Source organism: Balaenoptera ricei, chromosome 4 (genome assembly GCF_028023285.1).
Source record: "Balaenoptera ricei isolate mBalRic1 chromosome 4, mBalRic1.hap2, whole genome shotgun sequence".
In the NCBI taxonomy this organism is placed as follows: domain Eukaryota; kingdom Metazoa; phylum Chordata; class Mammalia; order Artiodactyla; family Balaenopteridae; genus Balaenoptera; species Balaenoptera ricei.
The window spans coordinates 153337670-153626027 of NC_082642.1; the positions used below are offsets into that span (position 1 = coordinate 153337670).

At 40.8% G+C, this 288358-nt stretch overlaps 3 protein-coding genes across 20 annotated transcripts; 1 reads left to right on the forward strand and 2 right to left on the reverse strand.

The window, feature by feature from the left end:
* Positions 1–9076: 9076 nt before the first annotated feature.
* Positions 9077–21090, reverse strand: PIGP (phosphatidylinositol glycan anchor biosynthesis class P). 8 transcript variants are annotated; one of them, XM_059921537.1, is made up of 5 exons: positions 20796–21090; positions 20254–20357; positions 13701–13773; positions 11597–11715; positions 9077–9434 (listed from the first exon to the last, which is right to left on the reverse strand). In XM_059921537.1, exons 2-5 carry the CDS (start codon positions 20333–20335, stop codon positions 9304–9306), a joined length of 405 nt encoding a protein of 134 aa, XP_059777520.1. In that variant the 5' UTR covers positions 20336–20357; positions 20796–21090; the 3' UTR covers positions 9077–9303. The 8 variants fall into 8 exon arrangements, with proteins under 8 accessions (XP_059777520.1, XP_059777514.1, XP_059777512.1 ...); XM_059921531.1 differs by having other exon boundaries at positions 20904–20987; XM_059921529.1 differs by having other exon boundaries at positions 20855–20950.
* Positions 21091–21147: 57 nt separating this feature from the next.
* Positions 21148–162879, forward strand: TTC3 (tetratricopeptide repeat domain 3). 11 transcript variants are annotated; one of them, XM_059921519.1, is made up of 47 exons: positions 21148–21249; positions 24217–24346; positions 33516–33670; positions 34416–34458; positions 34782–34932; positions 35398–35485; positions 40969–41022; positions 42137–42257; positions 44290–44375; positions 45443–45537; positions 46652–46714; positions 58711–58765; positions 68430–68592; positions 69544–69589; positions 70416–70536; positions 71083–71146; positions 73634–73694; positions 76750–76834; positions 88477–88611; positions 89262–89342; positions 91788–91900; positions 94364–94484; positions 96561–96683; positions 97435–97536; positions 99194–99286; positions 99949–100013; positions 101014–101150; positions 102695–103021; positions 105128–105379; positions 108114–108160; positions 109149–109205; positions 110219–110292; positions 117594–117758; positions 122958–124005; positions 124930–124995; positions 126330–126479; positions 140998–141137; positions 144081–144149; positions 145110–145206; positions 146881–146981; positions 150799–150889; positions 151298–151399; positions 153580–153917; positions 155920–156046; positions 156225–156359; positions 160121–160213; positions 161365–162879. In XM_059921519.1, exons 3-47 carry the CDS (start codon positions 33527–33529, stop codon positions 161437–161439), a joined length of 5964 nt encoding a protein of 1987 aa, XP_059777502.1. In that variant the 5' UTR covers positions 21148–21249; positions 24217–24346; positions 33516–33526; the 3' UTR covers positions 161440–162879. The 11 variants fall into 11 exon arrangements, with proteins under 11 accessions (XP_059777502.1, XP_059777500.1, XP_059777510.1 ...); XM_059921520.1 differs by lacking the exon at positions 21148–21249 and adding an exon at positions 21256–21358; XM_059921518.1 differs by lacking the exons at positions 21148–21249; positions 24217–24346 and adding exons at positions 29445–30455; positions 30567–30893.
* Positions 162880–213181: 50302 nt separating this feature from the next.
* Positions 213182–266313, reverse strand: VPS26C (VPS26 endosomal protein sorting factor C). The gene is made up of 8 exons (XM_059921538.1): positions 265601–266313; positions 229729–229872; positions 228480–228629; positions 222771–222851; positions 220578–220652; positions 218390–218540; positions 217954–218106; positions 213182–214689 (listed from the first exon to the last, which is right to left on the reverse strand). Exons 1-8 carry the CDS (start codon positions 265655–265657, stop codon positions 214607–214609), a joined length of 894 nt encoding a protein of 297 aa, XP_059777521.1. The 5' UTR covers positions 265658–266313; the 3' UTR covers positions 213182–214606.
* Between the last annotated feature and the right edge of the window lie 22045 nt (positions 266314–288358).

Consider the following 288358-nt stretch of genomic DNA (forward strand, 5'->3'; position numbering starts at 1 on the left):
GGGTGAGAAAGCTCTCTGGGGTCTCTTTTATAAGGGCACTAATCCCATTCATGAGGGCTCCAACCCCATGACCTCATCACCTCCCCAAGGCCCTATCTCCTAATACTGTCACATTGAGGGTTATTTCAACATATGAATTTTGGGGGAAACAAATATTCATTCCATAACACCATGTGACCATTGATTCATAGGTTGGAGTCACAAGCCCAGGAATGCTGGCAGCCAGCAGAATTGGACAAGGCAAGATTCAGATTCTCCTGTAGAGCTTCAGGAGGGAGCTCAGCCCTGCTGACACCTTGATTTTAGCCCAAGAGAACTGATTTCAGACCTTCAGAACTGTGAGAGAATACATTTCTGTTGATTTATGACACTAAGCTTGAGGTGATTTGTTATGGCAGCCACTATACAATGATGACAAGAACTGGTGGAGATGAAGCACAAGTCAGGGCAGTGATCAACATGAGGAAAAGCAAGAGGTAGAATCATGATTATTATTAAAAAAGGGCCTACTGTGTGCCAAGCATGGTTTTAAGTACATTATATACTTCGTGTTTCCCTAGAGCCTATAAAATTGGTGTTGTTTTATAGTCGCAGAAACTGAGGCTCAGAGAGGTCAAGTAACACACCCAAGGTCACTCTGGCTGGAAATAGTAGAGCTGGGATTTGAACTCAGGGCTGATTGGTGCCAAAGCCCATATTTTTTTACTTTGCTTCTTGGAAGTTGGCCATTTGAATGTATATTTAGTTCCCGTTTGTATATAATGTTGAACTTTATTAGTATTCGAATTTACAAATTAAAACTACATATTATTCCTTTATTTTCTGTATTAACAAAAGTAGGACAAGCAGTCATTTCTGAGCCATGTTCGGGCATCTTGCTGATTTTTGCTGCTATAGAGTCACCAAAGGAAAAATACGGTGTCTTTCCTTCCTAGCCCAGGAAGAACAGACCATCACAGGTGGAGGTCTCCTTTGGTGCGGGTGGCACGCACGTGTGTGTCTGGGGAAGGTAGTGTGGAGGGAAGACGGAGGTTTTTGTGCAGATAGAAGAGATTTTGTAGCCTGGAGACCATCCCTAACCAGGCTTTTCGTTTCAAAGGCCCAGCATCTCTCCACATGTGGTCCATGGTCTATTCCCATCAGACTCTCCAAGGATGCCTGTTAAACGTGCAGATTCCAAGGACTTCCAGACTCACTAGAGCCGGAAACCGGCATTTTAGCAGCCCCTTAAGTTTTCTTGGCCCCTTCAAAGGTTGAGAATAGACATCCACACCCATTCTGGCAATTACCAGACTACCCCAGCAGGTAAAGATGACGTCTCTGTGTCTAGACCCTGAAGGGAAATGTATGGGCAGGTTCAGGTGTGGCTCTGATTGGACAACCCAAACTAACCGTGGCTAAAACAAGATGGAAGGAAATCTCCGCACATCCAAGTCCAGGGGTAGGCCATTCAGGGCTAGTATGGTGTCAGGGTTTGAGCTCTTTCTGCCCTTTTGTTCTGCTGCTGTGTGGCTTCTATTCCTTGGGTCACTTCACAGTCCAAGGGGCACCTCAATTTCCAGTCATTAATTCCACACGCTGGGCAGGAGAATGAGGAGGGATGAAGAAGAGATGCTCCTCCTTTGAAAGGCAGTCTACGGAAGTTACACACCCTCCTTCCCCTTCCATCCAGGGCACTGCCCAGAAAAAACCGAGGCCGCACTGCCTTGCTGTGAGGGAGAAGGAGCTTTATTCTAGGGTACCACGTGGAAACCATTGCAAAGGGAGCTGGGGGTTGTAGAAACTCCTGCCACAGGGTGGGTGCCCAACCCCAGCGGTGATGCCTGGGCATGTTGAAATAGGGAGAGGTGAGTGGTCTTGCAGCACCCAGGGTGGAGGCCTTGAATGGGGTGGCCAGCTGGGGCACGTGGGCACTGAGCACAAGCCACATGAGCCTGGGGTCTCCTGTGTGGGGCTAGGGAGAGGGTGAAACAACGGCAGGGATGGCAAATACCACGGACTAAAAGCCAGTATTTTCTCCCATTTTCTTGGATAGAATAAGCATTAACACCCGAGGGAGGGTGAGAAAGGCCCCCAACAGATGATTCTGAAATTCTTGTCAATAACGGAGAGTGGGAAATCAAAACACTTTAGTCAGATTTGGAAAAATGGAACACTGTGACATTTCGTATAGTCCAAATGTGAGGAACATCTCACACCCAGCTGTCTTAGTCAGGGTTCTCCAGAGAAACAGAACCAAGAGGACGCACATAGAAACATCAGAGGGGATTTATTATGGGAATTGGCTCCAATGATTACAGAGTCTGAGATGTGCCATAATCCACCATCCGTAAACTGGAGAACCAGGAAAGCAGGTGGTATGATTTAGTTTGAGTCCAAAGGCTTGAGAGCCAGGAGCTCTGACGTCCAAGGGCAGGAGAAGATGGATGTTCCAGTTCAAGGAGAGAGAGAGAGAATTCGCCCTTCCTCTGCCCTTTTGTTCTATATGGGCCCTCAATGGATCGGATGATGCCTGCTCACACTGGGGAGGGCAGATCTTCTCAGTCTTCTGATCAAATGCTAATCTTTTCCAGAAACACCCTCACAGACACACTCAGAAATAATGTTTTACCATTTGTCTGGGCATCCCTTAGCCTGGTCAAGTTGACACAAAAAATTAACCATCACACCAGTATAAGGGTAGTACCCAATGTTAGTGAGTTACAGTGAATGTGTACATTGATAGAATCTTTTTGGAGATCAGTCTGGAATCATATGAAGTGTCTTAAAAATGTTCAAGCATACCAAGGGGGAAAGGGCAGGGTGGGATGAATTGGGAGATTGGGATTGACATGTATACACTATTTTTTTAAACCAGTTTTTCTTGTTTTATTTATTTAATTTATTTATTTGGTTTGCTGGGTCTTAGTTGTGGCAGGTGGGCTCCTTAGTTGTGGCTCGTGGGATCCTTAGTTGTGGCATGCAAACTCTTAGTTGCGGTATGCATGTGGGATCTAGTTCCCCGACCAGGGATTGAACTCCGGGCCCCCTGCTTTGGGAGCTCGGAGTCTTAACCACTGCACCACCAGGGAAGTCCTGACATATATACACTATTGGTACTATGTATAAAATAGATAACTAATGAGAACCTACTGTATGGTACAGGTAACTCTACTCAGTGCTCTGTGGTGACCTAAATGGGAAGGAAATCCAAAAAAGAGGGGATATATGTATAAGTATAGCTGATTCACTTTGCTGTACGGTAGAAACTAACACAACATTGTAAAGCAACTATACTCCAATAAAAATTTTTTTAAAAAGTTCAAGCCCTTTGACCCTGTAATAATTCCAATGTAAGGAACCTAGCCCCGGGACACAATTCCACAAAGATGTTTGCCGTACTGATTATTTAAAATGGGGAAACACAGGAGACAACCTAAGTGGCCAGTGCAGGGGAACCGTGGTCTTTCTCCTCATTTCTATCTCAGTGGCTGAAACACTGAGATAGAACACTGAGTGTCCTTCCTGGGGAAGTCTTGGGGAAGAGGTTTCTGCCATTCTCTCTACCCCTTACTCCTTACCCTCACGGGACAGGTGCAATTTAGCCCATGGGTGGAAACGGGCAAAGGTGACTGACTGCTCGCCAGCTGTCTGCCCTCTGCCCGGACCTCCCAGGTTGCAGCCCAGCACACTCCCTCGTGCACGCAGCAGGTCCCGCCGAGCCTCCACATCAGCAGGCCCAGCCCCCCTCACATCAGCTTTTGGGAACAAAGCCTGCTTTGAGCTTCAGGTTTATCACGTGACTATATACTGTATTTTAATTCCTGTCGGGCTCTTCTCCTTCACAGAAGGGTGGTGAGGGATGATTGTGCCTCCCGCATGCCACCCTAGGAGTATCACTTGAGAACAGTGAGAACAGGCGGTGCTGGAAGCCGAAATGTCAGAAGGCAGGAGGGGCCCCTTGAAGCCCCGCAGCAGCTGATGCGGGCTGACTCACAGCTGCCTCTGACGTGTGGGGGCCGCGTGAACAGGCTTAGTTAGTAACGCCAGTGGCGCAACTGATGTGTGAGTCACCGTGAGGCTGGCGTCATCCAGCCCTGGCCACGTGACCCTCTGTGACTGTGACCTACACAAGCAGAGCCTGGGTACTCTGGATTTGCAGAAGTAGCTGGAGACAGGTACTGAATTGTTGGAAAGGGTTTTTCCTCTGTATTCATGGGAAACAGATATAATAAATCTTGGCCCACAAATGCCCTTGTTCAAGAATTATAACCGCATTTTCTATAATGCCGTCATTTCTGACTCCATGGCTCCTTTGGTCCCTGAGGTTTCCATCACATCTCTGGCACACTGAGACTTTTGTGGTTACGAGGCGTGGCGGGCGAGAGAACATTTAGTCCTGGTCAGGAGTCCATACAGGTGACCCGAGACACCGGCTGTCCCTTTCTACATGGTCCCATTTGGTGGCTATCTATCTCAAGGTTTTGTTCTTTGAAAAATGAAATTTTGTTGCCTTTTGACTTAGACTATCCTGATTAGAAGAGGTGTAAGTAAATTTCTGCCCATTCCCAGGTAGTATTAATTAATAGGGCCACAATTAACCCAATTAGGTTTTACACTGAGTGATCTGAGCATCTTGACAACTGCCCAGCCTGACCTGTAAGCTGGGAAGACAAATCAAGAACCGCTCCTTTTCTGCTGCCCTTTCCCCATGTTCCACGCAGCTGCATTGCAGTTACTGACTAGTAGGGGCCTGTACTGTTCAATATATCAGGTTCTGGGATAACTGCTGTAGCAGTTGATTTGGTTGGGTTTTCTAAGGCACAGGGCTGATAATATGATATTGTGTGTCCTACCAACTCTTTGAAAAAGTGCGATATACAAGACATTTTTGATTGAATCCATTTGCTTAAGGAGTGACACCTGTTCTGATGGACGCCTAGGGAGCAGCTTGAGAAAATCCAGGCACTTGATTGAGATCCTTCTGACTAAAAGAGGGCAGGTCAAGAAATGAGGAAATTATACTCCAATAAAGATGTTCAAAAAAAAAGAAAAAGAAATGAGGGAGCGGACTTCCCTGGTGGCACAGTGGTTAAGAATCCGCCTGCCAATGCAGGGGGCATGGGTTTGAGCCCTAGTCCTGGAAGATCCCACATGCCACGGAGCAACTAAGCCCGTGCGCCACAACTACTGAGACTGCGCTCTAGAGCCCGGGAGCCACAACTACTGCAGCCCGCGCGCCTAGAGCCTGTGCTCCACAACAAGGGAAGCCATCGGCAATGAGAAGCCCGTGCACCGCAAGGAAGAGTAGCCCCCGCTCACCGCAACTAGAGAAAGCCCATGTGCAGCAATGAAGACCCAACACAGCCAGAAATAAAATATAAATAAATAAATTAAAAAAAGAAGTGAGCAGAGAAGAAAAAAAAAACAACTAGAAAAAAAGAAATGAAGGAGGGCAGAATTTTGGATTTGAATTCTGTTGGCTTTTCATAGATAGTTTCATATTTGGACTTTGAATTCTCACTGAGAAGCTAATTACTGGAGGGGGTCTTGTTAAAATTGGAAGTTTTCTATCACTGACATTTTTTATTTGGAGTACTTTATGCTATTAGTTGGGCTCACTGCAAAGCACAGTGTCTTTCAAGTGTTTTTCTTAAATTATGAGATGCAGCAGGGAAGTGCATCAGACATCATGGGCCCTATAACCGAAGCAACATTTTTACAAAATACAAACCTGTCAGCCGGGGTTCCCCTGAAAGCAGAGCCTGTGACAAAGGCTTGTGCAGGCAGTTTATTTGGAAAGTGACACTAGGGAGGAGTGGGAAGCAAGGGAGCAAAACAAAGACGAGGAGCCAATACTGAGTTCACCGCTGCCATGGTAACCACAGCTCAAGCTCATGAGACCTGCCTGGAGCTCAGGAAAGGCAGCTCAGAACCAGTTCTTTGGGAGCTTAACGCCTGCCCATGGTGTCCTATGGTGTTAACTCCCCCTGCTTCCAGGGTGCACTGGCAGGGGGCACCTGTGTGGATCTGGTCAAAGCAGCATCAGTGGCTGGAATAAGAGGTGGGACAGAGAGGATCTGAAGTGACCACAAAAGGTGTTCAATCAAGATATTCACCAAGTGCAATGTGCTCTGCTATAATGTATTCTACTCTAGTACACACACATACACTCTAGTTGAGGCCCACTAACTAGTGGTTCTCAAAGTGTAGTCTTTTCAGGGGATCTCTGAGGTCAAAACCATCTTCGAAATAATAATAAGATGCTATTTGTCTTCTTCAAACTCACTCTCTTGTGAGTATGCAGTGGAGTTTTCCAGAGGCTTTGTGGTATGTGGTACCAGAACAGAATGCAGAGGCAGATATGAGAACCCAGCTGTCTTCCTTTAAGCCAGATGTTAAACAGATTTGCAAAAATGTTAGACAATTCTACTTGTCTCACTAAATTTGTTCTGGAAAATATAGTTATTTTGCATAAAATGTTACTTAAATACAACAAAATGTAACAGGTTTATTATTTATAAACAAATATTTTTAAAATTTCTACTTCAATTTCTAAATATAATCCACATACACAGAAACTCGTTGGGTCTCTTACTTTTTTTTTTTTTTTTATAAAGAATTTCACTTTTTAAAATTTATTTATTTATTTTTGGCTGTATTGGGTCTTCGTTTCTGTGCGAGGGCTCTCTCCAGTTGCGGCAAGCGGGGGCCACTCTTCATCGCGGTGCGCGGGCCTCTCACTATCGCGGCCTCTCTTGTTGCGGAGCACAGGCTCCAGATGCGCAGGCTCAGTAGTTGTGGCACACGGGCTTAGTTGCTCCGTGGCATGTGGGATCTTCCCAGACCAGGGCTCGAACCTGTGTCCCCTGCATTGGCAGGCAGATTCTCAACCACTGCGCCACCAGGGAAGCCCAGGGTCTCTTACTCTTTATGCGTATAAAGCGGTCCTGAGATTTATAAAAAGGTGAGAATCACTGCACTAAATTGATCATGACCTTCAGAGGAATGGCAGCCCCCAGTCTGGTGGGAAGAGGACAGCTCTATTAACTGCCACTTTCTCTTCCAAAGTGAATGGCCATTCCCCTGGTTGACCACAGGCTCAGTTAAGTCCAATCAATGAAGGCAGAAGTTCTGACCCTGGCTGCCTGTTGTAAGTGTCTGGGTGACATTAAAAATTACCCCGGCCTGGGCCCCGCTCCAGACCAATGAATCAAAATTTCTGGGGATGGGGCATAGTACTGTTCTTTACCTCGTTATTGATGTATAACTTACATTAGGAGCACAAATCTTAATGATAATAACTATTTTTTTAAACGTACGTTATTCCCAGGTAACTACCACCCAGATCAAGATGTAGGGCATTTCCAAATCACCAGCAGATTCTCTCATGCTGCCTCCTAGTTAACACCATTATTCTAATATATATCACCATAGGTTTAAAAATTATTTTCCTGATTTTGAACTTCACATAAACGGCATCATACAGTATATATATATATATATATATATATATTCCTTTATGTCTGGCTTTTTATGCCCAACATTGTATCTGTGAAATTCACTCACGTTGCTAGGTAGAGCAGTAATTTCATTCTTGTTTGCATGGCTGTGTCGTTTTCCATTGTATAAACAGGACACAATTTACCATTCTACCCTTGATAGAGTTGAATACAGGAACTGGGACTCATTAGGCAACAGAAACAGCAGATTCATGTTATCCATCTCATGCTTACTGGGCAGGGATATGGTTATTGAAATGGAAGTCCTAGTTTTCCCAACTATTTAAAATTATTAGTTTCTTTCTTTCCTTTTTTTATTTTTAAATACAGAAAATATAGTTAAATTTGCATAAAGTAAAATGTGTGGCTCCAAACCTGGGTAGAGATTTAAGTTATCAAAAGACAGGCGGCATTGAGTGCTAGATGAATTTAGATTTGGTCCCCCTGGCCAACTGTGAGTATACTCTTGCTAAGTTATGGGTGGCTTGTTTCTTTTAAACTTATTTCTATCTAAGCTTCTTAATCTTACACGAGACATACCCAGATATTAATATGGCAGCGTTGCTCCAACTAATCCACAGTTAGTTACCAAATCCTCCAACCCCCTCAATTGCACTTCCCCAAATCTGTCTGATTCAGTAGAAGGTGCAATCATCTCCTCAGTTCAGTAATTCAAATAAACCTAGGAATGACTCTTGATCACAACTCCTCTCAGTAGCCTGCCTACCCTGTACAATCAGATCCACCTACCCAGTCAGCTGTGTCTCCAACAAATGCTGCAAAGCTACGCGATCCTCCTCAGCTCCACAGCTACCACTCTGCTCTACACGGCAAGCATTTCCTGCCTGGACTAATGCAATCACCTCCTGACCGGTCTCCCTACTTCCACACTCTTCCCCGTCCCCAATTCCCCCTCCCGAACCTACCCTCCACCCACCGCCCAGTGGCTTTTATTTTATTTTTTTTGGCTGCATCGAGCAGCTTGTGGGATCTTAATTCCCCAGCTTGGGAGTGAACCTGCAGTGAAAGTGCAGAGTCTTAACCACCAGACTGCCAGGGAACTCCCCCCAGTGGCTTTTAAAAAACACAGATCAGGCCGTGACACACTTTTCCTCAAAGCCTCCTATGGCTCCGTATGTGAAGTGCCTCAAACCCATCACACTGACAGGTGAACCCAGACTTCTTACACTCGTCCACACAGCCCTCACACCCTCCCGCAGCAAGCGCTAGGCCCCCTGCTGGCCTCCTGGCCTTAGGACACACCACGCTCCTTCCCTTCTTCCCACCCAAGGTCTCTGTCCTGCCTGCTCGGTACTGGAAGCTCCCTGCTGACCCTCTAATCTTTATGTGACTGCTCCTGTTTTTGTTAATCAAACCTCAACCCCAACTGCCTCCTCACAGCAGCTTTCGTCGACTGCCCCATCTAAAGCAGTCGTCCCTGAGACACGAATCTGATGGCAAAGACACACATTAAATGTGCCCTTCTCCTAAACCTAAGAGTTTGAATTCTGGGCTTCTAAGAACAAACAGTGGGAAGTACACAATTGCCCTTTGAAAGTTACAACATGAATGCCTCTCTGGAGGGACACTTGCCATACGGTAATGCAGTATTTTATTTACTCTGTCCATTAGTAACTACTATTTGATAACATTTATAATATTAATAGAACTTAATCTAAGAGAAATTCAACTTACATTTTTCTTTCTTTTTTTTTAACATTTCAGTACTGGATATTAATCAGAAAGACAGTCAAAATTACTATCGTCGAAATTCTTCCATCAAAAATTTGTAATAAATGTTTGGTATTAGTCTATGTACAATTCAGTTTTTGGTGTAAAGTTCTTTGGCTGCAAGAAAAAACATTTGGTTTACTTCACTAATAGGAATATCTCTTAATGCTGGGATGGCCTCTTCTTGGTATTTCTTCGGCTGTTGGTTTATGGCATAGTTATCTGTAAGAAGAGGACAAAAGGCTCTGTTTACCCAAGCAATTTCTTCAACAATCTCTGTGGTTTGTGGAGACCCACCACATAGTTTACTAGGCTAATGTTTGGATAATGACAAATACCATGTTTAACATAATTAAAAGGCCCCTTAAATTCTCTTTAGAAGAAATGTCCCAATTAGAATAAAAATCAGCCAAGTACTTTCTGCAACCTCTAACTTGGGTAATAAATTAATATTTCAGGGACTTCCCTGGTGGCGCAGTGGTAAGAATCTGCCTGTCAAAGCAGGGGGCACGGGTTCGATCCCTGATCCGGGAAGATCCCACATGCCGCGGAGCAACTAAGCCCACGCGCCACAACTACTGAGCCCACATGCTCTAGGGCCTGCGTGTCGCAACTACTGAGCCCATGTGCTGCAACTACTGACGCCCGCAAGCCTAGAGCCCATGCTCCGCAACAAGAGAAGCCACTGCAGTGAGAAGCCCGTGCACTGCAACAAAGAGTAGTCCCCGCTCGCCACAACTAGAGAAAGCCCACGTGCAGCAACAAAGACCCAATGCAGCCAAAAATAAATTACAAAAAAAGAAATTAATATTTAATTCAACTGTACAATGATGATTCAAGCCCCATCTGTACATTTCTCATAGGAACAGAATTATATCAACACCCCAATCATTTGGTACAATCATTCATGCAAACTTAACAATTTCCCCTCTTTGTACAAATTGTCTATTTGCTGTAATTCCAGCCAAGTATGCAGGGAACACAGTAGGTTATCAGAAAAGCAATATCTAGAAGTTAAAAAATCATACCAGAACTTAAAAAATACTTTGCTTCCTAGAATCCAAGCAAGTTCAGGAATCTAATTTTTTTTTTTTTTTTTTTTAATTTTGGCTATGCCACGCGGCTTGTGGGATCTCAGTTCCCCAACCAGGAGATTGAACCGAGGCCATGGCAGTGAAAGCGGGGAATCCTAACCATCAGGCCACCAGGGAACTCCCAGGAATCTACTTTAATCTTTAGACCTGAAATAAAAGAACTTAAAAACAACAACAACTACAAAAAACATGCTGTGGCTCTTCTATCCACTTAATTGCGGTCAGGTGTACACAGTGATCCTGAGGATACACACCCCCAAATTCCTCCTCCCAGACAAGGTCTGTATGGACTTCTTTGTCATCCCTTGATCAACACAGCTTGTTTAGGATAAAAGAAGTTTCTCTCAGGCAAAGTTGCCAAGGAACATATTACATACTTGTGGTTTTTATCAGTAAATACACCTGTTAACTAGTGTAATAAACAGCACATTCATGAGAGCTTATTTGTGCCATGTGAACATTTCCTCTGGTATAATTTTATTTATTTCTCCCAGTTTTTTTACTATGCTGATGTGTGTCAATTACTGCAGCCTGTTCTTTGCTGCTTTTTCTTTTTAAAAAATATTTATTTATTTATTTATTTATTTAGCCGTGCTGGGTCTTAGTTGCAGCATGTGGGATCTTTTTAGTTGTGGCATGTGGGCTCCTTTAGTGGCAGCATGCAGACTCTTAGTTGTGGCATGCGGGATCTAGTTCCCTGACCAGGGATTGAAACTGGGCCCCCTGCACTGGGAGTGTGGAGCCTTTTTTTTTTTTTTAAATGATCTAGGTTTATTTATTATTATTATTATTTTTGGGGCTGTGTTGGGTCTTTGTTGCTGCGTGCGGGCTTTCTCTAGTTGTGAGCAGGGGCTACTCTTCATTGCGGTGTACGGGCTTCTCATTGCGGTGGCTTCTCTTGTTGTGGAGCACGGGCTCTAGGTGCATGGGCCTCAGTAGTTGCAGCATGTGGGCTCAGTAGTTGCGGCACATGGGCCCCAGAGCACGTGGGCTTCAGTAGTTTCTGCACGTGGGGTCAGTAGTTGTGGCCCTTGGGCTCTAGAGTGCAGGCTCAGTAGCTGTGGTGCACAGGCTTAGTTGCTCCATGGCATGGGGGATCTTCCCGGACCAGGGATCGAACCCGTGTCCCCTGCATTGGCAGGCGGATTCTTAACCACTGCGCCACCAGGGAAGTCCTGGGAGCACGGAGTCTTAACTACGGGACCACCAGGGAACTCCCTGCTTTTCTTGACAAAAGTGTTAATACCCGACTCCTCCATCCCCCGGCACTTTCCTTTGATATAAATTTACCTGTGATCGTATGAATGGAGTTGAGTGGAGAGGTACTCATCATGTTTATCCCGAATAAGAGCACGTAACCAATCACTACAGTAATGAGGAGGTACACAGGCAGTGCGACTGCCCAGTATCTGCAGAAAAGAATATTAAAGTAGGTAACAGACTTCCTAAAAAGCTGCAGTTCTCTACAGTTCATCACCAAGTTAATACAGTTTTAAACTTAATTTTAGCTTTGACTGAAATAATACATGTACCTAAAAGGCAGTCCAATAGTTCTACTGGCCTACAGTGAAGCTGCTATCCTGTACCCCTGTTTGAGTCCTGGAGTCTTACTTCCCAGTAGGGTACACTTTCAGCACCTAAGCTGTTTCTTCTGGTGTTTACCTCCACCTTCCTACACAACATACTCCAATTATTATTTCTTGATTTTTTAAACTTCAGACATTTTCTCTGAACATCCTAATATGGAGATAAAGATGTATATATAAATAACGTTTGCAACTGAGCACTGTAACGTATTATTATTATATGTCTTCTTGTACAATTTTTTGTTTTTCCTGGAAATTAAGTAATTACTACTTTTTGTCTGTTTGCTTGGTTTCCCATGTACCTATCAATACTCCATCCTCAAATTCTCTGATAGAGTCTAGTATGCCTCTTAATACAGTTAAACACATCAAATGCTCTACCTCACATGTTTTATTGGGTGCATTATTTAATAATTTCTTCCCTACTGTTTTCTCTTTCTGGAACTTCTAAGAGATTTTTTGCTGTTATACTTTCCTCATCTTTTCTCTATTTTCTATTTTGCTATACTCTATCCTACTTTCTGGAGATTACTTTTGGTGTTTCTTCTAAACCTTCAATTAAAATGTTAATTTTGGCTACCATATTTATAATTTCCAAATGCAGTAATTCTCTGAACATTCCCTATTTTATAGCATCCTGTTGTTTCATAGTTATAATCTTATTTTATCTCTGAGGATTTTATTTTAAAGTTTTCTTCTGTTCTTTGCGTTATCTCCATTTTCTTCAAGTTTCTTTTCTCTTTTCTTTTTTTGCTTTTTTCTCTTGTATTTCATTTTAGAGGCTTTCTTTTAATGTCTGATAAGTTGCCTATTCATATTTAAAGATGAAGTACTGGGGAGGCAGGGAGGCGGCCGGGGAGACATAAAAAAATAAAAATAAAGATGAACTACTAACAAACTAATTGGAAGCACTGTGCATCTGTGGGCGGGGATGGCCAACTGGTGACCCACACTATGGGAGACCTGGCCATTCCATTGGAGAACCTCTAATTATCAGAAATTAGAGACCCTTTCTCTTGAGCTGGTCAACTTCTTCAGGGAGGACCCTCCTATCTTGCTGGGAGGAGGCGGGTGGTATAAGCCTGCCAACCAGAAGCCTGAGAGCCTAGTGAGGCAAGGTGCTTGGGAGGAATCTCACTATTCAGCAATGCAGATTTTCACTGATCCCTGTTTTCAGTAACGTGCCTAGTTAGACCTAGTGCCCCCCAGACTAGAGACTCTCACTCAGCCTTTACAGAGCATAAAACTCCCGTCTTCTGCAGGGGAGGGTTGGTCTCCCAGCTTTAAGGGCTGAGGAGGGGGATTTGAGGGTTGAATGCTCTTTAAACACTGTTTTCAGCCCAACCCGGAAATACCATGTTAAAGAGGTATCCATACCTCCAATGTCTGGGCCTCTCTGTGTTGTGGGCACAGAGGCTCTGGCTGGCTTCCCTGCTTTAGCAATGTGGGAAAGTGGAAATTCAGTCAGTTACCTCTCACTTATCTGCAATCCACTTCCCAAGATTTTATTGATACACCTCCACTATCCCGTTATTTGCTCCTGTGGGTTTATAGCTTAACAATTATTTTTTTCTATGGGCTTATTTTAACAAGATTTTGAGAAGAAGCAGAGATAAAGATGTGCATTTAGCCCACCATCTTTAAGTAGAAGCATATCAATAATAGTCTTTAAAAAGCTTTAAATTTCTATATGGCTACTTATGGATCTTAAAAGAATATAAGATTTGTATAAGTCTTAAGAAAAAACCTGATCCTTCAAAACAGCATTGATATACTCTTACTTTATTTAAGAAATACATTGAACTTACTTTTGAGGCCAATAGGTTAAGCCTAAGGAGTTTAGCCAAGATTCAGGAATAAAAGCCCACACAAGATATAGTACTGCAGAAGAGGGAAAAAAAAAAAGGAAAAAGGTCAGTAAGGCATGCATCCAATCTATCAAGGTTCAAATAAAACAACTAGAGAGAAGCTGGCACGCTATGACGAAAGAGCCCACGTGCCACAACTAAGACCCGACGCAGCCAAAAATAAATTAAAAAAAAAAAAAACCAAACCATAAAATTTACCATCTTAACCATTTTAAGTGTAATGTTCAGTAGCGTCAAGTATATTTGTATTGCTGTGAAACAGGTTTCTAGAACTATTTCATCCTGTGAATCTGAAACTCTATACCTATTAAACAACTCCTCTTAGTTATTTTATTTTTTTTTTAAATTAATTAATTTTTATATTTATTTTTGGCTGTGTTGGGTCTTTGTTTCTGTGCGAGGGCCTTCTCTAGTTGTGGCGAGTGGGGGCCACTCTTCATCGCGGTGCGTGGGCCTCTCACTGTCGCGGCCTCTCCCGTTGCAGAGCACAGGCTCCAGATGCGCAGGCTCAGTAGTTGTGGCTCACAGGCCTAGTTGCTCCGCGGCATGTGGGATCTTCCCAGACCAGGGCTCGAACCCATGTCCCCTGCATTAGCAGGCAGATTCTCAACCACTGCGCCACCAGGGAAGCCCCTCCTCTTAGTTATTTTAAAAAAACATGTCTTAACTTCCACTACTCACACTGTATTTTAAGCAATTTAAGGGCAGAAATCATGCCTTAGTAATTGTTGTAATCCTTATAGCACCTAGCAATTTGCTTTATACGTAGTAGGTGTTCAACACTTCATCCCCACAGGGTTGAAATAACTACAGACATTTAGGGGCATAAAGGTGAATTTATCTACCCTTGTTCTGATCCACAACATGCCTTATCTCCTAGAGCACAGTCTTATTTCCCTCAATCCAGGTCTCTGTGGCACCCTTTACTGTTGTCCCTCTATTATAACAACAGCCAACCTCTGAGCACTCACTGTGGCTAAGCACACTTCTGAGCACTTTCCATGCATTATTTCATTTAATCCTCAAAACAATCCTAGGAGGTATTAAGCCATTTTTACAGATGAGGAACTGGAGTCTTAGACATGTTACATCGTCTATCCAAGGTAAGTGGCAGAGAGAAATTTCAAGCCTGTCTCAATGATGATGAAGGATTAACATTTTTCTCAACAAATATGTATTACGGAATTCTCTCTGTCAGGAGTGTGCAATACAATAGTGAACCCGAAAGAGATGGCCTCTGCCCTCTCCGACCTTAAAATTGAGCAAGGAATAGAGAAGAATAAATTGGTATTTTCAATACACTCTGATAAGTGCTAATGAGCGAGTAATAAAAGAGGATATTGGAACACATAAGAAGGCCCTCAGCCCACAGTGGTGGTGATGTGAGTGGTTAGGAAAGATTTCCTGGAGGAAGTCATTAAATTGGGGCCTAAAGGATGAATAGGGGGGTTAGCCAGATGAAAATGCTGGGCTTGCAGGTGAGAGGAAGGATGGAAATACGAGAAAACAATGTTCCCAGCACCCATCCACAGAGAGAGCGCTGGGGGTCTGAAGAGAGCTGGTGTGCTAGATGGCAGAGGGAAAAGCTGGCAAGGAACTGGCTTGGAGCTTGAGTTTTCAAGATTAATGAAATACAAACAGCACTTCCCTGGTGGTGCAGTGGTTAAGAATCTGCCTGCCAATGCAGGGGACACGGGTTCGAGCCCTGGTCCAGGAAGATCCCACATGCTGCGGAGCAACTAAGCCCCTGCGCCACAAGCCTGTACTCTAAAGCCCGCGAGCCACAACTACTGAGCCCACGTGTCACAACTACTGGAGCCCACATGCCTAGAGCCCATGCTCTGCAACAAGAGAAGCCACTGCAGCGAGAAGCCCGCGCACCGAAGAGTAGCCCCTGCTCACCGCAACTAGAGAAAGCCCCCGTGCAGCAACAAAGACCCAATGCAGCCAAAAATAAATAAATAAATAAATAAATTAAAAAAAAAAAAAGAAATACAAACAGCGGGGAAACAAATGCAAATTCATAAATGGAAATGACTTGCTTAGTTTAATTAACTGAATGAATATTTACTGTACATCTGCCATATGCCAGGCACTATGAAAAGGTCGAGGCTATAAAGATAAATGAGACATGGTCTCTATTCTCACAGTCATGTGGGAGAGAGAAACGAGTCACAAGGTCGAGGCTATAAAGATAAATGAGACATGGTCTCTATTCTCACAGTCGTGTGGGAGAGAGAAACGAGTCACATGCAGTGGCAGGAACTTCCCAGGCACTATCTTACTGGACCCTCCACAGACCCCTCTGAGGTGTGTGTGAGTAGTCCTTACTCACAGGTGAAAAAAATTGAGGCTCAGGGAATGTAAGTAACTTGCCCGAGGTCTCACAGCTAAACGTTGCTGAGCTGGAACGAGAACCTGAGCACCGTCTTCGCACTGGGCTTACAGGCAGCAGCCAGAGCGCTGGAAACGACATGAAGGGGAGGCGACGTATTTGGGGGAACCCCAGGCAGCGTGGAGTGGCTCGGGCATAAAGTACGAGGCTCTGAGCAGGGAGAAACCAGCCAGAAAATGAACAGGTCCCAGATCATGGAAGACCTTGGGCGAGGAACATGGACTTTATGCTCTGGGCAAGGGGAACAACTGGACATTTTGTTGGTAACTTTACAGTTACAGCAGACTACCAAGAGAAATAACCATCCAGGCCCCAACCAGAGGTTTTAATCAGGGGAGTTCACATCTGGATCTCAAGTGCGTCACTGTGACGGCTGCATGTAGGATGAATCTGTGGAAGAAGCGAGACCCCGGCAGGCTCAGTGGCAGTAGCAGATGAATGAGTTGGGGGAGAAGGAAAAGTACAAGTGAAGACGACTTCCAGGCTTTCGGAGTGGGACCTAGTCATTCCAACCCTGAAGAAAGAGATACTGGAGCAGTCGTTCTCCACACAGCGTCGAGAGATTTTCCAAAAATACAAATCTGACCCTATCACGTGCCAGTTCAAATCCTTCGCTGCCCTTAGAGTAAAATCTAAAATCCTTCCTAGGGCTTGCAAGAACTGGAACGACCTGGCTCGGCCCGCCTCTCCAATGTCCAGCCCTCACGCACTACGCTCCAGCTCCAGACAGCGTCTCATTTCCGTGCTTCAAACGACCTTCCGGACGCAGGGTCACTGCATTTACAGCGAATGCTGTCTGCCTGGAACGATCTCCCTTTGGCTCTTCCAATGCAGATGGTTCCTTAGCCTGCTTTATGTCTCAGCTCAAATGTCACCTTAAGAGAGGCTTTCCCCAATCACCTGCTCTCCCAGCTGTGTCCCACCGACCACACCTTCATTACTCCATCATTTCCCTTCATTTCCCTCAAAGCTATTACCACAATCTATAACTACTGTGATGGACGGAATATTTGTGTTCCCCGCCCCCAAATTAATATGTTGAAACCCTAATCCCCAATGTGATGGATTTGGAGGTGGGGTCTTTGGAAGGCAGTTAGGTATAGATGAGGTCATGAGGGAGGGGTCTCCATCATGGGATTAGCGTCCTTTCTTTCTCTACTATGCGAGGATATGGCAAGGGGGTGGTTGTCTGCAAACCATAGGAGGGCCTTCACCAAGAACCCAGCCATGCTGGCATCCTGATCTTGCACTTCCCTGCCTGCAGAGCTGTGAGAAATAAATGTCTACTGGTTAAGCTACCCAGTCTATAGTACTTTGTTATAGCAGCCTGAACAGATTAAGACAATTAGCTTTTAAAATCAATAACTATTTCAATATACGGAGAGACTCATGTAACCCCTGCGTACCCACCACCTATTTTTTTTTTCTTTTTTTAATTAATTAATTAATTAATTAATTTTTGGCTGTGTTGGGTCTTCGTTTCTGTGCGAGGGCTTTCTCTAGTTGTGGCAAGCGGGGGCCACTCTTCATCGTGGTGCGCGGGCCTCTCACTATCGTGGCCTCTCTTGTTGCAGAGCACAGGCTCCAGATGTGCAGGCTCAGTAGTTGTGGCTCACAGGCCTAGTTGCTCCATGGCATGTGGGATCTTCCCAGACCAGGGCTCGAACCCGTGTCCCCTGCATTAGCAGGCAGATTCTCAACCGCTGCGCCACCATGGAAGCCCCCACCACCTAGTTTTATTATGACTGCTGGGTACTGGCCTCTGACCTCCTCTATCCTATTACTTTCTGCCTCACTGTCTCAGGTTTCAACCTTACTGACCTCCATCTGTTCCTTGAAACCACTGGCCTCCTCGGGCTTTTGCACTGGCTCTTCTCTGGGAGGCGCTTTCCCTGGATTGCCACATGGCTCACTCTCACTTTTCGCATCTGTGCTTACAACTCACCCCTCAGTGAGGCACCACCTGACTGCTGTATTTACGATGGCAACGCCCTCCCACTCCTCATCCTCCTTTCTTGCTTAATTTCTCCCCATGGTACACATTATCATCTGACATTCTGTATGTTTAATTATTTAATTTGTCCATTGGCAATCTCCCCCTAGCAGAATGAAAACTGTGAAAAGCAGGAAGTTGGGGGCTGTTTTGCTCCTCCCTTGGCTGTAATAGTGGCTGGCACATGGTAAGTACGCAAGAAAAATTTGCAGAATTAATTTCTGGTTGTGGGTACTGTTAGATTTCAGTCTTAAAGTCATTGCTTTTATTTATATATATAGTTTCTAACCCTTCAAATAACTCTATACAACAGGGATTTACAAAAATGATGATGTTGATGATAACGATAGCAGCAGCAGCTAACACTGAATAAGTACAGGTATCCCCACTTTCCGAAAGCTCGCTTTAAGCCATTTCGCTTTTATGAAAGACCTACGTTAGTAACTGTCTTCGGAAACCAAAGGAAATCTGAAGAGGATTTTTGCTTTTACTTAAAAAGCATTCAGTGTTTGTTTTGCAGGGAGCCGTGATACAGGCAGGCGGTGCCCACCCAGAGCAGGGAGAGTGGCACGTCTGGGCTCCTTCCCCAGAGCTACATTCAGCATCTCGGCATCAAACTGCCATGGCTTTGAACTGTGTGAGCATCTTGAGCTCAACTGAGTATCTTTATCAAATTGAGTGCGTTATCTCAATTTATCTTGTGCATTGCTTAGCAAGATGTGCCCTAAGGTAATCGTCGCTTTACACCATTTCTGCTTACGAAAGGTTTCATAGGAATGGTCTCTACTTTTGGATTGTGGGAGAAACCCGTACTTATTGTTCCTATGCATTCTTTTAAGTGCTCTGCATAAATTACGGCAAGTAATCTTCACAACAGACATAAGAGGCAGCATAGTGAAGTCAACCCAGCGTGCCTGGGTTCAAATTCTAGCTTTATCATTTACTGGCTGTGTGACCTTGAGCACATTACTTAAGCCCCGTGTGCCTCAGTATTCTCATCTGCAAAATGAGGACAGTAATGACAATATCTATCGCACAGGACTGTCTTATGCTTCATAAGCATTTGATAAACATCACCACCCTTTCACAGAGGAAGAATCTGAAGACCCAAAGAAGTTAACTAAATGGTCCTCCACAAAGCTAATCTGTGGAGGAGTCAGGATTTGAACTCAAGTTATAACTTCTTCACCCCATAGACTGCCCTGGCCAACAGCTTGGTTGGCTATACTGATGCAGTTAGGGTTCAGAAGCATTACCACTCCATCTTTCTCGTTTCCACAAAATTCTAAAAAGTTGTGGGCACCCACTTTTCTCCCTAATTCTCAAATCCTTTTGGGGAGAGACATGGGTCCCACTGTGTGACTCTGGGAATATCATGTCTCAGTGAACATCAGTTTCCTTATCTGTAAAATGGGACCTTATGGGGACTGACTGAGACCCAGGATGTAAAGTGCAGCTGACTTCTATAACCTGATTCCTGTCCCTCCCACAGGCTGCACCGGGGCCACACCAGATTACTCATTTCCAAACCCCATAATGCCTTCTCACTTCTTCCTTCTTATTGGTGAAGACAAAGTCCCTGGGAGAAAGCTCACTCTGACTCCCAGGGTTTTTTGGGTTTTTTTGGCCACGCTACTGCGTGGCTTGCAGGATCTTAGTTCCCTGACCAGGGATGGAGCTCTGGCAGTGAGAGCGCAGAGTCCGAACCACTGGACCGCCAGGGAATTCCCTGACTTTCCATTTTGATTTCTTGTCTCGCCACTGGCTGCCCATGGCACTTATCACACTGAGTGAGAATTGCAGATTTACTCCTCTGTCTTGTCCACAAAACCATGACCTCCTTAAAGGCAAGGACCAAGTTGCATTCACTTTGCAATCTTGCCTCGTGCTGCATTTTAAAGATTTGTTGAGATTAAATCTTTCAGGCTCATGTCTGGCATATAGAACACTCTTAACAGACAAGAGTTCCCTCCAGGTTTTCTCGAAAAGAGACAAAGGTAGAAAGAATCACAGTTCCTATGTGCGCATGCTACAAACAAATGCAATAATTTCCTGTCCTTGAACACCAGAGAAAGGCCCTGGCCATCCATCAGGAAAGTACTTACTGAAGCCAAATTGGGAGCTTAAGAAAAGGACAAAGCCATAAATCGCTCTTTCTGGCAATGGCGACGGTGAATTTTCCACCATTTTCCCTGTGGCTTTAGATAATCTGTGGGAAAGAAACACAATCATTTGTCAGTGATTCACACCCTTGGCCTATTATAACCTCATCGCTTTGCTACGGGCACAGCCCCTCCGCAGTTTTCCCACCCTAAACCACTGCCAACGGGCAACCTGCGCACAGACCTCCAACACACACCTGCTTGCACACGTGCACACAAGCACCCATACGTCGCCTGTAGGCGCAGCCAGCTCCCAAACCTCACGTGCACGCGCACACAAGCACACGCGCCACAGCGCGCACCTCCCGCAGTATAAGGTGGGGGGAGGCAAGGGGGGAGCGGGCGAGGCCACGGGGGAGCAGGGGAGGGACTGACGCCACTCCAGCTCTGCAGGTTTCGCCTCCGTGCGAAAAGGGAAGGGCAAGCAGGGACAGGAGGCCCGCGCGGCCTCCTCAGGCCTGGGCCTCGGCGCCCGGGACCCGGACCTGCCCTCTCGTGGGGTCCGTTTCTCATTCGAGCCCGGGGATTGGGATTGGCCCTCGACCTTGGGTCTTCCATGCGCCCACTCCGGCCCCTCCCCACAGTTCGGCCACCTCCGTGCCGAGTCCTCTGCGCAGGCGCGGACCAGGGAGCCGCAGGGGGGCGAGAGAGGGAAAACGAAGAAGGGCCGAGTTGCCAAGGCAACCCCTGCCCGGGCGCAGGCGCACCGCGACCCTCGTCCGGCAGGAGCGCGCGAGCGCGGGGGCTGGAGGGATCGGTCAGCTCTCTGCCGCTGGGGGCGGGGGGGTGGCGGCGCGACGGCGCATGTGCATTGCGGCCCACGTGACGCGTCTGCCGACTGCGCCGCCGGTCGCTCCTGCCCGCCCGCTGGCTGACGTGGAGGGCCTGAGGCGGCGGCGGCGGCGGCCCGCGGCCGAGGCTCGCGGGCTGCGGGCCCCGGTGAGTGCACACCTGGCGCGCGGCAGGGCTCCCGGATGTGTCACCTTGTCGCGCTGCAGCCGAGATGCCCGGGGAGAGGGGCCCTCCACACCCCCTCCGTGGGTGTGTGGTGAGTGTGGGTGTGTGCGCGTCGCCCCGCGTCGTTGGCCGTGGCGCCCGCGGTGTGTGTGCGCGCTGGTTGGGTGCCGGTGCAGGGGGGGAGTGTGTGGCCGCTTTTGTCGGTCTCAGTGGGTGTGTTTCCTTTGTCTGGTGTCCTCCTTCTTTAAGTGTGGCCCCCTCCGGGCTTCTGTGCGAGGGTGGGAGAAGCCCCTTTGTGTGCGCATCCCCCGGCCGCACGCGCACCCTCGCCGCAGTCGGTGCGCGGGTGACACCTTCGCTAGGCGGAGGGTCCGCCGGCCTGAGCGCGGGTGGGCACGCGCCCGTGTGTCCCCTCCCGGCTCCTTTGTGTCCGCGCTGGTTCTTCCCGGCGACGGCGTGGCGCCCCGGCGGTGTGGGAACCCCCGTTTGTGTTACTGCCTTTCTCCGGGGATGTTCGTTCTCCGCGCGCGTGGCCGCGCCTCCTGTAGTCGTGGCCCCCGTCTGCAGCATTGCCCGCCCGGGGGTGCGTCCTCGCGTGTCCCCGCGCGCGAGCCGCGCCTGGGTCCTGTCGAGTGCGTGATCAGGTCGTCGTTCCTGAGTGTTCGTGAACGTTCTTGCACGCCCCTCCTCTGTGTCTTGTGTTTCCTACATCTGCGCCACCTGTTTTCGTGAGAATGGCTGCCGAGCGCGGGGAGGGGACGGGGAGGGAGAAATCAGTGCAGTGCTCCCCCGTCCCCTGCGCCTCTTCGGAGCATACTTCCTCCCCCAGCGCTAATGGGAAGGGGGGACAGCAGCGGGTCTGGCCAGCTGCGCCGTAGTATTTACGATGTCAGGTGTGGCCGGTCGAGCCAGCCTGTTTTGGGGGCGGAATAAGGGGGCCAAGGGCCAAGTCAAGGCATAGGTGAATGTTGGTTGGTACCAGTGTGGCGTACTATTTTCAGAGGCGCCCTACACGCCCAAAGACCTTCGATTGCAGACTCCTTTCAAAATAATATGTACACGACACCTGGGCAAATACCTTTTAGCCGATCCTGGGCGTTCTTGATAATACTTAACGGTTCATATAGTGTTTTATGGCGTTCACGTGAATTAACTCTCTTGCTTCTGCCCAGCGTCATGGCGAGGGAAACAAGGTAGACACCGTACAGGTTTTACTCCTCCCTTGGGAGCAGTTTCCTCATAATTACAGCTCTAGTTAGGACATTCTGTATTGCAGGAAATGTGCATTTTATCCTATTAGAGACCCATTACCCATTAGAGACCCAACTACTCCTCCTCTTGCTCAAAGGTTCGTGCTCTGCGCTCAAGGGCTGCGTTTTGGTGTCTGTTTCTCGCTGTTCATTTGCTCAATTTTCTTACTCTTGCCTAATTTTCCGGGTTTTTCTTCCTTTTAATTTCTGGAAGATTTCACACATAAAATACAGAGGGGTATCTAACCAATCCGTGATTAAGATTTACAGATGTAATTATTTTGCCGAATTTACTTCAGATCCTCTTTTTAATTTAAAAGAACTAAAATTGCAAAATATGGAGGTGCTCTCAGTTCCTGCCCCTCCTTCCGTAGAGGTTGTCACTGTGTTTAGGTTTGTGTATATCATTCCCTTGCATATTTTATACTTTGATCACGGTGAATCCATAAACAATATATAGGGTTGTGTGTTTTAAACTTTAATGGTATTAAACAATGTGTCTTTTTGCAACTTGCTTTTTTCGATCAGCATCACATTTTCAGATTTACATATGAATAAATTGGATAATTGTGTTTGGTTCATTCATTTTAATTGCTGGTATAGAATTCCATTGTATGAATATACCATAATTTACTTATCCGTTTTCCTGTTGATGGGCTTTGTTTCTGGTTTTTGACTCTAAAAACAATCCTGCAATAAACATCTTTGTACTTGTCTGCTTTGTGCACACGTTTGGAAGTTTCTCGAGAAAATACACCTAGTAGTGGATTTGCTCTATACTAGGATATATGCATCTTCAACGTAACTAAATATCACAGAAGCTCTCAAAGTGGTTGCACTAATTTTCACTCTCACTGGTATTGAGTGAAGACACCCATTTGTCACAGCCTTGCTAACACTGTATGTTACCTGACTTTTACATTTTTGCCTTCTGTTTACTGACCAGCTTCCTTATAACTTTAGCTTGCGGCTAAATTTGCTTGTAGCCACCTTGGCTTCTGCTCTAGCCCTGTGTCAGCCTATGGGTTCATCTCTCACAGTTAACTGGCTCAGTCTTTATCTCATTTGGTTCTCATAAGATTAATTCCAGTAAACATTTATTTTGTACCTAATGTATCAGTTCCAATGGTTGATGTAAGATAATTCCATGGTATGTTAGATGTACCTCTCTAATAGCGGGTGAGGTGATTTAATTACTTTTTTGCATATGATGAACGGTTTTTAAAAAATCTTCTTTCCTCTTTAATGTAATATTTGATACTTTCAAAATATGTAACATATATGCAAGTTGTGAAGCAAAACAATAAAATGAACACCTATCAACCCACCACTCAATCCAAGAATCAAAATGATCAATCCAGGAATCAAAATGACCGATATTGAATGTGCTCACCTCCAGAGTGACTACTATCCTAAATTGTGTGTGTCATTCCTTGTTTTTTAAAAAATAATTTTATCAGATATGTATACATCCCTCAACAATGTATTGTGTGGTTTCTATTGTTTTTGAATTTAAAAAAAGGAATACTGGATACAGCTTTCTGGGTCTTGCTTATTTCACTCAATGTTATGTTTCTAAGAGTCACTGATATTCAGTATAGATGTAAGTCATTAATTTTCACGGCTGTGTAATATTCTGTGGGTGAATATAACACAGTGTATGTGTTCTTCTGTTGATGAACATTTTGGTTGTTTCTAGGTTTTGCTATTTTGAAGATTCTTGTACATATCTTCTGGTACATAGTTGCAAGAATTTCTCTACTTTTCACACTGGGGTATATGACCTCTGGGAAAGTAATAAAGATTTTCTGAGGAGTACTTGGGCACAGGTAATGTTAATGAATCAATTTGTGATCATTAAATTCCATGTGTACCCTTTCGTAAAACTGGTAATGCCTGAAGCCTGTGACAGAAACTTCCTCCTGGTTCTACTTTCTCACCTTCCCTCTCACAGTAGCACTTCTGCCTTAAATTAGGAATGCATAGCGCTCACTCATATGGGATCTTACCAGGGTAGTGTCCCAGTTGAAAAACTCTCCATGGAAAACAAAAGGATAATCTAAAATACATGCAGCTGTAGTGTTAGGGAGCACCTCTTTTAATCCAGACACTTCCCATCTCTTCAAGAGCTGCATTTCCAATAAAATGTAACTTTTATGTTTAATTATCAGCATATATACTAGTTATTTTTTGATCAACTCTATGCTGTAATAATTATGATGTTTTAAACCAATGATATGCCAGTTTTAAAATGTCACTGTGATACTCTAGAAATTCATCCTTTGCAATTATTTAAACTTGGGACTGAAATTTTTTAGATGTCGTTTTAAAGTGTGAAGAATATGTAATTTTTAAAGCGTGGTTTGTGAGTAAAAAAATGTTGGAATACCACTGTAGTAAGCTATTTGCTAGAAGTGGAATTGCTGGGTTATGGGGTATGAATGGTCAACTTTACAAAATGATACCAAATTGTTTTCTGAAGTGGTTGTACCAGCTTATACTTTGGCAAACAGTTTTGTCAGTTTATATACTTTGGTTAGTAGTGTGTAAGAGGTATAGTTGATCTATATTCTCTGTAACACTTATTACTGTTAGACTTCTTAATATTTGTAAATCAGATGGATATGAAATGATGTGCATTGTGGTTTTAATTTGTATTTCTTGACTGCTAATGAGTTTGAGCATCTTTTCATTTGTCTGTGAACCATCTGTCCTTTTTGTTCACAAAAAAATACCTCGTCATATCTTTTACCCATCTTTCTGTTGGGTTGTCTTTTAAAACTAACAAACTGGTAACATCGATCCTTTATTGAGTATACACGTTGTAAATATCTTCTTCTAGTTTGTGGTCTGTCTTTTTGCACTTCATGGTGTATTTTGCTGAACAGAAGTTCTTAATTTTAATGTAATCTAATTGGAAACTTTCCCTGCCCTGGGATTATAAAGTCGTTCTCCTGTGTTTCTCTTTAGAAGTTTTTAAATGACGCCTTTCACATTTAAGTTCATAATCCATCTGGTACTGATTTTTGTATATGGTGTGAGGTAATGATCCACATTCATTTTTTCCCCCCATGTGGCTACAGTTGACCTCACTCCGTGTATTGAATTGGCCCGCTGTTCACTAATGATCTGCTGAACCACCTCTTTTACATGTTTAATTTCTGTGTGTGTGGGTCTGTTTCTCGTTCGCCTTTCTGTGCCACTTGTCCACTTGTCTATCTCTGTGTTGATACCACACTGTCGTGATTATTAATGCTACAGCTTTACCTGAAATCTTGATATCTGGGGGGCACTTGAGTCTTAGCTGTTCTTTAACAGCTTGTCATGTGACATGAAAAACTCTTTGGGAATAAATTGGAATGATTGAAATCAGTTTGGGGGAGACTTGAAATCTTTAAGATTTGAGGTATGTATTTCCATTTATTTAGGTTTTTAATGTTTTTTGATATAGTTTTGTAAATTTTTTCTTACAGATCTAACACTTTTTAAATGTTGATTCCAAGGTTTCTAGTAGTTTTGTTGCTGTTACAAATGATGCTTTTTAGATTCTATTTTCTGACTGTTTGTTAGTTAATAGAAATTCAATGGATTTTTTTTACATTGATCTTCAGTCATCCACTTGATAAACTCTTATTCTGATACATATTCTGTAATTCTTTTGGGTTTTGTATGTGGACAGTTATATCACTTGCAAATAGTGACACTTTTGGGTTCTCCTTTCCAATTATTTTCCCTTAATTTTTTTTTTCTTGCCTTAATTTGTTGGCACACTTTTAGATCTATGTTCAGTGGATGTGATTATGGTTATTCATTAGAAGTGATTATAGAGAGCATACATGTGATTATAGTGAGACTACATGTCTTATTCCTGATTTTAAAAAATTGTTACCCCCTTAAAAATGTTTGCTATGAGTTTCTATAGATACTCTTTATTAAGTTAGGGGAATCTTTGTTTGCAGTTTTGTCACGTGCTTTTCTGCATCTGTTGACAATATCTTGTGGTTTTTCTCCTTTAATCTGTTAAGTGTAATAGATTCCAATTTATACATTTAAAAATTCTTAATTCTCTTACATTCGTTCCTAAGATAAACGCAAATTGACCTTGATGGACTGTCTTTTTTTGAACTGGGTGGGGTTTGGTAGTATTTTATTTAGGTTTTTGTATTTGTTTATGAATGAAACCACCTGTTGTTTTTCTTTATTGACTATCTTGTCTGATTTTGGTTTTCAGGTTACACTGGCTTTATGCCATTTGCAGAGTAGTTCCTTTTTTTCTGTTCCCTGGGACAGTTTGGATTGGAGTGATTTGTTTCTTAAAAGTTTGGTGGCCTTTATCTGTGAGATCATTTGGATCTAATTTTTTGTGTGTGGAGGACTGTAAATTGTTGATAATTAGCAATTGAATAGTAGTAGGACTTCAGGTTTTCCATTTCTTTTAGTCAGTTTTGGTAAATTTTATTTATTTTTAAAAATTTATTGGCATCAAGTTCATGGTATTGTCTTAATTCTCTTTAATCTCTTTTACTAGTAGTTATGTTCCCTTTTCTCATTTTGAATATTATTTGTGTGTGACTTTTTTTTCATTAATTTTGCCAAAAGTTAGTCTATTTTATTAATCTTGCCAGAGGATGAATTTTTGGCCTAATTTGTTCTATTTTTGTTTTTTAGTTCATCGATTTTTTTCTCCTTTATGATTTCCTTCCTTTTCCTTCTTTGAGTTTATTGTTTATTATTTTTCTAACTTAAATTGCATGATTAACTTACTAATTTTCAGTCATTCCTGTTTCCTACTATCAGCATGTAAAGCTATACGCTTCCTCACAGTTCATTTTTGCTTTATGTAACATGGTTTAATTTATGGTATTTTCATTAACTTTTAAATTTAAGTATTATTAAAATTCCTATTTTGATTTCTTCTCTGACTTATGTGTTTTAAAGTTTTCTTTAAAATATGCTTTAAAATTTCCAAATGTTTCTTCATTAACATTTTTCCTTTTCGTTCATTTCTTAATTGTGTTGTCAGAGAATGTATTGTATATTTTATCTTTCTGAAAACATTTGTTTGCCCTTGCTTTATGGCCTTGTACATAGGGAACTGTGATAACTATTCTGTGTGTACTTGTGAAGAGTATGTATTCTCTAGTTGTTACATATGTGTTAGATCAGGCTTGTAAATTGTGTTCAGACTGTCTATATTAATTTTCAGTTGTTTGACCTGTCATGAGAGAGATGTAGTCTTCCACTGTTACCTTCTAACAGACGTCCTGTAGTTCTAACAGTTTTCATTTTTATGTATTTTGAGACTATTTGATTAGATACATGCAAGCTAAACATTGTTTTCCTAGTGGGTTGAACCTTTTCTGTTATGTTGTGGTTCTCTCCACGCTTAATTTTGTTTTTTGTCTTAGGGTCTGTTTGGTCTATCCCACCTTTCTTTTGGTGGTAATTTACCTGGAATAACCTTTTTCTTCATTTTCATGTCACTTTTCTTATGTCCTTAGATTTTAGGTATCTCTTACGAAGAATATATTACTAGATTTTTCTTTTAATCCAGTCAGGTAATTTATGATTTTTAATTGGTACTTTTAGAAGTTAGTTCAGGTCTCTTGGTGGTCAACTCATTTTTTTATCTAAAATTATTTTTATTTTACCCTTGTTCTTGAGGATAATTTTGATGGGTATACAGTTCTAGGTTGATGCTTTATTTTCTGTTTATATGGTAAATATATTATTCTACATGCAAAGTTGTCTGCTGCCAGTTTTATTTACGGTAATTTGAAGAAAATATTATTTTTCTTCTGGCTGCATTGGATTTTCTGTCTTTGGTTTACATCTTCACTTATAAGTCTAGGTGATGATTACTTTTTATTTATTCTATTTTGGATACATGTGTTTCCTGATTCAGAATTTTGTCTTCATGAGGTCTAGAAGATTCTGAGCCTTGTGCCCTTTAAATACTTTCTCTCTGATTTTATCTATTTTCTCCTTCTGGAAATTTAACTGGATATATATGTATTAGACTGTTTCCAGATCACTTATTTTTCGTCTTTCATATTTTTCATTTCCTTGTATCTTTGCCAGAACTTAAAGTGCTGGGTAATTTCATCAGGCATATGTTCTTGTTCATCAATTTTCTCTTCACCTGTGCCTGATCATCTGTTTGACCCATGTGTTTTATTTTCCTTTACTTTTAACAATTATATTTTTAATTTCTTAAAGTATCACTCGGTTCTTTCTTGGCTATACCCAGTCATTTTTTATAGTCTCATGTTGCTTGCTCATTTTTTTGAATCTATATTCTGTAGACTGGCAATCCCAATGTCTGATGTCCTCAGGGGTCTAAATGTATTGCTTGTTTTTTCTGTTGCCTCCCTTATGGTGGATTGTCACCTCCTGTGCTTAGAGATTTTCAATTATGAACTTCTGATTGATTGATCTTTCTCTGTGGGAATTTTGAGAGTCTGATTTGGGGGTACTTTCCTTCTGATAGGATTTGTATTAGCTTTGGCTGGGAGCTTTACGTGGGACCAACCTTTCAGTTTTCTCACTTTGCTTCTGGCCCATGATCCCACTATTGCTCTTGGCATTATGATTTATCATTGTTGACTGTCAGGTTTAGTTTCTAGCTAGAGGTTTGTTGCTTTGGGGGGAAAAGGTGGTTTTAAGTGTTGGCTATTTCTATGAGCTCAGCAAAATTTTAAAAATCTAGCATCCACTTTGTTTTGCAGTCATGGAGTGCCCCATTAGTTCATCATAATTGATGGACTCAGAAGTCCTTTACATTAGTATTTAATTTTTGTAGTATATTCATTTTAGTTTGTGTTAGGAAAAAAAATTCTGTCTTACCAAACTTAAGATTTCTTGGTGGTAACAAACTTTCTATTAATACAAGCTTACATCTAAGTTAAAAGTTGAGTTAGTCTAAATAAAAATATTAAATAGGTAACAGTACAGTTGACAAGTGGATTTGGCAAAGTTTTCTACTTTGGGGTATGCAAGTTAAAAATTTGGGAAGCACTGAGATAGGGAATCAAGATGAGTAGGACACAGTGTGCCCTCTGGACATAGTGAACCTACAGAGAGAAACCTGTAATGACCAAACAGTATGAAAATTGCTGTCAAAAAGATATGAACAGGGTGCTCAGGGCTTACAGAGAAGCGGTGCAAAAATAAACTTGGTGGTAGTGAGAAGTTCAGGAAATGCTTCCTGCAATCGAGTATTAAGGACTGGTAGGCATTCTGGTTGCAGAATAAGCTTTGTTTAGAAATGACAGACACCTGAGTATGACTGGCTTCTACGTTGCATGTCACGGAGTGACTAGAGAAATGCAGGAACAGGATCATAAAAGGCCTTCTGTGCTATAGTAAGGAGTTTGGACTTTATCCTGAAGATGATGAGAAGCTGCTGAATTATTTTAAGCAGTAAAGTGTTATGATCAGAGTTTTAGGGGATGCCAAGATTGAAGGCAAGTCACCAATTAAGAAACTGCTTGTTTAAGTAGTTCAGAGGAGAAAAGATGGAGCTACAACCAAGGCATTGGCAGTGGCCATGAAGAGGTGTATGTGGTAATTTTGGATTCCTTAGAGGAGTCGAAAGGACAGGACTTCATGGTCAGGTTGGTTAGGAATGTGGAAGGAGACTGGGGGAGTCTAGATTGACCTCCAGATTTCTGGTTTGGGTAACCAGGTGGCATGTAGAGCAATTAACTGGTAACATACAGAAAGAGGAAAGAACTTGGTTTCATTTGTTCTTGAGGAAAAAGATAAGTTTGTTTTTGAACTTACTGAATCTGAGAGGCTTGCGGGACATCTTGGTTAAGACCCAGTAGCAGTCGACAGGGAGGGTCTAGAAGTCATGAGATGCAACCCAGCCTGGAGAGATTTGAGAGTCTTCAGCATTTGGACATGTCAGCCGTGGTTTGCTACAGTGAGTATGAGGTAATTTAAAGTAGTACACAGATAAAAAAATTTTAATAGTTAGGAATTTAACATGTCTGAAAAACGTAAGCTGTATTTCACACCTATAATATCATGGATATTATCACTTAGGCCAAGTGAGCCCAAAAAGAAGAGAATATTAAGTAAATAAAATACGTGGGATCTGTGGAAATGGCAAAAATTGTGGTGAAGCTATGCAAATGATGGAAGTTCAGAAAGTGCTGTTTTAAGCCATGGGTGTGGTGGATAAGGTCACCCAAGGAGAGAGTGAGCGTGAGAAGAAAAGAGAGTTGACATTTGGGTGGCGGGGAATGGAGAAGAAGAGCCCATGGAGACTGAGGAAGAGCAGCCAGAAGAATAGGAGGAGAACCAGGAGAAGATGGTCTTTGGAGTCCAAATGAAGAGTTCTGAGAAGGAGGAAGTGGTCAACAGCGTCAAGTAAGTTGTAAGCTGAAAAGTGCTCTTTGGAATTAGCAATTAAGGGAGACCATTTAGTTAGAGGCATCCAAATAGCAGATTAAAAAAACATTTATCTAATATGTTAATGATAGCTGATATTTGTAGTGTTTCCTATACACTGTGTGCTATTAAAAGCACTTTAAATGAATTAATGGATTAATCAGATAGGTAGAGTTGCTGTCCTCGTTTGATTAAGTGAGGAAACTGAAGCCTACAGAGGTTAAGTAACTTGTCCAAGATCACACACTCAGGAAATGGGAGAGCCAGGATTCAAGGCCAGGCAGTCTGGTTCCAGAGTCCATGCTCTTAACCACTATGCCGCATCGCCTCTCTGGTTAAAACAAAACAGAAAATAAAAGTAACACCAATGTCGTAATTACGGTACAGTTGGTGTAGGGCATGGTATCAGTGAGATATGCCAGGCTGTGACTGACCAGCATGGTGTCACAGTGGCCCAGTCTGCCAGGTATGAGCACGTTAATTGTATTGTAACTGATGCCACGATGGTGATGTGTGGGCTGTGACAGACCGTTCTTGGCTCTTTCTGTATTTATATACAAAAAACATTTGCAAGACAAATGAGTCTAAAAGTGTATATATTTCCCAGAATAGCATATGTCCCATATTATGTGCCATACTTTGGGTGCTAAAATGTCTTTTTATTTTTTCCAATCATTGTTTACTTTTGGAGTTAAATTCTCTAAACTCTGGAAGTATTGTTCATCTAGAACAGGTCAGGTTCCGGACATTGTAGATATCTGGTCTACTGGAAAAGGTCGCTAACGGCTTTACTGAAGCAGCTTCCCTTAAATGGTGGAAGTGGAAACCCAATATTAGGAAAGTGAAAATAAACGAGAATGGAGGATTTGAATGGCAGAAAAGGAAGAATTCTTGATGAGGTTGAAGAATGTGGTAGGAGATAGGGGAGGCGTAAGTCGTAATGATTCCTGGGTGTGGTTGGAGAGGAGCTAATCAGAGTTAAAGATTTAAAAACTGGTTGAGACCTGGGCAGTGGTCCAGGGTGTGGCCTTGTGAAGGAAGAGCCGAGGTGAGGTGGGCCGCGAATTTCATTTTAGTTGGGAAGGTGGTTGCGCTGCAAGGCTAGAGTGCTGAAGGGTTGTCCACACGGACGTTGGTGTGGCTGGAACGATGACTGGAGGAAAGAGGCGAACACTGTGAACTAGTTGCCCGTGTTCTTAAACGTGACAACAGCCAGGAGGCAGCTAGACGGCAGTGACAACGAAACGTAGATCTAGTGAAATACAGTGTTTGAGAGGAAACTGTGGAATCAGAAGACCTAGGTTTGAATCCTGCCTAGCTTGGTGACCTTGAGCAAATTACTTAGTTTTGCTATGCATGTTTTCCATCTGTACAGTGACCACGATAATAATTGGGCCTGCGAAGAATTGCTGTGAGGATCAGTGAGATGGTACGCGTAAAACGCCTGGTACAACATAGGACAAATGGTACCGGCAGTTTGCTAGGAAGGTGGTCATTGGTCTTCGCTTCTGATATTGTGAGGTTGTTGTACAGCAAATTGGGCATAAGAAGAAGGATTACTTAAAAGAAACAGATGTGTTTTCCAAGGACTGATGGTGGTCTTGCTTAGGAAAAAAGAAACTTGGTTTATCCTAACCGTAGTGGGATAATAGTGGTAAAGTGAACAGGTATAAAAAATGGTGTTAATGGTGGTGCTGGTGATGATAGGAAAAGAAAGCCACTACTTGGGCAAGAGTTACAAGTAATAAAATGCTGCATTTTCCAGTGATATTTAGGTTTTGTAGCCATTCACTGATAGCTATACATTTTTGTTATTGAGCTTTCTTCAGGGGAACACACTTTAGTCTGAAACTCTAGCCCTAATTCCCCTTCCCCCCACTGAAGTACTTGTTTTAAGAGCATGGTCGCTGATAATGTAAGGGGCGTTGCTGCTGCTGCAGCCTGTGCTGTAGTTGTTGTGAGAGCATTAGGAGCAGCGATTGCTGGGAGGATGGCAGGTCTGGATGCGGCTGTGAGGGGTTAGGAGGCTGCATACTCTCCCTGTACCACTTCAGCTCTGCCCCTTTGCCCGGGACAGACACACACACTGAGGCATGGATAGGAGAATATGAACAGCTGAGAGGACACCGTTTTCTCAGTGGAGTCAGGATTTAGTTCCAGCCCGGAGGTTGAGAATGTGGCAGAGTTTCTGTATGATGAAACAGCATATTTCACAGAGGCAGTAAAAGCAGTTGGGGTAAAAGGGCAGCAGTGGAAAGATGTCTTTTGTTCATTCATCTAGGCACATACAAAGATGAATAAGATGCCCTTATCTTCCATCTAAAGGAGATATGTAAACAGTTAAATTCAGGGTAGAGATGGTGATTCTTTGAACCTGACAAAAAGAAGAAATAGATTAAACTGATACTCGAGGAGAGTCAAGGGGAAAAACTAGCGAATGAGGATGAGAATCTTCCAGAGCTCAATGTTCTCATTGGAGAACTTGGTCACTTGGGGTGTAAGTTCCAAGTATTTTTCAGATATACCATAGAAGCTAGGAAAACTGCTTCTCATATCATCTCAAATGATTTAATTATTGATTTGGGTTTTGTTGTCTCTTAGGATGGTGCACCATGGACGATTTTGCCCTGGGAAATTTCACTGTAGCAGATTATGCCTTGTTAGAAGAGTGCCCTTATGTGGATGATTGTGTCTTTGCCTCCGAATTTATGTCCAATGATTATGTTCGTGTGACTCAACTTTACTGTGACGGGGTGGTAAGTAGATTTCTTAACCTTTTTTTTTTTTTTTGACTGCACCGCGTGGCATGCGGGATCTTAGTTTCCTGACCAGGGGATCAAACCCGTGCCCTCTGCGGTGGAAGTGCAGTCTTAACTACTGGACCGCCAGGGAAATCCCCTTAACTTTTTGTTTTTAACAGTATGTATTCTTAAAGTTTTCTTTTTTTTTTAAATTGAGGTATAATAGACATATGACATTAGTTTCAGATGTACAACATAAGGATTCAGTATATGTATATATCATGAGATCAACACAATAAGTTTAGTTAACGTCCATCACCATACATAGTTACACATTTTTTTTCCTTCTTATGAGAACCTTTAAGATTTACTTCTTGAAGGTTTTGTGGTATAGAGCTATCTGAGTAAAGACATTTTTGTGCTACACGAGATTTGATAGGGAGATGTGTATGGGTTTTGAAGAGGTCATTTCAGACGGAAAAGTAAGCAGTGTCTCAACAAGGAGAATGTGCAGTGCTGGTGAAAGCTTGTTTTCTGACTGGAGATGAGACTAAAGGCTCTCAGGGAGAGCCATAGAACGGACTGGGGGAAACACTGAAAAGGCCAAAAGACTCATTGGTTGAAGATGTTGTATTCAAAGTGTAAAAGTAAACGTACTGTGAGTTTTTAGTTTAGTATTGATAACCCTTACATTAAAAATCAAGGACTGTTACTTTTGCATTTACCAGATACAAGTCAAAAGAATTTTTTTCTTTTTCAGGGTAGACAGTATAAAGATTATACCCAAAGTGAGGGAAACTTAGGTGAGTACTTTGGTATTTTAATTTTAATTTGTTGAAACAGTTATCAAGGGAGGTTCATGCATTCACATCAACATAACAGACTTATATATCTTTACAAAGTTTATTCTTTATTATTCTTTTTCACTAGAAATTAAAAAACCTTTCTTTGTTAAAATAGAGTTTTAGCTAACACTTAGATATTCTTAACATCTGACAGGTTAAAATATTTCATCCATTCATTTCTTACCTTTCCATATCCATTTTTGTCTTTTCCCTTAACAGTGTCGATTCATTCCAAAATGAGGCACAAAATATTAATATAAAACTTTTTCTTTTTAATTAAGAGTTTGACATCTGCACTATGTGGTGTAGTAAACCTGTTTCTATCCTGCAAGATTACTGTGATGCCATTAAAATACACGTCTTCTGGCCACTTCTGTTTCAACGTCAACACAGTTCTGTAATATCACGGTTGCACCCCTGTGTGGAGGCGAAGTAAGTTACTGCTTATTAACCCATTTTGTATGAACAGTGAGAGTGTGTTGCCCAGTACTGAGGAATGCCAAGTGCAATGGAAGGCTTATGTCTCATTCTTGTATACTGTTCAACTCTACTTTTGTTTAATGGAGTGGAAAAAGTTAATACTTGGGATTTGGATATGAATGAATAATCATGGTAACATTATAATGAATGAAACTCTGAAGAGCGTTAGATGGTAGATTTGAAGCTGAATAAGGAAAAATTAATATGCTTGTTTATAAATACCAGTATTATAGTACAGAAGAAAGAAAAAAGTATAGTATTTTGTCTACCTAATAAACAACTTATTATTACCTAGAGTGACAGAACTTAATTTTATTCAAATAGTTTAAATTGAGGTATAGCATATAGTTGTGTGTAAGATTCAATGGATTTTATATATGAGACCCTAATCTTTTAAAAAATAAATTTATCTTTAAGCAGTTCTCATGCTTCTGAGATAAGTTTGAAGAAATTACAACATCTTGAGTTGATGGAAGATATTGTGGATTTGGCAAAGAAAGCTGCGGTAAGTGATAGAATGTGTTCCTCTCCCGCATTTCAAGAATATAGATATTTATATGGTATTAGGCCCATGTTACTAATTTATAGTGGCTAACGGGTAATAGTTAACCTGAGCTTGTTCTGCTATCCATGAGTTTGTGCTGTGTATTTGAAAGATCAGGTAGATGGCTGTTTTCATGGTTCTGACATGACATGATGAGAACCAGGCCTGCTCCTTGTCGTTAACAAATAGACATTAGAATTTGTCACAAATGGAAGTGTGCACCTGGTTCACAGAAACCTTTGCCGCAGGTTCTAAAAGTGATGGGTTCTATCTTGTAACGTAAAATCATGCCACTGTTAGCACCACCACAACAAATATTCTTTCTTTGGGGTAAACTTTATCATGTCAGATTTGAGGAGGTATCCCTGTACTACACTGAGGGTTTTTTTTCCCTTGAAAGCCATTTAATAATTTTTCTCATTTCAGTTGGTTATGGAGCCAAGTGTTTTTCTTGATAATTCTGATTGCAAACTTAAATTTAGAAAGGGCATTCTGATATTTATTTCCTGCAGATTAATCCTCTGCAGCAACTTATATCAGCCAGTGTAATTTTTTTAAAATTTTATTTATTTATTTTTGGCTGCGTTGGGTCTTCGTTGCTGCGTGCGGGCTTTCTCTGGTTGTGGAGAGCGGGGGCTACTCTTCGTTGCGGTGCGCGGGCTTCTCATTGCAGTGGCTTCTCTTGTTCTGCATACAGGTCTTTTGTCTCCCTAGGTAGGTTTATTCCTAGGTATTTTATTCTTTTTGTTGCAATGGTAAATGGGAGTGTTTCCATAATTTCTCTTTCAGATTTTTCATCATTAGTGTATAGGAATGCAAGAGATTTCTGTGCATTAATTTTGTATCCTGCAACTTTACCATATTCATTAATTAGCTCTAGCAGTTTTCTGGTGGCAGTTTTAGGATTCTCTATGTATAGTATCATGTCATCCGCAAACAGTGACAGTTTTACTTCTTCTTTTCCAATTTGTATTCCTTTTATTTCTTTTTCTTCTCTGATTGCCGTGGCTAGGACTTCCAAAACTATGTTGAATAATAGTGGTGAGAGTGGACATCCTTGTCTCGTTCCTGATCTTAGAGGAAATGCTTTCAGTTTTTCACCATTGAGAATGATGTTTGCTGTGGGTTTGTCATATATGGCCTTTATTATGTTGAGGTAGGTTCCCTCTATGCCCACTTTCTGGAGAGTTTTTATCAGAAATGGGTGTTGAATTTTGTCAAAAGCTTTTTCTGCATCTATTGAGATGATCATATGGTTTTTATTCTTCAATTTGTTAATATGGTGTATCACATTGATTGATTTGCGTATATTGAAGAATCCTTGCATCCCTGGGATAAATCCCACTTGATCGTGGTGTATGATCCTTTTAATGTGTTGTTGGATCCTGTTTGCTAGTATTTTGTTGAGGATTTTTGCATCTATATTCATCAGTGATATTGGTCTGTAATTTTCTTTTTTTGTAGTGTCTTTGTCTGGTTTTGGTATCAGGGTGATGGTGGCCTCATAGAATGAGTTTGGGAGTGTTCCTTCCTCTGCAATTTTTTGGAAGAGTTTGAGAAGGATGGGTGTTAGCTCTTCTCTAAATGTTTGATAGAATTCACCTGTGAAGCCATCTGGTCCTGGACTTTTGTTTGTTGGAAGATTTTTAATCACAGTTTCAATTTCATTACTTGTGATTGGTCTGTTCATATTTTCTATTTCTTCCTGGTTCAGTCTTGGAAGGTTATACCTTTCTAAGAATTTGTCCATTTCTTCCAGGTTGTCCATTTTATTGGCATAAAGTTGCTTGTAGTAGTCTCTTAGGATGCTTTGTATTTCTGCGGTGTCTGTTGTAACTTCTCCTTTTTCATTTCTGATTTTATTGATTTGAGTCCTCTCCCTCTTTTTCTTGATGAGTCTGGCTAATGGCTTATCAATTTTGTTTATCTTCTCAAAGAACCAACTTTTAGTTTTATTGATCTTTGCTATTGTTTTCTTTGTTTCTATTTCATTTATTTCTGCTCTGATCTTTATGATTTCTTTCCTTCTGCTAACTTTGGGTTTTGTTTGTTCTTCTTTCTCTAGTTTCTTTAAGTGTAAGGTTAGATTGTTTACTTGAGCTTTTTCTTGTTTCTTTAGGTAGGCTTGTATAGCTATAAACTTCCCTCTTAGAACTGCTTTTGCTGCATCCCATAGGTTTTGGGTCGTCGTGTTTTCATTGTCATTTGTCTCTAGGTATTTTTTTATTTCCTCTTTGATTTCTTCAGTGATCTCTTGGTTATTTAGTAACGTATTGTTTAGCCTCCATGTGTTTGTCCTTTTTACGTTTTTTTCCCTGTAATTCATTTCTAATCTCATAGCGTTGTGGTCAGAAAAGATGCTTGATATGATTTCAATTTTCTTAAATTTACTGAGGCTTGATTTGTGACCCAAGATGTGATCTATCTTGGAGAATGTTCCGTGCGCACTTGAGAAGAACGTGTAATCTGCTGTTTTTGGATGGAATGTCCGATATATATCAATTAAATCTATCTGGTCTATTGTGTCATTTAAAGCTTCTGTTTCCTTATTTATTTTCATTTTGGATGATCTGTCCATTGGTGTAAGTGAGGTGTTAAAGTCCCCCACTATTATTGTGTTACTGTCGATTTCCTCTTTTATAGCTGTTAGCAGTTGCCTTATGTATTGAGGTGCTCCTATGTTGGGTGCATATATATTTATAATTGTTATATCTTCTTCTTGGATTGATCCCTGGATCATTATGTAGTGTCCTTCCTTGTCTCTTGTAACATTCTTTATTTTAAAGACTATTTTATCTGATATGAGTATAGCTACTCCAGCTTTCTTTTGATTTCCATTTGCATGGAATATCTTTTTCCATCCCCTCACTTTCAGTCTGTATGTGTCCCTAGGTCTAAAGTGGGTCTCTTGTAGACAGCATATATATGGGTCCTGTTTTTGTATCCATTCAGCCAGTCTATGTCTTTTGGTTGGGGCATTTAATCCATTCACGTTTAAGGTAATTATCGATATGTATGTCCCTATGACCATTTTCTTAATTGGTTTGGGTTTGTTTTTGTAGGTCCTTTTCTTCTCTTGTGTTTCCCACTTAGAGAAGTTCCTTTAGCATTTGTTGTAGAGCTGGTTTGGTGGTGCTGAATTCTCTTAGCTTTTGCTTGTCTGTAAAGCTTTTGATTTCTCCATCAAATCTAAATGAGATCCTTGCCGGGTAGAGTAATCTTGGTTGTAGGTTCTTCCCTTTCATCACTTTAAGTATATCATGCCACTCCCTTCTGGCTTGCAGAGTTTCTGCTGAGAAATCAGCTGTTAACCTTATGGGAGTTCCCTTGTATGTTATTTGTTGTTTTTCCCTTGCTGCTTTCAATAATTTTTCTTTGTCTTTAATTTTTGCCACTTTGATTACTATGTGTCTCGGCGTGTTTCTACTTGGGTTTATCCTGTATGGGACTCTCTGCGCTTCCTGGACTTGGGTGGCTATTTCCTTTCCCATGTTAGGGAAGTTTTCGACTATAATCTCTTCAAATATTTTCTCTGGTCCTTTCTCTCTCTCTTCTCCTTCTGGGACCCCTATAATGCGAATGTTGTTGCGTTTAATGTTGTCCCAGAGGTCTCTTAGGCTGTCTTCATTTCTTTTCATTCTTTTTTCTTTAGTCTGTTCCGCAGCAGTGAATTCCATCATTCTGTCTTCCAGGTCACTTATCCGTTCTTCTGCCTCAGTTATTCTGCTATTGATTCCTTCTAGTGTAGTTTTCATTTCAGTTATTGTATTGGTCATCTCTGTTTGTTTGTTCTTTAATTCTTCTAGGTTTTTGTTAATCATTTCTTGCATCTTCTCAATCTTTGCCTCCATTCTTATTCCAAGGTCCTGGATCATCTTCACTATCATTATTCTGAATTCTTTTTCTGGAAGGTTGCCTATCTCCACTTCATTTAGTTGTTTTTCTGGGGTTTTTTCTTGTTCCTTCATCTGGTACATAGCCCTCTGCCTTTTCATCTTCTCTATCTTTCTGTAACTGTGGTTTTTGGTCCACAGGCTGCAGGATTATAGTTTTTCTTGCTTCTGTTGTCTGCCCTCTGGTGGTTGAGGCTATCTAAGAGGCTTGATGGGAGGCTCTGGTGGTGGGTAGAGCTGACTGTTGCTGTGGCGGTCAGAGCTCAGTAAAACCTTAATCCACTTGACTGTTGATGGGTGGGGCTGGGTTCCCTCCCTGTTGCTGTGGCGGTCAGAGCTCAGTAAAACCTTAATCCACTTGACTGTTGATGGGTGGGGCTGGGTTCCCTCCCTGTTGGCTGTTTTGCCTGAGGCAACCCAACACTGGAGCCTACCCGTGCTCTTTGGTGGGGTTAATGGCAGACTCTGGGAGGGCTCACGCCAAGGAGAACTTCCCAGAACCTCTGCTGCCAGTGTCCTTATCCCCACGGTGAAACTGAGCCACCACTCGCCTCTGCAGGAGACCCCCCAACACCAGCAGGTAGGTCTGGTTCAGTCTCCCCCAGGCTCACTGCTCCTTCCCCTGGGTCCTGATGCACACATTACTTTGTGTGTGCCCTCCAAGAGTGGGGTCTCTGTTTCCCCCAGTCCCGTCAAAGTCCTGCAATCCAATTCCCACTAGGCTTCAAAGTCTGATTCTCTAGGAATTCCTCCTCCCGTTGCCTGACCCCCAGGTTGGGAAGCCTGACGTGGGGCTCAGAACCTTTACTCCAGTGGGTGGACTTCTGTGGTATAAGTGTTCGCCAGTCTGTGAGTCACCCACCCAGCAGTTATGGGGTTTGATTTTACTCTGATTGCGCCCCTCCTACCGTCTCACTGTGGCTTCTCCTCTGTCCTTGGACGTGGGGTATCCTCCTTGGTGAAGTCCAGGGTCTTCCTGTCAATGATTGTCCAGCAGCCCGTTGTGATTCTGGTGCTCTCGCAAGAGGGAGTGACAGCACCAGTGGCTTCTCTTGTTGCGGAGCACGGGCTCAGTAGTTGTGGCACACGGGCTTCAGCAGTTGTGGCTCGCGGGCTCCAGAGCAGAGGCCCAGCAGTTGTGGTGCACGGGCCCCGCTGCTCCGCGGCAAGTGGGATCCTCCCTGACCAGGGTTCAAACCTGTGTCCCTCGCATTGGCAGGTGGACTCCCAACCACTGCGCCACCAGGGAAGCCCAGCCAGTGTAATTTTATTAAAAAATGTAGGTGTAGTGAACCATACCTCTAAAAGTTTAAAATCCATACATCTAAAAGTTAAACTAAATCATTTTATTATTAGAACCCTATGTAAGACTATTTTTGACTTGTTTTAGGGTCCTTAAGAGGTAAATTGCGCATGAAAGTGCTGTAGAAAGTGGACTACCATGTACATAACAGTAGTATTCCTAAAATGTAGAATTTTTTTTTCCACTAGAAAATTAAAGTATGATTGGCCGAATAAGGAAAAAAATGTTTTGTCTTTTCTGTTTTGCAGAATGATTCATTCTTTATTGGAGGCTTATTGAGAATTGGTTATAAAATAGAAAATGTAAGTGTTAACATGGGAATATGATACAACCACTTTGAATAAGTGGCAGTTTTCTCACTTCTCATTGCCCCCTGTATCAATACTAGGCCCACAGAGTCAACATTTTATAGGTAACATTTAGTAGTACTGATTTCTATATTTTGCCTAAGCAATCTCCTTGTTTGGGGAGTTTGCATTATTATCATTTTTTTCCCCATATATGTAGTGTAATTTTGAGCTTCCTTACAAGTTGATTGTTTTTTCTCTTTCAGATTATTTACCTGGCATATGTTCTCTCCCAAATGAAATTATTAGGCCCCTGGTGTGAACATTTTTTGGTACACAATTACTAGATGATCTCCAGATACATTGTAGGATCTTAGCTCCCCGACCAGGGATTGAACCTGGGCCCTCAGCAGTAAGAGCACAGAGTCCTAACCACTGGACTGCCAGGAAATTCCCAGTAAACCAATTTTTAATGCTACTGGTGACATAAACATGTACATGTTTCCCTTAACATGTTGACACCAGCGTTGATGACTTCATTATTTAATTTCTGAAATCTTTTCCGACACGAGAAGTATGAATTATACTTCTGTGAACTCTGGACCCTTCGTGAAGGTCATTGCACTGAGTGCTCATTTGCCCAACCATGCCCTCCTCTTGTTGCCTATATGCTTATTTTTCTCTTTGCCACAGACCATTTAAAGTACATAGTCCCTTTAGTGAACCTTAATAGATACCGTTAATCTTAAGGTAAGGATGGAAGTCCTAGTTTAGATGAGATCTGAGACCCCTATTCACCTTGTGTTACTGTACTCTCCTGCTACCTAGGGCAGCCTCTGGCCAGGTTGTAGACCTCAACTTCCAGGTCTTTAATCATTGCAGCAGCATCCTGGGCTCTGAGGGTGGCCTGAGGTTACCTGAAGATATAACATATGTGAATCTGTGGTCTCTGTTAACTTGTGTGTTGGGGTCTAGCTATTCTAGGTTACATGCTATAGTAATGAAAACATGAGGTTGTACAAGTTTTGTAATAAGAATCTGAAATACTATATAAGATAAATTTATAATGCCACATGTAAACTTACAATTAATACACAAATCACACTTTTCATCCCTCTTTTTGAAACAGAAAATCTTGGCAATGGAAGAAGCTTTGAATTGGGTGAAATACACAGGCGATGTAACAATTTTACCTAGGTTAGGAGCAGTTGACAATTGTTGGCCTATGTTAAGTATTTTCTTTACTGAATGTAAGTATAAATGCTTTAAATTGTTACTTGACTCAGTTTTATAAAGGTATTATTTTGGAAAATAGAACGTGTAGCTGTGATTTCTTGTTTATCTTAGGATTTTAAAAAATGTTTTTCTCTTATGAGTAAAAGCCTGAATAAGAGAACTTTAACCCTATAGTTAATTATATTCTGTATTTCTTGTCATGATGATATCTGTGATGTTAATACTTTTTAAACATCCTAGCAAATGGATGCCATAAATTATTAATATATAATACCCAAAGAGACCACCCTGGGGCTCATGTATTCTCATTCATAAGAGAAGTAACTGAGCTAAGATTATAATTTTCATTTCTCTGATGAATTTGTTATTCTTATATATGATGAAGCTGCCTTATATATTTTTTACCTTGTGAAATATTTTTCTCTAAAATATTTGAATGTTAGAACTGTTTTTATAGGGATCTTGAAACAGAAAGTATTTGGCTCTTTAGTTGATAATGACTGATAATTTGCCATTTCCATTTGCCATTTTGAGTAGAGGGCACATTTTGTACTCTTGACCTGAGTGTTAGAGAGAAATTAAGCTTAAATATGAAGACAGGTTTTTCTTTTTTTTTAAAAAATAAATTTATTTACTTATTTTTGGCTGTGTTGGTTAGTTGTGGGGAGAGGGGCTACTTTTTGTTGTGGTGTGCAGACTTCTCATTATGGTGGCTTCTCATTGCAGAGCATGGGCTCTAGGCATGCGGGCTTCAGTAGTTGTGGCACATGGGCTCAGTAGTTGTGGCGCATGGGGTTAGTTGCTCCGCAGCATGTGGGATCTTCTTGGACCAGGGCTCGATCCTGTGTCCCCTGCATTGGCAGGTGGATTCTTAAGCACTGTGCCACCAGGGAAGCCCCAAGACAGGTTTTCCTGATGTTTATTGGACGGTGGGCTGTATTACGTTGATAGAGGTTGTTCTCTTCGTTGTTTTGGAAGCCTTTAATTATAGCCTAGATTTTATGGTGGAAGTAAAGGACCAGTATCATGTACTGGGCACCCATTTGGGCTCGTTTCTGACTCTCTCTCTCTGTTCTCTCTTTTTATAATAGTTCTGCCAGGTAGATGCTGTGATCCTATTTTAGAAATGAGCAAACTTTGAGAGGTTAAATGATATTTCTTTAGTCTATTAAGTAGTAGAACCTAGATGAGAAGTCGGGTCTCTCTGATCTCAAAGTCCGGGTTTTTGTTCTATAATCTTATTCTGTCCCTTTAGTATTAGTTTACTTTATTTGGTCACCTTCCAAAATTCTTTCTTCAATCTTAAATTTTAGATACTGCTTTTGCCTTGGAAATGAATATGTTTGGCTAGAAGCGTAACTATAGTTTTGTTGCAATAAAATTATTATTTACCACTTAAAATCTTTTTTATAAAACAGCTTAAAATACAGAAAATTGAGGTCTGATAAACTTTTAACATAAATTTTGGTTATTACCTACTGCATTTTAATTAGTTTATTAAATTTTTATGAGAATAATATTTCAAAAAATGTCAAATTTTAACATTCATGAGAGTCAAAATGTTGAATTAAGACATTTTAAAATCTTCATTTTTTTTATATTAAACACATTTTAGAAAGTAGTTTCTCAGGTTTTTGTTTTCAGAAATTTTAGTTAAACTTTGTGCCAGGTACACCATAGCTCAATAATGTTTGTTGAATTGACTTGAGTAATTATGAGGCCTATTTGCAATGTGTTATGACAGAGCACTGTTAACCACAATTAGAACTAGAGTAATAATAAACAAGATTTTTAAATGCTAGAAATAAAACAGATTAGATTCTTAGCACGCAATGAATCTAATGTTCTCTGAAACATTTTATCAGCTGTTTATTAAAAATATATTATTGATACATGTAAAAGATTATAAGAAACATTATTTAGAAAGTATAACATCTTGAACTTTACATACTCAACCTACGTAGCCTAAGAATTAGAACATTAACAATACGAATTTGTTTTTTTTAAACAAATGTTCTCTCACTCTCTCCTAAAAATAAAATTTAGACAAGTATCACATTACTAAAGTTGTAACAGAAAACTGCAATTTGCTTGAAGAATTTAAAACTCAAAGTTGTGCGGAGTGTCTAGAGGTGAGAATAAATATTTACTTGTAAGTATATTTTAAGATTTGCTTGTTAGAACTTTTATTAACACTCAGAGGAAAGTTCAGTAAAACTGCTGTCAGTACACAAGGAACTACTATAAAATTTGATAACATATTTGAGGGAAATTTTTAGTAAATTTTGATTGGAATATTTATTTTGGAAGAGGAAGCCATCTTGATCAGAATTTTCTAATGTTATAGATTTTAAGAGTTAATTGAAAATAGAAATTTGATTTTTTTTAAATTAAAAGGCTTTTAATTAGTTGAGGGAATATGATTTTTCTTTGCCACCAGCTTTATTGACGTGTAATTCACATGCCATACAATTCGCTCATAGGAAATATGATTTTAACTAAATTTTTAAAAAGGGACGTAGGAAAATATTTAATATTCTATTTAATTCTCTAGCTAAAGCCATTGATATAATCCAGTAAATAATAGTTAATTTGTTTATTTTGAAAATGTGAAGGTTTGAGGTGAAAAGTTTTAGTTATATCTGTAGCATCTTTGATTTCATTTTTTGTTGTTGGTTGTTTTTTTTTTGTTTTTATTTCATCCTTGCTATAGGTCACCTCATTTTTTGGGGGGGGCAGTTAGTCTAATCAACAATGCCTATATGTTATTGATTTATATATTATTTTTTAAGCGCTCAGGTTTGTTGAATAACATCACATTTTCTAACCTAAAATTAAAATTCTACTTGGATCTTATTTCTTTTCTGCATATGCAGGCATATCAAGGTCTGTTTAAAAGTGGGCCTGCCAAATACGGTACACAAGGGGTAAATTGTTAGTGTTATTCATAATGTGATGGCTTTGTTTACTTTTTAATATCCCTTTATCAAAGTTAGCGTCGAGTCATTAGAGGCAGACAGGTTTCTTTAAATGTATATTCCAAAATGTTGGGTATTGAATTCTCATTTTCTACCTAAGTAATCCCCCAGGTTATTTCTGATATCTGAGATAGAAACCCAGAACCATTTTTCCTAAATATTGGGGTTCCTGATTCTCTTTGCATTTAATTGATGGGTCTTCTTTTACCTTGATTTCTCAGCAAGGAGAACTAATGAAAATGAAAGGAAATGAAGAGTTCTCCAAAGAAAGATTCGATATAGCTATTATCTATTACACCAGAGCCATTGAATGTAGGTAAGAGCAAAATAGAACAATGAGACCCTTTTTATGTGGCAGATCAAGTTAGAATGCTAGTCATTAGAAAGAAACGCAAGATGAGGAATTGGAGAATATCATCAATTTGCTATGCAGAATATATTTTCTCACCCGTAGGTATTAGAAGCATGAGATGACCTGAGTAGATGAACTTACTAATCAAGTTGTATAACCCAAGCGAGTCAGACGAAATTGTAAATTTGCTTCTACCCTGCCCTACTTTTTTCCCAAGCTTTCCAGTACAGAGTCATCTGTTCTTTCTTGGTCTTGTTTTCCCTTCAACTAATTCCTTCCAAATTATTAACTGATAACAAAGGGTTAGTTACTAGTACTTAAGATGTCACCCATTCAGGGATTTGTGCTTTCTGTGAGGGAATTTTTAAAGGGTAGTAGTTGGAATTGTTGAGAGAATGCATGTGTTCTCTCTACCTCGTCTTCTGTTTGCTCAGCTGCTAGAATTCTGTAGCATTCCTGCAAGTGTGCCTCACCTGGCTCTTACTGACATCTTAGCTGGCCCACCTAATACTGTAGCAGCCTTAGGAGGGTGAGCTGTCGACAGCTGCTCTCTTTCCTGTCTTACCCGTCTCCACAGGGAATGAGTGAATCCAGGTAGCACACCACATCTGAAAGCCTGCTGTTCTGTTCTTCTAGGAAGAGGTAGAGGAACAGTAAGATAAAACCAAAGAGGACAAAACTTGAAATGAAGCTATTTAAATTACTGTTGTAATTTACAGGCTTCCTTTATTTGAGTTCTTTGTGAAGGTGGTACAGTTCTGACTTACATAAGTATTCTGTTCTCTACAGTTACAGCATACTTGTAGTTTGCTAGTTTTTTAATATTTCTCATTTGATCCTTGCAGCAGCCCTATGAGCTAGGCAGAAAAAGTAGAACTTTTTAATCTTCATTTTGAATACAGGGAAGTTTAAGTTGGTTTGAACAAGTTACTCAGGTAGTGAAGGAACAAGAACTATATTCTTTCTGCTCTGCCACACAGATGTAAAGTTTTTGAAAATTATTTCATGCCTTATGATTTCTGTGTTGTTTGTTCTGTATGTAATGTTCTTTACTGAAGAAACATTCTTTCTTTTAAAGACCTGAAAATCACCTTCTTTATGGTAACCGAGCTCTTTGTTTTCTTCGCACTGGACAATTTAGGTAAGTTGGTTAAAGCGCCTAATCACTGAATTGTTAGGCTAAATACCTATCTTTGAGAAGTATTTCTGTTTTGCAGTTACGCAAGAAAATCCTTCAGTAGTTCTTCGGCAGAAATACTTAAATGCTTAGAAGAGAGCTCTTTAGGCTTTATATATAAAAACAACAGTGACAGAAACAGCTATTCTGATTGAGTGGATAACACGCTATGCATTATTTTAAGCACTTCATATAGGTTATTTAATTCTCACAACACATTTAATAGATAATTATTCTCCACATTTTACATTTGGGCAAACTCATACCATTAGTAATTAGTAATTGTGAATTTGGTTCTACCCTGCCCCATTTTTTTTCAAGCTATGATGCAGTGATGCCAAGATTTGAACACAGATCTTATCTGATGATGTCAAAGTCTGTGTTTATAACACCTATATTACCTTCTTTTGCTCTATTAACTAATCTGTATAGTTCTGGAAGAATTTTTGCTGTATTTGTTTCCTCTATCTTGGTATGAAAAAATTAAGTAAATATCCTTCATAAGTGAAGGAAAAGAAATTTAATGGTTTAACTCTGGGAGTGAAATCATAATTCTTAGTTCCTCATGTTCACCTAAGCTTTTATTTATTAGTTGAGAAAGATTGTTGACACTGCACCATGATTTTATTGTCTCAGTTTAAAATTTTTAGGACTTAAATATTAAACATTAATGTTGAGCAGTGTAGACAACAGTTATATTTAACTGTGTCCTACCTTATTGTAAGAAGGGTTTCGGATTGCTTCAAGAATACATCCACTCAGTATAAAAATATTAAAAACAAACAAAACAAACTAAAAAACCAAGTTGGAGCCTGGGATCCTTAGAATAAAGCTGCATAGGCATAAGGTCCTGCTTAGTGATTGGTTATAATTCATATTTGCATCTGACCTTTCTGTTGCCCAAAATAAAAAGAGAATACCCGACAAGTTACATAATTCTCACTGACCATGAAGAAAGAGGACACCAGTTGCTCAGGTGAAACTGTTTTCCCGGTGTTTAGTTCTGGAAGAAGTTTCTTATATGGCTTAGAAGTAATATGAACTGAGTGGTGGAGTAGAGAAGAACCTCAGCAACATTCCTGTTCAAAGGAAAAAACTCCCTGAGAGTACAGTTTTGGGTTTCATCAATAATTTTTTTCATTAAGTTTTCTCATGAAAGCAGAGAATATGATATCAGTTGTTTTTCAGGGAAAGCACTTACGTTGGGAGGTGGGAGTGGGGACTATAGTATATTCCAAGTATGAAGCTTTTAAAAATAACCTGTATGTTTTTCTTTTATTATAAACAGAACACTTTCTCATGGTAGAAAATTTGGAAAATACAAGAGTTTAAAAAGAAGAAAATAAAATCACCACCTCGGAGAATACCGCTGTATTAACGTTATGCAGCTTTTAGATGGCTTAAGCCGTGGATAAACCGAGGCTATCTAGTCTAGAGGAATGGATGGGCTTGACACAGTCTTCCGTCAATACCACTGTCCTCAACTGGTTCTGACAAGAAATGAGCTGCAAATGTCTTTAGATTATTGCCTCTGGCTAGGTCCAGAATTGCAGATATCCTGTGCTGTTTGAAGGTCAATCTGTATGCTTTCAAGGTGAATAGGTTGGGCAACTTGGCTAGCCTCTTGTGAAAATCGAGGCACCTATCTGAAACCTTGATTGGGTGGAAGGTCATCCCCTCTGCATAGGGGATCGCCGGGAGCTGAGAGGCAAACCAGGGGTTTCTGCCCTCTTTCATGAGTGTTGAATGCTAGACACTCAAGCAGGATCCTGCTAAAACTCTGCTGTAAAGGAGGTGCATCAAAGTAGAAGTACAGAAGCCAGGTAGCCTGGTGAGGTCCAGGTCAAGAGCAGGGTTGTGCATCCATCCTTGTACCTCCTTCCTGCCGGTCTAGGTTTGTGATTCAACACCAATGAAGTTTTCTTTAGAGGCAGGTCAGCAGCATTTCCTTATTAGGCAATCACCAATATGTGCTGGATGCTTATTTAATGTCAGAAGCATTATGCCACATTGGTTTTACTGTTGTTTCCCACCTCATTCATTGTTTATATGACTTGCTCAGTAATGCAGGGATAATGTTTTCTGAACCTGCAATACACATAACTCCTGATCAAGTGAGTAGTTGATACGACTTCAGAGAAGAACATGTTGCCAGTGATTCAGACGTGCCATTGACTCAGGAGGACCCATGCCATTTAGCTGGGTTACCAAGATTGAGATGTTTTGAAGCTCTCACATCTGAGGGTTGGTAGGTCCGTTACGGGAATCTGGCTGAGCAGCTGCAGGCACAGCTGAGGGTAAAGCATCTGACCTCCCTGGCACTGTTCTGAGCATTCTGCGTGTATTGACTCATAAAACCCTCACAACCCCGTGAGGTAGGTGCTGCTGTGTCGTTGTAGATGAGGAGCCTGAGACCTGGGGAGGTCAAGCAGTGTCCTCAGACACTAGGTGGGTGTGATGGAGCCCGAATTTGAACGCAGGCAGCCTGGATGCAGGGTCCCTACTATTAATCACCGTAAGGTGATGATAGAATCAAACGGCAGTGTGGCAGTTGAAAAAAATTAAAAATTAAAATAATGGTCTAAATAGTCAATAAACATGATTATCCTTACAGGGTGTGCAGATTAAAAACTGTGAGTCTCTCTTTCGTACCCATCAGATTGGCAAAAATTTAAAAACCTCATAACACCAAGTGTTTGAGAGGATGTGGAACAAAGGAAACTTTCATACTCGGCTGGAGAAAAGTGTAAATTGGTGCAATCACTGTGGAGAGCCATTTGGCAAGGTGAAGATGTGCGTACTCTGCCGCCCGCTTCTGGGCTACCCAAGAAGATGTGTACGAGCCTTCATTAGAGCGTGGTTTTTAAGAGTAAAGAAATGGAAACAACCTAAAAGTCCATCAATAGGGGAATGGATAAAATGAATTATGGTATATTCATACAATGGAATTCTGTGCAGCAGTTAAAATGAATGCAATGTTGAGTGAAAAAGCAAGTTGCAGAATGATTTGTACGGTATGATGCCATTTATATGATGTTTTAAAATGTGCAAAATAATATGCATATCCGTAATTATATATAGTATGTATTAACAATGTTTTTAAAGTGCATGGGCATGTTAAACACCAGGGGAGTGGCTGTCTCTGGGGAGAGAGGGAGGGAGGGAAAAGGACTGGAGCTGGGAAGGATGGTTCACAGTGGGTGTCAGCTGTAACAGACCTCTGCAAAAAGATCTGAAGTAAATACGGCAAAACGTTAAGGTCTTGCTAAGCCGGTACATCGGTGTTGGTTATGTTAATGTTATTCTCTGTACTTTTATGTATATTTGATAAAAAAGTAACACAAAGTGTAATTTAAAATGCACATAAGATGAAAAAAAGAAAAAAACACCAAACATTAAGGATAAAATAAGTGGAAAGTAATCTTGAAAGGAGAGAAATAGAAGTATTTTAAGACCAGTGGTTGGGAGCCTGAGGTGAAGTATGTGTGGGGAAAATGCTTCACTCAGAAATGGTCAGAGAGTGGTGGAGGTTTTAATGCTGAATAGCCCCACTTGTAATAGCCTATACTTATAAGTCTGGCCACCTTTGGGTGGGTATAGGGGAGGCCAGGAGTCAGTCAGAAAGAACCCTTACCACTCTCCAGAGGTGTGCACCTCCAGGTCAGCAGATGTTGCCCTGGGGAAGCACATGGAATGGGGTTGGGCTTAGGGAGGGGTGGGTGGAAATATGCTCCCTCCTGCCACTGCTTCTCCCTGCTGAATCCTTCAAGCTGAGGAATGTGTGCAGTGTATCCCAGAATGCCTGGCTGGGGTGACATGTCCTTTTTATTCTGGTCTTCTGTAAGTTCACTTTTTAAGTATAATTTGAGAATTAGAGGGCATTTTAGAGTGATGGTTTTAATTGAAGTAATTAGAAATTTTCAGATTAGAGGGGAATCTAGAAAAAGCAATCAGGCATCTATAGCGTCTGTAGTTACAATGATTATGCAAGGTATATGATTAGGCTTACTGTTTAATTCATTCTTGTGGGACTCATGTGAAAATTTGAATTCTTTGGTGGGATGGGATAAATTGTGTAATGGGAAATGTAATTGGAAAAGGCAAAAGCTTAGCCTTGGATTTTTTTAAAAATTTACTTTGGAAAACGATGGAATTTTATTATTTATTTATTTAATTATTTTTGGCTGCGTTGGGTCTTCATTGCTGCACGCGGGCCCTCCCTAGTTGCGACGAGCGGGGGCTACTCCTCGTTGCGATGTGCGGGCCTCCCATTGCGGTAGCCTCTCCCGCCACGGAGTACGGCCTCCAGGCGCGCAGGCCCCAGCAGATGTGGCACTCAGGCTCAGGAGCTATGGCGCACGGGCTTAGTTGCTCCGTGGCATGTGGGATCCTCCCAGACCAGAGCTGGAACCTGTGTCCCCTGAGTCGGCAGGCAGACTCTCAACCACTGTGCCACCAGGGAAGCCCCAAACGATGGAATTTTAAAACTTGATATTTACTTTGACCTTTTGGTATTTAACTATCTACTTGTTGTATGATATTCCTTTCTATTAGCTCCCAACTTGTGATTAATAGCAGGTGGATAGACTTTAAATTATGTGTGTATGTGTGTGTGTTTTTCTGAATTTCTCTGAGGCCTGAGGTATAAATCAAGTCAATTGTATGTTTCTGTGAGAATTTCAAAAATCTTAGTGTGTGTGGGGAGCTTTAGTGTACGTGTTGGTTGGTGAATTATTCCTCTCTTTTCCTTGTGTGGTCTCTTTATTTTGCTTAAAAGCTGCTGTATTTGCTTTTGAAGGAAAGAGTTATTTTTTCAGTCTTCTTTGGGGTGCATCCCCTTTTTAAAAAGCAGTAACAAATGCACATCATAAAAAGTTGAGTACTACTAAAGGATAAGCTGAAAACTCTTGCCCAGCTGAGACCCATGCCCTAATTCTTTTCTTTTAGATTCTTGTGTATTTCCATGATATTGATATTTCATGACTATACTAGCACTTATTACGTTGAACCAAATGAAGTTGCTTTTATAAATCAGAATAAGGCAGTTTTGTTTGGTTCAGTGTAATGTATATGTCCCTTTTTTTTTTTTTTTTTTTAACATGGGTAAGAGCATATTATACACCCTGTTGTACGTCTTGCTTCTTTTAATGTTTAAATCTTGGAGTTGTTGCATATCAGTGAATATAGAGATCTATCCTAGTTTTTATTCATGGCTGCATAGTATTTTACTCAGTGAATTAGTTTGTATTAGAATATAGCTTATTTCCAGTTTTAAAAATTATATACAGGAATATCCTTTTACTTACATACTACACTCAGATGCAAGTATATATATATGTAGGATAAATTCCTGATAAAAATTTATTTTACTTGGATGAAAGAGCATATGTAATTTTAATTCCAGACACTAACTTTTGATTTAAAATGTATGTGTTTATTCAGTCAATGGTTAATAGTCACTGCATATTTGACAGTAACTGACATTACATCTGAATCCTGCTTTTGTTGTTTCATTGTAAGATGGAGAACCTTGGGGAGTAATATTGTTACTACTTTGTGGTCTGGTCAGGCCCTGAAAGTGATGATGTACAATAGGGGGAGAAATAATTCTTTTGTGGTATTCAAAGTTCTTACATACTTATATGTTGTGGTTTTAGAGAGTCAATTAATGGCATCTCCTTCCCCTCCCAAGTCCAGAATTAGCTAAGAGATGGAAGCAGAAGACAATTGGTGATGCAGTCTCGCCTCCATTACTAATACAGTTGTTGGAGAACCGGGCCTTAAGTCTGATAGCCAAGTGACTTATTATTAGTTTACCCATGTCACAGACAGAACCAGGCAACAGGGCCCTTGTGAACTTTAAGCTTGGAGGAGAAGGGAATCTGGTGTTATGTTGCTGTTTAAGATAAGGTCCCAAAGAAAGAAAAAGAAGAGGCTAAGCCCCATAGGATTGATGCCTCTCCCCCGCCGTAAGTTATTATTCCCTCGGGGAAAAGTTAGTGAGAGTTGGGGAGAGGAGAGAGCTCGCTAGTGATTAATCTAGCAAATCCACATGGAAGCTAGAGGAGGGGGAAATAAGTGTTTTTTCATAACATAATTTAGGGCAAAGTGTAACATACTGTATGTGAGGAACTAGATAGGGCTAGGGACTGGAGAAATACACTTTCCCATGTAACATGTAATAAATTGGAGCATCTATGCTAGAGCTCTGTTTCTTACCCTCTGTTCAGTACACTTACTGTTGTGTCACACAGTCTTCAGGAGTGGATAACCATTTGCATCTCTTGGGTTTTCCTGTTTTCATAGATGTATTGTGCAGGGTATTGCTGCTGCTAAAGTCAGTCCTGCCCTCCAGAGTGTTTAGACCCTGGGCTACAGTGACTTGTATGAGCAGTAACACGACGTAATTTACTCCACCCACTTTGCTTTCGTAGACAAACGTGGTCAAATGCTAGTAAATACGAAGATGTTAATATACATTGATATATTAATAAATATACTTATAACGTGATTATAATTATAATAGCAATATAATATATTATAGGTATTGTAGTATTGTTTATTATAATAAATAACATTAAACACTGGTATGTTAGAAATGAGCAAAAACAGACATAGTCCCTGTGTTCTAGACAGTGGGCCAGCAGTGTGGGAAGGAGCACGTGGCATTCCTATTTTAGTTTATGTTCTGCCGAAGCGAGCACAGCATGTTGCGTTCATGGAATTACTAGTGTGTCTGAATACAGAGAAGGAGGGGGTGAGGTGGTCAGGGGCTAGACCAAGGAGGGTTTTGTAGGCTACAGTCCAAGTTCTGATTGAATTAATTGGGCATTGGGCTTTTAGAAGCCCCCCAGGTAGTACTAATGTGCAGCCAGGTTTGAGACCCACTAGTCAAGAGAGGGCAGGGTTGAGATTAGAAGAGGAAGTAGGACTGAGCTTTGAGGGACACAAACAGTGGCCCATTAGAGAAGGATGAACCTGCACGGGAGACTTCTACGAGGTGGCCGGAGAGGTAGGAGGAAAGTAAGTGTGGGATCATGGAAGCAAGTGGAAGAGTAGCCAGCACTGCCTGTTGCTGAGAAGCCATTTGGAATTTGCATTCAGTTCTATGGATCTCTTTTAGTTTCCATAGGGAGAGCAGTCAGTGGGAAGCTTGGAACAGACGCTGGGCTGGAGTGGGTTGAGAAATGGGGGTGAGGAAATGGAGCCAGCTAGCACAGGCAGCTGTTAAAGTATTCTGGGGGAGGGGCAGTGAAGAGCAGAAGAGGGTTACCGTTGCATTAAGATGGTTTTTGGCTGCAAATAGCAGAAGTCTCTTATCCAACTGGTTTAAATGGTGAAGAAAACTTACCTTATTCAAGAGTTCCAGAAGACGGAGATTCTAAGGTTGTGTGTTTATGTCATCAAAGACCTAGGTTTTTTTTTTCCAGCCCCACTGTATGACTTGGACCTCAGGCTGCCCCCTCAGGATGGCGGGATGGCTACTGTAATTCAGATACCACACTGGACATTACAGCCTCCAGCAGAAGGATGACTGTTGTAATCTTCAAAACTAAAACCTTAGTACATACAATGGGAAGTGTACAGTTCATAAGTGTATCGGTTGAATTTTCAGAAACCAAACAACCATAACTAGCACCCAGATCACAACCCAAGTAACCCAGAAGTCACCCTTGTTCCTCCTTCTGTCACTACCCACTTCCCCCCAGGATAACTCCTGTCCTGACTTCTGACACCATAGGTTAGTTTTGCCTGCTTTTGTGCAATATAAGCAGAATCATGTGGTATGTGCTCTTTTATGTCTGGTTTTTAGCATTGTGTTTGAGATCCATATTGTTGCATGTAGTTGTAAAGTGTTCATCTATTGCATGAATATACCACATTTTATCCATTCTCTTGTTGATGGGCATTTGGGTAGTTTCTGGTACTTGACTTAGATAGTGTCATTGTGAACACATGTCTTCATTTCTGTTAAGTATATAATAAAGGAGTGGCACTGCTGGGACAGGAGGGTGTGCTTATGTTCAGCTGTAGCACACTGAACATAAGCACACGCGTGGTTGTATCATTTTACACTCCTGCCAGCAGCATATGAGAGTTTTAGTTCCACATCTTCACTAACACTTCTTATTTTGTGTCATTTCATTTAGACATTCTACAGTGCTGTGATTTTAATTTGCATTTCCTTAAGTTGATTTAGGAGATTTAAGTTGAACATTTTTCACGTGCTTATTGACCACTCAGATATTCTCTTTTGTGAAGTGCCTGTTTGAATCTTCAGTCTTTTGTTATTTTTTTTTCTTTTGAGTTGAATGTCTTATTCATTAGTAAGAGGTTTTTTTAAAAAAATTCTGGATATGAGTCATTGGTCAAATATATGTATTACAAATACCTTCTCACACTCTGTGGCTTGCCTTTTTGCTCTTTATGTTTTCTTTTCACAAGTGGAAGTAGTAATTTTAATATAGTACAATTTATCAATTTTTTCCTTTGTGGTAAGCACTTTCTGTGTTCTGATTATAATCTTTGCCTATTCTACAAAATGTTCTTTGTTCTTCTAAAAGCTTGATTTTTTAACTTTGGTATTTAAATCTGTTGTTCATTTGGAGTTGGTTTTTGTATTTTGTATGAGGTAGGGTTCAAGGTTCATATGAACGTCCAGTTGACCCAGCCCCATTTTTTTTCCTTCTTTTTCTTTTTTTCTTTTTTCTTGGGCCCAAGACCGCCCCCCACGTCAGGGCCAGCCTTGGTGGGGCTGCTATTCCAGGGCAAGCGAGCGGGGCTCCCACCGCAGCCCTGCCTCTGAGGGACCAGGCCAGAATAGGGCCCTCCCCACACCCCGACTCCCACCCCAGGCTCCTCGGAGACCCTGCGAGTGGGGATCAGTCCGCTTCTCACCTCTCTGCAATCCTGGCGTTACCTGCAGCTAATTCTGCTTCCCAGGATCCCCTACTCTGAGCTCCCACCACAGTGAACCCGCCTCCTCAAACCTGCCCGTCCGTTGCTGCTTGGGCTGCTTTTCTGGAGCCCCCTCCCCTGGGTCTGGTCCTCTCCCCCAGTACCGCCTCTGGCCCTGAGGCTTCCAAAGCCAGCTCTGATGAGACAGCCTTCTTATTTCTCTTTCCTGCCCCGAATCCGTCAGCATTGCCCTTGGAGACCGACAGGCCTCTGCCCTCACCTCCAGCCCTCGCAGGCCCTCAGGCCCCCAACCCAGGAACCCTTCCCATCCCTGCCCCCTCCCCTCTTTACCTCTGTGGCCTCCGCTGTCACCCCTCCCCTCTGCTTGCTTGCCCCCCTTTCAGCCCCAGACCCTGTGCGCGCTCTGTCCCCTCTACCTGGGACGCTCTTCCCTGGCATCACAGGGCTCCCTCCCTCCCTTTATTTGAGTTGCAGCACAAATATCACCTTCTAGAAGCCTGCCCTGACCCTTCTTCCTGAAAATTCACTCTCCACCTCAGTAGTCTTCATGTGGCTTAGAAATCACTTAGTTATTTGTTCCCATATTGTCTCCCCATTAGAATGTCAGCCCCAAGAGGGCAGGGCCGTGTCCAGCTTGTCCACATTGTGTCCATAACACAGTGCCCGGCATGTAGTAGATGCACAAGAAGTGGGTGGATGGATGGATGGATGGAGGAGGAGGAGGAGGAGGAGGAGGAAGCGGAAGCCTTTCTAGCTCCTCCGCTTGCTCGCAGCCCCCCACCCTCTTTCTGCTGCTGCCTCTGCTCTGCCTCTGGCATGTGTATGTGGAGGACACATTTATTCATTCATCCGTTCACTCGTTCTTTGAACGTGTAGCCAGTGAGCCTCTCTACATAGCAGGCTGTGCACTAGTTGTAGGGGTACCGAAGAGACCCCCTTCAGCCGACCCAGCCCCATTTTTTAAGAGTGTGTTTCTCCATGCACTGCGGTGTCATCTTTGTCGTATAGATCAGGTGACTATGTGTAAGGCTCTGTTTCTGATTTCTATATCCTATTCTGTTTGCTAGATAATCTGTCTTTAGACAGCTTTTTATTTTTATTAAAAAAATATATGGCCCTTTAGTAGGTATTGCTATCTGGTAGGATAAGTTACCTAGTTTTGTTCTTCTTTGTAATCTTTTTATTTATTTATTTTTTTGTAATCTCTTTTTAAGGGTGATAGGTCCCTTCAGGTCTGGGTCACCTGATTACCCCTAAACCTGTCAATGGAAAGGAGAGTAGGATTGGCATGATTGGTTTAAACTAATTAGGAATTATCTCTAAATCTTGTAGTAGTGAGGTAGACCCTCAGGATGGAAGTCTAGTAATCAGGTAGAGGGAGGGCATAGCTGCTGGGTAGATTACCAACAGTGTTTGCTTAGGGTTTAAGACATTTATTTTTTTATTTGCTTTTTAAAATGAGAGAGATCTGAGCATATTAAAAGTTGATAGGAAGTTGCACAACAATGTGAATGTACTTAATGCCACTGAACTTTACATTTGAAATGGTTCAAATGGTAAATTGTATGTTACGTACATTTTACCACAATAAAAAAAATTGATGGGGTAGATTCTTGAGAAGGAATGGGTAATTTTACAGGTGAGAGAAGGGATAATTGGTATTGTAAGGATGGATAGTTATATGGCACAAGTGGAGAAATTGGCCATATAAGGAAGAAGAAGACACTTTTATTGTGAAAGAGAAAAGGCAGGGCCAGATGTGGGTTTGTCTTTAAGTTTGGTTGTAGACAATGGAGAGAGTTCTCTTTGATGTCTGTAGTTTACTCATTGAAATAGAAGCAGAGCTCATCTGCTGAGAGAAAGGGAGTTGGAAGTTTGAGGAAAGGACGTAAGATTTGAAAGGATCATTTTACAAAGTTAGAGAATGAGTTGATCTGAAATGATCGTTAACAATGTTGAAGGTCCCTTTGGGTTGTTGGAATCCTGAGGAGTAGCGCTACCTGTGTGCTCTGCTGTGTAATTTTCTCCAGCAGTACTTGGCTCCCTAGATGTAGTCATGGAGAAAGCAGGAAGCAGGGTTGATCCAGTGCTGGGTTTTGCCATAGAGCAAGATGTAAACATAGGGACAAAGAAGTATAAACAAGTTGTATGCATGGGAATATGCAATGATGAACCAACGAATCTTAAGCTAGATAAATAAGGAAGTTAAAAAAAAAGAGAAAGTGCGTAAGTCAGTGAGTTGGGCACCCTGAGGAGATAGTAGGAACAGTTGAACAAGTAAGATAGAAGGAGCTAGGTTATAGGGGAAAGAGTGGGATGCCTGAATTAGTGATTCTGGGCTTTGAACAGTTTTGAGTGGCGATAAAGTTCCCTGGGAGGGCGGTGGTGGGCGGCTGAGCTGGGGTAGAGGAGGAGGTCATTGAATGTAAGGAAGCCAGGAAACTGAGACTAGGTGTTAGACCTTAGTACCTGACAGTTTACGAAGCACTGTGCTTTAGCATAGTATCTGAAAACAGGAAGAACACGGTTACTAGCCTCGTGGTACAGAGGAGAAGGTGGCCCCAGAGAGGTTAATAACTTCTTCACAGCCCCAGTGAGAATCAGTGATGGAGTTGGACTTAATCCCCATCTCATATCCCAACTTTCATGCCCTGTCCACTATAGCTTAGCCGATGTGTTGTGTGAAAGATCTGGAAGTTTTATTTTCCGAGATCAGAAGTCTTGCTGACATGCAAAAATAGTACCAAAAAAAACCGTACAAAGAATAACAAGAAGTTAGGCATAGGTAAGATGTAAATAGTTGTGTGCAGGAAGTACTCTGGAATATTAAAAGTAGCTGTTCCTGGGTAATTGTGATTGTGACTCTGGGTGACTTCTTCCCTCTGTTTTACTTTTCTGTATTTTCCAAATTTCCTATAATAGACATATATTACGTGGATTAAAAAAATTAAAAACTAGATTATATATGGAAAATTACAGTATAAATAGATATACAATATATAATGCCTTTAGTTTGAATATTTTATTCTTTTTTTTTTTAGAAATGCACTTGGTGATGGAAAGAGAGCTATTATTCTGAAGAACAATTGGACAAAGGTAGGTTTCTTTCTTATTTACATTGGACAAATAGTGCCGTACAACTTTGTGAAAAATCTGTTTACAGAATGTAAATCTGTATGTCAGAATGCTGGATAAAATTATACAGAGCTCAGGAATGTGGCGGGGGAATCTTCATTTCCATGATCAGAGAGGAGATGCAGCCCAGCAGTAAGGGCCACATGTGTCTGAGGAGGACAAACAGCCCCTAGGGATCATGAACATCCCTTAATGGTTGAGGTGACGGCATCCACAAGTTCTGGATGGATTAAGGACTGGCTGTGGAAAATGAGACTTAAAACCCAGAAGGAACTGTAGGAGACTAGCTTTATAGCCTTGAGCTGGGAAAGGATTTCTTAAATAACATACATGCACACGTCAGTGAAGGAAAAAACTCTGATGAATTCGACTATCTCAGACTTAAAATTTTCTGTATGTCAGGACACCATGAATGAAATAATTTGGGAGGAGATAGTTTGACATATATAACTGACAGGATTTGTATTCAGAATATGCAAAGAACGAAGATAAGTAAGAAACCCAGTAGAAAACAGGCCAATGAAATAAACAAGCATTTCAGAGATGAGGAAACCTGAATGGGCGATAGAAAAAGGTATATTCTGTTTCCTAGTAATTAAAACTGTAAAGAGATAGAAACCTAATAGAGAGAGCCTAATAGACAGCCTCCAAGCAGACCCACGTGTACACCCACAAGTGAAAAACAATGTGATGTTGAGTCCTTCAGATTAGCAAAAGTTAGAGACCGATAGTCCTGAGTGTCAGTAGTGTGTTTACTAACAGGAGCTCTCAGTAAACCAGTGGGGTGTGAATTTGTCACAACCAACTTGGAGAGCACTACGATGTGCATATGCCGTAATTGATTCCAGGGGTGTGTACCCCACAAACATTCTTGCATATGTGCACCTGGTGAGATGTACAAGATTGGTCACTGTGGTATTGTTTTAATGGCACAGAACTGCAAATACCTAAGTATACATTAATAAAGCAGTGGATGAGTGTGGTTTTTTCGCTTGATCAAAGTTATTACTAGGATCTATCTGACCAGCCGCCTGTCTTTAACATCCGTTACTTCTCCGACCTCACTCCTCCTGCTCTCTCCCTTGTCCACTCTGTTGGCCCGTTGGCCTCCTCACTGTTCCTTACACATGCCAGGTCCACTCCCAGTTTGTACTTGCTCTTCCCTCTGCCTAGAATTAGAGTGCCTTTCCCCAAAGCCTGAGCTAGCCCTCTTACTTCCTTTCATTGTTCACTGAAAGTTCTCTTCTCAGTGAAACCTTCCCTGACCACATTACTAAAATGCAAAACCTGCCCCTTCCTAGACATTTGCTATTTTTCTTTGCTTTACTTTTTTTCCTCTTAGCGTTTATCATTATTGAACATATGATATATGTTGTTTAAGTTGTGTTGTTTTTTGTGTGTGCTCCAGTACATTGTGAACTCCCTGAGGACAGGTGTTTTTGGTTGGTTGGTTCACTTCTGAATCTGGACTGCCTGACGAGCTGCCTGGCACATAGCAAGCACTCATAGTCAGTATTTGTTGATTTAATAAATGAGTTGAATGAATGGGTTGAAATGAGTTAACTGGCTTACCAATATTTAGATCTTAAAGTGTTTACATATTTGTTTATAAGCCAGTGTGAATAGAATCATAGAATTTTAGAGCCCCCAAATTGTGATTCAGTTGGCCTAGGAGTGTATTAGAGTCTGGGGATTATAAAATTCTCCAGGTGGACTTCTGCCTCCAAATATTGGAGTCACTTTTAAATGCCTCAGTTATAGATGAAGAAATTGAGTCCCGGAAGGGTAAAGTGACTTTTTTGCAAGGTGTCATTGCAAGTAAAAGATAAAATTGTATTGAGAATCCAGCCCTGGCTGTGCTTCTGTTTGAAGGCGATGAGCTTGTTGCCATTTTCATCGTGAGTTGCTGTTGTACTTGAAACATAACCTCTGCTGATCATTTGGCAGGTGCTGTATAAATTAATTTATGGAACAAATGGATGATAGAGTTCATAATACTGAAACCTAGACCATGATACTGGTTTTCCAGGAATAACTTTTGCCATTTCAATCTATTATCAACTTAGAAAAAAATATACTAAAACTTTCTTTTTTTGTATTTTTTTAAATGGCTTTATTTTATCCCAGTTATTAAATAATAATTCAGCAGGGTATAATATTCTTTGCAGATGTTTGAGTCTACGTTCTTTTGACGTTTTTTTGCCACTGTTGACAAGTCTGCTATTTTTCCTTTGTAATCTTTTCTTTTCCTGGGTGTTTTAAAGATCTCGCTGTCTTTAACGTTTGGCAGTTTCATTGCAATATGTCTATGAGGAATTTTCTTTAAATTCATCGTAATTGGGATAGCTTGGCTTCTGAAATCTGAGGATTCATGTCTTTCAGCATTTCTGGAAAATTTTCACCCTTAATCATTTGAATATTGCCTCCTTCCCAGTTTATTCTTTCGAAATGTCCATTAGATATACACAATACATATGCTATCTTTCATATATCTTAAATTCAGAACTTTCTTAATTACATTGAGGACTTTATGTAGAATGTTTATTCCTGGCTTAACTTATCAAACATAAAATATTCACTCTTTTTTTTTTTTACGACTTTATTTTCTTTAGAGCAGTTTTAGGTTCACAGCAAAATTTAGAGGAAGGTCCAGAGATTTCCTGTAAATTCCCTGCCCCCATGCTTACATAGTCTCGCCCATTATCAGCATCCCCCAACAGGGCTATACATTTGTGAAAACTGATGAACCTACGTGGATGCATCATAATCACCCAAAGTCCATAGTTTGCCTTAGGGTTCACTCCCTAAGTGTTCCGTGTTTTATGGGTTTGGATAAATGTATAATGACGTGTATTCCACCGTTATGGTTCATACAGAGTATTTTCACTGCCCTGACATCCTCTGATCCATCCTTCCCCGCAGACTCCTGGTAACCGTTGATCTTTTTACTGTCTCCATAGTTTTACCTTTTCCAGAATGTCCTATAGTTTGAATCATACAATGTATAGCCTTCTCAGATTGGCTTCTTTCACTTAGTAATATGCAGTTAAGGTTCCTGCATGTCTTTTCATGGCTTGATAGCTATTTCTTTTTAGCACTGAAAAATATTACATTGTCTGGATATACTACAGTTTATTTATACATTCACCTACTGAAGCACATCTTGATTGTTTCCAAGGTTTGGCAATTATGAATAAAGCTGCTATAAACAGCTATGTGCAGGTTTTTGTGTGGACATACATTTTCAACTCCTTTGGGTAAATACCAAGGAGTGCGGTTGCTGGATCATACGATAAGAATATGTTTAGTTTTTTAGGAAACCGCCAAACCTTCCAAACTGGCTACAACATTTGCACTTCCACCAGCAATGAATGAGAGTTCCTGTTGCTCCACATCCTGCCAACATTTGGCATTGTCAGTGTCCTGAATTTTGGCTGTTCTAATAGATGTGTAGTGGTATCTTATTGTTTTAATTTGCATTTCCCAGATGACATATGATGTGGAGCATCTTTTCATATGCTTATATGCCACTGTGTATCTTTTTTTTTTTTCTTTTTAAATTAAAAAAATGTTTTTGGCTTTCTGGGCGGCGGGTGGGGAGGGAGGGAGGGCGGGTGGCCTGCTGGGTCCGCGCGGCTAGAGGCCGGAGCCCGGGTCCCCGCCCGCCCCAGCGCCCGCCGCCGGCCGAGCCCCGCCCTCCGCGTCTCCATCGTGGGTCGCGATGGTCGGGTGTGCGCCCGGGTCCGCGGGACAGGCGGGCGCAGAGGTCCTTTCTATTGGCGCGGGTGGGTGCGGCGAGGTTCCGGCGCCTCCGCGGAGCATCGTGGGTCTGGGGCTGTGGGCGCCGCGGATTGCTATCCTCTCCGCACTTTCCCGGCTCTGAAGCCTCGAGAACACGGCTAGGCAGCAGTAGTTTAATGGGGAGTTTGCCTGCTGGGAACTAGGGGCCTGCTGGGGTCTCAGTTCTTGGCTGGCCCCGGAACACGAGGTTGCCAGGTGTGTGACGGCAGCAGGTAGGAGTGACCCGCTGGTGCAGTGATGAGCAAGAAAGGAAGGACAGTGGCTGTTGGCCTGTGAAGCTAGGCAAGAATGACCAGCCGACACAGTCCAGACCAAGGTGGAGAGTGCATTTTGCTGTTTCCTGAAATGTTTAAGTTGGAGGGTTGAACAAAAGCTGTAGGTCCGTGGGCCCAGCTCGGTCCTGTGCGTCTGGTCAGTGGAATAGACCTGCAGGTGTGGCTCTTGTCACTCTAGGACTGGCTTCAGGACAGTGTGAATCAGCAGTTCTGAGGCAGCAGGCGTGATCCAGAAGTGTGAGCAGAGACCGTCTGGAATCCCCAGACTCCAGGGAAACTAAAGGTGACAGCCAGCCTAATGAAGAGGACAGGAGTTGGGGGCCGGTGGCGGTGGGGCAGGAAGGCGCCCAACGGCAGCGTGGCCCATCTGCGGTGGCAGCAGCCCAGCAGGCGCCCCTCGTCTCAGGGTCCTAATCCTGGCTCCAGCCGGCTGGTCAGGGGAGCTGCAAGGTCTTCTGGGCGAGCAGAGCCCATAGTCCTGAGCTGTTCTTCTCTGTGTTTGGGTCATCTCCCCCCATCCAAGGGGAGAAATCTAGATGAGGTTTAAGAATCAGTGCTTTAAGACTGTGGATCTCGGGGTTGAAACCTCGGAAGACATGTTTTCAGCACAGGGTGTTAAAGTGAACGGAAGGATTCAACCCCTTTTCAAGGAGGGTGGCTCCATGTGGGCAGAACTAGAGAATAAATGGGTCTTGAATTTAAAAAAAAAAAAAAAAAAAAAAAAAATTTTTTTTTGGCTGCATTGGGTCTTCGTTGCTGCACGCCGGCTTTCTCTAGTTGCGGCGAGTGGGGGCTACACTTCGTTGTGGTGCATGGGCTTCTCCTTGCGGTGGCTTCTCTCGTTGCGGAGCCTGGCGCGCAGGCTCAGTAGTTGTGGCATGCGCGGCATGTGGGATCTTCCTGGACCAGGGATCAAACCCATGTCCCCTGCATTGGCAGGTGGATTCTTATCCACTGCGCCACCAGGGAAGTTCTGTGTATCTTCTTTGATGAGGTGTCTGTTAAGGTCTTTGGTTCATTTTTTAATTGGTTGTTTTCTTAGTGTTGAGTTTTAAGAGTTCTTTGTATATTTTGGATAACAGTCCTTTATCAGGTGTATTTTTTGCAAATATTTTCTCCTGGACTGGGGCTTGCCTTCTCATTTTCTTGACATTTCTTTCACAGAGCATAAGTTTTAATTTTAATTAAGTCCAGCTTATCAATGATTTCTTTCATGGATCATGCCTTTGGTGTATCTAAAAAGTCATCACCATACCCAAGATCATCTAGGTTTTCCTCTATGCTATCTTCTAGGAGTTTTAGGTCTGTGATCTATTTTGAGTTAATTTTTGTCGAGGGCTTTAGGTCTGGATTCATTTTTTAAATTAATTAATTAATTTTTATTTTTGGCTGTGTTGGCTCTTCATTGTGGCATGCGGCTCTTCATTGCAGCGTGTGGGCTTCTCTCTAGTGTGGCGCGTGGGTTTTCTCTCTCTAGTTGAGGCGTGCAAGCTCAGTAGTTGCGGCATGCGGGCTTAGTTGCCCCACGGCATGTGGGGTCTTAGTTCCGAAACCAGGGATCGAATCCGCGTCCCCTGCATTGGAAGGCGGATTCCTTACCACTGGACCACCAAGGAAGTCCCTGGATTCGTTTTTTTGTATGTAGATGTCCAGTTCCAGTATCATTTGTTGAAAAGACTGTCTTTGCTCCATTGTATGGCCTTTGTCCTTTGTCAGAGATCAGTTGACTATATTTATGCGGGTTCACTCATTTTTTTAAATAGGGATATTTTTGATGGTTGCAAAAGTATTTGTGTAGATGAAAAACACAACTCTTAGTAAGTATTCAGAAAATTTGGTAACTATATATTGAGGTCATTTATCATTTTATTTTACCAGAAAGGAATGCTCATTGAAGGATATTTTAAACTTCAAAAACAAAAGTAGACTGTGCAAGATGCATTCTTTACTTTTATTTATTTTTTATTTTTTAAATATTTTAAAATTAATAAATAAATAAATTAATTAATTTGCCTGCATCGGGTCTTAGTTGTGGCACATGGGATCTTTAGTTGTGGCGTGTGGGATCTAGTTCCCTGACCAGGGATCTAACCTGGGCTCCCTGCATTGGGAGTGCAGAGTCTTAACCACTGGACCACCAGGGAAGTCCCCATTCTTTTATGAGTTCTTTTATGAATCTGAGTCTATTGAGTCATTGTATCCCAAAGAGTGAGAATTTTAACAGTATAGTCAACAGATAATTGTTGACATTTCCAAGTGCATTATCTTTTGATGTTATACAGGATACAAACCAATAGCCTCACAAATGTCCTCAAGAACTTTTTAATATTGAGGAGTGTATTAGAATCCTTTTGTTTGGGAGTGACAAAACCTGACTCATAAGTAGAAGAGGGAATTTATTGGTTCATGTAATTGAAAAGTCAAGGGGGTCAGCTTCAGGCATGGTCGGATCCAGATCTGTACACATTTTTCTTTTGGTTTCTCAGTGGTGCTTCCCTGTTAGCATCGTTTTTAATCTTTTTTCTCTTTTTGCTCTGTCTGTTTCATTTCACCTAGATTCTATTGCTCTGTCCTCACGTTGACTGGTTTTTTTCTTCTGCTATGTCTAATCTGCCTTTATTTCCATCTAATTTATTTTTCATCTAAATGCTATAGCAGTCATCTCTAGAATTTCAGTTTGAGTATTTCTTATATATTTCATGTCTTTTCTTAATATGTTCAGTTTTTCCCTTAGCTTCTCGAACATATGAAATATATTTATAACTGTTTTAATGTCCTTTTCTACTAATTCTATCATCTGTGTCATTTCTGGATTGTTTTCAATTGATTGATTTTTTTTCTCTTCATTATAGATCACATTTTCCCGTCTTTGCATACCTAGTAGTTTTTGATTGGATGCCAGAGATTGTGAATTTTACCTTGTTTGGTACTAATATTTTTGTATTTCTGTAAATACTTTTGAGTTTTGTTTTGGGATGCATTGAAGTTACTTGGAAACAGATTCTTTGGAGTGTTGTTTTAAGCTTTGTTGGGTGATATCATAGTGGTATTTGGTCTAGGGCTAATTTTTTCTGCACAACTGAGGCAAAACTCTTTTGAGTACTCTAGTTAATACTCCATGAATTATGATGTTTTTGCATTGGTCAGTGGGAACAGGAATTATTCCTTGCCCTGTGTCAGTGCGGACTACTGTTCCCTTTTAGTCTTTCAAGTGGTTCTTTCCCTGGCTTGGGGAATTGCCCCACATGCATGTACTCATTGATACTCAGCTGAAGACTCAAGGGAGACCCTCTGCAGATCTCTGGAGTTCTCTGTCCAGCTCTCTCCTCTCTGGTCCTCTGCCCTGTGAACTTGAGCTGCCTTGGCTTTCCTGGACTCCTGGCTCTGTCTTCACTGAGACTGTGGTCTCTCCCTGGGTTCCTTCTCCCTGTGCTATGGCTTAGAATCTCTCCTTAAGTAAGCTGGAGCAATCATAGGGCTTTCTGTGTTTCTTATCTCTCAGGGATCACTCTCTTTTGTTGCCTGATATCCAGTGTCTTGCAAACCTTCGTTTCATGTATTTTGTCCTCGTTTGTTTTCAGCAAGAGGGTTTATCCAATCCCTGTTACTCCGTCTTGACCACAAGTGGTAATTAGAGCATAGGCTCTCTTGGCTTCATTTTGAAAAAGTGATATCCTAATAACTGTTTATTCTAGTGGAGAGAGAGCTTCTGTTAGTATTTATGTAGTATGACTGTGGAACGCCTCAGACTGATCCTGGTTGAGCCATGTGCCCACCTGTGGATCAATTACTGTGACCTGGGAAGTGGTGCATTTGGATTGGCCAGTCTCCTGGGTCACAGCTATGCTTCTCCCCTGCCAGCCATTGTTGAGCTGGGGGCACTAGTGGGGGCATTACTGTGTGGAGTAGGGACATGATGGCACACAAGAGGAGGGGATGCTAGTGAGATGAACTGTATATGTGATAGAGAATGAGATAATGTCAGAGAAGAGCAAAACTTCCTTTGTAATTGGGTTCAAGAAACTTTCTGAATTTAAGCTTCATTCACACAACTTCAGCAGAGAGATCTGAATAAACTCCTTTCTCAACTGATAGAAGTTACACTGGGTTTTACAGAGTTTAGGGAAAAGGACCCAGTAAAAGTTGAGAAAGGTGAGTGGAAAAGAGAAAGAAATGAAGCACTTTCTACAAATTTAGCAGGTAAGGTTTATAATCTCTCATAATTTCCTATGCTGTAATTTTTTTTTAATGCAGTTATTTAAACTTTGAAGTTGATATATGCTTAGTGGATAGAATTTTGGTCTTGTAGCGTATCTGTGAGAACTCTTTATCTTATGCCTTTGGAGGAAAAGCAGAGTTTAACCAAATGCGATCTGAATTGGGATCTTTGATCTGAGACTCAAGAGCCTGGCTAAGAAATGCCCTGGAACAGGTTGGGTTGGTGCACCAGAGTAGGATTATATACGCTCTGAACCTGCATAAACAGAGGTCCTTTGGTTGTTTCTGGCTTCTTTTAGTGGAAGTCGCATCTTTCTTAAAAGGATCACTTATTTCTGATTTCATATTTTCACGTAGAATCAGAATGTTCTTTGTAAAATGTGTAGTAAAGAGGAAAGAGCTCTGGACCTGGAGTCCTAAGATACAAGTTCTTTGGTTTGTCTCTAAATAAATGTGGCATTAGGCCACTTTCTAGCCTCTCTCACTTGTAAATCACTTTTTAAATGGAGATACTGTGCCTAAAATGGGAGTTTGATTTGGGAGTAGCTACAAGAGGGGTTGGCTGAGTTAGCCCCAGGTTTGGTAATATTAGCTTTCTAGATTAAAATGTTCATGCTTGATACAGAAGATTTCCCAAAACGCATAAATGGGACCAGCCAGGACTATGGTTCTGTAGCAGTAAAACAAACAACCTGATCCTTGGAATTAAGAGTAAATCAGTGGTTTTTGGATCTTTTCTTAAAGCCAAGAACTCTATATTTAGAGGTAAAATAATTAAAAGCTGATTAAGAAAGATGGAATTAATAGATGCACCCCTTATCTGTGCCCGTGCTCTTCAGCAGGGTTGGAAAACTACTGCACAGGCTGATTGTTCCTCCCAGCTCTAAAACTCTTTTGACTTCAGAAGTGTAGGGAGTGTAATGACTTAGAGACTATTACTGCCTAAAAGTATTTTGAAAAAAATTAAGTTTTTTATAATGCATCATTTTTATACTTAATTTGACATAAAAATAGTGTATTTCTTTCTTACGTATAGTAAAGGTTGAATTATTTTCTTTGGGGGGGGTACAAAAATCTCTTAAGCAGAAACACTGATCTCTAGTCAGTTGTTAAAAATTATTAATATTATTCGTAGCTTTTCATTTAACTCATTTAGGTGACTTTATTTCCTGAGAGGTATTAACATTTTTATTTATTTTTTTTATTGATAGGATCCTAATCTAACATTTTAAGTAACTAATCAGTTTTCAAGCAAAATATTTTTTCCTTATCTATTTTCTTTAACTTGAGCATATTTTTGAGAAAAAATTGAATTTATCTTTTTGGAACAGGGTCATTATCGTTATTGTGCTGCTCTTTCTATGCTGGGGGAATATGACTGGGCCCTGCAAGCAAACATAAAAGCTCAAAAACTCTGTAAAAATGACCCTGAGGGAATCAAGGATCTAATTCAGCAGCATGTAAAGTTACAAAAACAAATAGAAGACCTGCAAGGTATTTCACCTAAGATTCTTTTGGTTACAGTCGAATTCCCTTTAAAACTTTTGAAGGTGGGTTTCTTGGATTAATGGAGGACCATAAATCAATTCTCAGATGATTTGTACTTCCTTTATGTTATTTCGGTTAACTCAGTTAAGTTTTTCATTTCTATTCATGTAGAATTTTGTTAGTATTGTATTCCAAAAGGTAATAATAAATGATTTGTACTTTTTATTTGAAACAGCAACAAATTATTATTTATTCTTCCGTAGAAAAATACACTTTCTTGAAATTTTGAATGAAGTAAAGCCTTTTGAAACAAAGTTTAAGATTTTTTTCTCCATTATTATACTTATTTCCTAAAGAAAAGGCCCTTCAATAGAGTTGTTTGATGTTTTTGCACCAAGTTTGTGGCTAATTCTGTAGCATGCTGAATGTATGTATATACATAGGTACATCATAAATTAGTGTGCAGGCTAGGAATTCCAGATTTTCATTTTACCCTTGTTTTCTCTCCTAAGTCGTTTTGCGTTCGCAGTACCTGAATGCTTTCATTCTGTGCTTTCAGCATATAGATCTTTCCTGTTATTTCTTCTTTGGGCAGTTAGTGTCTTATGAAGCTGAGTTGAGCAGTCCTATTTCACTAGCAGATGTTGCCATCCAACAGAACATGATTATAAGATTGTGAGCTCCTTGAAGACAGGTACTGTCTCTGATGGAGATTTATATATTGCTGCATCTAGTCAATGATCACATAAAATGAGATGTCAGATAAGGTTTGTGTAACATTTTGTTGACATCATTCTAAAACTAAAAACATCTAGAAGTGTAAAATTGTTTAGGTTTATTTTTCAGTTCCCTAAATTTGATATTCTTACTGTCAGCTTAAAAGAAATGTGAAAATCTTTTAAAATATGTGTTGCCAATCCACTGATTACTATGTGTGTGTGTGATTCATTTTTGTAGGTCGAACACCAACTAGGAATCCAATTAAAGCCTTCTATGAAAGCAGGTGAGTTAATATCAGATCAGTAGCTGTTACTTGGAATGGTTTTGCTCTGAGTTTAAGAATTGCTGTTTGATGCTTTAGTAGATAATAGCAACCACAACAAAGTTGGAGATGGAAGGGTGAGAAGAGGTTTTTAAAGTGTTTGTAAGATCAGGCGACCTGTGATTTGCCTGATTTGTTTTGCTTACTGTTTGGCTGAATTCTTTGCATATGTATATATCGGAGAGCCATAGCCTAAGCCTATGGGAGAAGAGGCGTGAAATGTTAATTGGATGTTACTGTGCTTGAATGGCACCAGTTTAGCCACGAGGTTCCTGGCAGCAGAGAGCGGGGCTCAGTCTGTGCCTTTTACCCCTCACCTCTGTCCTGGAAACATCTGCTTCCAGCCTCTTGATGTCTTTCCAAAGGCTAAGACACTTCTGTTAGAAATAGGCAGCAGATAGACTTGAGTGTGCTCATAAGAAAACAAATAGCAGCCAGGATTCTACGTTTTTCACTTGGCACTTAAAATAGATTAAGCTTTTCCCACATGCTTAAATGCCTAAGATATTGAAGCTGTTAAATTTATAACAGGGAGACTTAACTTATTTTAAAATTAGAAACCAGAATACATTTCTTGAACTGTTCTTAATCTATTTGGAGTTTTTAATACCAAATTTAAAGTAATGTTTATGTATGAAACCCAATCTCACAAGTAGAGATTCTTTTTGAAACAGTATTACCTTGCTTTCAAGGTAAAAAGGCTTTACGTGCTGAAACCTCTTTGTTTGAAGGATAAGTTTTTAAAAATAATTTTTTAAAAATGATTATTTCTTTTATTACCACTCAGGGCCTACATACCTAGTTTATCAGCACCTGCATTTAGTACTTCACTTAACTTTGTGGAGACTGAAAAAAATTCCAGAAAAACTAACCACGAAATGGCAAACGGTGGTAATCAGAATCCAAAGGTAAGCTCAGTTAAAAACTAAAATTAGAATTATTTCAAGTATAGGTAGTCTTATATTTTTACAATAATATTTTTGTGATAATGGAAACCAGTACGCACCTCTAAGCCTATAGCCTGGCTCTGTGATCAGTGTCCCAGATGACCTGTGTCTGAGTTTTCCTGAACTGTAGTGCACTCAGAGCTCAGCAGGTATCACCAAGTTCACGTTTATATTTCTTTCCAGGGTTTGAGGGGAAAAAAGGGAATTGGTGTTTTCGGGTTAGATATGTAGTACGCATTGAAGGGAACTTTCCCAACCTGCTGTAAAGTCCTTCTGTTGTTAATAATGAAAGTCTCAAAGAAGCTGTATTCAGTTAGGGAGAAGAGAATAAGGAAAGATGTGATAGTATTAATTGTTCAGTAGTTATCAGTTTGTTTATTCATTTGGTAAAGCTGAGTATTCTAGGCACTGGGATAAATTCTTTGCTACTCAGTTTTATTATTTAGCTATTGAATTGTTCATGGCTCTATTTTTTTGAAAGTGTCACTAATTTTATTTTCATGGTAGGTGGCAGATGAAGCTTTGAAGGTAGATGATTGTGACTGTCATCCTGAATTTCTACCACCATCAAGTGAGTCTTTTTCCCATATGTAAATTGTTGCTGAATTAGCGTAGTGTTGCCTCAACTTCCATGCCCTACAATTCTCACAAGCCTCACTTATATTTCCTATTGTTCTCCTTTTACTTTACAATGCTTCTGTGTTGAGAAAACATTGAATGTTTATTTGAAATCAACGCTCAGTCTTTTCATATTGTTTAATAAATTTAATTTTGGAAAACCAAATAAAGGAATGGAGAAGAAAAATGGCACTCTTCTTGGTCTGCTACCTAATTTCCACTAGGCCAGTGTTTCTCAACTTTTATTTCATTATCTACCCCCTGCTCCCAGAGCCTTTTTAGACACTTTTTTCCCCTAATTACCCTCCCCTCGTGAAACTTTAATATCACGGATACTGTTTATCTGTTTATGTACTGTATGTACATGTGTGCTTTATATATAAAAATGGATTTGTTTCATCTTCCAATAACCAGTTACGACTTTCTTGGGGGTGATGTCCCCCCTGTTGAGAATGGATGCTTTAGCCTAATACTAGTTTATTTAAATTGTATGTGCTTAGTGCATATGTTTATTTATGCATCTAGAAAATACGCAGACACACAGCCAGACCTTGTCTACTTGGCATCTTTGAGAAATGAAGGGTTCCAGAGAAGTGGATACTCATGCCTCGTTTATTTCTCAGTCTCCGTTTATACTCCCAGCTTTTTTTTTTTTTTTTTAATTAATTAATTAATTAATTTATTCTTGGCTGTGTTGGGTCTTTGTTTCTGTGCGAGGGCTTTCTCCAGTTGTGGCAAGCGGGGGCTACTCTTCATCGCGGTGCGCGGGCCTCTCACTATTGTGGCCTCTCTTGTCGCGGAGCACAGGCTCCAGATGCGCAGGCTCAGTAGCTGTGGCTCACGGGCCCAGCTGTTCCGCGGCATGTGGGATCTTCCCGGACCAGGGCTCGAACCCGTGCCCCCTGCATTAGCAGGCAGACTCTCAACCACTGCACCACCAGGGAAGCCCACTCCCAGCTTTTGAGAGAAATCGTTCTAAGTGGGTTATTCTTCTCTGCCTTTTAAAACAGAGTTTGAGAGAATTCAGCAACTCAAAGTTGTTGTTACACACAGGTTACTTATCTCAAGCTTTCATGTGCTCCTTTCAGAGTTACTGTGGTGAGATTGTTGACCTTCTAGTTAGTGATCCTGTTGCTCTCTTTTCCTTCCACTTGTTTTTTGGTTCATTTGTTTATTTTTTTCAGTGTTTTTACTTCTGGCAGCCACTTCTGTCTTTTACTTCCTGCAGCTCTATCTTCTCTTAGGCTCCAGTGCTGCTCCACTTAACTGCTGGTTAGCACTTCAGCACAGTGACAGAGAGGGGGAAACGCAGGTGTTTGTCTTACCTGATGTGACTTTATAGCACGTGAAAAACCTTTGAGAATAACACTGTTTTTTTGAAAACAGCTTTTAATTGATTGGTATTTCTTAGACCATTATTATCAGATAGCACATTTAAATAATTTAAATACCATCCATACTTCTGCATCTATATTCAGTCAAAAAAATTGAGGTCCCAGGGTTAGGTTAAATAGTTTTGCCCTAGGTCACACAGTAGAAATCAAACTAGAACTCTTCTTTCTTTCTAGAAGCCTCTTTTGTTTTCTGAGATCATCAGAGCTCAGGCTCTCATCCCCTCCCTAATACATAGGCTCTGACTTGCCTCTGCCATCTCTCCCAAAGCTTCCCTCAGAGACACCCGGTCCCTACTGCTGTGCTCTCTTCTACACAACTTTGCACATGTGACTCCCCTGCCCCAAAGCGTACAGTGGCTCTCTCCTCCTTTCAGTGGGATGAAGGCTGAGCTCGCAGAGCTGGGGAGTCAGAAGCCCTGGGCCTGTAAACACTCATACCAACCTGCCTGGCTTGCAGCCGCTTTCAACCTATCCTTACTTAACTCGCCCAGTCACACAGGTTTACTTAGTGTTTCTTAAAATAAAACTTCATTTGGCCCATTCTTTGCAAATCCTACTTGTTCCTTAAAACTAAATACAAATGCTGCATCCCCACTAAGGCGTTTCCCAGCCACTTCAGCTTAAGTGATTTTTCCCTTCTAGGAGTTACAAGAGCAGTTACTATGGAATAAATATTTCAGTAACAATGCATCTTCTTTTCTTCTTAATGGGGATTGTTATTTAATTGGTGAAGTGACTGTCTTTTCTTCCCATCTGATTGTAAACTACCTGAGAACAGGAACTACAGCCTGTATCTCTTCTATATCTACTATAGGACTAAATGATAATCATCATTATAATTTATCTTTATAATAATTTTATAGCATACATAGAGAAACATCATCAGTAGCTTCTTTTTTTTGGCTTACCTGTTTATAGTTAGACTCACATACAGTGTTGCCTCCTTTGCTTTCTTATTCCAATTTACATTTTTAAAAAATGTTTTACTTTCAAGCTTGTAGATTTTTATGTACAGATTTCAGGAACAAATACTTTTGTATTCGCAGGTCAGCCTCCAAAATATAAAGGAAAACAAAAATCCCGAAACAATGAATTGGAGAAGTTCAGGTATGTTTTTTAATGTAAGGGTTTTGTTTTGTTTTGTTTTGTTTTGTTTCTGTAATGCCCTCCTCCCAAGAAAAAAGGAAAAATAAATCTCTTTCTAGTAGTAGCTACCTTTACATATGTGTACTATGATAAGTAATAAAAATCCCTTTCAAATAGCACGGCATGTCTTTATTAGGAGAGGGTCATTTTTGGCTAAAGGAGTATTAATCCTGTGTTAATACTGATTTCTGAAAGTCATATAATACGAGATATATCAGTATTAATTTTTTATTTATTTATTTATTATTTTTGGCTGTGTTGGGTCTTCGTTTCTGTGCGAGGGCTTTCTCTAGTCGCGGCGAGTGGGGGCCACTCTTCATCGCGGTGTGCAGGCCTCTCACTGTCGAGGCCTCTCTTGTTGCAGAGCACAGGCTCCAGATGCGCAGGCTCAGTAGTTGTGGCTCGCGGGCCTAGTTGCTCCGCGGCATGTGGGATCTTCCCAGACCAGGGCTCGAACCCGTGTCCCCTGCATTGACAGGCAGATTCTCAACCACTGCGCCACCAGGGAAGCCCTAATTTTTTAAAATTCCAAAATACAGGCTCATAAGAGGAAAAAAGATTCAGATAAGTATAAAGTGAAAACTTAGTCTCCTTCCCTGTTTGCTTTATTTCCCCTCTCTCTGACTCCCTTCTCTAGTACCTTGCTTTAGAAACTTGCTGTTAGCAATTTCTTGGCCATCTGGGAACTTAACTTTGCATACACAGGCGTGGCTATCTGTATATTCATAGGCGAGGATTTACTAATGAACCGACCACTTAGAAAATTCATTCTACCAAACATCCCCCCCAAATTAGCAGTAGGAACTCTTGCCACCAGTCTTTAGAGTTAATCTCCCGTTAGCTACAAAGATATAAATTGATTGCAAAGTGAAATTGTAAATCTTACAACAGATACAGAAATTCATGAAATCAATGAAAGTGGTGCTGGAGAAACTGCAAAGCCATTTTTGCCACAGTTCCACTAGTTTTCAGTTTTCTCTTCATTTCTTAAGGCTGATTACTTGATAGGTGCTTAAAGGAGAACGATTTGAATATCAAAGCACTAAGAGAAATTAGTAAAGCCCTATTTTTAAAAAGTGACCGTTTTTTGATGGTGCCTCAAAAGTTAAATACAAAGCAAGGCCATAGTGCCTTTTGTTGTTCTGTTATTTGTTAGAAAAGTCCTGCGTCTTCCTCCTTGCCCCCCTTCCCTCAAAAGGAAACCAAAACCCAATACATGCTCATTCTTTGAATGCACAGTTTTATAACTTTAACCTGTTGTGTTAAAGATAAATTTATTTTCCTGATATTTTGTTTCTGTTTTCAAACTGAATGCTCTTCTTGATTATGTCTACTTCATGAGGTTATTTAACAATTAAATGGGACAACCACATAAAATACTTAGAGCCCTGGAACATGGTAAATGCTCAATACACTTTAACTATCATTATTGTTAACACTATAGTTTTCATTGTTGTTGGAACTCTTCTGGCCTACAGCTTGCTTTTATCTCTTTCAAAATGCCTTGACTCCCTTTCCGTATCAGACCATGGAGATCTACATCTGTCATTTTCATGACTGCAGGATATTTCCTAGTATAGATGTGTGTGAAGGAGAAATTTCTAGAGTGGAACTGCTGTCAAAGGGGATGTGTAATTTTAACTTTGATAGATACTGCCAAATTCTCCTCTCAAAAAATAAGCAGTGTTCACACTCCTACTAAGCTATGAGAGGGTGTGGTATAATAAAAATATTTATATATTCGGTCTATGTCCCCAGTTCCTGGCACAGGGCTCCTAGGACCCTTGGAATTTCCTGAGTGATGAGAGTCTTTCGTTATTTATAATGAGCCCCTTCCTCTCTACTTGAGTTTATACTAATAAAGTGATCCAAGGCTGGGTCCCTACCTTCAGGATTGAGACTGGTCACCAGAAAGATAAAGTGTGTGATTGGTTGGAACTTTTCAGCCCCACCCCCGATCTTTGGGGAGAAGAAGGGAGCAAGAAATTGAGTTTAGTCACCAATGTCCAGTAATTAAATCATTGATGCCTGTGTAATGAAACGTCAGTAAGAACCTCTAAACATAGGGCTCAGGGAGCTTCTGGTTGGTGAATACATCGAGATGCTGGGGCGCTGGTGCACTCTGGGACTGTGTGAAAGCTCTGAGGCACCCCCTTCCCCTACACCTTCCCTTGCATCTTTTCCACTGAGCTGGTCCTGACTTACATCCTTGACAATAAACTGGTAATGGTAAGTAGAGCGCTTTCCTGAGTTCTGTGAGTTGTCCTGGGGAGTAGTTGAACCCAAAGGGTAGTCACGGGAACCCCTGAATTTGTAGTTGGCAGGGCAGAAGTATGGGTAGCCTGGGTACCCCATTGTGGCTGAAGTGAGGGCAGTCTTGTGGGACTGAGCCTTTAACCTGTGGGGCCTGAGTTCTTAACTCCAGAGTTGGTGTCAGAATTGAATTGTTGGACACTCAGTTGGTATTGGAGAATCGGTGTGGAAACATGACAGGTATGTGGTGTCAGAAACCCACACATGTGGTGTCAGAAAACACCACCTGGAGTACCTGAATCTTCCTTACCCTCGCCAGCATTGGGGGTCAGACTTTCTGAAAAGGTTATATCTTATTAACGGATTTTCATATGAGGTGGATCATCTTTGCAGTGTTTTGGGGCACATTTCTTGTTTCATGACTTTGTTGTTATTGATGACTTTAGATTTGTAATAACTTTAGGTAATCAGTGTAAATCCCCCAATTTCTTTCTTTCTTTTTTTTTTTTAAAGCTGTTCTTTTATAACATCTGAATAATCAGTTCATCTGGTCCCCTTTCCCCAGTAAATTTATAGGGATTTTTATTGGATTTAGAAATTAATTTGGAGAGAATTGGCATCTTGGTAATATTTCTATTTAGGAACTTGTGACTCTCCATTTACTAAGTGTTTAAAATGACCTTCAGTAAGTATTTTTTTCTTTATATAAGAAGCAGGGTTGTTTTATTTTAAAATAATTCAAAACAGTGCTTTTCTCTTTTAGTTCTGGTTCACAAGGGAATTTACCAGTAGATTTGAAAAACATCTTGGAGAAACAGTTTTCTAAATCCTCCAGAGCTGCACACCAGGTAAAGGCAAAGGCTTTTCTAATGGAAAAGCAAACTCTTTGAACATAACATTTTTCACATGAATTAAGTCTAATCGTGTACATCTCTAAAGTTTATTTTTTAATAATTTTAGTTATGAACATATAATTTAATAGATGATTGCTAAGAAACCAAATCGTCACTAATTTATGTTTTAACTTGGTAAGTGTGTGAACCAGAGATTTAACTAATGTTTACTGAATACTGAATACAAAATTGTTTGTTTCCCATAGATTTAAAAGGAAGAAGCAAGTCTTCCCAAAGTGTTAACTTTTAAGTTAAATATTTTAAGAAGGTTTAAATGATTTTAAAAGGTTTAAGCACCTGTGGTTTTATTACACCTACTATAGAACCATTAAAGAGCAAACTTTTTTTTTAAAAAATTTATTTATTTATTTATTTTTGGCTGCATTGGGTCTTTGTTGCTGTGCGTGGGCTTTCTGTAGTTGCAATGAGCAGGGGCTACTCTTCGTTGTGGTGCGTGGGCTTCTCATTGCGGTGGCTTCTCTTGCTGCGGAGCACGGGCTCTAGGTGCACAGGCTTCAGTAGTTGTGGCACGCGGGCTCAGTAGTTGTGGCTCGTGGACTCTAGAGCGCAGGCTCAGTAGTTGTGGCACGTGAGCTCAGTAGTTGTGGCTCGCAGTCTCTAGAGCGCAGGCTCAGTAGTTGTGGTGCACGGGCTTAGTTGCTCTGCAGCATGTGGGATCTTCCCGGACCAGGGCTCAAACCCGTGTCCCCTGCATTGGCAGGTGGATTCTTAACCACTGCGCCACCAGGGAAGTCCCAAGAGCAAACTTTTTATTCTTTGAATGATTTATCATATAACTTTCTATATAAAATTCTGTAGTATTTAGTAAGTAATGAAAAATGTACATCAAGGGGGAAGAGATGAATAGGCACAGCACAGAGGATTTTTAGGGCTGTGAAAATCCTCTGTATGATAGTATAAATGATAGATACAGTCATTATACATTTGTCCGAACCTATGGAATGTACAACACGAAGAGTGAACCATAGGGTTCATAGGTAAACTATGGACTTTGGGTGGTTATGATGTGTCAGTGTAGGTTAATCCTTGGTTAAATAAATAAAAAAAAAAAGCACCCCCCCCCCAACCACACAGACACCCACCCCGTGTATGTATATTGGGTTGGCCAAAAGGTTCGTTTTTTTTTTTTTTTTAATTTATTTATTTTTTTTGGCTGCGTTGGGTCTTCGTTGCTGCGCATGGGCTTTCTCTAGTTGCGGCCAGCGGGGGCTGCTCTTTGTTGTGGTGCGCAGGCTTCTCATTGCAGTGGCTTCTGTTACTGGGGAGCACGGGCTCTAGGCTTGCAGGCTTCGGTAGTTGAGGCTCATGAGCTCAGTAGTTGTGGCTCACGGCCTCTAGAGCGCAGGCTCCGTAGTTGTGGCACATGGGCTTAGTTCCGCGGCATGTGGGATCTTCCCGGACCAGGGCTTGAACCCGTGTCCCCTGCATTGGCAGGCGGCTTCTTAACCACTGCACCACCAGGGAAGTCCCTTATTTGGTTTTTTACGTAAGATGGCTCTAGTAGCACTTAGTTGTCTTTAACTTCATTCAAAACAGTTTTGATTGTATGTGACAGCTGTCATATCAGTGTGCATTTAAAAAAAAACTTTTCAAAATTGGTGAATTTTTGTGTAACCATTTTAACATTGAAGGTGGAAGAAAACAACATTTTCAGCATGTTACGCTTTATTATTTCAAGAAAGGTAAAAGCGCAACTGAAACGCAAAAAAGATTTGTGCAGTGTATGGCGAAGGTGCTGTGACTGATTGAACACGTCAAAAGTGGTTTGTGAAGTTTTGTGCTGGAGGTTTCTTGTTGGACGATGCTCCATGGTCGGGTAGACCAGTTGAAGTTGATAGCGATCAAATTGAGACATTAATTGAGAACAGTCAACGTTATACCACATGGGAGATAGCCGACATACTGAAAATATCCAGATCAAGCGTTGAAAATCATTTGCACTGGCTTGGTTATTTTCATCTCTTTGATGTTTGGGTTCCACATAAGTTAAGCAAAAAACACCTTCTTGACCATATTTCCACATTTGATTTTCTACTAAAACGTAATGAAAACATTCTGTTTTTAAAACAAATTGTGATTGGCAATGAAAAGTGGATGCTGTACAGTAATGTGGAACAGAAGAGATCATGGGGCAAGTGAAATGAACCACCACCAACCACACCAAAGGCTGGTCTTCCTCCAAAGAAGGTGATGTTGTGCATATGGTGGAATTGGAACATAGTCCTCTATTATGAGCTCCTTCTGGAAAACCAAACGATTAATTCCAACAAGTACTGCTCCCAGTTAGACCAATGGAAAGCAGCACTCGATAAAAAGTGTCCAGAATTAGTCAACAGAAAATGCATAATCTTCCATCAAGATAACGCAAGACCGCATGTTTCTTTGATAACCAGGCAAAAACTGTTAGAGCTTGGCTGGGAAGTTTTGATTCATCTGCCATATTCACCAGACATTGCACTTTTGGATTTCCATTTACTTTGGTCTTTACAAAATTCTCTTAATGGAAAAAATTTCAATTCCCTGCAAGACTGTAAAAGGCACCTGGAATAGTTCTTTGCTCAAAAAGATAAAAAGTTTTGGGAAGATGGAATTATGAAGTTGCCTGAAAAAATGGCAGAAGGTAGTGGAACAAAACGGTGAATATGTTGTTCAATAAAGTTCGTGGTGAAAATGAAAAATGCCTTTTATTTTTACTTAAAAACTGAAGGAACTTTTTTGCCAACCCAATATACCATTCTGAGGAGTGATTTTGACGATGGGGGAAGCTATTCATGTAAGGGGCAAAGGGGTATATGGAATCTCTGTACTTCCCTCTCAATAAAAAAATGCAAGGGATACAACTTTGATATTACTTTGAAGGAAATTTATCAAGCTAAATGTATGTATTAAAGGAATAAAGACTTTTAGATTAGTGATACATTTATTCCAAGAGCAAGGAAAAAAACCCAAAGAAAGTAGAAGGAAATAACAAAGTAGAAAATAGTGAAGGAGATTGGTTCAAGATAGTGGAGTAGAAGGACGTGCTGTCACTCCCTCTTGCGAGAACACCAGAACCGCAACTAACTGATGAACAGTCATCGACAGGAAGACACTGGAACTCACCAAAAAAGATACCCCACATCCAAAGACAAAGGAGAAGCCACAGTGAGACGGTAGGAAGGGTGCAATCACAATAAAATCAAATCCCATAACTGCTGGGTGGGTGACTCACAGACTGGAGAACACTTATACCACAGAAGTCCACCCACTGGAGTGAAGGTTCTGAGCCCCATGTCAGGCTTCCCAACCTGGGGGTCTGGCAACGGGAGGAGGAATTCCTAGAGAATCAGACTTTGAAGGCTAGCGGGATTTGATTACAGGACTTTGACAGGACTGGGGGAAACAGAGATCCACTCTTGGAGGGCACACACAAAGTAGTGTGCACATCAGGACCCAGGGGAAGGAGCAGTGACCCCATAGGAGACTGAACCAGGCCTACCTGCTGGTGTTGGAGGGTCTTCTGCAGAGGCAGGGGGTGGCTGTGGCTCACCGTGGGGACAAGGACACTGGCAGCAGAAGTTCTGGGAAGTACTCCTTGGCGTGAGCCCTCCCAGAGTCCTCCATTAGCCCCACCAAAGAGCCCGGGTAGGCTCCATTGTTGGGTCACCTCAGGCCAAACAACCAACAGGGAGGGAACCCAGCCCCACCCATCAGCAGACAAGCAGATTAAAGTTTTACTGAGCTCTGCCCACCAGAGCAACACCCAGCTCTACCCACCACCAGTCCCTCCCATCAGGAAACTTGCACAAGCCACTTAGATAGCCTCATCCAAGAGAGGGCAGACAGCAGAAGCCAAGAACTACAATCCTGCGCCTGTGGAACAAAAACCACATTCACAGAAAGACAAGATGAAAAGGCAGAGGGCTATGTGCCAGATGAAGGAACAAGATAAAACCCCAGAAAAACAACTAAATGAAGTGGAGACAAGCAACCTTCCAGAAAAAGAATTCAGAAAAATGATAGTGAAGATGATCCAGGACCTCGGAAAAAGAATGGAGGCAAAGATCGAGAAGATGCAAGAAATGATTAACAAAGACTTAGAAGAAGAATTAAAGAACAAACAAACAGAGATAAACAATACAATAACTGAAATGAAAACTACACTAGAAGGAATCAATAGCAGAATAACTGAGGCAGAAGAACAGATAAGTGACCTGGAAGACAGAATGGTGTAATTCACTGCTGTGGAACAGAATAAAGAAAAAAGAATGAAAAGAAATGAAGACAGCCTAAGAGACCTCTGGGACAACATTAAACGCGACAACATTCACATTATAGGGGTCCCAGAAGGAGAAGAGAGAGAGAAAGGAGCAGAGAAAATATTTGAAGAGATTATAGTTGAAAACTTCCCTAACGTGGGAAAGGAAATAGCCACCCACGTCCAGGAAGCGCAGAGAGTCCCATACAGGATAAACCCAAGGAGAAACACGCCGACACACATAGTAATCAGAGTGGCAAAAATTAAAGGCAAGGAAAAATTACTGAAAGCAGCAAGGGAAAAATGACAAATAACATACAAGGGAACGCCCATAAGGTTAACAGCTGATTTCTCAGCAGAAACTCTACAAGCCAGAAGGGAGTGGCATGACACATTTAAAGTGATGAAAGGGAAGAACCTACAACCAAGATTACTCTACCCGGCAAGGATCTCATTCAGATTCGATGGAGAAATCAAAAGCTTTACAGACAAGCAGAAGCTGAGAGAATTCACCACCAAACCAGCTCTACAACAAATGCTAAAGGAACTTCTCTAAGTAGGAAACACAAGAGAAGAAAAGGACCTTCAAAACAAACCCAAAACAATTAAGAAAATGGTAATAGGAACATACATATCGAGAATTACCTTAAACGTGAATGGATTAAATGCTCCAACCAAAAGACACAGGCTTGCTGAATGATTACAAAAACAAGACCCATATATATGCTGTCTACAGGAGACCCACTTCAGACCTAGGGACACATACAGACTGAAAGTGAGGGGATGGAAAAAGATATTCCATCCATATGGAAATCAAAAGAAAGCTGGAGTAGCAATAGTCATATCAGATAAAATAGACTTTAAAATAAAGAATGTTACAAGAGATAAGGAAGGACACTACATAATGATCAAGGGATCAATCCAAGAAGAAGATATAACAATTATAAATATATATGTACCCAACATAGGAGCACCTCAATACATAAGGCAACTGCTAACAGCTATAAAAGAGGAAATTGACAGTAACACAATAACAGTGGGGGACTTTAACACCTCACTTACACCAATGGACAGATCATCCAAACAGAAAATTAATAAGGAAACACAAGCTTTAAATGACACAGTAGACCAGAGAGACTTAATTGATATTTATAGCACATTCCATCCAAAAACAGCAGATTACACTTTCTTCTCAAGTGCACACGGAACATTCTCCAGGATAGATCACATCTTGGGTCACAAATCAAGCCTCAGTAAATTTAAGAAAACTGAAATCATATCAAGCATCTTTTCTGACCACAATGCTATGAGATTAGAAATGAATTACAGGGAAAAAAATGTAAAAAACACAAACACATGGAGGCTAAACAATATGTTACTAAGTAACGAAGAGATCACTGAAGAAATCAAAGAGGAAATCAGAAAATACCTAGAGACAAATCACAACGAAAACACGATGATCCAAAACCAATGGGATGCAGCAAAAACAGTTCTAAGAGGGAAGTTTATAGCAATACAATCCTACCTCGAGAAACAACAAACATCTGAAATAAACAATCTAACCTTACACCTAAAAGAACTAGAGAAAGAAGAACAAACAAAACCCAAAGTTAGTAGAAGGAAAGAAAGATCAGAGCAGAAATAAATGAAATAGAAACAAAGAAAACAATAGCAAAGATCAATAATACTAAAAGCTGGTTCTTTGAGAAGGTAAACAAAATTGATAAACCATTATCCAGACTCATCAAGAAAAAGAGGGAGAGGACTCAAATCATTAAAATTAGAAATGAAAAAGGAGAAGTTACAACAGACACCGCAGAAATACAAAGCATCCTAAGAGACTACTACAAGCAACTTTATGCCAATAAAACGGTCAACCTGGAAGAAATGGGCCAATTCTTAGAAAGGTATCACCTTCCAACACTGAACCAGGAAGAAATAAAAAATATGGACAGACCAATCACAAGTAATTAAATTGAAACTGTGATTAAAATCTTCCAACAAACAAAAGTCCAGGACCAGATGGCTTCACAGGTGAATTCTGTCAAACATTTAGAGAAGAGTTAACACCCATCTTTCTCAAACTCTTCCAAAAAATTGCAAAGGAAGGAACACTCCCAAACTCATTCTATGAGGCCACCATCACCCTGATATGAAAACCAGACAAAGATACTACCAAAAAAGAAAATTACAGACCAATAACACTGATGAATATAGATGCAAAAATCCTCAACAAAATACTAGCAAACAGAATCCAACAACACATTAAAAGGATCATACACCATGATCAAGTGGGATTTATCCCAGGGATGCAAGGATTCTTCAGTATATGCAAATCAATCAATGTGATACACCATATTAACAAACTGAAGAAGAAAAACCATATGATCATCTCAATAGATGCAGAGAAAGCTTTTGACACAATTCAACACCCATTTCTGATAAAAAACTCTCCAGAAAGTGGGCGTAGAGGGAACCTACCTCAACATAATAAAGGCCATATATGACAAACCCACAGCAAACACCATTCTCAATGGAGAAAAACTGAAAGCATTTCCTCTAAGATCAGGAACAAGGCAAGGATGTCCTCTCTCACCACTATTATTCAACATAGTTTTGGAAGTTCTAGCCATGGCAATCAGAGAAGAAAAAGAAATAAAAGGAATACAAATTGGAAAGGAAGAAGTAAAACTGTCACTGTTTGCAGATGGCATGATACTATACATAGAGAATCCTAAAGATGCCACCAGAAAACTGATAGAGCTAATCAATGAATTTGGTAAGGTTGCAGGATACAAAATTAATGCACAGAAATCTCTTGCATTCCTATACACTAATGATGAAAAATCTGAAAGAGAAATTAAGGAAGCACTCCCATTTACCATTGCAACAAAAAGAATAAAATACCTAGGAATAAACCTACCTAGAGAGACAAAAGACCTGTATGCAGAAAATTATAAGACACTGATGAAAGAAATTAAAGATGATACCAACAGATGGAGAGATACACCATGTTCTTGGATTGGAAGAATCAATATTGTGAAAATGACTATACTACCTAAAGCAATCTGCAGATTCAGTGCAATCCCTATCAAATTACCAATGGCATTTTTTACAGAACTAGAACAAAAAAATCTTAAAATTTGTATGGAGACACAAAAGACTCCGAATAGCCAAAGCAGTCTTGAGGGAAAAAAACGGAGCTGGAGGAATCAGACTCCCTGACTTCAGACTATACTACAAAGCTACAGTAATCAAGACAATATGGTACTGGCACAAAAACAGAAATATAGATCAATGGAACAGGATAGAAAGCCCAGAGATAAACCCATGCACCTATGGGCAACTAATCTATGACAAAGGAGGGAAGGATATACAATGCAGAAAAGACAGTCTCTTCAGTAAGTGGTGCTGGGAAAACTGGACAGCTACATGTAAAAGAATGAAATTAGAAGACTCCCTAACACCATACACAAAAATAAACTCAAAATGGATTAGAGACCTAAACGTAAGACTGGACACTATAAAACTCTTAGAGGAAAACATAGGAAGAACACTCTTTGACTTAAATCACAGCAAGATCTTTTTTGATCCACCTCGTAGAGTAATGGAAAGATAAACAAAAATAAACAAATGGGACTTAATGAAACTTAAAAGTTTTTGCACATCAAAGCAAAGTACAAACAAGACGAAAAGACAACCCTCAGAATGGGAGAAAACATTTGCAAATGAATCAACGGACAAAGGATTAATCTCCAAAATATATAAACAGCTCATGCAGCTCAATATTAAAAAAACAAACAACCCAATCCAAAAATGAGCAGAAGACCTGAATAGACATTTCTCCAGAGAAGACATATAGATGGCCAAGAAGCACATGAAAAGCTGCTCAACATCACTAATTATTAGAGAAATGTAAATCAAAACTACAATGAGGTATCACCTCACACCAGTTAGAATGGGCATCATCACAAAATCTACAAACAACAAATGCTGGAGAGGGTGTGGAGAAAAGGGAACCCTCTTGCACCGTTGGTGGGAATGTAAATTGGTACAGCCACTATGGAGAAACAGTGTGGAGGTTCTTTGAAAAACTAAAAATAGAATTACCATATGACCCAGCCATCCCAGTACTGGGCATATATATACCCAGAGAAAACCATAATTCAAAAAGACACATGCACCCCAGTGTTCATTGCAGAACTATTTACAATAGCCAGGACATGGAAGCAACCTAAATGCCCGTCGTCAGATGAATGGATGAAGAAGATGTCGTACATATATACAGTGGAATATTACTCAGCCGTGAAAAGGAACGAAATTGGGTCATTTGTAGAGACGTGGATGGATCTAGAGACTGTCATACAGAGTGAAGTCAGTCAGAAAGAGAAAAACAAATATAGTACATTAATGCATATTTGTGGAACCTAGAAAAATGGTACAGATGAACCATTTTGCAGTGCAGAAATTTAGACACAGATGTAGAGAACAAACGTATGTACACCAAGGGGGGAAAGTGGCGGGGAGGGGGGTGGTGTGATGAATTGGGAGATTGGGATTGACATATATACACTGATATGTATAAAATAGATAACTAATAAGAACCTGCTGTATAAAAAAATAAAATTCCAAAAAAGAAAATAATGAAAATGGAACAACTGGTAAAGAAGGATCTACAAAGCTAAAAGTTGGTTCTTTAACAATCTAAATAAAATTTACATATTAGTGTGGAAACTGTTTAAGAAAGGAATAAAAGAAGACAGAATAAAACAATTTCAAGAATGAAAAAGGAGACTTCCCTGGTGGTCCAGTTGCTAAGGCTCTGCGCTCCCAATGCAGGGGGCCCGGGTTCAGTCCCTGGTCAGGGAACTAGATCCCACACACCACAACTAAAGTTCCTGCATGCCGCAACTAAGACCCAGCGCAGCCAAATAAATAAATAAATAAATATTTTTTTAAAAAGAATGAAAAAGGATACCTTACTACAGACCCTTCAATATTACAAATACTATATCAAAATACTATTATGAACAACATTATACCAGGAAATTTGAAAAAGTATGTAGATGAAATGAACAAATTCCTAGAAAAATCCAGCTTATAAAAACTAACTCAAGGGGGCTTCCCTGGTGGCACAGTCGTTGAGAATCTGCCTGCTAATGCAGGGGACACGGGTTCGAGCCCTGGTCTGGGAGGATCCCACATGCCGCGGAGCAACTGGGCCCGTGAGCCACAACTACTGAGCCTGCGCGTCTGGAGCCTGTGCTCCTCAACAAGAGAGGCCACGATAGTGAGAGGCCCGCACACCGCAATGAAGAGTGGCCCCCACTTGCCGCCACTAGAGAAAGCCCTAGCACAGAAACGAAGACCCAACATAGCAATCAATCAATCAATAAAATATTTAAAAACAAACAAACAAACAAAAAACTAACTCAAGAAGAAATAGAAATCTGTACAGAATCCAGAATTTATAGAACCGTGGCTAATCACTATTCCAGTCATTGAATACTTGTAGACTATGTATTATCAGTGAAAGATTGTTTCTTTTGGTTAAATGTGATTCATGTGAGTCTGCTTTGACACTTCAATGCTTTATTTAAATACAGTTCTATTTCTTCTAAAATAAGATGTTGGATTTAAATTTCACCCTCCCCCCCCAAAATGTATATTAACATGAAACACAACACTCATTTTAATATCTGGGTCATTTTAAAATTCTGTTAACTATGTTAGGTATATATGACAGATACCTTATTACGGACTATTGGAATGAAGCATGTTAAGCATTTTTAATCAGTTTCCTACTCGGTTTCAACAGCTTTTTTATTAGTTGCATAAAAGCATTTTTAGAATATCTAACAGTTGGTGATTTTAAAATTGTCATTTTATGTCCATTTTACTGATTCTAAAAACTGTGATGGACTTAAATTGTAAAGACAGCCTGTAAAGACAAAAGAGTATTTAAATAAAAATGATGGTTATTTTTGAGCCTTGATTTGCTCATTTAACACGCTTTTCTTTAGGCCCTTGCATACGCTGAAGACTGGCATTGCCATTCAACCCGCTCTCATGGAGATTTCAGTGCAGACCATTTATTTGTACTGTCTTGAGAGAAATAATTTCCAATGGAAACATGAGGCAAATGGATTTGTTTTCTAGAATGAAAGAGATTAGAATGGAATCAGTTCATCCAAGGCTGAATAATAAATAATAAACAAGTGTGTGTGAGGATAGCACGTCATCTTCTATAACTGTTAAAATTCTTATCTTAACATAGATGTGGCGATCGTTGAGCTTTTTAAATACTGTATAGCAAATACCAAGTTTACTTGAGAGCTGCTCTTTTCCATGTGTTTTCTGGGGGGAAAGTTCTCCTAAACTTTGATTCATTGGACGAAAAGCACTAGGCAGCTTTTGTTTATGTGTGACCAGACTGCTTTTCCCTCTGTGTTTTGTGCAGTGGGGTCTCCTTTTGGATCCTTATCATTAGGAACAGTGAGGAATGTCACGCAAATATTTGCATTTTCTGCTCTCTTGAACGGTGTACACATGTATGGCAAGGTGTGGGGAGATCTAGCTTAGCCTCCAGGCTTGCCTCTCCAGTCTTTATGGAACTTTTGTGGCCTATAGCTATTGCCATGTAACTAAAATCTGAATACAAATTATAATGTATGTGCTCATGTATATTCAAATTATAAAGTTTTTTTCTCGCTTTATTTCAGGGTACATTATAGCAGTTTTTTTCCTTATTCTCTTCTCTTTGCATTTAACCTAGTAATATCTCTCCCGAGAATATTATCTAGTTATATTCAAGTACGTGTTAGGCAGGAGTAGAGCTACAGATTGAAATAACCATTTCTTGCTGAGAATTTAGGTTTGTTCCAGGGCATGAGGGCAGTTGTTAAAATCTGGTAGTGACCAGGAAATTGATAGCTTGTTCTTATTTGTCTAGTTGTTCTAGTCTCGGCCAAACAATTTACTTATTTAAATTGATGGCTGATGTTCTCCTTTTGAGCTGTTAAAACATCCAAATACTGCCTGGTTAGCCTGGAAAAGTGCGTACAGCTTAGCACCACGTAGTGTAAAGTGAACCACCCTTCTTTGTCATGGGCAGCACTAGAAGTGTTGGGATTAAGATGGTGAAGCAGTACCTTTCAATTTCCACTTTAATGGTGCTGTGCTGAGAAAGGAGTATAATGCGTAAAGGGTGGCTTTGGGTATTTACATGTTTTATGATCAGTTATAAAGTATAACTGCCCGATGATGAACGTTGGCATCTTAAGTTTTACACTAAGCAGGTGTAGCTCTGGTTTACTGAAAAAGAATTTCTTTTTTGCAGGATTTCGCTAATATAATGAAAATGCTGAGAAGCTTAATCCAGGATGGCTACACGGCTCTGTTGGAGCAGCGCTGCCGCAGTGCTGCCCAGGCCTTCACAGAGTTGCTCAGTGGTTTAGATCCTCAAAAAATAAAGGTGAAATTGCCTCCTGGTAACTTGTTTACCGATGCTAATGCGTTTCAGATGAATTCGTAGAAGGGAACCAGCACTTTGACTTCATTGTACTAATGTATCATCTTGCTGAGATCAGCTGAATTTACTCCAGGTTGTGAGAAGCAGATAACGCTCTGATTCAGCCTTTGTGGTTGCAGTCGTTATAGAAGCCAGGTTTAGACTCTCTCCTTGCACTGTAGTTGGTGTTCATTAGAACTCTTGGCTTTTTATCTTATTAGAGTACTAAGTCAAGGATTTGGACTCACTTTAGTCACATCTTTTCATCCACAAAGAAACTATTAGCTGGGTAAATATGCAGGGTTGTAAGAGAGCAAATAACAGTCTGTTACTCATCCCATTAATATGCAAAAGAATATGACATCAGTTATTCTATCTGTCATGAACCATGCCTTCAGGGAACTCTGAGACAGTGATTTTGTGTTTTAGATACTTGATAGCAAGATAACTGCATATCTTTGCAAAATGTATTTTCTAATTCTGTTTGGTCTTTGTCCCACAGTGATTAGTAAGATATTTTTGTGCTTCTTTTACTGTTGTGGCTAACAAGTTAGTATGATGCACATTGGGCAGAATTATGTTCAGATGTTTAACTGGAGCATTTTAATTGACAGCAACTGAACCTGGCCATGATTAACTACGTCTTAGTAGTCTATGGACTTGCCATTTCACTGCTTGGAATAGGACAACCTGAGGTAAGATTTGTAACAGAGATGATAATTAAAATATGTCATTAATCTTAGAAGGTATGTTAAAATAGTTTTTCCATTTTGGCTTATTTCCTTCTGGGTACTTTTTTTTTTGCTTTCCCAGTTTTATTGAGATATAATGGACATACAGCACAGTATAAGTTTAAGGTGTACAGCATAATGATTTGACCTATGTATATCATTAAATGATTATCACAGTAGTTTAATGAGCACTGTCTGTGTACTTTCTTGATAATTTTTTTTGAAATACCTAAATTTAATTTAGTTTGTGATTTTTTTTGAAAAGAAAATTTAGTTTGTGTGTCCGTTAGAAAAGTTATGCCAGACCACCAGTGGGAATCTACGTTTTATTTGTATAAAAAGTAAAGGACCTGATGTATCATGAAAAATTTCGGAAACATGTTGAGGTAAAAAGGCAAGTTGGAGAATGTAGTAAACATCGTGATATCACTTATGTGCAATTTGGAAAACTTACAGGACAGTAGTATATTGTTTATGGCTATCTGTGAATCTTGCAAAAGTAAAAAGAAACATGGACTAGCCCTACATCAAATTTAAGATAATGGTTGCATTTAGTGATAGAAGAAAGGAATGGGACTTGGAAGGTTAAAAAAGCAGAGTTCAACTTTGTGTCATGCCTTTTTATTTTTTCAATCATAAAAGGAATGCTAATGTTAATAGCTCTTAGTTCTGGATCGTAAGTACCTGGGTGTTTTCTCTTCTAGAGTTCAGGCTTCCCATAACCACACGCAGTCAGCGCATGGGTGTCAGCACACATGGTTTCCATTTCTCATGGTCCTTCAGTGCTCTCCTGGAAAGCTTACTTACCTGCACTGCCCAGCATTACACTTTGCTTTCCATGGCTTCGAGTTTTTGATAAAGGTTGAAATGGCTCTAGAATTACCTCAGGAATAATACATCCTTTCTACGAACTTGGGCCCCAAGCTTCCTAGGCTAGATGAGGCTTAACCCTAACTGCTCCCTAATAAGGATCAGGTTGTTTTATGTTCTGCTCTCTGAGTGGTCCAAAGAGCCTGAGGTTCATTTTCCTTGTGACATGCTGTTGGTCTTTTTTTTTTTTTAATTTATTTATTTGTTTTTATTTTTGGCTGTATTGGGTCTTTGTTGCCGTGCGTGGGCTTTCTCTAGTTGCGGCGAGCAGGGGCTACTCTTCGTTGCAGTGCGCGGGCTTCTCATTGTCGTGGCTTCTCTTGTTGCGGAGCACGGGCTCTAGGCGCACGGGCTTCAGTAGTTGTGGCACGTGAGCTCAGTAGTTGTGGCTCGCAGTCTCTAGAGCGCAGGCTCAGTAGTTGTGGTGTACGGGCTTAGTTGCTCCGTGGCATGTGGGATCTTCCCGGACCAGGGTTCGAACCCGTGTCCCCTTGCGTTGGCAGGCAGATTCTTAACCACTGACCACCAGGGAAGCCCCTTTCTTGTTCTTGATGTGACAGATGAGTGTCTTTCATTAGGGAATCTCTAACTCTATTTTCTAGTCGATTGTTGGAGACAGGACTGTATGATCTCCATTGTTCTATTCTTGGCAGAGTAACAATAAGCTTCTTACCATGTTTTGCCTTACCGGAACTGAAGAAATAGTTTATTACATTTTTTATTTACTTTGATTTACTTTTGGTTTAAAAAAAAAACTAAATAGGTATGCTAGAACTTGGACATTTAAGAGAATTTCATCATTCAGAGTGTCCCCAGAAGGAAGTATTCACTCCAGAACAGCTCTTGCTGAAACATTTTTGGCATGCCTCCTTTGGAGCTGGCCTCAAAGCTTCTTATTAACTCCATTTTGTACTGACATTTCCTTTTTCACCCACAGTGGAGTGGCCAGTATTGCTTTGAGCTAAGTGTCTTTTGGATTTTTTCCAAAACAATATTCATTCAAAGCCCAGAGGCTTCCACTGTTGAGAATATTCAAAAGAATGTACTCTAAGCTCTGTAAAGTTTACTAAAGAGCTGTTTTTAAGACAGAGCATTTGTCTGTCTGATGTCACAAAACATTGTGGCAACATCATTGGAATTCCTGTGATCCCAAGGGGGCAGCACTTACTAGGATATATGTTATGGCGTGTTTGCATCCAAATCAGTCTCTTTTACCCAGAATTCACACCTTTTAGGGTTAGCCAGCACACACTGGGACCCCTGTGTGTTAGTAAATGCTCGTTTGGTTGGTTGTCTGATTTCAGTGGCAACTTTTCATTCTGGAGCTGGATCATTTTGGTTGTGTCTCTTGAGTATCCATATGGTCAAAATTTATGTAACTGTTAAGAAAATGAAGTGCAGAATGTATAATTTTGCTGTAGAAATTTTAGGATATACGGTTGTTTTTAATATTACACAAAAGGAATCAACTTTCAGGTAAAATTGGATCCAGTATTTCTCTTTTTGTGTAAGGGATCACTGTTCTCATTGCTATTGAAGGAATTATCTGAAGCTGAAAACCAGTTTAAGAGGATGATTGAACACTACCCCAATGAGGGACTTGATTGCTTGGCCTACTGTGGAATTGGAAAAGTGTATTTGAAAAAAAACAGGTTAGTAGAAACCACACTACTTTATGCTCTAGGCTGGTTACTCATTTCAAATCTAATGTGATGATGATCCTTTTTCTGGAGTTATTTTGGTATCTTCTCTGTGGCACACTATGATAATTGTGTTTACTTTGAGGACTGGCATTTGAATATTAATTATTAAAGTAAGGTCAATCACTTCAGTTCCCAGTGCTTTCTAATTTTGAATGTAATAGGAAAATCAATAATAGAGTAATTTGGACTTCCCTGGTGGCACAGTGGTTAAGAATCCGCCTGCCAATGCAGGGGACATGGGTTCGATCCCTGGTCCAGGAAGATCCCACATGCCGTGGAGCAGCTAAGCACGTGTGCAACAACTACTGACGCCTGTGCACCTAGAACCTGTGCTCCGCAACAAGAGAAGCCACCGCAATGAGAAGCCCGCGCGCTGCAGCGAAGAGTAGCCCCCGCTCGCCTCAACTAGAGAAAGCCCATGCGCAACAACGTTGACCCAAGCAGCCAAAAATAAATAAGTAAAAAATAAATTTAAAAAAATAATAGAGTAATTTGACACAAAGGATTTTATGTTTTATCTTTTAGTATATGTCATTTATAAATGGCGACTGAATTGGTATAAATTAATGCTTTACACGTGTGATTATATAATTTTTTGGTTAAATACCTATTTCCCCCAAAAAACTTGTATGAGGATGTGTTTTTTAATTAATTAATTTATTTATTTATTTATTGGCTGTGTCGGGTTTTCATTGCTGCGTGTGGGCTTTCTCTAGTTGTGGGGAGCAGGTGCTACTCTTCGTTGTGGTGCGTGGGCTTCTCACAGCGCAGTCTCAGTAGTTGTGGCACACGGGCTTAGTTGCTCCGCAGCATGTGGGATCCTCTGGGACCAGGGCGCAAACCTGTGTCCCCTGCATTGGCAGGCAGGTTCTTAACCACTGCACCACCAGGGAAGTCCCTAATACGAAATATATATATGTTCAAGGACATTATGAGTTAGAAACAAAAATCTACAGCCAATATAGTGTACAGCCAATAGAAGTACAGCCAATATAGTGGTAGGTATGTTAGATTATTTTTATAAACAAATAATTGTTGACTGATTGAATATCATTCATAACTTTTAATTATCCTTAAATTTTCATCTAACTGTTTAGAGGAAGTTTTATCAGACCATTGGTATTCTTGGGAACCCAATCTTAGGGGTTGCCTAGAACCTTCTTTAATAGATCTTTAAAGATTAAAGAAAGTTCTTTTACTTCCTGAAGCTACTGTCTGACCAGTTCAACTCTTTTAAGAATCAGGGGTGGTGAGGATTTAGCAGTCACCTCTATGGTAATAAATGAAATTAATTCCAACTTAGCATAAGTTGTTTGGGACATACCTGTTTAATGCAGTGGCCACATGCAGATATTCACAAGATCTGGGAACGTAACATAAATGTGTAGCATCATGGAGATTGTAGTAAATGAAGACGTGTTTGCCATTCTGAAAGGCATTTAAATTTTTTAAAAATTTATTTTATTGAAGTATAGTTGATTTACAATATTGTGGAAGGCCATTTAACTTTTAATTTCACAATAATACGGTTTGTGTTTCAATGTCCAGTAAGCTGGTTTTTTGCTGTTGCAATGTGCAGTGTCTGGTTGAAAGTCCTGCTGTTTATAACTGTCTTATGGTGGATGCTGGTCTAGCTTTTCTGCAGGTGAAGTTTTCTGTACCCAAAGGCAAAAATGACTTCTTCAATTGGGAAATCATTTCAAGATTGGAGAAAGCAGAGAACCCTCTATTCTCTAGTCTGAAGAGAAGAATAAAGACTGGGATAACCTTATAATCCAGTATTCTTTTGTTGAATGGACTGTGGGAATCTATTGAGATTAATTTTTAAACCATAAATTGGAACTGAAAGATTTCATATTTATAGTTAAAATAGTTTACATACACATTTGTTCTGTTAAAATAATTCACTGCTTTATAGTTGAAGATGTCCAGAATATACGATTTCTTTAAAAATTTTTCAGCAAAGCGGTTTTACTATAGATGTTCTAAATGAGTCAAGTTAAAAAAATTTCCCTATTTATGATTAATTAGTTGAAGTGGAGCTTTGCTGTTGCTCTACAAGAATCTAATTAGATTAGTAAATGAAATAAAAATGGAACAACCATAATTTATTCAGTTTTCTGTTTTAATTGTTGAAAACTTAAAAAAAAATTGCAACTTTAAAAGGACTAGTGTGCACCTACCATAATAAAGCCAGTGTCCAGGTAGATTAGTGTTTAATTTATATTACCTTTGTAGCAAACAGTGATAATGTCTTGTTTTTTAAAGAACATATGGGTTACATTGAATATTTCTGTGTAGTGATTTGTCAAATGTACTCTTACCTAGTAAGCTTGAAATCTCTGTGCCTTGTTGTGGGGAATGAAAATTCATGTCACATCTTTAATACCTTCTTCATAATTATGACTTTAGATTTCTAGAAGCTCTTAATCATTTCGAGAAAGCAAGAACCTTGATCTGTCGTCTTCCTGGAGTGTTAACTTGGCCCACAAGTAATGTGGTTATTGAAGAGACTCAGCCAGGGAAAATAAAGGTAACCGTTCATTTCTCTAGAGAGCATCTTACTAACCATAAAAGCTCATCTGCGCTTTTGCGCTCCGACTCAGGTATCAGAAGACAGGTAGGAGCACTCTGTCCTCACATGCGTTTCCCCTTGAAAGACTGGTGAGAATCACCAACGTTTATTGAATGTTTCCTGTGTGCCAGTCATACACCTTCCATTTATCATTACCTTTAACCCTTACAGCAACCCTGTGTGATGAGCACTATGATTATTCCCATTTTACAGATGAGGAAGATTACATTTAGAGAGGTTAAGTGTTGAGCTCAAGGTTAAACAGCTGGGAAATGGTAGAGCTGGGACTTGAATCCAGGCATTCTGACCAGAATGTGCACTGTTAAGCAGCATGGCGTACTGGTTGTACTTAGAGAAAGGTATAGCATTGTTTTTTCATCATGGTTATTAATGGTACTTGAAATGGTACCATTAATGGTACTGAAAATACAAATTTACAAATGGTATTAATGGTACTGAAAATACAAATTTAGTCTCATATCCAGAAGTGTAGGATGCTTTGCCAGTTCTAGAAAGACTAAAGTATGTGAATTGGCTTGGATGGGCCTTTACTTGTGATGAGCCCTGGCATTTACTCAGAACTTGCTTTTGGCTGAAGCTTTTAAAAGCACAGGAATCAACTCTTACAACTCAGTAATAAAAAGACACTCTAATTAAAAGTAGCCAAAAGATCTGGATAGGTGTATCTGCTAACAAGTTGTATAAATAGACAATAAGCATGTAAAATGTGTTCAACAGTTAGCCATCAGAGAAATGCAAATCAAAACAAGATACTACTTCATACTCACTAGGGTGGCTGTAATCAAGAAGGCAGACAATAACAAGTGTTGGCAAGGATGTGGAGAAATCAGAACGTCCATGCATTGCTGTAAAGTGTAAAATGATGAAGCTGCTTTGGAAAACAGTCTGGCAGTTCCTCATAGGTTAAAGATAGAGTTACCATATGACCTAGCAGTTTCACTCCTAGGTATGTACAGAGACAGGAAAACATATGTTCTCACAAAAACTTGTACATGAATGTTCATAGCAGTATTATTCATAGTAGTCAAAAAGTGGAAACAGCTCAAAGTGTCCATCAGCTGATGAATGGTTAAATAAAATGTGGTATATCCATATAATTGAATATGAGTGACAGAAACCAGACACGAAAGGCCACATACTGTATGATTCTGTTTGTCTGAAATCTCCAGAATCGGAAAATCTATATGTGAAGACAGATAGTAGATTAGTGGGCTAGGGGATTGAGGAAGGTTGGGGAGGGATTGCTAATGGGTATGGGGTTTCTTATTGCGTGGTGAAATGTTCTAATTTTAGGTTATCGTGATGGTTATACAACTCCGAATATACTAAAAAACCACTGAACTATACACTTTAAGTGTGTAAATTGTATGGTATATGAATTATAGCTCAGCAAAGCTGGTATAAAAAATAAAACTAAACATAGGGATTGTTGGATTTCCCTCTCTTTATACTGGATTGGAGTGGAGGCACAGGAACTACTGACAACGAACAGCCAGCACTGGAAGCGTGGCATGAGTCTTGGGGGCCTCAGTGGCAGTGATGTAATTCTCCAGGTGATGAACAGGCACAGGTGGCAGGGGTTCAGGGAGGTAGATGGATGGCAGTGGTGGGGTCCTAGGTGAAATGACATGGGGAAGGAGGAGAACAGTAGAGCCCTAAGGGTTATTGTACCTCATTTGACTCCCTGTGAATGCTTAGGGGAGGTTTCTAAGAGGTATGTAGTGTAAAATGAGGTCTGATGATTATAACACAGGATAAGGTTTTGATTCAGAGTCTGAAATTCTGAAAATTTTTTGCTCAGCCCTTTTTTCCCATCTTTGTCTCTTGGCATGTCTCTGTATCAGCCTCTCTCTAGAAGGAAAAACTTAAAAGTTGTATGTAGTTCTTGGCTAAAAGGCATTTGGTCCTTTCTAGGCTGAAAATATTTTGATGGCAAGAGGTTACTGAAATGACAAACATTTTATTGTTGAATTAGTGTTGTAGTAGTATCATTTTTGTTTATTTTTGTTTTAGATGCTGTTAGAGAAATTTATTGAAGAATGCAGGTTCCCTCCAGTGCCAGATGCCATTTGTTGCTATCAGAAGTGCCGTGGATATTCCAAAATCCAGATATACATAACTGATCCAGACTTTAAGGTACTAATGAGTGTGTACTAGGTCATTAACTTGCTGAATTGTGCCTTAAAATGGATTCAGAGCAAATTCTGTAATTGGAGACACCTGAGTTCTGTGACTTGTCAGCAGTTTTATGTCCTCTTGTCCTCCCCATCCCCTGGACTTAAGTCTACATCATCTCACATGGGGGCCCAGAGCCACTGAAATAAACACCGAGGGCAGGGATGGTGACCTGAGAAGGCAGGTTAGCTGATTCCATTTCCCCTTTCTAGCCTATTTTTAGAGCCCAGGGAACAAAGTGAGGTTAGTTCCCCTGATTTGTTGCAATTCCAATTTCTTGTAACATTTGAGTCCAAGAATCTGAAGGCCATTCTGATCACTGAATTAACTCCTAGAGACCTAAGTCTGAGACCGAGTCTGGCAGTGAATTGAGTGAGTAAGACCCTGGGCTTTAGCTTGTTCAGGAAGATACAAGCTGCTCGCTGTCCCTGGTTAGTAGATCAGATGAAATAAGTTTATAAAATATTTGATATTGTAAAGGATAACGCAGCTGTAAAGTGTGGAAATGAATATGTCAGTTAAGCTCAGTGTTTCCAGCACTAGGCAGTCTGGGGTACGGAAGTATTATACTCCCCCAGGAGGAAATGTGACATCTAGTTATGTCTGCCAGGTAAATGCAGACAGCTCTATCTTAATACGTGTTGTGAGTGAGAGAGAGAGAGTGTGTGTAGACATCTTTCAAATGTGAGTTAAAAATTGTTTTAAACCCTAGGGTTTTATACGAATCAGCTGTTGCCAGTACTGTAAAATAGAATTCCACATGAACTGTTGGAAGAAGTTAAAGACAACAACCTTTAATGATAAAATTGACAAGGTAAGGCTAACAAGATTGTCTGGATTTTTCAGTATGCTTATTGTATGCTGATTTTTTTCCCCTAAGAAACTTTAGGAAAAGTCTTAAGAGGATATGAATTCCTCCCTGTGCATGAGACATAATTAGAAAGTATTAAATTAAAAATTTAATGATAAAGTTAGAAAATCAGTTTTTGTTTTTCAACGTATTTTTTTTAAATTTATTTTATTTTTGGCTGCATCGGGTCTTTGTTGCTGCACACGGGCTTTTCTCTAGTTGCGGCAAGTGGAGGCTACTCTTTGTTGCGGTGCGGGGGCTTCTCACTGCAGTGGCTTCTCTTGTTGTGGAGCACGGGCTCTAGGCGTGCGGGCTTCAGTAGTTGTGGCTCTCGGGCTCTAGAGCACAGGCTCAGTAGTTGTGGCACACGGGCTTAGTTGCTCCACGGCATGTGGGATCTTCTCAGACCAGGGCTCAAACCCATGTCCCCTGCATTGGCAGGCGGATTCTTAACCACTGTGCCACCAGGGAACACCAGTTTTTGTTTTCATTTTATGCAAGTGTAAAGGCAGTAACCATAGAGGCTTTTAATAAATTGTTGAACCCCTTTTACATTGGAAGTATTATGATCAAAAATAAAAGTTTAAATGTCTGATTTTAATGTTATGATGTAGAATTGGGGCTTCAAATTTTATATTTTCTAAAAAATTTGATGAGATAATTTGTACTAAGAAATCAACTTAATTTTGTACTGCCACATCTGATTGGGGTATTCTCTTAATTAACAAGGTAATGATGTTAATTACCATTAGCCAGATATACTTTGAGAGCAGTCACAGTTTAATAATCTTGTTTGCATTGATAGAATTTGTTTCTGATCCATATAAGCTATGGACTTAAAACAAGAAAACCTTTTTCTACGCTGCTTAGCCTCATGTAAACCCCTGTCCTTATTAAGGAAAAAAAATAAGGTGGTTGTGCTAGGTGAATGTTAGCAATAGGAATTATTGAAGTTTAGTAGAAATAAATTCACACATTTTACACATTATCATGTAGTTAACTAGAGGTGTAATGATGTGACCAAGTAACTGCTGCCATTGAGTCACTTCTGCTATATCTTTGTCCTACCTTAATTGAGCTTCTCTAGCTGTGCCCTCGCCCTTAGTGGTCTTACCATTCCCGTGGGTTGAAATACCCTCTGTAAATTCGCTTTCACTAGGATGTATTGAAGTAACTCAAATATCTTATGACTTACAGTAAGAAAGCCTCGTTCCTTGCCTGCGTCACTTGTCCTGAAGTTTCGCATTCGTTGTCCAGGGTTGGGCTGTGGCAGCTCCAGTCTGTGTGGCTGTGTTCTTTGTTTCTGAATTGAGGCTGAGGAGTGACTGGAACATGTTCTTATGGCCGAGGGAAAAGAGCAATGACCAATCCATTCAGTGTTTCTTAAAGCTTGTGCATGGGTGTAGCGTATATGATGTCAGCTCACCTTACACAAACAAAGCAAGTTCCGTAGTCACCCCTACAGCTGGGGGCTCTGGGAGTCAGGTGGCAACGAGCAGGGACTTTACGGCGCGTCCCTGAAGGAGGTTCTAGATCACATTTTGACTGTTCTTGATGGTTAAAATGGTATACATGTATAGATTTATGCTGAGATGGAGCACTTTTTTTTTTTTTTAAATAGGATTTTCTACAAGGAATTTGTCTTACTCCTGACTGTGAAGGAATCATTTCAAAGATTATCATCTTCAGCAGTGGTGGTCAGGTTAAATGTGAAGTAAGTATTTAATAAAGGGGAAGTCTCCTTAAATTAATAAACAAATTGTTGATACCTTTTAAAATATGATTTAAATTTGTGGAAGTTGTACTATTTGGATCTTGTGTTTTCCAGGAAAGAAACAGTTACTTGATATAAGAAATTATAGGAAGTAATAGGATGTGAGAATGCTTCTTTGCATTGAAGGATTCTCATATTCTTTTATCTCCTAAAAGTAGAAGGAGACCTTTTACATTTTAGTTTTACTGTTTTTACTCTTTTTAATAACCTTATTTTGTTAATTCCCAGTAAACGTTTGGGTGTTGGCGAGGTGGGGGACCTTAGGGAGGGAGGAGAGTGTCTTGAGGGATTGCCTTTAACCTCCCTGTATGGGAGTTGGCAGGAGTGGGTTGTTGTAGTGACATCTGTAGTTTATTTGATCTTCTGCTTACTCTTAATTTTTTTTTAAGCTTCCTAAATTGTGTCTACTCTCTTGTTCCTCTTTTCAGTAAATTGTTTTGCTAAAGTTTTCTGGGCGTTTGTTTGGGTCAGAACATCGTCACTGTTCCCTATCAGATTGAACATTGACTGTGTGTGCTTCTGAAATGCTTGTTGCTTGTGGTTTTGTGCTTTATGTTATGGGAGCATGAGACAAATTTTGGATGTGTCTGTTTTATTTAAAGTTTGAACACAAGGTCATTAAAGAAAAGGTTCCTCCAAGACCTATTCTGAAACAGAAATGTTCTAGGTAAGATTTTTAATAATCAGTAGCTTAATAATGTCTATTAGAATATAATTCTGTTAAATGAAGATTTCTAAATTATGCTGTTTTTAAAATTGGCTCTGCACACATATCCAGATAAGTGGTTCTTAAATGAATTTTATGGATATTTATAACTTTCAAGGGAACTAGCCTAGAATGGTTAAATGCTAAAAACTTGAATAAGAAGCATTATTTAGTGGTTGAATTTATAAGTAAAGTTATGAAATTGAACTATGAAATGACATGTTCAATAGATTTGGCATTTGGATAAAAATTATATACTTAGTTCTCAGTTGTTGAAACTTTAATTCCAAAAGCATCTTTCCTTTTACTCTCTTCAAACATTTTGAACCAGTGACTATTTCTCACCCTGAAATACTCAGTGAACTGTCAAAATTATTCACTTCTGTATCTTGTTCAGATCAAATAATTCCAATCCTTTTTTCTTTTCTTTTTGGTCCTGCTTCTTGCTTTCCATTTTAAGAAGTGATTTTTTTCATCATTGGTGACCAGGAAAGAGCAGAAGAAAAGATGAACAGAATTATTTCTTGAGAAGAATTTGTTGTAACCATATTGACCAAATTCTGGTGTTGTGGGCCATTATTGGGTTGTGAAAATATTTTACTGTGGAAATGAGTATTTACATGTATTACCTTGCAGAGTCATTTTTACTATTCCTGTTTACCCTAAGCAGTAACTCATATATATGGAAATAACATCTGCATGATCTGTACATGCCATCCTTAATTAGAAGTCACTCAGTCATTGAGGTTCTTGTTTTCATGAAACAAGTACACTTGTTTTGACTGAACTGACCACGTCTCAAAAGTTTTTGATATTGAACAGAAGATATAGGCCAAGTTTTAACTAAAAAAGGAAACTTCTAACTTATTGTTTGGTGAATGGTTACTACAATAGGCAAAGGAAAATAGTTAATTGAGTTTATAACAAAGGTGAGTTATGACTAATTGTAAATATTTATCAGCCTAGAGAAGTTAAGGCTGAAAGAAGACAAAAAATTGAAGCGGAAGATCCAAAAAAAGGAAGCAAAAAAATTAGCACAAGAAAGATTGGAAGAGGACCTAAGGGAAAGTAATCCACCTAAAATTGAAGAGCAGAAAGGTATGCTGGGAGTCCAAGGCATGATAAGAATAATATATTCTTGCTTAAAAGTATAAATATAAATATTCATCTTGTTGGGCCTTATATTAATTGTTATTGAGTTGAAATTTAGATTTCCATTGGCATTTTGATTTTATCACCATCTTCTGATTACACTGAGGTGGGGAGGGGGTTGGTGTAAGGAACATTGAATTTAGAAGCAATATACAGGGATTGAAAACGCTACCCTGCCACTAACTCAGGGCAAACTGACACTCTGTCCGATTCCTGATCTCCAAAGTGCACGTGAGAATAATATCTGAAATTCCTACTGTATGTTTGACAGTGCTTTGTAAACCCTGCTACACAGATTTAAGTTCTGAAACGTTGAACTGTAAATTAGCCACTGATTATCTGAAATATGCTGAGTTCAAATAAAGAAGCAGTTCATACTAGGTGCCAGAGAGATTACCTAGTCCAGCCTTCTGTTTTACACCTGTCTTGTCAGCATTCCCTGATCAACATGGGAGTGGTCTCAGTAATTTACTGTTTCTGTGGACATATTTACTTTCAGGTTTTGGGGGTTTTTTTTTGAGGTTTTTTTTTTTTTAATTGAGGTATAGTTTCAGGTGTACAACATAATGATTTGATATTTGTATATATTGCAAAATGATTACCACAGTAAGTCCAATTAACATCCATCACCGTACACAGTTACAGAATTTTTTTTTTCATGAGAACTTTCAAGATATACATGCAAATACGCAAAACAGTATTATTAACTATAGTCACCATACTGTACATTATAGCCCCAGGTATGCTTTCAGTTTTGAGTTGAAGTACGTTTTTCTCATTTTCTACTATGATGGCTGTTCCCAGAATGAAATATTTCCTCTTGCTGTCTTTATTTTTCATCTAGTGTTCCATTAATGTTTCACAAATCAATCACAGTTATCTTTCCTACCGAAAAAATTTTTAGTGAACATTATTTACTTATTTTATATATATATATTTTTGTATTTAATTTATTGTCTTAGCTTCAAGAGGCTAAATGGCCATTTTTAGGGGGAAATGCCTGGGTGGGAAGATGAACTTCTGAGATATTTTCCAGCTTGGAATCAACGACTCCACAGGTCTATGATTTAGGATTCAACAATAAGATGAATAACATACAATAACTACCAAATGTTTATTGTATTTATACATGAAGAAATGATCCCTTCAACTCCAGGAAAAAACCCTTTGCAGTCATGCATGAAACATAGTTACTGAATGAAAGTTTGGGTAGTTGATGAGGCTCAGTTAGGATTTTTAGATGAGTGGTACAAGTGAAGGCAATAAGGTACCTGATATGTTCGATTTAATGTGAACTTTCATACCTTTTAAAGGTGTTAAATATTTTATTCCTAATTTAAAATTTCTTAGGCTATTTAAAACAATATAAAGAATACATCTGAGTCATGTTTTATATTGCTATGTAATGTTATGTTAATTTTTTCTGAGTTTATATTTTTGCAAATTGGTCCTCTTTCTCCTTTTTACTGACCACTGTTATTTATCCGTAGAAACTGTAGACAGTGTTCAGAGTTGCCAGTTCCTTGATGACAGAATTCTGCAGTGCATAAAGCAGTATGCTGACAAGATTAAGTCCGGGATACTGAATACTTCCAAGCTTCTCAAAGAGTTGCTTTCTTGGAAGGTTTTAACCACAGAAGACTACACAACCTGTTTTTCTAGCAGAAATTTTCTGAATGAAGCAGTGGACTATGTCATTTGTCATTTGGTTCAAGAAAAGAATAGAGTAAAGACAAGGGTGTTTCTGCATGTTTTGAGTGAACTTAAAGAAGTGGAACCAAAATTAGCCACCTGGATCCAAAAACTTAATAGCTTTGGTACGTCTCTTAATTCTAGAGATGCAGTTTCATAGGAAGGATAAGCGTAGGCCTCTGAATCCTTTTTCATTTTCCTATCATCATTTATGATTTTTTAAAATGTAGAACCACAAATTTGTATGGTTAAAAATGCTATTTCCCCCAACTCACAATTTTTAGGTTACTTTATGGATGGGTTACAATATGCTTTTGTATAAGGTGTAAACACAGGAAAGTTCAGTCAGTAAGAAAATCCAGTCCTATGTTACGCAAAACTATTTGTCCTTGTGTAAACTACGTGAACACTGGGTACAACCATGGGTAAATAGCACCCCCTGGAGTCAGCTGCTGGGGCATGCCCTCTGGGATTGTGCAGTTTAGTAGTCACATTCGTTAGTGAAGAATTTCCAGGAAGGAGTGGGTGGAACTAATTGCCTAGGATCACCTGAGGCAAATCTGTATCTAAGGATTGAGAGAGAAATACCCTGGGCTTGACCTTCAGTATTGTGAATCACAGGGTCATAAAATTCTGGTACTCTGCCCTGATTTTCCTAATTCGGTTGAGGAAGAACCCCCGAAGCAGGCTCTTTGACCAAAGCCACCCAAGGACTGCAGAAGGCAGCTGCAGAGAGAGTTATTGACTAAACTAGATGGTGATCTCTTCTGGTACCAGGGCCTTGTTTGTCCTGGTGACCAGGTTGGCTGCTGCCTAGTGCCGTGGATGATTCACTTGGCACCTGTTGGGTAAAAGGCTGGTGGGAGCCACAGCAGGGCAGGCCCTTTCAGCAGCGGTCTATAGAGAGAGCCTGCCTGACCTGCCGTAGAGACATGGAGCTGATAGAATTCCAGGGTTTCAGAGAATATATTGATACGTTTCTGTCAGTAGGGACAAAGTAAGATGGCAGCAAACTTGGTGTAGTTGATAAGTAAATGTTGCTGTGTTGAGCATACATCTCCGTGGGTTTCTGGCCCCAGACAATTTCACCTAAGTGATGATTGCTGTTAGTGTCTACTGACAATCAGACAAGTAAATTATAAAGTTATGTCTTACTTTAACCTGCTATATTTAACAAAGAGCTTAGTTTAAATGCAGTGGGAGCGGCGGTTAACGTTTCAGTACTAGATGTGATCTGCTCCCTTCCCCTTAACGAGCACATGCTTTGATGTGAGCCATAGATGGAGATGTGAATGTGATATTTCTTCATTGCTGATTCCCTTGAACCTTGTATGAGTATTTTATGTGATCCCTGATTCTGGTGTTTAAATACACTAATTTTTCATGTAACATGACTTCTGCAAAGCTAACTATTTCATCTGGAAGAAACAGCTGTCCAGGGTAGTTCTAACTTGGCAATCTCTGCTTCATTTGCGGACTGAGAACCTGTGGTCCGTCCTGTGTTAGAGGCGTGTCGGGGGAGAGAACAAAGCCAATCCTTGCGTTTTGGCGGCTGTGTTAGTAGGTAGCAGGTGTTCACCTTTCAGTAGTGGCGTGTGAGGTTGCAGCCACCCCTCTTTCTGAGTTGGAGAAGGAGGAGTAAAAGCGGGAATAGTGACCACCTCGCATCTTGTGAGGAGGGTAAGGGGCCGTGATACTTCAGGGGATGAGGTGTAGTTCTTGGAGGTGTTGGGTGAACAGTTTGCCCATTTTCTGTTTTATAGGCACTTGGGAAGTTCTGTATATTACTGATATTTTGTTATTATGGAGTATATGTAGAAAAGCATTGTAAAATCTTGCCAGCTTGTACTAATTGGAATGCAAATCATTACGAAGTAGTGAAAAAGTTATTGTAATATTTTTAAAGGAATTTAATGCCTTTAAAAATGCCTTTTAAAGGCATTTAATTCATTTAATCTCCTAAGTCTGATAAAAATAACTGTATTAATAGAAACCTTTGGCCTACCTTCTTCAACTAATAGATAAGAATTATTATAGTTAGCATATTAATGTGAAATAGTGTTTCTAAAATGCATAATAGCTTGAACAAGTTTGTTCTCAATTATTTGAATGTTTTCACTGAAAATGTAAGCAAACTATAGTAGAACTGCTTTCAGAGATGTGAAAATGAATGTGATTTTACAGCAAATAATTTTCCTCTTCTTCTGACTTGGGTTTTGTTTTTATTATAGGCTTAGATGCCACAGGACCTTTTTTTTCTCGTTATGGGGCTGCTCTTAAGGAGCTTGATTTTAGCATCATGACTTTTCTCTGGAATGAGAAATATGGTCATAAACTAGGCTCTATAGAAGGAAAGCAGCTTGATTATTTCTGTGAGCCAGCGTCATTGAAGGAAGCGCGATGTTTAATATGGCTGCTGGAAGAACACAGAGACAAGTTCCCAGCACTGCATAATGCTTTGGATGAATTCTTTGATATAATGGGTATGTGGACTGAGTTTCAGTTTATATCTAATCTTAGAAAAAATCTCCAAAGGATCTAGCTTGCTTAAATACTTAACAAAGAAAATAATGAAAATTATTATGGTACAACTGGCTTATTTGGGGAAATTAGTGTTAAGAATAGTGATTTTTTTTTTTTAATGTCATAAAACCTTCTTACTCTGTGGAGTTAATTGTTGTAGAGATATTCAGATGGATACATTACATGGACTATACACCAGACTATTCTCATCATAGGTATTTTGACAGTGTCATGGCAGAGATTGTATATCATAGGGATGGAATTTCTTAGGAAATGGCTTGATTTGTAGCATTCAAGAAAACATTGGCCTGCAGAAGTAGGTGATGCTTGCAGAATCTAGAACAGATAGAATATGTATTGTAGTGGGAAGAGCCTAGAGCTGGGAGTCAAGAAAAGTAGGCTATGGCCCAGCTACTTCCCTAACTCAATTAATTAGAAACTTTCTTTTACTACTGCTTCAAGGCCCTGTGCTAGGTGTTAACAAGGAATTCAGAAATGCTTACGCTAGTCTCTGCCCTCAAGGACGTTATGTTTCAGAAAAGGCAGTAAAATGAATATACAGATAACTGTAATATGGGAGAAGAGAGGACCAGAAAAAGTGCTGAGGGGTTCTCCTCGGGGAAGAGGAAAGCCTTGGTGCAGGGGTGGAGTCCAAGTCCAGCTTTGAACGTGGAGGTGGAATTTGACAGGGTGACGTCCAGAATTAGAGACAGGGTGGAGGGGACTTGAGGGGGCTGCTTGGATAATGGCATGGAGTCCAGTTTGGCAGAATAGGATAACTAGTAGTTAATTCTTTAGCTTCTCTTGAATGTTAGTTTCTTCATCATTAAAATGAGGATTTGGAGCCAGTGATCTGTGTGATTCTGTTTTGTTCAAAATTTTAATATTCTTAGATTCTAGATTAATTTAAATTTCTTGTCTTTGGTACTGCATGTATCTCTTAGGATAACGCCTCACCCCTGCCCCCCACCTTTTCCCTTAGCATCAGAAGTCTGCTTATATATTGTCAGGAGTTAGACTTTCAAATTTTGTGCCATTTGTTTTAAAGGGTACATGAAAAGGTCTGGCCTTGTACAGAAATGTTATGCATTATGAAGTTCAAATGCAGTATAAGGAACTGAAAAGCTTACTTTTGTTGTGGTTCTCAAATATAGGTGGCTTTATTTTCCTAGGACACTGCTTCATGACTGGAGTTGACATGCTTCTTGATAGCCTGAATTTATTGCCATCAGTTTTCTGCTGCTGGTAATAAAATGCTGTCCTGGGACTGAGCTTACAAAACTCAATGCATGTTTGGATCACACAAGATAACTAAAAAGGACACAACCCTCTCATTATGTGTTTTCCCTGATTCTTGTGTTCTGTACCTAAAATATACAGTCCATCCAGTTGTGACTCTTTCTCTGCTTTTAGTCATAGGGTTGGAAGCCACCAGCCAAATGACCAGCCAGCAGATTTTCAAGTTCACTACTTGTGCCTCTCACCCTCATCCCAGACTTTTTCAATTTTGTCTCCTTTCATTTAAAGGAATGACTGTATTTCTTAAAACTTCAGAATCCACTGATCTTGTAAATAAGGGTACTCAATAATATCACCAATGCCGTGATAATTGGGAGACCCAAACTCTCCTGGATCCTGCATGCGTATTTCCCTGTTGGAATTTCTGTGTAGATGGCCAAGAGACCCATTAAGAACAATATGGCTTAAGCCACTTGTATCTCTAGAGACCTGTTTTTCCTAGTTATCTCAGATAATAACATTTTATATATTGTTTTTAAGCAGGAAACTCTGAAATTGGTCTCCACCCATCCTCTTGCCTGTTGCCCCATGTCTAGTTTGTTGCCAATTCAAATAAGCTTTATTTTTGATCTGCCCTTCCCTGTCTACCTCCGCTTTCCTAGGCCAGGATCTTAATAATCTTTCCATGATTGCAGTAGCCTCCAAACTGGTCTCCATGCTTCTGACCCTCCTACTCCAAATCTTTCTCTTATGTTGCTGTTAGTGACTCTTCTAGAACATCTGTCTGATCCTCTAAGTATTTTGTTTGGGAAGCACTTGCTTCATTTTGCCTACAAATTGAATTCACATGATCTGTCTGGGTTCATCAGCACTCTCCCCATCTGCCCTCTGAATATACACCCCACTTCCTACTGTGTCCAAACCTGCATTGTGCTTTCCTTGCTCACATCCCACCCCTTTGCTTGTTCATTTCAAGTCTAACTTGTTCAAATCCCCTCCTCCCCACATCCCTCCCTGACCCCTGACTCAGGCCACTCCCCTTGAAGACTTTATTATTCTATCAGCTTTGTTTCCACTGTATTTGCTGTGGCATTTAGCACACTGAGCTGTGGGTGTTTGCCTCTTTGTGTAGCTTGCAGAACATGAGGTTATCGATGGCAGGGACTTCTCTATACATTTCTGTATTCCCTGCACCTAGCATAGAGTTTGGTGCCTAGAAAGCAGTCAAATTATGCTGAATTGGATTGAAATTTTGTGGTTCTTTGTAGTTGGTTTTCCGACGAGTTAGCCATTTTGCTGTTGGTTTCTAAGCTAAACTTATGTCAAAGCCAAATAAGGAGTAGAACATAGTGGATGTTAGTAGTATCTGGGGTGGTTTTCTTTAAGGCTTTTAGTGTATCCTATGGCAATATAAACATTTTGTTTCCTCACAAAACCATCTGTATCTTCCTACAGACAGCCGCTGCACTGTATTAAGGAAACAGGACAGTGGTGATGTGCCAGTAAGTTATTTGATCACTTTCAGTGTTATGTTCTAATTCGTGTCAGCCAAAGGAAGAGAGGAGGACCCAGGCCAGTGTTTGTTTACATCACAAGAGGCGCTCCAGAACCAAATCTTGAGGACTTCTGGATAACGTGTATGATTTCCTTAGAAAGTTAATCCCAATCTTCCTCTTGGAATTGGAACAACAGTCAGCACACTCTGAAGTTTAAATTAGACAATGTCCATAAGTTTTCACAACTAATAAGTGTTAATCATAGATATAGGAAAGGAGTTCTTGATTCATCTGCTGGCATAAAAATGAAACGTTATCTGTAATGATTAAAATTGCAATGTTTTGTTCTGTAAGGAAAACAAATGGACTTTGTTTTGAGTGGCTTACAATTGAGCTTGAGTTAAAATAATTCCAGAGTTGTCTTCCTTAGTAGTTTGTGGCAGTTTTCAGTCAGAAAGATACTTGTTTACTGATTTTTAGGATCAAGTCATCTATACTTGAAATTTTGTCTTAGTCCACTCTATCAGACACTGTCTGGCTAACTACAGAAACACAGCTGACATACCCCATGGGAAGTTAAATGCTTTTTCTGAATTCACTGTTTGTGCCCTGGCGTCTGGCCAGCTGTAGAATGTTGAGTTTGGTTTAGTAAAAGGAAAATCATTAAAATATGATCACCATATAACTGGAATTACTTAATAAGTCTGATTAATTACTTGAAATGACATAAACCTTGTTGAAAATGAGTATAACATGTTAGGTTGGAACAATTTAATTTTAGTTATAGCATTAGGTATCATTTAACTTTTTCTTATTTTCTATTATAAATCAAAACACTAGGGCTTAACACACTATAGTGTTAATTTTTGTTAAACATTTCATGTACTTCAGCTTAGGACTAGTCTATGAAAATCAGTATGGTATCTTTATAATATATGGCAGCTTCATAATGCTGTTATATGAGTGTTCAGTAATTTTTTTTTTTATGTTTCAGTTTAATTCTATCAAGATAAAAAACAAAGGCAAGAAAAAGAAGCCAAAAGATTCAAAGGTATGGAGTATTTTCTGTATTGATTCTTGTCCAAAATAATTAATTGAATATATAAATAAATATAAATAAGAATTAACCAATTCTTGGGATATTTTGAAGCATTTTGTAGAGAAAGAATTTCTAGGCTTTCGTCTAAAGATGTTTTGGCAGTCTTCTACATTTTGAGGAAGTTTAAGGTTCATGTCGTATATAAGTTATTCTTGAAAGAGACTCTTTATCTTTATTGTCCTTTTTATTTTCTAGATATTTCCTAGTGAAATCATTGTCATAATGTAGGACTTTGTATGGCTGGTCATAGAACAATGTGACCAAGGCTGCTTTGGGATCAGGCAGACCTGGGTTCTTATCTTGGTTCTACCAATTGTTATTATTTTTATTATCTGTGCGACCTTGGGCAAGTTATTTGACTTCCGTGTGCCTTAGTGTCATTATCTGTATGACAAGACATGATACCTTTTATTAACAACTAATAGAATTATTACCTAAAATATTCAAAATAAAGATACTGAATACTAATCATGACAGAATCTCAGAATTGAAAGGCTCCCTTCCTTCCTCTCTCCTAAAGCTCTGCTTCAGGCACATGAGATAACTAGGGCATTATTTTTAAGTCTTATGGTGGGTTCTTCGTGGCTCTCATGTATTTGGGGGATCAAGTACGGGGCAGGGGTTGAAAAAGTGAACAAATATTAGGGGAGGATGAGAGCAACTTATAAGTTCCAATAAAACTTTTCTTTTTATCTTTGACTATCTGTCTTTAGTTTATCTAAAATGAGAGTTTAAACAGTGATAATTTAAAAATTTTTAGAGCGTTAGAAGCTACCTAAATGTTAATTTGTGCCTATTTTTGGCTGTTGAAAGTTTTATTACTGTATGTTACTGTTCACAAGAAAATTTAGATCAGTCATATATATTGGCAATTTGTATGCATATTTATTTATGTAAACATTCATCAGTTTTAGTGGTAATTTTAAGGTGGAAAATCCTTGTCATTTTTCTGTCTTTTAAACCAGCCTATGTTAGTTGGGTCTGGAACCACTTCAGTCGCACCAAATAATGAGACTGTCACTTCAGGTGAAGACCATAAGTAAGTACAGTCTGAAAATTTTTGCTTTATTTGAACTTAAAAGTGGTATTAATTTAATGTACTTTAAACTTGTGTTTTATTTCCCTAACTTCTCTAAAGATGTGCATCTATTAATGACAACCTGATTTGACCTCTCATGGTTGAATTTATAGTGTGGCCTGTCAGTGTTAAGAATTCATATAAACTGCATTAAAATCACAGGGCTGATGACCTTCATTTGATAAGTTTGAGAACCTACTTTGTGCAAGATACTGTGAGAAGATCCTAGAAAATATTCTTTAAAATGTTCAGTGAAGAGAATGTCCTATTGATAATTACTAGGAAGATGTTTTGGAGGCTAGAAATGATGTTGTGGTTTAACCTTAGATGTTAGTGATTTCCAGTGGTAGCTGGTTGTTGAAACTGAGTTTTCAAGAGACAGATAGACATAAGAAATAAAACTAGTGAGAAGCAGTGACCTTTTTATATCATACTCCTGCATGGACCAAAAACCCACAAAATTTTTTTCCCCCCACATTTCTTTTTTTTTAAATTAAATTAAATTTATTTTTTAAGTTATATTATTACTATCCACTTTTTTTTTGAATTTTATTTTACTTATTTTTTTAAACAGCAGGTTCTTATTAGTTACCCATTTTATACATATTAGTGTATACATGTCAATCCCAATCTCCCAATTCATTACACCACCACCCCCCTGCCACTTTACCCCCTTGGTGTCCATACGTTTGTTCTCTACATCTGTGTCTCAATTTCTGCCCTGCAAACCGGTTCATCTGTACCATTTTTCTAGGTTCCACATGTATGCATTAGTATACAATATTTGTTTTTCTCTTTCCGACTTACTTCACTCTGTATGACAGTCTCTAGATCCATCCACGTCTCTACAAATGACCCAAGTTTGCTCGTTTTTTATGGCTGAGTAATATTCCATTGTATATACGTGCCACATTTCTTTATCCATTTATCTGTCGATGGGCATTTAGGTTGCTTCCATGACCTGGCTATTGTAAATAGTGCTGCAGTGAACATTGGGGTGCATGTGTCTTTTTGAATTATGGTTTTCTCTGGGCATATGCCCAGTAGTGGGATTGCTGGGTCATATGGTAATTCTATTTTTAGTTTTTTAAGGAACCTCCATACTGTTCTCCATAGTGGCTGTATCAATTTACTTTCCCACCAACAGTGCAAGAGGGTTCCCTTTTCTCCACACCCTCTCCAGGATTTGTTGTTTGTAGATTTTTGATGATGCCCATTCTGACTGGTGTGAGGTGATAACCTCATTGTACTTTTGATTTGCATTTCTCTAATAATTAGTGATGTTGAGCAGCTTTTTATGTGCTTCTTGGCCGTCTGTATGTCTTCTTTGGAGAAATGTCTGTTTAGGTCTTCTGCCCATTTTTGGATTGGGTTGTTTGTTTTTTTAATATTGAGCTGCATGAGCTGTTTATATATTTTGGAGATTAATCCTTTGTCCGTTGATTCATTTGCAAATATTTTCTCCCATTCTGAGGATTGTCTTTTCGTCTTGTTTGTAGTTTCCTTTGCTGTGCAAAAGCTTTTAAGTTTCATTAGGTCCCATTTGTTTATTTTTGTTTTTATTTCCATTACTCTAGGAGGTGGGTCAAAAAAGATCTTGCTGTGATTTACATCAGAATGTTCTTCCTATGTTTTCCTCTAAGAGTTTTATAGTGTCCAGTCTTACATTTAGGTCTCGAATCCATTATGAGTTTACTTCTGTGTATGGTGTTAGGGAGTGTTCTAATTTCATTCTTTAACGTGTAGCTGTCCAGTTTTCCCAGCACCACTTATTGAAGAGACTGTCTTTTCTGCATTGTATATCCTTGCCTCCTTTGTCATAGATTAGTTGCCCATAGGTGCATGGGTTTATCTCTGGGCTTTCTATCCTGTTCCATTGATCTATATTTCTGTTTTTGTGCCAGTACCATATTGTCTTGATTACTGTAGCTTTGTAGTATAGTCTGAAGTCAGGGAGTCTGATTCCTCCAGCTCCGTTTTTTTCCCTCAAGACTGCTTTGGCTATTCGGAGTCTTTTGTGTCTCCATACAAATTTTAAGATTTTTTTGTTCTAGTTCTGTAAAAAATGCCATTGGTGATTTGATAGGGATTGCATTGAATCTGTAGATTGCTTTGGGTAGCATAGTCATTTTCACAATATTGATTCTTCCAATCCAAGAACATGGTATATCTCTCCATCTGTTTGTATCATCTTTAATTTCTTTCATCAGTGTCTTATAGTTTTCTGCATACAGGTCTTTTGTCTCCCTAGGTAGGTTTATTCCTAGGTATTTTATTCTTTTTGTTGCAGTGGTAAATCAGAGTATTTCCTTAATTTCTCTTTCAGATTTTTCATCATGTATAGGAATGCAAGAGATTTCTGTGCATTAATTTTGCATCCTGCAACTTTACCAAATTCATTGATTAGCTCTAGTAATTTTCTGGTGGCATCTTTAGGATTCTCTATGTATAGTATCATGCCATCTGCAGACAGTGACAGTTTTACTTCTTCTTTTCCAATTTGTATTCCTTTTATTTCTTTTTCTTCTCTGATTGCCGTGGCTAGGACTTCCAAAACTATGTTGAATAATAGTGGTTAGAGTGGACATCCTTGTCTTGTTCCTGATCTTAGAGGAAATGCTTTCAGTTTTTCACCATTGAGAATGGTGTTTGCTGTGGGTTTGTCATATATGGCCTTTATGATGTTGAGGTAGGTTCCCTCTATGCCTGCTTTCTGGAGAGTTTTTATCATAAATGAGTGTTGAATTTTGTCAGAAGTTTTTTATGCGTCTATTGAGATGATCATATGGTTTTTCTTCTTTAGTTTGTTAATATGGTGTATCACATTGATTGATTTGCATATACTGAAGAATCCTTGCATCCCTGGGATAAATCCCACTTGATCATGGTGTATGATCCTTTGAGTATGTTGTTGGATTCTGTTTGCTAGTATTTTGTTGAGGATTTTTGCATCTATATTCATCAGTGATATTGGTCTGTAATTTTCTTTTTTTGTAGTATCTTTGTCTGGTTTTCATATCAGGGTGATGGTGGCCTCATAGAATGAGTTTGGGAGTGTTCCTTCCTCTGCAATTTTTTGGAAGAGTTTGAGAAGGATGGGTGTTAGCTCTTCTCTAAATGTTTGACAGAATTCACCTGTGAAGCCATCTGGTCCTGGACTTTTGTTTGTTGGAAGATTTTTAATCACAGTTTCAATTTCATTACTTGTGATTGGTCTGTCCATATTTTCTATTTCTTCCTGGGTCAGTCTTGAAAGGTGATACCTTTCTTAGAATTTGTCCATTTCTTCCAGGTTGTCCATTTTATTGGCATGGAGTTGCTTGTAGTAGTCTCTTCGGATGCTTTGTATTTCTGCAGTGTCTGTTGTAACTTCTCTTTTTTCATTTCTAATTTTAATGATTTGAGTCCTCTCCCTCTTTTTCTTGACGAGTCTGGCTAATGGTTTATCAATTTTGTTTATCTTCTCAAAGAAGCAGCTTTTAGTTTTATTGATCTTTGCTATTGTTTTCTTTGTTTCTGTTTCATTTATTTCTGCTCTGATCTTTATGATTTCTTTCCTTCTACTAACTTTGGGTTTTGTTTGTTCTTCTTTCTCTAGTTCTTTTAGGTGTAAGGTTAGATTGTTTATTTGAGATGTTTGTTGTTTCTTGAGGTAGGATTGTATTGCTATAAACTTCCCTCATAGAGCTGCTTTTGCTGCATCCCATTGGTTTTGGATCATCGTGTTTTCGTTGTGATTTGTCTCTAGGTATTTTCTGATTTCCTCTTTGATTTCTTCAGTGATCTCTTCGTTACTTAGTAACATATTGTTTAGCCTCCATGTGTTTGTGTTTTTTACATTTTTTTCCCTGTAATTCATTTCTAATCTCATAGCATTGTGGTCAGAAAAGATGCTTGATATGATTTCAGTTTTCTTAAATTTACTGAGGCTTGATTTGTGACCCAAGATGTGATCTATCCTGGAGAATGTTCCGTGTGCACTTGAGAAGAAAGTGTAATCTGCTGTTTTTGGATGGAATGTGCTATAAATATCAATTAAGTCTCTCTGGTCTGTTGTGTCATTTAAAGCTTGTGTTTCCTTATTAATTTTCATTTTGGATGATCTGTCCATTGGTGTAAGTGAGGTGTTAAAGTCCCCCACTATTATTGTGTTACAGTCGATTTCCTCTTTTATAGTTGTTAGCAGTTGCCTCACGTGTTGAGGTGCTCCTGTGTTGGGTGCATATATATTTATAATTGTTATATCTTCTTCTTGGATTGATCCCTTGATCATTATGTAGTGTCCTTCCTTGTCTCTTGTAACATTCTTTATTTTAAAGTCTATTTTATCTGATGAGTATTGCTACTCCAGCTTTCTTCTGATTTCCATTTGCATGGAATATCTTTTTCCATCCCCACTTTCAGTCTGTATGTGTCCCTAGGTCTGAAGTGGGTCTCTTGTAGACAGCATGTAATATGGGTCTTGTTTTTGTATCCATTCAGCAAGCCTGTGTCTTTTGGTTGGAGCATTTAATCCATTGACGTTTAAGGTAATTCTCGATATGTATGTTCCTATTACTGTTTTCTTAATTGTTTTGGGTTTGTTTTTGTAGGTCCTTTTCTTCTCTTGTGTTTCCCACTTAGAGAAGTTCCTTTAGCATTTGTCGTAGAGCTGTTTTGGTGGATTCTTTTAGATTTTGCTTGTCTGTAAAGCTTTTGATTTCTCCATCGAATCTGAATGAGATCCTTGCCGGGTAGAGTAATCTTGGTTGTAGGTTCTTCCCTTTCATCACTTTAAATATGTCATACCACTCCCTTCTGGCTTGTAGAGTTTCTGCTGAGAAATCAGCTGTTAACCTTATTGGGAGTTCCCTTGTATGTTATTTGTCATTTTTCCCTTGCTGCTTTCAGTAATTTTTCTTTGTCTTTAATTTTTGTCAATTTGATTACTATGTGTCTCGGCGTGTTTCTTCTTGGGTTTATCCTGCCTGGGACTCTGCGCTTCCTGGACTTGGGTGGCTATTTCCTTTCCCATGTTAGGGAAGTTTTCAACTATAATCTCTTCTAATATTTTCTCAGGTTCTTTCTCTCTCTCTTCTCCTTCTGGGACCCCTATAATGTGAATGTTGTTGCGTTTAATGTTGTCCCAGTGGTCTTTTAGGCTATCTTTATTTCTTTTCATTCTTCTTTCTTTATTCTGTTCCGTGGCAGTTAATTCCACCATTCTGTCTTCCAGGTTGCTTATCCGTTCTTCTGCCTCAGTTATTCTGCTATTGATTCCTTCTAGTGTATTTGTCATTTCAGTTACTGTATTGTTCATCTCTGTTTGTTTGTTCTTTAATTCTTCTAGGTGTTTGTTCTTTAATTCTTCTATGTCTTTGTTAAACACTTCTTGCATCTTCTTGATCTTTGCCTCCATTCTTTTTCCGAGGTCCTGGATCATCTTCACTATCATTATTCTGAATTCTTTTTCTGGAAGGTTGCCTGTCTCCACTTCATTTAGCTGTTTTCTGGGGTTTTATCTTGTTCCTTCATCTGGCACATAGTCCTCTGCCTTTTCATCTTGTCTATCTTTCTGTGAATGTGGTTTTTGTTCCACAGGCTGCAGGGTTGTATTTCTTGTTTCTGCTGTCTGCCCTCTGGTGGATGAGGCTATCTAAGAGGCTTGTGCAAGCTTCCTGATGGGAGGGACTGGTGATGGGTAGAGCTGGGTGTTGCTCTGGTGGGCAGAGCTCAGCAAAACTTTAATCTGCTTGTCTGGTGATGGGTGGGGCTGGCTTCCCTCCCTGTTGGTTGTTTGGCCTGAGGCGACCCAACACTGGAGCCTACCCGGGCTGTTTGGTGGGGCTAATGGCGGACTCCAGGAGGGCTCACGCCAAGGAGTACTTCCCAGAACTTCTGCTGCCAGTGTCCTTGTTCTCATGGTGAGACACAGCCACCCTCTGCCTCTGCAGGAGACCATCCAACACTAGCAGGTAGGTCTGGTTCAGTCTCCTGTGGGGTCACTGCTCCTTCCCTCCTGGGTCCCGATGTGCACACTACTTTGTGTGTGCCCTCCAAGAGTGGAGTTTCTGTTTCCCCCAGTCCTGTTGAAGTCCTGTAATCAAATCCTGCCAGCCTCAAAGTCTGATTCTCTAGAAATTCCTCTTCCCGTTGCCAGACCCCCAGGTTGGGAAGCCTGACGTGGGGCTCAGAACCTTCACTCCAGTAGGTGGATTTCTGTGGTGTAAGTGTTCTCCAGTTTGTGAGTCACCCACCCAGCAGTTATGGGATTTGATTATATTGTGATTGCGCCCCTTGTACTGTCTCGTTGTGGCTTCTCCTTTGTCTTTGGATGTGGGGTATCTTTTTTGGTGAGTTCCAGTGTCTTCCTGTCGATGATTGTTCAGCAGTTAGTTGTGATTCCGGTGCTCTCGCAAGAGGGAGTGAGCGCACATCCCACTCCGCCATCTTGAACCAATCTCTCTCTTCCCCCACGTTTCTTAAATGAGTTGTAATAACAGTTGGCTTTGCACATTTACATGGATTCTTTGAATGGAGGAATTGTTTTAAGTTAAAATAATAGTAGCCTATATTTTGATAGCACTTATGTACCAGTCACTATTTTAAGAGCTTTTTATGTATAATTCATTTAATCCACTTTTCTTTCTAGGAGATAAGTAGTATTATTATATCCATTTTACAGATAAGGAAACTGAGGCACAGTGTAGTTGAGTGTCCAAGGACACAAAGCTTGTACATAGCAGAGCCAGAATTTAAATCAGCAGTCTGGTTTAGAGCCCACACTGAAACTATTACATTTTTTTAGAGTGCTAGAATCTTATACTGTTTTTTAAAAAATCTTTTTATTTAAGTACCTTTTACCAGTCTCAATCTCACCTTAACTTAAATTGATAGCAGTTATAATAAACTCTTTCATTTTTCTCTTTAACAGGTTACAATGAATGCCACATTGATTTTGTTTTAAAACCAGAATTTTAAAAAAATTTGCTCTTGGTAGCAAGAGTAAGTAATTAAAAGTACTCAGGTATCTTGTACCTTACTTAGTAATCAGGTATCTTGTACCTTATTCAGTAGTCAGGTATCTCGTACCTTACTCAGTAGTTAGGTATCTCTTGACTGTAACTGTGGAAAGGTAACTGTTCTGCATTAAATTCTCTGGTAGTGTTTTTTTGCATCCTGCAGTTGAGTAATATGTTACTGTCTTTATTTCAATTTAAATGTTATTCTGGGCCACCTGAAAGTTAATTATTCACAAAATTGTGTGTGTTTTTTTTAATCAGCAAACGCAATTCAAATTCTGCAGGCCCATTTGTAGTGCCTGACCATCTTCGTCATGATGTAGAAGAATTTGAAGCTCTGTATGAACAGCATGGTAATGAATATGTTGTCCGTAATAAGAAGCTGTGGGACATTAACCCAAAACAAAAATGTTCAACTCTATATGAGTAAGTAGTTTAACATTCCTACAAGTATTATACTGAGGCTGCCAGTTAAAGATCTTAAGTTGTTTACTTTGTGTCCCTTTATGTTTATTAAAGGAATCACTGATTGGCTCACAAACTCTGGGGAAGGAAAGTGTTTTTATGGCTTTTGTCATGTATTACACAAAGTTAATTGAGGATTTTTAACTATTACATTTAGAATCCTAATGATTATTAGTTTTGTCAGTTTGAGCTGCTCATGTAGATTCTGTCTATTTCCAAAACTGTCCTGGTATGTCCTGATAGGACTGATAAACAAAGTTTCCAGCCATAATCTTTTATCATGAATTCCAAAGTATATACATTTGACAAGGAATAGTATAATTATTTGATCTCATTGTCCTTATGTTGATGATGCAGTTGTTTGGCATCTCCTAAGTCCAGTGACAATTAATGTAGCTTGGTGAAGTATTACCCTTTTATTGGGGAAGGGATACCAGGATCTGGTTATTACTTCTGCTGAGATAGTTGTCCAGCTGTGATGGTATAGAACACATATAGAACCCTGTATCTCTGTATTGTATTGAAAACTTGACTTCCCAACATTTATCTAAGAAAAGAGAAACAGACTTTTCTTTTAAAGAAACTTTGGGCTGAATTACTTTTGGATTGAAAATATGAATGTGAAATTAACACTAGGGGACTTCCCTGGCGGTCCATGATTCAGCGCTTCTACTGCAGGGGGCACGGGTTCGATCCCTGGTCGGGGAACTAAGATCCTGTATGCCACATGGCATGGCCAAAAAAAAGAAAAAAGAAGTTAACACTAAAGTCAGGTCTTTGTGGGGTGGATACAGTAGTGGAGTAAAGAGTTCAGGAAAATCTAGGAAGCATTTGCCTTTTTTTTTTTTTTTTAGCTCGGCATTAATAAGTTGTGCATGATGCCTTCCTCAGGAAAAGAAGTTGAGGGGCAAAGATCTGCAACAGAAAATTAATTTGAAAACAAACTCCTGTCTCAGAAAAGAGGGGATATATGTATACGTATAGCTGATTCACTTTGTTGTACAGTAGAAACTAACACAACATTGTAAAGCAACTATACTCCAATAAAAATTAATTAAAAAAAAATGAACTTCTGGAAAACCCGTCACTCATCTATAATTTGGATATTGTTACTTCTATTTTTCTCAGTTGCATTGTTCCTATTCAGTCTAGTTATATCCTCTTGGATCCCTTTTCATGGTTTTTCTTCAGAGTTGAAGTGCTGAGCAAATCATATTCTCAGAGAACTGGATGACAACCTGGAATCAGCTATAAAACTATGCACTATACTAGTATTTCTTAAAACATGCTGGACTTTGCTTCAAGCATCCAAAACTGAAGCTAAACTGTAGTTTTCAGGAGCTTGCTTCTTAAAGAATTTATTACCACTCTGAGTGGGAAGAAATTTAATAACTTTATGAGACACCAATAAGCTGATTTGTTTGTGTATTTTGAGATAGAATTTACATCTTATAATAGGAGAAAGTCAAGAAGTTACAGGAAGTCATACCTCAAAACATAATTCTTTCCTTGAATTTTCAAAAGTAAACATGTAATGATTGGCTTAAGAATGATATTTTTAGTGGCCAATGGGTAAGAGAAAGAAAAATAAAACTATTGTATATGAAAAGAGTGTAGAGTAGAAACATATTAGACAAGAAGTCAAGAATACTGTGATAACTGCTGTTAACTTTTTCTTGATGTAAGTATTTCAGTTTAAAGTAGGGAGTTGGACTGATTTTTTTTTCAGTGACTTCCACCTTGTTCTAACATTTTATGATACACATAGTTGAAGCAAAATAAATTTCAATAGGTGACATTCTGCATTCAGTTTTTTCTAACACCTCTTTAGTAGTGTTAATTAGTCAAGATTTATTAACCACTTAAGGTTAAGCACTGGGGAGGATTTCAGAAAAAGTAGAAAATGTAGTTCTATCATGCAGCTTACAAGTAGCAGGAGCGCAGAATTGATCATTGGTTGAATCACAGTGTATTGCAAATAAAAATGACTTTGTGCAATAAGAATCGGGTTTTTTCTCCCTATCAGTCTTTGCCTACCAAAAAGAAAATGTGGTTCTTGCTTACTTGTCATGCTCTCTTCCAAGAAAGAGGGAACTGTGTCCTCATCCTTAATCTATTTCTTTTAAAAAAAAAAGAAAAAGGAATCAAGAGCATGTAGAAAACAGTGACTTTTCAAAGGGGCACAACCAGAACAGTAGGATGGGAATGCTTTTGGAAATATTTTTCCCATTCCTATCCCTTGCCCCTGTTCTGACAGTGACATGCACTAGCCCTGTGACAGTCCATCAAGGACCATTTAAGACACTAATGATCATCATTGAATTATGAAAATATATATACACATTTGCAAATGGGAAAATATTTGCAAATCATATATCTGATAAGGGGCTAATATCCAAAATGTATGTAGAACTGATACAACTCGATAACAAAAAAACCAAGCAGTCCAATTAAAAAATGGACAGAAGACCTGAATAGCCGTTTTCCCAAAGAAGACATACAGATGGCCAACAGGTACATGAAAAGATGTTCTGCATCATTAATCATTAGGGAAATGCAAATCAAAAACACAATAATGTAATAACCTACAATGGAAAGTAACCTGAAAAAAAAAATATATAACTGAATCACTTTGCTGTGAAACCTGAAACTAACACAATATGGTAAATCAACTATACTTCAGTTTAAAAATAAACACACAATAAGCTATCATCTCCATCTCATACCTGTTAGAATAGCTTTTATCAAAAAGACTAGAAATAACAAGTGTTGGCAAGGATGTGGAGAAAAGGGAACCCTTGTTCACTGTTGGTGGGAAGGTAAATTGGTATAGTCACTATGGAAAACAGTATGGAGGTTCCTTAAAAAATGAAAACATGTACATGTATATAATGTAGCAACTATTGTTATCTGTGGTAAAATTAACTTTATTATTATTTTTATCACTCCCGTGAAGCACAGCATGGCCAGTCTTTGCCTCAGGTTCTGAAGTGCAAGAACACTGTCCCTGTTGGAGTCTGGATTATGAAGAAATCATATTTGTGCTATCTTGGGCCCCATGTTTATCTACAGAGACTATTTTTCAAGGCTAGAAAAGCATATAAATAGAGTTAAAGTTCATTTTGTGTTCATTTCAAATAACAATCACTATAAAAATTTTATTCACAATGTGGTTATAATACTATTTTTCTTTGGGCTAGGGACCCTTGTTGAATTAAATTTTGTTCTGTTTGAATGTATGAAAAATTCATTGCTATTTAGCCAGTGGAAAAAACATGGAGGCTCTATTTCTTCGAAAAAAAGGTGTGTATCCTTTCAGACTTTTTATTTTATTTTTTTGGCCACGCCGTGCGGCATGCGGGCTCTTAGTTCCCCGACCAGGGCTCAAACTCATGCCCCTTGCAGTGGAAGTGTGGAGTCTCAACCACTGGACCAGGGAAGTCCCCAGACTTTTAAAATGTTTATATGTATGAAATATATGTTTTGGACTTTATAAGCTGTTATTTAACTGTATACTCAGCTTTGTCATTTGCCCTTTTCACCTAAAAATGCATGGTGAGCATTTTTTTGTATCCTTAAGTATTCTTCAGGAATCTGACTTTTATTAGTTACTCAGTAATGATCACCATATCTATATCATCATTCATGTTGCGAACTCTTGAAAAGCTCTTTGCTGAATTACTGGTAATGGTTTTCTTTCCTGTGGTCTCTGTTCTTTAGTGATCCCATTTTGGATTTAAGTATTTTAGTGCAGGTAGAAAAGCTTTATTTTTTAATGATTCTCTTTAGTATTCATCACGGAGAGCAAAAAGTAAATATACATACACCACTGATGAATTATCTGCTGTTGCTTGTGGCAGCTAAACACCAACTGGAAAGGTCTCTCTTGGGACAGATTGTGGGGTCAGTGTTATTTATACCAATCAGCCAGAACCCTCAGCAAGGGTTATTGTTCCTGAGGCTACAGTGATTTGCTTCTTTTTACCTTATTACCCGCCCTCAACAGTATCTGCTTTTAGAGATTTCTCATTAAAAATGAAGTTTGATTAGAATCTTAAGGCAAACGCATATTTAACCTGTTACCTTGCAAAACAACATGTATGTAGGGGAGTTTCTATTGCAGAGCTTATTCTAAGGGGAAAATGTTTATCAAAAAACACTTTAAAAGAGACTGACGGCTTTTAAGTATTTAGGTCAGCAGTGCAGACAAAGAGAAGTGGCTTTTGGTCTTTATGTTTCAGTATCGCAGTTGCTTTGAATAGGGGTTAATCACCTGTAATTGTCCTGTGCATTTATGTGCAGCAGCATCTGCACATACGGTGGTTTACTTTTGCTTCAAAGAAGTATTGTTTTTACCTTCCTCCTGAATAAGTTATCTTCCTGGTTAGCTTTAATTTACTAAGAATATTCCTTTGGAGGTTTTTGCTCTTGAAAAAGCCTTCTTAGTGTACATGGTATGTGTCTTTCTTGCTAGCTGTGCCACTGTTACAGACTGAATACCAAATTCAAATGGGAGAGGAAGCCTCTTTGAGCCTGGCACAAGAATGGCAAAAGAACATGGCCCCAGAACTGGAGTGAACAAACCCAGTCCACAGATGGAGGCAGGTTAAGGGATTGGCCCCATTACTGTGGATCTGATCCTGCACTGTGGTGGTTTATTGATCAGACCTAATTGATTTCAATAATTCTGAATCATTGTATATTCCTAAACAGAGAAATGTTAATAGATTTACTATATGTAAATTCCAATAGGATTTTTTTGAAATTTGATTTCCTTTTTTCATTTGATGTTCTTGTTATTGATAGCCTTGTTAATTTTCTTGAATAAGTTTCTTTGCTTTCCATTGTTTTTTAAAATATATTGAATAATTATTTAACTGAAACTTATAAAAATAACTTTTTAATCTCCTTTTGTTTTTTTCCCCAAGATTTTTTAAAGGATTATTTTCTGAGGGGTAAACAAAATTTTATTTATAGTGTCATTGATTACAGTTAGCCTTTCTCAGATTTAATATGAATATAATATATTTGTTGGGGAGGTGTCAAGATCAGTGAGAAGTGAAGTAGTATTTTGCTTTGGGAGAAATTTTGGGAAATATTTTTTTCAGATAAACATGTACAAGTACTTCCTTATAATAACTTATGTAAATTTTTTCCAAGTTATTTCTCTCAGTTGTTAGAGGAACATGGTCCCTTGGACATGAGTAACAAGATGTTTTCTGAAGAATATGAGTTTTTCCCAGAAGAAACTCGACAGATACTAGAAAAAGCAGGAGGTTTGAAATCTTTTCTCCTGGGATGTCCTCGTTTTGTTGTGATTGACAACTGTATTGCATTGAAGAAAGTTGCGTTACGGCTTAAGAAAAAGAGAAAGAAGAAAAACATTAAGGCAAAAGTAGAAGAAATTTCGAAAACAGGAGAGTATTTACGAGTTAAACTACCGCTGAATCCAACTGCTAGGGAATTTAAACCAGATGTGAAATCCAAACCAGTGTCTGACTTACCTTCAGCACCAGCTTCTGAGGATGTGAAGCCCCACCTTACATCTGCTAATTCTCCCCAGTCACCTTGTGAAGCTGTGAAGCCGAAACTAATTTCCGATAATTCTTCCAAATCAGTTTCTGAGGATGATAAGCCCAAAGGGGTGTCTTCTGATTCTCCCAGACCAGTCTCCGAGGAGACAAGTCACAAGCATGTCTCCTCTAATTCTCCCAAACCAGTTCCTGAGGATGTGAAACCAACCTATTGGACTCAACCCCAATTGGTCACAGGATACTGTACGTATCTTCCCTTCCGGGGATTTGACATTACCCAGACACCACCAGCGTTTATAAATGTGTTACCGACTTTGCCCCAGTATAGCATTTACGCACCTCTGGCCAGAGTTTCTTCTGAATATCAGTTGCAAAGATCAATACCAGTGGTGCCGTCTTTTGTAGCCAGTGACATAACAGAAGTGCATTTTGAGGGCCATCATTTCAGTGCTGAGAATGCCCCTGGTAACCAGATTGCCTCTGAAACACAGATCCTTCAGGAATCTTTGGAAATATCAGTAAAGTCACAGTGCATCACAGATGGTGCTGATACAGCCCAAAGTGAGTCTAACAGAAATGATGGCCACTGTGGAAATTCTGCCAAGCAGGAAGTAAATCCAGAAAGCACCGATGAAGTAACAGATGTTCCACATACCCAAATGGTTGCCGTACAGGTAAGACTGAAAATAGAAAGTCTTCTTAATACTAAAGTTAAATTTTCCTCTTTATTTTTCATTGCCATTATATTTACTAAAATTCTTTAAAATGATGGACTTTATGAACCCTTTTGTAAGGCGTGACAGGTAATGCCAGAAGGAATTTTTGGGTTTAGTAAATAACATCCTTCTTCCTATCCAAGTTTTGCACCAGTTGAGAAATAAGATAGTGGAACCAGCAGATGGAGCCAAAACATCACCTTGATAATTAATAAAAAGTGTGGCAGGAAGATGTGGCTGTTTCTGTAGAGAGTGCATGTCCTAAGAGTGAAGCCCATGACATACCAGCTTCCCACCTAGTTACAGCAATGCTGGACTAGAAGGCCTCCTAACTTGGGTGCCTGCCCCTAAGACATAGTGCCTGGAGAGGGAAGGGGAAAACGTGCTTTCTGCATGGGCAGCTCCCAAGAAAGAGAAAAAAGGAAGAGTCTGGGCTGCACATGCCCAATTCTCCTACCAAACCAGGGGAGGAGTGAGGGAGTTAAAAGACACGACCAGATGGGGAGAAACAAGAGAGATGTGAATAAAAGTTCCTTCTTAACAAGCACGAGAATAAGCTAAGGTTTCTCTGTAGTTAACTTCATAAGGCATGAAGTCATTAAACCCTTATTGGTTATCCTCCTACTCATTAAGGTTTTTGCTTTCTAGAAAGCTTTGAAGAATTATGTTAACAGTAATGAACCAAAATCATTTTCACTTGTACTAATTATAAGTAATCACTTTTTCCTGTTACAAATATTTGTAGAAAGCATAGAACATTATCTAAACTGGCCAAAAGAAACCTTGAAAAAGTTATGGGCATGTTTCAAAATGTTATTACATGATGGATTTATTTTACTAGAGCAGTTGAGATAGATTGAATGTGTTTGTTTTGCCCCATAGGTGTCTTGGAATATAAAGCATCAAGAAGTCAATACTGAGCCGTATGCTCCTTTTGAGGCACAACAGGTGAGTCAAAATCGTATTAAACTTGTTAAAGGTTTAATTTTCATTACTTTTAACTAGATGGGAATGACGAACTTAAAACTATTTTGAAGCCAGTTATTCCATACAAAACATTATAGAATAAGCTTTAGAACATAACAAAAAATTATTGTTTTGTCTTTATTGTTCGAATTTGGGAAGGGGAGGCACAGGAAAAGGTAAGTTTTTTCTAGCTTACTGATTGTGAAGTATAACGGCTTTATTGTTTTAACTGGTATAATGAGCCTGTATTAATTTATAAATAAAAGCTTCTTCACATGAATAATACAGAAATTATTATAAAAACCTTCACCGCGGGGCTTCCCTAGTGGCGCAGTGGTTGAGAGTCTGCCTGCCAATGCAGGGAACACGGGTTCGAGCCCTGGTCTGGGAAGATCCCACATGCCGCGGAGCCACTAAGCCCGTGAGCCACAACTACTGAGCCTGCGCATCTGGAGCCTGCGCTCCGCAATGGGAGAGGCCGCGACGGTGAGAGGCCCGCGCACCGCGATGAAGAGTGGCCCCCGCTCGCTGCAACTGGAGAAAGCCCTCGCATGGAAACGAAGACCCAACACAGCCATAAATAAATATAAATAAATAAATAAATTTAAAAAAAAAAAAAAAAAAAACCTTCACCGCTTTAAGAATGATTCAATTAGAAAATCTATTAATATAATTACTATGTTAATATATCTTAAGAGAAAAGTCATTTGATCAACTCCATAGTTGCTGATAGGGTATTGGAAAAAATTCAAGTTTTTTTCTTGACTAAAACTCATAATCAAATGGGAATAGATGAATACTTTTCAACATGCTTGTATCTTTCTTAAGCCAAATGCGTCATCTTGCTTAAAGGTTATATATCATCATTAATATTTATTATTATCCTGGAGATATTAGCTGACAAAATCAGATAAGAGAAAAAAATAAGATTTTAAAGGTGGAGGTATAAGTCTTATTATTTACAGAGGCTAAAACTGTGTCCCTGGAACATCCAAAGTGATCAACCGAAAACCCAATACCAAAATGTAAGATAATTCAGAAGGTTGATTGGATAAAATTCCTTTCCATATATAAACAACCCATTGCAAATTATATTAAAAGAAAAGACCCAATGCAGCCAAATAGATAAATAAATAAAGAGCTGGCTTTGATATACAGTGTAACAGGTTTTTAATTCTTGAATTATTGTGACATTTCCCTTGTAAATTTTCATCTGCCATATATTCTCCTTTGTTTATTTTAAGAGCATTCAGAACAAGATCAGAAATAGGCTTTTAAAACTACTTTTAATAGATAATTTTGTATTATACTTTTAGGGGAGTATTTCACAGATTGAAAAGGAGTACCAAGTTTTACAAGAGCAGCTTAAGGAAGCATGTGAAAATTATGAGCAGAGAAATATCAAGGGCTCAGAAGAAACCAAGGATTTGGAAGAAAAGTTGAAAAGGCACCTAGAAGAAAACAAGGTAATCCTATCTGAAACCCTCTTTAATAGCATGCGGTTATCATTAGGAGAATTGTGCTTGTCTAGCCTCAATTAGCTGAGCTGCTGCATTGTTGGCTAAACAAAAGGATTCTTTCTCGTTGCCTATTTCAAATTTCTTTATGACATATTAAAGTAACTGTTTTTTGCAGTGCTTTAGAAGCTCTACAAGTTGCAGTCTAAGAAAAGGGCTGTGAATTTGAATTTTCATATATCATAATTCAGTTTGCTTGCTTAACTAAAACTATTTTCTGAGGAAACCCTCTTACACTGTTGGTGGGAATGTAAATTGATACAGCCACTATGGAGAACAGTATGGAGGTGCCTTAAAAAACTAAAAATAGAACTACCATATGACCCAGCAATCCCCCTGTTGGGCATATACCCTGAGAAAACCATAATTCAAGAAGAGTCATGTACCACAATGTTCACTGCAGCTCTATTTACAATAGGCAGGACATGGAAGCAACCTAAGTGTCCATCGACAGATGAATGGACAAAGAAGATGTGGCACATATATACAATGGAATATTACTCAGCCATAAAAAGAAATGAAACTGAGTTATTTGTAGTGAGGTGGATGGACAGTCTGTCATACAGAGTGAAGTAAGTCAGAAAGAGAAAAACAAATACCGTATGCTAACACATACATATGGAATAAAAAAAAAATGGTTCTGAAGAACGTAGGGGCAGGACAGGAATAAAGACACAGACATAGAGAATGGACTTGAGGCCATGGGGAGGGGGAAGGGTAAGCTGGGACGAAGTAAGAGAGTGGCATGGACTTATGTATACACTACCAAATGTAAAATAGATAGCTAGTGGGAAGCAGCCGCATAGCACAGGGAGATCAGCTCAGTGCTTTGTGACCACCTAGAGGGGTGGGATAGGGAGGGTGGGATAGGGAGACGCAAGAGGTAGGAGATATGGGGATATATGTATATGTATAGCTGATTCACTTTGTTATAAAGCAGAAACTAACACACCATTGTAAAGCAATTATACTCCAATAAAGATGTTAAAATAAATAAATAAATACCAAAAAAAACCCCAAAACTATTTTCTGGAGACTAAGCTCCAAGTTAAATTATTAGTATTTTTAAAATTTTTTTATCATTGTGTTCTGAATTCATGGCATTTTTTTTTTGGCTGCCTTGGGTCTGTGTTGCTGCGTGCGGGCTTTCTCTAGCTGTGGCGAGCGGGGGCTACTCTTCGTTGAGGCGCGGAGGCTTCTCATTGCAGTGGCTTCTCTTGCTGCGGAGCATGGGCTCTAGGCGCGCGGGCTTCAGTAACTGTGGCTTGCAGTCTCTAGAGCGCAGGCTCAGTAGTCGTGGCGCACGGGCTTAGTTGCTCCGCGGCATGTGGGATCTTCCCAGACCAGGTATCAAACCTGCGTCCCCAGCATTAGGAGGCGGATTCTTAACCACTGTGCCACCAGGCAAGTCCCTAAATTCTTGTTTATAGTGAGAGAGGTTGTGTAGCGATAGTGGTTCAGAGTGTGAGGCCTGGAGTCAGACTGACTGGATTCAGATCCAGGCTTAGTTCTATACTAGTTCTGATCTTGGTCAAGTTATTTAACATCACTGTGCTTTAGTTTCTTATCTGGAAAATTTGGGTAACAGTAGCTCCCATTTGCCGGGTTAGATTAATCCTTGTAAAGTACAGTTATCCCTCAGTATCGGCAGGGGATTGGTTCCAGGACCCATTCAGAAATATCCAAATCCACAGATTCTCAAGTCCCTTGTATACAATGGTGTAATATTGAGAAAGTTCCACATCTGAGGATACAGAGGGCCAACTGTACTTAACGTTGCCTGGTGCATAGTAAGAGCTCTCTAAGTGTTGCCTGCCACTATTATTACTACTACTACTATCATCATCATCTTCATCTTACTACTCAGGAAGTATAAAAATTGCACATGGAGGGTTGGCATACTAGAACTGTAAACTCACCCAGAGTATCTTGGGTTGAGTCTACTGATCTTGAATTCCATTAGTTAAGATTGACCTTCAGTTACATGTGACTGGTTCTTGGAGTAATACTGATTCATGGCAAGGCCCAATTGAATTAGTGGGAAAATGGAATTATAGGTGTGAGGAAATCATGGTACGTTTCTTTTTTAAACTAAGGTCTTTTTTTTTAATTGAAATGTAGCTGATTTACAGTATTAGTTCCAGGTGTACAACATAGTGACTTGATATTTTTAATAGATTATATGCCATTTAAAGTTATTACAAAATAATGCCTATATTTCCCTGTGCTGTACAATATATGCTTGCTGCTTATTTATTTTATACATAGTAGTTTGTGTCTCTTAACCTCCTACCCCTATCATGCCCTTCCCCCCTTCCCTCTCCCCACTGGTAGCCACTAATTTGTTCTCTCTGTGAGTCTGGTTTGTTATATTCATTCGTTTGTTCTATGCTTTAGATTCTACAAATAAGCAATAAAATAGAGTACTTGTCTTTCTCTGTCTGACCTATTTCACTTAGCAGAATACCCTCTAGGTCCATCCATGTTCTTCCAAATGACAGAACTTCATTCTTTTTTATGGCTGAGTAATATTCCATTGTGTATATATACCACATCTCTTTATCCATTCATCTGTTGATGGACACTTAGGTTGCTTCCGTATCTTAGCTATTGTAAATAGTGCTGCTGTGAATATTGGGGTGCATATATCTTTTTGAATTAGTGTTTTTATGTTCTTTGGATATATACCCAGGAGTGGAATCGCTGGATCATGTGGTAGCTCTATTTTTAGTTTTCTGAAGAACCTCCATTCTGTTTTCCATAGTGGCTGCACCAATTTACATTCCCACCAACAGTGTACAAGGGTTCTCTTTTCTCCACATCCTTGCCAGCATTTTTTTAAAAATTTTATTTATTTATTTATTTATGGCTTTGTTGGGTCTTCGTTTCTGTGCGAGGGCTTTCTCTAGTTGTGGCAAGCGGGGGCCTCTCTTCATCGCAGTGAGCGGGCCTCTCACTATCGTGGCCTCTCTTGTTGAGGAGCACAGGCTCCAGACGTGCAGGCTCAGTAATTGTGGCTCACGGGTCCAGCTGCTCCGTGGCATGTGGGATCCTCCCAGACCAGGGCTCGAACCCGTGTCCCCTGCATTGGCAGGCAGATTCTCAACCACTGCGCCACCAGGGAAGCCCCCTTGCCAGCATTTATTGTGCTCTTTTTAAATCTTTTTTTGGCTGCATTGGGTCTTGGTTGCTGCAAGTGGGCTTTCTCTAGTTGTGCCGAGCAGGGGCTGCTCTTCATTGCAGTGTGTGGGCTTCTCATTGAGGTGGCTTCTCTTGTTGCAGAGCACGGGCTCTAGGCACACAGGCTTCAGTAGTTGCAGCATGCGGGTTCAGTAGTTGTGGCATGCGGGCCCTAGAGAGTGTGGGCTTCAGTAGTTGCAGCATGCAGGCTCTAGGGTGTGCAGGCTTCAGTAGTTGTGGTGCACAGGCTTAGTTGCTCCACGGCATGTGAGATCTTCCCGGACCAGGGATCAAACCCGTGTCCCCTGAATTGGCAGGCGAATTCTTAACCACTGTGCCACCAGGGAAGTCCTATTGTGTTCTTGTTGATGACAGCCATTCTGACAGGTGTGAGGTGATATCTCATTGTAGTTTTGATTTGTATTTCTCTCATGATGAGTGATGTTGAGCATCTTTTCATGTGCCTGTTGGCCATCTTAATGTTTTCTTTGGAAAAATATCTTTTCAGGTCTTCTGCCCATTTTATAATCAGCTTGTAAAAACTGAGGTCTTTTGTACAGAGGTAACAAAGGGCTGTTAGTCCATTTAAGAAAGGAAGAATTTGTTCCAGAAGTCTGAGTCAATAGCTGACGTCACATATTAAATAGAAGAAAATGAGCTGTGGGACCTTAATCAATAAACTCATTTATTGAGATTTAAGTATGCCCAGAAGAAAAGGGTTGGTATGTAAAGGTTACTGTTATAACATTCCTTAGGACATGTTTTTACTTGGGATGAGACTGGGGAGATTTGAAGAATGAGAAGAATTGGAAGGAACCAGCCTTTCTGCTCAGTTGCCCAGTTGAATGAAGTCTTCTTGATTGCGAAGAGGGAAAAATGAGCAAAAGTAAAGCCCTGCCCAGTGGCTCACAGAACACTAATTTGGATAAGCTACTTGGGGGGCTTAACAAAACAAAGTATTTTTGTAAACTTTGTATTGCCTCAGGAAAATTCAGTTTTCAGTTTTAATAAATCTGTGCGGGAATGCCTGTGTTCACCCGATTAAGTGCTGAGGGCAGATTTGCAGACTCAGCCACTTAATTTTAGGTGGGCATCTGGAGTGAGGTTTCTTTCTTTCTGGCAGAGGCTTGTCCAGCTTTATAAACTGCTGGTCTGACTGGGTCCTGTATTTGTGCAGCTCATCAAGACTTCTTTGTACACTTGACCAAGAAATGTACAGTAAATTAGCACCCAGGGAGGAGGGCTGTGAGAGAGCAGCAACTTTGGCTGGTGGGGCTTGGGCTCTTGACTTGCTTTTTAACTTTGCTAAGGCTCTGGGTCTGGTTCCATGTGGTTGTACTTAAGAGTAGTCAGTCCATTTTTTAAAAAGAGCCATTATTTAGTCCCTCAAATTATAGGCCAGTTAGGTTATTAGACTTTCCATGTAAAATGTATACCCGTTTCCTAGCAGGATAAATTGCTCGTCTGAGATCCTTAGGTTGCTGTCTGCACAAGAGCAAATGAGGTTTAGTTGTGGCCACTTCTTTATTAATCATGACTGTACTCAGAATTCACTTGTGGAAAATCTTTTATAAATGTAAAAAGAAATTTCCGCTTTTGTTGATCTTTCCCTTGGCCTTTGACTCTCTTAGATCACTGAGGTTATGAACTAATACTTACTTAAGGTTCTTGATCCCACATTTGGATATATTAGATACAACAGCCCTTCCCCCTTATAGAGAAGAGAGAGGCAAGCAGTAGCAAATCACGTTTAAGAACTCAGGCAAGCAGAGCAACTAAGCCCTTGCGCCACAACTGCTGAGCCTGTGCTCTAGAGCCCACGAGCCACAACTACTGAGCCCACGTGCCACAACTACTGAGCCTGTGCTCTAGAGCCCACGAGCCACAGCTGCTGAGCCCACGCGCCACAACTACTGAAGCCCGCGTGCCTAGAGCCCATGCTCCGCAACAAGAGAAGGCCCCGCAATGAGAAGCCTGCGCACGGCAGCTAAGAGTAGCCCCTGCTCGCTGCAACTAGAGAAAGCCCATGCACAACAACGAAGACCCAACACAGCCAAAAATAAAAAAACAAAAAACAAAACAAAACTTGGGCAATAAGAGTCAGACTGCCTGACTAGTGACCCCAGCACCACCACTTAATAGCTTTGTGACCTAAAGTAATTTACCCAGTCTCTTCGGCCCTCAGTTTCCTCATTAATAATGTAATCTCTGCTTCATAGTTTTGTGAGGACTCACAGGGGTGGTTGGAAAGGGGTGGGGAATGGCCAGAGATAAGTATAGAAGGAGGAAGAATTGTCCCACCCAGAATGCTGTCATGCCCTCTTTGAGAAAAATCACGTATTTACAAAGCACTTGAAAAGCACTGAGCATTTACAAAGCATCAGTAAAAATCTGGGCCAGCTATTGCATATAGCTGATGGAGTTTGATTATCATGAGCTAGAGATGGGCCCATTCTCTATTCCCTGCCAGAGGAAAATAGCAATTCTAAAGCCAGAGTCTCCTGTTGTTTTCAATGTACGTTTCACCTGCAACCAGCAGGTTATAACTGGTTGCCATATTGCTCAAGGGCATATGTTCTTTCTTGTTTTATTAAGGTAAAATTCACCTTTAACCACTATAAAGTATACAGTTCAGTGGTTTTCAGTATATTCATCATGTTGTATAATCATTACCACCATCTAATCCAGAACCGTTTTCAACGCTCCAAAAAGAAGCCTTGGGGCTTCCCTGGTGGCGCAGTGGTTGAGAGTCTGCCTGCCAGTGCAGGGAACACGGGTTCGAGCCCTGGTCTGGGAAGATCCCACGTGCCGCGGAGCAACTAGGCCCGTGAGCCGCAATTACTGAGCCTGCGCGTCTGGAGCCTGTGCTCCGCAACAAGAGAGGCCGCGATAATGAGAGGCCTGCGCACCGCGATGAGGAGTGGCCCCCACTTGCCGCAACTAGAGAAAGCTCCCGCACAGAAACGAAGACCCAACACACCCATAAATTAAAAAAAAAAAAAAAAAAAAAGTAGAGGAATTAAAAAAAAAGAAAAAGAAGCCTTGTACCCATTAAGCAGTCACTCCCCATCTCTCCTAGGTCATATGTTCTTAAGGTGCTTTAATGAGATTTGCTTATAGCTAAGATGGGTATTTAGTTGACACTGACTCTTAAAACACAGTCAAAATAATTTTGGCCCAGAATAATTTATGGAGTAGAATTTGGAACTTTATCCTCTTTCAACAGAATCTTGGGCCCCTGCCTGCCAAAGCTTCCTCAGCTCACGTCTGCATAGAGGTGGGGTTCTCCTGTTCAGTTATTGCCCTTGCCAAGTTCAGCCTTTTTTGGTTTTTTTTTTTTTAAGATTTTTTTTTTTTATGTGGGCCATTTTTAAAGTCTTTATTGAATTTGTTACAATATCGCTTCTGTTTTATGTTTTTTTGGGTTTTTTTGGCCACGAGGCATGTGGGATCTTAGCTCCCCAACCAGGGATCAAACCTGCAACCCCTGCATTGGAAGGCGAAGTCTTAACCACTGGACCGCCAGGGAGGTCCCCAGCCTTTTTTTTTTTTAACACTTATTTATTTAGTTATTTGTTTATTCGGTTGTGCTGGGTCTTAGTTGTGGCAGGCGGGCTCCTTAGTTTCACCAGCAGTTTTTTTAATCTAACATTTATGGAGCTCATGTTATGTGCCATACTGAGTTATAAATATTTTACATGTATTATTTTATTTAATCTCAAAACAATCCTAGTGTACTAGTGTTACAGTATAGTATATAATATTCTCTCCATTTTACTGATAAGGAAAAAGGAGGCCAGACTTGCTAATGCATCTTGCTCCAAGTCACACCAGTACTAAGCAGGAGAACAGGTGGTGAGTGTCAGGCTCCAAATACCTTGCATTTGTCCTCCCTTAAGAGAATGTCAGTTCCACAACCAGTTGAAAAACATTTCTCAGCATTTCATGAGCAGCCTGTCAGTTAATCGACGCCATAATAATGCCAAGTAACAACCACCCACAAAAACCTCAGTGATGTATAACAATAAATATTAAATGTGTGAGTCTGTGGGTTAGCTGATCCCGATTGGGCTTGGCTAGACTGTTTCACGTTTGGGTCAGCTAGGGCTCTCCTGTTCTTGGCTGTGCTAGAATGACCTCAGCAGGGACAACAGGGACAACTAGATCTGCTCCATGTGTCTTTCATCTTCCAGTAAGTACAAGGGCAAGCGAGGACAGTCACTGCTAATATCACATCAGGCAAAGCAAGTCACATAGCCCAGATTCAAGGGGTGGGGAAAAGAGACTGCCTCTTTTTTTTTTAGATTTTTTTTTTTTAACATCTTTATTGGAGTATAATTGCTTTACAATGGTGTGTTAGTTTCTGCTTTATAACAAAGTGAATCAGTTATACATATACATATGTTCCCATATCTCTTCCCTCTTGCATCTCCCTCCCTCCCACCCTCCCTATCCCACCCCTCTAGGTGGTCACAAAGCACCAAGCTGATCTCCCTGTGCTATGCGGTTGCTTCCCACTAGCTAGCTATTTTACGTTTGGTAGTGTATATATGTCCATGCCACTCTCTCCAGAGTGAAGTAAGTCAGAAAGAGAAAAACAAATATAGTATGATAACACATATATATGGAATCTAAGGAAAAAAAAAAAAAGGTCATGAAGAACCTAGTGGTAAGACAGGAATAAAGACACAGACCTACTAGCTGTGACAAAGTGGGAGAGACTGCCTCTTTAGTGAAGGGAATGCCAAGGTCCCATGAGAAAGGGTGTAGATCTGGGGAGGGGTGAAGGATGGGGCTGTGAATGCCATCCCTCTGCCACAGTAGGTTAGCACCAGTAATTCACTAACGCTCAGTAATTACCAAGAGCTTAAAAGACCTTCTGTGATTGGTATCTAACTCCATCTTCTGCCTTCTTCCTTACGTAATGGATAGTGCTTGTCATGTGATTTGCTCACTTCTGGACCTTTTCCCAGCACTGTTCCTTCTGCTTCAAGTGGCCTTCTTCCTCCCCAAGCCTGGCTCACTCCTCCTCACCCTTTGGGTCCAACTCAGGCATCACTTTGTTGAGAAAGCAGTCACTGACGACAGCTCAGGCTTGGTTAAACGCCCTTATTAATGCAGTGGTGATAATGAGTGCCTCACACTATATTATCCAGTAATTATCATTTTGTTCACATCATTATTGAGATATAATTCACATATCATAAAATTCACCCATTTAAAGTATATAGTCAGTGTTTTTAGTGTATGCACGCTGTTGTAGCCATCACCACGATCTTCAGTTTAGAACATTTTTATCGCCCCAAAAAGAAATCTCGTAACCACTACCAGTCACTCCCTGTTCTCCTCCCTCCCTCCCCTGGCTGTAGGCAACCACTAATTTACTCTATGGATTTGCCTGTTCTGGGCATTTTATATAAATGGAGTCATATCCTATGTGGTCTTTTGTGAGTGCCTTCTTTCACCTAGCTTAATGTTTTCAAGGTCCATCCATGTACGTTCATCCGTGTAACATGTATCAGCACTTCATTCCTTTTCACTGCTGAGTAATACTCCTTTGTATGCTGTATCACATTTTATTTACCCATTCATCAGTTGATGGACATTTGGATTCTTTCCAGTTTTTGACTGTCATGAATAATATTGCTATGAACATCTGAGTACAAGTTTTTCTGTGGACATATGTTTTCATTTCTTTTGGGTATATACCTAGGAGTGGAATTGCTGGGTCATATGCTAACTCCATATTTAAGAGTTCGAGAAAGTTCCATACTGTTCCAAAACAGCTACACCATCTTACATTCCCACCAGCAGTGTATGAGGGATCCAGTCTCTCCATGGTCTCACTAATGCTTATTGTTATCTATCTTTTTGAGTTTAGCTATTCTGATGGGTATAAAGTGGTTTCTCATTGTGGTTTTGATTTGCATTTCCCTAAAGGTTCATGGTGTTGAGCATCTTATATGTGCTTAATGTCCATTTTTATATCTTTGGAAAATTTGGAGAAATGTCTGTTTTAATCCTTTGCCCATTTATTAATTTCATTATTTGTTTTTTAATTATTGAATTAAGAGTTTTCATATATATGTATTCTAGGTACAAATTGCTTATCAAATATATGATTTAGAAATATTTTCTCCCATCTTCCATATTTGCAACTTTATTTCTTCTATCTCCTGTTCCGTGGGTTGTCTTTTCAGTTTCTTGATGGTATCATTTGCAGCACACAAGTTTTAAATTTCAGTGTAGTCCGCTTTCTCTATTTTTTCTTTTGTTGCTTATGCTTTTGATGTCGTAGCTGAGAAACCACTGTAAAATCCAAGATCACCAAGCACCAAGATTTACTCCTGTATTCTAGAGTTTTATAGTTTTAGCTCTCTCCACTTAGGCCTATGATCCATTTTGAGTTAATTTTTGTGTATGGTGTAGTAATTATCTTTTATGCATATTTCCCCCACCAAACTGTGATCTCCCTGAAAGTGAGGACTGTTTCTTTTTTTTTTTTTTTTTTTAAAGTTAGAAAGATAAAAAATATATTAGGAAAAATAAAACTATAATTGAAACAACTGGTCACTGGGGGTTCCTCCTGTCCCCTAGGTGTCTGTGGTCCCCCACCGGTGCCTGGTAGGTGCCCTAGTTGTGAGGAGACGCGAATTCGCTTCCCCCTAGTACGACACCTTGACTCCACCCCCCAGCATTGAGTCTTACGTCAGTTTTTTTTTAAGTTTAGAATTGGCTTTCAAAATCGAAGACCTTGTACGTAAATATTTAAATAATCATAAAAATTTAGGAAGAGACAGACAGGACCAGAACCAGAAAGATGACGCTGATGGGGACATAAGGGACACACCCCTGGGGGTGTGTTTGCTGGGGAGCAGCTGGCTTTGCCTTCTTCCTCCTGTGTCACCTTTGCTCCAGAGCCCATGGAGAGTCCTCTCCAAATGGACGTGATGCTCCCCTGTCGTGGCCGCGGCCGGGTTTCCACGTACCTGCTTGGTGCGGGCGCTGGGCTGGACGCAGGGGCCACTGTCCCCTTCTGTGTGAGGACTGTTTCTTAGCCATCTTTGGATCTCAGTGTACAGACTAGGAGCTCTGCCGATGTTATCAAACAGTTGTACTTAGGCCCCTGAAGAACTGGGTTTAGTGAATTGTGTCTTCATATTCTGTCAGCCTACATGAAAGGCCATCAGGCCTGGACGTTCTGTGAAGATTGTTGCTTTATTTACTGCTAGTATGTAGTTGAGGATATTACCCATTCTTTCATTTGACAAATATTTATTGGATGCTCCTTAAGTGCCAGGCTCTGTGCTGACCTTCCAGGACTTTTATGTAGCATCCTCTTTATGAGGCCCTGAGAAGTCATTCCTCTCTGCTTTTACTACCTGGGTTTCTTTGTGCAGTGGGCTTGTTTTTATTTGACTTCGACTGCCAGAAAGTTTTAATACTGTTTCTGAAGAATGGTTAGGACCTCATGCCATTTGTTTTTATATTACTCTGGCTCTGTTTTTATATAATCATTCTTATCTTTTTATTCTGTTTTCTTTACTTAGCATTCTTTTTTATTTTGTATTTTTTAAATTATATATATTACTGAAGGCACTTCAAATATTTATTTTAAAACATAGTTGAGGTTTAAAAAATGAGGTATAAAAACCAAATGCTCTCTAATTGAGAAAAAGACTTTCAGAGGTGTTTATAATTATGTCAGTGAACTGTACAAATACAGGATGCAGTTGTATATAGCCTGTTGTTTCTCCTATTCTAATGTTTCAAAGAAAAGCATTCAGATTATTCTTTTTCATGTAGTCAGAGACAAGCTCATGATAGCTGCCCTAGGCCAGTTATGTCATTAAAGGGTGGTGAGTACAAATGGCAGATGAACTCATGTAGCATTTTTCATGGCTGAGCTGTAGGGGTGTGTGTGTGTGTTTATAATACTTTGTGCCTTTTGATACCTGAACTGCTTTAGGTACTTGTTGCCAAGTAGGTTCTTATGTCCCAGTATAACCTTGAGGTTGTACATCATCTCCCAGCCAAAGGCCTGAATCCTAGGTGAAATCATTGGCTTAGAATAGAGGCAAGAAACAAGTTTGGCTTGGCCGTCAGCAGCAAGGCGTGCATATGGACATTGGTCATGGTAGTAGAATACAGGATCTTGTAAGCCTAGTAGGCATGGTGGTCACCTCCGTCACAGTAATGACTGAGCACATTCAGGATCAGCAAGATTGCAGCAAAAGGGCAATGTGAGTTCAACTGTCCCCATGATGGAGGGAATGTCCCTGAGCTGTTGAACCTCTGCTGCCTTAGAACAGTTGGCCTGCACATCTCAAGGCCATTGAGGTCAACCCTACTCCCGCGGTGGGACTTTAAAGTCATTAAGCACCTGGACTGGTTAGCAAATCTGCTTCCCAGGAACATCCGAAACCTTGGTGTCAGAAGCTGATGAGGGAGAAATGTCCTTGTAAGTTGATGCCTCTTTTGACTAGAGAGCCGTATTTCACAGGGAGTCTGTAACTTGGCTTCAGGCCACACCATCTTTTCTGAAGGAGGAGGCTCCAAGTTTCTGTAGCTGAGCCCATGTCTCAGTGACCTGGTCACATTCTAAGCCTAAGCAGGAAGTTCAGGCTACAGGGAACCTGGTCACAGGTGGAAAATGAAAGGCTCCCTAAGCAGAAATGAAGTTGGGACTTCATTAAGCAGTCGTCGTTGCTAGTAGAATTTCAAACTGGAAAAGAGTAAAGTTGACACGTGCTCCTTTTAGTCTCTTGTAAGTATTGCTCCATTCTGATTCACACAGTAATTGTTAGAAATATTAGTCTGTAGCGTGTTTATTTATAAGTGGCTGGCATCTTACAAGCATATGCACCGCCTGTATATCTGCTGGCATTGAAGAGATGACACGTTGAAAAATGACATAAAACTTTCAGAGAATTTGTAGGTTCAGAAGAAGTTTCAAAAGGCAACACCTGCATAAGAAAGCTGACCAAGAAGGCTGTCTCAACTGGTGTTGTACCTAACCGTCCAGAGCATCAAGAGAACAGCTTTTCATTTCTCTTTGTCATATTGCCTGAAATTCTGGCAGGTATTGCAAACCAAAGGCCTTTGTGACCAGGCAGAGATAACACATTTATATTTTAAAAAGCAAACGAAAAGTACTGGAATTGCCAAATAAAACGTGTGTGTAGACTCCCTGTAGATTAGAGAATCATTTAGGCTGAAGAGTGAAGTGTGGATACTTCCAGGCCGGTTGAAGTGCTTCTCCTGAGCACCGTGCTGCAGTCAGGCACTCTCGGGGTGAGGGATGGGAAGGGAAGGAGAGGAAGGACATTTTGGAAGTATGCCTGGGAGTTGGCAGGCCCTCAGCTGGGGGTGGGCTTAAGTCGGGGGTCCAGAGAAACTTGAGGGTGTTGAGGGAGGAAGGGCCCCCAGAGGGCGGAACCCACTGCCAAAAGGAAGACAGGAGGCTGCTGAAGACAGACGAGAGTCTTTTTCAAAACTCTCTCAGAGGGGAGTCTTAGCTTCCCTCCTTGTCTTTCCAGCACCGCATGTCTCTGCTCCCAGAACCCCGGTTGAGACTATTTCTTCTGCAGTCAAACAGACTCTTCATGGTCTGGAAACTTGCCTTCTTTAACACTGTAGACCTCGTTTTATTCAGCTTACCACTGTAACTGTGAGCTTCTTGGAAGAGAAGTGTTGGCTATTTAACTGATGTTTCTAACATGGCTTCTTATGGGGAAATGCATTCCAAGTTACAACTAATTAATTGGTGAATGGACTTTTGGTTGGTAGTATATTAATGGGGTTGGAGTTTCCCATATTGGGAAAGGTTCTTTGGGGAGCAGAACACACCTGACTTGATGGTGTGCTAACTCACTCTAGAATAGCCTGTTAGAAGATGTGTAAATCAACAAAACTTGGAAATACGTTATTCCTTTCTGTGTGGCTATGTTGGAAGACTGTTTGAATTCAGAATTTTATCCCTTTGATTTGTAGTCTTTGTCAAACATTTATAAATTTCTACTCTGTCCCATCAAAATGATTGCAGGGTCAAAATTATTAAGTTCTTATATATATTTTATTGTTTACTCATAAATTTATTTAAACATACATATCTAGGTTAATTTCCCTCTCCTGTACATCTTCCATATTCTCCTTTTTTGTTAATGGAATTTTGTTTAGTTATTCATCCAAGGTAGAAACTTATCTTTAACTCTGTCACCTTCTGCTTTACCATATATCCAGTCGGACACATGGTCTTACCCATTCTAGTCTTCTAAAGTTCCCTTTATTTCTTCTTATCACCCCTACAGTTACCACTGTCATCCTCGTTGTCTCTCACTTGGGCTATTGCAGTGAGATTTTACCTTCTTCTAATATAGTCTTTAACATTAAAGGTTATAATTCATAATGGGCTATGAAGTCAGTTTAATGATGGTGACTAGAATTGTTTTTAATAGTAGAATAGAATAGAAATATCAGAAAACATCTCAGAAGGTGAGGGCAATTTTTTTCAGTTTTATGTGTATATACATGCATACATATATATGTATATACATATGCTGTAGATCATTATTAAAATGCTTTTGCTATTGTGGGTCACAATAAGAAAGTGTCAGAGAAAGTCAAGAAAATGTGAAAGCCACTGTTCTCGTCTTTCATGTACCCTCTTACCCCGAGTCTACCTCTTTGTCTTTCAGTTATTTTTCTAAAATAAGAGTCTCATCATCTCACAACCCTGCTTAAGAGCCTTCACTGGCTTCCTGTTTTCTGCAGGATAAAGTCCACACTCCTTAGCATGGCTTACAAGGCCCTTGATCATTTTAACCCAAGGTGCCTCAGATGCCATTCTCTGTGCCCTGACTTCCGAACACGCACCTCGTCCTCCAGCCATGTAGCACCTCTTGCTTTTTTTGCACAGACATGCCTTACTCTTTCAACCTTCTGCCTCACCAGTTGCCACTACTTGGAATCCATTCTCCATGTGACAGACCCATTTTTGAAGACAGAGATCAGATATCACTGATTTTGAGAAGCCCTTCCCAAGTACCAGATAGTCTGTCATGTGTCTCTCCGTCCTTGTTTAAGGGCTGAGGCTGTGCATTGTGCGACTTGATGTCCCAGCCTTGGCCAGGGTAGCACATACAGCCAGCTCCTGAGTGTGTGTCCTGTGGAACTGGAGTCATTGGTTAAGGTAGCACACCGCCACAATTCTAGTCTTTCAGGCTCTTTTTTTTTTTTAAAAAGTACATCTTCCCATTTATTTAGGTACTTTCTAAAATGTTTTTAGATCTCAAAGACAGAATTAGATTGGTTCCTCGAAGATTTGGAAAAGGAAATTAAAAAATGGGAACAGGAGAAAAAAGAAATCCAAGAGAGACTAAAGGCACTGAAGAAGAAGATGAAAAAGGTTTTAAATGCCAGTGAAATGTAAGTAACAAGTTTGAAAGTCAATGATTTTTACTTCTTTATGTATTATTGGGGTATATTTTGGGTTATTTTTCATTTTTGATATTCAATTTCAGGCTATATCAAGTAAAGTGAAAATTTTAGGTATTGTTTTCATTTCATTTTAAAGAACATCTGTTGGGGAATTATTGCACCTAAAACTTTTTATAAACCTACCATGTTTGCAGATAAATTACATAAAGGTAAGACTGCAAATCAACAAAGAACCGACTTCCAGTCTGAACACCACCTCTTACTGTGAACATTACCTTTAACCCCTTTTCCTTATTGTAGAATGAGGGGGCTTGTCTAGATCTAAGGTTCTTTCCAGCACTAAGATTCTGTGATGATCATTTTATTTATTACTTTCATCCTGAATCTTTAAATTATTAAAATTTGGTTCTGTAATATGAAAGATTTGGTAATACATTCAGGCAATTGTCAGATGGGCCAGGTTTGTTTCAAGATTCTCTGTGATCCCTCCTAACTCCTCTTTCCCTAAACAGTGATATGTCATATGATTCCTCAGCTTAATTGTTAACTACTGTTGAACAAAACACCAGAAACATAGTGGCTTAAATTAATTTTTATTTGATCCTGCTCTTGCAGTCTGGGCTGTTTGGCCGGACCATTCTTCTGCTGGTCTTGTCAGTGGTTCCTCTTGTGGCTGGGCTCAGCTGGGATGCTGGGGTGACTTGGCCTCTTTCTTCCTATGCAGTTTCAGGCCTTCTCTCTCTCCATGTGGCTTCTTCTATCTATTTGATCTGTCCATATGGTCTCCATCATGGTAGCCAGACCTCTGATGTGGTGGCTAAGAGCTTCCAAGAGTGCAGAAGTGGAAGCTGCCTGCCCTTCTGAAGGTTCAGACCCAGAACTGTCAGAGCGTCACTTCTGCCACATTTTGTTGTTTTGAGCAAGTTGCAGGTGCAGTGGCAGAAGCCAGAGATAATTATGAAAGAAGGCAGAAATTCCATGAAAAGCCACCCAGTATTGAGAACTTAGAGGAACTATTTTGTAAAAGAAGTGAAATGGAAGATGGTTTTTTGGAGACACTAGTCTGTCATCTTCTCGTTCTGCCGGCTTTCGGAATAAAGTCGTATTCCTTGCTGCAGCACCTCGTCTCCTGATTTATTAGCCTGTCCTGCAGGAGCAGAGTGAGCTTGGACTCGAATCATGGATGCCTTCCCACAGCTGTGATTGGCTGATCCTCGGTGACCAGGTGAAGCTATGACTGCTCTGCGCTGAGTGTGAAATGCACGTGTGCAAGTATTCTACTAAGGAAATGAGGCAAGAGGTCATCCATTCGTACATTCACCAGAGTGGAAACATTGGCACAGAATGAAGGGGGACATGGGTTCAAGCCCTGGTCCGGGAAGATCTCCCATGCCGCAGAGAAACTAAGCCTGTGCACCACAACTACTGAGCCTGCACTCTAGAGCCCATGCTCCGCAACAAGAGAAGCCACCGCAATGAGAAGCTCACGCACCACAACGAAGAGTAGCCCATGCTCACCACAACTGGAGAAAACCCTTGCAGCAACGAAGACACAACGCAGCCAAAAAAAAAAAAAAAATTTATTGTAGTTCATTTACAATGTGTTAATTTCTGCTGTACAGCAGTTATTCAGTTATACATATATATATACATTCTTTTTCATATTCTTTTCCATTATAATTTATCATAGGATATTGAATATAGTTCCCTGTGCTATCTTAATATCTTTAAAATAATTGATTCTAGAATTTTTTCTAGAATCAGTGGTGGGCTTACCTTACCTCTTTGGTTTTATAAAACTCATATTCTGCTCTTTGTTGAAAATCAGGAATGAAAAAACGGTATTCTTCAGATTTCTGGCACCTCTTCTCTTTTTTGTGAGATGCCATTGATGATCTTAGAAGAGTTTCAAAAAATAAATAAAGCTGGAAATCGGATTTTAAGGCATTGAATTAATGAGAAGAAAATAAAAGTGAGATTCTGAGATTTCATAATGCTTTTCCTTAATGTGTTCAAAGCACCTTTTTGTTTTGAATTCATCAACAAGAATAAGAATTTCAGTACAGTAGGAAATTTATGTGTAGACAGCTTTTGGCTTATTTCTGGCATGTCTCCTTTCTGTCAGGTGGTGGTTTTATAACAGCACAATTTATTGAACTTGGCACCATGCTTACTCGTACTTATATGCAAGTCATGCTGTTTCAAATATGTCTTTGATGATTACAATTGACTGGATATTTAAGATTATCAGAAAAGGAACATCATAAGAGTTGTACCTAATAAAGAGTTTCAACTCTAAGTGTTTCAAAAAAAAAAAAAAAGAAGTGAAATGGCATTTAACCTGGTTCTTAGTGGAAATGTGGGTTTTTTAGCAAGTAGAGATGACTAAACAGGTGTATAGGTGAGCGTGAAAGAAGAGGCAGAACCCACCTGCTACAGGACATTGCATAAGTATCAAAGATTTACACACTTTGGAAGAATTGTCCCACTGTGTGCATACGAGTGTGTGTGTGTGTGTGTGTGTGTGTGTGTTCAGTTGGACTTGAGGTTCTGTTTTAAAGAATAGAAGGCTGTTTTCATTCTGAGTGAGAACCACTGTTAAACTGATGATGATCTGACACCTTACTCCTCTGTCTCGTGTTGAAGCCCCTGGAGGTGCTTCTGACAGAGGACTGAGACAGGGGATCTTTGCTGCAGACATGCGACTTAGAGTGAAGAAAAAGGTGATCTGCCCTGCAGGTGTAGAAGGAAATTTTCCCAAAAGGAAAATGGTCCAAATTCTTTGCCTATTTAGAAGATATTAGAAATGAAACAAAAATAAATGTAAAGAATTCAAGAAATGTTTGCATGGATATAGGAGTTTACTGTGTGAGATCGTGTTTTTAAAAACCTTTGAAAATTAATTAAAATTTGGTGATTATACTTTTGTAGGTATACCCAGGAAAATGCTGGAAAGGAAAAGGAACGTGAATTACTTCTGGACCAGTCCTTTGAAATCAGGCAAATTAAGCTTAAATTTATTTTAACATCTTATTATACTTTTAATACTGGAGGCACAGTCTACACATATTTAGACATCCAAATATATTTTTACTTGTCTGTTTCTTTTAAATAATTATGTTTCTCTTTTAAAAAATTTCTCTTTCTATTTTATTATTTAAATTAATATTTAAATAAATTTATTCTTTAAGTATTTTTATTTTATGATGTTTCTCCTTTTGTTTCACATTGTCGGTGTAAAAAAGGTCCTGAATTTATCATTGTAGATTACTCTTCTTTTCCCTTGAATTAACCTGAAACTAAAAATGTGTTTTAAAAACTTTTGTTACTTGAAATAACAGTACAAACTATATTACGGTAGTTTCTTGCTCTACAATTAAAGATTTTATTAAAGAATTTTTATTATGAACCTATAAAAAGTTTCCTTTTAACCTTTATTAATAGAAGTGTTTGTACATACTGGTAACCAGTATATTCAGTAGTAAGCAGTTGTATTCTGCTTTTCTTATTTAATATTGTTTCATACACATATTTCCATTTACATCATAGTCTGTGCCAGGTTTTTTGTTTCTGTTTTTAAGCTGTTATAAATGTAATGCCATGAACAGCTTTGTGCATATCACTTTTTTCCTTTGGGTTATTACCTTGTAATGTGGGTCAAAATAGAATTTCTGACTCAGTAGCCAGATTAGACTTAACCTAACCTCATAAAAATGGTGAACCAGTTTCTCAGCAGTCCCACCAGTACTCACTTTTAATTTCACATCTTCCTTCGATCATTTGTAAAGTGCAAAGAGCACATGTGAGTCTTGCATTATATAGGCAAATATTAGGCAAGAAGTTTCTCTAGAAGATGTTGTGTCTTTTTGTGGCATGACTTAAAAGCTAACCTGGCTTCAGCCTTTGTGATCTCACTGATTAAGTTATTTTCAATAAGTTTTTTTTCTTTAATATTTGCAGTAAGACATTTATGAATGAGAAAATGAAAATAGAGGAGCGTATAAAGAAAGAGAAAGAGCATTATGAAGAGAGTCTTCAAAGGGCTGTGGATGCAGAGGTGAGTCCAGGACACTTGGTGACTGACAGATATGGCAGGATATCATTTGTTTACTTTGTGTTTAATTACACATGAGGCACGACAGCACTGCTGGGAGGTGTGGAGGCTGAGGGATATCCTTTCACCCATAATCCTACCTCCCTGGAACAGCCACTCTTTCCTTGCCTGTAGCTTTAAAATGTTTTACCTTTGTGCTTATTTATTACATAGCTGTACTCATAGTGTACACCACATTTTATAACCTGCTTATTTAACATAATTCAATCATTTGCCATGCTCTACACTTTTAATGGCTTCATCATATTTAATCAAGTGATGTACCATGAAGTAGCCAACCATAAAATCTATTTGCCAATGCTAGAAAAGGAAGTTGAAAATAATCCATTTATTAAGAATATACTCTTCTCCCTGCAGAAGAATATATACCAATGTCAGTATACTATTTGAGAAACTACTGAGACAAAAATAATAATAATGACCTCTGGCTGTATTTTATTTAGTTCCTGAAATATGGTTGTCTTTGTTTTTCTAATTGAGAAGTAAATGTTATTTATTAGTGTATGTGTCTATGATTATTCTAGGAAAGTAAGGAAAAGCTTAGCTTATGCAGTCTGTAAACATGAGTCTTTCAGTGAAATATCAGCTATGCAACTGCTTTTCTAAAGAAAGGAAGGAAAAAAAAGTCCAAGTACTTCTACTTTGTGGATACTATGCCTGCATCTCTGTTCCCAAGTCATTCAGTTCCCATTTGCTACCATTTGGCAAACAGGTTTGCCTGGTGGGCCCTGTCAAGGTTACTGACACCTGGATTAAAACAAGGCAGGTCTACATTTCCTGCAGTCACTTTTACAAAAATGGCCAGTTGGCTTGTGCGGGGAGCCAGAGAGTCTAAAGTTTTAAAAACATGCCCTAGAGCCTTTTGATGCCCTTTCTGATAACAGCTTCTCTGAGGCTTTTATTTTATTTTATTTTATTTTAATGCAGCTATTCTGTAATTATTTATTTATTTATGTATTTATTATTGAAGTATAGTTGATTTACCATGTTGTGTTAATTTCTGCTGTACAACAAAGTGATTCAGTTATACATATGTATATATATATACACATTCTTTTTTATATTCTTTTCCATTATGGTTTATCACAGGATACTGAATATAGTTCCCTGTGCTATACAGTAGGACCTTGTTTATCCATTCTATATATAATAGTTTGCATCAGCTAACCCCAGACTCCCACCACATCCCCCCCCTTCCCTCTCCCTTGGCAACCACAAGTCTGTTTCTCAGGCCTTTAAATTAGGTAGGGTTCAGCCTTGGGGTTGTTCTGCAGGGTCCTGGCCCTCTGCTCACCATGAACAGGACCATAGATTATGCACACCAGGTATATACATGTAGGTAACCTAGCTCTGTGCTTGTATATGGCTTAAGCAGTAAACCATGTGCAAAGTTTCATATCTGAGAAAAGTATCATTATAGGTATATAATTTTACTGTCATCTTGTTATTCTATTTTCAAATCCAAAAGTTTTAATTCATGTTCACCTCAGAGAAATTATAACATAATTAAGTTCTGGTGATTTAAGGAGAAACTTGAAAGTGGTTTAGAATGTTTGTTTTAACAACCTTAAAATAGTTTTAGTTTTAAAATACTTACATTCTTGAATCTAATGGTAGGTATCTGTGCTCGAAAACTGGAAGGAGGTGGAAGTATATAAGTTACAGACCATGGAGTCGCAAGCCGAAGGGTTTCTTAAGAACCTGAAGCTAATGAGCAGGTATTGTGATGTCGCAGGTGTCTTTCCAGAAGTGTCAATGAGTAAAAAAAGGTTAGGGCTGATTTAAAAAACTTACATTAGGACTACTTTATTTTTAATAGTTAATATAGTTAATACATATTCAATTATAGAAAAATCAAAACATGTAAACAAAAATGATAAAAATTATCCTAATTCTAAATTGAGCTATAACTAGCTAATATTTTGCAGTAAATCCATTAAGTATTTGAAAAAAAAATTTATATATAGTTTTCACTAAGTAGTGTACAGGAAGCTTCCTTTCATATCAATAATTGTGTTTCTCCAACCTAATTTTAAAAGGTTAAATAGTATTCCAGTGTACAAACGTGTCATGATTTATTAAATACCACTGTAGTGGGAGAGTTGGGTTGTTTGCACATTTTGTTAATAAAAGCTGTACTGTAGCAAGTATCCTTATAACTAAAGTTTTATCCTTATAGCTAAATTATTAGTCATTTCCATGCAATAAATAAATTTCTGGAATGAAGATCACATTTTTAAGGCTTTTTAAACAATTGCCTTCCGTAAGAATAGTTACTTAACAGTCTTAATGGGAGAGATGGGAATGTCACTTCAAAAGATATTTACATCTGGTCATTTTTTTTCAACCCTCTGTAATCTTTACCTGTTTTTCTTTCTTTTGCTTTGTTTTTGGAATAAGGTTTACCTGGGAATCCTAGAGGGTCTCCTTCAGTCTAGCATTTAGCACTTTTCTATATAGATTTTTGCACATGGGATTACTTTTCATCTGGTCCTTTTATCATATTCCACACAGAGGTTTGGTTTTTTTTTTTTAAACATCTTTATTGGAGTATAATTGTTTGACAGTGTTGTGTTAGTTTCTGCTGTATAACAGAGTGAATCAGCTATACATATAAATATATCCCAATATCCCCTCCCTCTTGCATCTCCCTCCCACCCTCCCTTTTCCACCCCTCTAGGTGGTCACAAAGCACCAAGCTGATCTCCCTGTGCTATGCAGCTGCTTCCCACTAGCTATCTGTTTTACATTTGGTAGTGTATATATGTCCATGCCATTCTCTCACTTCGTCCCAGCTTACCCTCCCCCTCCCCATGTCCTCAAGTCCATTCTCTACGTCTACATCTTTATTCCTGTCCTGCCCCTAGGTTCAATAGAACCATTTTTTTTAGATTCCGTATATATGTGTTAGCATACGGTATTTGTTTTTCTCTTTCTGACTTACTTCATTCTGTATGACAGACTCTAGGTCCATCCACCTCACTACAAATAACTCAATTTCGTTTCTTTTTATGGCTGAGTAATATTCCATTGTATATATGTGCTACATCTTCTTTATCCATTCATCTGTCAGTGGACACTTAGGTTGCTTCCATGTCCTGGCCACTGTAAATAGTGCTGCGATGAACATTGGGGTGCATGTGTCTTTTTTTTTTTTTTTTTTTTTTTAATTAATTAATTAATTAATTTATTTATTTATGGCTGTGTTGGGTCTTCGTTTCTGTGTGAGGGCTTTCTCTAGTTGCGGCAAGTGGGGACCACTCTTCATCGCGGTGCGTGGGCCTCTCACTATTGTGGCCTCTCCCGTTGCGGAGCACAGGCTCCAGACGCGCAGGCTCAGCAATTGTGGCTCACGGGCTTAGTCGCTCCGCGGCATGTGGGATCTTCCCAGACCAGGGCTCGAACCTGTGTCCCCTGCATTGGCAGGCAGATTCTCAACCACTGTGCCACCAGGGAAGCCCGCATGTGTCTTTTTGAATTATGGTTTTCTCAGGGTATATGCCCAGTAATGGGATTGCTGGGTCATATGGTAGTTCTATTTTTAGTTTTTTAAGGAACCTCCATACTGTTCTCCATAGTAGCTGTATCAGTTTACATTCCCACCAACAGTGCAAGAGAGTTCCCTTTTCTCCACACCCTCTCCAGCATTTATTGTTTGTAGATTTTTTGATGATGGCCATTCTGACCAGTGTGAGGTGATACCTCACTAAAGTTTTGTTTTGCATTTCTCTAATGATTAGTGATGTTGAGTGTCCTTTCATGTGTTTGTTGGCAATTTGTGTATCTTCTTTGGAGAAATGTCTGTTTAGGTCTTCCGCCCACTTTTGGATTGGGTTTGTTTTTTGTTTTGTTTTGTTTTTATAAATTTATTTGTTTGTTTTTATTTTTGGCTGTGTTAGGTTTTCGTAGCTACGTGCGGGCTTTCTCTGTTTGTGGCTAGCGGGGGCTACTCTTCATTGTGGTGCGCAGGCTTCTCATTGTCATGGCTTCTTTTGTTGTGGAGCACAGGCTCTAGGCACGTGGGCATTGTGGCACGCGGGCTCAGTAGTTGTGGCTCGTGGGCTCTAGAGCGCAGGCTCAGTAGTTGTGGCGCGTGGGCTTTGTTGCTCTGTGGCATGTGGGATCTTCCCGGACCAGGGGTCGAACCTGTGTCCCCTGTATTGGCCGGCAGATTCTTAACCACTGCACCACCAGGGAAAGCCCGGGTTGTTTGTTTTTCTGATATTGAGCTGCATGAGCTGCTTGTATATTTTGCAGATTAATCCTTTGTCATTGCTTCCTTTGCTAATATTTTCTCCCATTCTGAGTGTTGTCTTTTCATCTTGTTTATGGTTTCCTTTGCTCTGCAAAACACTTCCTAACACCATACACAAAAATAAATTCAAAGTGGATTAAAGACCTAAATGTAAGGCCAGACACTATAAAACTCTTAGAGGAAAACGTAGGCAGAACACTCTGTAACATAAATCACAGCAAGATGCTTTTTGACACACGTCCTAGAGAAATGGAAATAAAAACAAAAATAAACAAATGGGACCACACACGGATTTTGACTTCTTAATTCCTAGTGCTTTTTGATTTAAATTTCAAACCCTCAGTGTTGAACCAGAGATTCTGTGGGTTATGGAAAAACAGTTTTATTGTATAGTTCTTTATTTCTTCATTTTTCAAGATTAAGTTTTTTTCACGTGAGAAAACCTTTCTGATTAAAGGTAAATTGATATGCTGATTCAGATTACAGGACTAGTACAGCTGAGGTTGAGACCACGTGGTGTTCAGTTGCCAGTATGCAGCACAACTGTAGGCTACGCGTTGTGGTGCATCTGGGAAACAGACATCTCAGGCCTCATTTTATCTAATGGTATTGACTCCTTATTAAGCCTCACAGTACACGGCGATTTTTCTTAGGGAGTCTGTGCTAATTCTGCTCATTCCACCATAGGATAGCAAAAGAGGAAAGCCATAAAAGCAATGTTGTGGTTTTCCTTTATGATGTATACTGAGAACTGACACCATCGCGGATTGGTAGTGTTCCTGATCTTCTCAATTAGGAGTAGAAAGCTTGTCTGTCACTTTCAGTGGAGCAGATTCATGAGGCGCTGAGAAGTTTCACAGCCTGTTAGACACCCACCACTGTGTTTTACAGTAAGGTGGGGATGAGGGTTTTATTGGGATGTTTCCAGGCGGCCTTTTTTTTGGTTTGTTTTTCAATACAAAGATAGCCTTTGATGTTAAATATGAAGATGTCAGCTGAAGAGTGTCTGATCTTCAAATTTGGGGACTGAAATTAAAATTCAGGAGAATATTTGCTCTCTGCCTACCAGTTTTGGGATCTGGATTAGATCAACAGTTAAAGTTTCCTAAAGTGTAGTGACTTTGTAAGATATACAGTTCTTTAAAAATAGTTGTTTTTTTGTGTGTGATCATGTTTCTCTCGTGTGTAAATGTTTATTTTCATTTGTACTTTAGTACTTTCAATTTAAAAAAATTTTTAAGTGGACATTAGCAGTTTTATAAATTTTTCTACTTTCTCAGTGATTCTGCAGCATATCCTGTCATGGAATATGACATACATTCATGGGAATCATTTCTTTCTAATGTTAGAGAAGAAATTGAGAAAGCAAAGGTAAGTTATAAAGTATTTTATAATTCTGTCAAAATCTATCTGATGGTTATAATTCTAAGGAGGTCATGTCATATTGAAACTATTTCTTTTTTGAGCTGTTCAAGACAATATTTATTTTTTGTTGTAATTAAGAATTTTTCATGAAAGAAATGCTATCTTCTTAACTCTCTTTAAACTCAGCCCTTGATTGTTAAGATTAGAAAAGTTATGTTTTATAAGGCTGTAGAGCATTCCGATTAATAAGGACTTATTTTGAACCTCTTTCCTTGCAACTCAGTTATATTTCTTGGAAAACGGTTGAGCATTTGTTATGTATGTATAGTAAGGGGGAAAAAAATATTATTTGACAGTTGTGGTTTTCTCTTGGAATTTGTTAGAAAAACTTAACATTTTTCCTTCTACCTACAGTCTCAGTTTGAAGAACAAATTCAAGCAATTAAAAATGGTTTTCGGCTCAGTGAACTTTCTAAAGTGCAGATTTCTGAGCTTTCGTTTCCTACCTGTAACACAGTAAGTCTATTACATCTTTTTTTTTTTTTGAAGGAAAGAGAACAGAAAAGGAGTGAAGCACAATTTCTTTCTTAACTGGCCAAAAGTAGTTTGTTGTTATTGTTTTGGGAGTGGGCATGAGATGGATTAACAGTTGCCTTAATGTTTTCATTAAGTGCTAGGTTAAGCCCTGTGAGGGCTGCACTTATTTGCCCCTCACCCTGTGACCCTTCGGTCAGTGCATTCAGCGTCTTAGATTGTAGGCTCTGGAGCTGCAGTCAGAAGCCTCATCTTGAGCATCTTTTTCTCCCCAATACCTTGCACACTAAGCATTCATACTTACTGTGGATTCATCTGCAAAAAAAAAAATGGTTTAAAACGTTAAAAAGGTTAGCCACCTTGGACTGATTAAATTTTCTATTGAGCGCCAGTTTTTTTCTCTCCATAGAAAAAGTTTTTTCTCTCCATTGAACTGAGTAAGAAACAGAGTTTTATTTAGAATTAAAGATCACTTATTTATAGTGTTTCCAAGTTCTTATAGCAGATATGGAAGGGGGAAAAGCATTAGATATCAATAGAATATTTTACTATTAATTTTTAACTCTAGCTTATGTAATTTTAAAATTCAAAACCTTGGGAACTCTCAGTGTGCCAGGAGCTTGAGTAATAAGTACCCCTAAAAATGATTTACTTTGTGTGTCATTTCCCTGCTGTTCATTCATTGGGTATTTAGTGGTGATCAAGATTAGATGTGGTCTGTGCCCTCAAAGTGCATATGGGTTTAAGAAAGAGAGACTTTAAACCTATAATTATAAGCAAAATGTGCCAAGATTTTTCACAGGAACATAGAATGCTATAGCAGCATAAATTAGGAGGAACTAATCTAACCCAGAGGCCTAGGCCTCGGCAGAAGCTCCGCTGTTGGAAGTCTCAGTGAGTCAGAGATCTGGAATAGGAATTAACCAGGCAAAAGGAGTAAGGGGGTGTGTGTTTGAGGAGGGGTGTGTGGTGTGATGTTTGCAGGGTCAGAGTGTTCCAAGTGGAAGAAGCAGCATATTTGGAGGCTAGAAAAAAAGAGAATACCCTCCTTTCATAGCTATAAAAGAAGTCCACGATGACAAAGGGGACGATAGGGAGAAAGATTATAATATCGTACCCACGGGCCGGAACAAAGGGAGCCTTATTAAGGTGTAAGGTGTGTTCAGCAGTGTGGACTTTTCCTCAGGTCACTAAGAAGCCAGTATAAGGTTCAAGTTAGGGAACGACGTCAGCATTGTGCTTGACGATCAGCTTGACTGCAGTGTGGAGATGTGGTGGGAGAGGGAGCTGAGTGAGCGATTTCCAGCCAGCCAGTTACAGCTCAGTGTCCCCAGCCGTGTCCTGGCTCAGGGAGGCAGTGGGGCTGGAGGGAAGAGAACACATTTGAGGGGTGTGCAGGAGGTCAGTTGAAAGAATGGTGCTGCTTGTGAGATTGGGGCTCCGTGTGAGTATGTTGGGGAGTCGAGGATGACTCTGGGTTTCTGTCAGTGAGGTGGCACCGGAGGAAGGGCAGGGTGAGGGGACTGCCCTGAGGCGGGGTTTGAAGACGTAGGGCGTGAGTGGCCCTGGAATCAGTCACCCACGTGGATCTGACCATTAGGAAGTTTGGATGTGCAGATTTGGATCTCAGGAAGATATTCTAGACTGGAATCGTTTTGAAAGTGGGCATTGTGGATTTCCCCGGTGGTCCAGTGATTAGGACTCTGCGCTTCCACCGCAGGGGGCATGGGTTCGATCCCTGGTCGGGGAACTGAGATGCTACATGCGGCACTGCGCGGCCAAAAAAAAAAAAAGTGGGCGTTATCCTCAGTGAGCACACAGTCAGCGAGGCACGAGAGGGCGTAGCACGGCTGGGGTGGAGATCGCACCTCTGACAACATGAGGGGCAGCCGCACTTCAGGCGTGGACGGCGGCGGGGCTGCGGGGAGAGCTGGGCAGGGGCCCGGCGGGTGGGACGGAAGCCAGCGGTGTGGAGCCATGAAGAGCGCGTTCTGAGAAAGAGAAGGTGGCCAGCAGGTTTTAAGGACAAGACGTTTAATTTGTCGTAATTCAGATCCTGTGCACTTGAGCAGCCAGGCTTCATTATAGTTGTGCTTAATCGTTAGTCTTTGTTCACGGATGTAACGCTTAGTGATCCAGCCACTGTGCTGTGTTCCTTGTAGATTCAGCCTAAGTTACTTGCCGAGTCTTCAGACCATGAGGATCAAGGCCCCTCCACTTCTACGAGTCACAGGACTGGAGACCGAACAGCAGTTTCCGAGGAATCAAGTCTGGTCTCTGCTACTGATGGCCCAGTGGAGTCGCCCTCCTGTGAGCCGGAAGCCGGCCGGCGGCCAGAGTGTGAGAGCCCCGGCCAGGCAGCGCGGTCAGAGCCAAGCCCGGTGGCTGATCGGAAGTCACCTGTTGCTCCAGGACGTGCCACCCGTTCAAGCCAGTCTCCAAAGAAGCCGTTCAATAGTATTATTGAGCACCTGTCAGTGGTGTTCCCGTGTCACAGCAGGTACGAATCTAAAATGTCTGCAACTCTGTTAAGTGCTTTATTGAACTGAGGTTTCCTGATTAGATAACGTTACAGCCAATTAGGGGCTGAAGTGGAAAGGACTGCATAATTGTTTTACTCAGACAAGTGCTGCACTTTTTCCTTTTGTAGACATAGAAGTGAGCAGTTTCAAACCAGTAGATTGAAAACATTGAACACTGGTTAATCAACACTCATCAGAACCCATGGCAGTTTGCTAAGATTTTGGTGAACTCACTAACTCTCCAGCACTAGTTAGGGAATCACTAAATGAACTGCAAAACATTAGTTTGACCTTATTTCAGGGAAAAAAATCCCACATATAGCAAAGAAGGCAACAGCAACTTACACCTCGTTGGACAGCACCTCTGATTTGTTAGAGCTGTGAGGCTGACAAGGCTAGATGTAATCTGCTAGTGAGTCAGGTGTGTGAGCATGTTACAAAGGGATCCTTATGAGGGTGAGGAGAGCTGCTTTTTTGGCGGGGTTGGGTCGGGGGAGTATAGTTGATTTACAGTGGCATATTAGTTTCTGCTGTACAGCAAAGTGAATCAGTTGTACATTTACGTATATCCACTCTTTTTTAGATTCTTTTCTCATGTAGGTAATTACAGAGCATTGAGTAGAGTTCCCTGTGCTATACAGTAGGTCCTTATTAGTTGCCTATTTTATATATAGTAGTGTGTATATGTCACTCCCAGTCTCCCCATTCATCCCCTCCCCCCCAGAAACCATAGATTTGTTTTTTATGTCTGTGACTATTTCTGTTTGGTAAATAAGTTCATTTGTACCATTTTTTTAGATTCCACATATAAGTAATATCATATATTTGTCTTTCTCTGTCTGACTTACTTCACTCAGTATGACAGTCTCTAGGTCCATCCATGTTGCTGCAAATGGGTAGAGTTGCTTTTAACTAAGTCAGCCAGAGTTGTCATTCAGGCACTTCAGCAGTGCTTCTGCATCAGCCTCTGACCTCACTCCAGATTGGTGCAAGGGGACAGAGGTACTCCTGGTCTCAGCCTGGAGAGAAGGTGAAGTGGAGGGAATGTCTCTGGGATACAGCTCAGAAGAGAGGAATCCACATCCAGGAATGACCCTCTGCACCTTCCATGTTATTTCTGTCTTTGACACAATATTAGTCACAGTCTTTGAGATTATACTTTTGAAACACAGTAGTTAACGGCCAAACTTGATGTTTTGCATTTGTCAGTGAAGCCCTGCCCATTTGGAAATAAGTATATCTTGTCTGCACATGGGCATGTTTAGCCCTGCCTAGGTTTGATAAACATTGTAAGTTCTCTCAATAGCAGTTACCATGCAAATCAGTAAAAATAGTCAAGTTGTAATTACCAAAAGTACATTACAAATAAAATTGTTTGCAATCCTGACTAAATCTGGCAGAATATAAACCACCAAATAGATATGCATCCTAATTTTCTGCATGTTAAAGCATATGAGGTATTAGTGCTACAGATACCAAGTTCCTATTGATCAACGATATAAATCACATCCACTGCTACCTATGAAAAACTCAGGCTTTGAAAACTTTGTTGTTGGTTAGATTTTTAAAGGGAAGAAGTCAACAAAACTAGTTTGTTCTTAGATAGAAAGAGATTTTATTGATTTCAAGTCAGATCCAGTGGCGTCTGATCATTCATTGATTTTGCTTAAAGCTACAGGATATCCAGGCTGTAAGAAGTCAGGTTTCTAAGTAGAGATGGAGATCTCAAATGGATCTATCAGATACACCGTTACTTTGAAAGTCTATTAGAACAAATATTTAGAAATAATATTGGAATTTTCATAGTGCTTTGAAAGAGTGATTTTGCTGCTCTCTGTAGTTACTGTTGTTTACAAATGAATTATTTGTGTGTATTTAATTTTGTTTCTTTTTGCTGTTGGGTTAATATTGGCCCATAATATTTCTTTGCAGCAGAAAACTTTAACTTTCTCTTGACATTATCCCCACTTTCCCTTTCAGCACCGAGCTTGCTGGTTTTATTAAAAAAGTGAGAAACAAAAACAAGAACTCGCTCTCAGGATTGAGTATTGACGAAATTGTCCAAATAGTGACAGAACACATTCTAGATGAAGAGAAAAAGAAAAAGGTCAGTATTTCATTTAGATTCAATAAAATGTTCCACTTTATTCTTATTTATTTATAAAATAAGAGAATTGTGGGAAAAAATGCTTCCAACCCCAAAATGGAGAACAATTTAGTAGACAGAAGAGGGTCAAGTTTTTGGGTAACTGAACTTGCTTCCCTGCTCCATGTTCTTGCTGCAGCCAAATCCAGGAAAGGACAGGAGGCCATCTGAGCCCAGCTCTGCTGCTTCTGTGACCAGGGCCACCCAGGGCCCGCCCTCCGTGGTTGTTGGATCATCACCCAGAAGCAAGGGGCAGAGGACAGACGACGTCCCTGTGAGTGTTGCATGTGTGACCGTAGAGTCAGTGCTATTCTTCTGATGAAGAACAAGAAGGAAACAGAACTACTAATCCATGATTTAGCCCCATTTTTCTAGATTGAATTTATTTGATCTTGAAATTGGAAACCAAGTTTAGACGTACTTGAGTGTTTCATTAGGAGAGCCAGTGAATGGCGAGGTTGTCTCTCCATTTTTACGGGTAGCTCGGGGCCCCTGCGTGTAGTGACAAGAAGAGCTGTGACCACATTGTGGGAACTGGGCCTGTGAATGGTCATATAAATTCACTTTTTATATCAAGTGTGAATAGTTGGAAAAATTGATTTTGGGATAATTTTCTTCTACGTGTGACCATGGGCTTTGGAATAACACAGACTTGGTTCCATCACTTAATAACACTGTGAGCTCGAATCATATCTGCTTGTTTGGGTCGTTGTGGGGATGAAGTGCTGCCGTAGAATAGGCAGAGTCAAGCGCTGTGCTTGGGAAAGTCTGGTTGCTTCCCTTCTCTCTCCCCTCAAGGAGCGCAGGGGGCACACAGGAATGAGCCCATTAAATTAACTTGCCTTTAGTTTGATACACTGATTTAGATTGTTTGTTGTCCTTTCAGACAATGAGAATGTTACAGTTACACAGAATTTTTTTTTTATTATTAAATTATTTATTTATTTATGGCTGTGTTGAGTCTTCGTTTCTGTGCGAGGGCTTTCTCTAGTTGCGGCAAGTGGAGGCCACTCTTCATTGCGGTGCGCGGGCCTCTCATTATCGCGGCCTCTCTTGTTGCGGAGCACGGGCTTCACACGCACAGGCTCAGTAATTGTGGCTCACGGGCCTAGTTGCTCCGCGGCATGTGGGATCTTCCCAGACCAGGGCTCGAACCCATGTCCTTTACATTGGCAGGCAGATTCTCAACCACTGCGCCACCAGGGAAGCCCCACAGAACTTTTTATAAAGTACTGTTCTGTCTGTGGTGTCAGTTGATAGGGCGTTATAACTGTCTTTATGAATGAGGAATCCGAGGCACAGGTGATGCACGCATCTTGCCAGTGTTCCTTCCTTCGATTGGAGCGCAGCGTCCTCAACACACTGACCAGCTCATGCTGGGGACTGTGCATTAGGGACTGAACGTGTGGTTGAAAGAGAGGTGGTCACCTGGGCGGCTCACAGCCGTGGGCTCCAGATTGAATTCTGGTGTAGAGCACATTTCCCCTTTTTGTCCAACTATAGTATCACAGTTCAGGTGAAATTGAAATCAGAAGAGTTGCAGGCCGCATAGTGGAGTCAGCAGTGCAAGACTGCACAAAGAGCGCTGGTTTGCTGACTTGAGCTAAGCAGTGAATCTTTTTTGTGAACTCGTTTTTATGCCTCCCATACATTTTCACTTTCCGCTACCCTTTGGAGACTTCCTGCCTCACATACACTCAGGTCCCAGAGGGTCTCACCCCAGAGGGAAAGCTTGTGATCATGCAGAGCATTCCTTGCAGGGCCTGGCTGGAGGCCCCTCCCTCTCTCAGGGGTGTTCCTGCTGGTCACGTGCTCTGTGGTCGAACAACCAGGTCAACTTCTTGGCATTCTCATTGATGTGTGAGTGTGCGTGTGAACTCCTTTGTGCGCGTGTGTGTGTGTGCGCACGCGTGCGTCTGTGTGCTTGTTGGCCATCCCAAGATAGACCATAATCACCTTTTGGAAAGAGATTGCTTTCTACTTCATGGTTGATGTTGATAGTAATAAAGGTGTAAAAGCTGACTTATAAGAATAATATGTATTGAAACTGGGACTTAATTTGCTAATCATAGGTAGTTTTTAAAAAATTTGAAGTAATTTGCTTTGTATTTTTAAAAATTAATTAATTAATTAATTAATTTAAAATTTTATTTTTGGCTGTATTGGGCCTTCGTTGCTGCGTGCGGGCTTTCTCTAGTTGCGGTGAGCAGGGGCTACTCTTTGTTGCGGTGGGCGGGCTTCTCATTGCGGTGGCTTCTCTTGTTGCGGAGCACGGGCTCTAGGCACATGGGCTTCAGTAGTTGTGGCACATGGGCTCATTAGTTGTGGCTCGCGGGCCCTAGAGCGTGTGGGCTTCAGTAGTTGTGGCTCACGGGCTCTAGAGCACAGGCTCAGTAGTTGTGGTGCACAGGCTTAGTTGCTTCGCGGCATGTGGGATCTTCCTGGACCAGGGCTCGAACCCATGCCTCCTGCATTGGCAGGCAGATACTTAACCACTGCACCACCAGGGAAGTCCCTGCTTTGTATTTTTAAATTACAAAAGTTTTGTGGTTCATAATAGAAGATCCAAATAAAAAGAGCATATAAAGAACCCCAAAACCCACCCTCTAAGGGTAACCAGTACTGTCACATCAGTATATATTTTTCTAAACTCTTTTGTATCTGTGTGTATATGTGAATTTAGTCAACTGTACATATATTTGTGGTTTTTTTTTTCAATTAGAAATATATTGTGTGCCCACTTTTCCATACTAGGAAATAGTCAAGTTAACCGTGGATTTTTCTGAACTTTGCAGAGGCCTTAACCTGCCCTTTCCCCAGGGTTGACGCCTCCATTTCCTCCCAGACCCTTCCCTGGGGGGCCGCAGAGAGGAGTGAGAGCACATCTGTCCCATTGCTGCAGCGGCGACAGTGCCATGGGAAAGACAGAAAACCCCGTGCAGCAGCTCAGGGTTTCATAGCCTTCAGGCACTGCCCCCAGCTGTACCCCCTGACCTTAACCCACTGCCAGGGCTGCATTCATTCACTTTCTTGACAGTTTATGGAGTCTCAGTTTGGGGCCAGGTTCCTTGCCAGCTGCTAAGAGCACAGGTAAGCAAGGCCATTTCCTGCCTTCAGGGCGCTCAGAGTTAAGAGGGGGAGTGAGAGTCGAAGTTAATGATGCGGTGTGGGGTGAGTGCTGTGAGCTGTAGGGAGAGCTTCATGCCTGGTGTTCTAGGGTGGCACTCTGCTTTCACACAGAACACGCTGTCTGTGCTCACCAGACTGTGAGCGGCTAGGGCCGCAAGCCCTCCCATTCATCTCTGCGTCGCTGTGCCCCGCACAATCCCTGACCATGGATGTTTGCTGAATGAGCCATCAGTTCGTTTTGTTTTGATTTATACAAGTAATCCACATTCATGGAAACTTTAGAAAAGTAGCAAAGAAAAAAGTTAAATCTCTCAACCAAAAGTAGCCAGTAACCACTGTTAACATTTTATATCTTTCCAGACTCTTTTCTAGGCATCTCTATATATACACATTCTCTTTATTTTTAAAAAATTGAATTATATATTCATACGATACATACTGTTCTGTAGCCTACTTTTATTCAGAGAGTTTTTGTGACTAACTTTCCACGTCAAGGATTATGGAATTCCGTCATGATTTTAATCAGCCCCGTGATAATCCATAGTGTAGAGATGTCATAATTTATTACTGTCTCCAACTGTTAGATAATTAGATGAACAATTAATTTGTAATATTCAGCTAGTACCATACTTTAGGTATGGGTTGGGGTAAGTAGATATTTGTAGTATTTTAGCTGGGAATGAGTTAACCACATAAAACAGTTTTTTCTCTGAGAAAATTAAAACTTTATTTTTTCCTAAGAAATGTTATTAAAAAATAAGTTGTTCCCTCAGTCTCCTTAACTATAATTGAGAATAATCTGCCACCTTAGCTGTGAAAGTTCTGGAAGGCCACTTGTAAGAAGAGCTCATGTAGTAAGAAGACATTTAGTTATTCTTTACTATGGAGATGCATTTGTTTCCACAGGTGTCCAGTGCAAATTCCTGTGAAATATGCCTAGAAGTATTCAAATCCAAAAATGTACGTGTGCTGAAATGTGGGCACAAGTTTCACAAAGGGGTAAGAATTCTCCTTAGCCATCCTCATGTCATGCCTTTTGACTATGGAGTATTTTGAAAATAAAAAGGGACTTTGTTTTCTAGGCTTCAGTACTTGCATTTTCAGAGCACCTTCTAAAGCTCCTCATGTCTGTGATGATTGTCTCCCGCCCAGAGAGCGACGCTGCAGGAAGGGGCGCGGACTCCTGGGCCCCGCAGCGTGCGCTGTGCACACTGTCCTCTCCTCTGTGTCATGAGTGAGAAAGAGCAGTTGGCTCCATCAGTCGCTGAAAGTCAAAGCAACACTAGTTCCTTAGAAGTCAGTTTTCTCTACGCATCAGTTTCTTATATGCCTGGTCAGACAGGCACACAGTGCAGCAGTTTGTCAGTTCAGTGCAGTATGTGAAGTCAGTTTAACATTTTAGAGGAGAGAAACTAAGCCTAACGGGGTCCACTGTGCCTGATCCTGGGACGTTGTGGCCTGTGCCCTTCCAAGATCTGTGGTAACTGTTGTGGTGTTTTGGGTGCTGTGAGCATTTGTCCTGCACCCCTGCTGCTGGGTTAGAGCAGATCAGGTCTCTGCCCTGTCAGTGTAGGAATCCCTGAGAAAAGGGATGCACACAGTATGCTCACTAGAAGGAGTCCAGACAGCTTGCTGTCTCCCGCGTGGCCTGCCTTCTTCCCCCTTCCCGGGAAGGGGTATCCTGCCTGGGCTCTCGAACTTACACACACACTCGGCTCTGTAGCAGCAGCAGGCCAGCCGGGAGCACGCTGGGTAAACAGGCTCCGGTGAGGCTGTGTGGCGTGCAGGCTGGTAGGATGGGCAAGGAACAAGACCAGACAGACAGGCTGAGTCCAAGGGCCAGCCTCTAGAAGTCAGGGCGGCTGAAGCACGAGACTGGAGCAGGGTGTGGGGGGATGGGAGGGCAAGGCCATGCCCCAAGGTCAGGCCCTGAGTGTTCAGGTCACATTCTGAGGTGGGTTTCTCTGTTCCTGGAGCTTGGTCCAGACTCCTACCCTGAGCAGGCTCTGGTGTCCCTGGGTGTTGGGTGGCTCCAGGCCCTACCAGGTGTCACAGTGAAGTTAGCCGTGTCTGCTGAGGTGAGTGGTCCGGGAGGGCTGAGGTTCCATGTGCTCCTAGAGGCACTGGCTAATTGTCTTTTCTCATTTCAGTGCTTCAAGCAGTGGCTTAAAGAGCAGAGCACTTGCCCAGCCTGCCTGGCTCGTGATCTCCTGTCAGAAGAGTAGCCTGCCCTTCCGGAAGAGGCCCACCCACTATTCTAGGTAGTTACAATTCACTAAAGAGTATACTGTTTGTTGAGTTGGAAGAATAACGATATACTACCTTTGATATAAAAAGCAACATGTGAAGATTCTTTGCACCGTGTGTCACAGTGCTAATAAATGGAAATCTTTAATATAGTTGACAGTAAGTAATTTCCCAACTCTGATTAGCCACTTAATAATCGCCAAATGGTGGCTGATAAAGTTATGTGTAACCACATCCTTATATTGCTGGGGCTGCTGCAGAGGTGCTCTCTGCGATGGAAGGAAAATATGGTGAGTGCCTCAAAGCAGGACTTAAATTATAAGTATCCTTGACCTTTTAAGGTGCCCCACGTTAAAGTTTTTTGAGATCAGTATTCCTAAACAGATGCCTACATTTTTCCTTAAAGATTCTGCATTTTAAAAAATGGGCTTAAGCAAACCACATTTGAATAGGTTGTAGTTAATGTTAAAATATTGGCTGATTCAGACCAAAAGATTCAGATCTCCTCTTCATGTGATTTTGATTTTTCATTTCATTATTTTATTTCTCCCCAGTAGATTTATAAGTGCTTGTTTTTCATCTTTTAAAGACATAATGATTTTTGAAAATCACACAAAAAACTTATTAACATCAGCCAAGACTTTTTTAACCCCTAAAATTGAGGCTCCATATTCATTATCCCAGCCCCACATTGGGAACTTATTCTGAATACTTCGCTGTTCTCATTAGTGATGTTGTCCCTCTTTATGAGTTAGACAACAAGTGTTCGGGTGTCTCTGTCTAGCACACAGTGGGCACTTTCCTTATCCTACCACCAAAAAGAGACACTTGTGTAATTAGACAGTCCTGAGGTGTCCCTGTTACAATTGTTCGGTGTTTGACATTTGTGTAGAGTAATGCATGCACTCTTGTACTGTGGCCTGAGAACAAAGCTGTAACTGCATTAGAAACTGTTAAAAAATTAGTTCTCTTTAGTGACTTCATAGGCAGTAGTAGTAAATACAGAAACATGAATTGTGGACACATTCCATTTCTCTCAAACAGGAAGGGTCAAAAAATGTTTTTCCGTGTGTTCTTTGTTACCCCCTAGAAGCTCACAGCCCCAAGTTCATGAGCTGATTTGGTTGCTTCCCTCTGCCTTGGTTCCCTGTGAGTTTTGATGTCTTAGTGACTTAGTGCATAGAAGCTTCCTCCATATTTTGAAGCAGGTCCCTAAAACATTGTCTGCATGTTCAAAATAACTGAGGACTTGTAGATATGGAGATACACAGGGCCCAGTTTGTAGCAGCAGGTACAAAGGGAAAGAAGAGCAGCTGGAGAGAGAGAGAACGTGTTTTGTACATAACTTCAAACAAATACTTGTGAACATGCCTTACACACATCCTGTAAGTGTCGAAATAAAAAGCATTCTAAAATAACATCAGTTTACTGTCATGTTATCTGTTCTTTGTCAAATAATTTAAAGTATTCTACTTGAAAATTCAAGACATACATTACGCTGACATTTTAAAAGGGGACTTCATTTGGAAAGAAGAGCCGTGGTACGTCTGAGGAGTCTAACCAAGAGGTCTTGGGACGTTTTAGAGCCCGGATCGAACACGTCCTCTGTGCCTAAACAGAGGTTGCTAAACTCGAGTTCACAAGACTGGCTGTTGAAATTTGTGAATGCAAAGATTATACAGAGATGGTAGAGTTTACTGTTTAGGCTAGAACAAGAGGTTTTTCACGTGAATACATGTGAAAATGTTAAAGTTAATCAAATTGCATTTCTCAGTATTGACTCTTTTGAGGTACTTGTGGATGGTTAGGAGACATTTGGTCCACACCAAAAGGTCCTTGATATTTGGTCCTGTCCGAAACCATTTGGCGTGGACCAAATATGCTTATGGATGTTTTAGATGGGGCCAGATTTCAAGGACCTTTTGGTCCTTGTGGATTCATGAGAAGGGCTTCCCTTTTAGAGGACCTTCTGGTGTGCTGACCACTAAGAGATGACTGAAAAAAGCCAATATTATCAGTCTGTGTCTTTACTCCGATAGCGTTTAATTGAAAGTAGTGTATAACTTAAAACAGTGACTGTTCCTAAGAGTTTGGATTATTTTCCCTGCTGAAAAGTTTAATCTATGCTATAAATAATACATAATCCAATATAAAATTGAAGTGGTACCCAGCATTGCAAAATGTTACTACATTTTTAAGGTAATTTCAAAGACTGTAGAGTGGAAACAGGTGGGAAAAGTGATCACACCACAAAACTGAAGCAACAAAATTATTTTAGGTAGTTTTTCAATCAGATGTCGCTCTCTGGAGAAATGGATTAAAGGAAACAGGTAAAAGAGACAATAGCAAGGTGGAAATTTCTTTCATCAACATATGAGGTACTTGCTGATGAGGCTGATAAAAAGGGAAGACAGTGACGTAGATGGGAAGGCTTGTCTGAATGAGGACCAAAACCATCTCCAGTATGACCCTTCGTGAAGAAATAGGAAATACATTTCAGGTGTTTTAACTTTCATCAAACTTGATTAATAAACGTTAATCATCAAACTTTATTAAAAAAATAACTAAGAAGAATGGATCATCGGTTGTATCTAATCCCTTTTTCTCCTCTTCACCCTGACGTGATCTACTTAGAGGACACGTCCACCTTCAAGTAGCCATATACCTTCAGTGCTTTGCTGAGAAGGGTGGGCAACCCTGGACAGCAATGAAAACAAATGTGTACTGAGCATCTCCTGTGCGCTAGGCCCTGGGCTCGACATCCTGATAGGGCAGTGAAGGAGAGACAAGGACTGTGAAATTTGTCTTCCAGTTACAGACAGTAAACAAATTTAGAATGTAATTTCAGGTGCTGAGAAGGGCTTTAAAGAAGTATCAAGGGGGGGCTTCCCTGGTGGCGCAGTGGTTGAGAATCTGCCTGCCAATGCAGGGGACACGGGTTCGAGCCCTGGTCTGGGAGAATCCCACATGCCACGGAGCAACTGGGCCCGTGAGCCACAATTGCTGAGCCTGCGCGTCTGGAGCCTGTGCTCCGCAGCAAGAGAGGCTGCGATGGTGAGAGGCCCGCGCACTGCGATGAAGAGTGGCCCCCGCTTGCCACAATTAGAGAAAGCCCTCACACAGAAACGAAGACTCAACACAGTCATAAATAAATAAATAAATAAATAAAAGAACGTGAATTTCTTAAAAAAAAAAAACCTCAAAAATGTTTAAAAAAAAAAAAAGTCTCAAGGAAGGTGTATAGATTAATAATAAAATCCCTGTAAAGTGCTTAGCTTAGTGCCTAGCACATAAACCTGCGATAAAGGGGAGCCAGTGATTGTTACTAAGGTCAGGGCCTGGAAATTGCACAGGGAGAGAGCTTGGTGGTCCTGTGTAAGAAAAGCTTTGTTCGATTAGGAGATTTCCTCAGTGTAGCCTAGACTGTGGAACGTAGTCAAGTAGAGAAAAGAGCAAGGAGATCAAATCACCTCAAAGTCGTTTTGAAAAAAAAATAACAGCTTTGTTCCTGAAATCTCCCTGAGTTGACTTTGGTGACATCATGATTCTGTAGCAAAGGATTTCACCTGTGGCTTTCCCAAATCACCTGGATGAGCAGTTTTGAGGTAGCTTTTCCGTTCAGTTTGGTTTTAGGACCAGAGTTCCATGCCTGGCTCGGCTGGGGGTTTGTACTGGAGCATGGGAGAGGCCTGGGCAGGCTCACCCCAGCGGAGGAGGCATGTGGTCCCAGCTCCCCGGTTTGGGGGGAGAACTGTTATTACCATCACCTCCAGTTTATATTGTCTCTTCCTATTTACCCTTTAAAGGTGAAAGAAAAAAAGATAAGATATTCAGCCAAAATCCAGAAATTAAACAGCATTAGTAAACAACAAAATCCTAATGAGACAACCATCAATAATCAGAAAAAAGTTTTTAGCCGCATTAAGAACACTAATTTTGGGCATACATATGGGAAGAAATGAAGCTTGACCTCAAACCATATATAAACATCAATTCCAAATGGATGGATTCCAGTGGATTCCAGTGGTCCTAAATAAGAAAAGTAAAATAATAAGGCTTCTGCAGAAAACAGTCTTCTTGGCCTTGGCAAAGATTTATTAGGACATGAAAAGCACTAGCCATGAAGATAAAAATCTGATAAATTGTATCATTACAATTAAGAACTCTATCAAGTCAAGCTATGAAGTGGAGGAAATTTTTAATACTTCCAACAAAGGCTTCGGAATATATTTAAAAATGTTAAGAAGGAGAAAAGAAAATGATGTTAAGAAAGAGGTGATATATTCAGAAATGAGCTAGAGATTTGAATGGGCTCTTCACAAATACCCAGATGGTAAATGGGCATTTTGATAGCCAAATTTGTTCAGTATCCATCATCGGAGAAATACAAATTAAAACCAGTGACATAGATGCCCACCAGGATGACTAAAATAAAAAAAGACTGACAGCTAATACTGTAGTACCCTATGACAGAGTCCCACCCCAAGGCACGCGCTTAACAGAAATGCATGCCGTAGTACAAGTATTTTAATACTCGCTTCATTCATAATAGCCTCAAACTAGAAACCATCCAGATGTCCCTCAACATAGAATGGACAAATCATGGCCTATTCACATGATGGAATACTCGGCAATGAAATGGAGGAACTACTACTACACAAAACTACACAGATGATTCTCACGAACAGTACTGAGCCAAAGTAACGAAACAAAATAGAATTCCCTTTATGTGAGTTTTGAGAACTGGAAACTGGTAGGAGAGGTCAGCATCCTTAGCTGTGAGGTGATGCTGCAGACAGGGAAAGGGCATTGGAAATGGTCTGCAATCTTCAGCTGAGCAGTGCTGACCGGAGTCATTGAGAAAATTCATGGAGCTGTACGTGAAAAATGCGTGCACTTTTCTGTTGTTGTTTTCAGTAAAACTGAACAGCAAGTGTAAAAAGCAAGACAAAGCTGATACCGCTGGGCCGCAGAGGCATAGTGAGTATGTGGTCCCTGGCGAAGCTCATGGGAAAGCTGGTCCTGCTCCTGTGTGCATGGCCCTCACAGCTGTTAGATTACATTCCCACCAGAGGCCTGGAGTGACCTGAACGCCCCACCGTGGAACAGGTGCCCCCTCCTTGGGTTGCCGGCTCCTGCAGCCTCCCAGCAGGGACCTCAGCCCGCCAGCGGGCCTTCGGGAAGTTGCTCTGTCGGGTGGTGAGGAAGTGAGCCTGATGCCAAATTCGTCATTGCTGCCGAGTTGAGAGGAAGAAAGCCAGACCACACCTTGCTAGGCAAGTGGTGCCAGTCATCTTGCAGTTGCCTGGTGCTAGCATGGAGGACCGTCCCCTTTGCAAGAACCGGTGCTGGCATCCTTGGCGTGGGTGAGGTCTGGGGTGCTGGAGTCTTCTCAAACTGGCCCCAGTAACAAGAGCCAGTTGTTAGGTTTTCAGGACTTTTGTGAACTGGCTGTTAAACTACTCTTAAGAGTTGAATTACGTAAACTTAAAATTAATTATATAGAAAACAAAAGCAATTACTTCCTAATTACTACAGTTTATTATTCATGCTTTTGCTGGTTACTGATGTATATAGTGTCTGTAGGGTGGAAATACTACGTAATGGGATTCTATGCATCTCTTCCCAACTCTGTTCAATGGTGTCACATAGATACCTTAGAAATTACATAGGTGTCACATAGATGGCTTGAAATTAGCTCTGGTGGGAGTATTTACACCACAGAAATTGGCAAATGCTACATATAAGGGCCCCACCCACCGCAAAGAATTTGTGAAAGCAGGAGTCTTGTCTGTACGAGAAAAAGCCCGTCTGATGGCACTGAAGTTGCCCTTTGTGTCTTTCTCATTTCACACTTGACCTGGTGATTAGGGGACTTTAACACGTAAGCCCTCTGAGGCGATTCAGGCTGAATGAGTCCCTCCCCACGACTCCGTTTGGTGGAGGCCTTCACTCTTACTGCCGTGGCTGCTTCCTGCCGCCCCCCGCCCTGGCCCCATCCTGGGGAGAAGACGCTGCTCACTGCAGTGCCCAGGACGTGCTGGACCAGAGTCAGAGGCCCAGAGTCCGTCACCGCGTCAGCCTCGCCCACAGCAGCTTTGCTCCCCCATCTCGCCTGGCCCTGCTGCAGGCCCTCCGCTGCTGAAAACCAAGGAAGGCCCCCTTCTCGCCTCTGGCGACGCCCTGCCTCGAGAGCTTGCAGGTAGATCCGGAGCAGGTGTGCTTCAGGAGGGTCAAACAAGAAACAACCACGAGGACAACTCGAAGCCAGAGGCAACTGACGCATCTGCCCGCCCCTTGAAATTGGGCCAGCCCTCGGCGTGCCACAAGAGCCTGCACAGCAGGGCAGTTAGTATTGAGTGCCCGGGCCTCTGTGGCAGGACACTTCAAAGAGAAGGCCTTGCTCTTTCTCACATGTATTTTTGTGTCAAACAGAGGTGTCATTGTTTTCAGCAAATACCTTGGGATTCGAGTGAATAAATACCATTCTGTTTTCGTAACTTTTTCTCTCCACTTTTCAGAAGTTATGTATAAAGGCATTTTGCCTACTTCCTTGAGCGCTCTATTTCAGCTACTATTTATTTGGTGTGATAGAAAGGTCTTAATTTAGATCTCCCTGCTGCCAGTTCCAAGAAACCTGTCACCAGCTCCAAGCTTCGTGTCCTGAAGTGCCACCCCGTTCTAGCGGGGTGAGCCAACAGCCTCCCAAAAAAGAAAGCAATTGAACAGATAAGACATTATGCTTCCTGACGCTCTCTGCTGTCCCAGTGCCAGCGGGACTCAGGCTTTTATTGGGGCCTCATTGGAGGTCACATTGCTTTTGCTTCCAGTTTCAAAACTACCACAACCTTTAAATTGGCCAGACCTTTGACAGCTGAGGCCTAGCACTTGCTACACCCCTTCCCTGTGAGGGACGTGGCCATCAAACATGTTTCCTGGGCCCGTGTGAGACGACTGAGCCTATGTCTCCTTGTCCCCACTGTGGACCTCTCCTGGGGGACAGGGGCCTTGTCGCCCCTTCCCGTCTCCCAGGGAGCCTCCGTCCATCCCTGCTGTGCTCTCTGGGGGTGAGTCACGTGGCCCTGACATTTCAGTGGGCTGTCCATTCATTCATGCGTCAAATCTCTATCTAGCTCGTGCAGGCACTGTTCTAGGTGCTGGAGATGCGACAGGGAACGGAAGCGATGAGAGGCCCAGCCTCAGGCCCTCGACGTTCCAGTAGGGGAGGCCGGCGCCAACTGTGATGGTAGGTAGGTATTTGGTATGTCTCTGGTAATCTGGAGAAAAATGCGGCCAGAAAGCAGTGTGTATGGGAGGGGAGGGTCACGATTCTAGACAATGGCCAGGGGTAACATCAGCCCTGAAGGAGACGGCGAGGAGCTCGGAGGAAAGAGAAGGGAGGGCATCCAGGCAGACAGACAGCAGGAACAGAGCCTGCAGGGAGGGACCCGCTGGCGTCTGAGGAGAGCAGGAAGTCAGTGTTGCCCCTTGCTCTGGCGGACTGTGCAGAGGTGGGAGGCTCCCAGGGCAGGGACAGGGCACCGGGGCAGGGGTTGGGTCTTGGGCCTTAGAGCAGCCGACGTGGCTGTGTGTCAGCACCTGGCGGGCAGAGCGGCCTGCAGGTGACCCCTTGTTCGGTTCTGCGTGTGGACGTAGAGTCACAGAGGACCGCCTCCAGGCCAGGCAGGGGGCGTTTCTGATACCATTTCAACTGCATTCCATCAGCCTCCTGACTGAACCTTTGCTTCCAACCTGGGCGCCCCGGCCCCATTCCCATCCCCCTCCAGTCACTGGAAATTCTGGGCCCAGTCAGGCCCCAAGGAGCTGCCTTCAGCGGATCTGCCTTAGAGGGCTCTGGGGACACCGGTGGGTCCACGTATCCAGGCCTGACCCCTTCATTCACTGCCACCCTCCACCACCCGGTCGTCAGCCTCGTCCCCGCTTCACTTCCCACACCGGGGCCTAACATAGCCCCTGGCCCGCAGCAGCCGGCCCCCTTCCAGTGCTCGCACCGCGGGCTGGCACCGGAACCTCCCCTCTCTTCCTGCCACACTGCCTGCATCCCTTCAGTGGTGTGGCTGGCAAATTATTTCACCTCTTGGAGCTTCAGTTTCCACATGCGTATAATGAGGATTAATGAGTGTACTTGTACAGAGTTAGCTGCTCAATAAACACTTAGAAAAACACCCCAGTTCAGGGTCGGAGCCACCACTGCAAACTGGCCTTGGCGGCCTCCGAATCTGGTACCTCCAGCCCCCATCCAACCTTCCTCAACTCCCCCAGACACAGCCTCTGCCCCTCACTGTCGCCCAACATGCTTTTCATGAATGACTGTTTCTCAAGTGTAGTAGAATGTTCTGGCTACTGCATGGAGTGATTACACACATCGCAGCACTTAATTTCTCCCAAGTACCCTGCAGAGCAGAGCTAACTCTTACCCCCGTTTTACAGGTGAGGAAACAAACCCCAAAGGTTACATAACTTCCCCAAGGTCACGTAGCTGGAAAATGTCGGAGTCAGAATTTGCCCCTGCTGGGCTGACTTGGATCTCTAGCTATTTATCTGCTGGACACTTCTTCCCCTGCAGCCAAAAGAGCTCAGGTTCCCAGGCCGCAACAGAAACTTCTGCCACCACGTATTCTGAAAGCCCTCAATATTTTACCACTAAGAATGTAGGTTTTCCATAGATGCCCTTGATAGATTGAGCAAGTTCTTTTATATTCCTAATTGGCTGAGAGTTTTTTTTAAGTCAGAAATTAATGTTGGATTTGCCAAATGCCTCTTCTGTGTCCATTTGGATGGTCATACAGTTTTCCTTTTTCAGTCTGTTAATATGGTAAATTATACTGATTGACTTTAAAATATTCAGGCAGTCTTACTTTCCTGGGATAAATCCCATTTAACCATCCTTTTTCGTATTGTTGAATTTGATTTTCTAATTTGTTTTAGAATTTTTGCGTCTATGTGCATGAGGAATATTAGTCTATATTATCTTTTCTGGTAATGTCTTTCCTCTGGTTTTGATAACACGGTTATTTTTGGCCTCATACGATGAGTTTAGAAGTATTCCTCCTTTCTGATTTTCTAAAAGTTTGTGTAGAATTGGTACTGTGTCTTTCATAAATGTTTGGTAGAGTTTGTCATTAAACCCATCTGGACCTGGATTGTTGTGTTTTCATTTTGATTAAGTTCAGAATACTTTTTAATTTTGATTTTGATTTTCTCTTTGACCCATTGGGTTGTTTTAAAAATACGTTATTTAGTTTCCAAATATTTGGGGTTTTTCATATATCTTTTTGTTATTTCTAATTTATTAATTTTGTTATTTCCATGAGTCAGAGAGCATACTTCGTATGATTTGAATCCTTTTAAAATTATTGAGTTGGTTTATGGCCCACGATATAGGGCCAAAACTTGGCAAACATTCCATGTGCACTTAAAAAGAATGTGTATTCTGCTGTTGGTAGGTCAAGTGTTCTATAAATGTCAATCAAGCAGTGAAATTAGTTGATAGTGTTGTTCAAGCCTTCTATATACTTTCTGATTTTCTGTCAATTTGTTCTCCCAATTAGAGTGTGAAACTTCTGACTGTAATTGCGGATTTCTCTCTTCTTGGAGTTCTAACAGATTTTACTTTGTGTGTTTTGAAGCTGTGTTATTAGGTACGTAAATATTTAGTATATGTCCTCTTGATGAATTGACTCCTTATCATTATGAAATGGCCGTTTTTTTATTTCCAGTAATATTCTTTGGTCTCATATCTACTTTGTCTTATATTAACATAGTTACTCCAGTTTTCTTTTGGTTAGTGTTGGAACAGTATATCTTTTCCGATTGCTTTACTTTTAACCGAATTGTCTTTATATTTAAACTAGGTATTTTGTAAGCAGCATATGGTTAGGTATTACATTTTTAGCCAACCTGACAATTTATGCCTTTTAATTAGGGTGTCTGGACATTTACATTTGATGTAATTGTTGGTATTGTTGGGTTTAAATCCACCATCTTGCTATTTGTTTCCTATTTGTAGTATCTTTTCATTCCCACTTTCCTCTTTTTGCCATATTTTTGAATAATTGTGTATTAAATATTTTGGTTTATTATCTATTTGATTTTAGTTGTTGATTTATGATTTATAATATGCATTTTTAACTTCCTTCAAATATGGATAATACCGTGCCAGTTTTCTTATGAGTACCTTACTACAGTATTCTTCCATTTCCCCCTCCTGGCCTTTGTGTTATTGTTGCTGTACATTTTAAACCCTATAAATTATAAACTCTAATTATAATACATTGCAATTGTTTTTGTTATAAACAGTCAACTGCCTCTTTTCTAACAACTTTATTAAGATATAATTCACATACTATACAATTCACCCATTTAAACTATATAATTACATCATTTTCAGTATACGCAGAGTTGTGCAACAATCGCCACAATCAATTTTAGAATATCTTCATCACCCCAGAGTGAAACTTTATATCTTTTAACAGTCGCTCCCATTTCCTCCATCCTCCTAAGTTCTAGGTGACTGCTAATTTACTTTCGTCTCTATAGATTTGTCTATTCTGGACATTTGATATAAATGGAATCATAGAATATACGGCCTTTTGTGATTGCCTTCTTTCACTTAGCATAATGTTTTCAGAGTTCATCTGTTTTATAGCATGTATCAGTACTTTGTTTCTTTTTAATTGCTGAATACTATTCCATTGTATGAATACACCACATTTTATTTATCCGTTCTTCAGTTGATGGACATTTTGTCTGCTTCCACTTTTTGACTTTTATGAATAATGCTGGAATGAACATTCATGTTCAAGTCTTTATATGGACATATGTTTTTATTTCTCTTGGGTATGTACCGAGCAGTGGAAATGCTGGGTCACATGGGAACTCTACATGTAACTTTTTGAGAAACTGCCAGACTGTTTTCCAGAGTGGCTGGCTGCACCATTCTACATCCCCACCAGCAATGTATGAGTGTTCCAACTTTGCCACATTCTCGTTGGCACTTGCTATTTCTCATCTTTTTGATTATAGCCATCCTAGTGGGTTTGAAATGCCATCTCATGTAGTTTTGATTTGTACTTTTTTAATAGCTAAGGCTATGCATCTCAATGACTTCTTCCCACCTCCCAGCTTTATACTGCAAAGTGATTACCATAATAAGGTTAGTCAACACATCCATCACCTTACATAGTTACATGTGTGTGTTGGGAGGGGGTAAGAACTTCAAAGTTTTGGCAACGATCTCTTAAGGAGATTTTTTAAATAGGGGGAAAACTCTCTTTTATATTTACGTATGTAGTATTTCTAGTATTCTTTCTTCCTTTATGTAGATACAGATTTCATTCTGGTATTACTTCTGCCCGGAGGACTTCCTTTAACATTTTTTGTGAATCAGGTCCTCTAGTGATGAATTCACTCAGCTTTTAAATATCCGAAAAACTCTTTATTTCACCTTTTTGTGAAATATATCTTTGGTGAATATACAAGCCTGTGTTGATAGCTTTTTGTTTTCAGTTCTCTAAATATATTTGCTTCATTGTCTTTGGGGTCACTTTGTTCCCAGTGTGACGTCTCATGTCATTCTTATCTTTGCTTCCCCATATGTAACGTACCTTTTTTCTCTGGCTGCTTTTTAAGATTTTCTCTTTATCAATGGTGTTAAGCATTTTGATTATGATGTGCCTTTGATTTAGTTTTCTTCATGATTCTTATGTTTATGGTTCATTGAATTTCTTGGATTTGTGGGTTTATGATTTTCATCAAATTTAGAAAATTCTCAGCCATTATTATTTTTAAAATTTAGAAATATTTATTTATTTTGGCTGCGCTGGGTCTTTGTTGCAGCATGCAGACTTCTTAGTTGTGGCATGCATGCAGGATCTAGTTCCCCAACCAGGGATCAAACCCGGGCCCACTGCATTGGCAGTGTGGAGTCTTATCCCCTGGACCACAACGGAAGTCCCTCTCAGCCATTATTTAGTCAAATCTTTTTCTTGTTCTTCTCCCTTTTTTTCCTGTGGTGTCCAATTACAGGAATATTAGGCTACTTGAAGTTATCTTACAGCTCAATGATATTATGTTCATTTTTTTCAGTCTTTTTTTTCTCTCTGTTTCATTTTGGGTAGTATTCGTATGTCTTTAAGCTTACTAATATTTTTTTTACTACAGTGTTTGATCTGTTTGTAATCCCACCAAAAGTATTTTTCATCTCAGACATTGTAATTTTCAAGTCTAGAAGTTCACTTTAGGTCTTTTCAGTATTTCTGTGTCTCTACTTAACATGCTTAGCGTTTCCTCTACCTTCTTGAATATGGTTATAATAACTATTTTTTCTTTTGGTTAAATGATTAACTATTTTAATCACTTGAAAAAAAGCTATTTTACATTTGGTAGTGTATAGGTTATAATAACTTTTAATGTCCTTGTCTAATTCTATCATCTATACTCTTTTTTGGTCTGTTTCTATTGATTAATTTTCTCATCATTATGGGTCATGTTTCCCTGCTTCTTTGCATGTCTGGTAATTTTTTATTGAATGCTTGACAGTATAGCTTTTATCTTATTGTATGGCAGATATTTTTCTATACCTATAAATATTCTTGAGCTTTGTTCTGCAGTGTAGTTAAGTTACTTGGAAGTAGTTTGATACGTTTATCATTTGCTTTAAACTTTGTTAGTTCAGACTAGAGTAGATTTTAGCTGGGGCTATTTTTTTCTTTACTACTGTAGCAGTACCTTCTGAGTATTCTATCTGATGCCTTGTAAATTACAAACCTTTGTATTCTGGCTGTTTGGGACAATTTCTGGTCCTGAGTGAAGCATAGGGGTTATTCCCTCCAGTCCTTTTGAGTGATTCTTTCTCCACTCTGTTAGTTTCTTTATTTGCATGTGTTGATCAGTACTCAGCTGAAGACTCAAGGGGGACCCTCTGCAAATCTCTGGGACTCTCTGTATGATTTCCTTTTCTCTGGGTACTCTGCCTTCTCAACTCTGGCTGCCTTGGCCTCTTGCGACTCTCAGCTCCATTTCCTCAATTCAGGGAGCCCACGGGCCTCCATTGGGGTTTCCACTCCCTATGCTGTAGTCTGGAAACTCTGTCCATACAGTAAGTTGGGGACATTATATGGCTCACCTCATTTTTTCCCCTTTCTGGAGGATTAGTCTTGTGCTGCCTGATGCCCAGTGTCTGCGTATCATTGTTTTTTTTTTTTTTTTTCTGGTGTTTCAGTGTTTTGAGCAGGAGAGCACCTCTTATCCTTGTTATTCCTGGAAGCAGTAGTCTTAGAAGGCATATTTTAAAATTGTGGTAAAATGTACATAACATAAACTTTACCATTTTAACTGTTTTTTTTTTTTTTTGGCTGCATTGGGTCTTTGTTGCTGCAGGCGGCTTTCTCTACTTGCGGCGAGCGGGGGCTACTCTGTTGCGGTGCACTGGCTTCTCATTGCAGTGGCTTCGCTTGTTGCAGAGCACGGGCTCTAGGTGCACGGGCTTCAGTAGTTGCAGCACATGGGCTCAGTAGTTGTGGCACGTGGGCTGTAGAGTGTGTGGGCTTCAGTAGTTGTGGCTCGCAGGCTCTAGAGCACAGGCTCCATAGTTGTGGTGCACGGGCTTAGTTGATCCGCGGCATGTGGGATCTTCCCTGACCAGGGATCAAACCCATGTCCCCTGTGTTGGCAGGTGGATTCTTAACCACTGCGCCACCAGGGAAGTCCCTTTACTATTTTTAAGTGTACAGTTCAGTGGCATTGAGTACGGTTGACCCGTGAATAACTGATATCATCATCCCCCTCAGCTGAAAATCCATGTGTGATTTTACAGTTGCCCTCTGTATGTGAGGGTCCACATCCATGGATTCAGCCAGTCGTGGATTGTGTAGTGCTATAGTATTTATTGAAAAAAATCCACATCTAACTGGACCCATGCAGTTCAAACCCATTTTGTTCAAGGGTCAACTGTACATTCATATTTTTGTACAACCATCACCACCATCCATTTCTAGAACTTTTGGTCTTCTCAAACTGAAACTGTGTCCCCATTAAACACTAACTCCCTTGGATTATGTACTTGATACTGTGGATACTCCACTGTTGAGAGTCTGTAGTTCATTGTCTTCCCTTAAATGTGTAGTTTTATGCTGAAAGGCAGTTAATTTGCTGATAGAGCTTAACCTTCCCAGTCTTGTTAGTAGGCTTTGTGAGGGACAGATGGCCCTTGCCCTGGGGCTGGAGGAGTCTCAACTAAATGGCCGGGTTGTTAGGCTAGGTGTCTCCGCTCTGGCTGGTCGGAACTCCAGCACTGTGTGATTTCCCAAAGCTCCCCTCATCGCGCGGCCCCCCAGGAGCTGTTCTCTGCCAGGCCTGTGGGGTCTTGTCCCGCACACACACAGCTTAGCATTTGGCTGAGGTACAAGGGAACTTCGATGGCAGTTTCTGAAGCCCCTTCTCTGTGCAGGTTTTCTCCTCTCTTGTACCCTGCCCTGCGGGTTCCAGCCACCTCAGCGGCCTGAACTCCAGTCTCTCTTACTTGTCCCCAGTGGAGAGCCCAGCTGCTGTCGGGCCCCTTCCCTGTGCCCCGGGTTGGAAAGTGTCCCCAGGCAGAAAGCCATGGTGAGTCTGCACTCACCTCAGGTTTCACTTTCCTCCAGGGTCATCATGGTCCTATGATGGTTTTTATCCAAAGTCCAAAAGCAATTGCTTCCTATTTGTCCAGCTTTATATTCTTTTATTGTGAGGGAATAGGTCCTATACCTGTTTTTCAGTTCTGACGGGACCTGAAAGTCCTGGAGGGCATTTAAAAAACAGGATGTCTAACTCACCATTTGAAGTTGTTTGCATTTCTGTAATACAGACTCCTACTTCCCAACCCTCCCACTTCTTCATGACATATATCGCAATTACATATCTGTGTAGGGCAAGGTTTTGTGGAAGGAACAGATTGAAGAAGAGTTTCATGACTCATTTGAGGTGTCAGAGCAGCAGAAACCCGGAGCAAGAGCCGCTCTGAGGACAGAAATCCCCGTGGAACTTGCCAATATATTGAGGGGAAATTTGGATTTTGACGAGGCCGGGCAAAAAAAGGAATGGATTCAACTTAACCTTGCCTGACTCAGAAATCCAAGAAATCCTGCTGACACCTTAGTTACCTTTATATTCCCCATAGCACCTAACAGGGGTTTCCGCTTAGAAAACGGAAAGAAGTTATAGAAACACAATAAATAAATGAATGAGTTTATGATCTCACTTCAAAGGCAAAAGAGAATTGTTTCCTATATATTTCTGTAATTTTTTTTCTCGAGTGGTCAAAGGATTTTAGACTTAAGTTCCGATAGCAAACTCTTTTATATCCTAACGCTTTTCCCCTGTGCCCCACTTTAAAAGAGGTTGGCTTTTTCTGTCTCAAGAAGCTTCTGCGTGGGCTTCCCTGGTGGCGCAGTGGTTAAGAATCCGCCTGCCAATGCAGGGAACACGAGTTCGATCCCTGGTCCGGGAAGATCCCACATGCCACGGAGCAACTAAGCCCGTGCACCGCAACTACTGAGCCTGCGCTCTACAGCCCACGAGCCACAACTGCTGAGCCCTCACACCACAACTACTGAAGCCCATGTGCCAGAGCCCATGCTCTGCAACAAGAGAAGCCACCGCAATGAGAAGCCCGCACACCGCAACCAAGAGTAGCCCCTGCTCGCCACAGCTAGAGAAAGCCCGCGTGCAGCAACGAAGACCCAACGCAGCCAAAAATAAATAAATAAATTTATTTAAAAAAAAAAAAAAAAGCTTCTGCATGTCAGGGCAGCCTGACCGCCCCAGAGGCAGGTCATTAGGCGTCTGGAGCGGCGCCCCTGACAGGGCCTGTGCTCCCTTGACACGGCAGCTGGCGGACAAGGGCCTCGGGGGACAGGGAGGAGAAGAAAGGAAAATGATCGTGCAGAAGGGACTCTACAGCTTGTCTCCACATGCCTGCTGCTCTGACCAAAGCCCTGAGGCTCTGCCAGCCTGGGGACCAAGCCTGTGAATGTGGAGCCCAAAGAGCCCTAATATGGCCTTCCCGTCTCGGGGAGGCGGGGGCCTGGGGCGCTGGCTTTGGGGCTCTGTGGCGGCCCTGGTTTCCTGTCTTCTCGCTGACCCTCCCACTGCTGTCTCAGCAACTTCTGCCTCCCGTGCTGGCCCGGCAGGCCGGGAGCTGTTCTGTGGGCAGCGGTAGGGCCTGTGGAGCCGCCCTAAGTTGTCAGTCTGAGGAGGCAGAGCCGCTTTCTGCTGGGACGGGAGTGGGGGGAGGGGCGGGAGGAACCTGCAGACCCCTGTCGCCACCGAGAGAAAATATAAAGAGTGGCCTGGATGTGTGTGCGCTACCAAATGTAAAATAGAGAGCTAGCGGGAAGCAGCTGCACAGCACAGGGAGAGCAGCTCAGTGCTCTGTGACCACCTAGAGGGGTGGGATAGGGACGGTGGGAGGGAGACGCAAGAGGGAGGAGATATGGGGATATATGTATATGTATAGCTGATTCACTTTCTTATACAGCAGAAACTAACACACCATTGTAAAGCAATTATACTCCAATAAAGATGTTAAAAAAATGGGGGGGGGGACAGTACAAGGGGTGAGATGAGCCCGGAGCTCAGACAAAGGAGATGCGAATACTGGAAACTCCTTCCACAAATCTTGCCAGTTGTCACCACATCAATCCTAAAAATAGTCTCTTTAATCCTGAGGAAGCAACTAGAGGAGAAATTGGCTGGTTGGTTTTTAACCCTTCCGTGTCTGTTACGTGGGCTGGCTGTCAAAGCCCCTGACCAGGGGGTGTCCTTGTGGAGGAGGAAGCAAGAGGTGGCCAGGCCGACACTGAACGGCTTTCGGCCGGTGCCCCCCAAAATGAATAAGCCCCACTAACATCCAAACACTGGGGCTAAGTAATACAGGCGGCTCCCTCCTCCTCTTTTACTGCTGTGCTTCCTCACAGCCTGAAGATCACTAGGGTTTAGTGGAAAGAGTCAGAATCTTGGAGTGGAGCAGATGGGCATTTAATGCCTGGCTAGTGGCTTCTATTTAGTGGGCCTCGCTCTGGGCTGTGAGTACATTACACAGCTGAGCCCAGGACCATGCAAGGTGGAGGAAGTGTCTGAAATAGAACCCTTTCCTGTCACAGACTTGTTCACAGAGTATCCTTCAGGGTGGGTCCAGCTGCTCTCGTCACTCAGCTGGAGTTTGCAGGGCCCGGGGGAGCCTGCGGGCTCAGCTCATCCACAGGTTGAGACCTTAGTCTTCACCCAGTGCTTCTCCACTGTGTTCTACTCATTAGAATCCCTGGAAGCCTTGAAGCATCTCAGGACCAGGGTTCCCAGACCAACTAAATCTGACTCTTTAGGGGTCATAGCCACGTGATAGACTGATTTGTGTCCCCCTAAGTTCTGAAGCCATAACCCCCCGTGTGACTGTATTTGGGAGCAGAGCCTTTAAGGAGGTAAATAAGGTTAAAAGAGACCATCAGGTCAGAACCCTAATCCAGTAGGATGGTGTCCTTTTACGAAAAGGAAGAGACACCAGAGATGCACGTGCCCAAAGAAAGGATCCTGTGAGGGCACAGTGAGAAGGCTGTTTGCAAGCCAAAGAGAGAGGCCTCAGGAGTAACCAACCCACAGCGGCCTTGATCCAGGATCTGGGACTTCCAGCTCCCAGCACTGTGAGTGAGACAATAAACTTCTTGTTTAACTCAGCCCATTGGTGGTATTTCGCTATGGCAGCCCTTGCAGATGAACACAATCCAGCATCAGCATTTTTCCTTTTTCCTAATAACTTTGGCTCTTCTAGGTTTTTTGCGTTGCCGAATACAGTTTAGAAGCAGACTGTCTAAAGCCTGCTGGGGGTTTTGGGATTGCATTGAATCTATGGATCAATTTTGAAAGACTAAACACTTGAACAATATGGATTCTTCCAATTTCTAAACACGATATATCTCTCCATTAATTTATATCGTTTTTAATTTTTCTCATCAATTTTTCTCTCTATATCATTTAAAATTTTTCTCATTGATGAGACACCAGTTTTCAGTCTGGTGTTTCATATCTTTCATTAAATGTATCCCTAAGTATTCTATGTACTTTGATACTACTGGAAATGCTATTTTTAAACTTTATTTTCTAAAAAAGTTTTTGCTGGCACACATATAATTTTTGTATATTGACTTTGTATCCTGCAACTTTGATAAATGTTAATTAATTCTAGTAGTATTTTTTATTCCTTAGAATCTTCTATGTAGACAACCATGTCTGCAAATAGAGACAATTTTACTTTTTCCCTTCTAATCTTATGCCTTTTACTTTTTTCTTAATACACTGGCTAGGACCTCTGGTACAAGACGTTCTCACCTCGTTCCCAGTTTTAGGGGAAGAGAATTTAGTCTTTCACCATTAGTATGATGTTAGCTCTAGGTTTTCCATTAGATGCCCTTTATCCAGTTAAGGAAGTTTCCTTCATATTCCTAGTTTGTTGAGAGGGTTTTGTTGGTTTTTTTTAATCATTAATAGATGTTGAATTTTGTCAGTTTTTTTTTAGTGATCATATGATTTTTCTTTTTTATTCTGTTAATGTGGTAAATCACATTGATTTTCAAGTGTTGAATCTCCAAGAAACCCTATTTGTTCAAGATGTATAGCTGGATTATATTTGATAAAATTCTGTTGAAGACTTTTGCATCTGTGTTCATGAGGGAGTTCAGTCTGTAAATTTCTTTGTTGGAATGTCTTTGTCAGGATGTGGTATTAGGGTTTTGTTGACCTCGTAAAATGAATTGTAGTGTTCCCTTTTCTGAAAGAGTTTGCATAATGTTAGTATTATTCTGTGTTAAATGTTTGATAATTTGGATTTTTCTCTGTGGAAAAGTTTTATATAGTGATTATATTTTAAAAATGCAGGGCCATTCCCATTTTCCATTTCTTTTTGAATCAGTTATGGTAATTTGTGTCTTTCAAGGAATTTTTTGTTAATCTGAATTGTCAAACTTGTTGGGATAAAGTTGTTTAAATATTTCCTTACTATCGTTTTAATATGTAAAGGACCAGTAGATATTTCTTCATTCTTACTATTGGTTATTTGTATTTTCTTTTTTTTTTTTTTCATTAGTTTTGCCAGTTTATCAATTTTACTCATCTTTTCAGAGAACCAACTTTTGGCTTTGTTAAATTTTTCTATTGTTTATAGCTCTTCTTTTTCTAGCTTCTTAGATCATTTGTTTTAAACTTATTGTCTTATTATATGCATTTAAATGGTAAATTTCCCTCTAAATCATGCTCTAGCTGCATCTTACAAATTTTGATGTGTTGTGTTTTCCTTTTTATTCAGTTCAAAATATGTTCTAAATTCCCTTATGATATCTTCTTTGATCCATGGGTTATTTAGAAGTATATTTAGTGTCCAATATTTAAAGGTCTTCTAAATATCTTATTGTGATATTCAATTATATTGAACTACTGTGATCTAATATAATTCAATTGTGATCTGAGAGCATACTTTGAATCCTTTTAAATGTATTGAGATTTGTTTTATGGCCCAGCTTTTGAACCATGTTGGTAAATATACTAAGTGACCTGAGTCTGTGCTGCCAGAGGGAGATTTGAAACATCATCAAAGATGAATCCAGGGGCAAAATTGGGGTGTGAGTGGTGTCCAAGGAGTTCAGGGACGTGGAAGCATGGACCGTGCAGCTGAGAGTGGGAGGCGGCTGGGCAGGGGGCGGGCCCTGGGAGCTTCATCCTGTGGGGCAGGGTGGGTGTTTTGGAGATACGTGAGGATGTTTATGGTTGTTAACAGCGATTGGGAGTCAGGTGGGGAAGACCAGGGATGTGGGATATTGTGCAATGAGTTGGGTAATCCCATAGAGTGAGGCTTGGCCCATTGCCCAGCAACTTTCCAAAGTCCCACCAAGCTCAGTCTACACATCAGTGCTGCTGTCTGATAATGCAAGTCACATATCACATTTTAAATTTTCTAGTAGCTACATTAAAAAAGTAAAAAGAAACAATTAAAATTAATTTTGGCAAGTATATCCAAAATAATATATATATCAGTATATCCCAGTATATCCAAAATAATATTTCAACCAATATAAACATTATATATGTTACTATTGAGATATATTATGTCCTTTTTTTAAAAATTCTAAATCTAGCTTACAACATTCAGAGTAGCCACACTTCAACTGCTCAACAGTCACATGTGGCTAGTGGCTTATGAACTGGACAGTACGGGTTGAGACACTAAAACTTCATTTTATGTATATAAATATCGAGTACCTTTTGAATTTTAATGTCCTTGAATTTTCCAGGAACGTGTTACCATGCAAATAGAGGTTTGAGGGTTTTTGGTTTTTTGGGGTTTTTTTGGCCGTACCTTGCAACTTGCATGATCTCAGTTCCCTGACCAGGGATTGGACTGGGTCCACAGCAGTGAAAGCCTGGAATCCTAACCACTAGGCCACCAGGGAGCTCCCAAGGTTTGAGGTTTGACTCTACTTTTTTCTCTGAACGTTACCAAGAGTTGTTCACCATTTTGGAAAGTGGTATCATCCATCAGCACAACACACCTGAATCAGCTACATTTGTAGCTGTCGCATTCATGGTGATCCTGTGCATATAGGCACTGAGTATTTCAATATTCTGTCTTGATGTCTTCTAGTTTATCTATGTCTAAGCATCTACTTGTTGAAATATATAATTTTATAACATTACTTTTTTTCTATTAAATTAATTAATTAATTTGGCTGCATTGGGTCTTCGTTGCTGTGCACAGACTTTCTCTAGTTGTGGCGAGCGGGGGCTACTCTTCGTTGCAGTGAGTGGGCTTCTCATTGTGGTGGCTTCTCTTGTTGCGGAGCACGGGCTCTAGGTGCGCGGGCTTCAGTAGTTGTGGCACGCGGGCTCATTAGTTGTGGCTCGCGGGCTCCAGAGCACAGGCTCAGTAGTTGTGGCGCACGGGCTTAGTTGCTCCACGGCATGTGGGATCTTCCTGGGCCAGGGATCGAACCTGTGTCCCCCACATTGGCAGGTGGATTCTTAACCACTGCGCCACCAGGGAAGTCCCTATACCACATTACTTTTATTTCTTCTCTGTATTATAGTTGAACGTTGTATTGATTTTTAAAAATTATGTGCATAGGTGGCTTATACTATGTGTTCATTTCTTATCAGGTTACTATAGGAGATATTTAAATATATTCAACTAATATTAAACTATTGCAAATCATGTAGATATTGGTTATAAGTAAAAATATAAAAAGTACTAGTTATTAAAAGGAATATGCTTTCCCCTGTGCTGGAGGCGGGGAGAGGCCCTGGAGGCCGTGCAGCAGAGGAAGGGCCCTGGTTTAGGTTTCAAGGCCCTCTCTGTCTGGAAGCAGCATAGAAACCAGAGCTGCTCTCGAATGTTGGGACAGATAATTTGCTTTATTCACTTTTTTATGTGAAAGCCACACCAAAAGTTCCATAATTGTAGAAAACTCGGTGATGCCTTCAGATTGTTTTCCAAGGTAAAGGCCTTCCCAGAAAATATCTCCTACCATGTAAAATAACTTTTTAAATGCCATTTTTTCTTACTAAGCCAAATATTTACTTTAAAATATCAGGACCACCTTTCATCCTCTCATCTTGGAATCAATTTCCTGGTCTTAATCTGATTACATCCACCAGCATCTTATGAGTTTCCTTCTCTGAGAATTTCCCTCTTAAAGTTGGGTGGAGCAGTTAATGGTTCATCTGAAGATCCAGAGTAGCATACTATGAAATCACTCAGTCTCGTTATGCCGCAGAAGAAAATAAATTTTATGCTTTTACATTTTTCTCAATGGCAATAAAAAGAAAAGAACATGACTCCTTAGTATAGACGTAGTAACTAATAGGAGAAAACGAAAATTTATTTTTAGGATATTACAAATCTAAATTCAGAATTTCTCAGACCCTGTAACTCTATTTTCTAGTCTGTCTTACCCTAAAGTGAGAGGCCAGTGAAAACAGGGATCATCTGCTTGACCACAGGGCCCGTCCCCAGCATAATGCCTGCCCCGCGGTGAGTGGCCAAGAGATATTTGCTGGTTAGGTTGCTCCGTTTGTCCCTGCCTCTTCGTTGCACACTTTGAGGGGATGACAATGGCCACGTTTACCCAGCACGTGTTAGGGGCCGGCTCTTGTGCCAGCTGTTTGAATCCTTCAAGGCGGAAGGTATTTCATAGATGAGGGAAGATCTGATTTATCTGTCTACGTGCTCCAGAGGCAGGCCTGGGGACTATATGCACTCACTAACTAAATATGGTTGAGCTAATTTAGGTTTTAAGCTCATCTGTTCTTCAAAACAATGGCCAATTCAGCAGTACTAACCACAGGTTGGTGATCTCATCAGCTCTTCTCCAGGCCCTTATTCAACAAACTTTTGTTGAGCACCTGCCCCATGCAGGGCCCGGGAGACTTATTGAAGTCTCTCATGCTGTGTGATGTGAGCTGGGCCCAGGGGTGGGGTTGCAAAACCTTGTCCCCCCAAATTACTGCTCCATATCCGAGGGCGAAGTTTTAGAACTGCCAGAAATCAAAGTCTTCAATGAGCGAATCCCCAGCACAGGCTGTGGTCCTCTGGCTTTGAATGAGAATCAACAGCTGCCAGCCTGGGCTCTCTCCTCAGTGCTTAATCAGTCCAACTGTGGCCTGTAGGCTTTTAAAAGCCCTGCCCTGGATACTTCCAACATGCAACCAAGGTTGAGGACCAGGGTACCTGCAGATGTTGGCCACTTGGACAACTGAATCAATCACATGCATATCAGGCCTGGAAGGGCTTTCTTGAGAAGTGGCCTGGTCACCTCCCTCCCCATAGTCAGGGGCGTATTTGGGACTAGCAGCGACTGGGAGTGCCAGCTCCAGCACTCACCGCTAGGTGACCTTGGGCAAGTTACACTGGCCTCTCAATGCCTCAGTTTCCTCATCTGTAAGATGGGGACATAAGAATACTCTCTTTACGGGCTTGTTGTGAGAATTAGCAGTTGATACACATAAGGCATCTAGAACACTGCCTGGTGCATGGTAAGCACTAGATAAGTGTTAGCTGTTGTTACTAGCTACATGTCAGACATGAGAGACTCTGCTTCTCCTACCTTTAGAGACTCAAGCAAAACAAAGAAGGAAACAGCAGCCTTCCTTACTCCTCTCTTCTCGCCTGAGAGGCTTTATCTGGACACAGATATTACTGCCCAGGGTGGGTGGGACCCATGGTCATGGACTTAGGTGTGCTGGCCAACGCCTAGGTGAGGACCATCCTTGAGTCCTGAGGATGCTCTGAGTTACACAATCTCTTCTTCCCAGGTCTCACGCCTTTTTCTAGCTCTCTGTTTTTTAAGCACTCTCTAAGCCTTTACTCCGTTTTGTTGGCTTGTTTGTTTCAGGTTTATATAAATCCCAGGATGAACTGTATACGTTGACAAAGGTTTAACGTCACATGTAATATGAAAATTATCATAGCATACTTTACCTTTAAAAAATATTTTTGTAGATATTTTTTATTTTTCCCTTAATCTGAACCATAAATGTATTTGTATATGTGTGTGTACATACATCCAGATATATGCCAACTTACAGTCCCATCAGCAATGCATTAGAACCCATACATTTTTTTTTTTTTTTTTGCCACACCACGTGGCTTGCAGGATCTCAGTTCCCCAACCAGAGATTCAACCCAGGCCACGGCAGTGAAAGCCCCAAATCCTAACCACTAGGCTACCAGGGAACTTCCAAAATTTTTTTAAATTGTTTTTTTTAATTCTTTCTTTTTTGAAGTATAGTTGATTTACAATATTGTGTTAGTTTCAAGTATACAGCATAGTGAGTGGTACGGTTTTTTTTTTCTTTTTTGGTTACACCACGGAGCTTGTGGGATCTTAGTTCCCCAACCAGGGATCAAGCCCAGGCCCTGGTAGTGAAAGCACTAAGTCCTAACTGCTGGACTGCCAGGGAATTCCCATGATTCAGTATTTTTGCAGATTATTTTCTATTATAGGTTATTACAATATAATGGGTATAATTCCCTGTGCCCTATGGTATATCCTTGTAGCTTATCTATTTTACATATAGTAGTTTGTATCTGTTAATACCGTACCCCTAATTTGTCCCTCCCTCTTCTCTCTCCCATTTGGTAAACACAAGGCTATTTTCTGTATCTGTGAGTCTGTTTCTGTTTTGTACATACATTCATTTGTATTATTTTTTAGATTCCACATATAAGTGATATCATGTAGTATTTGTCTTTCTCTGTCTTATTTGACTAAGCATAATATTCTCTAGGCCCATCTATGTTGCTGCAAATGGCAGTATTTCATTCTTTTTTTATGGCTGAGTAATATTCCATTGTGTGTGTGTGTGTGTGTGTGTGTGTGTGTATTACACATCTTCTTAATCCAGTCATCTGTTGATGGGCATTTGGCTATTGTAAATAGTGCTCCTATGAACACTGGGGTGCATGTATCTTTTTGAATTAATGGTTTCATTTTTTCCAGATACATATCCAGGAGTGGGATTGCTGGGTCATATGGTCAAATAGAGCTGGGTCATTGCTCTATTTTTAGTTTTTTAAGGAACCTCCATAGTGGCTGTACCCATTTACATTCCCAGCAACAGTGCCCAAGGAGCCTCTTTGCACCACACCCTCTCCAGCATTTGTTATTTGTATACCTTATGATGATGGCCATTCTGATAGGTATGAGGTGATACCTCACTGTGCTTTTCATTTGCATTTCTCTAATAATTAGCAATGTTAAGCACCAGTTATGTGCCTGTTAACCACCTGTATGTCTTCTTTGGGAAAATGTCAATCCAGGTCTTCTGCCCATTCTTTAAATATTAATTAATTAATTAATTTTTGGCTGCATTGGGTCTTCGTTGCTGCGTGCGGGCTTTCTCTAGTTGCTGCCAGGGGGGCTACTCTTCGTTGTGGTATGCAGGCTTCTCACTGCGGTGGCTTCTCTTGTTGCGGAGCACAGGCTCTAGGCGTGCGGGCTTCCGTAGTTGTGGCACACGGGCTCAGTAGTTGTGGCTCGCAGGCTCTAGAGCGCAGGCTCAGTAGTTGTGGCGCACGGGCTTAGTTGCTCCGTGGCACGTGGGATCTTCCCGGACCAGGGCTCGAACCTGTGTCCCCTGCATTGGCAGGCGGATTCTTAACCACTGTGCCACCAGGGAAGTCCCTGCCCTTTTTTTTTATTTTTTTACATATACATGTATCTATTCATTTTTCAAATTCTTTTCCCATTTAGGTTATTACAGAGTACTGAGCGGTGCTCCCTGTGCTATACAGTAGATCCTTGTTGGTGCTGCCCATTTTTTGATTGGAGTGTTTAGTTTTGATATTGGATTGTATGAGCTGTTTGTATATTTTGGATATTAATTCCTCGTCAGTAGCACCGTTTGCAAATATTTTCTCCCATTCCGTAGGCTGTCTTTTTGTTTTCTTGATCGTTTCCTTTGCTGTGCAAAAGCTTTTAAGTTTAATTAGGTCCCATTTGTTTATTTTTGCTTTTATTTCTTTTGCCTTGGGAGACTGATCCAAGAAAATGTTACTACAATTTATGTCAAAGAGTGTTTCACCTATGTTCTCTTCTAGGGATTTTATGGTTTCATGTCTTACATTTAGATCTTTAAACCATTTTGAATTTATTTTTGTATATGGTGTGAGGGAATGTTCTAATCTCACTGTTTTACATGTAACTCTGCAGTTTTCCAAGCACCCTTGTTTAAGAGACTGTCTTTTCTCCATCATATATTCTTGCCTCCTTTATCATAGATTAATTGACCATAGGTGAATGGGTTTATTTCTGGGCTCTCTATTCTGTTCCATTGATCCATGTGTCTGTTTTTGTGTCAATACCATGCTGTTTTGATTACTATATAGTCTGAAGTCTGGGAGGATTATACCTCCAGCTTTGTTCTTTTTCCTCAGGATTGCTTTTGTAATTTGGGGTCTTTTGTGGTTCCATATAAATTTTAGGATTATTTGTTCTAGTTCTGTGAAAAATGTCCTGGGTATTTTGATAGGGATTGCATGAAATCTATAGATTGCTTTGGGCAGTATGGCCATTTTAATATTAATTCTTCCAATCCAAGAGCCTGGGATATCTTTCCATTTCTTTGAATCATCTTCAGTTTTCTTCATTAGTATTTTATAGTTTTCAGAGTATAGGTGTTTCACCTCCTTGGTTAAGTTTATTCCTAGGTATTTTTTAAATGTGATTTTAAATGGGATTTTTGTTTTGTTTTTACTTTTTCTTTCTGATATTTCAATATTAGTGTATAGAAATGAAACAGATTTCTGTATATTAATCTTGTATCCTGCAAACTTGCTGAATTAATTTATTAGTACTAATAGTTTTGGGCTGGAAACTATAAGGTTCTCTATATAAAGTGTCATGTCATCTGCAAGTAGTGATAGTTTTACCTCTTCCCTTCCAATTTGGATACCTTTTCTTTTTCTTGTCTGATTGCTGTGGCTAGGACTTCCAATACTATCTTAAATAGAAGTGGTGAGAGTGGGCATCCTTGTCTTATTCCTGAATTTAGCAGGAAGTCTTTCAGCTTTTCACCATTGTGTATTATATTGGCTCAGTGGGTTTGTCATAAATGTTCTTTATTATGTTGAGACATGTTCCCTCTATACTCACTTTGGTGAGAGTTTTTATAATGAATGGGTATTGAATTTTGTCAAATGCTTTTTCCACATCTATTGAGAAGATCGTGTGGCTTTTGTCTTTTGTTAATGTGGTGTGTCACACTGACTGACTTGTGTATTTTGAACCATCCTTGTGATCCTGGAATACATCCAACTTGATCATGGTGTATGATCCTTTTTATGTATTGTTGGATTCAGCTTGCTAATATTTTGTTGATTTTGCATCTATATTCATTAAACATATTGACCTGTAATTTTTTTTTTTTTGGTAGTGTCTTTGTCTGGTTTTGGTATCAAGGTAATGGTGGCCTTGTAGAATGAATATGGGAGTATTCCCTCCTCTTCAATTTTTAAAAATAGTTTGAGAAGTATACAGTCTTATTTATATGTTTGGTAGAATTCCCCCGTGAAGCCATCCAGTCCTGGATTTTTGTTTGCCGGGAGTTTTTAAATTACAGATTCTATTTCACTTCTAGTTATCGATCTGTTCAAATTGTCTGTTTCTTCTTGACTCAGTCTTGCCAGGCTGTATGTTTCTAGAAATGTGTCCATTTCTTCTAGGTTGTCAAATTAGTTGGCATATAACTGTTCATAGTATTCTCTGAGGATATTTTTGTATCTCTGTGGTATCGGCTGTTATTTTCTCCCCTTTCATTTCTTTTTTTTAATTTTTTTATCGAAGTATAATTGATTTAAAATGTTATGCCAATTGCTGTACAGCAAAGTGACTCAGTTATACACATATATTCTTTTTTAAAATATTCTTTTCCATTATGGTTTATCACAGGATATTGAATATAGTTCCCTGTGCTATACAGTAGGACCTTGTTGTTTATCCATCCTATATATAATAGTTTACATCTGCTGATCCCAAACTCCCAGTCCTTCCTTCCCTGACCCCCTCCCCCTTGGCAACCACAAGTCTGTTCTCTATGTCTGTGAGTCTGTTTCTGTTTTGTAGATAGGTTCATTTGTGCCATATAAGTGATACGATATGGTATTTGTCTTTCTCTTTCTGACTTGCTTCACTTAGTATGATAATCTCTAGTTGCATCCATGTTCCTGCAAATGGCATTATTTTGTTCTTTTTTTACGGTTGAGTAGTATTCCATTGTATATATGTACCACATCTTCTTTATCCATTCATCTGTCAATGGACATTTAGGTTGTTTCCATGTTTTGGCTATTGTGAATATTGTTGCTATGAACATAGGGGTGCATGTATCTTTTTGAATTATAGTTTTGTCTGGGTATATATCCAGGAGTGGGATTGCTGGATCATATGGTAGCTCTATTTTTAGTTTTCTGAGGAACCTCCACACTGTTTTCCATAGTGGCTGCACCAACTTACATCCTCACCAACAGGGTAGGAGGGTTCCCTTTTCTCCACACCCTCTCCAGCATTTGTTTGTAGACTTTTTAATAATGGCCATTCTGACTGGTGTGAGTTGGTATCTCATTGTAGTTTGATTTTCATTTCTCTAATAATTAGTGATGTTGAGCATCTTTTCATGTACCTACTGGCCATCTGTATGTCTTCTTTGGAGAAATGTCTATTAAGGTCTTCTGTCCATTTTTCGATTAGGTTGTTTGGTTTTTTGTTGTTGAGTTGTATAAGCTGTTTGTATATTTTGGAGATTAAGCCCTTGTCTGCAGCATCATTTGCAAATATTGTCTCCCATTCTGTAGGTTGTCTTTTCATTTTTCTTATGGTTTCCTTTGCTGTGCAAAAGCTTGTAAATTTGTTTATTTTTATTTCTATTGCCTTGGGAGATTGACCTAAGAAAACATTGGCATGATTTATGTCAGAGAATGTTGTGCCTATGCTCTCTTCTAGGAGTTTTATGGTGTCACGTCTTATGTTTAAGTCTTTAAGCCATTTTGAGTTTATTTTTGTGCATGGTATGAGGGTGTGTTCTAATTTCATTGATTTACATGCAGGTGTCCAACTTTCCCCGCACCACTTGCTGAAGAGACTTCTTCCCATTTTATATTCTTGCCTCCTTTGTCTAAGATTAATTGACCATATGCATATGGGTTAATTTCTGGGCTCTCTGTTGTGTTCCATTGATCCATATGTCTGTTTTTTTTTTTTTTAACCAGTACCACACTGTTTTGACTACTGTAGCTTTGCAGTATTGTCTGAAGTCTGGGAGAGTTATGCCTCCTGCTTTCTTTCCCTCAGGATTGCTTTGGCAATTCTGGGTCTTTGATGGTTCTATATAAATTTTTGGATTATTTGTTCTAGTTCTGTGAAAAATATCCTGAGTATTTTCATAGGGATAGTATTTAATCTGTAGATTGCTTTGGGTAGTATTGCCATTTTAACAAGAAAGCAAGCAAGAGAAAAGATGTGGTTTTATTTATAATTTAGGTAAAAATAAAAAGCACATAGTTAATAAACACTATTTTATTTAATTTTTTTAATTTAAAATTTGAAAAAGACAGCATATCTCATTTTATCAAGCAATTTGTTTAAACCTAGAAGTTAAAGAATATGTTGGAAGGTCTTTAAAGATTGTTCAGGTTAAGTTTGGCAGGAAGACAGTACTTATCTTTTGTCTAATTAATTAATCTATAAATTAATTGACTGATGTGTAATAGTTATTAGCAAAGAGTAACACCACAGAAAATTTGATTATCATGGAGCAGAACCATGTTTTAAGTTTTACTTAGTGTTCCTTGCTTGTTTCAATGTGATTCATTGGGAATAGGTTCTTTATTTCCCTGAGTTATAAATACTTTGTATTCTTAGTTTCTATTGTGAGGAAAGCACAGAAATGTGTAACATAGAGCTTGAATGGGAAAAGGATTATAGGTCATGTGACTGGCATTACAGTTTTTTTTTAAAAAAAGAGTCCCACATTTCTGATTTCATACATTTCTGAATCAAAGAAAGAACTTACATAATTTTATTCCCACAGAAATCATGCTTTTTACCCCTATCATTAGGTGTTCCAGAACAGTGGCTGATATAGTATTGCTTAATAAATGTTTGCATACATGAAGAAATTAATGAGGCTGACCTTTTTTTCATGAGTTCATTGGCCACGTGATTTTTTCTTTCTTTCTTTTAATAAATTTATTTATTTTGGCTGCATTGGATCTTCGTTGCTGCACGTGATCATTCTCTAGTTGCAGCAAGTGGCGGCTACTCTCTGTTGCGGTGCGTGGGCTTCTCATTGCGTTGGCTTCTCTTGTTGTGGAGCACGGGCTCTAGCTGTGCGGGCTTCAGTAGTTGTGGCACACGGGCTCAGTAGTTGTGGCTTGTGGGCTCTAGAGCGCAGGCTCAGTAGTTGTGGTGCACAGGCTTAGTTGCTCTGCGGCATGTGGGATTTTCCCAGACCAGGGATTGAACCCATGTCCTCTGCATTGGCAGGCGGATTCTTAACCCCTGTGTCACCAGGGAAGTCCCTGATTTTTTCTTTCTTTTCTGAATTGTCTATTCATATTTTGACCTATTTTTCTTCTGACGTGTTCTTCTTACTGACCTGTGTGAGTGCTCTTATATGTACACTTCATGTCATTATGTGATATTTTTCCTAATTGGTCTCTTTTCTCTTTTAACTTATAGAAAAATGTAATGTATTGAAGGTTTTTACTTTTTCCATCAATATTTTTCTTCATGGTTTTTGTCAGTGTCATGTTTTAAAAGTTTCACCATCCAAGTTACATATTATCTATATCTTCTTGTATTATGATGTCATTATTTATTTTCATATCTTTATACCTTTGGTATTTACTTCCTTTGGAGGTGCTTATTGGTAATATAATTTTTTTAAATTAATTAATTAATCTTTGGCTGTGTTGGGTCTTTGTTGCTACGTGCAGGATTCCTCTAGTTGCAGCGAGCAGGGGCTACTCTTTGTTGCAGTGTGAGGGCTTCTCATTGCCGTGGCTTCTCTTGTTGCAGAGCACGGGCTCTACAGCGCAGGCTCAGTCGTTTTGGCGCACGGGCTTAGTTGCTCCGCAGCATGTGGGATCTTCCTGGACCAGGGCTCGAACCCGTGTCCCCTGCATTGGCAGGTGGATTCTTAACCACTGCACCACCAGGGAAGTCCCTGGTAATATAATTTTTTAACACAATTTATAATATTATCAATTCTCCTGCCATGGGTTTGAAATGCCAATTTTACTTAGAAAATTGCTTGTTTCATATACTGAATTCTTACATATACACATGGGTCCAATTATGGATTTTATATTTATTTAATTGACCTGTCTCTTTTGGCACTACTACCACACTTTTAATTTTCATATAATACTATCTCACATCTGGTTTGTATTACTTTTTTTTTTTTTCAAAATGTTATTGAATATCGTAACATATTTATTCTTCCATATGAACCTTAGATCTAAAGAAAATATTACATTAAGCTGTGCGTGGAACAAAGTTAAATGTTAAAATTTAAAAATTTATCTGAGAACTGATATCTTTACACTTGAGTCTATATATAATAACATGGCATTTTCCTCAACTTTAAAAAGTATTTCTAAATGTTTTATAGATTTAAGTCTTGCACATGTTTTATTAACAAGTTTAATTAAAATTATTCATTGTATTTTATAGTTTTATTTCTACTGTGAATGGAAACATTGATAAAATTAAATCTTCTATTGTTTAGAAAGCTATTTTTACAGATCTATATATGTAACGGGCTATTTTATTGAAGTGCCTTTATAGTTATAATAGTTTTTTTATTCAGTTGATTTTCTTGGGTTTCAAGGTTTTCAATCATATTATCTGCTAATAATGATAATTTTATGTCTCCTTTTGCAGTGTTTATACCTAATATAGGGAACAGAAACTCACTCAGTTTAGTTTCAGTGGAAAACTTGTTAGGATGCATCTAGACAAGAAGACAAAAGCTGTTTGGGATCCAAGGGAAGTCTAGGGATTTTTATTTTCCTCACCTACTCTCACAGTCCCCATGATCTCTGCAAGCTGTGCAAACAGATCTGTATCCTTTTCCCTTAGCATGAACCCATGGAAGGGGTCCTGGATTGGATTATCACTATGTCAGATGGAACTACCCTCCTGGGTTATCATAGTTGAAGTACCTGATCTAATCAGTTAAATCCAGATTAGAAGGGTTTGTTTCTTTTTTTTTTTTAATTTTTAAATTTAATTTAATTTTTTTATACAGCAGGTTCTTATTAGTTATCCACTTTATACATATTAGTGTGTATATGTCAATCCCAATCTCCCAATTCATCACACCACCACCACCAGCCCCCCTGCCGCTTTCCCCCCTTGGTGTGCATACGCTTTCCCCCCTTGGTGTCCATACGTTTATTCTCTACATCTGTGTCTCAATTTCTGTCCTGCAAACTGGTTCATCTGTACCATCTTTCTAGGTTCCACATATATGTGTTAATATACGATATTTGTTTTTCTCTTTCTGACTGACTTCACTCTGTATGACAGTCTCTAGATTCATCCACGTCTCTACAAATGACCCAATTTCGTTCCTTTTTATGGCTGAGTAATATTCCATTGTATATATGTACCACATCTTCTTTATCCATTCGTCTATTGATGGTCATTTAGGTTGCTTCCATGACCTGGCTATTGTAAATAGTGCTGCAGTGAACATTGTTTCGTTATAAGCACAAATAACCATCACTATGAGGCTTCATAATGCATCTAGTAAATCCCTCTCTTTTCTGATCTTACTGCACTGGCCAAACAGCAAATTTGAATACTTACTAGGAGAGCAGATACCCTCTTGCTCTCAAAATTAACAAGATAGATCTCTAACACTTTATTATATAGCTTATTTCCTACTAATTTTTATAAATCCATTTTCTTATATATTTTAAATTCTGTATTTCTCTAGTTTAATAAGAGTTTTTGAAAATCAAGAATAGATGCCATGACCAATTGCTTCTTTGAATATGTAAATATAGATGCAAAAAATCCTGAACAAAATTCTAGCGAAGCAAAACCAGCAACATATAAAAAGAAAGAATTATACAGTTGTTTCTCAGTATCTGTAGGACATTGGTTCCAGGACAATGCCCACACCCCACCAGCCCCGTGGATACCCAAATCCACAGATGCTCAAATCCCTTATATAAAATGGCAAATTGACCTGCAGTTGGTTGAATGCATGGGATGTAGAACACGTGGATACAGAGGGCCAAGTGTACACATTGCCAGTTTATCCCAGGAATGCAGTGTTAATATCTGAAAATCAATTAATGTAATATACCATATTAACAGGATAAACGTCAAAACAACCACATGATTACCTCAATAGATACAGAAAAAGCAATTGACAAAATATAACACTCTTTCCTGGTAAAGACACTCAGCAAACTGGGGATAGCAGGAGACTTCCTCAGCCTGATAAGAGCATTTATGAAAAACCCACGTCTAACATCATACTTAACGGTTAAGGACTGAAAGGTTTCCTCCACGATCAGGAACAAGACAAGGATGTCTGCCCTTGGCACTTCTACTCAAAACCAGAGGATCTAACCTGGGCACTTGGGTAAAAAAAGAAACGAGACATCCAGATTGGAAAGGGAAACGTAAAACTATCTATATTTGTAGATAACATGATCTTGTATGTAGAAAATCCTGAGAAATCTACCAAAACAAAAAACCCTCAAAACCACCAAAACCTTTTAGAGGTAATAAATGTCAGCAAGACTGCTAGATACAAAACAATACGTAAAAATCAACTGTATTTCTATACACTAGCAATGAAGAACCTGAAATTAGGTTAAGAAAACAATTCCATTTACAACAGCATCAAAAAGAATAAGATACTTACATATTTAACAAAACAAGTATTAGAATTGTACACTGAAAACAATAAAACATTGCTGAAAGAAGCTAAACAGGGTCTAAATAAATCAAAAGACTTCTCATGTTCATGAACTGGAAGACATAATATTGTAAAGACGATAATACTACCAAAATTGATCCACAGATTCTTTGTAATCCCTATCAAAATACAAGCTACCTTTTTTGGCAGAAATTGACAAGCTGGTCCTAAAATTCATATGGAAATGCAAAGGACCTAGAGTAGCCAAAAGAATTTTGAAAGTAAAGATAAAATTATAGGACTCAAACTTGACAATTTCAAAACTTACTATAAAGCTACAGTAGAACAGTCAGCTCTACCCACCACCAGAGCCTCCCATCAAGCCTCTTAGATAGCCTCAACCACCAGAGGGCAGACAGCAGAAGAAAAACTACAATCCTGCAGCCTGTGGAACAAAAACCGCATTCACAGAAAGATAGACAAGATGAAAAGGCAGAGGGCTATATACCAGATGAAGGAACAAGAAAAAACCCCAGAAAAACACCTAAATGAAGTGGAGATAGGCACCTTCCAGAAAAAGAATTCAGAATAATGATAGTGAAGATGATCCAGGACCTCGGAATAAGAATGGAGGCAAGGATCGAGAAGATGCAAGAAATGATTAACAAAGACCTAGAAGAATTAAAGAACAAACAAACAGAGTTGACCAATACAATAACTGAAATGAAAACTACACTAGAAGGAATCAATAGCAGAATAACTGAGGCAGAAGAACGGATAAGTGACCTGGAAGACAATGGTGGAATTCACTGCTGTGGAACAGACTAAAGAAAAAAGAATGAAAAGAAATGAAGACAGCCTAAGAGACATCTGGGACAACATTAAACGCAACAACATTTACATTATAGGGGTCCCAGAAGGAGAAGAGAGAGAAAGGACCAGAGAAAATATTTGAAGAGATTATAGTCGAAAACTTCCCTAACATGGGAAAGGAAATAGCCACCCAAGTCCAGGAATCACAGCGAGTCCCATACAGGATAAACCCAAGGAGAAACACGCCGAGACACATAGTACTCAAATTGGCAAAAATTAAAGACAAATTATTGAAAGCAGCAAGGGAAAAATGACAACATACAAGGGAACTCCCATAAGGTTAACAGCTGATTTCTCAGCAGAAACTCTACAAGCCAGAAGGGAATGGCATGATATACTTAAAGTGATGAAAGGGAAGAACCTACAACCAAGATTACTCTACCTGGCAAGGATGTCATTTAGATTTGATGGAGAAATCAAAAGCTTTACAGACAAGCAAAAGCTAAGAGAATTCAGCACCACCAAACCAGCTCTACTGCAAATGCTAAAGGAACTTCTCTAAGTGGGAAACACAAGAGAAGAAAAGGACCTACAAAAACAAACCCAAAACAATTAAGAAAATGGTCATAGGAACATACACACTGATAATTACCTTAAACGTGAATGGATTAAATGCTCCAGCCAAAAGACACAGGCTTGCTGAATGGATACAAAAACAAGACCCACATATATGCTTTCTACAAGAGACTCACTTTAGACCTAGGGACACATACAGACAAAGTGAGGGGATGGAAAAAGATATTCCATGCAAATGGAAATCAAAAGAAAGCTGGAGTAGCTATACTCATATCAGATAAAATAGACTTTAAAATAAAGAATGTTACAAGAGACAAGGAAGGACACTACATAATGATCAAGGGATCAATCCAAGAAGAAGATATAACAATTATAAATATATACGCACCCAACACAGGAGCACTTCAATACATAAGGCAACTGCTAACAGCTATAAAAGAGGAAATTGACAGTAACACAATAATAGTGGGGGACTTTAACACCTCACTTACACCAATGGACAGATCATCCAAACAGAAAATTAATAAGGAAACACAAGCTTTAAATGACACAATCGACCAGATAGATTTAACTGATATTTATAGGACATTCCATCCAAAAACAGCAGATTACACTTTCTTCTCAAGTGTGCATGGAACATTCTCCAGGATAGATCACGTCTTGGGTCACAAATCAAGCCTGATTAAATTTAAGGAAATTGAAATCATATCAAGCATCTTTTCTGACCACAATGCTATGAGATTAGAAATCAATTACAGGGAAAAAAACGTAAAAAACACAAACACATGGAGGCTAAACAATACGTTACTAAATAACCAAGAGATCACTGAAGAAATCAAAGAGGAAATCAAAAAATACCTAGAGACAAATGACAATGAAAACACGATGATCCAAAACCTATGGGATGCAGCAAAAGCAGTTCTAAGAGGGAAGTTTATAGCTATACAAGCCTACCTCAAGAAACAAGAAAAATCTCAAGTAAACAATCTAACTTTACACCTAAAGCAACTAGAGAAAGAAGAACAAACAAAACCCAAAGTTAGCAGAAGGAAAGAAATCATAAAGATCAGAGCAGAAATAAATGAAACAGAAACAAAGAAAACAATAGCAAAGATCAATAAAACTAAAAGCTGGTTCTTTGAGAAGATAAAATTGATAAGCCATTAGCCAGACTCATCAAGAAAAAGAGGGAGAGGACTCAAATCAATAAAATTAGAAATGAAAAAGGAGAAGTTACAACAGACACCGCAGAAATACAAAGCATCCTAAGAGACTACTACTAGCAACTCTATGCCAATAAAATGGAAAACCTGGAAGAAATGGACCAATTCTTAGAAAGGTATAATCTTCCAAGAATGAACCAGGAAGAAGCAGAAAATATGAACAGACCAATCACAAGTAATGAAACTGAAGCTGTGATTAAAAATCTTCCAACAAACAAAAGTCCAGGAGCAGATGGCTTCACAGGTGAATTCTATCAAACATTTAGAGAAGAGCTAACACCCATCCTTCTCAAACTCTTCCAAAAAATTGCAGAGGAAGGAACACTCCCAAACTCATTCTACGAGGCCACCATCACCCTGATAACAAAACCAGACAAAGATACTACAAAAAAAGAAAATTACAGACCAATATCACTGATGAATATAGATGCAAATATCCTCAACAAAATACTAGCAAACAGAATCCAACAACACATTAAAAGGATCATACACCATGATCAAGTGGGATTTATCCCAGGGATGCAAGGATTCTTCACTATACGCAAATCAATCAATGTGATACACCATATTAACAAACTGAAGAATAAAAACCATATGATCATCTCAATAGATGCAGAAAAAGCTTTTGACAAAATTCAACACCATTTATGATAAAAACTCTCCAGAAAGTGGGCATAGAGGGAACCTACCTCAACATAATAAAGGCCATATATGACAAACCCACAGCAAACATCATTCTCAACGGTGAAAAATTGAAAGCATTTCCTCTAAGATCAGAAACGAGACAAGGATGTCCACTCTCACCACTATTATTCAACATAGTTTTGGAAGTCCTAGCCACGGCAATCAGAGAAGAAAAAGAAATAAAAGGAATACAAATTGGAAAAGAAGAAGTAAAGCTGTCACTGTTTGCAGATGACATGATACTATACACAGAGAATCCTAAAGATGCCACCAGAAAACTACTAGAGCTAATTATAATGAATTTGGTCAAGTTGCAGGATACAAAATTAATGCACAGAAATCTCTTGCATTCCTATACACTAATGATGAAAAATCTGAAAGAGAAATTAAGGAAACACTCCCATTTACCACTGCAACAAAAAGAATAAAATACCTAGGAATAAACCTACCTAGGGAGACAAAAGACCTGTATGCAGAAAACTATAAGACACTGATGAAAGAAATTAAAGATGATACCAACAGATGGAGAGATACACCATGGTCTTGGATTGGAAGAATCAATATTGTGAAAATGACTATACTACCCAAAGCAATCTACAGATTCAATGCAATCCCTATCAAATTACCAATGGCATTTTTTACGGAACTAGAACAAATCATCTTAAAATTTGTATGGAGACACAAAAGACCCCGAATAGTCAAAGCAGTCTTGAGGGAAAAAAACGGAGCTGGAGGAATCAGACTCCCTGACTTCAGACTATACTACAAAGCTACAGTAATCAAGACAATATGGTACTGGCACAAAAACAGAAACATAGATCAATGGAACAAGATAGAAAGCCCAGAGATAAACCCATACACCTACGGTCAACTAATCTATGACAAAGGAGGCAAAGATATACAATGCAGAAAAGACAGTCTCTTCAATAAGTGGTGCTGGGAAAACTGGACAGCTACATGTAAAAGAATGAAATTAGAATACTCCCTAACACCATACACAAAAATAAACTCATAATGGGTTAGAGACCTAAATGTAAGACCAGACACTATAAAACTCTTTAGGGAAAAACACTCTTTGACATAAATCACAGCACAATCTTTTTTGACCCACCTCCTAGAGTAATGGAAATAAAAACAAAAATAAACACATGGGACCTAATGAAACTTCAAAGCTTTTGCACAGCAAAGGAAACCATAAACAAGATGAAAAGACAACCCTCAGAATGGGAGAAAATATTTGCAAATGAATCAACGGACAAAGGATTAATCTTCAAAATATATAAACAGCTCATTCAGATCAATATTAAAGAAACAAACAACCCAATCCAAAAATGGGCAGAAGACCTAAACAGACATTTCTCCAAAGAAGACATATAGACGGCCACGAAGCACATGAAAAGATGCTCAACATCACTAATTATTAGAGAAATGCAAATCAAAACTACAATGAGGTATCACCTCACACCAGTTAGAATGGGCATCATCAGAAAATCTACAAACAACAAATGCTGGAGAGGGTGTGGAGAAAAGGGAACCCTCTTGCACTGTTGGTGGGAATGTAATTGATACAGCCACTATGGAGAACAATATGGAGGTTCCTTAAAAAACTAAAAATAGAATTACCATATGACCCAGCAATCCCACTACTGGGCAAATACCCAGAGAAAACCATAATTCAAAAAGACACATGCACCCCAATGTTCATTGCAGCACTATTTACAATAGCCAGGTCATGGAAGCAACCTAAATGCCCATCGACAGACGAATGGATAAAGAAGATGTGGTACATATATACAATGGAATATTACTCAGCCATAAAAAGGAACGAAATTGGGTCATTTGTTGAGACGTGGTTGGACCTAGAGACTGTCATACAGAGTGAAGTCAGTCAGAAGGAGAAAAACAAATACCGTATATTAACGCATGTATGTGGAACCTAGAAAAATGGTACAGATGAACCGGGTTGCAGGGCAGAAGTTGAGACACAGACGTAGAGAACAAACGTATGGACACCAAGGGGGGAAAGCTGCGGTGGGGTGGGGATGGTGGTGTGCTGAATTGGGCGATTGGGATTGACATGTATACAGTGATGTGTATAAAACTGATGACTGATTAAAAAAAAAAAAACTCATTACCTTTTCTTAACAAAACTAGCAAAAAAAAAAAAAAAAGTACAGTAATCTAAAGTGAGGTACTGACATAAGAATAGACTTGAGAGTCCAGAAACCCACACATCTATGGTCAATTTTTTTTTTTTTTTTAAAGGAAAGAGGTGGCTGTGTTGGGTCTTCACTGCTGTGCGCGGGGCTTTCTCTAGTTGCGGCGAGCGGGGGCTACTCTTCGTTGCAGTGCGTGGGCTTCTCACTGCAGTGGCTTCTCTTGTAGCGGAGTACAGGCTGTAGGTGCGTGGGCTTCAGCAGTTGTGGCACATGGGCTCAGTAGTTGTGGTGCATGGGCTTAGCTGCTTTGCAGCATGTAGGATCTTCCTGGACCAGGGATCGAACCTGGGTCCCCTGCACTGACAGGTGGATTCATAACCACTGCGCCACCAGGGAAGTCCCTATGGTCAATTAATTTTTGACAAGGGCGCCAAGACAATTCAGTGGGGAAAAAAATAGATTTTTTGACAAATGGTGCTGGGACAACTGGATATCTACACATAACAGAATGAAGTTAGATTCCCTATTTCACACCATATAAAAAATTAACTCAAAATTGATTATAGACATAAATCTAATAGCTATAACTCTTTTAAAAAAAACCATAGGAGCAAATATTCATGACCTTTGGATTAGGCAGTGGTTCCTTAGATAGGACACCAAATGCTCAAGCAACAGGGATTTCCCTAGCTGTCCAGTGGTTAAGACTCCATGCTCCCAATGCAGGGGGCACAGGTTCGATCCCTGGTCTGGGAACTAAGATCCCGCATGCTGCATGGTGTGGCCAAAAACAAACTAACAAACAAAGCTCAAGCGACAGAAGAAAAAAATAGATAAACTGGTCTACATCAAAACTTAAAACTTTTTATACTGCAAATTATACCATCAAGATGGTGAAAAGACAACTCACACAGAATGGGGGAAAATACTTGCAAATCATATACCTGAAAAGAGACTTATATGCCAAATATACAAAGAACTCTCACAGCTCAATAGTAAAAAGACAAATAATCAAATTAATAATTGGCAAAAGATCAGCATAGATATTTCTCCAAAGATGATATATCAATACAAATGGCCAATAAACACATGAAAAGATGCTCAATACCATTAGTAATTAGGAAAATTAGAGTCAAAATCACAAGATACCACTTCACACCCACTAGGATGACTATAATAAAAAAGGTGGACAATTACAGGCGGTGACGACGATGTGGAGAAGTTGGAACCTTGTGCATTACTGGTGGGAATGTAAAATGGTGCAGATGCTTTAGAAAACATTTTGCAGTTCCCCTAAAGGTTAACCACAGAGCCATCATATCCTGTAATTCTATTCCTAGATGTATATCTAAGAGAAATAAAAACATATGTCCATACAAAACCTTGTACATGAATGTTCACAGCAGAATTTTTTCTTAATAGCGAAAAAGTGAAAACAGTTCAAATGTCTGTTAACTAATGAATGAATAAACCCAATGTGGTATGTCTATACAATGGAATATTATTTTGCAATAAACAGTAATAAGGTACTAGGGAGATCAACCAAGATGGTACAGTAGAAAGACCCTGAGCTCACCTCCTCTCATGGGCACACCAAAATTACAACTATTTACAGAACAGTCATTGACGAAAAAGACCTGAACCTACCAGAGAAGATCTTCTATAGCTAAAGATATTAAGAAGGAACCACAACAAGATGGGTGGGAGGGGCAGAGTTGCAATACAGTCAGGTCCCATACCCTGGGGGTGGGTGACCCACAAACGTGAGAATAATTACAATTGCAGAGGTCCTCCTAAGGGAGTGAGGGGTCTGAGCCCCACAGTGGGCTCCGCAGCTCCTATGCTGGGAAAATGAGCCCCCAGAACGTTTGACTTTGAAGGCCAGCAGGGCTTAGTTTCAGGAGTCCCAGAGGGCTGGGGGAAATGGAGACTCCTCTCTTAAAGGGCACACACAAAAGCTCACACTCCAGAATCCAGGGCAGAAGCAGTATTCTGAAAGGAGCCTGGGTCAGACCCACCTGCTGATCTCAGAGAACCTCCCAGAGAGGCGGGAGGCAACTGGAGCTCACCCTGTGGACACCGACACAGGCAGCAGCAGTTTGCGGAGCTCTTTCTGCCACACGGATACTGCTGCTGCCAAGCATCATTTCGGAATCCTCCCTCTAGTTTCAGGACCCAGCCCTGCCCCCACCCAATAGCCTTAAGGCACCAGTACTGGGATGCCTCAGGCCAAGCAACTGGGTGGGGACATAGCCCCACCCACCAGCAGACAGGCTGCCTTAAGTTCCCCTGACCCCACAGCCACCCCTGGACATATAGCCCTGCTCACCAGGGGGTGCAGAACCTGGCCCCATAAACCAGTGTGCAGGCACTAGACTTGGGACCCCCCAGGACACAGCTCCACCTACCAAGGCACCAGCCCCAGAATCTCTGGCCTCTCTGCCAGCGATCCTGCTCTAGCCTTGGGATGAGCCTTACCCACCAGCAGGTGGACAACAGCCCAGGACAAACACAGCCCCACAGACTGCAGACCCAGCCTGCCCACCAGCAGGCTGGCACCAGCCCTGGGGCTGGCTGGGCCCTGGACCCACCACTGGCAGGCTAACACGAGCTTCAGGACACACCAGATCCTGCAGCCAGCTGATTTATTACACTGCCCTGCCAACCAGTGGCCAGCAGCCTCTGCACAAGACAGGGCCTGCAGCCAACCAGACCGGGGGCCAAGCAAGCCTACCAGATGACCCACAGTCATCAATCTGCCACAACAGGCCCCACACAGCCCACAGAGGGGGCACCCCTAGAGCATACAGCTCAGGTGACCAGAGGGGAGTGCCCTGCTGGGACGCACAGGACATAGCCTACAAAAGGCCACTTCTACAAGGCTGGGAAACATAACCAACTCACCAGATACATAAAAATAAAAACAGCAAGTTAGGCAAAATTAGGAGACAGGGGAACATATTCCAAGCAAAGAAGCAAGATAAAATCCCAGAAGCACTAAGTGAAGCGGAGACAGGTAATCTACCCAAGAAAGAGGTCAGGGTAATGATCAGAAAGATGAGTAAAGAACTTTGGAGAAGAATGGATACACAAGGTGAGAAGTTAGAAGTTTTTAACAGAGTTGGAAAATACAAAGAACAAACAAACAGAGATGAACAATAATGGAAATCAATAACATAGTAGAAGGCATCAACAGTAGATTAAATTATAGAGGAACAGATCAGTGAACTGGAACACAAAGTAGTGCAAATCAATGCTGCTGAACAGAAAAACAATAAAAGAATGAAAAGAAATGAGGACAGTTTAAGAGACCGTTGGGACAACATCAACATACTACTACTTGCATTATAGGGTTCCCAGAAGAAGAGACAGAGAAAGGGACTGAGTACATATTTAAAGACATAATAGCTGAAAACTTCCCTAATCTGGAAAAGGAAATAGTCATCCAATCAAGGAAGTGCAGAGCATCCCCAAAAAGATTAATCCAAAGAGGAACACACTGTAACATATTGTAATTAAAATGGCAAAAATGAAAGATAGAGAATATTAAAAGCAGCAAGGGAAAAGCAACAAGTTACATAGAAGGGAGCTCCCATAAGGCTATCAATCAGCAGACTTTTCAAAGGAAACTCTGCAGACCAGAGTGGAGTGGCATGATATATTTAAAATGATAAAAGGGAAAAACCTACAACCAAGAATACTCTACCCAGCAAGACTTTCATTCAGATTTGATGGAGATATCAAAAGTTTTACAGACAAGCAAAAGCTAAAAGAGTTCACCACCACCAAACCAGCTTTACAAAAATGTTAGAGCGACTTCTCTAAGCAAAAAAGAAAAGGTCACAACTAGAAATGTGAACATTACAAAAGGAAAAATCTCATTGGTAAAGGCAAATATGCAGTAAAGGTCGTAAATCATCCATGCACAAAGCTAGTAGGGAAGGTTAAAAGACAAATGTAATAAAATCATCTAAATCCACAATAGGTAGTTAAGGGATACACAAAATAATTATATGTAAAATATGATGTCAAAAACAGTAATTGTGAGGGGAAGAGAGTACAAATGCAGGGTTGTTAAAATGCATTGCAATTCAGAGATCAGCAAATTAAAACAATCACATACATACATAGATTGCTATATATAAACATCATGGTAACCACAAACCAAAAATAATAGATATGCACACAAAAAAGAGAAAAGAATCCAAACATAACACTAGAGATAGTCATCAAATCACGAGAAGAAAACAAAAGAAGAAGGAACAGAAAAGGCTTACAAAACAACTCCAAGACAATTTAAAAAAACTGCAATAAGAACATACATATCAATAATTACTTTAAATGTAAATGGACTAAATTCTCCAATCAAAAGACATATAGTGGCTGAATGGATACAAAAATAAGACCCATATATATGCTGCCTACAAGAGACTCATTTCAGATCTAAAGACACACACAGACTGAAAGTAAGGGGATGGAAAAAGGTATTCCATGCAAATGGAAATCAAAAGAAAGTTGGGGTAGCAATACTTTTTTTTTAGTTCATTCATTTATTCATTTATTTATTTATTTATTTATGGCTTCTCTTGTCATGGAGCACAGGCTCTAGGCACACGGGCTCAGTAGTTGTGGCTCGTGGGCTCTAGAACACAGGCTCAGTAATTGTGGCGCATGGACTTAGTTGCTTTGTGGCATGTGGGATCTTCCTGGACCGGGGATCAAACCCATGTCCCCTGCATTGGCAGGCGGATTCTTAACCACTGTGCCACCAGGGAAGTTCCAATACTTGTATCAGTCAAAACAGACTGATAGAGACAAAGAAGGACATTACATAAGGATCAAGGGATCAATCCAAGAAGAAGATATAACTATTGTTAACAATTGTTTATTAACAATTGTTAATAAATACACACAAACACACACCCACCCACCCAACATAGGCCACAGCAGTGGTCAGAAAAGAAAAAGCAATAAAAGGAATCCAAATTGGAAAGGAAGAAATAAAACTGTCACTGTTTGCTGGTAACATGATATTATACCCAGAAAATCCTAAAGATGCCTCCGAAAAACTACTAGAGCTCATCAATGAATTCAGTAAAGTTGCAGGATATAAAATTAACATAAAGAAATCTGTTGCATTTCTATACACTAACAACAAACTATCTGAAAGAGAAATTAAAGAAACAATCCCATTTACAATCACATTAAAAAGAATAAAATACCTAGGAAAGAGCCTACCTAAGGAAGTAAAAGACCTGTACTCAGAAAACTATAAGACATTGATGAAAGAAACTGAAGATGAAACAGATAAAAAGATATACGATGCTCATTGATTCGAAGAATTAATATTGTTAAAATGATCATTCTACCCCAGGCAATCTACAGATTCAGTGTAATCTCTATCAAAATACCAATGGCATGTTTCGCAGAACTAGAACAAATAAATTTAAAAATTTTATGGAAACACAAAAGATCCTGAACAACCAAAACAATCTTGAGAAAGAACAGAAGAATCATGCTTCCTGACTTAAGACTATACTACAAAGCTACAGTATTCAAAAACAGTATGGTACTGACACAAAAACAGACACATAGCTCAATGGAATGGAATAGAAAGCCCAGAAATAAACCTACCCACTTATGGTCAATTAATCTACAACAAAAGAGGCAAGAATATACAATGGAGAAAAGACAATCTCTTCAATAAGTGGTGCTGGGAAAACTGGACAGCTACATGTGAAAGAATAAAATGAGGACATTTTCTAATACTACATACAAAAATAAACTCAAAATGGATTAAAGACCTAAATGTAAGATCTGAAACCATAAAACTCCTAGAAGACATAGGCAAACACTCTTTGACATAAGTCATAGCAATATTTTTTTGGATCTGTCCCCTAAGGCAAAGAAAAAAAAGCAAAAATAAACAAATGGGGCCTAATTAAACTTAAAAGCTTTTGCACAGCCAAGGAAACCAATAAAATGAAAATACAATGTACTGAATGGGAGAATATATTTGCAAATGATATGACTAATAAGGGGATAATATCCAACACACATAAATGGCTCACACAACTCAACATGAAAAAAACAAACAACCTGATTTAAAAAATGGACATAAGACCCGAATAGACATTTTTTCCAAATAAGACATACAGACAACCAACAGGCACATGAAAAGATGCTCAATGTCATTAATCATAAGAGAAATGCAAATCAAAACTACAATGAGATATTACCTCACACCTGTCAGAATGGTTGTTATCAAAAAGACAATAAATAACAAGTATTGGTGAGGGTGTGGAGAAAACAACAAGGTATCACCTCACATCTATCAGAATGGCTATCATCAAGAAGTCTACAAATAACAAAAGTTGTAGAGGATGTGAAGAAAAGGGAACCCTCGTACACTGTTGATGGGAATGTAAATTGGTGCAGCCACTATGGAAAACAGAATGGAGGTTCCTCAAAAAATTAAAAATAGAACTGCCATACAATCCAGCAATTTCCCTCCTGGGTGTTTATCCGAAGTAAACAAAAACACTAATTCAAAAAGATATATATGCCCCTATATTCATTGCCGCATTTACAAAAGCCAAGATATGGACGCAAATAAGTACCCATCTATACATGAATGGATAAAGAAGATGTGGTGTGTGTATATACATACACACACACACACACACACACACACACATATATACGAACAATGGAATATTATTCAGCCATAAAAAAGAATGAATTGTTACCATCTGCAACAACATGGATGGACTTAGAGGGTATTATGCTTAGTGAAATAAGTCAGAGAAACACAAATACTGTATGTTAATCACTTATATATACAATCTAAAAAGTAAAACTAGTGAATATAACACAAAAGAAAAAAGACTCACAGATATAGAGAACAAACTAGTAGTTACCAGTGGGGACAGGGAAATGGGGAGCGGCAAAAGAGGGGCAGGGGATTAAGAGGTACAAACTACTATGCATAAAATAAATAAGCTAGAATATAAAGCTTGACATATTATATGGCACAGGGAACATAGCCAATATTTTATAATACCTATAAATGGAGTATAACCTTTAAAAATTGTGAATCAATGTGTTGTCTGTATACCTTAAACCTACATAATATTGTAAATCAACTATACCTCAATAAAATCAGCCAACTTATAAAATAAAATTAAAATGACTAATGAAAAAATAATATCTACTTTACAAGCTTCTGATAATGACAACATGAAATAAGCTATGTAAAGTTTATAGCATAAGACACCTGGCACATAATAAGTACTCAATAAAGTTATTATACTTATTGTGGTAGAACATTTTTCTAACTTCCATGTAGTCTATTCAAATATAAATAAAAGCTGCCATGGAATATATTTATATCCATATTCTAGAATGGATTTAGGTCTGCACGCCCAGGAATGCAGGCAGTTCATTTCCATTTGATAGTCCAAACAAAAACATCTGGCTCTTGTATCTGAAAAAAACTGCATGAATTTTTTTTTAAGTTAAGAGTGTTCTATTTGTAGATCACAAACGCTTATCTCCAGCTTTTTACTCTATAAAGAAAATGCATGTCTGAACTAACCATTTGGAATCCTCTCATAAAAGATGGTCATTACCCACTAATTAAAAATACATCTAAACTATTAGGTATAAAATAAGCTACAAGGATATATTGTACAACACAGGGAATATAGCAAATATTTTATAATAATTATAAATGGAGTATAACCTTTAAAAATTGTGAATCACTATATTATACACCTGTAACTTATATAATATGGTACATCAACTATACTTCAATAAAAATTTTTTTAAAATTAACAACCTACTGAGTGACAACTTAAGACTCTACAGTTTTTTTAATTCAAGTACTTTATGTATTCCTATGTATATATTCAAACACTATATAAATAAAATGCAGTAATATACATATATACATATAGTACTGCATTTAATTCTCATGATGTTCTTATGAATAAGTATTATCATTGGTCCCATTTTACAAATGAGAAAACTGTGGCTTATGGAATTCAGTTATCTTGCTTAGAGTTACACAAGAAATAAGTATCTCAGTGCCCTAGTTCTTAGTACAATGCCCCACATATAAAACTATTTAATAAATAATTGTGGAATTAATGACTGTTAGAATAAATTAATTTAAAAAATACGTCTAAAAATGTAAAAAAAAAAAAAAACTTACGAGGGAGGGGGAGGGAAAGAAAGGCCAAGACAGAAGGAGCACGAGGCGGCTGAGGGGCTGGTCCAGGCATGGCCGTTGGGAGGAGACTAAGAGGCGGTGCTGCACTTGACAGCCAGCATGCCAAGATGTCAGCAGAGGCAGAAGTAGATGTGACAGAGAGAGAGAGACAGAGAGCCAAAGAGGGCAAGAGACTGGACTCTAAGAGACCCCTGTACTGACAGCTCCATGCAGTTCAGAACCAGAACGACTCTGGCTGAACCCGGGCTCATGGTGACACGGCAAAGCACTGATACTAACCTCTTATTCACAATGTCCCAACAGGTATCAATGTTAGAATACCAGAAAGAACCAAAACCAAAGCCCTGCTCTAGACTTTGTGGAAAGACTGTCTTGCTGTGGAAAAAACTGTAAAACCCCACGTTGTCATGTGGTAGTGCATTTGTATGTGGTGCACAGACAGGCAGAAAGTGTGCACCTGTCCTTTGGCTGGTTGTGGGAACTAAGTAATTCATTTCTAGGTTTGTTGAGGATTTGTCAGTAGCTGCCTCAAATGCAATGAGTGTATGGATGGCTCACCTTAAAAAGGAATTCCCCATTTCAGGAATGTCAGTTTAATGATTCCTTACTTTGTAGCCTTTTTGCTCCTTAAGGGTAGTTTTTTGGTGAAGCTCAGTGTCATTCACTGGGAAACAGCTTGATTGATTCTTACTTTGTGAATTGCCATTTTAAACCAGGGAAAAACTACAGTTATCTTCAAATGAGTTAGAACTAAGCTGGGATGGATATACTGAGATCGGACTGACTCAAACTTCAAACGTCTCATCATTTCCCTTCCCAACTGCTTCTCTTTAGTTTTCTTGGACAACTTTGGAAAGTAACTATGGGACTGAATAAATCTTAAAATATGCTACCCCCCCCCCCAAATAAAGCAGTTATGAGGTAGTGACAAACGTTGCAATGCAAATGAACCTTAAATACATTATGCTAAGTGAAAGAAGCCAGTCACAAAAGACCACACAATGTATGATTCCATTCACATGAAATACCCAGAATACACAAACCTGTGGAGACAGAAAGTAAATTAGTGGTTGCTTGGGGCTGAAGAGGAAGGGACTGACTGCTAATGGCTTCAGGCTTTCTTTTTAGAGTGAAGGAAATAATCTAAACTTAGATTTTGGTGATGGTTCCACATCTCTGTGAGTATACTAAAACTACTGAATTGCATACTTTACATGGGTAAATTTTATGGTCCATGAATTATATTTCTATAAAGATGTTAACAAATAGACATCTTTTGGGTATGATATAATCTATATGACTCTGTGCTTTTCTATACATTTGAAATTTCCAAAATAAAAGGTTAAAATAATATATACCTTATGGCATCCATCAAGATGATCCTCAATAAAGCTGGTACTTGACCTTTGACCTTTTTTCACCTTCATCCTTTCTCCCATTCTGATGCCTGGAATGCAGATGTGATGGCTGGAGCTAGCTGCTACTATCTTAGAGCGTGAAGACAAGGGTCACACCCTAGAAAAGGCATCACAGTGAGCTGGAAGTAGCCTGGATCTCTAAGAACATCTTGGCTCTGAGCTGCTATGCCAGCTCTGGACTACCTACCTGTGGACATTTATACGAGTCCTGTTTAAGCCACTCTTCACTTTGGGTCTCCCTTAACTCACAGCTAAACCTAATCCTAACTGATAACGTCATTATTTTTATATTAGGGCTATGCTGGTTTCATAAAATAAATTAGAAGGCTTTTCATCCTTCTCTATATCCTGCAAAAGGTTAAATAACAGAGGAACTATCTAATCTTTAAAGCTTTGATAGAAACCTGCTGTAAAGCCATCTGGGGCCTGGCACCTTTTCAGTGATACTTCTTTGGCAGTTTTTTCAATTTCTTCCATAGGCTACCATTTTATTCTGGTACCCCATCTTTTCTGGAGTCACTCTGCATTTTATCGACATTTGCAAATTAGCAGGAAATGCACATACTGTAATATTATAATTCTTATCAGGTTCCTTTTAATATGAAATTGTTCCTAGTGTTACATATTTTTCTCCCTTCACTTCATTTTGTTCTATTAAAGATCAGCCAGTTGAATTAGGCTTTTCAAAGTATAAACTTGTGGACTTATTTATAAATTTCCAGTGTTTTAAATTTCATATCAATATCAATTGGTTCCTGCTTTTATCATGATTATTTCCTATTTATTTTGCTTATCTAGAGTTTTAATGTGAATGCCTAACTCATTAGTTTTCATTCTCTCTGGTCTAATAAAAACATTTAAGGCTATGAATTTTCCTCTGACTGCAGCACTGGCCATAGTACAAAGCTCTTGCTAAATAGTATAGTCATTTTCATTAAATCTAAAAGGGTCCATAAATGAAGTTTTAGTTTCCTCTTTGAAGAATGTTATAAAATTTACATGTGGTTATACTGAATTTGATTTTCCTTTTAGTATCAATTTCTAATTTTATTGCATTATGGTAGAGTATGTGGCTTGGGCAATTTCTACGTGTTAACATTTTACTGAGTTTTTTTCTTTGTGGCAAGAACGTATCATTGATTTTTGCAAATTTTCCATGGATTGAAAAGTATGTAATTTTCTGTAAAATATAAAGGAACATGGTGGTGAACATTTTAGGAAGTAAATACTCAATTCTTAAACTTGTCTGCTCTTTCACTGTACTGGGTTTTGAATTTGAGTTTTCTTAATATATACTGATGTTGAAGCTATTTTAAAACAAAAATGAGTATTTAAGAATTTTATTTTTCTGCTCTTTTCTACCACTTTTCCACAGCTAAGTCTGAGCACACCCCTTTCTTGGTGTATCCAGCAGCAGTAGGTCTGGGTTGCTGGCCCAGCCTCCCCCAGGTGGCTGCTCATCTGAAGACAGAAAAGCTCCTCCCACTTCTGTCACATAAGACCCAGAGGCTGTGGTCTTAAAACTCTAATCCTTGATCGAGATGGGAGACAGTGATCACATCCCCTGTCGTGGGGCCCTTGCTGAACAAACCTCATCTCTCAGAAATCCTTTTCTCTGGAGCTGCTTCTTCGTGGACCTTCACGGAGCCTCCTGCCACTACTGGACTTTGTCAAGGGAACCAAACAGAGGCCTCTTTTGGAGAAAGGACAGTTGATCCAGATGACAAGCAACCAAACATTCTAGTGTTCTCTCAGCCCTTGGTCTTCAATAAGCAGATGCTCCCCCAAATCTGATGAGTCTTGAAGAAGCAGGCACAAATTATGTCTTTGTGTCTTTCCATCAACCGCAATCCCCTCATCTTTAAATGGGGATAAGAGTTCCCTCCTCATAGTGTTGCTACACAATTAATTAAGATAATACATGCATGGCACTCAGCACAGGGTCTGATCCAGAATAACAGTGAATGCTCACAGAGCTCCTGCTCTCGTTAGATGCACAGACATGGCTGGTATCTATCAACACTCCAGCAACTGCAAACCATCTGCGTGGAGCCCCCTGAGTGGGAGCGGCCCAGCCCTCAGGGAGGGCGGCCTCACTTGAGAAAGCAGTTCCTGCAGGTTTCAAGGATGTGTGGGAACCAGCACCAGACAACAGTAGCATCCTACTCGCCAGCCTGTGGCATCTCTCCTCCCAGAACACAGGATGAAAGGGCTGCGTCACAGCTGTCATCACAGAATTTATCTTGGCATTGACACTTCTCCCAGGAAAACCTAACCAAATCTTTTAGATCTCTAGAACAGTTAGTGACAGTGAAAACCAGCCTGTTTTCCTTCCACTCTGGTCAAGGAGGTTTTACTGGGTAGGGCTGGGTCAGCTGGGTCCTGGGGTGGCTGGATGAGACCAGCAACAGCTCCGGGGAGTGCTGGTCTACACCCGCCCTGGTGTTTGACCAGCTGGGCCCGGGCAAGGTCCTGGACCCCTAAGAATCTTGATGCAGAGGGTGGGCATGAAGATGAAGGAGTATTTCTTCATCCTACATGCGTGTGGACCTCGGGCTGTATGAGAGGCACGGGTGGGACCGGACCCTACGTCACAAGCTCCAGGGCAGGAAAGGGCAGGGCTGCTGCAGCCCAGACACCTGGCAATCCCGTGCTCTGAAGAGGACCCATTCCTTTCCCTCTCCGGTGACCGCGACACAGGCGGGAGGCCAGCTGTTCTGCTCACACGTTCCTTGTGCTCGGCACGGTCTGGGCGGGGAGCAGGCCTGTTCCCGGCCAGCCGCGGTAAGGGGCCCAGGTCCTCCCTGTCACATGACCACACCCCGCTGCAAAGGAGTTGGAAGTCAGTCCCCAGTAAAGTGGGCATGGTTCCACGGAAATGCAACTCTATTTCCGAACCCGGAAGGGAATCGGGGGGGGGGGGGGCTGTGGGAGCACTGGGGATCTGCCACAGCCCAAAGCGCCGCCAGCAGGCGGGGGTAGTCTTACCCCGAAGGTTGTAAAGGTAATTCAGACTCAGGCTCGGGAATTATGGGCCTCAACAAAGAAGGCAGAAATGACACCAGGGACCCTCCTCCCCCCAGCTACCGGAGCAGGTGGGCTCGGGACATGAGCTCTGGGTGAAGTCAGGCACGATATTTTGGCTTCTTTTTTGAACGCTTTATTTCTGACTGACCTCTCACCTTTCCTGTGGAACTCACGATGTGGCTGAGAACCAGAGCGAGGCCCCATTTCCGCTGGAGCTCCAAGAGCCAGAGGTGCTCCTGCCTAACCCGGCATTTCCCAAAAAAACGTACTGTTTTAGGTTCACGGCCTCTTTCCTTCACCTCCCCTTGCCCCTGCTGTAACGGGAGAACCTGACAACGGACACCCCCAGCTCCAGCCAGGGCAGTAGTGGGACTGCTGCTGCCCAAGACGCCCAAACGTCCGAGTTTTCCTTAATAACTGATGGTGGAGGTGCCCGTCCAAGAAGGGCAAGGAAATGGCCCTCGCCCGGGCCCCTCGAGGTTGAACAAAATGGTAAAGGCGGCCGGGCTGCTGGCAGCTCTTCAGGTGATAGTTATTCCCTCAGGAGAGGAAGGCCAGGCAGCGTGCACAGTGCGCGGCTTACTTCTGAGGTTAATTGTGGGCCCAGAGAAACAACAGCAGGATGTGAAGGAAGAAATGTGTTGCAACAGACCCACCCTACACTGCAAGTCCCCACAGGAGGCGAAGGAGAAAATGGCTTCAGGCCAAACTACCTCCCCCCACCCCACCAACGCAGGTCCCTCAGGTGGGATGGAGGTGGGCCAAGTTCATCAGGTCCAGGTCCCGCCCAGCACAGAGGGGTCTTCACTGCTGGCCTGGGCCCGGGTCCCCTGCCACTCAGAACCCAGGCAACAACGACGGGCGTGGACACGTGTTTTTATCCCCGACAGAACCTCGCACTTAAACGGACTCTGGGAAGACGGCAGCAGGCAACTTCCCACCAGGTCCTGAGACTCAGAAATACTCCAGCACCAGCCGTGGTCACCAGATCCCCTCACTCCAGGGAGGGCAAAGCACACTTTCCCCAGGTCCCCAGAAGTTCTGAAGTTATCACGACAAATATTATAAAAGAGAACAGAGTGGGAAACACTCTGCGCATCTGCAGCGGGCACCACGGCGCCCTCCTTGGCGGGCGTCCGCCAACGTCATGAGCAACCAGCACGCCTGTCGCCACCCTGCGGGGTCGGGGAGCTGTCGGGAGCCCTGGCCACAACCGTCAGCCAGACAGGCGGTTTCCTTTGTCCCTGACCTCACTTTCCAGCAAAGTTCAGACTCTGTTACAACTGTGCTCTGAACCTAAAAAGGAGCAAGTTAGTCAGGAGTCACAGGAAATTTACTGTCTGGGATACAATCTTGCCAACGCCATGAAGAAATCCTGACGAATTTCAAAGGGAAGCTCTGACTAGAGGGGCCTCGAGGGAATGAGGAAGAAGGGTCAGACTCATTTCTGAAACAGAACCATCAAGAAAGCAAGTTCGGTGCCGCCGGCTTCGGCTCCCGTAGGTCGGCATGGCTGCGTTTCCACCTGTTCCCGGCTACACCCTGCAGAGCTTCAGCGGGAAGTTCTCTGTGATGAGGTGCTCAGGGTGAAGCAGCACAACGATGTTAACCTCGAACTCTGGGAAGAGAAAGGACAGGCTTTATGCCCACCGGCCCTGAGCAGCGGGAACCAAACACCAACCCCGCCACGGGCGCGGCGAGCTCTCGACAGAGAGGGAGCACCGGGGGCTGTGTGGGTTTGCACGTACATCACCCCAAGCGTCTGGGAGAGTCAGTGTAGACGGCTACACTGGTGGGACTGCCTAAGTAAGCTGGTCTTCTCACCTTGGAACACGCTGTAAGGCCTGAGCTTCCCCAAACACTCTCCTTGTCCTTCATCTTTACTACAGAGAATCTTCTAGAATCCTGTCAATTCACGTGTACTCTTTGGCTTTATTTTTACATTTCCTACAGTTCTTAATGGAAGAGTGGACTCCAAACTGGCCCGCCGCTGTCTGGGGACACGTCTCCCAGCCCAGGCAAGAAACAATGTTCAGAAACAGCAAGCAGTCTAACTGTAGTTCCTTTGGATACTGGTTGATTTCCCTACAACACCTGTTCAAACATTCCTCTTTTACCTTTCAGCAAACAAGAGTCTTCTCCCCAGCTCTCCAGCCGCTAAGGGTAAGCTTACTGACAGAAAGAGGGGCGCGTGAGGAGGGAGCCCCCGAAGAGAGTCCAGCCCGGGTCCTTCCCCAGCATGAAGAGCGAGGCGGGCAGCACCGCAGCGCGGGGCTCAGCTGGGGAAGGGGCTGGGGTCAGCTCGTCCAGGACCCCGCCTGCGGCCCAAGGACAACATCCCCGTGTGTGGCTGTCACCGTCGCCCAGCATCAGCCGGGGCAGGAGCTGTGCACCAGCAGCACGCACCCTGTCCCTTCCCTCTTTCCTCGACGACGGTCCCGCACCGGAACAGCCCCTGGCCCTGCCCTGCACCGTCCCTCCCCAGGTCCTCTAACCACCTCGCTGTCCTCCCTGGGGGGGGGGGGCACCGTGAGCTGGGCCGGAGGACGCCGCGGGCCTGGCTGTGCACACGAAGGCCCCTGCGGTCAAGGTGAAGGGGCACACCCAGATGGGTGCCTAACGCGGGACGCGGGGCTCACCCCGCCCGCACCCGAGACCCGGAGCCCGACCTCGCCAGCCACGCGACGGCAACCCCAGGGCTACGAGAGGCTGCGGCGCTCAATGACCGTGGGCCACCTCCTCCCTGTGGGACCCCCCCAGCTGACGGGGCAGCCACTGTGCAAGCCCCCGAACAGATGAAACAGGAGCCACGAGGACAAAAGCATCAGTGATGTCCTGGCTAATAGACTGAGGGCGTTATTTCTATGGAAGAATCACAGGCACCTCATTATTAAATCTTATGTGGACACTTAGTAAGTCTGACAAATATAACACACAGAAAGTAGAGGTGCCTAATGCATAGCATAGCAGAAAAAAATAATTTTTGGACCTTCTTTGAAGTTTAGGTAGGAAAACCAAGTTGAGAAATCAACAGACAAGCTCCTCCTCAACCTCAAATCAAAGTACAGCCGACCTTTGAACGCCGACCCTGCACACAGTTGACAATCCGCATAGAGTTTATAGGCTGCCCCTTATTCAGCAGTTCCTCCACAGCTGTGGTTCTGCATCTGCGGATTCAACCAACCACGGCTCATGTAGCACTGCCGTGTATGCCCCCGAAAAAACACCCATTCCAGAACACGGTGGGCAGCGTGGCAGGGAGCACCTGGTGCCAGGGAGCACTCCCGGTGGGACGCGCGGGGCTGGCACGAGGCTGTGGCCGGGAGGATCCGGGTGGCTGCAGGCACTGACTCTGCACTCGAGGCCCTGGTGCCTCTGGATTGTGTACAGTGGGCATATACTACCTATTCAATAACCATACACGGTTTCTGAGGGAAAACGTGGTACCTTGTTAGCTCGGGTCAAGTTTGACCCTATGTCATCTTTCAGCCGACCGTGCTGTGCTTTTCCGTATTCGGTGAACAGCTGGGTCTGTCGCCCTCTTTTCTATTGACAAGGGCGTCCTGACCCCATTATGTTCTCGCTACAACACAACGTTTCAGATAAAGCACTCGAGGGCTCCACTGGTATTAGACTGTGCTTCTAGCCGGCCGGGCCGGCGCTGCTCCGGGGCTCACGCTCACACGAGGGCACAGAAAGGTCCGAGCAGCACCCCGCGATGCCAGGTGTGACCACCTTTCCCTCTCGTAAAACAAAGAGCATACACTCAACTTCGGTGATGAAACTCTACTTACTTCAATTTTTTTTTGGCTGTACCATGCAGCTCGCGGAATCTTAGTTCCCAGACCAGGGACTGAACCTGGGCCACGGCAGTGAAAGTGCCAAGTCCTAACCACTGGACCGGCAGGGAATTCCCTCTACTTTCTTCAATTTTAAATTACATTATTTGTAATTATTTAAAGTAAAATCACAGTCTAATTTAACAAAAAAAAAAAAAAAAAGATTGTCTCTGGACTAGTAATGATGTATGTTAGAAGATTTAGGGGGAATATGACATTAAGAAAACACATTGGCCTTTGGGACTATGTTCCCATTTCTCAATGAAACGGGTATAAAAACAATCATTTACCAAAAGCTCCTTATTCTATCTATTCACCAGTGAGCCTGCGCATGACACAGAGCCCGGGGACACTTCTGAGGTCTTTTGGTCAGTCTGCAGAAGGTCGTGTCAGCCAGGGCAGAGGCCCGAGGGTCCATCCTGCTGTGTCTCTGTGGTGGGGAGTAAGCTCTCCACTGAACTTCGTAAGCATGAGCATTTTATTAGGATGAATGCACCATCAAAATACTTTATCAGAATACTTAAAACCATGGAAAGGTGCATAATATAAAGTGAAGGGAGGAAAAGCAGGATAGAAAACTGCATCTGTCACGTGATTCAGATCTTGTGGTCAAAATATCTACCCACGCATTCATGGAAAACGACCGACACACCCTCAGCTGCTGGAGCTAAAGCCCGCGGGAAGACTACCGTTCACACTGGTCTGTCTCAGGTCTTGCGTCTCCGTCAGATGCCAGCCCAGCAGGGAGCCGACCTGACCTCCTCATGCGCCTGGCCGGCTGGTCCCTGGCTTAGTGTCCTTCACAGAGCTCGTGGTCACCTACCCGGCCCACGCTGTCTCCCTGGGGGTGGCAACACAAGTTCCTCGGAGCCGGGACTGCTCACCAGGGACCCTCAGCGCCACACAGCTGCTCTGCCTGCGTTTTTGTTGAGTGACTGAAGGACTGGGTGCTCTGGGCTGCATCTGACCCCAGCGGACCAGCAGGCCCGTCCCCTCCGGTGGCTGCACCCCTCCCGGGGGCACCCCAAGGGCAGCACACGTACCCACTTTGAAGTTGGTGGTCTCCAGTGTCGGGCAGGTGAAGAGCCGGGGGAAGACCATGTATATGGGGACAGAGAGGCCCCGACAAACGTCCCCGTCGGCGATCTGAATGTTCTGAATCTCTGTGGCATCGCGGGCGTACCCTTCTGCACAGCCTGGAACAGGGAGAAACCGTCACGCGGTCAGAACACAGCAAACGTCCAGACAGGCTGAGCCACAGGCCCTGCGTGAGTCTAGGAGAACCTGCATCAGCCCACTCACCTGCTCTCCCCCCGTCTCTGCAGGATCCTGGAGTCCTCCCTCCCTCCACATCCCACGCTCCTCAAACGTACGTTTCTTGGAGTCGAGAGGCGAGCTCGTGGCTAAGGGCTGGCGGCAGCAGGGGTGGGGAGGATGGAGCGGGAAGAACGGGAGACGGGGACGGGGTGGGGGCCTTACCGCAGGTCTCCACGCGCACCAGCTGCAGCTCGATGCTTTTGATGGCGGCCTCCGAGCTCTCCACCACCAGCTCTCCCGTTAGCGGCTGTGTGATAACACAGTTGGTCGAGTTGAGATGTCCTCTGATGAGAAATTTGGGGAGCAAGGCTCTCTAAAACAAGACAAAAGCAGACACATCAGGAGTGGGAGGCGCCAGGAGAAGTCACTCAAGTCACTTTGGTATAAATAAAAACTGAAAACAGGGTCAGGTAACTTTTATAAAATCCACTGGGACCCTGGTTTACAAAATGGGAAAAAAGGTACAACAGTACTTACATTTTCTGTCAACTTGAGTAACAGACTGAATTATTCAACAGCTATCTACAGACGTAAGGCACCTGACGTTGCTGGCACAGAATGACCAGCTCTCTCACGGAAGCATCCTGATTGCCTAGGTCAGGTCTGGGACGCTCCTGCTCACCAAGGACACGACATAAAAATGTCTAAAGAAGTTGCTGACAGTGTTTAAGGACAACCAGTCACCAAAAGGAAAAAAAGAGGTTTTAAAAAGATAATCAATTTTCAAATGCTCCCAATTATGCAATTTTGAAAAACCAAGACATTAACTTTATTTCAAGGAAATTTAAAGAGAACAATTTTCTTCAATGCTTGACTAAAAAACCTATGGACCTTTTCTCTTCGGACAGAGGAAAATGGTCATGGGTGAGTGACGATGCCACGGGAAAAACAGAACTGAAGAGTTAGAGACATCTGTCCTAGCAGTCTTTCCTATGGCTGTGTCCCAGTTACTGCAGATAATTCAGAGTTTAGAACACCACTGTCCAACAGAAACATAATGGAAGCCACAAATGTGAAGCAACTGTGTAATTTAAAATTTTCGAGTAGCCACATTAAAAAAGTAAAAGGAGGGCTTCCCTGGTGGCGCAGTGGTTGAGAGTCTGCCTGCCAGTGCAGGGGACACGGGTTCGAGCCCTGGTCTGGGAAGATCCCACGTGCCGCGGAGCAACTAGGCCCGTGAGCCACAATTACTGAACCTGCGTGTCTGGAGCCTGTGCTCCACAACAAGAGAGGCCACGATGGTGAGAGGCCCGCGCACCGCGATGAGGAGTGGCCCCCGCTTGCCGCAACGAGAGAAAGCCCTTGCACAGAAACAAAGACCCAATGCAGCCATAAATAAAAAAAAAAAAAAAAAAAAAAAAAAAAGTAAAAGGAAACAGGTAAAAGTAATCAATATATCCAAAATATTATCAATTGCACACATAATCAGTAGTTTACAGTTATGAGTGATGTTTTACATTCTCTTTTTCATACCGATTTTTTGAAACCCAGTCAGTACCTCCCCCTGAAGCTCATCTCGACCAGCCCCACCTCAAGGGTCAGCGGTCATGCGTGGCTGGTGCCCTGTACTGGAGGTCAAGAGCAAGGGTGCTCTGTACCTGGTGGCTCCCAAAGGCAAAGAACTCTAAAAAAGTCTTGATTCAAGACAGAATTCTAAAAAACACTAAAAGAGGCTATTTGTTTAGAAAAAGGAAAAGCAGTAGCAGTTCCCAGTAAAATTCTCTTAGGCAACTGCAAGTTTCCAATCAAGGTTCAAATTCCTGAGAAGAAAATGTGACTGGCCTACTGGGGTCACTGCTCCAGAAACCAGAGAAGGGAGAGATGTTCAATGGACTTTCTGAAAGGCTCCCCATGACACAGCCCCGCCTCAGCTGTGCCTCCCGCGAGATGAAGCCAATAACCCTCCCAAATTGGCCTTTGACCCGACCCCAGTCAGGAGGGTCCAGGGAGCAGAATGCAGGGTTAGGGTAGGGAGGAAAAGCCACGTCCACAAAAGACAAGTGACCAGGGGCCCAGCTGAGAAACCAGGGGCTGCGGCCCCCGTGACAGGCAGAGGCGGCTCCTGGGGCTCAGGGGAGGGGGCCTCTGACCACAGCGCAGTAAAACTGGGAGAAGACAGTAAAAAATTATAAACATATACCCTCTCTTTTAAAAACCATCCTTCTGCTAAGTAGTTACTGAATTTAAAAAGAAATTAAAGTTGAAAATACAGACTATTTCAGGTAGAGACAAAAATTTCCTCTTGCTGATGACTTGATAGCCAAGTAAAGAACAGGTGGGCGACTGTCTGTCAGTGGGATCCGGTTACTAAGAAAGCCTCCCTGGCACTGGCGTGTAAGGAACACGTTACCTCTTTGACATTCTGTAAGGTTTCAGGTGTGACAGTGAAGTCCACGGGACTCGGAGTCAGTTTCCCCTTCTGAGGCTACAAGAGGAGGAGAAACCAAAATCAGTAGAGAGTCCACAGGTCAGACTTGCCTCTCCCCATTTAAGGAAACACAAGGTAGCATCGTGAACCAGGAAGACCTTGGAGCTAAGAGGCAGGATGCTCGGATTCTAAACACAGTTCTGCCAAGAAACAAGGAAGGCTGTGTGCTGTCCAAGGGCCTCATCCCTGTGACTCAGTTTCCTCATCTGTAAGATGAGGGGACAGGCTTCTTAGTCTCTAAGGTCCCTTTCAGGTCCAGAATTTAAAAACAGAGCAGTGTTGTTGGGAGACATTTATTTTGAACCTCTTTCTGAGAATAAAAGCCACTGAATCGGCACCGTGACCCTGTGCAGTGCTGTTACTGGCCCTGGTCCCACTTCACAGATGACAGTGAGGCACAGAGGGCTCAAATGGTGGCTCAAGTACGGGGCAGAGCTGAGAGCCAAACCCAGGCAGCCCGGCTCCAAGGCCGGTGCTGTTAGCCACTCAGCTGTACAACTGTCTACCAGGAGGAATCACACCTATAACATAAGTAATTATATGTTAACATAATTAATTGCATGTTGCCGTAATTAGTTAACAAGGATCATCTCCGCATTACAGAAGTGCAGAATCCATCAATACAGCCAAGCTTCACGGGGCCTGCCCAGTGAGTGTCTTTTACTCATGGGCTGGGGCCAAAAGGCCACTGACGCCCAGATGGCAGCGGAGCTGTGGAGGAGAAAGGGCACCGACCAATTTGCCAAGTTCACTCACTCACCAGAAGCTTATTCTAGGAAATATTCTTCTTGAATATATCCTTTTTACTAATAGGTTCATGAACATATTCTTTAGGGAATAATATATTCTTCCTCACAGTATATAAAGGAATATTTAACTTCATGTACTACAGGTCACAGCATGGTTTGGCTTCTAGTGAAATCAGTCACGAAGACTCTTGAAGGCCGAGTGCGGGTGAACGCCCAGGAGCAGGGAGGAAGCCCGAGCTGGCCTATAAGCGGGCTCTGCGGTCATCAATGGGCCGGGGGCCAGGGTCTGCGGGCCCAGCTCTGGGCGGGGGGCTGGATTTGGGCTCATTCTTCTTCACAAAGTTGGAGGCGCTTTTTATTTAGCACATAAAATGGTATGTGACTTTTTTAGGGGATTATCTACATGAGAAAAAGTTTTTTTGCTTCACTTTGAAAACCCTTGATGGAAAAAAGGAAAATATCCATCTAAATCAAGTTAACTTCCAAAAAGGATAAATATTTTCATCATATTTTACATAAAATACTGAATCGCTGAAAGAAATACTTAACACTATGATTATTAAAAATTTATAAACAGGGAAACTACAAATATTGGAAATCCTAAAAAGTCACAAAAACGATGCAAGTGCATCAGTGATTTTGCCGATCTTATGCACAAGAAACCTGTCTTACATTTTCACTTAATCATCACTAAAAGATACCCATGGACATTTCATAATAGTGTAAAAGGCCCTGCCCCAAAGGACCTGGAGAGGCTGAGACACAGAGGAATCCAGGGCCGTGGGCATGACTACTCACCACCACGTGTCACCTGCAGCACTGGCACGTGAGAGGGATCTTTAAGGACACTTCGTCACTGCAAAGTACTAGCAGAAGGTGTCGGGAGAGGCTCCCCAGCCCGGCCCGAGCATCCCTGCACGTTCTTGCTGCACAGGCCGAGAATGCAAGGCCCTGGCCTTCTTTCCCTGGGCTGGGCCATTTCTCCCAGCTGTTCGCTGAAGCTGCCTTGAGGGACGAGGTGATGTCTCCCTCCAGGACAGAGAGCAGGCTTGCTCACTGCCTGCTGTAACAAAGGCGGACTCCCCAGCTCGGGACTCCGCAGCTGCGGTGCAAAACCCCTCAGGTGCAGCACCCCTTTGGGCCCGTGGCATCACCCCACAGGGCTCTGGCCCAGGGGATGACACACATGCTGACACCGGCCACGCCGGGAGAAATACAGTCCCCCGTCTCTAGCCCAGGAGCCCCGAGCCTCTCCCCAGCGCGCACGAAACACTACCCGGCTAACGGCTGCTTGTAAGTGGGGTCCAGTCCCAGACCCCACAGAAGATTCCAGCTACTGAACCCAGAGCCCCCGAGTGCAGCTTACAGCAGCGTGAACGATGAATTCACAGGTCTTGGTCAAGTCCTTGGCCAGCAGGGACCGCCTCATGTCACAGCGCAGGGTATACTGGAGGGAAAGGCAGAGGAGGATACATCCTTTTAGATGGTTTGCTTTCATCTTGGAATTACTTACAAAGAGGCAAGTCAGTCAACATATTTTAGGGAAACTTTGTCCAATTAATGTGTTATATGAAATTAATGTACATAATAGGGGGAGTTAATGCTCAGAACAAAAACACTGCTATTAAAAAAACACTTTAAGGTTATTCCTCAGCCCATTCCCACGGCCATCCTGTAGCTGGACCCCCTGCAACACAGGTGCAGAGTCTCAACTGGAACACAGGAAAGACCAGAGAGGCAGAGCAGGAAGAGCAGGCCTGCAGGAGCAGAAGCTCGCTCACTTCCGGTCGCCGGCCTTACTGGGTGAGCCCAGACAAGTAACACAACCTCTCTGAGCTTCCGCTTCCTGCTCGCTAACACTACCTTAGTGAGGCCCCAACGAGGTAGCGTGTGATACGCCAAGGCCCGGCACACAGCAGCTCTGGGTAAAACGGCGCTGTTTTGTAGTAAGAATGAGAAAACACAGGCAGCAGGACTGCAAAGCCCTGGACGGCATCTAGACTTCACAGGCCCACCTGGGAGACGTGGGTCAGCCCCCAGGTCGCTCTCACTCGCTGGGTTCTCTGCGTGGGCAGCACCGCGCTGGGCGCCGGGGCAAGGGCAGAGCTGCGCGCCACGTGGGGAAGAGAAGCGGTGCTAGTGACAGGGCTCAGAGTCCTGAGCTCGGGCCTCCAGGGCATCTCAAAATGAGCTCTTCCTCACAGGAGGAAAAAAGAGGGGAAAGTCTTTGCAAAATTGTCATTTTAGAAAACTGAAACGAATTCAAACATAAAGAGAAGCGTATAAGGAAGCCCCAGAGTCCGTTAGCCAGCTTCCCCAATGGCCAGTCCTGTTCCTCCCCTCGGCCCTCCCCCATCTGCCAGCACAGACGTATCCTGCGAGCAAGAGAACGTGGACAGCAGAGGGACGGAGCATCACGCTTGCTTTGAACTTGGCCGTATTCAGCTCCTCTGCTGTCCCCGTGCCGCCCTTCTAACTAGCCACTGCCGGTGCACCTGCTGCGATGGGCCCCGAGCCGAAAGCTCGGCTGCACCCGAGACTGTTCCTTCACAGCCCTGTCCGCGAGAGACTGTGCGGTAACAAACTTCTACAGCACGATCACCGTCTTAATGTTAATCTTAAACAAAAAGTCACAGAACGTATGTCTGATAAAGTGAGCTGTTGTTTTAATCATCCGAGAAAAACATTAAAATAATTTGTAGAACTGGAACTATACGCACAGTTGAGTCAAGAAGCTACAACTATTACGACCAATCTGTCCACGTTAAACAAGAAGCTGCTATGTATTCAAGGTACTCCTGGGAGATTAAAACATTAAAGAAAAAAAGAATCATCCTTTGTCTGCAAGGGCCTTCATATATATATACAGAGATATAGATATAGATCTTCTCTATCGAGATTTCAATCTGGTCTCCCCAACCAGGCAAGCTCAGTGAGGGCTGCACCGTATATGTATATGCTATGTTTGTGTGTATAATGTACAATATATACATGCACGTATGCACGTCCATTGTCCTTCTCCTGTACAGCCCACACGCTGCCTAGAACGGGCAGCACTTTATTCGGGCTTTGTCTGCTCTCCCCGATCGTTTTCCCAATGGGAACGTCCCTTCCTCATTTTCAGTCTCAGGGCTTTGGGCGGGGCTGATTTCCCCCCATCCCACGGGGGTGCGGAAGTGACCAGAAAGGCAGGGCTGCTGCTGGGCCACGGGCAACACTCCCTTCTGCTGGGGCTGCCAGGCCAGGAGAGTGTAAGCCTGCGGCCGCCGGCCAACAGCCAGCTTCGCCCCCGAGAACACCGAGCTGGGGGCCGACCGGTGTCCGCCCTGGCCTAGACGGTCCCCTGGAATTGAGAGTTCCATGATCCAATACCCCTTTTTTGGCTAAGCCAGTTTGAGCTGGATTTCTATAACTTGCAGATGAGAGAGTGTGAGTAACGGGTACCAACTTTTGGTCACTGAAGGTTTTTAAGTGTGAAAGCAATAATTAGTAATATAAGGCAGCTGGTGGTAAGTGGGGGGAAGGGGAGAAAGATGGAGAAAAGAGGAAAAACACTGAGGTTATGTTTTAGGACTTGTGTTAAGTTCTTAAATTTTTTTTCTTTTTTTTTGGCCACACAGCACAGCTTGTGGGATCTTAGTTCCCGGACCAGGGATGGAACCCGTGGGCCCTGCAGCGGAGGCGTGGAGTCCTGACCACTGGACCGCCAGGGAAGTCCCACGTTAAGTTCTTTCACATGTACTTTCTCAATTAATTCTGACAATACAAATCAAATGTAAGAACTGCTGACAAAATATAAGGATAGTCACCATTAATTCATTTATTTAATCATTCAGAAAATAGTTACTTGGCATGTTCTATGCGCCAGGCACTACGCTAAGTACTTCACACCAAGGCCTCATCAACCCCCCAGGAAGAGAGGTCATGAAGGCTGCCTGGGGTCACAGAGGTGGGATCTGAATTTATACCTGCCTGCCTGCTGCTGAAACCCATGCTCTGAATCTTTACGCAATACTGTAACTCCAGCCCAGATCTGTCTGCTGCAAAGCCCTGGATCTTTTCGCTCTATCATGATCCTTCCCAGTTATTAAGGAGTGATCTACATGGTGTGAGCTACAGGCGGTCAGAGGGGGTCAGGAGGGTCAGACTTGAGCAGGGCTCCAAGAGGAGGTGCAAGATTCGATCTTTTTTTTTTTTTTTTTTATGGACGCACAGCATGCAGGATCTTAGTCCCCCCCGACCAGGGATCGAACCCGCGCCCCCTGCAGTGGAAGTGCGGAGTCCTAACCACTGGGCGGCCAGGGAACTCTCAAGATTTGATTTTTTCGACTGTCAGTAAACACAGGACAGGAACGAGGAAAGAAAACGCGTGTCAACAGATTTAAAGCAGACTCCTGGAAAGGATATTTCCACTGTGAACAAGGAGGACGAGCATCTCCGTCATTTAATTCTGAATACACAATTTCAGCAGACATGTTGGTACTGCTGTGTTTTGTGTTTTAGAGTATAAAACCTTGCTAGTATGGCCACAAGAGCAAAACAACCACAATAAAACTTCCCCGTGATTTAAACAACCTTTAAAGGAAAAGTGGCTGCACAGAGGACGACCAGAAAGGCTGACAGCCTCCTGTGCGCTCTATCTACTCATAAGGGTGAGAGATGGAGGCAACGTGGCTGCGAAGAAGGATCAGAGCAAACAGGATCAAGCCCTGTAAGAAGTTACAAGGAAACCAGCCCCTGCAAGTTGGCAATTTAATACTGGCTACATTTTAAATCCTTTATTCTGTCTTATGACTTTTCCTGTTTTTACATTATGTTACTACAACACAATTCAGGGGATAAATGTAAAATGTCTTTTTTGCACCCGTATAATTTGAGAAAGATGTTATTAGGGCTCAACAACAACACGTTCTATCCCAAGTCACGCACCCGGGACTCTTCACGGGAAGCTCGATAAGCGATGGCACTGAGAAGGCGACGCCCCGTGTGGCACCTCTCTGCAGGGCACCTGCTCCACTGTCCAACAAGGAGGCTAGAAAAAGCCCCATCTAGAGACTGAGTGAATGAGTGAACTGATGAATGAAAAAGAGATCAAGATGCTATAATCCTAGTTTCTCTCAAGAAGTATATTTCTCGAAAGAAGCAATGACAATTTGAATAAGAGCTGAGAATTTGATGATATTGGGGAATTTTTATCCATTCTGATAGGTGTGAAAATAGTTAACTGGGATCATGTAGAAGAATGTCCCTATTTTTTGGTGATAGATATTGAAGTATTTTGAAATGAATTGTCAAGATTCTGTAACTAACTTTGAAATGATTCAGAAAAAAAATAAATACAGATGAAACAAGGTGGCAAAATTCTAATAAATGTTGAATCTAGTGGTAAGTGTAAGGTGACAAGCTCTTATAAATCTGAGGTTGAGAAGACATCTCTACGTTTTCAGAAATTTATGAGATATTTGAGGAGGTGCAGAATTCCAAGTTGTAGCATTCTGAGGTTAACCCTCAAAGTGGTAAAATCTGATGACCAAAATAAAGGGGGTCGGGGTGATTATTTACCTTACTAAAGAATTAACCACATGTTAACTCTTCTTCTGCATTTTAACTAGTTTCCAACTTACACACAGCTCCACAGGAACCCAAGTTTTGTATGTATATCTGTCTGGGTTCTTGGCAATATTTGGAAAAGCGTGAGATTTCCAATTTTATTTTAAACAAATTAATCTTTTAACAAGAATGATAAACACAGGAAAAGAAAGTGACAAGTAAGAAGTATGACCACAGAAAATCTGATGTTATTCTATTCAGTTTCTAATGAATATATGCTTCTTTTACTAAATAAGCAGCATCAAAGAACTACTGTATGGGTAAAGCAGATTGATGCTGATTCTGGCAAGAGAATAAAAATAATTTGGAAAATGCAACGTTTGAGATATTTTCAGTCTTGCTAAAAAGTAAAAAGGCAAGACTTTCTTCCATGGTGAAAGTATTCCCAACCTAGAAAGCTGGTCAGAGGATGCGGGTCTCCACAGCAGCGATCTGTATGTCTACGCGAGGGGTCTCCTCTGAACCTAGACACTTTACTGTTACTTCTTATGAGCTGCCCAAAGCCTTCAGTATATTTATTGCCTGAAACAGGTGCACCGATAACAAAGGACTAGAAAAGTTTTTCTTTACAGAAAGGTATTTATTGCGATAGAGTACATCATAGTACATGAGTTTCTTCTTGACCGATCTCTTAGGCCATACATAAAACTCACATACAAACCTTTGGTTAAACTCTCACAAGTGTTTGGAGGATTTTTATTTTAAAAGTGCTATATTTTAAGCAGGGGAATGGTCTCTACCAAGACCAAATTATCAGCTAAAAATTAATAAATCAAAAAATTTCCTAACTGCCAGCCCTCTTGCACATACGTAAGACAAAATACTTTTGTCTCATCCAGCAGGGGAACCGCTGCAAGGCTGATATCACAAAAGTACCTTTCTTTCTGCTGAATAAAGGAAAGGCTCTCTTTCTCTCGCTCTGAGTCATGACTCCAAACTGCGCCTGAGACAACAATAGGGACTGTGAAAGAGCCCTGAACCAGCGGAGGTAGACGGGAAGTCATAAATCCACTTCCCCCTCATTTACAAGGTTTGTTCAATAAAGAATACAAGCCTATGTCAGAGCGGGAGCCTTTGGGTATGAAACAAAGAGATATTTATACGTATAAAGTAGACAAGTTAGTGCGGGTGCCAGAGAGAAGTGAGAGCATGTCTACTACCAACAATAAAAGCACCCCTTACAGTGTCAGTGTGGCCTGAACAGAGCCCCAAAGAAACAATGGAATTTTGGAAAGAAGCTACAGCTTGGGTCCTCCTAGATCCCCATCAAAGATAATGGTCATACATAAAATATGTTCTTCAGGGCAAAGTGAGAAATCAATACAGAATATACATGGGAGGGCTCAGCAATAAATACAGTATTAAATTCTTGGGTCCAACTATGAACTTTCAGTGAAAGAAAGACCAAGCTGTTTTGCAGAAGAAAAGTTGTGAAGTCAGCTACACAGGATGAGGAAACTCTCACCTGAATGTTGACAAACACGCCGTGGTAAGTCTCATACAGAACTCTGTTACCCTTCACGTGCAGAGGAAATTCAAAAGGAATTTCTGTTTTGCCACTGGGAAATTTTCCTGGTTTCACCATTTCGATGGTACTGTTGATAATCTGGATGGGCTGTAAAGAAAACCCAAGTCAGTCCATCAACAAGCACTTCTGGATGCACTTTCTTTCACGTTACTGTGTCTATTAAATAATCTCCTGAGACACCGCACCCCAGCCCTCGGCCGCTACCATCCTGGTGCCCTGTCAGCGGTGAGTCGGCCCAAGATCTCTGGTTCATTTGCAGGATTGGATGCTTAGGTGTTTGGTGCACAGTAGGAAGTGAACTGATATACTTCCCTCCCTTATCGCGAAATACATCAGTTGACTGTCCTAACGACCCTTCCGGCGGGCACCTCCACCTTCAGAGTGAAGCAGACGTGCACGGCACTTGGCAAGGTGCAGGGCCCTCGTGCAGCCCTGGGCACCCGTGCAGGCCTCCTCGGCTGGGCCCTGGGAGGGAAACAGTACTCACACTCGGAACCTGCCTAAAAGGCAGGTGTTGCACCTTACTTAGTTAAGGTACTCTAAGCCATTGATTTACAATCACTTTGAGAAAATCCACAGCTTCTGAAGTGAGTCTCTAAGTGTTGATGGAAGAAAATTAGAAAACTGTGGAAAAACCTGGGAAGGCCCTGAATCTGAATACTCTTAATGAACCTTTCTTTCCTCTCAACTCTTTCCCCCTCAAAACTTAAAGAGTTAATAACATGTCCTTCAGGAAAAGGAAACTGTAAGTACAGAAAAAAGTGTTCACTTTCTAGAACACAGAACTTTAGGTGACAGAAAAGAATGGCTCTACCTGCATCTTACCTGAATGCCATACCCAACAGCAGCTGGATTAAAATAACAGTTTTGTTTTAGGAAGGTAAGTGCCAGAAGGCCCAGGCACAACTTCTCAGAGAGCTCTGGTCTCTTTAATGGCTGAAATTAGTCCCCCCTAAAGTTCCCCTAATCCTATCTAATGGGAATAAAAACAAGCATACTTTCAGTAACAGAATATATTCAAAATCAAAACATCTGAATGTTTTTTTCAGTTTGATTAGTAAATAGTAAAAGTATGACTACCACCATTCCTTGCAAAATAGCGACAAATAACGAGCCAGACAGCAAGTGAAAAGCACCACAGACATTTGAAAAACGAACTAAAAACGTGCAACGCAAGCATTCTTACCTTAACAGAATTATAGAATGCTTCGAACACACCCACACTCTTGGCGCTGAGTTGGAGGTTCACGGTTCCTTCCACTGTCAAGGAGACTCCCTGGTGCTGGACCGAATCCTTCCCAGATACGACCACCACCCCGGAGAGCATTTCCTGGGGGAGGGGAGACAGCCACCCAACACGTTAGCACGGCTCTTTCATCCACCTGGTTTACTAGCAAAGTCAGCCTCCGTAACCATCAATTTGTTCAAAGATGCAGACACTCATTGAGTGCTTATCACAGACCAGATGCCTAGATGGCTGGATGCCAGGATGGGGAAGGGCCAGCCCTGGGGGGTCCTGGGGGTGCGGGGGCGAGGAATCTCATCCCATCACCACCTTCCAGACACACCTTCGTTCCCGCTGGAGAATCCAAACAAATGTCTGATTTCAAAAGGGCAAAGAGAAGGGCCTGGGGGAATGGCAGATTCACAGACCATTACACAGGAGCGTGTACGATGATCTCCTCAGAAGGAATATGACACAATAAGACCCTTTTCTTTAGGTTCTTTCTCAATTTTGCTGACTAAGATGATAACACACTGTCAAACGCATGAGTAACTGAGCACGGCTGCTGGCCGGGTGTCCTCTGCCCAGAGAGCCTCGTGGGGGGCCTGGAGGTTGTGGACATACCACCCGTTGGCCACACGGCCCTTCACTAAGCCCCCCAGCCCCTCTGTGTCCTGCTTCCCGCTGGTGGACAGTCGAGCCCAGATTTCCCTGGTTCATGAATCATTTAAGAAAGACTTCACAACAGAGCATCCATTCACTTCTCTGGAGATAATCACTGAGTCATAGAATATGGACATTAACTACACTCCTTCCTGTCACCGTGGACTTGATGGTCTCAGGTTGCGACTGGGGTTTGCGTGGAGCAGGAAGTTGAGGAGATTAACTAGCACCCACCAAAGGAAATCCACAATAAATACAAAACAACGTGTTTCTGAAATGACCTCGAGAAACGGTTTGTGACTGTTCTCAAATGGTAATGTGATGTTAGAACTGTTGACAAAAAGACGAAAAAAAGAAAAACAACAAAAATTAAAAATGGCCCCAGAGATCAAAGCATTAAAAAAATCTGTCCTCCTGGCATTTAAATCTGTTTACCTTTTATTTTCTCTAGTCATCTGGTGAAAAAACTTTCACCAAGTTCTCATATTATGTGAAATTTTGGGAGCGGGGACTATTCTATGTCCCTTAAATATGCTAAGTATTTGGCTTTGTTTCCCATTCCCCATCCCCAAACCCTGAAGTCTAAATTAAACAAACACTCTCAGCTCCCTTTTAAGCAGAATTCAAGGGGTAGAACTCATTTTGTTCTTAACATAAGAAGCTCGTAAGAGAATTTAAATGAAAACCTTTCTGAAATACTAATTTTACTTTTAAATTTAATTAAAATTAATTCTATTAATTTTTGTACAACCTAAATGAAATTTGAAAATTTAAATTTTAAGAATTTAAATCCACTAGTATACCTTAAGAAATATGCTTTACTAGTATGTCCCAGAATTAAAAATCAGAGAAAACAATTTCATGAACTTTATCAATTAAACAACACAATAGTACTTGGTTCTGCTTCTATTTAATCGTAACGTATTCAGTTAATCTCATGGGAACAGGATCTGAGCTGACCACTGAATACCATATTATAACCACGACATCAATAGAACTGTTTCCTTCCTTAATCCCTATGGCATAAGAAGGAAAAAGCATTGAAGTACCCTGGAAATTAGCAGGGTAAATATTTTATGATTCTTTTGTCATTCCTTGATTTCAATTAAATATAGTAGAGAGAATAAAAAATTAATATAATATTTGCAGATAAATTAGGCATTCTAACAATACACAGGTCCATTCAATTCCTATCAACATAAGAAAGGTAAAGAATTAGTCCAAGTACAGCCCATGGAGCCAAGAATTTTAAAACAGATATTTCAACAAAGAGTTTAGACCCATGGTAAGAAGACGACTGACACTTCTTTTTGTTTTTTTAAATTGAGGTATAATGGACATACAACACTGTATTTGTTTTAGGTGTACCAGACAATTCTTGGTTAATCCTGGTGAGAGAGGAGAGGATAACTTGTATAACTGAAATTAAGGAGAACCCAAGACCTCACCAAGAACTTCCCGCTCAGACTTCCACCTAGAAGGCTCAACAGGGAGAAAAGAAGATCAGGGCCGTGGAGAGCGAGCGTACCTCGCTGGTACCGTGACGGGGTAAGTGGGGGTCCCTCACTGAGGGCCATGATTTCAAAGAGGAGCCCCTCCTGGACCTAAGGATGACAATGACCCCCGGAAACAATGTACAGTGTGTGCTGATTTTCGGGGGGAGAAGAGCCATGGCTTTTGTCACATCAGCAAGGAGGCCCTTGCCCGGAGAAAGGTTAAGGAACACAGAGAGACGCAGGCCCCGCACTCGTGTGCGTGCAGCCGACACGAGGAGACAGATGCCCGCCCGTGTGGCCCTCAGAGGGGACCCGCAGACGCCACGCTCCCACCAGCATCGGCAGAAGCCAGGCCCTGGGGGGGGGGGTGCGTCCCGCGCGGCGCCCGCGGCCAGCCCGCAGCAGGGGGGCTCCAGGCTCTGCCGGAGGAGCCGAGGCCAGAGGAAGGCCTGGAACCCGGCACCAGAGCCAAACCAGAAGCGGCGGCGCCCAAAGGCTCCGGCTCTGCCCGGTTGACGGGCCGCCGGCTTTCTCCGCAGAAGCCACCGCCGAGGCTTCCCGAGGGGGCTGAGACGCTGCGGCTTGTAACTTTGTATGCTCTAAACGGAAGAGGCCGCTAGCGAACTCCACAGCTCTTTTCTTCTTTGTTCTCGGGAATCCAATGCCAAACCCACAATTAGGGCTCTGGGCTGCAGGACGGCGGCGTCGAGCCAGCAACGCCCCCGCCCGGCCTCCTGGAAATCACCCAGAAGAACAAGACACAAAACCACAAACGCCATTCTCGGTGAAGCAAGGAGACGGCTAAGTGCCGTGAAATAGGTGAAGACGAGCAGGGGCCGCGCAGTCAAAAGCCGCTTCTGGAAGGTGACGGGCACCTGGGAGAGAGCCTCCCGACACCCCACGCGGCAAGCAGGAGCCGTGACCCGCCCCCCAGCTGCTTCTCACCTACGGGGGGCGGGGGTAAAGGTTAGAGAGACTCACACGTCAAACCTCAGCCCGCGTAGTCCAGGAATAAATCATCTCCTGCAAGAAGGAGGCATTGAGAGAACCAGCAGAGGTGCTTGGACACACAAAGCGCAGACCACGTGGCTCTTCTACGTACAGGAACTCCACAGGGTAAATGCCAGTCACTTCCACGGCCCCACCTGTGCGACCTCATCTCTTAAGCCCTCCCCTCACATTAAAAGGATCATACACCATGATCAAGTGGGGTTTATTCCAGGAATGCAAGGATTCTAAACCCTCCCCCTCAGCCTCTCCTCTCTACCCTCCTGGCCCCTCATCCAGCCTCAGGACACATGCACACACTCCCCCCCCTCAACCTGGATGCTCTTCTTCCAGAACCCACGTGGCTCGTGACAAAGACCCTCTCCTTGACCAAACTCTACTCAGCCTCTCTTGAGCTCTTTTTCAACTAGGCCTCGGCTTCTGATTTCCGTGTTCCTCTCTGCATTGTCCGATTGTAGCAAGAATTCTGCTAGGTCAATTTAACCATCCTCCATATCCATCATCCTCAACACCTGACCAGGTTCCTCATTCTCCACCTCTTCTGGCCCCGGGGGGCGGCTGATGGACCTGGCCTGCCTTCAGCAAGAACCCTGTGAGCTGATTTATTCCTTTACCCTCCTGATGTTTCTTCTCAGTGATTTTCCATCCAGCGACCCCCCCACCACTCTGCTCCCTGGCGATAATTCCCACTTGCCTACACTACACTCAGAGTCGAGCCTCTTTTCCCCTCTGCAAGACCCCACTGCAATGGCCCCTACATCTATCGCAACAGTTCCCCCCTGAATAAAGTCTGCTTTACCATCTTCAACAAGGGCCATGGATAATTTTTCTCTCACACTCGCTCCCTCCTCTCCATCAAGTTGGTGCTCAAATGACAGCATCTTCATGAGGACTCCCCTGACCACTCCTATTAAAACTGCACTACCCCCTTTCCAACACTCACTTATCCTCCCTCCCTAACTTTGCTCTGCAGCACTTGTCGCCTTCTAAAATACTCCGTAAGTGCTTATCTATTTTACTTATCATCTGTACTCCTGGAATGTAAACTCCACAAGGGTAGAGTGACAGCAAGAGCAGGCACTCGATGTTTACTGAACGAATAAATGACCACCCACCAGAAAAAAACAGCACCGTCAAGCAGATGGAAACTGTGAACATGCATTTCACCGTGAATTTTTTAATGTAATGATGCAATTGCTTCTATGAGGGATGAACACAAGACAGAGCTACGAAGAGTTCAGGGATAAGATGGTGAGAAAAAGATAAAAAAATATAAGAAAAGCTCAGAAAAGAAGTGGAAGGAAAAAATAAAACAAAACCATCACAGAAAAGGAGGTGAAACTGAAAGGGGCTCAAAATTTTCTCAGAAATGAGAAAATTCAAACAAATCTTGTGAAAATTTAAGAAAGAATTAAAAAGAATCACCAGAGAAAAAGAGAAATACAAGAGACCATGAGGAACATCCAACATATGCACAATGAAGTTCCCAAATAAGAAAACTGAAATAATGGAACACAACATATTTACTGATGTAATTTTTAAATACTGAAAAAGCAAATGGATTAGGAACGGTTAAGAAAAAGATAGACTCTAGTAAAACTATTCTACTTAAAAAAAGAAAGAATCCTTTAGGAGTCAGGCAAAAGAAAAGTCACTTACAAGAGGGGGAAAAGCAGACTTCTTCACAGCAAAATACAATCAAAATGAAAGTACAGCAATACTCATTACAATGCTCAAGGAAACAAAGTGTGATGATACTAGGGTTTTATACTTACCTAAACAGTTGCTCACATATAAAAGAAGTAGTAAATGTGCAAAAACAAACAAACAAAACCCCAAGGAGCACTGCATAAAAAGCCTTCTTGAGGAACTGATTAGATAGCGAACTATAACTCTTCAAGAGAAACCCTGCATCAAAAGAACCAACTGTGAGGACTGGATCCATTCAACTGAAACAATAAGACTAAGAGGTACGTGATGATCATGGTGAGAGAGCAGAGTGCAAAATACACGTCCTGACACTGCAGAAACTACTTAAATAACACCAGGTGGGCAACTAAGGGGCTAGAAAGTGGGAGGCAGTACAATGTACACGGTTTCCTTGTCCTTGACAGCTGGGGTTTAAAAACGTTACCATTGAAACCATGCTCTCCAATACGGTAGCCACTAGCCATATGTGGCTATTTAAACTTAAATTTATATTAATTAATATTAAGGAAAATTTAAAGTTCAGGTCCTCAGTTGCCCTAGCTACATTTCAACTGCTTGCAAGCCACATTATGGCTAGTGGCTATCACAACGGACAGGGCAGATAAACAGCACATTCACATCTTCACAGAGAGTTCTACTGCACGGTGCTGATTTAAAGTTAATAAATCAAATAATGTTGTACAAATAAAGTTAACAAGTTGAACACCAATAAAGGTAATATTTGTAAATAACTAAGATCAGTTGGTAGAAGAGAAGGGAGAAGAAGAGGAACTATACTAATTTCATCATTGCTCATAGTAAAGAATTAATAAATAACATCTAAAACAGAGATTTTGGGTACAATAAAAAGCTGTAAGGATAAGAATTATAATAAAACTTCAAATTATTAGAAGATCATACAAACAACATAAAGCAAATAAGACTGTAGAGAGGCACATGTTCTAAAAGCTACTTAAAAAACAATACCCCAAAGACTTCCCTGGTGGCACAGTGGTTAAGACTCTGTGCTCCCAATGCAGAGGGCCCGGGTTCGATCCCTGGTCAGGGAACTAGATCCCACACGCATGCCGCAACTAAGGAGCTGGCGAGCTGCAACTAACGAGCCTGCCTGCCGCAATTAACACACAGTGCAGCCAAATAAATAAATAAAATAAATATTTTTCTTAAATGTTAAAAAAAAACCCAATCCCTCAAATGATAACATAGCACCAGTGGCAGAATTAATGCCAAACGTGTCATATTAATAAACAGGCTAAATTAATACCTATTAAAAAACAGACGTTCAGATTTTATCTCACAGCAAAACCCAATTTTATGTTATACGACAAAGAAGCACCTAAAAACGGCAGAGGTGAGGGTGGATTTGGAAAGGTTGAGGAAGAAAGGATAAGCAAAGGTATATGAAGCAAATGGAAGAAATAAATCGCGGGCTGTAATCTTAATATCAGACAAGGCTGAGTTCTGAGAAAGAAGGATTAAACCAGACAAAGAAGGGCACTGTATGATTTTAAAGGGTACAGCCCACAGGAGAGACATGCGGCATCACTATCTGTGGATCAAATAACACAGCATCAACACTCAGAGCAAAAACCACAGGGGATACAAGGAGAAAATTGAGTAAAACACATTCATTGTGGGAAATGTTAATTTACCCCCCTTAGCCAGGATGGAAAAGAGGACAAAAAGAAGAAAAGATATAAGCACCTTAGTTACACATCAATAAAGTATAACTAATTGAACTCAATATACAACATGCTGACCTCCACACCCTGAATGGAGTAAGTCCAACAGGTCTTTCTTTAGGAAAAAAAATAGCAAAGCAAATTATTAATCTAATCGAGAAATAAAAAATATCAAAGATATAGCAGTAATTAAAATAAGAATAAAAGAATACATTATTCAATTGCATATAAGTAAATTTGAAAAGTTGGTAAAGTGAATTACTTTTCTAGGAAAATATAATTTACCCAAACTAACTCCAAAAGAGACAGGAAAGCTAAGCAAATAAATCACCATAGAAAAATCAGAGAAAGTTACACATAAGCCCCCCCAAAGCACCAGGCCCAGAGACTTTCACAGATCATTTCCAAATGTGTAAAGTACAGAAAATTCCAATGTTAAACTACTCCAAAACACAGAAAAGTAAAGAATTTCTTTTAAAAAATAAAGCAAATATATCAGTGACACCACAGTAAGACAATATCTATACACACAACACACCCATACAAAAAGAAAACTAGATTTTTCTCACTTATAAATACCAGTGCAAAAGCCCTATATAAGATATTAGCAATACAATCCAGTAGCAACTTAAAGGAATATTACACCATAAGTATGTGGGATTTAGTCCAGGAATGTATGGCTAGCTCAACTGTTGAGGAAAACTATTAATACAACTCACTATTAATAGCTCTCTAGAGAAAAATCGTATAGTCATCTCCATAGATGCTAAAAAAGTCACTTGCTAAAATTAATATCCATTCTTGATAAAATTCTTATTAGTAAAATAAGAATAGAAGGATATTTCCTTACCCAGAAGCCAGCATCAAACTTAATGGGAAATGAAATACATTGCATTTAAGTCAGGAATAAAACAAGGATGACCACTATCATCACTATTAACGTACTATATGTACTAGTTAATGCGATGAAACCAGAGAAAGAAGTATGAACTGAAATGGAAGCAAAATTATCATTATTTGTAGATGACATGATTGCATGTCTGAAAGAACCCAAGAGAATTTACTGGAAACTATCAACATGAAGAGAATTTCAGGAAGGAAGATAGCTGGGTACAAAATTAATATACAGAAATCAATAAGGCAACATGTACACAACAACAATCAATGAGAAGATACACTGGAAGAAAATACTTTCTTTTTAAAACCAACAAAAAGTTAAAACATTATAAATCAATTTAACAGGAAATGTCTAAAACCCTTAGAAGATGAAAACTTAAAACATAGTTGAAGGGCACAAAAGAAACAAATGGAAAGCCACACCATGTTTTCACACCCTTTATGTGTCTACTTTCAGTCTATAAAGGTAACATAATCCAAAGAAAACAACATCAGAATTGTTTTTTCTTTTTTAGAGGTGGGCTGGGGTGAGACAGACTAGACAAGCTGATTTTAAAACTCATCTGGAATAATAAATAAATTTTGAAATGAGGAGAAATGAGGGGGACTAGCCCTATGAGATATTATAACACCTCAATAACTTACAAAGTGTGGTGCAGGGCATGTACAGGCTGAAAGATCAATGGAACGAGGGAAACTCCAGAAATAAACCCAGATATATGGGAATTTAATAGATGATAAAGGAAGCATTTTAAATCCAGATGGAAAAGTTGGAATATTCACTAAATAATGCTGGAAAACCAGCCAGAGATCTGGGGGGAAAAACTGTCCAGAAAACTGGCAAAAAAAAAAATTAAGTTGGATCCATACTGCAAACCTCTGCAGGTAAAAAGTTCTAAATGCATCAAAGACTTAAATGTAAAAATTGAATAACCAAAATTTTAGAACCACAGAGAATGAGTTTTATCATATCAAAGTGGGGAAGGCCTTTCTAAGAATGACTCAAAACTCTGAATAATAAATGACTACAAATACAACCAAAAATAGTGTTACATAAAAGTGATTATAAGCAACGTCACTTATATAAATGATAAACTAGAAAAATAATGCAACTTAATATAACAGGTAAAAGGCTAATTTCTCTAATATTTTAAGAACTCCTAAAACATAAACAAAACAAAAACCACCTAACAACCTAATAGCAAAATTGAATGATATGAAAACAGGTCACAGAAAAGGAAAAGCAAATTGCTCCTAAGCCCATGAAAAAATGCTCAATATCAATGATAACATGAGAAATGATAATTAAAACTATCCTAAGTACCATTTTCCACCTATCAGATTAGCAAAGATCAAAATATATGATCATATTATGGTAGGGGAGGGGGCAACAGGCACTCTCATACATTGCTGAGGGGAGCTGAGAATACCACGATCTTGTACGGGCCATTTGGCAAAACCGAAAACATTTTACAAACACCTGGGCCCAGCAATACCACTTTTAGGAATTTTCCTCAAAGACATTTGCACGTTGAAATGATTATGAACAGCAGTTACTCATTGCAACAGTGTTTGTAATAACAAAAGAATGTAAACAACCTAAATTCCAACAATAAGAAAATGGTGTTTTTTCCCTTTAATATCTTGGAGATATTCATATTACTACATATATGCATATATGTTCTTTTTTTTTAAAGGCTGCATGTTGCACCATTGTGAAAAATGGGGAGAAAAAGAACATTTATATATATTTACTTGTATATGCATAAAATATCTTTGGCAGAAATGACGAGAAATCGAGAGCTTTTAGTTGCCCCATAGGAGAGGACCTTGATGGACAAAGGAGGGCAGACGCATCCATTCTGGAACTCATGAGTTTTAAACCATCTGCACTGATGTTAACTGGTAACACAATATATCAATTTTAAAATAAGATCAATCCCAGACTGGGTGACCTCTAAGTGTAAAAATGTACAAAGTTCTAGCCCCTTAAATGTTGATGACCCAAGGGCACAGTGGTCTTCCTCAGGAAAAGATCTAAAGATTGTACGCCAGAAAGTCCCATTCTCCGGATTACCTCTTACTTTGGACTTGAACAAAACTGCTAGGGAAGTAAAAGTCCCTGAGTTAATGCCTCAGCCGGTCTCTCTCTAACATCTTCCTTTCTGATGGTCCCAAGCAGCATGAGGAGCCTCGACAGCCACTGTTGTCCCCAGGAGTCCTCTGAGTCTCTGAACAAGTCCTTCCTTCCTAACATTTCAGTGATACTCTTAGAACCGCCTGGGATTCTTATACCACGTTGGTCTAGAGATCCTGTACCCCAAGAATGAGTTGCCCTTTCATCTACAGACAGTGAATCAAATGTGTTAAGCAGTTCACTAACAAAAAAAATCACAAGGTAAATCACTGAGCTAGGTGGGAAAACACAAGTGGACTTTTGCTTGTTGAAAGACTCTAGTCCTTCTTAGGGGCACTGAGAGACCCATTTTGGTTGGAAAAGGGAAATCAGACCCATTGAGGAGATTTCAACTTCTTAGGTGTCCCCATCTCCATTTTTCTGTAAAACAACTGCTTTCCATCTTGTTTTAAAACAGAATAAACAATCACCAGATATTTCTCCACATATTAAGTAATGGGCCAATATTGTGTGGTGTTTACTAAGGTTCTAGAAAGGAGAATTTTGAAGAGATGCATCATCTCCAATCTATCATTAAAACCAAGACAATGCTGTTGAGCAATCCCATTCCTAGATTTTACTCAAATGAAATCGAAGATTATGTTCACACAAAAATCTATACGCAAATATTTCTTGTAACTTCACTCATCATCACCCAACTGTCCTTCAAGGGGTGAATGGAGGAACAGTGGTACATCCATGAAAGAGAAGACAACTCAGCAATAAAAAGGAACAAACTACTGACACACACAGCAACTTGAATGAGTCTCAAAGGCATTATGCTAAGTGGTAAGGCCAGATTCAAAAGGGTGTGTGTCGTATAACCGTATTTATGTCACGTATGTGACCTTCTGCAAAAGGCCAACTATAGGGATTAAAACCAGATCAGTGCTTGCCTGAGGCTGGGGCGGGTGTGGGGGAAGAGGCTGAGTACAGAGGACACGAGGGAATTTGGGGGAGTGCCAGAACTGTTCCATATCTTGACTGTGATGGCGGCTAAGGTCTCAGAGAAACTTGCAATGAAAAGAGCAATCTATTGTATGTGATATAACTCAATCAAGAAACTCACAAAGATAATCAAGTATAGAAAGGAACACAATTATCCTACCTTGTTGACAACAGGGTCATATTCTTAAAGTGATTAATATTTAAGTAAAAATCAAGCAGTTCATTAGCGATGGAACTGTAACAAAATATTGAGATACTAATTTGTGTGGCTTACATACACTTACTGCCAAAAGAGTAGAAATAATATAATCATTCAGTCAACATATATTTTTAGCATGTGTACCATGCATCAGATACTGTTCCAGGCACCAGGGACAAGGCAGTGAACAAAAGAGGTAAAGCCCTTGTTCTCAGTGGGCTTACATTTCAGTACTGCATTCTAATGGCGTACTAATATGATAAAACAAAGCAGGTTTCTTCTATGTCAGTACAGTACAAGTATAGGTCTGAATACTCAGTAAAATAGGCTGACAAAAATCACAGCTATTGTCTGATGGAGCCACCTCTGAAATTTCTAGTCCTGAAATTTTCTTGAGAGTCTGGAAAAGAAACCTGAGCCCTTGAATAAAAGTTTAGATGAAAGGGGCAAAATGAGATTGCCAATACTAGTCAGAAAAGTAAAAATTAATAAGAGTAAGTAAATATGAGGTCTTTAGCGCAGGAATATTAAAATCGAATCTTGGCGTGCTGTGTGGTTTCAGGTGTTAGATACTACATATTAGCAAAATTATGAGTTAACACGGATGACTAGATTTCAGATTTCAATAACATTAAAACTCACAGAAACTTTATAGTGTTGATACTCGTTTGGCACTATCGGCCTAAGTGAATGCAAAGACTCCAGACTATAAACCCAAGAGTTTAGGGGAGCTCTGACCGCAGAGGCGTCTGGGAGATGGCCTGATTACAGGCCAAAGTAATGACCGTGGAATACAGGCAGATGGCCAGAGAAAATGCTCTGAGTAGCCAGCCCAACACTTACATAACGAACCACCACCACCAAACTGAATACCAGTCAGAGGGAACTCAAGCATGAGTGAGACCGACAGTGCATCATCCAAATCCAAGGCACAGGCAAACTCCAGGAACAGAGGGCGAGAGGTGAGCCCTGAAGCAAACTAGGCCACGCCAAGGGCTGCTGAAAGCAGGAGCTCACAGAAGAGCTCAGCGCAGTCACGTGCTGCCCAGCACAGGTGCAGCCTCCCAGCTTCAGGCTGGCCCGGCAGCTCCCAGGGCCACCGCCCGGGGCCACCGTTCCATCCCGCAGCAGAGGCTGGGAGTGTGGAGCGTTAGTCCTGGGAAATGCATACAGAGCAGTGAAGGGGGGACACAGAATATTACTTCTCATCTGATACTCCCTCCTATTACTTGAATGTTCTCAGCAAGTTAAAAGAAAACTTTTTTTAATGTACAAAATATAAACTCTTTTGAAATATCCAAAACAAATTGACACTATTATATCTTTTTTTTAATTTTTAAAAAGTTTTTTTCCTGATTATTATTGAAGAGGGGAATTTCTGCCCATCTACCCCTTACTTTTCTCACTGATGGGACTTGTGCTCCTTTCCCAAAGACTATGATCTGCATTTTAGAGTAATGGTCTTAAACGATCTCTTCTGATGAAACAAAGGAAGGGCCAGTTTTTGGTTGACGTCATGCCTAGTGTGTGACAGTACAACTGTAAGCCTAAGTAAGAATATCATCATGGTGGGACAGGGTAGTGAGGATTAATGGAACCCAGTCGTCATTAGAAAGCATGAGTGCCAATGTCATACAACACAAGAACCTGCCAACAGCTGGGAGGACAGCTGGTGTAACCCTTCCAGTTCCTCAGGGGCAAGCTCTTTCTGGGCATCAGAAATCCAAGGTCAGAATAGATTAATTAGGTACAGGTTCCCATCAAGAGTTAAAGGCTACCTACAATCTCATACTACCCTTCCCAGGATGAGTTTAAACACCAGGGAGAACAGTGAAGGACAGACTCCATCAGCTTCTGCTGGGTCTACTGGCCCGAGAACCCCAGGTGAGCAGGTTTCAAGGAGGAAACTGGCAGAAGCCTAACCAAGGATGGTCAGTCCATGGGTAACCTTGGTACTCATGGATGGTGGGTCTATGATCTGTATGGAGTTAGAAGGCTACCTTTTTTTGACTTAAATCCTCCAATAAATAAAAGCAAAATGTTTTAAGCCTGGTTGCATGCACTGTTATATCAAAAAGTTAACAGAGCCTGTAAGTTTTGGCATAAAACCAAATAAAATGGGATGATATGAAAAACTTCAACCTTGTTGGCTCTGGCTAATCATTACATCCTACAACTAGTAGTTAGTTTCAGTTAGTTTCAGATGTGTGCAGATGCCTCAGCAGCCACTTTGGGATTTGAGGAAGAGTTAGGGAGGGCAGAGTGGGGGGATTACTTCAAATGAAAAAGTTCTGCTTTTATCTGCTTATAAAATGAACTATTTTAATGGATATTATATTTATTAAGATTAATATTTCAGAATGCTAATTGATAAGATTTCATTTAATAAAAGAGTCTCATTGCTTAGAATTGCGGCGGGGAGGAGTGGAATCTTTATTCTAAACAATGTTGTTCATTTTCTTGAGCTGTTTATGAGGAAACATTCACTGTAGTTTGTGAAATGAAGGATAAGATACAGTTTCCATCACCTTTAGAAAGGCTCCATTTCTCTGAGCCTGAATTTTCTCCTGCCTACGAGTGAGAGTAGACTGTCTCTTCAAAACAGACAATAAAAGACAAAGGAAATCCTTGTAAAAAATTTTTACTGAAATATAGTTAATTTACAGTATCGTGTTAGTTTCAGGTGTACAGCAAAGTGATTCGGTTACACATATATATAAATATTCTTTTTTTACATTCTCTTCCATTACAGGTTATTACAAGACACTGAGTATGGTTCCCTGTGCTACACAATAGGTCCTTGTTGGTTATCTGTTTTACATATAGTAGTGTGTATATTTTAATCCCAAACTCCTAATTTATCCCTCCACCCCTCCCCTTTGGTAACCATAAGTTTGTTTTCTATGTCTGTGAGTCTATTTCTGTTTTGTAAATAAGTTCATTTGTATCATTTGTTTAGATTCCACATATAAGCAATATCATATGATATTTGTCTTTGTTTGGCTTACTTCACTTAGTATGATAATCTCTAGGTCCATCCATGTTGCTGCAAATGGCATTACTTCATTCTTTTTCATGGCTGAGTAGTATTCCATTGTGTGTGTGTATCTCACATCTTCTTTATCCATTGACCTGTTGATGGACACTTAGATTGCTTCCATGTCCTGGCAATTGTAAATAATGCTACAATGAACATGAGGTGCATGTGTCTTTTTGAATTATGTTTTTCTCCGGATATATGCTCAGGATTGGGATTGCAGGATCATATGGTAGCTCTGTTTTCAGTTTTTTAAGGAACCTCTATACTGTTCTCCATAATGGCTATACCAGTTTACATTCCCACCAACAGTGTAGGACGGTTCCTTTTTCTCCACACTCCCTCCAGCATGTGTAGACTTTTTGATGATGGCCATTCTGACTGGTGTGAGGTGGTACCTCATTGTAGTTTTGATGTGCATTTCTCTAATAACTAGTGATGTTGAGCACCTTTTCATGTGCCTTTTGGCCACCTGGTCTTCTTTGGAGAAATGTCTTTTTAGATCTCCTGCCCATTTTTTGATTGGGTTGTTTGTTTTTCTGATACTGAGCTGTATGAGCTGCTTGTATACTTTGGAGATTAATCTCTTGTCAGTTGCATCATTTGCAAATATTTTCTCCCATTCTGTAGGTTGTCTTTTTGTTTATGGTTTCTTTTGCTGTGCAAAAGCTTTTAAGTTTAATTAGGTCCCATTTATTTATTTTTGTTTTTATTTCCTTTACTCTAGGAGATGGATCCAAAAAGATACTGTTGCAATTTATGTCAGAGAGTGTTCTGCCTATGTTTTCCTCTAGGAGTTTTATAGTAGCCGGTCTTACATTTAGGTCTTTAATCCATTTTGAGTTTATTTTTGTATATGGTGTTAGAGAATGTTCTAATTTCATTCTCTTACGTGTAGCTTTCCAGTTTACCCAACACCTCTTATTGAAAAGACTGTGCTTTCTCTATTGTATGTTCTTGCCTTCTTTGTCATAGATTAATTTTTAAAAAAATAAATTTATTTTATTTATTTTTGGCGGTGTTGGGTCTTCGTTGCTGCACGCAGGCTTTCTCTAGTTGCAGCGAGCGGGGGTTACTCTTCATTGTGGTGTGCGGGCTTCTCATTGCAGTGGCTTCTCTTGTTGCGGAGCATGTGCTCTAGGCACGCGGGCTTCAGTAGTTGTGGCACATGGGCTCAGTAGCTGTGGCTCGTGGGCTCCAGAGCACAGGCTCAGTAGTTGTGGCGCATGGGCTTAGCTGCTCTGTGGCATGTGGGATCTTCCTGGACCAGGGCTCAAACCCGTGTCCCCTGCATTGGCAGGTGGATTCTTAACCACTGCGCAACCAGGGAAGCCCTGTCGTAGATTAATTGACCATAGGTGCGTGGGTTTATTTCTGGGCTTCCTATCCTGTTCCATTGATCTATATTTCTGTTTTTGTGCCAGTACTATACTGTTTTGATTACTGTAGCTTTGTAGCATAGTTGAAGGCAGGGAGCCTGATTCCTCCAGCTCTTGTTTTTCTTTCTCAAGATTGCTTTGGCTATTCAGGGTCTTTTGCGTTTCCATACAAACTTTAAAATTTTTTGTTCTATTTCTGTGAAAAATGCCATTGGTAATTTGATAGAAATTGCAGAATCTGTAGATTGCCTTGGGTAGTATGGTCACTTTGACAATATTGATTCTTCCAATCCAAGAACATGGTATATCTTTCTACCTGTTCCTTTTATCTTCAATTTCTTTCTTCAGCATCTTATAGTTTTTGGAGTACAGGTCTTTTGCTTCCTTAGGTAGTTTATTCCTAGGTATTTTATTGTTTTTGATGGAATGGTAAATGGGATTGTTTCCTTAATTTCTCTTTCTGAACTTTGTTAATGTATAAAAATACAACAGATTTCTGTGTGTTAATTTTGCATCCTGCAACTTTACTGAATTCATTGATGAGCTCAAGTAGTTTTCTGGTAGTGTCTTTATGATTTTCTGTGTATAGTATCATGTCATCTGCAAACAGTGACAGTTTTACTTCTTCTTTTCCAATTTGGATTCCTTTTATTTCTTTTCCTTCTGATTGCTGTGGCTAGGACTTCCAAAACTATCTTGAATAAAAGTGGACAGAGTGGACATCCTTGTCCTGTTCCTGATCTTAGAGGAAACGTTTTCAGCTTTTCACCAGTGAGTATGATGTTAGCTGTGCTTTATCTTATACGGCCTTTATTATGTTGAGGTAGGCTCCTTCTATGCCCGCTTTCTGGAGAGTTTTTGAATCTTACCAAAAGCTTTTTCTGCATCTATTGAGATGATCATGTGGTTTTCATTCTTCAATTTGTTAATGTGGTGTATCACAGTGATTGATTTGTGGATACTGAAAAATCCTTGCATCCCTGGGATAAATCCCAACAGATCATGGTGTCTGACCCTTTTAATGTATTGTTGGATTCAGTTTGCTAGTATTTTGTTGAGGATTTTGCGTCCATGTTCATCAGTGATAGTGGCCTGTAATTTTCTTTTTTGCGTGGTAACTTTATCTGGTTTTGGTATCAAGGTGATAGTGGACTCATAGATTGAAAGTGTTCCTTCCTCTGCAATTTTTTGGAATAGTTTCAGAAGGATAAGTGTTAACTCTTCTCTACATGTTTGCTAGAATTCTCCTGTGAAGCCATCTGGTCCTGGACTTTTGTTTTTTGGGAGTTTTTAAATCACAAATTCAATTTCAGTACTTGTAATTGGTCTGTTCATATTTTCTATTTCTTCCTGGTTCAGTCCTGGGAAACTGTACCTTTCTAAGAAATGGATAAAGCAATCTTTTAAAGAGCTTCTCACCATATAAATGTGCCCAGAAAGTCCTGTGTGCAAGTAGAGGACAATACTTGAAATTGATAGGCATTCTTCACTTCACAAAAGTATTTTACAAAAATTATACCTTTACCTGACTGTGCCTATATGGAAAAGTATCTGAAAAGAGCCAGAACCCCAAGGCCAGAGAGCAACAGTGTACAGCTCGCTGGGTCTACCACCCCACGCAGGAGTTCAGACAGGCCTAAAGCAAGTCACTGCGTGAACTGACCTCTCCCTAAACCCTCCATCCAAACGGGCCAAAGTTTATTTCTGAGCTTTGGAACGTTGTGCTTTTCTTGTTGGCATAATACCATCAGTTGTTGATTTGCTAATAATGCTCTTCTGCAACAGTCTGGGCTTCATGTGCTCACTGGGGGGGGAAGCAGGTCAGCCCACTTGGCCGATGGCTAACGAGTAAGTCTGTTCTCCCAACAGAAGTCGAAGCCTAGAACCCTAACTGGGGGAGGGGGTGGTGTCACAGATTTGTCTGGTAAATGAAGTGCATTTACAGATAACAAATGCCGATTAAAATCTCTGAATGAAATGAAGACATATTCAGAGCGAGGGGGTTAAAAATTCCCAAAGTGGAGCTGATATGAAAAAGGAAAGCAAATAGAAAACTGGCTTCAACTTACAACTTTTCTGGAAACCTGCCTGTGCTAAGAGGGCAGATGACAAGCCAAGAGGCCTGGAGAGCACACGGGGGCAGAGGTGCAGGGAGAGTGGCGGGAGTGAGAGGGGGCCAAGGATGGATGTCAGGGAGGATATCAGAGAGTCTGGTTGGCTGAGCCCGGAGGATGGTGGGGAGAGAGAGGGCGCCGGTTTTAGAGTCGCAGGGCCAGGGAGGGGGAGGTAAGCAGGACAGTAGCAATTAAGCTCCTGGCAAGTTGAGAGCGGGGACCCTCTCTAAGGAGGGTCACCTAGACTGGACATCTGTAGAAGAGAGCAGCTGGGCTCTGCCAACTCAGGCTGGGGCAGCAGTGGGGAGGGGGTCAGAGAGGGGGAATGACGGGAGGAGACGGGTGCTGCTGACTCTCCGGCCTGCGAGCAGCACAGCTAGCAGCTCAGCGCTGGGGGACATCACTGCAGGGGTGGGTGGCGTCAAAGACTGCAGGCTTCGGCCCACTGCGGGCTGCACAGGCTGAACCCAGGACCACACAAGGCCAGAGGTCTGGACTGTGGTCTCGGCATCAAGAGGAAGGCGGAGGAAAACCCAACCACCCTGCCAGAGTCAGAGCAGCCTGCAGGGGGAGGGGAGTGTCAAGGGTGTCCCTGACATGCTGAGACTTGTCCCGAGTCTAGACATGGACACGCCCACAGGGGCCAGGCAGGCGTCACTAATGCTCAGGCCAGGACAGAATCTGCTCCAACAAACACCAAACGGAGAACTAACGAACACTCTGACTGCATCCCAGGGTTCAAACGGCATTGGACGACTCTCAAAATACTTCTCATGCATTATATAAGGGTTGGGCTATGACTGAGGGGACAAGCCTTTTCAGGAGTATTAGATAATTAGTGAGAAAAAACACCCACTTAAGGTTCAGATGACTGCGTTCCTTAATGGGTTCATACCTCCCACAAAGTTACCTTGAGATCCCTCCTAGCTCAAAGTTCTACCCTAAGAATTTGCACCAGCATTCAACTATAACTGACCATTCATGTATCAAGAATCCAGCAGAACAAAGTAGAACAGTTAGGCTGCTTTTTTTCATACCATTCTAACTTTGCAATTTTTCTTCATAATAGTGAACTGGCATATAAAGGATTTTTCCTCTTTAAACTTTTCTTTTTTTAAACAAGAAATTACATGAAAGCCAAACAAGACAAAACGCAAACCTAGAAGTTCTTGTGGTAACAGTAATCAGCCCACCGTGCATAAATCCTTTATCACTGTAACCTGGCTATGCTGGACAGTAAATCTCCCGTTTATACTTTTCACGACCATAATATATAACAGTGTCATTTTCGTGAGTACATGTGCCAGGATTTCAGAATGTAAAACATTCTGAATTTATAAAAACAAATGAACTATATTTACATTGCAAAAAGATTTACCGTAGGGTTCTTTTAGCCAATAAGCTCTAGTACATTGAAAATATAATGTAATTTAGAATGCATTTGAGTCAAACTTTTGGTTCAAGAACACACCTACTGCACCAAGCAAAGAAGTATATAACAAAGCCCAAGCCACACCTAGCTTGCAGTGCCCAAAATGCTGTAATCTCTATATGCTCTCCTGGGTCCCTGGCCTCCATTCTCCAAGTTCACCATGGGAAGACATCCAGCAATCTGTACAGCATCTGATAAGCCCTTACTATTTGTAAGGTGCATCATTTGTAAGGTGTGTGAACAACATGATTAACATCAAGGCAGACAGAGCAATTCTAAGTGCAAACTGAGATCGTGGAAAAGCGTAAGGATACCACCACCTACCATTTGACCCCTACTTCAGGTCAAACCTATAGTAAATGTCTTGAAACTTTCTCTCGTTTAATTCTCACAACAAAGCCTCTGAGCAGGTATCGGCCCCATCCTCCGGATGAGAATTAAGACCTGGAGAAGGCACACAGAGTTCCAGGCTTGGGAATAAAAAAGATGTGATTCCAAACATTCGCTCTTACATCAATGCCTTTGACATGTCACTGAATTCTCTGAGCCTCAGTCTTCTCACGCATAAAATGGGAGAGAAATGCCATCTCTTCAGTATTTGTGAGGATTAAAGCAGTCTGTGTGTTGGAAAGGGCTGTACTGGTACCATGTTATCATAAAACAGTATCAGTTAAGTGTTCTCTTCCTCAAAATTTCCAGGAATTTTCCCTGGAAATACTGAAGCAGGGAATTTTTTTTCACATTCCTGATTGCCCTGTATCATATATGGGGCTTTGGAAACACAAATTAACTTTCTGGATTCAATGAGTCGTCTCAGGGAGAAGGTGGCATTGCTCAAGCTCTGAGGAAGGTCTCCTGTCTCTGAGCTGTGCAAATTGTGACAAAGACTCTGGGGAATCAAATTTTGGACAATTTTCTATTTCTGAGTTAGAAGATAACCATATATACAGGAATTCTGAAGTCCCTGTTCCCACATTTATTTGAACCATTCTCTTATGAATGACCATCCTAGGGACTTCCCTGGTGGCACAGTGGTTAAGAATCTGCCCACCAAAGCACGGGACACGGGTTCGAGCCCTGGTCCAGAAAGATCCCACATGCCATGGAGCAACTAAGCCCGTGTGCCACAACTGCTGAGCCTGTGCTCTAGAGCCCATGAGCCACAACTACTGAGCCTGTGTGCCACAACTACTGAGCCCGTGTGCCACAACTACTGAAGCACGCGCGCCTAAAGCCCATGCCCCGCAACGAGAAGCCACCTCAATGAGACGCCCGTGCACCGCAACGAAGAGTAGCCACCACTCACCGCAACTAGGGAAAGCCCATGTGCAGCAATGAAGACCCAACACAGCCAAAAATAAATAAATAAACTTATTTAAAGAAAAAGAATGACCGTCCTAAAGCAAATACAAGTAATGGGGGGGGCGGTCATGTGTAGCTGTGGGGATACATCAAAATAAGAATCTTACCAGCATCTGTCTAGAATTTATGTCTAGAATATTATTTATAATCACAAAGCAAAATCTGTACTATACCTATAAGACAATAGTTTTCCTTTTCTGATCAATGCATTCATAAAACCATTAGTCATAAATTTTGCTTAAAGTCTATGTTTTAAGTCTTCAACTATCATTTAATAAAGTTTCTGAGCACCTACCAAGTGGCAGGTACTGAAAGGTCTAGGAATACAAATATAAACAAATTATTTTAGTTACGCCAACTCAGAGAACAAATTAATTACAACACAAGTTAATTAGTGCAATGATTGCGGTATATATAAAGTATGCTGGTAACCCATTATAGGTCACTACTAAATTACAGAAAACAATCCCGTGTTAGTCTTTCTTTTCTCTGACCACTGGAATTTCCTGGCATTCTTTTTCATCACAACCTCACTTTCTGGTTAAAGTTACTTTTCTCACAAGGACTTTTCTAAAATTTAAATATTAAACTTGGGAATTACTATAAGCCTCTAGTGAGAGTTTTTATAACAGAAATTAGAACACACACTTCTAAGCAACTCGTATGTCAAAGAAAAAGATCATAATGGAAACTAGAAGAAATTTAAGTTGACAATCATAAAAATACTACGAATCAAATCTCGAGGGACAGGGCAGTGGAGCTTTTTTTTGGGGTCTTCCCACATCCCCACAGAATGTGAGGTTGCTAAACCATGAAGCCGCGGCACCATCTTTTGGAACAGCACCTTATGCCAGCATCCAGGCAGTGATTCGACTTCTTCCAATCTCTCCCTCTCTCCTGGTCCCCTGCTCCTTTCCTGTAGAACCTGGGTGGGATTTCAAGGGTGTCTGCTTTATAATAATTCACCAACCTATTAAAAACAAAAACTTACGGGATGCAACTAAAGTTGTACTTAGAGAAAAGTGTCTGCATTTCAAAAAGATGGCTACCATTTAGTAAGCTAAACAGCCAATTTATGAAGCTAAAAAACGAAAACAGGGACTTCCCTGGTGGTCCAGTGGTTACGACTCTGCGTTTCCACTGCAAGGGGCATGCGTTCAATCCCTGGTCAGGGAACTAAGACCCTGCACGCTGCAAGGCTTGGCCAAAACAAAAAAACAAACAAAAAAACTGAAAAGAAACAAACAAAAAACATAGGAGAAGAGCAGAATAAACCTAAGGCAAAGAAAATAAATATTCTGGGAAGGGAATATAGCAAAGTCACTTAAAAAAAAAATCACAAAAAGAAAATTACAGACCAATATCACTGATGAATATAGAGGCAAAAATCCTCAACAAAATACTAGCAAACAGAATCCAACAACACATTAAAAGGATCATACACCACGATCAAGTGGGATTTATCCCAGGGATGCAAGGATTCTTCAATATACGCAAATCAATCAATGTGATACACCATATTAACAAACTGAAGAATAAAAACCATATGACCATCTCAATAGATGCAGAAAAAGCTTTCGACAAAATTCAACACCCATTTATGATAAAAACTCTCCAGAAAGTGGGCATAGAGGGAAACTACCTCAACATAATAAAGGCCATATACGACAAACCCACAGCAAACATCATTGTCAACGGTGAAAAACTGAAAGAATTTCCTCTAAGATCAGGAACGAGACAAGGATGTCCACTCTCACCACTATTATTCAACATAGTTTTGGAAGTTCTGGCCACGGCAATCAGAGAAGAAAAAGAAATAAAACGAATACAAATTGAAAAAGAAGAAGTAAAACTGTCACTGTTTGCAGACGACATTATACTATACATAGAGAATCCTAAAACTGCCACCAGAAAACTACTAGAGCTGATCAATGAATTTGGTGAAGTTTCAGGATACAAAATTAATGCACAGAAATCACTTGCATTCCTATACACTAACGATGAAAAATCTGAAAGAGAAATTATGGAAACACTCCCATTTACCACTGCAACAAAAAGAATAAAATACCTAGGAATAAACCTACCTAGGGAGACAAAAGACCTGTATGCAGAAAACTATAAGACACTGATGAAAGAAATTAAAGATGATACCAACAGATGGAGAGATATACCATGTTCTTGGATTGGAAGAATCAATATTGTGAAAATGACTATACTACCCAAAGCAACCTACAGACTCAATGCAATCTCCATCAAATTACCAATGGCATTTTTTACAGAACTAGAACAAATCCTCTTAAAATCTGTATGGAGACACAAAAGACCCCGAATAGCCAAAGCAGTCTTGAGGGAAAAAAACGGAGCTGGAGGAATCAGACTCCCTGACTTCAGACTATACTACAAAGCTACAGTAATCAAGACAATATGGTACTGGCACAAAAACAGAAACATAGATCAATGGAACAAGACAGAAAGCCCAGAGATAAACCCACGCACCTATGGTCAACTAATCTATGACAAAGGAGGCAAAGATATACAATGGAAAAAAGACAGCCTCTTCAATAAGTGGTGCTGGGAAAACTGGACAGCTACATGTAAAAGGATGAAATTAGAATACTCCCTAACACCATACACAAAAATAAACTCAAAATGGATTCGAGACCTAAATGTAAGACGGGACACTATAAAACTCTTACAGGAAAACATAGGAAGAACACTCTTTGACATAAATCACAGCAAGATCTTTTTTGATCCACCTCCTAGAGTAATGGAAATAAAAACAAAAATAAACAAATGGGACCTAATGAAACTTCAAAGCTTTTGCACAGCAAAGGAAACCATAAACAAGACGAAAAGACAACCTTCAGAATGGGAGAGAATATTTGCAAATGAATCAACGGACAAAGGATTAATCTCCAAAATATATAAACAGCTCATGCAGCTCAATATTAAAGAAACAAACAACCCAATCCAAAAATGGGCAGAAGACCTAAACAGACATTTCTCCAAAGAAGACATACAGATGGCCAAGAAGCAAATGAAAAGCTGCTCAACATCACTAATTATTAGAGAAATGCAAATCAAAACTACAATGAGGTATCACCTCACACCAGTTAGAATGGGCATCATCAGAAAATCTACAAACAACAAATGCTGGAGAGGGTGTGGAGAAAAGGGAACCCTCTTGCACTGTTGGTGGGAATGTAAACTGATACAGCCACTATGGAGAACAATATGGAGGTTCCTTAAAAAACTAAAAATAGAATTACCATAAAATCCAGCAATCCCACTACTGGGCATATACCCAGAGAAAACCGTAATTCAAAAAGACACATGCACCCCAATGTTCACTGCAGCACTATTTACAATAGCCAGGTCACGGAAGCAACCTAAATACCCATCGACAGACAAATGGATAAAGAAGATGTGGTACATATATACAATGGAATATTACTCAGCCATAAAAAGGAACGAAATTGGGTCATTTGTTGAGACGTGGATGGATCTAGAGACTGTCATACAGAGTGAAGTCAGTCAGAAAGAGAAAAACAAATACCGTATATTAACGCATGTATGTGGAACCTAGAAAAATGGTACAGATGAACTGGTTTGCAGGGCAGAAGTTGAGACACAGATGTAGAGAACAAACGTATGGACACCAAGGGGGAAAACTGTGGTGGGGTGGGGATGGTGGTGTGCTGAATTGGGCGATTGGGATTGACATGTATACAGTGATGTGTATAAAATTGATGACTGATTAAAAAAAAAAACAAAAAAACACTGTCAAGTGGGGGAGGGGCGTGAAGGAACAGAAGGGAACGTGGCCAGTGCTTTCCCCATCCACTTAGGCACCGGGGAGCCTCTTGGGCTCCTGGGCCTAAGCCTCTGCCCTGGGAGCCTCCCTCCTGCCAGGCAGAACCCGAGCTCCACCCCTGCACACCTACCCGGGGCCCCACCCCCTACACGCGGAGACCCCCTCTAATGCGTGGGGCCTAAACCCCACCCACACACCCCCACCAGGGCCCCACCTCCAAACTCTGGAAGCCCACACTCCAGAAGCCCTGCTTCCCACAGGCTGCCTCTCCCTTCCACGCAGGCCCTAAGCAGAGGCCCTGCCCCACGCTTGAACGTCAACCCCCACCTGCCTAGGCCCCGTCCCACCTTAAACCCCGCCCCTGCCTAAGCTCCACCCCCCGATCCTCCCACCCCCGCCTAAACTCTGCCCCCATAACAAAGGCTTTTTTCTTTTCTTTTCTTTTTTCCTCTTTTAGATCAGGGTTCTATTTTACCTTGTTGATTCATTATTGTTGATTCTTTTATATTTTTATTCTCTCTAATAAGTCTTTTATTTTTCTAATTTTATTTTATTCTTTATACTTTGTTAGTGATCTATCTCTCCTTTTGGCTTGTTCCCCCCCACCTTTTTTTCTTTTTTCTGCTGGGGTTTTATTTTACCTTGTTGCAATTGTTTCAACTATAGTTTTATTTTTCCTAATATATTTTTTATCTTTCTAATTTTATTTTGTTCTTTATTCTTTGATATCGTACTGCTCCTTTTTTCCTTTCTTTCTTCCTTTTTTTTTTTTTTAACCACGCCACAAAGCTTGCAGGATCTTGGTTCCCAGGCCTGAGGTCAGGCCTGAGCTCCTGTGGTGGGAGCTCTGAGTCCAAACCACTGGACTAACAGGGAACCTCAGACCCCAGAGCATATCAATTGGAGTGAGGCCTCCTGGAAGTACTCATCTCAGCACCAAGACCCAGCTCTATCTAACTGCCTGCAAACTCCAGTGCTGAACGTCTCAGGCCAAACCAGTAAGACAAGAATACAGCACCACTCATCAAAAAAAAAAAGAAACGACAAAAGTATTTTACAGAAGAAGGAGCAAGGTAAAAACCTTCAAAACCAAATAAATGAAGATGAAATAGGCAACCTACCTGAAAAAGAACTCAGAGTAATGATAGTAAAGATAATCCAAAATCTCGGAAACAGAATGGAGAAAATACAAAAAACATTTAACAAGGATCTAGAAGAAAGAAAGCACAAACAAACAGTGATGAACAACACAACTACTGAAATTAAAAATATTCTAGAAGGAATCAATAACAGAATAACTGAGGCAGAAAAACGGATAAGTGAGTTGAAGATAAAATGGTGGAAATAACTGCCAGGAAACAAAATAAAGAAAAAAGAATGAAAAGAATTGAGGACAGTCTCAGAGACCTCTGGGACAAAATTAAACACACCAACATTCGAATTATAGGGGTCCCAGAAAAAGAAGAAAAAAAAAAGGTCTGAGAAAATATTTGAAGAGATGATAGTCGAAAACGTCCCTAACATGGGAAAGGAAATAGTCAATCAAGTCCAGGAAGCACAGAGAGTACCATACAGGATAAACCCAAAGAGAAACACACTGAGGCACAAATTAATCAAACTAGCAAAAATTAAATACAAAGAAAAATATTAAAAGCAGCCAGGAAAAAGCAACAAATAACATACAAGGGAATCCCCATAAGGTTAACAGCTGATTTTTCAGCAGAAACTCTGCAAGCAAGATGGGAGTGGCAAGACATATTTAAAGTGATGAAAGGGAAAAACCTACAACCAAGATTACTCTACCCAGCGAGGATCTCATTCATATTCAATGGAGAAATTAAAACCTTTAAAGATAAGCAAAAGTTAAGAGAATTCAGCACCACCAAACTAGCTTTACAACAAATGCTAAAGGAACTTCTCTAGGCAGGAAACACAAGAGAAGGAAAAGACCTACAAAAACAAACACAAAACAATTAAGAAAATGGTAATAGGAACATACATATCGATAATTAACTTAAATGTAAATGGATTAAATGCTCCAACCAAAAGACATAGCCTGACTGAATGGATACAAAAACAAGACCTGTACATATGCTGTCTACAAGAGACCCACTTCAGACCTAGCAACACGTACAGACTGAAAGTGAGGGGATGGAAAAAGATATTCCATGCAAATGGAAATCAAAAGAAAGCTGGAGTAGCAATTCTCACATCAGACAAAATAGACTTTAAAATAAAGACTATTACAAGAGACAAAGAAGGATGCTACATTATGATCAAGGGATCAATCCAAGAAGAAGATATAACAATTGTAGATACTTATGCACCCAACATAGGAGCACCTCAATACATAAGGTAAATGCTAACAGCCATAAAAGGGGAAATCGACAGTAACACAATCATAGTAGGGGACTTTAACACCCCACTTTCACCAATGGACAGATCATCCAAGATGAAAATAAATAAGGAAACACAAGCTTTAAATGATACATTACACAAGATGGACTTAATTGATATTTATAGGACATTCCATCCAAAAGCAACAGAATACACTTTCTTTTCAAGTGTTCATGGAACATTCTCCAAGGTAGATCATATCCTGGGTCACAAATCAAGCCTTGGTAAATTTAAGAAAATTGAAATCATATCAAGTATCTTTTCCGACCACAACGCTGAGACTAGATATCAATTACAGGAAAAAATCTGTAAAAAATACAAACACATGGAGGCTAAACAATATGTTACTAAATAACCAAGAGATCACTGAAGAAATCAAAGAGGAAATCAAAAAATACCTAGAAACAAATGACAATGAAAACACGATGACCCAAAACCTGTGGGACGCAGCAAAAGCAGTTCTAAGAGGGAAGTTTATAGCAATACGATCCTACCCAAGAAACGAGAAAAATCTCAAATAAACAACCTAACCTTACACCTAAAGCAATTAGAGAAAGAATTAAAAAACCCCAAAGTTAGCAGAAGGAAGGAAATCATAAAGATCAGATCAGAAATAAATGAAAAAGAAATGAAGGAAACAATAACAAAGATCAATAAAACTAAAAGCTGGTTCTTTGAGAAGATAAACAAAATTGATAAACCATTAGCCAGACTCACCACGAAAAAAGGGAGAAGACTCAAATCAACAGACTTAGAAATGAAAAAGGAGAAGTTACAACTGACACTGCAGAAATACAAAGGATCATGAAAAATTACTACAAGCAACTATATACCAATAAAATGGACAACCTGGAAGAAATGGACAAATTCTTAGAAAAGCAGAACCTTCTGAGACTGAACCAGGAAGAAATAGAAAATATAAACAGACCAATCACAAGCACTGAAATTGAAACTGTGATGAAAAATCTTCCAACAAACAAAAGCCCAGGACCACATGGCTTCACAGGCAAATTCTATCAAACATTTAGAGAAGAGCTAACACCTATCCTTCTCAAACTCTTCCAAAATATAGCAGAGGGAGAAACACTCCCAAACTCATTCTGAGGGACCATCACCCTGATACCAAAACCAGACAAAGATGTCACAAAAACAGAAAACTACAGGCCAATATCTCTGATGAACATAGATGCAAAAATCCTTAACAAAATACTAGCAAACAGAATCCAACAGCACATTAAAAGGATCATACACTATAATCAAGTGGGGTTTATCCTAGGAATGCAAGGATTCTTCAATATATGCAAATCAATGTGATACACCATATTAGCAAGTTGAAGCATAAAAACCATAGGATAATCTCAATAGATGCAGAAAGGTTTTTGACAAAATTCAACACCCATTTATGATAAAAACTCTCCAGAAACTAGGCATAGAGGGAACCCATCTCAACATAATAAAAGCCATATATGACAAACCCACAGCCAACATCATTCTCAATGGTGAAAAACTGAAACCACTCCCTCTAAGATCAGGAACAAGGCAAGGTTGCCCACTCTCCCCACTATTATTCAACATAGGTTTGGAAGTTTTAGCCACAGCAATCAGAGAAGAAAAAGAAATAAAAGGAATCCAAATCAGAAAAGAAGTAAAACTGTCACTGTTTGCAGACGACATGATACTATCTATACATAGAGAATCCTAAAGATGCTACCAGAAAACTACTAGAGCTAATCAATGAATCTGGTAGAGTAGCAGGATACAAAATTAATGCACAGAAATCTCTTGCATTCCTATATATGCAAGAGATTTTTCATTCTTCATTCCTGATGAAAAATCTGAAAGAGAAATTAAGGAAACACTCCCATTCACCACTGCAACAAAACGAGTAAAATACCTAGGAATAAACCTACCTAGGGAGACAAAAGACCTGTATGCAGAAAACTATTGATGAACTAAGACACTGATGAAAGAAATTAAAGATGACACAACCAGATGGAGAGATATACCATGTTCTTGGATTGGAAGAATCAATATTGTGAAAATGACTATACTACCAAAAGCAATCTACAGATTCAATGCAATCCCTATCAAATTACCAATGGCATTTTTTACGGAACTAGAACAAATCATCTTAAAATTTGTATGGAGACACAAAAGACCCCGAATAGTCAAAGCAGTCTTGAGGGAAAAAAACGGAGCTGGAGGAATCAGACTCCCTGACTTCAGACTATACTACAAAGCTACAGTAATCAAGACAGTATGGTACTGGCACAAAACCATAAATATAGATCAACGGAACTGGATAGAAAGCCCAGAGATAAACCCACGCACAGATGGTCACCTTATCCTTGATAAAGGAGGCAAGAGTATACAATGGAGAAAAGACAGCCTCTTCAATAAGTGGTGCTGGGAAAACTGGACAGCTACATGTAAAAGAATGAAATTAGAACACTCCCTAACACCATACACAAAAATAAACTCAAAATGGATTGAAGACCTAAATGTAAGGCCAGACACTATAAAACTCTTAGAGGAAAACATAGGCAGAACACTCTATGACATGAATCACAGCAAGATCCTTTTTGACCCACCTCCTAGAGAAATGGAAATAAAAACAAACAAATGGGACCTAATGAAACTTAAAAGCTTTTGAATAGCAAAGGAAACTATAAAAAAGACGAAAAGACAACCCTCAGAATGGGAGAAAATATTTGCAAACAAAGCAACTGACAAAGGATTAAGCTCCAAAATATACAAGCAGCTCATGCAGCTCAATATCTAAAAAACAAACAACCCAATCCAAAAATGGGCAGAACACCTAAATAGACATTTCTCCAAAGAAGATATACAGATTGCCAACAAACACATGAAAGGATGCTCAACATCACTAATCATTAGAGAAATGCAAATCAAAACTACAATGAGATATCACCTCACACCAGTTAGAATGGCCATCATCAAAAAATCTACAAACAATAAATGCTGGAGAGGGTGTGGAGAAAAGGGAACCCTCTCGCACTATTGGTGGGAATGTAAATTGATACAGCCACTATGGAAAACAGTATGGAGATTTCTTAAAAAACTAAAAATAGAACTACCATACAACCCAGCAATCCCACTACTGGGCATATACCCTGAGAAATCCATAATTCAAAAAGAGTCATGTAGGACTTCCCTGGTGGCACAGTGGTTAAGAATCTGCCTGCTAATGTAGGGGACACGGGTTCGAGCCCTGATCCGGGAAGATCCCACATGCCGCGGAGCAACTAAGCCCATGAGCCACAACTACTAAGCCTGCTCTCTAGAGCCCGCGTGCCACAACGACTGAGCCCACGTGCCACAACTACTGAAGCCTGCACGCCTAGAGCCCATGCTCCGCAAAAAGAGAAGCCACCACAATGAGAAGCCTGCGCGCCATAACGAAGAGTAGCCCCCGCTCGCTGAAACTAGAGGAAGCTTGCGTGCAGCAATGAAGACCCAATGCAGCCAAAGATAAATAAATAAATAAATAAATATTTTTTAAAAAAAGAGTCATGTACCATAGTGTTCACTGCAGCTCTATTTACAATAGCCAGGACATGGAAGCAACCTAAGTGTCCATCGACAGATGAATGGACAAAGAAGAAATGGCACATATATACAATGGAATATTACTCAGCCATAAAAAGAAATGAAATTGAGTTATTTGTAGTGAGGTGGATGGACCTAGAGACTGTCATACGAAGTGAAGTCAGTCAGGAAGAGAAAAATAAATACCGTATGCTAACACATATATATGGAATCTAAAAAAAAAATGGTTCTGAAGACCCTAGGGGCAGGACAGGAATAAAGACACAGACGTAGAGAATTGACTTGAGGATACGGCGAGGGGCAAGGGTAAGTTGGGACAAAGTGAGAGAGTGGCATGGACATATATACACTACCAAATGTGAAATAGCTAGCTAGTGGGAAGCAGCCGCATGGCACAGGGAGATCAGCTCAGTGCTCTGTGACCACCTAGAGGGGTGGGATAGGGAGGGTGGGAGGGAGGAGATATGGGGACATATGTATATGTATAGCTGATTCACTTTGTTATAAAGCAGAAACTAACACAACACTGTAAAGCAATTATACTCCAATAAAGATGTAAAAAAAAACAAAACATTAAAAACAAATCACTGTCAAATGAGATGAGCATGAGCCGCAGTGAAAGGCGGGGAAATAGAGTGAAAGAAGCCATTCCCTGGACTCAGACTGCGCCACAAACGTCTACCAGCTCCTGCTCACTTTGCTCGCACTGTCTGTTCCTTCCGATGGAAACAAACAGTGCCAGGTGGGGAGGGAGGCCCCGGCCCCGCACACAGCTTTCAAAAGTAGGCTGGAGCCTCACTTCCTCAATGAAGCTCCAGAAGGGCCCTCCCCCACCCCCAAACGACTACACCTTACTCTGAGCTCCCTCACACACCAGAGATGCACCCACTTGAGCACAAGTACGTTAGCACCTTTTGTTTTCTCTTTACCTACTTCTCTCCAGACCTGTAAGGAGATTCACAGACACTGGTTGAATAAATCTGTTTTGATTAAATAACAGTCTGAAAAGAATGAGTTGATGAAGATGTGGTGATATGGAAAGGTATCCAAGGTAAGGATATACCGTTCAGCAAAAAGAACAAGTTTTGTGTATGTCTGCGTGCGTGTCAGCGTACACGTGCAACTATTACTCACAGGAAATGTCTGGAATACTACATAAACTGTCAGCAGATACATCCAGGGACAGAAAAAGGGGTCAGAAAGAGGAAGAACTTGACTTTTCACTTTCCAGCTTTCTGTAAAATGTTACGTTTATATTTTTAAAAATTATTCAACTGTGATTTTTTTAAAAAAACACCACCACTTTGAATGAGCGTCTTTTTCTAGGAAAAAACCCAAATGACAATTTTAAACCCAAGAATAACTTAGGTTCTCTGGTGTCCACAGAATCAAAACCATTTTCAAATGCTTCCACAACAACTAAGATACTGAAAAGCACAGGAACAGACTTGGCTGCACATGTTCCGAGGAGTCTCGTCACAGCAGCTTTTTAACTGAAATATTACAATGCTATTCACAGCACTCCTAGGAAACTAATAAGTACTATTCCTACGTTAAAAGCTCCTCCATTTTGCACAAAAATGGGCGCTCTTAGGGAGGAGGTGTAATAAGAGTGTTGGCTGGACACGCTTTGCAATCTGATGACCTGCATTGGAATCCAGGCTGTCATTAGCTGGGTGATCTGGGGCAAATTCCTTAACTTGTCTAGGCCTCAGTTTCCTCGTTAGTAAAATGGGAGTGATGCTGCCAGGCTCACAAAACCCTACACCAGTGTTTCCCGAGTCTCTCAGGTGGAACATAAGACTGTCGTTACATGGACAAACATGTTTCACTTGAATGACAAGCACTTAAAACCTGAGAACACAGGTGGCAGCCACCTCGAGCAAACCAGGACAATTACAGGTGCTGCGCTCTGGCAGGCCCATGGATGAGTCCGGGCTATAGCAACCGAATCTTTACCAATGCTGTTGAGCTGTACTGAGAAAACTGAAAACTTGTATTTATTAGTCCCACCTGCCGCCAGCTAAGAGTGGAAAGGGTGAGAAAGACAGGACCCCCCTTGTACAACCATGGTGCAAGCTGGGCTCGAGACACGCGCTGTCTGCGGGCACTGAGACCTCGGAGGGTTCTTCTCCCTGGGGCTCCGGGAGCAGCTGACAGAGCTGGTTGCCTCCTCTACCCATCCTTAACCACAGATGACGGAGTCCACCCAACACATGAGTCACGGCACGCGTTTCCAGGTGTATATTTTTGTCCGGTGATTAGATTTATTCATTTAATAACTTTTTTTGGCTTTAGAAAATATACAGTTGACCCTTGGACAACATGCGTTTACACTGTGTGGGCCCACAGTGGATTTTTTTCTATAAATATATTGGAAAAAGTTTTTGAGATTTGTGACGATTTGAAAAAACTCACAAGAAAAACCATATAGCCTAGAAACATGGCAAAAATTAAGAAAAAGTTAGGTATGTCACAAATGCATAAAATATATGCAGATACTAGTCTATCTTTACAAAGGCATAGGTGAGTGAGTGATATTTAATATAAAATTAATGTGTAAGTTTTCTTACCGTTTCACAACTTTGCTTTCAAGCAATTACATTTCCATACAGTATGCCTCTGTGTAATTGAAGAAACTGTGTATCAGCCTATCATAACAGGTAAGTTTTTTTTTAATGTAACAATGTTTCCAATACTGTATTGTGAATATGACTGTAATACTGTATGTGATAACAATTTTTTAATGATGCATTCATCGGTGTATAGGCTAGGCTACCACAAAGCAAACATGCTGCCGCTTATTCATTATCAGGGCATGAATTGTTATACCTGTAAATAAATGTGAATTTATTTTTCACATTATCTCTTGATTTTTGATGTCTAGTGTTAGTAATACATATAGCATCTACAGTGTTTTGTATCATATAAGACAATATTGATATAGGTACTGACAGACGAGTCACCTTGTAAAGAGACAAACTATGGTATAAATAAATAAATACAGTAAATACATAAATACAGTACAATACTCTGTAAATGTATTTTTTCTTCCTTACAATTTTCTAAGTAACATTTCCTTTTCCCTAGCTTACTTATTGTAAGCATACAGTATATAATACATATAACACACAAAATATGTGTTAACAGTGTATGTTATTGGTAAGGCTTCTGGTCAACAGTAGTCTATTGGTAGTCAAGTTTGGGGGGAGTCAAAAGTGGAACATAGATTTTCGACTGCACATGGGGTTGGCACCTCTAATCCTTGCTTTGTTCAAGGGTCAACTGTACACAGCAACCCTCTATTTAGGAGAAGTTACACAGGGTTTTCTTTCACAGTAGCCATATGAGGTCTCCTTTTAAAATGCATTTAGTGTAAAATACATTAAGTGTAAAAGTGAAGACTGGGAAATACTGTCATAAGCCAACAGGTGAAGATTCTGTTCCTAATCCTGGCATGAAGGGATGTGCACCGGATGGGCAGAGCTAATACCCCCTTCCACCCTGCCACCCACAAGGAGTGGTCCTGGCTGCGTTAAGACTTCCAGCTGGGTCAAATGGATGATTCCATCTCTTCAACTGTTTCCAATGTACTTTTCATTACTGGTACCATATCTTAAACCACAGAAAACATTCCAGCATCTCAGCTGCTATAACATCTTTGAATGGAATCTGCTAACTTCTGAATGAAAATAATAAGTATTAAAGTTAAGTGTACATATCGCCCGTCACTGCCTCCCTCAATTCTTATTTTGATATTTTCCAAGCTACAAAAAAGTTATGAGAATACAAAGTAGAGGAAAAATTGGAACTGTCACACACCGCTAGTGGAGTGTGAAGTTGTGCAGGTGCTTTGGAAAACAGTTTGGTAGGTCTTCAAAAAACTAAACATAAAGTTACCATATCACCCAGCAAATCCACTCCTAGGTATATATCCTAGAGAAACGCAAACATATGTTGACACAAAAACTTGTACTAGAATGTTCATAGTAGCATTATTCATAATAGTCAAAAAGTGAAAACAACCCAAATGTCCATCAACAGATGAATGGATACATAAAATGTGACATATCCATACAACAGAATACTATTTAGCCATTAAAACAAATGAGGAACTGATACATGCTGCAACATGCATGAACATTGAAAACATTATGCTAAGTGAAAGAAGCCAATCACAAAAGGCCACACACTGTATGATCCCATATACATGAAAGGTCCTAATTAGGCAAATCCACTGAGACAGAAAGTAGATCCGTGATTGCCAGGGGCTAAGAGGGAGAGGGAATGAGGAATGACTACTCATGGGTACAGGGTTTCTTTTGGGGGTGATAAAAATATTCTAAAATTACATGGTGGTGATGGTTGCACAACCCTGAATATATTAAAACCACTGAATTGTACACTTGAAAAGGGTGAATTTTATGGTATTAGATCTCAATAAAGAATACAAAGTCGACCCATATAACTTTCAACTAGAGTCACCAATTATTAATATTTTGGCACATTTGCTTTCTTTCTCCTCACATGTGCACACACACACAATATGGCTGGACCACTTAAAATTTAGTTATTGTGACACTTCACTCCTAAGCACTTCAGCATGTGGAGTATTCTCCCACATAACCAAAATATGAATATCATACTGGGAAAACTAACACCAAAACAAAACTCATATTTAACATACAGCCCATATTCAAATTTATCAAAAATTAGGTACTGTATTTGGTTTTCAAATTCATCTCTTGAATCTAAAAAAATTCTTTTTAATGACACTGACATATTTGAAGAATCCAGGCCAATTACTGTACAGAATGTTTCTCAATATGAATATGCCTGTTTCCTTATGAACTGAGGGAAGCTAAGCATTTTTGGCAGGAAAGCTACATAGGTGAGTTGTATCCTCCTCAGTTTTTCATGCCAGAACCCTCTATTATTATGCCAGAACATGTCAATTTCATTAGTGGTGACAGTGATGGAAAGGTGGTATTCATTGTTGGTCTTGGTTAGGATGGTGACTATCAGATTCCTCCACTACAAAGGTAACTTTTCCCCTCTGTAATTAATAATCTGAAGATGACCAATTGAATCTGTGTAAGTATTAGGTTTCCGCAAATATCTTGCACCGAAAGGCTTTAGCGTCCCTTTTGAGACCTCCCTGCATTCACGTGACCAACCACTACTCTCAATTTTATTCCACAGAGTGTGAGCTGGCTGTGATTTCAACCCTGGTTGCACATCAGAATCACTGGTGTCTCTGGGTGTGAGACCCCAATTAGCGTATTTTTAAATTCCCGAGTGATGGATTCTGATGTATAGCAAGCGTTGAGATTCCCTATTTGGCAAATAAGGAAACTGACGCCCTAAGAGGTTAAGTAGCCAGTGGCACAAAACTTGTTAATGGCATAGTTAAGATTATTTTGGACTTGCATTTTAATATGCTATTCCTTCTGTACGTTATTAAAACAACAAAACCAGAGAAATGAATAACTTTTGTATGGTGTTAAAGCTGAGCACGGCCTAAAGTGCGTATTTCTGCTTCCAAGGTTAATTCTGCCTTTCTGGCCTTAGACCTTTGCACTGAACTTAGAAGTGAGGAACGGGTCGTTTGGTCATCAAGCTCCTCCGCCCTCAGTGCACATGGCGACAACTCAAGCCCGGGGGGCCCAACGCCGAGCTGGATGTTCAAGGGGCCCGACGGTTAGCGCTGCAGCCCTGGGGGAGCCTCTCGGCCCTGCATGCCTCCCCAACCGTGGCGGCGACGCCGGCGGGGGCCGCTCTCAGAGCAGCCAGCCGCTAAAGCGAGACGCACCTGGCAGGGATGCACCTGGTTGGTCCGCACCTGACCGGGACTTACCTGGAGGTGCGCCCTGCCCCGCCCAGGAAAACCCAGAAGTATGCGGGACCTGGGAGACAACAGAACCTGCAGACACACCCACCCCTACTTACCCCGGCGTGATAAACCTTGTTCGCTCTTTTAACCTTAATGTCCAGGGCAGTCCCCATCTCGAATACTCCGTTTCGGGAACCACTTCCTGCCGCGCGTGACCCAAGGGAAAGGAGGGCACCCCGCCCCTCCGTCCGGGGTCCCGCCCTTTTCTTCTCTCCACCAGCAGTTGCGGCACGTGACACCGCGCCTGACGCCTGTTCGACTCCCCCGCCTTCCTCCTTCCGGTGCAGGGGCGGGCCTTAGCGCTTGCCGAAGACTGTCAGTCTTCGCCCGGCCGGTCAGGAAGGGCGGGACAGGATTAACCCCACCCCTTCCGTAAAGATAGTCGTTAACACCGGAAATACCCTTCTGCTCGCCCATTTACTAGAGGGAGGGGGAAACTCGGCTCTCCCAGCGTGCCCCGCGGCAAGGGGCGGTGTCAGGGGCGCGTTGCGGGCGCAGCCTGTACCTAGAGGCTGAGGCTCCCGTCAGGCTGTGCGGTGCAAAGAGGCGTTACGCTGTTGAGTTGGCTTTAAGGCGGTGATAACTGGGGGCTGCCTTCCCTTCCAATCCCTTCCTCTCGTCGTTTCTCGTCCTCCCTCGCTTTCTTTCGGGGGCTCTGAAGACGGAGGCCTTGTGTCCGTCCTCGGCTAGGCAGTTCTCCTTGCCCGTTCCGCGGCCCCGCGCTCCCTGCCTGCAAAGCGTGGATTGGCGGGCGGCTCGGCCGCCCCGCCCCCGCCCCCGCCGCCGGGCCGGGGGCCAAGGTCTCGGGGAGCGCGGGTGACCTCGCCCAGCCTCGCAGGGCCGCGGGGGCTTGTGGGTACTCCCCCGGCGCGCGCCCTGGAATGGGGTGTTGAATATTCATATTCGTGCGCAGAATGTGGGGAGGCGCGGCTCGCAGGCCCTGGGTCCCGGCAGTGCATGGAAATGAAAACCTCAAAGCAGAAACGGTCCTGCCTAGTGTTCCTTTTATTCCCAGCAAGAGCTGACTAGACACAAGGAGTACACTGCTTTGTGGGAGGATTGCCTCCAGACAGGGCAGCAGTACGGTGCTAGGCAACATGCTACGTTGATTGAAATAAAATCCCTTGTCAATGTTTTAAACAAGAACTTTTCTAATAAGCAGAGAGGTAAATTTTCATTGTTTTGGTAGCTGACTTAATACAGTGCTTTTTGTTTATTTAAAATTCTTTGATTCTGATATTTGTTTTTTTAAATGCGTTACTTTTAGGATTACATGAGAATTTTTCCGTAAAACGGTATCCTGAATTAGTATCACGAGTGCCTCTCTTGGGAATGTAAGGTACTTTACAGGACAACAGTGATGGGGCTATAGCTACAATTGCTTTTGAAGGTTGATACATTGGTGTTTCCCAATATTCAGTTTTCAGCTCCTCTGTGCCCTCAGGGCTTCGTCTCGGTCTTGGATACCTTCCTGACAACTCAAACTCAGCAATTCTAAAACAATTCATTAGGGACTTAATAATCACTGTCTAGTCTATTTGCAATTCAAGACGTGGATCCCTCTCCACCAGACTCACCCATCATTTCCAAATGGTAAAATGTCAATCTCAGTAGACAAAGCAGGGAAACAGGAAAAGAAACACCTTACAAGGAACCACATTCCAGACTTGTTTGCTTCAGCAAACCTGCTTTATACTTATTTTGTAACAGAACATTTCTTGTTCGTTGAGGACAAGTGTGCTGTATTTCACTCATCTATGTAGGTTGCACACAATCTTTCTGGAATGCTGGTGCACTGCAAAGAGCTTTAGTTCCGGCAGTTATAAGTGTAAACAGTTTGTTGGACCCTCTCCGTGTGATGGCTTCCAAACATAAGAACAGTCCATTTTTCTCCAATCGCTGCTCTTTTGAATCTTTTCTATCCCTTCACCACACCTTAGGTGATACTGTTCTGGTCAATTCAGTTACTAAAACTCAGACCCTGTCAGAGTGTTGATCTCATGGCTTGAGTGGGGTCCTAGATTCTTAGGGTGCTAAGGTACAAGTCATGGTTCTGGCTCTCAGACACTTCCTCAACATCCTCTTGAAGGCCTGGCTTCTTCTGTGTTGAGGCAAGTTTCTCTTAACTGGCCACTGCTAGAGTTCTCTCTTAGTTGATCCCTGCTTCTCTGGATAACTGGCTCTTGTTTGAAACTCCTTTCATGGGGTACATATGGGAAGACCTGATGGGCCTTGTCCTCTCCATATGTTTTCATGGAAGATCTACCTTCAGCTTGATCTTTTCCATCACCCCACTGACAGCACCCAGCAGTATACCACGTCTTCTGGGTGAGGGTCCAGCAAGAAAGCTGGAGACGAATTATCTTCCACAGAGTCCACCTGACTCTTGAGAAACACGCACCCTTGCCACACAAAAGGGCCAGACTGGAGGCTGCCCGCGGCCTCTGCTCTCCACTCTGCCATCTCTCTTCCATCTTCTTGCTCCCTCCTGAAACACAGACAGGAGTATATCAGCAAGAATGCTGACTAGACAGGTTTGCAGGTAGGAAATGGAACACCAGCCTCTCCTTCCAGTAGGCCCTAGAATAGCGGAGAGATTATCGTACAGCCTCCCCACTACATCACTTCCCACCAGAAGCACTCCCCAAGGCCAACTACCTCCTTTCATTCCTTCGCCTGCCTTCCGATATAGACTGAGAAGGAGAGGATTGAGAAAGTATTCCGTGGAAGCAGGGCTAGATCTGCAGCTTTTATTAATCCGTGGGGAAAGTGTCTGTCTCCAATTGTGGCATCTTTGTTAGAAGATGGGATACTATATTGTTTTCAGCCTTGAGCTTAGTGCTTGTTCTGGGACAAGAGGAGAGGCCCCACTAAACATCTTTTAGTGGATGCTGTGATGCTCTGTTCAGACCTTCTTTCAGGACTGAAGGACATGTTCCCTGACCTACTCAGAGTATTGCTCTCAGCAGTTCTCAGTTAAGTCACTCTTCAAAACTTGCCCTCAGCTAAGAAAACTGCTTTGCCCAAAGGCATGGTCCCTTGTGGGGGGGGGGGGAGCCGGGGGGGGGAGAGGGGGCGGGGACAGACTAGTCAGTTTAGGATATGAAGACCTCTTTCCCTCACCACAGTTTGGGACAGTTCCAGCTCCAAAGCTCCCTATATTAGTATCTACTGTGCATAACAAGTTACCCCAACAGTTAATAAAGTGGGTAAGAACTTAGGAGCAGCTTCACTGAGTCGTTCTGGCTCAAGGTCTCAGGTAGTTGCAGTCAAGATGTTAGGGCCACAGTCATCCAAAGCCTTGACTAAGGCTGGGAGATCCAAGATGGCTCCCTCCCGTGACTGTTGGCTGGAGGCCTCAGTTCCTCATCATGTGGGACTCTCCAAAGGCTGCTTTTTTTTTTAAATCAATTTTTATTGGAGTATAGTTGCTTTATAATGTTGTGTTGGTTTCTACTGTACAGCAAAGTAAATCAGCTATACATATACATATATCTCCTCTTTTTTGGATTTCCTTCCCATTTAGGTCACCACAGAGCACTGAGTAGTTTCCTGTGCTATACAGCAGGCTCTCATTAGTTATCTATTTTATACATATTATCAATGGTGTATATATGTCAATCCCAATCTCCCAATTCATCCCACCTCCCCCCTCTTCCCCCCTTGGTGTCCATATATTTTTTCTCTACGTCTGTATCTCTACTTCTGTTTTACAAATAAGATCATCTATACCATTTTCTAGATTCCACATATATGCGTTAATATACGATATTTGTTTTTCTCTTTCTGACTGACTTCACTCTGTATGACAGTCCACAGGCTGCTTGAGAGTCCTCACAGCATGGCAGCTAACTTCTCCCAGAACAGGCAATCCCACAGGGAGAGCAAACAGGGAGCTACAGTGCCTTGTATGGCCTGACTTCTCACATTCACTTTTCTTCTGTTCATTAGAAGAGAGTCACTAAATCCAACCCATACTTGAAGGAAGGGGAATCTGGCTCTACCTTTAGAAGGGGGCATCAAAAAATTTGTGGACATATTTTAAACCACTTAGTTCCCATGGGATGGGGAGCCTTTGTTGTAACTGCATGACAGTTCAACTTCTCCCTCTGCCCAACCCAACCCTGTTTCTTCACCCTATCCCTCCACACCTGTTGCTCACCCCCTAATATGCTTCCTGAACATTAATCTCCATCCCGAGCCTGCTTCCTGCAACAATCCTGTCACGCTAGCTTCCTGACTTAACTTCTCTGAGCCTCAGTTTTCTTCATCTGTAAAGTGATCTCACAATACCTTCGTTAGAGGGAAGTTAATAAGATTCATAACAGCTCATATATCTATCAAGTACTTATTGTGGGCCAGGCACTGTTCTAAGCACTTTAAATGTTTTGATTTATTCCATCTTCATAACAGTCTTACGATACAAGTACAATTACTGTTTACTCACTTCGTAAGAGGGAAAAACTGAGGCACTGGAAGACCACGTAGCGACCAAGTGGCAGCCACCCAGTTTGATTCCAGAGCTCACATGTGCAATCACCAATCACTGTGCCACAAATGTGTGCACAACAAAGGCCTGGGGTTATAGCAGAGAGGCGCAGGATCTTAATTAAAAGACTGAGCAAAGGACTGCCAATCAAATGTGAAGATCAAGCAGGGGTGCAATGTTACAGTCAAAGGTGATTTTAGGGCTTCCCTGGTGGCGCAGTGGTTGAGAATCTGCCTGCCAATGCAGGGGACACGGGTTCGAGCCCTGGTCTGGGAGGATCCCACATGCCGCGGAGCAACTAGGCCCGTGAGCCACAACTACTGAGCCTGTGCGTCTGGAGCCTGTGCCCCGCAACAAGAGAGGCCGCGACAGTGAGAGGCCCGCGCACCGCGATGAAGAGTGGCCCCCACTTGCTGCAACTAGAGAAAAGCCCTCGCACAGAAACAAAGACCCAACACAGCCATAAATAAAAATAAATTAAAAAAAAAAGAAGTGATTTTAAAGAAAGGACTAGGGGGTCGTTTATCAATTGATAGTGAAGACTATTAAAACTATGGCAGAATTTTATAGTGTATTAGTTTACTAGTGCAGCTGTAACAAAATACAGTACTACAAATTGGGTGACTTAAAACAACAGAAATTGTTCTTTCACGTTAGGTTCTGGAGGCTGGAAGTCTTAAAACAAGGTGTTGGCAGGATCAGCTCCTTCCTAGGGCCATGAGGGAAGGATCAGTTCCAGGCCTCTCTCCTTGGCTTGCAGACCGCTGTCTTCTCCCTGTGTCCCTTCACATTGTCTTCTTTTTCTGTCTTTTCACTTTCACAGGGCGTTCTCCCTTGTATGTGTATATGTCTCCAAATTCTTCCTTTTTGTAGAGACAGCAGTCATATTGTATTAGGGCCTACACTAATGACCTCATTGTAACTCCATTAACTCTGTAAAGACCCTATTTCCAAATTATGTCACATTCTGAGGTGCTGGGGGTTAGATCTTCAACATATGAATTTGGTGGGGACACAATTCAACCTGTAACATATAGTAACAAAATATATACAACAAAAATATTCAGGCATATAAAGATAAATAGGTACAGTAAGTAAAAGATTTTAACACAACACAGTGTATCAGAGATCAAGTAGATAAAAAACAAAGACAGAGGATTTCAACAAAATAACTAAGAGGAGCAATTAGCAAATAAGATGGAATTACAGGGAATTCACTTTTTCGAGTGTCCATGATGCATTTATAAGCATTGATTGTACACTAGGCCACAAAGACACTCTCAAATTCAATTAACTAGGTATAGTACAGAAACTTTAACCACCAAAACTTTGATCACGTGGAGATTAAGACATACTTTCCCAAATACATTAGGTCAAGGAGTAAATAAAAATACAATAACCAGCTAAAAAATAACAAGGTAAGAATGCTTCATATCAAAACCTATGGGATACAGCCAAAGGAAGAAAAATTATTAGAAAAAGAGTTTGAAAATTTATTTTAAAAATTGTTTGATGCAGCAACGAAGACCCAATGCAGCCCCCCACCCCCACAAAAAAAAATTGTTTGAAAATTTGGCCAGAGTAAAATGATATGAAATCAGGGATTTGCTATAAAATAACTCCAGGACGAGGGGGAGCAGCAGGAAGAAGGGAGGAGTTGTGACTGGGCAGGATGATTGTTGAAACAGATGTTGGTAATTACTGAAGCTGGGTGATGGGAACATGGAGCTTTATTATACCATCTCTCTGCTCTGTATGTATCTTTGAATTCCATAGTAGAAGACAAGATAAATATATGCAGTGGGATAATATTTTTTAACTATTAGCTGAAGTATTTTTTATGCCCTGTAATTCCTAGTAGGTGCCCCCCAACATTCCTTACAGCAAATTTATACCCTGAATCAAAAAATGTGTGACAAAGAGCACTTTTCCAAAGATATGGAATGTGCCTGGTCTAGAGGAAGGGGTATGAACAGAGAATGGAGCAAAAAAGATCCTGGGGTGAGGTCTGGCTATCTGTCCTCTGAAGTCAACAGCCCACTTGGAGATGGGGATGGACAGGGCTGCAGAAAATGATGGAAAACTCAGAGAGGCTGAGTGAGCGTGAAGGAGCAGAGGATGAGCAGATCCAGCCAGAGTGCGTTGTGGGCTGGGTGGAGAGAGCTCAAGCTTACTCTAGAAGCCCTCCAGCGTGGTGTTGCCTTTGCTGAAATGGACTGCAAATTACTGCAGCTGGGTCGCTGGCCAAGACACATGGCGTTTTCTTTTTTGTTTTTTTAATTTTTATTGGAATATAATTGATTTACAGTGTTGTGTTAGTTTCAGGTGTACAGCAAAGTGAATCAGATATACATATACATATATCCACTCTTTTTTAGATTCTTTTCCCGTATAGGTCATTACAGAGTAATGAGAAGAGTTCCCTGTGCTATATAGTAGGTCCTTATTAGTTATCTATTTTATATACAGTAGTGTGTACATGTCAAGTCCAGTCTCCCAATTTATCCCTCCTCCCCTTCCCCCCTTAACCATGTTTGTTTTCTACATCTGTGACTCTATTTCTGTTTTGTAAATGAGTTCATTTGTACCGTTTTTTAGATTCCACATGTAAGCGATATCGTATGATATTTGCCTTTCTCTGTCTGACTTACTTCACTCAGTATGACAATCTCTAGGTCCATCCATGTTGCTGCAAATGGCATTATTTTATTCTTTTTTATGGCTGAGTAATATTCCATTGTATACGTGTACCACATCTTCTGTATCCATTCCTCTGTTGATGGATATTTAGGTTGCTTCCATGTCCTGGCTATTGTAAATAGTGCTGCAATGAACATTGGGGTGCATCTATCTTTTTAAATTATGGTCTTCTCTGGATATATAACCAGGAGTGGGATTGCTGGATCATATGGTAGTTCTATTTTTAGTTTTTTAAGGAACCTCTATACTGTTCTCCATAGTGGCTGTATCAATTTACATTCCCACCAACAGTGTAGGAGGGTTCCCTTTTCTCCACACCCTCTCCAGCATTTATTGTTTGTAGATTTTTTTGATGATGGCCATTCTGACCAGTGTGTGGTGATATCTAATTGTAGCTTTGATTTGCATTTCTCTAATAATTAGTGATGTTGAGCATCTTTTCATGTGCTTTTTGGCCATCTGTATATCTTCTTTGGAGAAATGTCTATTTAGATATTCCGTCCATTTCTTGATTGGATTGTTTGTGTTTTTTTGATATTGAGCTACATGAGCTCTGTGTATATTTTGGAGATTAATCCCTTGTCAGTTGCTTCATTTGTAAATATTTTCTCCCATTCTGAGGGTTGTCTTTTCATTTTGTTTATGGTTACCTTTGCTGTGCAAAAACTTTTAAGTTTAATCAGGTCCCATTTGTTTATTTTTGTTTTTATTTTCATTACTCTAGGAGGTGGATCAAAAAAGATCTTGCTGTGATTTATGTCAGACAGTGTTCTCCCCTATGTTTTCCCCTAAGAGTTTTATAGTATCCAGCCTTACATTTAGGTCCATTTTGAGTTTATTTTTGTATATGGCATTAGGGAGTGTTCTAATTTCATTCTTTTACATGTAGCTGTCCAGTTTTCCCAGCACAACTTATTGAAGAGACTGTCTTTTCTCCATTGTATATTCTTGCCTCCTTTGTCATAGATTAGGTGACCATAGGTGCAGGGGTTTATCTCTGGACTTTCTATCCTGTTCCATTGATCTATATTTCTGTTTTTGTGGTACATGGCATTTTTGAACCACACGGCTCTCCCATCCCAGCCAAGAAGGAGAATGGGGATGTGAAAGGAGAAGGTAAGATACTATCAGTTGAGTTCCAACTGAACAGTAAGATTGATTTTTTTCCCCCACCCTCAGCAGAGATGATTGCTGGAGAGCTAAACTGGGTTAATTTATAGAGAAATGAAGACTGTTACTTTTTTGGCCATTTATATGTTGTGCCTGTAAATTTTAAAACAGCTACATATACAAAAATCAATAGGCATTTCTATTTAACAGTAATAACCAGTTAGAAAATAAAATGAAAATGGGGATTGTATTCTAAATAGCAATAAAAATCTAAAATACTTGGAGTAATTTGAATGTAACATATGCTTGAGTTACATGAATAAAGCTATAAGGCTGAATTAAGATATATGAATTATGAAAAATGGAGAGATGGATAGTATTTCTGAATAGAATATCTAAATACTTTAAAATGCCCAGTCTTATAAAATTAATTTTTAGGCTTCATTAATTCCCCTCAATATAATTTTTAATGAGGAAATTTAATGAAAGTATGTTAAAATTCTTCTGAAAACATAATGAATGCTAAAAAATGATATATCTTTTAAAAAAGTTAATTGCAGGGAAAAGAGTCCTACTTAGCACAAAGTAGAGCTATAAGAGTTAAAAGCACATCATTCTGGCATAAGATCAATTGGACAGGATAGCTCAGAACAGACACCAATATATTAGTATATAAGATTTTAATATATGATAAACGAGTTATCACAAATCTGTAGAAAACAGAGGATTATTCAGCAAATGATATTAGACTAAATGACTTGATAGTTAGAAGAAAAATTCATTTAGATTTTGCTATTTCACCATAAGCTCTCCTATCCCCTCCTCCCGCCAAAAATTAGTTGGATTAAGAGTTCAGGAAATGACAAAACAGGGAATTCCCTGGCAGTCCAGTGGTTAGGACTTGGCTCTTTCACTGCTGGGCCCAGGTTCAATCCCTGGTCAGGGAACTAAGATCCTGCAAGCTGTGCAGTACAGCCAAAATAATAATAATAATAATAAAAGGAAATGATAAAACAAGTTAGGCATAGACTTTTTTTTTATACAGTTTTTTTTTAATGTTTATTTTATTTTATTTTTGGCTGTGTTGGGTCTTCGTTGCTGTGCGTGGGCTTCTCATTGCGGTGGCTTCTCTTGTTGTGGAGCATGGGCTCTAGGTGCGCGGGCTTCAGTAGTTGTGGCGAGCAGGCTCAGTAGTTGTGGCTTGCGGGCTCTAGAGCACAGGCTCAGTAGTTGTGGTGCACGGGCTTAGTTGCTCCACGGCATGTGGGATCTTCCCAGACAAGGGCTCGAACCCGTATCCCCTGCATCGGCAGGTGGATTCTCAACCTCTACACCACAAGGGAAGTCCCATGGACTTTTTTTTAATGTGAAAAACCTGTATGAGAAAAGCTATTAATGTCTTGCAAAAGACTTAAAAGCAGATTTGAATGGAAGGAAGAGCATATCATGTTCATGGATAGGAAGGTTCAATGTCATCAAAGTGTTAATTCTCCCCTACTTAATTTATAACTTTAGCCATGCCAATAACAATACCATCTTCTCTTTATTCCTGGAGTCAGGCTAATTGATTATAAAGTTTATTTGTAATAATAAATAAGCAAGAATAGCCAGAAAAAGTCCCAACAAGGAATGAGCAAGTGGGAAGGAGAGGCCTAGGCCATATTTTACAGATATTCGCACATGTGACTCACTTTAACCAATAGCATGAGGTGAGAATTCCAGGCCTGAGCCTTGAAAGGCCTGGCAACTTCTGCTTTTGCACTTTGGGACCTCTGAGAACCATATAAGGAGTCCCAAGGCCCTGGTGAAGAGACCACGTTGAGGGGCTACAAGGAGCCCCCAGGCTCTAAGACCAGCCTTCCTGCCATTCCCCCAAGGGCTCCACAGGTGCATGAAGCCATCTTGAATGTTCCACCCCCACTGCCATCTGACTACAGTCACATGAATGAGACAAAGTAAGACCAGCAGAAGAACCACTCAGCTGAGCCTTTCAGCCCACAGAACTGTGACAAATAATAAAATGCTATTATTTTAAGCCACTAAGTTTTGAGATGGTTTGTGATACAGTAATAGGCGACCAAATCATGTTTAACTTCAATAAGGAGGAAAGACAGAACAGTGTTGGGGAGACAGGGGGGGAAGGTAAACTTCTCTGAATGTACCACAGAATGCCATAGAATTTTGACTTTGGGACCATGTAAATGTTTTAGTTCAGTAAAAAAAACAAAAAAACAACACAAAAAAACCCCCCACATTTTGGTTAAAAAAAATTAAGCCACACAGAAGAGCTAGAAAATATAATTGAATTTTTTAAACTTTGATATGGTGAGAATAGATATGGAAAGATTTTCTAACTAGAGGTTGACTGAAAAGAAAATATCACAAAGGGAAAAAAGATACATGAAGGGAGAAAACCCATAATAAAAAGGAAAGAACATATTGGGAAAGATATGCAACAAATATATGGCAAAGATCGTATCTTGATTATAGAGATTGTATTAGTTTTCTAAAGCTGTGTAACAGATTACCACAAATTTAGGGATTTGAAACAACACCCATTTACTAGCTCACAGTTCTGTCAGTCATTAAGTTTTGGTGGGCTCAACTGGATCTCTGCTTAGAGTCACTCAAGGTTGAAATTCAGGTGTCTGCTAGGCTGAGCTATTATCTTGAGGCTCTGGAAGCATCTACGTCCAGGCTCGTTCAGGTTACTGGCAGAATTCAGTTCCTTGTGGTTGTAGGACTATCAGCAGGGACCATCTCAGATCTTGGAGATCTCTCTCTGGTCCTTGCATGGGGACCCCTCCATCCTGGAAGCCAGTAACAGTGCATCGAATCCTTCTCATGCTTTGAATCTCTTTGAACTCCGTTTCTGCTACTAGCCAGAGAAAGCTTTTTGCTTTTAAAGGGCTTGTGATATTCATTTAGGCCCACCTGGACAATCTCCCTATTTTAAGGTTAACCATGCCACATAACAACATAATCCTGGGAGAGATATTTCATCGTATTCACAGCTTCTACCCACACTCAAAAGGGATGAAATTATACAAGGGTGACGGTCATTGGGGGATCATTCTTAAGATTTTGACTGTCAAATCTATAAGAAGAACTTTAAAATGCCGGATATGAATAACATTTGCAAAAGAGGAAATTAAGTAGTAAGCAGACATATGCAAAAATGTTTAACTTAAAAGAAAAAAAAAACCCAAAGAAATACTAGTAAGAATCTTCCATTTCAGAGATTAATTTAGCAAAAAATACTCAATATTGGCAGATAAGAGGTGAAACAAACATCTTCATTCATTTATAATAGTAATGTGAATGGTACGACAAAGGTAGAAAAAGATTTGGCAATATATACTGAAGTTTCTTAAATGTTAATATTCTTTGACCCGGTAATTTGACTGTTGTAAGTCTATCTAAACAATATAATCCTAAATTTGGAAAAAAAAAATCTTAAACATCACAGTATTCACAGCAAATTATTAGTCATGAAAAATTGGAAACAACCTAATTGACAAAACAGTCATGGTTTGGTAAACTATACCTTCAAATCAGTGAGAAATTATCAGCCACTAAAAACATGGTTATGCTTAAAGAAATAAAAGAAGACCTAAATTGATGGAGAAATATTCCATGTTTATTGAGTACAAGACTCAATATTATTAAGATGTCCATTCTTCCACTCAGTGCGATCCCATTTAGCAACCTCAGTAACGTTTTTGGTAAAAATGGATAAACTAATTTAAAAATTTACACGATAATGCAAAGAACTCAAAATAGCCAACATAGTTTTGAAAAAGAAGAACAAAGTTGGAGGATTTATATTGTCTAACAAACAACCTTATTAATAAATGGTCAAGAGATTTCAGTAGGCACTTCACAAGAGAAAAAAATATGAATAGCCAATAAACACACTTAAAGATGATCAGCATCATTAACTATTATGGAAATGCAAATTAAAATTATGCTGAGATATACTACACACCACTAGCATAGCTAAAATGAAAACGTTTGACTATAAAAGTATTGGTGAGGTTGTGGAGGAACTGGGACCCTCACTTGCTGATGGGAATGCAAAATGAAACAATCATTTTGTAAAACAGTTTGGCAGTTTCTTGTAAAGTTAAACACACCCTTATGATATGGCTTAGCATGATCACTCCTAGGTGTTTACCTGGAAAATGAAAACATATGTCTACACAAAGACTTGTAGTTGCATGCTCATAGTAGCATTATTGATAATAGACAAAAACTGGAAACAACCCAAATATTCATCAAGTGGTGAATGGACAAACAAATAGCAGTATATCCACACAATGGATCACTACTTATCAATACAAAAAACAAGTTATTGGGACTTCCCTGGTGGTGCAGTCGTCAGGAGTCCACCTGCCAATGCAAGGGACATGGGTTGTTCGATCCCTGGCCTGGGAGGATCCCACAGGCTGCGGAGCAACTAAGCCCATGCGCCACAACTACTGAGCCTGCGCTCTAGAGCCTGAGAGCCACAACTACTGAGCCTGGGTGCCACAACTACTGAAGCCCGTGTGCTCTAGGGTCCATGCTCCACAACAAGAGAAGCCACCACAATAAGTAGCCTACGCACTGCAATGAAGAGTAGCCCCCACTCGCTGCAACTAGAGAAAGCCCGTGCAGCAACAACGTCCCAACGCAGCCAAAAATTAAAAAAAACAAAACAAAACAGAAAAAGACTACACAATATTACAAGAAAAAGACAAAACAACAACAACAACTAAAAAACAAGCTACTGATACATACAACAGCATGGATGAATCTCAAGACACGCTGAGCAGAAGAAGCCAGCCGTAAGACTACATACTTAATAGAAGTTCCAAGCAGGCAAAACTAATCAATAGTGACATAAAATGGATCAGTGGACACCTGTGAGGAGGTTGGGGGACAGACTACAGACAGTCAGGAGGGTACTTTTTAAGATGAAGGCAATAATCTATATCTTGAGTGAGAGTTAGTTACACAGGTTATCCATTTGTTAAAACTCATCAAACTGTGTATATATATGGTGGGTGTGGCTTATTTTATATAAATTATATTTGCATAAGTTGACTTCAAAAGTCATACAGTTACACAGATCATATTCTAACATAGAAAATGGTTGTGCTAAAATAAAAATTAAAAAAGAATGCAGAATTTTAGCTATAATATGATTACAGTTGTGAAAAACAGGCAAACAAAAAAATACATGCAACATAAGTCTCTAAGTTAAACAAACAAACAAAAAAGCACAGAAATCCTAGCAGAAAAATAAATGCCCCCAAAATATTAACAGTGTCTGTACTGGGGTGATTAGGACCATGAGTACCTTTTGTTCTTTTTTAGTTCTTTTCATAAACATGCATTATTTAAAAAATATTTGCCATCAAATTTAAAATATTTACTATTAAATTTTAAAAAATAGTTACCATTAAATTTGAGAAGTGGAAAAAGGAATTGATAAGGGCAGAGTCAGAATTCTTTCAACTGCAAGAGCCAGAAACTGACTTAAATGATCCTAAGCCAAACAGAGGTATGTTGGCTTTTGTAATTGAAAGGCAAGATGGAGTTAAGTTATACACAAGATTAATTTACTCATTTCTGGATATTCTTCCTTAGAGAAGATCCTTACCATTTATGGGGGAGACATCTAAAATATCTCTCAAATAGGTAAATTGAGGAATACTACACCATAAACACTTTTGGTATTAAAAAAGCTGTAAGGAAAGGAAAACTTGTTAAGACCATATATTTTATCTCCTACATTAATTTCATTCTCACAGCCTTCCAATAATTCAAATTGTGTAAAGTTAACATTTGGTGCCAAGCTTCTCCTTTCCTGGTTTGTTATTTTCTTTCCATTTACCTACCTGAAGTAGAGTGTCTGTTTACCACGTCAATTACCAAGGAGATATTGCTGATGCGCCAACTGTAAACTTCATACAGTGTATCAACAATGGACCATCATGCCCTGAGAGTTAGTGTACTGGAGTTATCCAAAATTCTACAGTGTGAATCCACTAAGAAGAGAACAGAACAAGATGCTGTCTTGTAAAAGATTTTCATGAGGAAAATCACAGAAGTTAACTTGATTTCCTGCCATTGCTCATGAATGCCTAAGGCCCTGTCAGGGATGGAGCTTCTCAAGGTTTAAATATAGCAGTGGCCAGGTCCCCACTCCAGCTCCTGTATCCACTACAGGAGTGTGGTATGCTGGTCTCCTCCACAGACTACTGGGTTTTCCTGGAATTCCAGGCAGGCCAGGTGGCAAGGAGATATCAGGTGCTACCACAGCCTTGTAGGTAAGTTCCACCTTTTGGTTCACCCACTCTAACCCTAACTGAGCAGACCAATGGCTGCCCCCCAAGGAGCTCATCCTCCAGATGAGTTATCCTTTGTTCTGTCTCGGTTATGGTGCCATCGGTTTATGATTTTTTACAGTTTTTTTTCCCTGTAATTGATTTCTAATCTCATAGCATTGTGGTCGGAAAAGATGCTTGATATGATTTCAATTTTCTTAAGTTTACCTAGGCTTGATTTGTGACCCAAGATGTGATCTATCCTGGAGAATGTTCCGGGTGCACTTGAGAAGAAAGTGTATTCTGCTGCTTTCGGATAGAATGTCCTATAAATATCAATTAAGTCTATCTGGTCTAATGTGTCATTTAAGGCTTGTGTTTCCTTATTAATTTTGTCTGGATGATCTGTCCACTGGTGTAAGTGGGGTGTTAAAGTCCCCCACTATTATTGTCTTACTGTCGATTTCCCCTTTTATGGCTGTTAGCATTTGCCTTGTATATTGAGGTGCTCCTACGTTGGGTGCATATATATTTACAATTGTTATATCTTGCCCCATTGGTTTATTTTCTCCATCATCATGGAGCTCTTCTTGGTTTTCCTGGGTAGTTCCCATACTAATCCTAAACTGAGAACAAAATGTTTTGTTAGATACTCTCTGCTAAATACACACCAAAACTGAAAACAGGTAAGGATCTGGAATAAAAGAAATGCTAGATAACTCTGCAGAGCTCCACTTTTAAAATTCCAATTTTAAAATTATAAATCCACATGATCCTAGCACTAGTGCAAAGGGCCAAGGATATGACTTTCAGGAAGACTGGTAGTCTGCTGTCCTAGAGCTATCTACTAAACTGAACAAGCATGTTTGCCAGGCACCCTGAAGGCACTTATGATTCAAAATTCATAATCATATGAGATTGATTGATGGGTAGATAGATATGTGATAAAGCAAATCTAGCCAAGTGTTAATTCTAGAATCTAGGTGGTAAATGCCTGTTCACTGTACAATTTTTTCAGTTCCTCTCTATGTTTGAAAGTTTTAAAATAAAAGTTGGGGTGAAAATGGAAGCAGAGATACTTATACAATTTACAGGGAACATATATTACTCTTCCTTTTGGTGAGTTGTCTCACATCTATTTACTGGGTGCCAGTTATGAATTATGCTAAATCCTGAAGACAGATATAGTCTTCCCTTCATGTAGTTTACAGCCTAGAAAGGAAGAGAGATGGTTGAACAAATAATTCCAGTAGAATGTGAAGAATTATTGTAGGGCTCACTCCAATGACCTCGTTTTACCTAATTATCTCTGTAAAGACCCTATTTCCAAATAAAGGCACATTCTGAGTACTAAGGGTTAGGACTCTAACACGTCTCTTTTGGAGGGACACAATGCAACCTATAACATGAGGTGATCAGCTTTGCATTTTAGAAAGATCCTTCTGACTGCAATGTGTGCAGAGTACATTGGGGAGGAACATCACACAAAGCATCTCAGGAGATGTCTGTAGTAATCTTAGCAAGAGACATTAGTAACGAGACAATGATCATAGTAATAATGTAGGATGGAAAGAAGTGGGCCAATAGAGACAATTTAGTAGCTGGTCCCGATGTGAGCTCACACAGGAGCTGGGAGAGTGAGAAGGGTTCTCCCTATGCATGAGGGGTTCAGGGTCCCATGTCTCACCCAAACCCGCATTCCCAGCAGGTATGACCATGTGGCCTTTGTGAAACTTGCAGTCATCACAGGGAAGAGTGCCCACTTCCTGGCTCTCCAGGCCCTGGAGCTTCCCTTCCACTCTGAGATGCCACGCCCCCATTCAGTAAGAGCTCAAATGACCCATTCACTGATAATCACTAGATCATTCAGGAAGTTGCTGGAGGGAAAACTCCTGTTTATTTCTGGAACCATCAAACTTCCATTTCATGTTCTTCCCTGGAAGGTATTTATGTGACTGTCTCTGATTTTTTTGTAAGGGAACATTGATGTCTGGGTGCTACACAAAGGATGCCTGTTACATTACTCCAAAGATCTGCATGAGACTAGAAGCAACAAGGCAAAACCTGTCTTCCTTCTGGAACTGAGCACACCTGCATGTGAATTAAATTCACTCTCTGAAAATGTCCATGTAATCTTAGAGGTTTAGTCAGGAACTCCGGAGGGAATGCTAGATGCCCCCAGTACATGTCCTCCCCTTCCTCTGGAGTAGTAAAAACTCCATTTTTTTTCTCAGCTGTGTATGTCGTTGCCCAGAAGAATTTGTACAAGGGTGTCTCCATCACCCTTGTAACTAGGTGTGGCCACGTGACTACGTTCTGGCAAAGGGATGTTAGTGGAAGCCACGTGTGCTACTCCTGGGAAGTATCTTTAAAGAGAAGGTGCAAATCCTTCTTTTCCCCCTTCCTCCCACCACTGGTTAGAACTTGGGATGTGTTGGTTACAGTTTGAGGAGTCCTCTTGGACCTTGAGGTGGAGACTTCTTGCTGAGAATGGAAGAGGGACAGTTTAGAAAGAGTCTGAGCTCTTCATGACCATGGACCCTCCATCCTGGCCCTGACCGCCTACATTTATGTGTGAGAGAAGGAAACTTCTTTCTTGCTGTAGTAGACAGAATAATACCCCCTCTCCCCTCCAAAAAGATGTCTACATCCAAATCCCTGGAAACTGTGAATGTGTTACCTTACAAAGAGACTTTGCAGCTGTGATTAAGTCAAGGATCTTGAAAGAGGGAGATTATCCTGGATTATCCAGGTGGGCTCAAGTTAATTAAAGGGGTCCTTAGAAGAGGAATGTCAGAGACAGGAAAAGGGGATGCAGTGATGGAAGCAGCAAAGGTTGGAGTGATGCACCTTGAAAATGGAAAGAAGAGCCATAAGCCAAAGAATGCAGGTTCTAGAATGCCTCTAGAAACTGGAAAAGGCAAGGAGACAGAGTCTTCCCTGGAGCCTCCAGAAGGAACTTAGCTCTGATGAACCTTGATTTTAGTTGCAAAAGACTCATTTCAGACTTCTGAGCTCTAGAACTGTAACAAAATAAATGTGTGTTATTTTAAGCCACTAAGTATGCGGTAATTTGTTATAGCAGCCACAGGAAACTAATGCACTTGCTTAAGTGCCTGTTATCTTGTGCTTTCTAACACTGGCAGCTGATCTGGTCATAACTAATACAGAGTTGGGTATCCAAAAATGGGAAGATGCACATGGCAGAACCTAAGTTGCAGCACTGCGGTGGCAATTGGACGGTGAGGGCTCAGATATTGCAGGGAGGAAAAATGACAACCATTAGTAGGAAAAATGACATTTGGTGGCATGTTTCCAGTATTACTTTAGAAAGCATACTACCTGCTGACCAAGGCTGCACACTGGGAAAAATGATTGAAAAAAATCAGAATTTGGAGCACACTGGGCTGCTTCCTTCCACTTTCTGCAAAGTCCAAGAGAGAGGTGAACTTGGGGGGAAAGTCAGCCAGTCTGTAAACAAGGAATATTATTGTGTCAAGGAAGCCCTCTCTGCCTGGAGTCTACGATTTGATTTGACTGATAAACTGATAATCTGGGGTCTGCCTCCATACCCCAAGCAAAGGCAGCCCGGAAAGATGGTTTTACTGAGGTTTCCAAGTTTTACAAATGGCTTCATATTTCAATTTTTCTGCCTGATGGTGAGAGCCAGTGCAGAGGTAAACCTTAGTGTAAGGGTGTTTTACTTCCCCAACCGAGCCCATCATTTCATGTGTCCTCAAGGTATTAAGCTGAAGAGAAGCATAGTGCCCAATAGCTAAAAGACCAAAGTCTTCAGACAAAAACTGTCCAGGCAAGTATTTGGGCTCTGGATAATTGAACACGGAATAGAGTTGCCAAATAAAACACAGGATGCCCAGGTACATTTGAATTTCAGATAAACCATGAATAATTTTTTAGGGAAAATATGTCTCAAATATTTTAATTCTAGAGTATTTTTCATTGTTTATCTGAAATTTAGGTTTAACTGGGAATCCTGTGTTTTCTGTTTTTTTAATTTGCTCAGTCTGGCAACCCTAAAATGGAACAGACCAGAAACAAACATATCAGAAGCCTACTAAATTTGTGAGGGTATTCATTATACTGTTAAGGAAACCAGAAACTGTCTTGCAAACGCAGGTGACTCAGCAATCCGTAAAGCAACTCCTAGGACCCCGTATCTGTTCAGCTCCTGAGAAGTGTATTCCCTCTAATGCTTACTTCTGATGTGGTTTTTGAAGATAAGGGACAGGGAAGTCCTCCTGCAGGGCGGGGCCAGAAGGATAACAAGAAGAGACTTTGGGGGCTTCCCTGGTGGCGCAGTGGTTGAGAATCCGCCTGCCAATGCAGGGGAGACGGGTTCGAGCCCTGGTCTGGGAAGATCCCACATGCCGCGGAGCAACTGGGCCCGTGAGCCACAATTACTGAGCCTGCGCGTCTGGAGCCTGTGCTCCGCAACAAGAGAGGCCGCGATAGTGAGAGGCTCGCGCACCGCGATGAAGGGTGGTCCCCGCTTGCCACAACTAGAGAAAGCCCTCGCACAGAAACGAAGACCCAACACAGCCAAAAATAAATTAATTAATTAATTAAAAAAAAAAAAAAAAAAAAAAGAAGAGACTTTGGTCCAGAGCAGAGGGTATTCAGATGGGCTGACCAAGGAATCTACTCTGCTGGCAGAGAAGGGGTTCTCACCACTCCTGTTCCCACAGGATTTGATCACTGCTATGGGCCAAGGACTTCCAGGTGTTTCCCATGAACCCCTTTTCCAAATGGGAGGTTTTACTGTAACTAGCTTTTCCTACTGCATGACCGTATATTGCTCATTTTGAAGCAGATAACTTTTAGTTTGTGGGTTTCCAGACCACAAAGAGTCCCTTTGGACCGATGGAGAGCTCTGTATACCACCCACAGCGCAGGTCTCTGAGCGGGAGGGACATTGGAATCGCTGCTCTTGGGAAAGGTATACATCTGTATACGTGTGGGAAGAAAGAAGTGTATAGATATATGGGCAGAAGGGCAAGTTTGCTTTTGTGGCAGTTTTCCTTCCTCTTCCAACATCCTCCCCTTCTTCTAGAGCAGAATATCTTTTTCTGCAGCATGCTGGGATGTCACAACTAAGTTACAAGTTTATTCAGATATTGGTACCCTCACTTTCAGGGCAGATGAGTAAGTCCTCGAGCACATACAGCCTTTGGCCACAAACAGCCTGTCCTTTTGCTCCACTGGGCCATCACCAGGAAACGGTTGGGATGCCATGAAATTAGAGACAGCATAATCCACGTAAAACCACTCTCACTTCTGAGACCAATTACAAGTTTGGGGGAGTCTCAAAAGCACCCTCAGATTCAATAATTCATTGGAGAGTCTCACAGAACTCACTGAAAACTGTTCTACCCATGGCTGTCATTTTTTACAGCAAAAGGATACAGTTTAAAATCTGCCAAGGGAAGCAGCGCACAGGGCTGGGTCCAGGAAAGCAGCCAACATGGAGCTTCCACTGTCCTCTCCCTGTGTAGTCATGGATAGCGTTACTCTCCGGGCATCAATGTATGACAACACATATGGAACATTGCCACCCAGGAAAGCCCACCCGAATTTCGAGGCCAGGGTTTTTATTGGGGCTCCATCATGTAGTAATGCTGACTTATCAGATGGCTGATCTCAGCCCCAAGCCCCTCTCGAAGCTGAACTAATACCCAAAGCTCCCTCCCTAAATCACCCTAAGTTACATAGACTTTCTGCCATAGCCAGCCCCCAGCCTAAACAAAGACACGTCTATTGAGCATGGCAACCTATCAGAAGCGGATGGCAAAGGTCAGACCTCTCTGTGGGCAAGGTTAAATTCTTCACTACACAGATACACTCTTCTACAATAATAGAACCCCAATTCTTTTTCTTTCTTTTTCAGCCGCGCCACGCGGCATGTGAGATCTTAGTACCTGCAGTGGAAGTGCGAAGCCTTAATCACTGGACTGCCAGGGAAGTCCCAGAACCCCAATTCTTAACTGAGCACGAGGCACCCAGAATCCAGAATCCCAACCTCCTGTGTGTCTAGTTGTGACTGTGTGACTAAATTCTAGGCAATGGGATGTAAATGGAGGTGGTATTTGTCACTTCTGAAAAGTGTCCTTAAATGGAGACCATTTCTCCGCCCCTCTCTTTCTTCTTGCTGCCTAGATGGGGCTTCAGGAGCTGTCTTGGCCCATAAGGCAAAGCCTCATGTTGAGGATGGTGAGCAACAAGGTGGAAGGAACCTGGGTTCCTGTTGACTGAGGCACCCTTCATACGGCTGTTAAGAGAAAACATTATGTTTAAGCCAGTGTTACTTTAGATTTTCTGTCATTTGCAGCAGGATCTAATTTCAACATTTACTTGAAACTTACTTTCATACCGCTTACATCCACGTTTGCAAAACTCTTTGCTCATCACTCACTGGGTTCCATCTTTAATCCAACTCACCCACAGGCTGTCAGATGCTCCCCGGTCATTTCCTCTCTGTGGTAACTCTTGCCTCTCTAGGACACTGGCCTTTATCTCAAGCCTTTATCACATCCAGGCATTTCACTTTACATTTTCAGCTGAGGCATGAGGACAGGAAAGGGATATTTTCTGATTACATAATCATCATATTTTCCATGGCTAATTGATTGGTGACTGACTGACTTAACACCTAAACTTTATATTTAAACTTACAGGTCAATTTTCTTGATACACCTTTTAAAAATTGAAGAACAGATATTTGCTTAATCAGAATGAAGATTTATAAACCTTTCTAAAACCTAATATTTGAATTTTATCCACATTTTATCAAAACGTAGCAGTGTTCCCTATGCCCAGTTGCTTTGCATCATGTACACAGAAGGATACAGGAATATACAAGGATACAGCAGGATAAACACTAAATTTTTAATTTTTATGATTTGGTGTTTTGTCATCCATTGTTCTTCATAAAGACTTCGTCGCAGCTTTTGCAGGCATCTAAAAAGTTAATCACTGAAACATAAAGGATGGGAGTTCCCTAGCGGCCTAGTGGTTAGGATTCCAGGCTTTCACTGCTGTGGCCCGGGTTCAATCTCTCGTCGGGGAACTGAGATCCCACAAGCCGTGTGGCGCAGCCAAAAAACAAACAAATAAACAGAACCAACCAAATAAACAAAAGAAAATAAAGGATGAACAAATACTACTTCTTAGATTATGAAGACAGGGATTTTATCCTTCCCTTATTTAAGAACAGCAGGACACTGGGGCATTGTGCAATCTCTGTCACCTTCTTCATGGTCTACCAGTCTTGAAACTGGAGGCGGGCAGAGTGACACAAACCCAAAAGCCTCACTTCTAATTTGCCTACATTAATGACCTGATTTTCTCATTTTCATGGTAGAAGGAGATATGTGTATATCTGAAATATAAAAGTTAATTTTCTCATTACTGCCCAGTCAAAATCAATATTTAAAACTTCAATATGTATCAGTGATGTGATTCTTACTTTGCTCCATTACAAACTCAAGGACAGAGAAGATGTATAACACCTGAAGAATGGAAAAGTCATAAAGCCTTAGGAAGGTTACCTAATAACCTTAGGAAGGTTGTCTAATAATAATTATTAGACAAGGACTTGACAGGGATTTGTGCCCTCAGTGAAAAAGGCCTCATGGAATCTTCTTGCTGAAAGGAACCTAAGGACTTAATGACATGAGTTTCCTCCAGATGAAATAACCAAGGCCCCAGCGAGATCAAAGTAGATGCCAAAGGTCACCTTGCTAATAAGCAGCAAAGCTGGAATCAGCACCCAAGTTGTTCTCAGCATCCTATGTGTCCTCTGTGATGGTTACAGAAGTTTCATATCATCAAGGTTAAGATGAAAGAGCTTCTCCTAAGATGCAGACGTGTTTAGATGCACCCTCAGAAAACAATTGGATCCATTTAACCTGTGCTCTTCTGATTGGAAAGAAACTTGTATTCTGGTGAAGCAAAAGATTTCTGTCTCCAGAATAATACAAAAACTATTTTCCTGCCAAACCAAATCAAACCAAACCAAAGAAAGAACATGTTGATGTCCAAAGTTCATCAGCAACACAAATCAGCTAAGGAATAACACTAAAGTCATATCTCCTCTTGTAAGTCGTTCACTCCTTGACGATGAGAATCACTCAACTTTGTATCTCCTACCCCACTTAGCACATTGTTGGTGCTGAAATTTCTTT

Excerpts from the sequence above, each read along its gene's own strand:
- PIGP (XM_059921529.1), bottom strand. Across the intron at positions 11,716-13,700 it reads TTAACCTATTGGCCTCAAAA|ATACTGGGCAGTCGCACTGC; the intron begins GTAAGTTCAATG and ends TCTTTTCTGCAG. Across the intron at positions 9,435-11,596 it reads CTCCATTCATACGATCACAG|ATAACTATGCCATAAACCAA; the intron begins GTAAATTTATAT and ends CTCTTCTTACAG.
- TTC3 (XM_059921519.1), top strand. The coding sequence starts at position 33,527 with ATGGACGATTTTGCCCTGGGAAATTTCACTGTAGCAGATTATGCCTTG. Across the intron at positions 68,593-69,543 it reads ACAAATAGAAGACCTGCAAG|GTCGAACACCAACTAGGAAT; the intron begins GTATTTCACCTA and ends TCATTTTTGTAG. Across the intron at positions 105,380-108,113 it reads TGAATTCTTTGATATAATGG|ACAGCCGCTGCACTGTATTA; the intron begins GTATGTGGACTG and ends ATCTTCCTACAG.
- VPS26C (XM_059921538.1), bottom strand. The coding sequence starts at position 265,657 with ATGGGGACTGCCCTGGACATTAAGGTTAAAAGAGCGAACAAGGTTTAT. Across the intron at positions 222,852-228,479 it reads GCGTGTTTGTCAACATTCAG|TATACCCTGCGCTGTGACAT; the intron begins GTGAGAGTTTCC and ends CTTTCCCTCCAG. Across the intron at positions 218,541-220,577 it reads CCTTACAGAATGTCAAAGAG|AGAGCCTTGCTCCCCAAATT; the intron begins GTAACGTGTTCC and ends GTCTTGTTTTAG.